The 283175-nt window shown below is 46.9% G+C and overlaps 5 protein-coding genes, 1 long non-coding RNA gene and 1 pseudogene across 41 annotated transcripts in view; 4 read left to right on the forward strand and 3 right to left on the reverse strand.

Annotated features, from left to right (window-relative positions):
- Positions 1-366: 366 nt before the first annotated feature.
- On the forward strand, positions 367-76744 carry ADD1 (adducin 1). Of its 11 annotated transcripts, none has more exons than XM_019951343.3 (16): positions 367-522; positions 35478-35692; positions 38694-38856; positions 45282-45433; positions 53025-53105; positions 53350-53499; positions 55549-55692; positions 55797-55895; positions 56844-57020; positions 61236-61580; positions 64135-64236; positions 64912-65001; positions 65718-65810; positions 70115-70271; positions 72687-72785; positions 74814-76744. In XM_019951343.3, exons 2-16 carry the CDS (start codon positions 35498-35500, stop codon positions 75176-75178), a joined length of 2412 nt encoding a protein of 803 aa, XP_019806902.2. In that variant the 5' UTR covers positions 367-522; positions 35478-35497; the 3' UTR covers positions 75179-76744. The 11 variants fall into 11 exon arrangements, with proteins under 11 accessions (XP_019806902.2, XP_019806904.2, XP_033712445.1 ...); XM_019951345.3 differs by having other exon boundaries at positions 61236-61487; XM_033856554.2 differs by lacking the exon at positions 74814-76744 and adding an exon at positions 73477-74798.
- A 510-nt stretch (positions 76745-77254) lies between these two features.
- Positions 77255-81411, reverse strand: MFSD10 (major facilitator superfamily domain containing 10). Of its 5 annotated transcripts, XM_033856566.2 has the most exons (13): positions 81268-81286; positions 80636-80913; positions 80438-80534; positions 80095-80198; positions 79652-79810; positions 79406-79567; positions 78976-79084; positions 78746-78857; positions 78379-78487; positions 78196-78286; positions 78023-78070; positions 77855-77944; positions 77255-77649 (listed from the first exon to the last, which is right to left on the reverse strand). In XM_033856566.2, the coding sequence occupies exons 2-13, from the start codon at positions 80807-80809 to the stop codon at positions 77537-77539; spliced, it is 1368 nt and encodes a 455-aa protein (XP_033712457.1). In that variant the 5' UTR covers positions 80810-80913; positions 81268-81286; the 3' UTR covers positions 77255-77536. The 5 variants fall into 5 exon arrangements, with proteins under 5 accessions (XP_033712457.1, XP_073660879.1, XP_073660878.1 ...); XM_073804778.1 differs by having other exon boundaries at positions 77855-78070; positions 80636-80853; positions 81268-81411; XM_073804777.1 differs by having other exon boundaries at positions 77855-78070; positions 81268-81341.
- Positions 80907-87076, forward strand: LOC141278731 (uncharacterized). The gene is made up of 2 exons (XR_012331832.1): positions 80907-82185; positions 84214-87076. It is a non-coding gene; the product is annotated as an uncharacterized lncRNA (long non-coding RNA).
- Positions 84004-104856, reverse strand: NOP14 (NOP14 nucleolar protein). The gene is made up of 18 exons (XM_033856570.2): positions 104531-104856; positions 101683-101817; positions 101043-101184; positions 97772-97914; positions 96809-96943; positions 95752-95874; positions 94835-94966; positions 93848-94106; positions 92854-92984; positions 92228-92313; positions 91215-91350; positions 89746-89847; positions 89092-89245; positions 87294-87453; positions 85217-85364; positions 84590-84708; positions 84292-84447; positions 84004-84126 (listed from the first exon to the last, which is right to left on the reverse strand). The coding sequence occupies exons 1-18, from the start codon at positions 104723-104725 to the stop codon at positions 84027-84029; spliced, it is 2556 nt and encodes an 851-aa protein (XP_033712461.1). The 5' UTR covers positions 104726-104856; the 3' UTR covers positions 84004-84026.
- A 116-nt stretch (positions 104857-104972) lies between these two features.
- GRK4 (G protein-coupled receptor kinase 4) lies at positions 104973-163492 on the forward strand. 8 transcript variants are annotated; one of them, XR_012331827.1, is made up of 7 exons: positions 104992-105485; positions 130876-130969; positions 135821-135910; positions 141092-141229; positions 142817-142934; positions 143404-143532; positions 143628-146593. XR_012331827.1 is itself a non-coding variant. In XM_073804783.1 (5 exons), exons 1-5 carry the CDS (start codon positions 105346-105348, stop codon positions 161952-161954), a joined length of 558 nt encoding a protein of 185 aa, XP_073660884.1. In that variant the 5' UTR covers positions 104990-105345; the 3' UTR covers positions 161955-163492. The 8 variants fall into 8 exon arrangements, 3 of the variants coding, with proteins under 3 accessions (XP_073660884.1, XP_073660882.1, XP_073660883.1); XR_012331828.1 differs by lacking the exon at positions 135821-135910 and having other exon boundaries at positions 104973-105485; XM_073804783.1 differs by lacking the exons at positions 130876-130969; positions 135821-135910; positions 143628-146593 and adding an exon at positions 161922-163492 and having other exon boundaries at positions 104990-105485.
- LOC117312461 (small ribosomal subunit protein uS8-like) lies at positions 109861-110288 on the reverse strand (annotated as a pseudogene).
- A 4793-nt stretch (positions 163493-168285) lies between the features above and the next one.
- The window catches only part of HTT (huntingtin), a 137239-nt gene continuing 22349 nt past the window's right edge, over positions 168286-283175 (forward strand). For 5 of the 15 annotated variants that reach the window (XR_012331826.1, XR_012331825.1, XM_033856579.2 and 2 more), the window contains exons 1-47: positions 168287-169127; positions 181832-181915; positions 189773-189893; positions 194314-194373; positions 194752-194831; positions 196477-196615; positions 202017-202158; positions 202882-203060; positions 206682-206886; positions 208083-208130; positions 211052-211132; positions 215805-216157; positions 219055-219178; positions 219434-219552; positions 221201-221312; positions 221564-221701; positions 222514-222672; positions 222771-222868; positions 223922-224061; positions 225063-225126; positions 225377-225477; positions 227840-227986; positions 229016-229136; positions 230731-230807; positions 231832-231983; positions 233074-233276; positions 235752-235878; positions 237497-237624; positions 240938-241048; positions 243648-243725; positions 244098-244321; positions 245437-245515; positions 245626-245787; positions 248282-248337; positions 249359-249507; positions 251321-251457; positions 252936-253052; positions 255792-255914; positions 256195-256430; positions 257523-257665; positions 270816-271020; positions 277057-277198; positions 279705-279884; positions 280014-280190; positions 280482-280558; positions 281738-281876; positions 282883-283005. Coding sequence is in view for 12 of the 15 variants with exons in the window: in XM_033856579.2 (XP_033712470.1) it covers positions 168907-169127; positions 181832-181915; positions 189773-189893; positions 194314-194373; positions 194752-194831; positions 196477-196615; positions 202017-202158; positions 202882-203060; positions 206682-206886; positions 208083-208130; positions 211052-211132; positions 215805-216157; positions 219055-219178; positions 219434-219552; positions 221201-221312; positions 221564-221701; positions 222514-222672; positions 222771-222868; positions 223922-224061; positions 225063-225126; positions 225377-225477; positions 227840-227986; positions 229016-229136; positions 230731-230807; positions 231832-231983; positions 233074-233276; positions 235752-235878; positions 237497-237624; positions 240938-241048; positions 243648-243725; positions 244098-244321; positions 245437-245515; positions 245626-245787; positions 248282-248337; positions 249359-249507; positions 251321-251457; positions 252936-253052; positions 255792-255914; positions 256195-256430; positions 257523-257665; positions 270816-271020; positions 277057-277198; positions 279705-279884; positions 280014-280190; positions 280482-280558; positions 281738-281876; positions 282883-283005 (6381 nt within the window). In the remaining 3 variants the exon portion in view is untranslated. Of the gene's footprint in view, positions 169128-180190; positions 180316-181831; positions 181916-189772; positions 189894-194313; positions 194374-194751; positions 194832-195021; positions 195220-196476; positions 196616-202016; positions 202159-202881; positions 203061-206681; positions 206887-208082; positions 208131-211051; positions 211133-215804; positions 216158-219054; positions 219179-219433; positions 219553-221200; positions 221313-221563; positions 221702-222513; positions 222673-222770; positions 222869-223921; positions 224062-225062; positions 225127-225376; positions 225478-227839; positions 227987-229015; positions 229137-230730; positions 230808-231831; positions 231984-233073; positions 233277-235751; positions 235879-237496; positions 237625-240937; positions 241049-243647; positions 243726-244097; positions 244322-245436; positions 245516-245625; positions 245788-248281; positions 248338-249358; positions 249508-251320; positions 251458-252935; positions 253053-255791; positions 255915-256194; positions 256431-257522; positions 257666-270815; positions 271021-277056; positions 277199-279704; positions 279885-280013; positions 280191-280481; positions 280559-281737; positions 281877-282882; positions 283006-283175 lie in introns of those variants that run through there. The other 10 variants (XR_004526584.2, XM_033856578.2, XM_073804773.1 and 7 more) reach the window with 9 other exon arrangements.

The raw sequence follows: 283175 nt of genomic DNA on the forward strand, positions 1-283175 counted from the left end.
GCAGGAGACCTCCACGAGCCTGACCAGCAACAATGAATGAGTGACGGAGCGGCTCTGGGTGAGCGGGCGCCGCTGGCACGACGGCCCGGCCTGCTTCAGCGACGAGGCATGAGGGGCTGCAACTGGCCGTCCCCACTCTTTGGACCCTGCTTCGTCCGCAGGGGGAGGGCGCGGCCCCCGAAGTCCGTCCCCGGAAAAGCGGTGGCCAGAGGCTGTAACCCCTCCCGCCCAGGCCCCACCCCACCTCTCCCGCCCTCTCTCAGCCAATAGCAGCACGCGTTGCTGGGAGGTGCAGCAAGGGCTGGGCCTATGCGGTGGTGCGTTGTTGGGCTGCGGCGCCTCAGGCCGCACCCAGCTCGGGCTTCTGGGGCTGAGCGGAGGGCTGAGGGGGCGGGAGGCCGGGCAGGCCGGTGGGGGCAGCCGGCAGGGTACGCGCGGCGGACAGGGGGCGGAGCCGGAGCGACGGGCGGCGGCCGCGCTCAGAGCTGGTAGCCTGTCCGCTGCCCGCGATTCGACTCTGAGGTGAGGCCCGTGTGCAGGACGGCGGCAGGCCCGGGGCTCCAGGCCGGGCGGCGGGGCCTGTGGCGGCGGCGCGGAGGGTGGAGGCGGCCCCGGGGGTCTGTCCTGGGCGGGCGGGGGTGGGGTCCCCGTCGTTCGGCCGTCGGCCTTGACTGGCGCAGAGGGGCCGACGCCCTGCAGACCCTTCGTCGCACGGGCTAGTCTGTGGGAGCGCCTGGGCAGCTCGTCGGTGGACTGGGTGGTGGGCTTCGGGCGCCCGTGTGGGAAAGGAGGATCCGGGCCGGACGTTGGGTCAGCGCGGTGCTCGCGGCCGCCGGGTCAGTGGCCCGCAGGGCTGACGGCTCCAGGGTTCGAGCACAGACGCAGATAGACGCGGGCATCCGGGTTCTGCCCGTCTGCTCTCGTGTTGTTGAAAAAACGACAGCTTCTGCCCAAACAAAAGCCATATCTGCCTACGGATGGTAATAGGGTTGTCCTGCAACTTTATTAGAGAAGGAGCTGTTGGTCATCTCGCCCTCTCCTTCCTTCCTTTCTTTTTCGTTTCTTTTAGTGGGGCGGGGGGGGGGGTGTCAGAGGGTCTCTGCCTTTAGCAATTACTTTTATTTTTGCTCTTGTAATTCATGGCTCAAGATATTTACCAGGTCTTTGTGTTCACTTCATGCAGTCTTACCTTAAAGTAAGTATTTTGGTTAACCTCCAACGGCTGGTGGTGTGACCATATGATTTTATGCCTAAATGACATAAAGCAATTTGTCCTATCCCCAAGAACCAAAAACATAGCTGAGAGCGGTGTGCAGTGCTGATAAGTTGTTACAGAAAGGTTTTTTTGCGGGTGAAAAATTGGTTAAATCTTAATGGGGATAGGAAGTAGGCTGCTGTCCTCTTTGCTGAACACATCAGTAGAAGCCCCCAGTGAAAACGAGTCGGAGTCAGTGAGCTGGGGTTCAGCAGGCAGCAAAGAGGGGAGGGCATCCCAGGCAAAGAGGGTGAATTGTATGAGGGTGGGATTGTAATAACTGCAGTCTTTAGTTAATGGGCAGGTGCCAGCCCACGTGTAAATTACTTTTTAAAATCCAGAATCTTAGTATTCTGACTGTGGGTTAAACTAGAATAGTAAAGTTGGTTTTTCTTTTTAGCATCTTTATTGAAGTATAATTACTTTACAATGGTGTTTTAGTTTCTGCTGTATAATCAGCTATATGTATACATATATCCCCATATCCCCTCCCTCTTGCGTCTCCCTCCCACCCTCCCTATCCCACCCCTCTAGGTGGTCACAAAGCACCGAGCTGATCTCCCTGTGCTATGCGGCTGCTTCCCACTAGCTGTCTTACATTTGGGAGTGTATATATGTACGTGCCACTCTCTCACTTTGTTCCCAGTCCATTCGCAGATTTGTTCCAGTCCATTCGCAGAAGACGCAGTAGGTCTGCGTCTTCCCGTCTTGCCCCTAGGTTCTTCATGACCATTTTTTTTTTTTTTAGATTCCATATATGTGTGTTAGCATACGGTATTTGTTTTTCTCTTCTGACTTACTTCACTCTGTATGACAGACTCTAGGTCCATCCACCTCACTACAAATAACTCAGTTTCGTTTCTTTTTATGGCTGAGTAATATTCCATAGTAAAGTTGTTATTTAGAGAAGTGGATGGTTTTGGCAGTCCCAACTGCTTTTCAGAGTTTTGTTTTGTTTTGTTTTTGTTTTTGCGGTACGCGGGCCTCTCCCATTGCGGAGCACAGGCTCCGGATGCGCGGGCTCAGCGGCCGTGGCTCACGGGCCCAGCCGCTCCGCGGCACGTGGGATCTTCCCGGACTGGGGCACGAACCCGTGTCCCCTGCATTGGCAGGCGGACTCTCAACCACTGCGCCACCAGGGAAGCCCTTTTCAGAGTTTTGACGTGGGTTACAGCAGGACAAATGGTATGATTTGTTTTACTGCTTGTGTGGTTTTAGTTACAGAGGCTCACTGAATGACAGGAATCTAAATTCCACCCAGTCTCCAAAAGGTGGGATAGTTTCCTTTCTAAAATATAATTTATACACCTCACCGTTTCTCCTTTAACTCTTTGATGCTATCCGATATTGGTAAGGTTTTGTTTGGTATTCAGTTTTTTGTTATTGATTTTACTATAAAAACTGTTTCTTTAGATCGGTTATTAGTTTTTAGTTAGTTCTTTCAAGTAGTCCTTGTATTGAATCAGAAAATACTGAAATGCTTTAAAAGATACTTTAAAAAAATTAAAAATAATCAAATATCCAGCCAGTGTTAAAATTTTATTGATCATCATAATTTTTTAGCAGTTTGACAGTTAATATAAAAAAGACATTTTTATTATGTGAAACTTAGAGTTTAACTGGACTTGTTTATTTATTTATTTTGAATTTTTGAGTTTTATTGTATTTATTTTTTTATACAGCAGGTTCTTACTAGTTATCTGTTTTATACTTATTAGTGTATACATGTCAATCCCAATCTCCCAATTCATCACACCAGCCCCACCACTTTCCCCCCTTGGTGTCCATATGTTTGTTCTCTACTTCTGTGTTTCTGTTTCTGCCCTGCAAACCGGTTCATCTGTACTATTTTTCTAGGTTCCATATATATGCGTTAATATACGATATTTGTTTTTCTTTTTCTGACTTCACTCTGTATGACTGTCTCTGGATCCATCTGTGTCTTTACAAATGACCCAATTTTGTTCCTTTTTATTGCTGAGTATGTGGACTTGTTTATTTATTTTTACATGTTTAATTCTTCCCACACATGTAGAGAAACTAGTATAGTAAACGTCTCTTTATCCTCATCCAACTTCAGCAGTTATTAACTCATGGCCAGTTTTGCTTTATCTGTACCCCCAAACCCAGATGTCATATCATTTTAGCCGTTAAGTATTTCTGTATGTATATCTATATACTTTTTTTTTTTTTTTGCGGTACGCGGGCTTCTCACTGTTGTGGCCTCTCCTGTTGCGGAGCACGGGCTCCGGACACGCAGGCTCAGCGGCCATGGCTCACGGGCCCAGCCGCTCCGTGGCATGTGGGATCTTCCCAGACCGGGGCACGAACCCGTGTCCCCTGCATCGGCAGGTGGACTCTCAACCACTGTGGCACCAGGGAAGCCCTATATACATTTTAAAAAGACAAATACAGATACCACTATCACAGAATTCCTTATTACCTTCAAATATCCAACTAGTGTTGAAATTTTCTTGATTTTAACAGTCTGAATCAGGATCCAAATGCTATTCATACATTGTGGCTTATTTTAATCCATAGGCTCCTCCATCTTTTGTTATCCCTTGTAATTTATTTGTTGCTGAAATTGGTGGTTTGTCCTGTGGAATTACACACAGTCTGGATTTTATTCTTCTGTAGTTTACACAGAATTTGCTGTTAATGTAATCTAATTTAGTTAGAGCTGAAGGAGTAGTCAGATTCAGGTTTGATTTATTTTTGGCAAGAAGACTTCATAGGTTAGTAGGCAGGTAAGGATTAGTAGTCTTTTTTTAAAATTGAATATAGTTGATTTACAGTGTTTCAGGTGTACATCAAAGTGATTCACATATACTTTTCAGATTCTTTTCCAATATAGGTTATTACAAGATACTGAATATAGATCCCTGTGCTATCCAGTAGGCACTTGTTTATCTACTTTATGCATAGTAGTATCTGTAAATCCCAAATTCCTAATTTATCTTACCCCATCCCCCTTTCCCCTTGGGTAACCATAAGTTTGTTTTCTCAGTCTGTGAGTCTATTTCTGTTTTGTAAATAAATTTGTATCATTTTTTTAGATTTCACTAAAGTGATATCATATGCTGTAATATGTGTGATATATGATATCATATGTCTTTCTCTGTCTGGCTTATTTCACTTAGTATGATAATCTCTAGGTACATCCATGTTGCTGCAAGTAGTCTTTCTTCTTGTTAGGAGCCCTTGATGCTCAATGTTTAGAGTCATTATTTCATGAGGCATTAAAAAATGTTGATGATTTAATTATATAACTTCATCATTGATTAGCTGAATATTTCTATAAAGAGTAATTTCCCCTCCTTCGTAATTTGGTTATCTTGAATTATAACTCTTCAAGGAAAGGCAAGATAAATGCTTAATTCTGCTCCATTTTTTATTAGTTTTCAAAATAATGAGTTGGTGTCCCCCCAAAATAGCCAGTGAATTGTGTATATGTATTTGTGTTCTTGTGAACTCATGGACTTAAACGTATTTGATATGGTTCAATTCATTGTAGATCCTTATTGAGGCTCAACTTGTTCCGTCGTTGTCCAATAGGAATCTGTTCAAATCGGCTCCTAAATCCTTTAGACACAACTCTTAATGGTCTTTGATTGCTCTTCTTTCTGGTATGACAAACTGCACCAGGCTCACCTTGTACATTTTCTGTCCCAGCCCTGGAATCATCATTTCTCCAATGGGCCTTGGTTTCTTTTAATGAAAAAATAGTATTTAGTAATCACAATCTGTGCCCTGGAGTTGTTCATTGCTACTAAGTTGATCATTGTTTCTAGGTCTTTTCAGTGCACACATCATGGATTACTGATACTTCTAGTTGTAAAGCAAGAGGACAGAATTCTATTTAACCTTCTTAATCTTGCACCTGTACCTTTTTTTCTTCTAAGACAAACATCTTGATTCTAATTACTCATTGTTTTATCCCACACTGTACATATTTCAGTATCAGAAGAGTAATGTGAACACTACCACCAACTGATATAAAGTATTTAAGAGGTTTTTTTGCATCCTTATTTGGAATATGTAGTCAAATTACCGTGTTTTAAAGTCACTTTGAATAGTTACTCCATGATTTTGCCACCACTGGATGCATAGTGTTCGTTTTTTATTTTGCTTTCAGTGTTTAGGAATTGCTTTTTTTTTGATCTTTTTTCTTTTTTTTTAATTGAAGTAATTTGATGTACAATATTATATAAGTTATAGATAGTGATAAATAATTTTTAAAGGTTATACTCCATTTATAGTTATTATAAAATACCGACTAAGGAATTGCTTTTTGTCTTGTTTTGTTTTTAGATTCCATGTATAAGTGGGACCATACGGTATTTGTCTTTCTCTGTCTGACTTATTTCATTTATCATAATGTTCTCGAGGTTCATCCATGTTATAGAATGTATCAGGATTTTCTTCCTTTTTAAGGCTGAATAACATTCCATTGTATGTAAATACCACATTTTGTTTATTCATTCATCCCTCAGTAGACAGTTGGGTTGCTTCCACATGTCAGCTATTGTGAATACTGCTGCTGTAAACATGGATGTACAGATATCTCTTTGAAACCCTACTTTCAGTTCTTTGGAATATATACCCCGGAGTGGAATTGCTGGATCATATGGTAATTCTGCTTAAAAAATTTGGGAGAACCACTGTACTGGTTTCCACAGTGGCTGTACCATTTTACATTCCCACTAGTAGAGCAGAAGGGCTCCAGTTTTTTCACATCCTTGCCAACATTTGTTTTCTTTTTATTGATTGTAGCCATAATAGTCATCCTAATGGGTATGAGGTGGTATCTTGACGTAGTTTTGATGTGCATTTCCCTAATCCCAGCAGGCTTTTTTCACTTACCATTTGGCATCCATGCCAGACTATAACATAGACATATTTCTTATTCCTTCTTCCAGTTGCATTGTGCTCCTTTATGTGGTTGTACCATACTTTATTCAAGAAGATATGACTGCTTTTTAATGAACATTCAACACAAATATCTTGTCTGATAATGGCATTTTTTTCTTTTTTATAAATTTATTTATTTATTTTTGGCTGCATTGGGTCTTTGATGCTGCACGTGGGCTTTCTCTAGTCGCAGCAGGCAGGGGCTACTCTTCGTCGTAGTGCGCGGACTTCTCATTGCGATGGCTTGTCTTGTGGCGGAGCACAGGCTCTGGGTGCATGGGCTTCAGTAGTTGTGGCTCCTGGTCTCAGTAGTTGCGGTTCACGGGCTTTAGAGCGTGGGTTCAGTAGTTGTGGCGCACGGGCTTAGTTGCTCTGTGGCATGTGGGATCTTCCCAGACGAGGGTTTGAACCCGTGTACCCTGCATTGGCAGGCGGATTCTTAACCACTGCGCCACCAGGGAAGCCCTAATTTTTTAAGAGCTTATTTGTGAGAAATAATGTTCATGGCAAATTATTAAAGGTTCATCTGTTCCCTTAAAGCAGGGGTTAACAGGCTTTCTGTAAAGGGCCAGATAATAAATATTTTAGGCTTTGAGTGCTGTATGATCTCTGTTGCAACTACTCAGCTCTGCTGTTGTTGCATGAAAGCAGCCATAGATGATATGTAAGTGAATGAGCATGACTGTCCCATAAAACCTTATATATGTTTGCTGAAATTTGAATTGATTTTCATGTCTATCATATATTTATGTTTCATACAATTTTTTTTAGCCTTTAAAAATCAAAGCTTGTGACCCTTTTAAGAACAGGCAGTGGGCTGGATTTGGCTTCAGGCGGGGCATCATTTGCTGATTTCTGCCCGGAGTTTAAATTTTATCATTAGATCAAACTAGACATCTGCCTCCTGGACTTAATTGTTTGTCTGCCAGTGGACTTTCTTTCATTGCATCCTGCTTTGGTCTACAGTAAGGAACTATGTAGGAGAAATACTGTCCTGAGATGCCACATGGTATTGGTTGCAGGGCTATCACTGGGGGCTTTGTCCATTATAATAAATGAAATAAAGACTGTTCATTCTTCAAGAAATCTTCTTTACTCTTCTTTGAGTAGAATTTTCAACTTCATTATTCTAGTTCTATCCCAGAATGAATTTTTATATTTCATGTTTGTCCTTTAGTTTAATGTATTTCAGCTGTGGTTCCATAGTAAGAGCTACTTGGAGTTAGAAACACCTGGTTACACCTAGCTGTATAACTTTCTTTGCCAAATTAATATTTTTTAATTTAATTTTTATTTTATTTTGGAGTATAGTTGATTTACAATATTGTGTTAGTATCAGGTGTACAGCAAAGTGATTCAGTTACACATGTACATATATCCTTTTTTTTCAGATTCTTTTCCCATATAGGTTATTACAGAATATTGAGTAGAGTTCCTTGTGCCATACAGTAGGTCCTTGTTGATTATCTATTTTATATATGGTAGTGTGTATATGTTAATTCCAAACTCCTAATTTATCCCTCCCCCGACCTTTCCCTTTTGGTAACCCTAAGTTTGTTTTTGAAGTCTGTGAGTCTGTTTCTGTTTTGTAAATAAGTTCATTTGTATCATCTTTTTAGATTCCACATATAAGTGATATCATATATTTGTCTTTGTCTGACTTACTTCACTTAGTATGATAATCTCTAGGTCCATCCATATTGCTGTAAATTTTGCCAAATTAATCTTAAGCTAGCATTAAACCTGGCCCAGAGGAAGAACCCAAGAAATGGCAAAGCCCCTTTCCTACCCTTACCTCCATCGCTTCCTCCACCTCTTATCCTTGGGCACATCACTTCCCTTTTTCTGAACTTCAGTTTCCCCATTTGTGCAGTGATGATAATACCTTCCTTAACTACTTCAAAGAATTTGTATGATGAGTAAATGAAAAAGTACTTTGTAAGTGATAGGTGCTGCTCAAGTGTGTGATTTATTATCACATATTTAGAATATACTTGGGGGCAAAAAGGAGAGAGGAACCATTGCTGATGGTGCAGTAACTTCTCTTAAATTCACCCCCAACAATTATTTATCTCATGCCTTTTGCGTGTGAAACATTGTACTGAAAAAGCAGATGCTATGCATATTGTAGCTCATCTTGCCAAATGAGATGATACTGTTTGAGAAAATGTAATGCTTGTAATTCAGAGGTGCCGTTGCCACAGAAGCTTACTACACAAAATTGTAGATTTGAGCCAAAGGTCTGGAAGCTCAAAACCTTGGGGTAAAATCTTTTAGTTTTACTTTAAAGATGTTGCTTCACTGTCTGTTTTTTGTTTTTTTAATAAATTTATTTTTTGGCTGCGTTGGGGTCTTCGTTGCTGTGCGTGGGCTTTCTCTAGTTGCGGCGAGCGGGGGGCTACTCTTCGCTGCAGTGTGTGGGCTTTTCATTGTGGTGGCTTCTCTTGCTGCAGAGCACGGGCTCTAGGCACGTGGGCTTCAGTAGTTGTGGCACATGAGCTCAGTAGTTGTGGCTCGCGGGCTCTAGAGCACAGGCTCAGTAGTTGTGGCGCACAGGCTTAGTTGCTCCGCGGCATGTAGTATCTTCGTGGACCAGGGCTCGAACCCTTGTCCCCTGCATTGGCAGGTGGATTCTTAACCACTGCACCATCAGGGAAGCCCTTCACTGTCTTCTTGCTTGCATCACCTCCTACAAGCAGTCTGCTGTCATCCTTATGTTTGTTCTTCTACATAACATGTGTTTTTCTTTGGCTGCTTTTAAGATTTTCCCTATCACTGGTTTTGAGCAATTTTATAGTATTTTGATGTGCTTTTGTATTCAGTAGTTTTTTTCGTGTTTCTTGTGCTTGGGGTTCATTGAGCTGCTTTCTTGGATCTGTGGGTTTATAGTGTTTGTCAAACTTGAGAAAATTTTGGCCATTATTTTTTCACGTTTCCTTCTCCATGTTGCCTTTGAGGACTCCAGTCCCATTCATGTTAGACCATTTAAAGTTGCCCCACAGCTCACGGATGCTCTGTTCATTTATTTGTCTTTTCTATTTATGTTTTGTTCTGGTTGTTTTTTGTTGCTCTGTCTTTATATTCACTACTCTCTCTTCTACAATGTTTAATCTATCATTGATCTTGTTCAATGTAATTTTTCATCTTACATGGTGTAGCTTTCATCTTCAGAAGTCCAATTCATATCATATTTATAGTTTTCATCTCTCTACTTGAGATTTTGAACATGTGTAATACAGTTGTACTAACTGTTTCAGTGGCCTTGTCCACTAATTTTAACTCCTCTTTCAGTCCTGGGTTGGTTTGATTGATTTATCTCTTCAATATGGGTCATATTTTCCTGCTTCTCTGCTTGTTGGGTAAGTTTTTATTGGATTTCAGACATCGTAAATTTTACATTGTTGGGTTCTGAATCATTATTTCTTCCTATAAACGTTCTTAAGCTTTGTTCTGTTACGTTAGCAGTAGGACTTTAGAATTTTTCCTGCGTTGGAGATGGTGAATGGCAACATTTTCTTTTTCTTTTTAATATATTAAATTCCTAGCTTCCTTGAGAATCTAAAGTTAGTGAAACAACAACAACAGCACTTTACCTTGAATCATATATATCCTTTTGTTTTTTATTTTCCCCCATGCTTTGGCAAGTTATTTTGGCAAGTAGAAGGGATGTCTTTTTTTGAATTTTCTATCGTCTGAGGTTTTAAAAATTGAATCTAAGATTTGGTTAAGTAGCAGACAGATTAAACATGCTAATACTTGCTTAGTTTGTTCAGTGCTTGCTGGTTAACACATGGCTCCTTAAAATATTTAGGTTATCTTAACATAGCATAATGTTAAACTATAACAAAACTGTTTAATAGTTAATGCTTGTTCTGACCTACAAGCAGGAAACTTGAGTTGGAAGGAATGAAGGGAAGCAAGTTTAACTCAGTTTTGCCCTTTGAGCTTTATTTATTCCAGAAATACCTTTTTAAACAAGTGTTATGACTAATGTATAATATTGTCTTTGATATCTGTTAGCTTCAAAGTGTTGAGCATATTTTGACATGATTTTGTATGAATTTAAGCTACATAGGAGAAGAATAGCATTTTTAAATACAGTAGGACTGGAGTGTGGAGGACACTTATTTTTAAATTAATTAATTTGTTTTTATTTTTGGCTGTATTGGGTCTTCGTTGCTGCTCATGGGCTTTCTCGAGTTGAGGCAAGCAGGGGCTACTCTTTGTTGCAGTGCGTGGGCTTCTCATTGTCGTGGCTTCTCTAGTTGCAGAGCATGGGCTCTAGAGCACGGGCTCAGTAGTTGTGGTGCATGGGCTTAGTTGCTCCGCGGAATGTGGGATCTTCCCGGGCCAGGGATTGAACCCGTGTCCCCTGCATTGGCAGGCGGATTCTTAACCACTGCGCCACCAGGGAAGTCACTTAACTTTTAACTGAATAGTGTCTTGAGAACGTAGTCTGCCAGGATAAAATGACAGTAATTTTTAAAATGTTATTTTGCAAGCATATTTTCCATTCTGTAGCTTTCATTAACTTGCAGTCCCATCTCTTCACCTATAGTTATTGAGCACCTACTGTACTCTGGGTACTATTCTGGGCACTGAACAGAGCAGGGAATGAGACACATTTTCCTTTCTTGGGAACTTATATTCTAGAAAGAGAGGTTAGGTAATGAAGAAATACTGTAATGTCAGATAGTAACAACTGCTGTGAAGACCATGTAACTGGTTAAGGGAACAGGATAAGGGAATGGAGAATGGTGGCAGCAAGGATCTGTTCCAGATTGGGGAGGGAGGTAGGCTTCTCTAAGGAGGTGATGTTTGATCAGAGATCGAATCTGTGTGCACTTGGGGGAAGGCATCTGGGCAGCGGAGACCCGTCTCACTGTACATGGTTTCTTGTTGCCTGTTGGTGGGGGCAGGCCATGTAGGCTAGACATCTGGAAAAGAAAACCCTCGTGGGCTGTGAACTCGATGGGGAAGCAGAGCATGTGCTGTTTGCCCGTTTCCCTATACTTGGGTAAGGCCTGGCGCTGGGTAGTGTAGATATGACATTGATTGTTTTGGTGGAGCCCATGTAATAATGACAAAATTATTGTTATTATTAGTAGTGTCATAATTAAATCATGAAGTTTAATAATAGCCACAGTTAATTTTTATTGAGCACTCCATGGGAAGTATTGTTGTTGTCCCATTTTGCAGACGAGGGAGCTGTGAGACAGGTTAAGTATTATAACTTGTCCAAGAGCACACAGCCAGAGTGGTGGTGTGTACCTATACCTCCTTTAAAAAATAAATTGTTACGCATAATGATATTGATTTTGCTCCTCCTTAATACATCTTGGCGAATACTCCGTAGCAGCACAGATAAATCTATTTCGTTCTCTTTAATAGTCTCAGGTATTTCGTCGTAACAATACAATTTGTTTAATCACTGCTGTATTGATAGGTATTAGTTTCCAGATTTTTACTGTTGTAAACTTTTTCAGTTAATATTCTTTGTCTTTGAGCACTCTGAAGTATATCTGTAGATATAGTCTCAGAAGTGAAATTGCCTGGTTCAAGGATATTTGTACTTTTAGTTTCCATAGCTGTTTCCAAATTACCCTCCTAAGGAGTTATGCCAGTTTATATTCCCACCAACTACATGTATTCCCCACATAAGAAAGTGTTGACGTGTAACATAGAGGGAATCACAGTACTTATTTTACACAGTTATTGTGAAGATTAAATGCATAAAAGCTACCTAGTAAGTGGCTGTTATATATTATTAATATAATTATTAACCATGTTTCTGAACCTTATTACCAAAAATATTATAAGCCTAGGAACTGTTTGAGGAGGTTGGAAAAGGGGGTTTGTACGACTGACCGTATATGCTCCCCAAATACTGTCCCCGTTTCAGAACAGCTTAGCTCTGCGTCAAGGCCTTGGGAGCTGTGGGGACCTGGGAGCTTCAGGCTGATGTGGGAATCGAGCCCGCAGGCACATGCAGACAGGACCGGGGTGCCCTCAGAGGCAGCGCACAGTGGGTGTTGACTCCACGTGTGCTTCCGCAGCACCCTGCAGTAGCAACCTTCAGTGTTTCCATGGGGGGGAGGAGGCCAGCGCTGGGAGGCACCTGTAGAATACCGTGTCTCAAACACTTTGTTCTCCCCTTCTCTTCATCTGATAAGGCTTAGTTTAAATTTGCCTTTTGCACTGACTTACGGAGAATGATTCAGGGAGCTCCTCAGCAAAGCAGGCGGTTTTTCTCATCCGCATGCTGTTGCTTGAAATGTCTTGTGGAGGAGACAAAGCAGTGTGGTGGTAAGGAATGAGCAGGTCTTCGGCGAGAAGGTGCGAGTTTACTGCAGGTTCACTGAGGGTTACCCAGCAGTGGGTGGCAAAGTCACTTAACTGCTCCCAGCCTCAGTTCTCTCCCACAAAATGAAGCAGTTATAAGATGCAAAGGAGAGAATGTTGCGAAAACCCTTTGAAAATGCAAATGCTGAAGAACATATATGTTCACACAAAAATTGGTATGTGAATGTCCGTAGCAGTATTACTCTTAATAGCTGAAAAGTGGAAACAAACCCGGTAATAAAGAATGAAATACTGATACATGCTGCAAATGGATGAACTTGGAAAAGGTTTTGCTAAATGAAAGAAGCCAGAGGATCAGAGGTGGTAGGGGAGGGGAGGAATAGGATTGGGGACTGACTGATGATGTGTGTGGGGTTTCTTTTTGGGTGTTGAAAATGTTATAAAATTAGATCGTGATGATGGTGCACATCTCTCTGTATATACTAAAACCCACTGAACTGTACACTTTAAGTCGGTGAATTTTATGATATGTGAATATATATCAGTAAAGCTGTAAAAATGCGAATGCTGCATTAGGCATTTTATTCTCACTGAAGTAAGTTAGTTGTCAACTATTGGTATAGTGCTGGGTATTAGGGATATAGTGTCTGGATGCAATTTGCCACTCAAACTGTGTAGCCCTGGATCAAGCTGGTGAAATTCTCTGAACTCATTTTTTTTCTTTGGTTGAAACAGAAGTAGTAATAGTAACAGTCTTGTCTAACTAGAAGTGTTGTGAGGCCACAGTGAGAGAACTTCTGAATGCATGTGGTACATAGGTATGCTGTCAGTGTGCATTTCCTCTCCTTTCCTCCTTTTCCAGTGTATAGACCAGGGAGAAGCAGATGTTAAGTGGGAAAGGCACAGAAAGGCAATAAAGAGTCCTGTTTACTAGCTACTCCCACTTTTTTTTTTTAATAAAGCTATGTGCAGAGATATTTTTGTTTTGTTACAGCTGTATGTATTTGCAACTTAGCAAGAACTTTGTGGTTAAGCCATGCTTTCCAAGATTAGAAAATGTTTTAGTTAATAGGCCAACCTTGTTCCCAGGTGATACCATTAATCAGGTTATTATTGTATAGAGCTTCAGGCAAGAAGGGAGGGTAGAAATGATTCTTTTTTTTTTTTTCTTTTTTGCGGTACGCGGGCCTCTCACTGCTGTGGCCTCTCCCGCTGCGGAGCACGGGCTCCGGATGCGCAGGCTCAGCAGCCATGGCTCGCGGGCCCAGCCGCTCCGCGGCATGTGGGATCTTCCCGGACCGGGGCATGAACCTGTGTCCCCTGCATCGGCAGGCGGACTCTCAACCACTGCGCCACCAGGGAAGCCCTAGAAATGATTCTTGAGTCTCATAGAATGAACTCCTTTTAAGACTGAGTGTCTACTTCAGTAGGAGAGATGTGAAGGTAGTCCGTCCATCTTTAGGGGAACTAGATGACCCCTCCATCCAGATACTCTGTATCTCAGTTTATTCTGAGAATCGTCCTCAGGAACTGAAGCACAACGTACATTGACAGTGTAACCATTGGGAATGTCTCTGACCCAGGATGTCTGGAATATTGAATGTGCTCCGTTTTCTGCATAGGGTGTTTGACTAATTGTTTTGGAAAGCAGGGAATTTCTTCAGGGAAACATTTCTTTTCCAGCATTTCATCAAGCGATAATAGTATGAATTTTCTTTGTCTCTAGTTTGTAAATGATAGTAGTCACATTTAGGAGATTTATTAATTCACTGAACTTTTAAAAGGCCTTTAGTGTGCCAGGCATTGCACTGGGCATTGGGAATCAAACATAACAAGAACACAGGTCCCACTTCAAGGGCTCTTGGCTCTTCAGGTCAGACAGAGAGGAAGCCCATGAGGATGAGTACACAGGAACTCCTGCTGGGGCCTTCTCTGTAGGGACACGAGGTAGATCTCTGTTAGAGGTGTCCAGATCACTGAGATGTTTCATATCTCTCACTCACAGTTATTTTTACCATTTCTATTTTATAAAAATCAAACTAGCAGTTTTAAAGTATATTTTACTTTTTCTTGGTGGATAGTTTTCATTTTGATTGCTTTGTGATGCACTAGGGTGAAGTAGAATCCTCATGAAAATAGTGCGGATTTTGCTGACTACAACTATGGAAGGTTGCCAGTACCTTTTTCATAAAATGAGTTACTTGTACGTTATTTCAGCTCTTGACCCCAGATTTATTGCGCTGTGAAAACAGCCATGACATCATCTTTTTTTTTTTTTTTAAAGGCAAAAAGGAAAAATCCATTTTTTGGTATATTGCCTTTCTTTTTTTTTAATATTTATTTTTTGGCTGCATTGGGTCTTAGTCACGGCACACAGGATCTTTCATTGCAGCGTGTGGGCTCTCTTGTTGTGGCACGCGAGCTCAGTAGTTGTGGCACGTGGGCTTAGTCTCCCCGTAGCATGTGGGATCTTAGTTCCCCAACCAGGGATTGAACTGGCGTCCCCTGCATTGCAAGAGGGATTCTTAACCACTGGACCACCAGGGAAGTCCCCCATGACATCATCTTTATTCTCAGTAAAAATCAAGGCTGAATGATAGTTGCAAGAATAGATAAACATGAGTTACATCGTATGTGATGTATGTTTTTTTTCCCGTGAAGGAGCATGTGGTTTGTGCTTTTATTTTTTATTTTTTGGCCATGGCTCACAGCTTGCAGGGTCTCAGTTCCCCATTCATTTCTGGGCCACAGCCGTGAAGGTGCTGAATCCTAACCACTAGACCACCAGGGAACTCCCATAAAATTTAATTGTTTTGGAAAGCAGGGAGGTGCAAGGTTCTCTATACTTATAATGATCTTTTGATTACATTATTCTTTTTTTTTCTATTTACTGTTTGCTAATTTTTTGACTGCTTTGCCTGTTTTAATAATTGAGCAATGTTTTGGTGTTAATCTACCCATTATGGGTTAATCTATCCATTGTGATGGTAGATTTGTCAATTTTTCTCTGAGTTTTTATAGTTTTTGCTTCATATGTGTTGACACCATTTTAATAGGCATATATATGTATCTTCCTGTTGAATTGAAATATTTTTTCGTTACTTAGGATAGCACTTCCATTCTAAAGTAATGCTTTTATTTTCCATGGTCTTTATTGTCTCACATTAATATAGATGCTCCAGCTTTTTTTGGTTGTTGTTTGCGTAGTATACCTATTTTCATCCATTAGCTTTCAAACTTTCTATGTTCTGTTCTTACGTTTTATGGGGATGTTAGCTTTTTTGTGGCTGCTATAACAAATTACCACAAACTTGGTGCCTTAAAACAAGAGAAATTATTCTCTCACAGTTCTGGAGGCCAGAAGTCCAAAATCAGAATCACTGAGCCAAAATCTGTGTTGGAGGGAACATACTTCCTCTAGACCTTCTAGAGGAGAGAATTTGTTCCTTGACTCCTACGGCTGCCAGTATTCTTTGGCTATAGCTGCATCACTCCAATCTTTGTGTCCCTGATCAAATTGTCCCTCTTTTATGTCTGTGTAGCCAAATCTCCCTCTGCCTCCTTTTTGTAAGGATACTGGTGATTGCATTTAGGGTCCACCCAGATAATCCAGGATAATCTCACCATTCCCAATACCTTAATCACATTTCCACAATCTTTGCAATGTAAAGTAACATTTACAGGTTCCAGGGATTAGGACTGATCTCTCTGGTGACTATCCTTCAGCCTACTACAATGGGTATTATGTCTGGCTTTTAACTGGCATAATACATTTACATTTATTGTGATTCTGATAAATTTGTACTTCTTCTGTCATCTTACAATTTGTCTTCTATTTGTAATTTTTTTCCCTGCACTCTTGCCTTTTTGAACAACCAAGTAGTTTTGTTTGTTTTTCATTATGTACTCCCTTTGTTTGGTTTGGAAATTACATACTCTATTATGTTCTTTTAGTGGTTGCCCTTGAAGTTTTACCATGCATATTTAACAAAGTGAAATTAATTTCATATTCCACTACAAGAGAAAACAAAGATGTTAACATACTTTAATTCCAGTTAAACTCAATGATCAAGTTACATGCTACTCTGATCCAGTATTTTAGTCTAGCCTTTTTTTTTTTAACCTCATAAATTGGACAGCATCATCACTATGTTTTTCAAAAACATTTTTAGATTGACTTTCCCGTTTTCTTTACTCACAATGCTTATTGCATTTCTGATTTTCTTCCTGGGATCATTTTTTCTTCTTTAAAAGCTCCTGGGCTTCCCTGGTGGCGCAGTGGTTGAGAGTCCGCCTGCCGATGCAGGGGACATGGGTTCGTGCCCCAGTCTGGGAGGATCCCACATGCCGCGGAGCGGCTGGGCCCGTGAGCCATGGCCGCTGAGCCTGAGCGTCCGGAGCCTGTGCTCCGCAACGGGAGAGGCCACAACAGTGAGAGGCCCGTGTACCGCAAAAAAAAAAAAGCTCCTTTACTATAGGTCTGTAGGAGGTACCTCTGTTTTTGTTTATCTGGAATGACCTTATTTCACATACATTCTCGAAAGATAGGCTTGCTTGGTATAGAAATCTAGATTGACAGTTATTTCCGTTTCAGTAGTTTCTCTACTTTTGTTGTTTCTGTTACAGGTTTGCCAACAGTCTAATTGTGATTCCTTTGTAGGTGATGTCTTTTTTTCCTCTGCTTTTATTTATTTATTAACATCTTTATTGGAGTATAATTGCTTTACAATGGTGTGTTAGTTTCTGCTTTATAACAAAGTAAATCAGTTATACATATACATATGTTCCCATATCTCTTCCTTCTTGCGTCTCCCTCCCTCCCACCCTCCCTAACCCACCCCTCTAGGTGGTCACAAACAACCTAGCTGATCTCCCTGTGCTATGTGGCTACTTCCCACTGGCTAACTGTTTTACGTTTGGTAGTGTATATATGTCCATGCCACTCTTACTCTGCTTTTAGAAAAAAATTTTTTGCCTTGCTATTCTGAAGATTTGTTACAGTATTTATGAGGCATGGATTGCTATTTATTTTGCTTGGTATTTGTGGATTCGTGTCTTTCAGTTATGTAAAATTGTCAGCCATTCTCTCTGGATACTGACTCTTTTCTATTCTTTATTATCTCTGCTTATAACTCAGTAAATGTGTAGTAGATTTTCTTATTCTGTCCTTCATATCTTTTCTGTCATAATTTGCATCTCCTTGTCTCTCTGTGCTGGTTTCTGGATAATTTTTTTCAAACCTGTCTTTTAATTCATTGATTCCTGTATGTAAACAGGAATCTCTCTCAAAGCTGTTACTAATTCATTAGTTGATTAAACTTTTTTTTTCAAATTATTTCATTTCTAAAAGTTCTCTGTGGTTTCTTTTTCAGCTCTGCCTGCTCATTTTTGGTAGTCTCTGTGACTTGTCGTATTTATGACTAATTTGTTTTTTAAACATTTCGTACATAGTTATTCTGTGTTCTGTGTTATAATTCCAGTATTTGAAGTCTTTGAGGGCTTGGACGTATAATTTATTCTTTTCAGTGCCTGTCACTCATGGAGATTGTTTTTGGGTTTACTGAATTTTTGACTTGGACCTCTATTTGGTTGATCTTAACCTGTGGAAAAACCTGGGGAGTCAACACTGAGGATGTTTTTTCCTGAGAAGATTGTATTTACTTCTACTGTGAGCCAAGGTTATTCAGCCTGAGACCATTTCCATCCCCTTGCAGAGTTCAGCTCGTCAGCTCCTCCTTTTTTGCCTCTACCAATGCAGATTTTTGTTGTTTGACCTCTGGTAATGTCACTTTCTGTGAGTGATTCCAATTCAGAGTTCTAGTTTTAGTCTCAAGGTTTTGACTGTTGTTGTTGTAGTTGTTGTTTAGCCCTTGGAGGTTTTATGTATTTCGTACTTGCAAATCTTATTTGAGTGGTAGGGCCTCACATATTCCTTACTTGAGATCTCCAAGTGGTATTTATTAGTAATGGAAATAGTGGTTGTGCACTGGTTTAAAACTTAAGAAAAGCATGTTTAGTATGAGGTGATTCTAAAATGCACAGTTAGAGTTCAGTGGAGTGAGTGAGGTGTTGATGTTCTTGGTACAGGAAGGAGCTGGCTACAGGTTGGCCAGCATATAAGACTTGGCTAAAGTCATCTGCTCAGTTTTGTCATCTGTAAAATGATCAGGTGGCTTCTCAAGTTCTTTCTGGTGCTAAAAATGTATACTGCCAAGGTTTCTTCTTACTGCTTTTTATTTCTATTATATTAATTTAAAAAGCATTATTTAAGATCTGTGTTCAGAGCATTGTGTTAGGAATTTTGGAAGGTAAAGCATTGTAATAGCTGCTGCCTCAGTAAGCTTGCAGTCTAGGAATTGTATTAAAAACTGACAATAAAGAGCAGTGATATAGTCTGTGAGAGGGAACTCTAAAAAGTGGTGCGGCTGTGTGTTCCCTGTGCACATCGAGGAAGACAGTTAATTAGTGCCCGTCATAGAATGTTCTTCCAGTGTCCTTTTGAAAGAGCTTCAGTCAGTCTTTAAAGATGCTGCTGCTGCTTATAATAATAATGACTACCATTTATTCTATTGTTTACTGTGTGCCAAGCATTGTATGAAACTTTTGACATAAATTAACTCATTTAGTCTTTTTTTAAACTTTATTTATTTATTAAAAATATTTATTTGGCTGCGCCGTGTCTTCGTTGCAGCATGCAGGATCTTTGTTGCGGCATGTAGGCTCTTAGTTGTGGCATGTGGGATCTAGTTCCCTGACCAGGGCTCGAACCCAGGCCCCCTCCATTGGGAGTGGGGAGTCTTAGCCCCTGGACCACCAGGGAAGTCCCAACTCATTTAGTCTTAAACCAAGGAAGTAGCTAATAATATCATTCCCATTGACAGATGAAGAAACTGAAGCATAGAGAGAGGTAACATGTGCCTAAGGTTACATAGCTAGTAAATGGTAAACCGGGATCAGAACCCAGGTAGCGTGGCTTTAGGGTCTAAACTCTAGATATGAATTGAGCACATTTATTAATCAGTTAGCATTGAGAGGCTAATGGAATTTTGATGAAGACCCAAGCCAGATTCTTTCTGTACCAGTGTTATCTCACATATTTTGGAAATATAAACAGGATAGGGTGCATTAAAGTTCACTTAAATTTGTTCAGTTGAACAGATGTTTGGTTGACTTATCTTTAGTTGCCTCACCCAGAGTTGTTTTCAAAACCACACCCAAATCTCTTTCAGTAAGTTACAGTGCAGTAGTGGTTTAGGGATTGAGTTAGAGTGAGAAACTTCACTTATTAATTTGTGCTCCATGTGTTGATAGAACACGATAGTGTTTATAAAATGTTATTTTTAATTAAAATGATGTTTTTTAACTTTTAGTTGGTTAAACTTAATGTTCTTGAAGTTTTTAAAATGAACTTTTTTTAGCATGTTACTTTTACATCCTCATCAGACACTAGATAATTAAAATATTTCCTGTTTATAGGGTACCCACTATGTGCCAGACATTGCGCTAGATATTTTACACTTATTATTTCTGATTGCCCCAACAACCGTGGAACATGACTTGAGTGTATTTTATTACAAATGAGGAAACTGAGGTGGAAAAGGTGATAGGGTAGATGACGAGGCAGTAGTGGGGTGCTGCCGGTGCAGAGTTGGAAGGTTCATCAGTGGGGCCTGGTGGGGGGTGAAGAAACACACCTCTAGGTTTCCAGGGAGAAGGGATTATTGGCAATGAGATAACTGGAAGACATTCATCAAAATAAATTCCAGATGGATTCAGGAGAAATGTTTAAAATTATAGAGACTGTAGAGAAAAAGCAAAGTAAAATGTTTTTCAGAGATAATGCCTAAAACTTTCTTGGAACATTTTATTAGACATGTGCCTAGGAAGCAATGATAACTTTCTCTTTAAAAGCAGAAGAATTCAAAGGAAAAGGTCTGCAGACCTAAATATGTAAAATGTTAAAATATTTGCTAATTGAAAAATAAAATTATAGAAGGTAATAGTCTGGGAATGTCAAATATGATAAAAGGTCAGTGTAGGTATACTATTTTTTTCACATTTGTAGGAATAAATACATCAAGATTTCAATAGATAGATAGGTAGACAGAGAAATTAATAGACCCTAATGGAAATTTCAGATGTAAATAAACATATAAAAAACATTCATTCTTACCTACTAATCAGAGAAATACCAAATAAAGCAGCCACTTCCGATCCATCAAAGAAGGGAAATTTTTCTAATACCTCTGCTTCCTTTTCAGAGTATGTGAGCCAAAAAGGAAGTGAAACTTTATATTTAATCCTAACCCATTTGGAGGGTTTCTTATACTGTAAACTTTCCTTTCCAATGTTCCACTGTTTCGTTTAGCAACTGCTGTTTGAGCTCCCACTCTAGGCAAGGTCCTGCAACTAGGATTTTCTAAAAGGGTCACATTTTGGGGGATATTTCTTTTATTCGTGCTGTTGCAGTTATTTGAGAGTGTGCTTTGCATTTTTATTGGCTTGATAAGATATGCTGTAGTTTTTCAGAAGTGTTCTGAACTGTGTGGAAATCATTTTGAAGTATGTCATGGCTTTGGCACCAGAGGAGAATTGCCTCCCCTAAGTAAATGAAGCATTATTATTCATTTGAGGCTTGGGGTTGGACACTTGACTAGATGGACCATTTCTTTCCTGTATTAACCCCAGAAGGTCAGGCTGCAAGGCCAAAGCGCCAAGATTTTCCTAGACACACAGTGTACTATACTTGGGAAAGAATGAATTATTTGTTCATTTCAAAACTGGATCAAGTTCTGGTTAGACGTGATAGTATTGCTTAGCTAAGTATGAATTCAAGGTAAAAACATTCTCATCTTAGGCTAATATTGTTAGTCCCTCCTGATGTGTTTAACTAGATTGCAGAGTGGCTTTTTTCTTCCTTATCAAATCTGCGTAGAATTCTCTGTACTCACATGTGGCTGGTCAACCTGTGCTTCCTACTTGCTCAGCTGGGTCTCTGCAGTCTTTCTGGGCCTGACTCTAGTACCGTTAAGTCTAGAATTCTCCTTTTCTTACTTCCTGACCTTTGGGAGTTATACTTGCTTGAGTCTCCAAAAGCAGTCAGCTAGACACAGATACACCTCTAGCTTTGTGTACCGACTTTGGGAATTGACGTAATTCTTGGAAACATAATACCCAGGTAACTCAAAACACAAAACCTAATTTGATATACAGATTGTTGGTGTGCAGTCTGGAACCACCTTGTGAGTGGTAGACTGGGATTTGGAGTCTGTTCAGTAGCTGCTTGTACCCCCAGAGTCTCTTCAGTTGTACGTCAGTTGTGATTGAAAGAGGCAAAGTGATGGCTTTTCTTAGTCAGATGCCTCTGGAATCCAAACTTGGATTAGCATTGCCAGTCCAAGATGTGAGACCTGGATGTGTATTTGGTCCTTAGTGTGTATTTATTGAGGGCCTTCTAGGGGTTAGCCTTGTGAAAACGGTAGTGACTGAGACAGGTGAGTCTGCTGCCCTCTGGGGGGTTACAGTCTACTAGGGGAGACAGACGGTGAATTTCTGAAGGTAGTACTAATAACTAACACTTAGTGTGTGTAGTTAGTGTGTCAGACACTGGTTCTAAGCATTTTACATTCATTAACTGTTTGAGGGGGTATATTTGTTAGCCTCATGATTTCAGATGTGGAAACTGAGACCAGGGGAGTTAAGACATTTTCCCAAGCTTACAGAGCCAGTAAATGGCTGAGCTGGAATTTGAACTCAAACAGTCTGGCTCCAGAGTCTGTGCTCTGAAAGTAGGGATAAATCCTTGAAGGGAAAGAAAACCCAGGGTGATTTGAGAGGGCTGGGAGTGGGGGCTACTCTAAATAGGGGAGTAAGGGAAACTAATCTCAAAATTTGGTCTCAGAATTTGGAGGTGAAATTTGACCTGAAACTTGACCGGTAAGGAGTAGTGCGCTCAAAGGAGCTGGAATAAGTTTGTTCTGGGCAGAGAATGGTCTAAAGGCTCTGAGGCAGGAAGGAGCTGGGTGTGTTTGCAGACCAAAGGAAGGCTAGTGTATCTGGGACAACAAGGCAGAAAGGTGTCTGGAGGCCAAACTGGGAAGGTCCCTGCTGGCTGTGATCAAGATTTCAGATTTTACTCTGGGGACTATGGCAAGTCCTTGATAAGAATTAAGCAGGGGCAGGACCTGATTTGATTACATTTTTATGCAGAATGAGTTATAAGGGTTTGAGTCCAAGCAGGGAGACTAGGCTGGGGGAAGATTAAGAGTTCTGTTTTGGACGTAAGGTATGAGTGGCCCTCCTTGTATCTTTGTTTGCTTATTTACCAAAATATAACTGAAATATCTCAGTGCTTAAAGAAAATGATGATAAACGGATTTAGTTTTGTCCCCCTCTCCCACTCCAAACAGAAGCCAGTCCTCACTCCTGGCTTGGCTCTAGCTGTCCCTCTGCTGGAGTGCCTCTCGCTCTTGCCACCTGTGATGTCACCTCTGGGAGCCTTTCCTTCTTAATGTTGCCACTGACCCCCCCCCCCCCACGTCTTCCCAGTCCCCTTCCATGGCACTATGTGATTTACTTATGTGGCACGTTTATTGCCTGGCCCCCTCTGCCAGCATATACATTTCCTGAAGGCAGAAATCTTTGTTCTGTGCGTTGCGTCTCCCAAGCATCCAGATTGAAGAACAGTGCCTGGCCTGTGTTAGCTTCATGGTAGGAGCGCCGTAGGCATTTGATGACGTTATCCTTTGGCTTCTACTTCAGTTACATTTGAAAAATTATGTGGGATCTGTCGCTCTGTCTGTGGCCCAAGTGCGGGTGGAGCCTTTTAGAGTTTGAATTCTCCCCTCTACCTCAGTAGTAGTGTCATGTTTGTTGAAATGGTGCCATTTTGATTAAGTAAAAACTAATATATGCAATTTGAGGCATGATTTTCCTTTGTCTCAATTTGTTTTGGGCCACTTTTTTTCGTATGGTTTAAGACTTTCATAATTTTCCCCTTCAAATATCATTTGGAATTTTTAAAGGCTTCAGAAGTTATTTCGATATTAACATATGAAATTTCTATGGTGGTAGTGATAATGAGAAATAAATTATATATACTAGAAATTTTTTTTTTTTTTTTGCAATACGCGGGCCTCTCACCGCTGTGGCCTCCCCCCTTGTGGAGCACAGGCTCCGGACGCATAGGCTCAGCGGCCATAGCTCACAGGCCCAGCTGCTCCATGGCATGTGGGATCTTCCCGGACCGGGGCACGAACCCACGTCCCCTGCATCGGCAGGCGGACTCTCAACCACTGAGCCACCAGGGAAGCCCTAGAAAATATTTTTTAATATATTTTTGAAACCAGTTGCCGTTGTGACAGAGATCAGAAATTTTTAATTATTTGTCACCAACAATAAAAATCATGTTAGCAAGAAGCAATTTGGTGTTGTGGAATGTCCATAAGCCTGGCCAGGACACTTTGGCCCTAGCCTTGCCCAGGAATCATAGCCACCCTTTAATGTGTGTCCACTGTCTACCAGATACTCAGCTGAATGCTCTCCAAATGGCATTTCTGATTCTTATGATAACCCTCAAGGTTGCCATGACAACACCCGTTCATAGGTGAGGAAACTGCGGTCCAGAGAGAAGTTAAACAACTTCAGAAGTTCAGGATCACAGTAGTAGGCAGTGCAGTGGACATCAGACTTGGCCTCAGCCTGACTCCAGACACACCAGGCTGCTGCTTTCTGCCTGTTACTCCCTGTGTGCCCAGGGCCATCTTCTCCCTTCTCCAAACCTCAGTTTTCCTAATTTTATTTAATTAAATTTAATTAATTAATAATTAATTTTTGGCTGCACCACGCGGCATGTGGGATCCTAGTTCCCTGACCAAGGATCGAACCCCCCCCGCCCCCTGCATTGGAAGCGCGGAGTCTTACCCACTGGAATGCCAGGGAAGTCCCATCAGTTTTCCTACTTTTCAAATGAAGGGGTTAGATTTAAACTACGATGGAGATGTTTACAGCACTGACTCAGAAGGGCTCTAAGGGTCCTCATGGCTGCTCTGCTGCTGGCAGCTCTTTAGTTCATCACACTTTTATTGAGCACCTCCTGTGCACCAGACAGCAGTGTAAGATGCTCAGACGACGAAGGGCAGAAAACCTGGTCTGCCTCTTGGAATTAGCAGGATGGTGTGTTCCCCTAATAGCTTCAGACTTTGAGACCAGTGTGCTAAGTGCCCTGTTCTTCAGTAGTAAACCTTGCCTGTCGTACCCTCACGTGCAAAGGGAAGTGCATCAAATCCCCTTGATTCCTTATAGGATGAAGTGCTCTGTTGTGCTTGGAGGCCAGGAACGCCACTGCTTTTTGTAAGATGGAAGTACGTAGCGGCTGCACAGTAAAGCCGGTACTGATTTATGGAAATATTCAGCCGTAAATGCTTCTGATACGAACAGAATCATTTTGGAGGACTGACTATGAGGGGCTCATTAACCCTATACATTCTTAACTCAACTTGAGAGTTTGGTTAACATACTATCTCTGCCTTAGGGTAAAACAGTCTCTTAGAGCCTACATTTTCTCACCTGTAAAATCAGGATAGGGCCACTCTAGTAAAGTACTTAACAGAATATATATTAAACTTTAAACAAATGTTCGATGTCATCATGCTGCTGGAAGTACAAGGTACTGTGTACTCTGTTCATTTATACCTTCAAGGATGCTTATGATTTTATTTATATTCTTAATGGTGTTTTATTTTTAAATTTTTCTTTTTTTATAAATTTAACTTTTAAAAAGTATATATGAACAGTAAAGACTCTCCTGGCCATCTCTGTCCTCCATTCACCCAGATCCCATTCCTTACAAGTATAAACCACCATTTTAAGTTTCTTGTACATTCTTCCTACATTTCTTTATGCAAATACAAGGAAATGTGAGTATTTTTCTTATCCCTCCTTTCCCCACCAAGTGGTACTATAAATACATCATTCTCTGTATCTCGCTTTTTTTCACTTGATAGTATGTCTTTATTTTTGTGAAAATGAGACCATCTAAGAATTTGTGTGCTCATAATTATTTCATAGCATAAAGGGTTTTCAGTCTCCATCAGCTGACCTGATTACTTTTCAGAGAAATTTACCTTTGGCAGATTTTTACTTAGACTAATTGTTGTGATTTCATTTTATTTTATTATTTATTTATTTATTTTTGGCTGCATTGGGTCTTCGTTGCTGCATGCAGGCTTTTCTCTAGTTGTGGCGAGCGGGGGCTACTCTTAGTTGTGGCACGCGGGCTTCTCATTGCAGTGGTTTCTCTTGTTGCGGAGCACAGGCTCTAGGCGTGCGGGCAGTAGTTGTGGCACGTAGGCTCAGTAGCTGTGGGTCATGGGCTCTAGAGCGCAGGCTCAGTAGTTGTGGCTCACGGGCTCTAGAGCGCAGGCTCAGTAGTTGTGGTTTGCGGGCTGTAGAGTGCAGGCTCAGTAGTTGTGGCTCGTGGCCTCTAGAGCGCAGGCTCAGTAGTTGTGGCTCACAGGCTCTAGAGCGCAGGCTCAGTAGTTGTGGTGCACGGGCTTAGTTGCTCCACAGCATGTGGAATCTTCCTGGACCAGGGCTCGAACCTGTGTTCCCTGCATTGGTAGGCAGATTCTTAACCACTGCGCCACCAGGGAAGTCTGTTTTTGTGGTGTTTTAATCTTCCTTACTTACAGCCCTGCCAAGGTTTCCCCCCTTCCTCCTTCCCAGAAAAATAAGCAAAAATCCAACTCAAACCCTTACATTGTAAGCACCCTCATGGAATGAAATTCAGGAAAAGTTTTGTTTCAATAAAACCGTAAATTTTGAAAGTCTTCATTACTTCAGCAAAAATATAGTTAAAAAAATAAAAATAGTAAAGTAATTGAAGGACAGTAACAGTATCATGAAGGATCTAAAATAGAGAAAGTGGTTGATGCTGTCAGAGGATAAAGTTGAATTCTACTTTTTTTCTACATGTAGCTGTTCTGGGCGTGGGTAACTCAATATGTGCATCAGTATAGTAACTATAGTGGAGACCGTCCTGTGGTGTGGTGGTTATTTGTTAAATTGTGAGACACCATGTATAAAATTACTTCTCCCAGATTCCTCTCCTGAAATCTGAATTGTAGTTTCCTTTGTGGAATTTCTTCTTGAAAGCACTTAAGAGTATACTGATCAGTATTTGCTCACATGCTATCTGAAAGTAGTGGATGTTACTTCAGATACATTTTTTTTTGGATGAAAGCAGAATTTTGTGAAATTAGTAATGGAGAATGATTGTGTATTCCTTTCCACCATTCACCCATTACCCGATGTTTATTGAGGCCTGTTAATGTGCTAATTAGTGGGGAGATGGTGCTGAGTTAGACAGTAGACCCCGGTGTGCTACCTGCTCTCGGCCAGTATCCACATTTTGACTTCCTGTGTGGCAGTTGATGGATGAGCGTGGCGTTTAGGCGGTCTTGGGTTCAGGTCCTGATTCGGCCTTTTATTTATCTTGTGGCCTCAGGAACTTGAAACTCAGAGTCAGCTCTTCCTCTGCAGGTTGGGAACTCTCAGGGTTGTTTGAGTGAACGAGTCTGTGTGGAAGCGTGTACTCTACAGTGGCCTGTGGTACTGTCCTCATAAAATTCACGTGTTGGTCACTCTTCTGATCCTTTGCATTTGCTAGTTGCATTCTCCTCAACTGGATTTGGGGAATATTTGGTTTGGAGTTTGTGAGTCATGGAGATGATGACTATACCTCTATCCTGTTTTATCATTTTTTCCCTAAGGTGCTTTCAGATACATTGTCTCATTTAATGCTTAGGTTAGGGAGATATTTTTAATTTATAGATGAGGACTTCATAAGTGATGACATTATACAGTGGAACAAGTGGGACTAACCACTGATACCTAGCCCAAGGGCCTGTCCACTACCCAGTACTGACCCTTGGACTGGAGAATCCTCTCATCAGCACAGGAAGACCATTTGGTGAGAAGCAATTAAGAGTGCAGTCTCTAAACCATAATCTTTTTTTAAAATAATTTTTATTGGAGTGTAGTTGCTTTACAATGTTGCGTTAGTTTCTGCTGCACAGCAAAGTGAGTCAGCTATATGTATACATATGTCCCCTCTTTTTTTGATTTCCTTCCCATTTAGGTCAACACAGAGCATTGAGTAGAGTGCCCTGTGTCTAAACCAGTCTTAATTTCAGATTCTTGCTTCTCCACTATGGCTGTGTAACCTTAAGCAAGTAACTGGAATCTCTGTAATAATACACCAGAAGATTGATTAAGTGCTATAGTAAAAGAAAAACAACAGCTGCTATATAACTATATAAAAACGTAATAAAATGTGGAAGATTTAGGCTGGGAATCTGTTAACAAATCATTTATCCTAAAGGGGAGAGGAAGCAAGAGGACCCACCCAGATAATTCCTCAATGAAAGGAGCATAAGAGCAGGCGACAAGGCTAGGAAGCACTGCTTTGATTCAATTTTACCTTTTTTGTTTGTTTCTTTCTTTTCTAATTTGAGCTTCCTGGACATATGATGGTGAGAGGTAGTGTGTGGCAGAGTTAAGAGCAGGTGCTCTGGAGCTGGGCAGCCTGGGTTCAGATCCTAGCAACGCCACTACAGGCTCTTAACTGCATTGTGCCTCAGTTTCCTTATCCTTCGGAAAAATGAGTTAATACATGTAAAAGATGAGCTTTAGATCAGTAATTACCACTTAGTAAGCAGTGCTTATCTTAAAGGGAACTTTTGAGCAGTTTCATCTGCAAGAGAACATCTGGAGACACAGGAATAGAAATGATCCGATCAGAGTAATTAAAGGCTTTTACTGAGCTGTGAGTCCTGAGCAGGGCACACTCAGCTTGAAGCTGTGAAGAGGAGTCTTAAACATAAGGTAGGTGTTTGTCCTTTAGGGGAACTGGAGAACTAGGCTAGTAATGTTGGCAGTGAGGGTTGTAACACATTATGGTTGTATTCTGTTTTATTTGGGAGAGGGCTCAGTGTTGGGCTCCTTTGTCAGGAGATTTAGAGACTCCCCTTTCATTGACTAGCTGGGTACCCCTTCCACAATTGAAGGTTTCTGAGAATTCGTAATGGATTTCTGGCGGGGACTTCCTTGTCTCTTCCACTTTCCTACCTGAGGCGCTGGACGGGGTGTGGACTGTCTCTGCAGCACTGTTCCCAGCCCTTTGCCTAGGCTTGGCCATCACTGTTAGCTCTGCCAAGCTTGTAGAAAATCTTGTCACTCTTCCCAGCAAAGGCGCCACTCTATTTTTTAAGCTTTTTTCTGGCTTTATTGAGGTATAATTGAAAAATAAAATTGTAATATGTTTAAAGCACACAACGTGATGATTTGATATGTGTATATATTGTGAAATGATTCCCACAATCCAGTTATTTAACATATCTATCACCTCACCTAGCTGCGCTTTTTTATTTTTATTTTTTCTGATGAGACCACCTTCTGTTTAATTAAGTGTGGCCTGATGGTGCCCTTTCATTCTGGGTGCAAACCTTATGGAGCCCTCCCAGAGATGTTCATTCACCAGGTGACTGCCACCTGCCCCAAGCCAACCTGGAAGCACCTGCTTAGCTCTAAGCGTCACTTCCGTGAAGCTTTCCATCAGCGTCTGCCCAGCGCCCCTGTCCTGGGGCAGCCCGCTCCATCAGTGTCCCAGGGCTGCCATGACTGGGCGGCTTGAACAGCAAAAGTTTATCATCTCAGTTCTGGAGACCAGAAGTGCAAGATCAGGGTGTCAGCAGGGCCAGTTCCTTCTGAGGCTGTGAGGGAGCCTCTGTTCCAGGCCGCTCCCCTGGCTGCTGGTTTGCTCGCAATCTTTGGTGTTCCTTGGCTTGTAGATGCTTCACCTCAGCTCATCTCTACCTTCATCTTCACATGGCCTCTCCCTGTAGTCTTGTCTGTGTCCAGATGCCCTGTTTGCATGAGGACACCAGTCATATTGGGTTAGGGGCCCACCCTTCTCCAGTATGACATCATCTTAACTAATTACCTCTGCAGTGACCCTGTTTCCAGATAAGGTCACATTCTGAGGTGCTGGGAGTTAAGGCTTTAACATGAATTTGGGGGCGTACAGTTCAACCCATAATACCCTCTCTCTGCTTTTTCTACCTCCCCCTGGACACTTTTGGCCTGCTGATATGTAAGTAGATTTCTCTCATGGCACCAAGAGTATTTGATTACATTTATTTATCTGTGGTCTCCTACTCATTTTGTAACTTTTTATCTCTGCTGCCTTGTACATGATGTGGAAAGTAGCTCTGGTGGAGATATATTAAGTACCTGGAGTGACAGAAATAGAGGAAGATACTGCAGAGGTCACCTCTTATCTTGTTTTCCTATTGACGGTACCAAAGGCTCTCTGGAGTTGGCTGTGAGGTGGCCAGGGACACCAGCAGAGGCTGCCACTTCTGTTACCGTATGAGCATGTTTGATACCTCCTGGTTTATTTTCCATGGCGTGATAGCTCAGTATCACCTGGCAGTCTTTATGCTCTCTGAGATTGTTTGAAGAACATTTAGAAACGGAGAAGACCCTCTAGGTCTTCAGCATTCGCCTGACCCAGAGAATTTTGTTAACGGCCACCTTCTTGCTTCAGCCTTTGGTTTGAGTGTTCTGTTTTTAGGGATTCAAAAGTAAATCATGTGAATGGTTGGAATAGTTAGCGGAATGTCTGTGCCAGAAGGGAGATGCCAAGAAATAATTGAATCTGCTCCCAGAGCTTTAGAATTAGCTCATTAGATACGTTAGAGAAAAGATATTTGTCTGGGTTCTGATCTGAGGTTTAGTTACATGTTAGTGAGGGTGCATTGTCCTGGGACTGGAATACCTTTGCTAAGAAAGAATATTCCAGGGCACGCTTTTTGTTATTTCCAGAATAAATAACATTCTAGGCAGAGTGGTATTTTCTGTGGTGTTAGTAGAAAGGGGAGGTTAATCTTAAAATATCGTTTCATCCCGTATCAGTCATATCTGTCTGAAAGAACATGCTGAAATTTGTTCATCTGAAGGCAGACAGAGACCAGCTTATGAAAGGTCTGGAGGTACTTTATTCTATGAGCAAGGAAAATTATGGAGCATTTCAGACACATACGAAATAGAATGGTATAATGAGCCCTGCTTTATCCTTCATCCAGCTTCAGCAGTTATTAACTCATGGCTGGTCTTGTTTATTTTGTGTAACCCTTACTCTCCCTCGACCCCATATAAGTTTTAGGCAAATTCCAGATGTCCTATTATTTCATCCATAAATATTTCTGTATGTATCTAATACAACCATAATAATATCACACCTAAAATTTTTAACAGTAATTCCTTAATGCCATCCAAGTCCACTTGGTGTTCAAATTTCTAATTGTCTCGAATGTCATTTTTAGATTTTTATTTTACAGTTTACTTGAATCAGGATCTGGCAGAGATCCTCCTATTACCTGTTGGGTTTTAAGCAGGGGAATGAATGACATGATCTGACTTATATTTTGAAACTCTCTCTGGCCTCACTGTGAAAAATGGATCGGTGTGGGGGTTGCTAGGAGACTGGAAGTGGAGAAACTAATTAGGAGGCTACTGTGTGTCCAGGAGGTGAGTCGTAATTATCTAGATTAGAGTGATGTGGTGGAGATGGAGAAGAAAAGTGGGTGAATGTGAGATGTAACCCGGGCAGGCCGAGCTTGTTTGTCATGGCTCAGCCAGACTTTTGGGTTCTGCTGGGTGTGTATGTTTGTTTATTTGAAAGTATTGTTCCCAGAGATTTCATTGATTTCAGTATCAACATTTTAAGTTTAGTGAAATCTTAACATTTTTACACAGGTTAAATTACAGCAACTTTATGGAATGCTGAGATAGAGGAACATTAATCCCTACTTCTCTTGAATCAATTTATTCAACTTTAATACAGCTTATTTGCCATTATTATCATCTTGTTTGTATGTGACTACAGTGATAATATTGATAACTTTATATAATAGGAAATTTATAGTTTTTCACTTAAACATGTTACAGTCTCATGTGTATTCTGCTAAAGAATATTCATAGTTTCATAATACTGTATTGAGCAGATTATGTTATAGCCATTCATGTATTATTGGATGTTGATCTTTTAAAATTATTCTAAATAATGTTGCAGGAAGTTTTTTTTGCATCTGTATTTTTTCCATTTCTTTTTTAAAAATCTGGATTAAGTAATGACTTCTTTGTAGAGATCTTCCTAGAAAAATTTGCTGTCTTAACACACACTTAGAAATGACATCAATGAAACCTGAAGCCGTAATTGACGAAAACCAAGTACAGGCTTTTATTTTTTTTAAGAGTGTCTCTCTCTCTCTCTCTCTCTCTCTCTCTATTTATTTGGTTGAGCTGGGTCTCTTAGTTACGGCAGGCAGGTTCCTTAGTTGTGGCACACGGGCTCCTTAGCCGTGGCATGCAAATTCTTAGTTGTGGCATGCATGTGGGATCTAGTTCCCTGGGCAGGGATCGAACCTGGGCCCCCTGCATTGGGAGGGCAGAGTCCTAGCCGCTGCACCACCAAGGAAGTCCCCAAGTACAGGTTTTGTACGTTAAAAGTTGGAATTATGTTTATTCTTGGTTATTGGGCTCAGAATATGTATACTTTGATTTTATTGAAGGGAGACCACATGCATATCTGGTCTTCAGTCTTTATCTTCTCCCATTCATATGGCAATTTGTAATAAAATGAGAGAAATCTCTGCCTTATCATCAGCATGTTGGTTTTACAAAGATTCTTTTCTTTCAGTCAGCTCTGGGAACCAGGAAGAAGCTATAGTTGCCTCTAAAATGTTCCCCTGTGTCCTTATTTACTGATGAAAATAGCTTAAAATTAGGACTCATTTGATAATAGAGAACTCATAATACTGTATATCCTATTGTCTTTTTTTTTTTTTTTAATTTTTGCCCACACCGCATGGCATGCGGGTCCCCAACCAGGTATCGAACCTGAGCCCCCTGCAGTGGAAGAGTGGAGTCTTAACCACTGAACCGTCAGGGAGTCCCTTTTTTGTTTTTTTGAAATGCTGAAGTGGAACATTTTTATCATGGGCTCAGAATGGTCAGCTTCTTTTATATCTAATGAAGAAATGTCAGATAACCATTAATAATGTTTTTGTTCTTTGGGTCCTTCTTTTAGAACAAACTAGGTTAAAGTAAACAGATGACACTAAACATTTTAAAGGATATGTTCAGAGAAGGGTAAGTTTTAAAGACTATGTTTTAGGTCATTGGTTCACTTATTCTGTTTTATTGCCTTTTAGTCACTGATTGTTTTCATACTTTGTCTTTAAGTCCTTGAAATAGTGTCACTTCAAGTATGCTCTTCTATCATATCTTTAGATTTCAGAAAAGCAATATCCAAATCGATCTTTTTCTTTAAAAAAATGTTCAACTGATTCTTTGGCTTTTGGTACCACAAAATATATATTTTTAATAAACTATTCTTTAAAGCCTTACTATTCAAATTGCTGTCTGAGTCCAGTGGCATTGGTATCACTTGGGAGCTCACGAGACATGCAGGATCTCAGGCCCCATCTCAGACCTACTGGATATGAATTTGTATCTTAACATGATTCTTAGGCGATTCATATGCACATTAAAAAGCTAATAATGCCAGCCCCAGATTCCTGGTTGGATCCTCCTGTTCAAGGCATCTATGCCCTCAATTCCATCACTTTGGGAACATTGTTTCCTCTCACTGTCACCATCATCATCATTTACAACATAGCTTAGAGGTTAGGAACAGGAGTTCTGCGTCCAGGAGGGCTGCATTAGAATCCCAGACATGTTAACTTCCTAGCTGGGTGACCTAAGTTCCCTTATCTGTAAAGTGAGAAAAACAGTAGTATATTGACAAATAGGGGAGATGAGAGGATCAAATACAGGTAAAGAACAAAGTCTAGCGTACAGTTCTGGCTGCTTTCATTCTCCTTCCCCTTATCACAAACATTATTTTAGATATCTATTGCAGCATAACAAACCATCCCAGGACTTTGCAGCTTAAAATAATTATTTTATTATTCATATTTCATGATTTTGTGGGTCAGGAATTTAGGCAAGGCACAACTGGGCAGTTCTGTTCTATGTGGCATCTACTGAGGTCACTTGATGACTTTCAAGTTTTTTAATTGTTATTTTAATTAAGTTGTATATTCTGGATGTAAACCTTTTCTCAGATATATGATTTGTAAATTTTTTTCCATTTTATGGGTTGTCTTTTCACTTTTTTATGTATCCTTTGAAGCACAAATGTTTTTAATTTTTAGGAAGTCCAGATTATCTTTTTTCTTTTGTTGCTATCTTTTTGGTGTCACATAAGACTTTGCCTAAACCAGGGTCTCTTGGATTCACTCCTTTACTTTCTTGTAAGTATTCTGTAGTTTTTGCTGTTACATTTAGGTCTGTGTTCGGTTTGGACTGAATTTTTGTACACGGTGTAAGAAGGAGCACCATTTACTTTTTTAGTTGCTAATTTAATCACCTCTTTTAAATCCCCACGTTGCTTATCCTCTGTGGCTTGAGGAACTGTTGTTCACTCACTCGCCATTAAAACTCTCTGCCTGTGGGTTCTGAGACTATTTCTCACCTTGTGTCTTTATCCTTTCTTTCTTGTTCTTAATTTATTCAAGACTTTTTAGTTACATACCAGCTATATGGCAAAATCGGTTCTGGGTGCTGGTTCTGCTCCATCTTCTCAACTTACATGCTTCTGCTGGCCAGTTTCCTCTCCTCTCCTGGCCCCACCTCTGTGCTGATGACTTCCACATCAGCACCTCCGCCTTTCTCAGTGAGTCTGTCTCCACTTCTGGACTGTGAGTCCAGCTTCCTTAGAGTGAGGACTACATCTGATTAATTTTGTGCCCAGCACAGTGGACGTAAAAGATGCTCAGTAAACATTGCATATATATATTGTTAAAGCTGTCATTCAGTGGGTTATAAAAGCAGAATGAACTATTTGTATGATTAGTAAAGGTGCTATTTAGAGATTTATAGTTAAAAGATGAATATAATTTAGTGTGTTCAAAACAGCATTTCAAATAAAAGATTGGGATTAAAAAGAGTGTAAAGTGGGACTTCCCTGGTGGTCCAGTGGTTAAGACTCTGAGCTCCCCAGGCAGGGGGCCTGGGTTCAATCCCTGGTCAGGGAACTACATCCTGCATGCGGGAACTACATCCTGCATGCCGCAACTAAAAGATCCCCCATGCCGCAATTAAAAGATTCCCCCATGCTGCAACTAAAGATCCCGCACGCTGCAACAAAGATGCCGCATGTTGCAACCAAGACCTGGCGCAGCCAAATAAATAAATACGTTTTTTTTTAAAAAAAAAAAGACTGTAAAGTAAGTAGCCATATTAGCAGATGTTTAAATTTGAGCCATTTGGGCATCTTTTCAGGTTATTCACAAACTCAAGGACATGCTGACATTTTCTGAGCCTACTATTATTGTTCTTTGAACCAAGAAGGTGATGTTGATGAAGAGCATTTTCCATTTGCATGAATACAGATGTGTGAGCGGCTTCTCTCCTTTGACCTGTGTGGCAAATCCTTTGCAGAGTTGCCACCAGTACTTTTTGGGGACAATATCATGAATCACATTTCTCCAGAAATGAACTGTGCTGCTTTTAGAAGATCCTGTCTGTTTGGGACAATATGTTGACTTGAAACTATCTTGTGGTCAAAATTTTCATATCTAATTATATTTTTTCAGTTTGTCAGAGGATATACTAGCTTTGTTATTGTTTTCTTGTTGTCTGCTGAAGAACAGTGGCAAGGACAAAAACTGCCCTTGTTGGTGGACAGGTGGGCGATGGCTGACCAGCCACGTGCCTCAGAAGCCACAAAGAAGCATCACACGTCATGGCTCTGACTGGTCAGTCAGTCAGGGCATCCTCATGCTGGAGACTGTATTTATCAGGCTGATGTTCTCATTATGAAATGCTACTGGACATTGATTCAAAAACAATACTGTCTTTTGTTTTGATTCTGTAGGAACCTAGAAAGATTGTGCAATGAATGGTGATACTCGGGCTGCAGTGGTGACCTCACCACCCCCGACCACAGCCCCTCACAAAGAGAGGTATTTCGACAGAGTGGATGAGAACAATCCAGAATACTTGCGAGAGAGGAACATGGCACCAGACCTTCGCCAGGACTTCAATATGATGGAGCAAAAAAAGAGGGTGTCCATGATTCTGCAAAGTCCCGTAAGAGAAGCTTTGTCTCTGACCAAGTGTCCTCTTCCTTCTTCCACTACTTCAGCTCTTATGCTCTGTTGTATGTGTCATAGTCCGTTTACCTTAACACAGGAAATCAGTGCCTCGTATATATGTATGGCTGTTAAAGAGTTCAGTTTAGTTCAAGTTATCAGACACACAAATGAAAAATCTTCATTATCGTAAAGGATAGGAGGTGTTCATTTCTCCTTTTCACTCTCTCACTGCTTCGCCAGAGAGTCTTTATAACGACCATTTGAAAATTACTCTTTCCTCCAAAACACCTAGCTTGGTGCTGGGCACTTAGTAGGTCTCAGCAACACCTGATTGTTGATTGATTTTACCTTTAGTTATGGTCGGCATTTGAACCACAGTCACGCCCAACTGTCTTCTGTTTGCATCTTTAGGTAAAGTAGTGCTGTTTTCATAGTTTTTTCATGTTGATGCTGCTGTCTTTATGTGTGCTTCATTCTTTTTATCCTTTTAATCTGTTCTTGTTTTATTTCCTTAATATTTTGGGGTATCACTTGGCAGATAATTCATTTGAGTTATTTTTTTAAATGTTGATCATCTCTGTCTGCAAGGAACTGGGTACTTAGCATACAAAGCTTATTTGTTTGGTTGTTATTATTATTCATATATTATTCCTCAATAATATAACTTACAGTAAAGTACACAAGTCTTAAGTGTACAGCTTGATGAATTTTGACATATGTATAACACCTGTGTAAACGCCCAGATCAAGTCTCAGACTTTACATTGTAGTCGAAGGAGATAACCAAGGAGCAACAAATAGAAGCACAGTGCAGGAAACAACTGGATGATTAGATTGAGTGTGACTGGGTAGAACAAACCTCTCTGAGTGAGGAAGATTTGACCTGAACTCTGAATGACAGGAAGGAGCCGGCCATGCAGGGATGGGGGAGAAGCAGACATGAAATTCCCAGGACAGGAATGAGCTTGAAGAGTCCAAGGGCAGCCAGTGTGGTCTGGGCATAGGAAGCGGGAGTGCGGGGTGTGTGAGATTGGAGAGGGAGGAAGGGGCAGTTGCCTCAGAGGCTGTGTCAGCCCAGCTCAGGGTACGGTGCAGATGGGAACGGCACGCTTCAGTCTTTGAGTAACTCATTCTGGGTTGGTATACAGAGAGCACCGTAAAGGGCAAGAGAATAAGGTGTCTTTCCAAGCAAGAGGTAGTGGTAGCTTGGGCCAGAGTGGTGGTGGTAGAGGTGGAGAGAGGTAAACTCATTTGTGTTCTGTTTTGAAGGTGGAATAAATAGGACTTGCTGATGGATGGGCAGGAAGAGGTGAGGGAAAAAAAAAAGAATCAGGATAACATCTAGACTTGGCTTGAGCAGTTTTCCTGTGTAAAAGCAACAAGAAACCAAGTGAAAATCACTAAGGATAGAGTGAAGAAGCTAAACTTTCAGTACCGAGTATGTGCCAGGCACTGTGCTGGGGGCACTGGGGATGCCAAGTCCCTACCCACAGGGGTCAAGAACACAGTCAGCATCAAAATGTTACTGACCCACATGCACTGTGGGGTCTGGGAACAGAGAAAGAACCCTAGAGGAAAGACTGGTAAGGCCTGGGCTTTACTGAGTAGAATGTACCCGGTGTTGGTTTTTTGGTTTTAGGAGCGTGGATCGTTCAACTGCAGTAAGGAGTGGGAAGGCCCACCCTGTGTGTACAGATGCTGACAGTTGGGAGATGTGCGAGGGAACCTGTGGACGTTTCCTTCAGACTGATTCTCTGTTCTCAGTGGAATAACAAGTGGAGGCATCTGCTTAGAATGGGCACGGGGAGTGGTGTAGAGAAGGCATGGAGAGTAGGCGAGAGAATGGGCAAGAAAGGTCAGGAATGATCCCTGGGTTAATGTCAAAGGTGCACTCAGGTCAGTGGTCATGGATTTACAGTGAGACAGTGCGGTACGGTCTTCGTTTTTGCCCCCCAGCCACTTTCAGCAGCGTGAATAGAAAGGGTGTGAAGAGTTGAACTTAACATGGGGTTGGGATTTTGCCAGATGAAATGGTAGAGAGTTGAAGTTGTAAGCAAGGGAATGGCTATAGTTTTAAACCAAGGGCCTAAGCTGAGTGAGAGAGGTCAGGACACAGGGAAGGTACGGGATGGTGATAAGGTCTTAGGATCAAGACGGACACTAGGAGAGGGTGTTTGGAGAGCATGTGCTTGGCTCCGAGACTGAAGAGGGGCCCAGTTACTAGAAATGAGCAGGTCTCTAGGGCATGACCATGGAAATAGGAGGCCGGGGTGAATTGGATGACACAGTCGTCGGAGGAGAGGCGATCGGGGAGCTGAGAGGGGAGGGTGCGGATATTTAACCATCCGGAGTTAGGACCAAGCAAGCAAGCAGGCAAGGTCATTGGCTGGTGACTGCTGGTTGAGGAAAGAGTCTGGGGTCCAGATGGGTGGCTCCAGGCCTCACTCACTGGTAGTTGCTAAGCGCAGCTCCATACTGTGCACATATAGGTCATCTGGAATGCTGTTGATACAGAGGGTCCTTCGTACTGTGGATTTTTTCTTTTTGTGTTTCCTTACTAAGTTTTAAGTTCCTGATGGCAAAGCCATTTTCTTCCTATGTGTCCTCAGTGCCTAGAACAGTGTCAGGTGTTGTAAGGTGACTCAGGGTATTTAATCAGTCCCCTACTGTTTAAAATGTAGGCTGTTACCTGTTTTCCCTTTTATTGGTAATAATGCTGGAATGAGCATCCTTTGAGCACATCTGTGATGAGTTCCTTAGAAAAGATTCCTAGGAATAGGATGCCTGTTCAAACTTTTAAGCTTTTGTCTTGTTAAATTACTGTCCAGAAAGAATGCACTTGTTTATGCTCCAGGTGGTGATATGTTGGGACTACCCACCCGCCTCCCAGCACTGGGTGAGAGCAAACAGAAAACTAGCCTATGCGGCAGTTACCCTTGCCTTCCCAAGGAGCGGAAAAGAAACGATATCTCATTGTTTTAATTTGCCTTTTATTAGGCTTTCTGTGAAGAATTGGAATCAATGATACAGGAACAATTTAAGAAGGGGAAGAATCCCACAGGCCTATTGGCATTACAGCAGATTGCAGATTTTATGACCACGAATGTACCGAATGTCTACCCGGCAGCTCCGCAGGGAGGGATGGCTGCCTTAAACATGAGTGAGTAGTTCCTGACTTGGTATACATTCTTTGTCATTTTCCGGGTAAAATTTCCTAATATTTTCCAATGTGAAATAGATGAGCACACACTATGTAATACATAGAATTGAGGTTTTTTTAAAAATTGAGTTTTAGTTGTAGTAAAAGATAGGCCTAAAAATGTCTTGACTATAGAGGGCTCCTTTTTTATGAGCCAGTGGGACTGTTATTTCTCAGGCAGGTAACTTTTTATGTGGCTTCTCAGACCCTTTATGAATTAAAAAAAAAAAACTAATTAGAAATAATGCTTGGGGAGTAGCACATTGATTTTGATTTTGCCTGAACTTATTTCAGTCAAGCCAACATTTCTTTTTTTTTTTTAAATAAATTTATTTATTTCATTTTAAATTTTTGGCTGTGTTGGGTCTTCGTTGCTGCACGCGGGCTTTCTCTAGTTGTGACGAGCAGGGGCTACTCTTGGTTGCGGTGCGTGGGCTTCTCATTACGGTGGTTTCTCTTGTTGTGGAGCACGGGCTCTAGGCGCACGGGGTTCAGTAGTTGTGGCTCATGGTCTCTAGAGCGCAGGCTCAGTAGTTGTGGTGCATGGGCTTAGTTGCTCCGCGGCATGTGGGATCTTCCTGGACCAGGGCTCAAACCCGTGTCCCCTGCATTGGCAGGCGGATTCTTAACCATTGCGCCACCGGGGAAGCCCCAAGCCAACATTTCTTATCCACCATTCCTCACTGCTCTTCGCAAATGAATGAGAAACAGAAAAATTCCAAAAGAAAGCTAGAAGAAAACTGTTGGGTGGGTGAATGTGAGCAAAGTTAGTTAGCAAAGATAGTTGTGCAGAGATGGCGCTTTGCCGTGGCTGTTGAATTTGTAAACGTTAACATGACAAGGTGGAGCCCAGGGTACCTTGAGCATCAGCTAATGTGACCTGCTGTGTACTGTGCCCTGGATCAGTCTCTGATGTTTCTAGTTGGATAATCAGCTTCTGACTACCAACTTAAGGTATTGGTTTGCGTTAGATCACCTGCCATGTGCTATTTACCTGTCTGTTCTCTGGTATTCTTAGAAGTTGATTGACATTCACCTGAGTGATAATATCATTAATGTCCAGAGTGTTAAAAATCACCTGTAATTTACTAGCTCACACTTCCATCCTGAAGTTGAATGGTAGTCACTAGGTTTTCATGTTTTCACATGGATTCTTTTTTATTTATTTATTTATTTATTTAATTTTATTTTTGGCTGCGGTGGGTCTTTGTTGCTGCACACGGGCTTTCTCTAGTTGCGGCGAGCGGGGGCTACTCTTTGTTGTGGTGCACAGGCTTCTCATTGCAGTGGCTTCTCTTGTTGCAGAGCACAGGCTCTAGGCGCATGGGCTTCAGTAGTTGTGTTGCGTGGGTTCAGTAGTTGTGGCCCACGGGCTCTAGAGCGCAGGCTCAGTAGTTGTGGCGCATGGCTTAGTAGCTCCACGGCATGTGGGATCTTCCTGGACCAGGGGTCGAACCCGTGTCCCCTGCATTGGCAGGCGAATTCTTAACCACTGCACCACCAGGGAAGTCCTCACATGGATTCTTAATGGATTCTAGTGATATTTATATGAATTAGATAATAAAGGACAATGTAATATATTTACTCACATATTGTTTTCTAGTCAGAGATAAAGGAAATTTTAATAGTGCCACACCAAAAAAAGAAGGAAGAAAAAAATCTAGTTTTAATTGTATCTAATAGTTTACTTCTCACATATAAAAAATTTTAATGTGAATTTTAACCTTTGTTGTGGAATATAATGTATGTAGATGGCATAGAACAAAAAGATATATAACGTATGAATGGTTTAAGGTGAACGCCTTTATAACCAGCACCCTGGTTAAGAAATAAAGTTTTATCAGTTGCTTGCCCTCTTAAAAGGAATCACCGTCTTGACTTGAATGGTATCACTGCCTTGCTTTTCTTTATAGTTTTATCATCCAAATGGTTATACTTAAATATATTATGGTTTAGTATTTGTCTTTTTTTACTTACTGTCTCTTCAGCATTTTTAAAGCTACAAGTTGCCCCTCCATCTCTCTTTTTCTCCTCGCACTTTAAAGGAAATGGGTTTTGTTGACCTGTAGAGTTTGCTACAGTCTTGAATTTTACTGATGCCATCTCCATGGTGCCCATTATGTTCTTTTTTCTTTTGTATTTACAGTAACTTGGTAGCTGGGTCTAGAAGCTTGGCTGTGTTTGGATTTTGTTCTTTGGCAGGCTCACTGCATAGGTGGCACTGTGTCCCACCCGCAGGCACATAAGCCTGCTTGTTGCCGTTGTGCTGTAGCAGCCATCATTGCTCAATGCCTGGATCCGTTAATTTAACAAAGGTTCCAAGACGGTGATATTTTAATTTTGTCATTCCTTCTTCTGTATTTACTAGTTAGAACATTTCTGTAAAGAGAAACTTCTCTGGGAAATGGGGCATGACCAGAAAGGGGGCCGCCTCATTCTCTGTCACTCAGCGCATGATTGCAGGGAGGCTGGTGCTAAACCATTCATAGATGACCTGCTTGTTGGTCAGGGTTTCATACGGAGCAGAGCAGCTTCCTTGCTGAGATCTATTGGAAGTCAGCCCTCAACCCACACGCACAAAGAGAAACTTCCTCTCAGCTCTTTTGCTTACCCCGTGGTACGGTTTGTATAAAGGTAACCATTCAAAACGAGAAGTTGGTTTCCTGTCATCTTCTAAAGTGACCAATTACTATTGCTTTAATATTATTTTGAATGCATAGGTTTTTAAAAAAATGTATTTATTTGGTTGTGTCGGGTCTTAGTTGTGGCAGGCAGGCTCCTTAGTTGCAGCTCACAGGCTCCATAGTTGAGGCTCGAGGGCTCCTGTGGCTCGCCGGCTCCTTAGTTGCGGCACATGGGCTCCATAGTTGTGGCATGCGAGCTCCTTAATTGCAGCTTGTGGGCTCCTTAGTTGCGGCTCGCTGGCTTCCTTAGTTTTGTGGCATGAGAACTCTTAGTTGCAGCATGCATGTGGGATCTAGTTCCCGGACCAGGGATCGAACCCGGGCCCCCTGCATTGGGAGCACAAAGTCTTAACCACTGCGCCACCAGGGAAGTCCCTGCAGAGATTTAAATATATTTAATGTGTTTCAAAACATTGCAGTTATCCTTTTTGATACTACTCACATTGTCCCACCTTTGACTAAAGAGAACCTCTCCAAGTTGACTCCTGAGCCTAGTAGTCTTTGACAGCTTCCAGGCCACCTCCTGTAGGAGATGTTCTAGGCTCATCTTGTACATTTCCTGCCCCAGATCTGGAGTCAGCCATTTCTCTAAGAAACCTTGATTTCTTTTTGTGAGAAATGAAATTTTAGTCTGGGTGCTAGAAATGCTCTTTGCTACTGACTGGTTAGTTATTCTTTTTAGACCTTTTTAGTGGATAGAGCTAGGAAATATAAATTACCTTTTGGAGATTTCCTAAGAATCCGCCTGCCAATGCAGGGGACATGGGTTCGAGCCCTGGTCTGGGAAGATCCCACATGCCGCGGAGCAGCTAAGCCTGTGCACCACAACTACTGAGCCTGCGCTCTATAGCCCGCGAGCCACGACTACTGAAGCCCGCGCAACTAGAGCCTGTGCTCCCCAACAAGAGAAGCCACCACAGTGAGAAGCCCGCGCACTGCAACAAACAGTAGCCCCTGCTCACTGCAAATAGAGAAAGCCCGCGCACTGCAACTAGAGAAAGCCCGCGCACAGCAACGAAGACCCAATGCGCCAAAAATAAACAAATAAATTTATTTTTAAAAATTACCTTGTGATTTGTATACTATATTGATAAATTGGAATTGTAAGTATAATTATAAATATATTGGAATTATAATTCCAATTAAAATTCAGGTCTAAGGGGTTTTTACCTAACCTCTTCTATCTAACATTTGTTTTTCTTTCTTCTACAACAAGAATTCTGGTTCTGCAGGACACCAGGAATAACAAAACTAGAGTATTAATAACTCATTTGCTTTCTCTCACATACCCCACACAGTATCAATCCTATACCAATAATATGTTCTCTCTTCATGTTTTAAAATAGTTACATTCTCTGTTGTCAGAGCATATAACCATTATATGTTATGGTCTTGTTTTTACATTCATTTTGTGTTACAATTAATAACTTAATTCTGTAATAAATATATATTTAATGCTCACCACCAGTCCTTGTATCAGTGCCCCTTTAGTCAATTTGGTTGTCTGAAGTTGCTTTTATAGTAGATTTCCCAGAAAACACTTGTGGAAAGGATTTCTTCATTCTTGCGTTGTGGCCTTTATATGTCAATGTTAATTTGGTTTAGTTAGTTTGGGTATAAAATCATTGGCTCACATTTTCCTATTTTGTGTATCTTAAATGCATAATTCATTTTCTTAGAATTTGAAGACAATCTTTCCATATAAGTTACTTGGTTTCTTTTCCTTGATGCTCATAATCTATTTTCATTTTTCTTTAGAGTCCAGAAATTTTACCAGAATATGTCTTGGTGTTTGTCTTTCTGGGCAGTTTTCTCAGATGATGTGCCCTTCCAAACCTTTTTTATTTTCAGAGTGTTTTCTTGAATTGGTTTTTAATATTCATTCTGTTCCCTTGCTTTTGTTTCCTGGTATGCACATGATGGATTTTCCTTGTCTGACTTCTTTAACTGTCAACGTTTTCTCAAGTTCTTTTTATCACTTTCTTCATTTCTTTATGATTTAAAAAGTTTTTCTCCTCTTTCACCTTTACGCTGTTTTTAATATTTATTTTTAAAATTATTTTTCATTTATATCTAATTCCTTTTATATTCTAGCCCTCATTTCTGAATTTTTCTAATTATATTAAACATTTTTCTTATCTTTTATTATTAATGCCTTTCTTTATCTTTTATGAAATAATAGGTTATAGTTTTCATTTGTTTTGTGGATATGTTTTTTGTGCTTTTGTTATGTGTAGGAATGTGATTTTGCTCTTTTTTCTTTTAATAATTTATTTTTAAAATTTATTTAATTAATTTATTTTTGGCTGCATAGGGTCTTCGTTGCTGCGTGCAGGCTTTCTCTAGTTGTGGAGAGTGGAGGCTACTCTTCATTGTGGTGCGTGGTCTTCTCATTGCCGTGGCTTCTCTTTTTTTTTTTTTTTTGCTGTACACGGGCCTCTCACTGTTGTGGCCTCTCCCGTTGCGGAGCACAAGCTCCGGACGCGCAGGCTCAGCGGCCATGGCTCACGGGCCCAGCCACTCCGCGTCATGTGGGATCTTCCCAGACCGGGGCACGAACCCATGTCCCCTGCATTAGCAGGCGGACTCTTAACCACTGTGCCACCAGGGAAGCCCCCGTGGCTTCTCTTGTTGCGGAGCACGGGCTCTAGGCGCATGGGCTTCAGTAGTTGCGGTGCGTGGGCCCAGTAGTTGTGGCTCGTGGGCTTTAGAGCCTAGGCTCAGTAGTTGTGGCACATGGGCCTAATTGCTCCACAGAATGTGGGATCTTCCCAGACTAGGGCTTGGACCCGTGTCCCCTGCATCGGCAGGCGGATTCTTAACCCCTATACCACCACGGAAGCCCTCTTTGAATAATTTTTGTGTGGTATTTGATCATGATATTTTTCTGTTCATTTTTACATGAAATTAGTTTTCCTGGAGGAGTCCAGTTCAGGGATCCTGACTCTAGAGCTCCCTCTTCTGTTGTTTTTGTGAAGTGCTAAAAAATATGGCAGCTTATTTAATTCTCCTCCCTTGCTTTTATCTGGGTCTTTTCTCTTTTCTTCTTTTCTTTTCTCTCGTTCCCAGCCCCATATTCCCCTCCCCTCCCCTCTTTTTTTTTGTAATAAATTTATTTACTTACTTACTTATTTATTATTTTTGGCTGCGTTGGGTCTTTGTTGCTGCATGCAGGTTTTCTCTAGTTGCGGTGAGCGGGGGCTACTCTACGTTGTGGTGCGTGGGCTTCTCATTATGGTGGCTTCTCTTGTTGCAGAGCACAGGCTCTAGGCACGGAGGCTTCAGTAGTTGTGGCTCGTGGGCTCTAGAGGGCAGGCTCAGTGGTTGTGGCGCACGGGCTTAGTTGCTCCGCTGCATGTGGGATCTTCCCAGACCAGGGCTTGAACTCGTGTCCCCTGCATTGGCAGGTGGATTCTTAACCACTGCGCCACCAGGGAAGCCCCATAATGTATATGTTTAATACTGTAAATGTCCTTCTAAGTTTTGCTTTACTGCATGCTACAAATTTTATTACCTTTCTGTTATTGATTTCTACCTTAATTGTATTAATGTTGGGGAACTTGGTCTTTATGAAATAGTCTTTGACGTTTTCAAGACTTACCTTATGGCCCATTGTGGGACGATTAATATCTCAACTATTATTTGATTTACATTTGACAAGAAATATTAAATCTTTGAGTCTTGTTTCTTTTTTCATTTCAGGTCTTGGTATGGTGACTCCTGTGAATGACCTTAGAGGATCTGATTCTATTGCCTATGACAAAGGGGAGAAGTTATTGCGGTGTAAACTGGCAGCGTTTTACCGACTAGCAGATCTCTTTGGATGGTCTCAGCTTATCTACAATCACATCACAGTGAGTATTAAATGGGGTAGTAACTGAATGATAAGTGGAGTAGTATGTGTCTGGCACCACCTGTTTTCATTTAGGGGGAGAGGGAATGTGGCTGAGCTGAAGTAAATCTTGGAACACCTTCCTTCTGATTGCTGACTGCAGAGTATAATAATCTGAGAATTAGCCAGTTTGAATTAAAAATTATGAGAACAGTAGTTCTTTAAAACTCCTTTCTTGCTTGCTCACCTAATAAATGAGTGTTTACCAAATTATAGGCAGTTCCTAAAGTTCTTTTTATGCCTAAAAAATCAAGAATGAAGATGTTTTCTTTCCTACTTGGACCAAAGCCTTCTATCTCTCATATTTATTTCTTCAGATATTCCAGTTTTAGCCATTTTTCAACATTATCAGGACCTCTAGTTTCTTCAATTCATTCTCTTTTTTTTTTTAATTTGTTTTTGGCTGCATTGGGTCTTCGTTGCTGCGCTCAGGGTTTCCCTAGTTGCAGCGAGCAGGGGCTACTCTTGGTTGCAGTGTGCATGCTTCTCATTGCGGTGGCTTCCCTTGTTGAGGAGCACAGGCTCTAGGGCACGTGGGCTTCAGTAGTTGTGGCGCACAGGCTCAGTAGTTGTGGCTCAAGGGCTCTAGAGCGCAGGCTCAGTAGTTGTGGCTCGTGGGCTCTAGAGCACAGGCTCATTAGTCGTGGCACACGGGTTTAGTTGCTCTGCAGCATGTGGGATATTCCCGGACCAGGGCTCAAACCTGTGTCCCCTGCATTGGAAGGAGGATTCTTAACCACTGCGCCACCAGGGAAGCCCCTTATTGGATATCTTAAATTATTAATATAGTGTGTGCTTATTGTGGCAAGCGTCCCTTACACAGACGTTGAAAGAAGAAATCATAATCCTGTGAATACTCTTGTCCCCCTTGAGGTAACCAGCATTAACAGACGTTTAAATCATTTTACCCTTTTCTCCATACTCCACACACTCAGTACACACAGTACTTAATACACATGTGTAGGTGTTTTTTACTTGTGGACTCATAACCAGCAGTGCTTAGTTCAGCTTCATTCATTTTTTTTTTTTAAGTATTTATTTATTTGTTTTGGCTGTGAAAGGATCTTAGTTGCTGGATGTGGGCTTCTTAGTTGCGGCAGGCATGCTTTTAGTTGTGGCATGCATGCAGGATCTAGTTCCCTGACCAGGGATTGAACACGGGCCCCCTGCATTGGGCGCACGGAGTCTTACCCAGTGGACCACCAGGGAGGTTCCCAGCTCCATTCTTGACTCCAAGGAATGCTCTTTGATGGTAGTCTGAAGCCCACCCTTGTGACTAGTGCACTGTGCTTCTGGGACGTGGTAGGGATCTTTGCCAGATATACCGAGTTACCCTCCCCTCTGTTCTCCACATTGCCGCTAAAGTGAACCTTTCAAAACGCAGACCTGACCCTGTTGTATCTACGCTGTCTTGCCTGTGGAATGTCACTTCCACCCTAGAACACCTGCTTTATTTCCCCCACAGCAGTTACCATCATCCATACTGTACGTTTGTTCGTCGTCCACATCAGCTCCATGAAAGGAGCCTCTGGCTGTGTCCTGGGAAGAATTCCTGTGCTGGGCACAGAGGAGGCGCCTTTTGATATTTGGTCAGTGGATCCAGTTAGCCTCCCACAAGAGCTGGCTCTCTTCCTTGTGCCTGCGTGGAAATTGCTGGCCTCTGTGGCTAATTATACTTGACAGAACGTCTATGTAGATTTTTTTTTTTTAATAAGTTTATTTATTTATTTTTGGCTGCATTGGGTCTTCGTTTCTGTGTGAGGGCTTTCTCTAGTTGCGGCGAGCGGGGGCCACTCTTTATCGCGGTGCGCGGGCCTCTCACTATCTCGGCCTCTCTTGTTGCGAAGCACAGGCTCCAGATGCGCAGGCTCAGTAGTTGTGGCTCATGGACCCAGTTGCTCCGCGGCATGTGGGATCTTCCCAGACCAGGGCTCGAACCCATGTCCCGTGCATTGGCAGGCAGATTCTCAACCACTGCGCCACCAGGGAAGCCCCTGTGTAGAGATTTAATGCTAAATGGTTGCCTAAAAATTAGTTCCATGAAAACATTACATCGCTAAGAGGAAATGTAATCCTTGGCTTAATGCCAGCCTTACATTCTCTGGAGATTTTAAAAGCTGTTTACTACTAGTCCTATTATGAATGCTATTTAAATAAGTTTGAATTGCTTAAATTGATCATTTTTTTCCCCCTTTAATTATTTAGGACTTGGCAGAATTAAAACATTAGTTAGGGGCTTCCCTGGTGGCGCAGTGGTTGAGAGTCCGCCTGCCGATGCAGGGGACACGGGTTCGTACCCCGGTTCGGGAAGATCCCACATGCTGCGGAACGGCTGGGCCCGTGAGCCATGGCCGCTGAGCCTGCGCGTCCGGAGCCTGTGCTCTGCAAGGGGGGAGGCCACAACAGTGAGAGGCCTGTGTTCTGCAAAAAAAAAATTAAAAAAACATTAGTTAGGTGTTTACTTTTCTGTAAGTGATCTCTTTGGGACTTAACACTGAATAAAAAAGAAATTCAAGTTACAAAACATATTTCTTACATCTTGTGAACTAGAGAATCTTTGAGGAAGAAAGTTTTTGTTTTTTTAACTATTTATAGCATCCATATTTTGGTTTCACAGTCTAGGCGTTATCATATATAGATTTAACAGAAAAGAAATATTAATAGTATCGGTGCAGCCAAAAAGTGCCAACAGGTCATCGTGCCCTTTCTTTGAAGGAGGGCAATAGGGATTTTCTGCTAAAGGGATTTAAAAGTGCTAACAGGTGTTAGAGGATTGGAGATGATTGTCTGAATTAATCTCTGTCTTAAGATTGCATTGGATTTAGAGAAGCTTTTGAGCGGGGGTGTCAAAAGACAGGATAGCCCAGTTGGCACATGAGGTGGGCTTCCTCTCTTGGTGGCTCTTAGCCAATGGCAGGGTCTTTCCGTCCCTAAATGCCTCTGGGTGTCAGTGGAATGCTAGGTTCACCTCCATTCTGGATTCCAAGGAATGCTAACCCTCCGAGGTGGTGGGCTCCAGAGGTGGCAGCGGGTCCACAGTGACTGTGTTCTGAGGACATGATAGGGATCTCTGCCAGAGATAGTGAGTCGGGTGTATTGTGTTTTCGGTGAATGACGTTAGCGCTCATTCCTTGTGCACAGAGAAGGGGCATTACATGTGGGAAGACTCGCAGTTAGACCAGTGCTACGCCATCAGGGACTAGAAAACTTACTTTGAAATGTCCTCTCTTTTTTCAGTCTACATCAGTATTTAGCACTTTCTCCTTTTTGTTTCAGATTCTGAAGATTGTATATTTTAAGCTTTTCCATTATAATATGTAGATCTGTTAAGCTCACTCTTGGAAATATATGTTAAAGAAAGAAGTCAAAGAAGAAAACATGATGTATAAATATATTTATTATAGCATTATCTGTAATAATAAAAAAATTTGAGTCTTAATATCCATCAGTAGGTGGGAAATGGCTCAGTTATTCAACTTGAGGGAATCAGCTTGAGGGAATGTTACATATTATGAAAAATAATTGATAAAGACCATCTGAAACCATGGAAAATAATTATTATAAAAGAGAAAATATAAAATGTATACTGTTTATAGCTATATGAATTATGTGTGTGTGTATATATATATATATATATATATATATATATATATATATATATATACATAGACAAAGAAAAAAGTGAGTAAAACTGGCTATGTAGTATTTTTTTAATGTGGGACCTCATAGCATGAGCGTGCTTCTAAAACTTATGTGGAGGAAAAAAGGCCTAGAATAGATAACTCCTGAAGAACTAGGTAAGGAGATATTTTTTCCTATCAAGTGTCAAACTTATAAAGTGATGGTAACTAAAATAGTGTGCTTTGGGGAAAGGCAGAAACAGATAAACCAGTGGGACAGAGCCCAGAACTAGATCTTTATGTACTGAAATCAGATATACAGGGACTTCACTGGTGGTCCAGTGGTTAAGACTCCACGGTTCCAGTTCAGGGGGCCTGGGTTCAGTTTCTGGTCAGGGAACTAGATCCCGCATGCTGCAGTGGAGATCCTGCATGCCTCAACTAAGACCCGGTGCACCCAAATAAATAAATAAATAAATATTAAAAAAAAAAAAAGAAATCAGATATACAAAAGAGTCTGCATTGCAGATCATCAAGGGAAGAATGATGGACCAGGCTGTAATTGGTGCTGGCACAATTAGATTGAAAAATCAGAATTGGAAAATTGTATTGGATTCTTACCTTATACTGTATAGAGTCACAAAGCAATTCCAATGAATTAAGCATTGAGTGTGAAAGATAATACTTAAAAAATTTTAGGATCTGTATAAGTGAAAATCACTTACCTTTAACCTCTGACTTAAGGAAAGTTGTCTTAAGACACAAAAGCACTTATCATAAAAGAAAAGATGAATAAATCATTTGACTACATTAAAGTAAACAAATTTCTCATCATTAAAAGACACCATAAAGAGAGTGAAAATAAAAGCTTACAACCTAGAAGATTTTGCCTCACGGTTAGCCAACAAGAAATTAGTATCCAGAATAGATGAAGAACTATCAGTAAGCAACCAGTATAAAATGGACAAAAGACAAGGCAATTTACAGGAATTTCACAGAAGGGGAAATGAGACTGGCTTATAAAAATATGAAATGTTGCTCAACTCAATTGTAACTGGGAAATTATAAAGTCACGATGGAATACCATTTCTCAGACATCAGATTTTAATTTTTAGGAAAGATGGTTGTAGAAGCACAGAACTATCATATACTACTAGCAGGAGTGTACATTTAATTAGGCCCTTTGGAAAATAATTGGCTTCACCTCCTACTTTGTTACCCTGGAGAAACTTGTACCATGTACACTAGGAGACAGGTATAAGAATGTTCATAGCATTGTTTTTAATGGCAAAATGAAAACCACGTCCATTGACAGAAGGTGGATACATAAATTGTATATTCATCCAATAGGCACTATACAGCAATGAGGATGAATAAATTATTGCCATGTTGTATATCATCTGCAGGAATCTCAGAAACAGTGTTGAGGAAAAAAAGTCACCGAAAAATACAGTATGATTACAATTACATGAAGTTCACAAACAGATAAAAATTAAGCAATGTATTGCTTAGGGATGAATATATATAAAGTAAAACTGTAAGGAAAGGAAAGAAAATGCTTAACACATAACTCAGGATAGTGATTACTTATGGGATATGGGGAGAAAGAAACAGCTTCAGAAATATTAGATTTATTTTGTTTCTGAAGCTGGTTGAAAGGTACATGGACATTTGATTTATTATTTTACTTAAGTTGTACGTATACCTGCTAAATACTTTTTTACATGCATGTTTCAAAATAAAACCTTTTAAAATAAGCAAAAATATCTGACTTGGGACTTCCCTTGTGGCACAGTGGTTAAGAATCTGCCTGCCGGTGCAGGGAACACTGGTTCGATCCCTGGTCTGGGAAGATCCCACATGCCACAGAGCAGCTAAGCCCATGCACCACAACTACTGAGCCTGTGCTCTAAGAGCCTGTGAGCCACAGCTATTGAGCCCGCGTGCCACAGCTACTGAGCCTGCGCTCTACGAGCCTATGCGCCGCAACTACTGAGGCCCGTGCACTCTAGGACCCATATGCTGCAACTACTGAGCCTGCGTGCTGCAGTAGCTGAAATCCGCGCACCTAGAGCCCATGCTCTGCAAAAAGAGAAGCCACTGCAATGAGAAGCCCGCGCACCACAACAAAGAGTAGCTCCCGCTCGCCGCAACTAGAGAAAGCCCACGCGCTGCAACGAAGACCCAGCGCAGCCAAAAAAATAAATAAATAAAATTAAAAATATCTGACGTTTAATTTTTCCCTGTTTCCAACCTTATTTTTCTTCATCCCAGCCAATAAATACACAGTAATTCCTTGTTTAAGTTTTGTTTTGACCCAGTTTGGGAATTGGGGAATTTGCATAGTTTTGATTTAGATAGTTAGAAAGATCAACATCTTTTATAAAATAAAAGAACTGACTTCAGCGTTAAAAAACCTGGCTAACTTAAAATTAATGGGAAAATATTTGGGGGAAAGGCCCAAAATTATGGAAAGGCCCAAATATTTCTGGCCCCTCGGTAGTGAAAGTGTGGAGTCCTAACCACTGGACTGCCAGGGAATTCCCAGCATTTTTGAAACAACTAAAAAGGAGTAGAGACCTAGTAGTAGAGATTTATAGAGAATGGATATTGTAGAGATGGCTTTCCTACCACCATTAATAATACTGCAGTAGTGTAATAGTTAAGAGATGCCATTTATTGAAAGCTTTATTGTGAGCACAAGCCCCTTTCATCCCCACTTCATGGGTGAGGAGGCCAGGAGCCCAGGGTCCCCAGAGCAACATAGACAGTTCTGGGTTCTAACTCAGGTCTTATATGACTGTGGGTCCGCATTCTAGTGTGCTGAGGAAATGCAGTGAGTTTCGCGTGAAGGTGACATGGAGGAGATGGGATAGTTTCAGATGTCCCAGGACTAAACTACAGTTTAGGGCAGAGGTAGACCTCGTTCTGTGTTGCACACCACAGACAGATTTCTGTTCAGTGTAAGAGAGAGTGTTTAATGATTAGGCCTCTCCAGCTTCTGTTTGTTTACTGCTGTACCCTAGCCTCCAGGTGCAGAAGGCCTCCGGGACTATTTGCTGAATGAAGGAACGAGGCCGGCCGTGTGAGGGCATCACTGCACTGTCCAAGCAGACACCCCTCCGCCCCGTGTGTGTTTCTTTTGGGCCACTATAGAAGTCACTGTGCTGGTTAGGAAGTTGGACTAAACAGCATAAGGCCTTTTCAACAAACATTGAATTCCACCTACCTGACCCTAGTTAGAATTCTTAGCCCAGTAGTAAATGTGTTCCGTCCTAATAGCTTTGGGAAGTCTTTTGAGTCTATCCCCAAATCATTACATTGATAAAAATTAGACTAAATTTTTGTGAGGGCAGGACTCCCCCCCGACCCCGCACTACATGACTAGCATCTAGCACATATCCATCATATGTGACAAATCTGTATTGTTGAAAGAAAACTATATTGTGGAAGGAAGAAAGATACCAGGGGAGTAAGGATGTGATGTGTAGAGACTTTTGGTCAGGCAGAAAGGAAGAACGCTCTCTTATTTGTGATTTTTATGATTGTTCACTGTCCTATAGGTTTTGAGTACTTAAAAAAAAACAAAACATTTTGATTTTTAAAAAGTAAGGTTTGGTTTTCATTATTACACCCTTGAGGAGTGTCACCTTTTTGCACGTGATACTGGCTTGGTAGCCACCAGAAGGTTTTTTCTTTATAAAGTTAATTATCATGAATGTGACCAAGATGCACTTCATGTACCCAGTAAGTTACTACAACATAATAACAGAAAGCTTTCAGTACCCCTTAGCTTTGTGATAGGCACTGTATTTAAGTGAGACCCTATGTAGCTCAGTTAATGCTCACAAAAAAACCGTGAGTCTGTGGACTGAAAGAGATGCAAATAATTTCAATAGGATTTTTGAGCTAACTCAGTAATTCTCCGCACAGACCAGAGTGAGCTCCGAGCAGGAACACTTCCTCGTTGTACCTTTTGGACTTCTCTACAGCGAAGTGACTGCATCCAGTTTGGTAAGAATGTCCTTCTCTTCTTGGGCATCAAGTATATGTAGGTCATGTTAGGTAATTAAATACTGTCTAATCGCGTTAGACATGTAAAACCCAAGAAAGAGGAAAAACTCTATGTTTTGTGTGATTAACTCAGGGAAAAACTTTTATAATTAGTTATAAACACTTTAAACTTTGGTTTAAGTAATTTCTAGTTAGGATAACATGAAATCCTCTTGATAGTTAAGATTTTGCTTTCTTATTTCAGGTTAAAGTCAGTCTACAAGGAGAGGCAGTGGACCGTGGAAGTACTAATCTAGGGGTAAATCAGGCTGGCTTCACGTTACATTCTGCCATTTACGCTGCACGCCCAGACGCGAAGTGCGTTGTGCACGTTCACACACCAGCAGGGGCCGCGGTGAGTGCGCTGCCCTGGTAGAGACTTCAAGTTTGAAGCCGTTCAGTGAGCGGCACTTCACATTTCCTCCAAATTGCCCTCTCTTGTTGCACCAAGTCAACAAACCTCATTTTGTTGGATTAGAAAAATCTTTTTTCCTCACTACATTTGACTTTCTTAAAAGAATATATTTTAAGTGGTCCATTTACTATCTGATTTTGAAAAACATGTAATAAGTCTGAAAATGTTGTAAGACTCAACGATTAGAAAAATCAGTGTTGAAGAGGGGAGTGAGATTTCAGCGTATGGGAGACTGGGAAGTGCAGAATGACAACAGTGAATTGAGACTCCTTGGTTGAGAAGAGAAGTGGGAAGAGGAGGGAGGGTGAAGTGAGGTGGTAAGTGGGGGACGCTGGGCTCAGGCAAGGGTTTGTGGGATGCAGGAGACTTGAACCTGCTTGACGGTCTGAGGGGAAGGCGCCGGGCCTGTGATGGAGAGGTTGAGGCTGAGAGACACACCGGCCAGCCTCCACAGATGATGCGCCTGGATTTAGCGAAACCCAGGCTGGATTGTGACTGGGGAGAGTAATACCGGGGAAGGGAGTTCCCTGGTGGTCCAGTGGTTAGGGCTTGGCGCTTTCACTGCCCTGGCCCGGGTTCAGTCCCTGGTTGGGGAACTAAGGTCCCCTCAAGCCGTGTGGCGCAGCCAAAAAATAAAAAAAGAAGGGGGAAGAGGGCACAGACGCTGCAGACTCTTAGGAGGCTTGGCCGTTGAGCCCCGAGCCTGCCCCATTCTGATCACCAAGCCTGGACCCTGCTGGTGCACACAGGCCACCTGACCAAGCCTCGGACCCCTCAGTATGTATGGAAGTGTACTTTCTGGTTGTTGGCACCGTCATGTGAAAGCGAAGCACTCAAGAACTGTCTAGAATTGTCTTTTTTATCACCAGTTTTATACTTTAATGACTTCCTGGGCTTATTTGTTTGACAGATGACCTCATTGATTAAATAATACTGAATTTCACTCTGTCTTGATGTTTTAATATCATAGATCTTGGGTTGTTGGGATGAATGTTGGATCTGGTTTGTTTGTTTTACTTTGAAGATATGGTTCTTGATGTCAGCATCAGTTTTATTAGTTATATCATTCTCCAAATGATGTAATTTTTTCTTAAAAGAATGCATGCTCTTCCAACCCCAAAAAATCCATGCCAAAAAAAAAAGGAAAAATCCATGCATTTTAAAGAACCATTAGAGGTACCTTTGAGACTGTGGTTATCACAAATAGCATGTAATTTGTTTTAAAAATTATCAAAGTAACTTTACTTTGTAAGGAAATAACTTCTTATAGAAAGGCTGATATTGTGAAAGGAATTAAATATGGTACTGCCTTTTTTGTGGTATTGTCTTTTTAGATGAACTTTTCTGTAAGAAATTGTTACACTTACATGTGTATTATTTAAATCTTTGGGGCCTGTTAGTCTAGGTAGAAGACCTTTAAAATTAGCATATTCTAAAGTCAGTTTGGGAAAGTTAAGGAAATTAAAGGGCTATATGGACACTTTGATTTTTCACTTAAATAAATGTAGAGAATTTATACAGTATAATATCCTAAATCTTTATAAATCTCCTTTTATCTGACTTTCAGGTGTTCCTATCTCACCTACAACCTAAGATGAAAAGTACACAAAACCTTAAAGCTCTTCAGAAACCCCTCTTTGCAATGTTGTGACTCATTCAGAGGAAGCCATTGTCTCTCCTTGCAGTAGATCCAGGACTCATCTTATTAAATCTGAGCTCACTTGGTGTTTACAGTCAGTGTGGGAGAAATCCAGAAATATGTGGAATTTCTTTTGAGGCCTTCCTTGACAGTGGTAGCTTTGATTTTTAAAAATAGATTGGTGGTGAGCCCCAGAAGTAAGGTTTATCTTAAATTCATGGGTTCATTCATTTCTGAAAGGAGAACAGAGTAAAATATGTTCCCCCCATTACGTTTTTGAGGAAAGCATTTGCCGTGTCGTCAGTGGAGCTCCTGATTCGTCTTCGTTGATGGTGCTGCTTGTTCTCTAGGTCTCTGCGATGAAATGTGGCCTCTTGCCAATCTCCCCAGAGGCACTTTCCCTTGGAGAAGTGGCTTATCATGATTATCACGGGATTCTGGTTGATGAGGAAGAAAAAGTTTTAATTCAGAAAAATTTGGGGCCTAAAAGCAAGGTCAGTAGGCATCTAATCTGGTATTTAAATTACAGAGGAAAGAAGAAAAACGTTATCTGTCTTCTTGCCTAGGTCCATAGAGCTTTCCTGTTTCCTCCCTTTAGGTTCTTATTCTCCGGAATCACGGGCTTGTATCCGTTGGAGAGAGTGTTGAGGAGGCCTTCTATTACATCCATAACCTTGTGGTTGCATGTGAGATCCAGGTAGGTGGTGGCCGTTCCGTTTGGTCTATAGTATACTTAGGTGTTTGTGGGGTTCCCATAGATTTTCTTTTTTTTTTTTTTTGCGGTACGCGGGCCTCTCACTGCTGTGGCCTCTCCCGTTGCGGAGCACAGGCTCCGGACGCGCAGGCTCAGCGGCCATGGCTCACAGGCCCAGCCGCTCCGCGGCATGCGGGATCCTCCCGGACCGGGGCACGAACCCGTGTCCCCTGCATCGGCAGGCGGACTCTCAACCACTGCGCCACCAGGGAAGCCCTCCCATAGATTTTTGATACTTGTTTTCCAGCAGTGAGTCTGTGAGCGATTTCTTTGCTAAAGATGAGCTCATGAATTTGGAAGATGACCAGGGAAAATGCCATTTCACTGATTTAAGTTGGCAAATGATTATTGGGCTTTTCATTTCTAACTTTTAATTTTTCAAATACATAAGTCACTGCCATTGATGGAGTACTAGCATATGCCAGCCCTGCTATCAGGTGCTTTATTTATGTTACTACATGTCATTTCATTTGAACTCCACACACTCTTTTTGAAAAAGTGGGTGCAGGGAGTAGAGATGTGCCCACAGTCTCACAGCAGTGGGCTCTGCTTATGCTGAGTCTGCTCGGCCCCTATGTGCGTTCCTCACTGTCACTCTGGCTTGTGTCTGTGTGGTGATGCAGCCCCCAGTCCCCTTCATATGGCCTTGGGAGGGCTTTGTCTTCCCTTTTGTCCTTCTAGTATGAGTGCCCAATATTTTTTCATGCTAAAGAAAACCTTCTGAAGATTACCTTGTGATTTGTCTATCAGTGTCTGTCTCACATTTTTTATTCTTATAATGATTTGGTTTCTTTTGAAACCTACATTTCTGTTGAAGTGATCTCTCATGGGCATCTGACCCCGTTGATCAGCAAGGAACTCCAACTGTAGTGTTTGCTTGTTTTGGAAAAGGTTCGAACTCTGGCCAGTGCGGGAGGGCCAGACAATTTAGTCCTCCTGGATCCTGGGAAGTACAAGGCCAAATCCCGTTCCCCCGGGTCCCCGGCAGGGGAGGGCAGCGGATCGCCTCCCAAGTGGCAGATTGGTGAGCAGGAGTTTGAAGCGCTCATGCGGATGCTGGATAATCTGGTAAGAATGTTGCCACCACTTGATGATACAGCGCTCATCCCAGCAGCACAAATGTTAGTGTTTTCATAGTGAGTGAAATAGTATTGTGAAATTGCTGTCTTCATGCATTCATTCATCAGAATGCTTTCACCCTCAAGTCATGAAGAAGCACCAGGGCAATTTAACTTCTAAGCTAAACTACGATGGAATATACAGGTGAGGGTTTCTTGTCTCCTTTTGTTTTTTAAAGGTAATCTTGTTTGGACTGTGTGGGGTCAGGAGCACAGAGAATGCTCTGCTCTGCTGGATGAGTAACTCCTCGAGTAGCAGGGTCAGCCCTGTACCCGTCATCCCGCAAGCAAGCTGTCGAGGGGACTTTCTAAATCAGTCAGCCGAGTGTCTTGTTTTTGTTTTAACAGTAAATTCTAGCTATTCGGGGCCTGACTGCTGTGTTCCACACACTTTGCTGCCAATTTATTGCGTGGGAGACCCTCTGCTGCTTCCTGCGGGGACGTGGAGCCCAACGTGGTACAGGAGCATGGCTGCGGGGCTTTTAGCATAATAAGAACGTTCTAATAGTACATGGCAGGATGTGGTCTGTTAGGTGGCTGCAGTGAGGGATGTCATCCTTTTGCAAGGATCAGGGAGGAAATTTATGTAGAGGGTGGCACTTGAGAAGGACCTCAAAGAAGAGGTAGAAGCGTGGCAGGCTGAGTTGGGGGAAGGAAAGCATCCGTAGCAGAGGTGAGGGCACGGCTGGAGACATGGCAGCACGACAGGGTCATGTCTTTTAGGTCCATCTCTGATCTCGCCAAGTTCTCTAAATATTCACAACAAGGCACTTAGGGTCGAAGCAATCACATTAAAAGACAAATGACTCTGTGATGGGGCCCTTTTCCTGCTGCAGTGTCATACCTCTTCAGTAGGATTCAAGAGAGTCTCCTACTGCCACATGATGTTAGGTGCTGGAGGAAAAAAAGACCTGTCGTGGGCATGTGGGACAGAGAAGACACTGGAAGGGCATGTTGCCAGCTTCACATTAAGAAAGTCGCCACAATTGGACCAGGTCACGGGTGGGATGGGTGGCTTCAGGAAGATCTTGGAAGAAAAAGAATTCATGGATCTGATTCAGGGTATGCTAAGTGTCCTCAGAGGGTTCTTCTCACTGAAATTCTTTGGACTTAGGAGAATGTTCATTGCTGGAAAGGGAGAGCTGGGAGTTAACTGCCTAGAAGTGATGGTCACAGGAGTAGATTTGATCAGTGGGGGAGGGGTGAACCTCCCATAACTTCTGCATTCATTTGCTCAGTAAGTGGGTTGCATTAACTGACCACCTAGTCTTGAGCCTGTAGCCGTGACCAGGACACAGTTCCTGCCCTCAGGGAGTTCATGGCCTAGTCAGGGAAATGGACAAACAAGTCCCGGATGCAGTCCGGCACCTGTGACGTGTGCACTGACGGAGCACGAAGGCAGCTGCAGGGCGGAGGGGGCGCGTGAGCCGGGACTGCTTCCAGGGAAGCAGCCAAGAGGAAGAAAGCCCACCGAGACGCTGAAAGAGGCAGGCCAGGACAGTGCAGTCTCAGGGAGGTCACACCCGGAGAAGGTTTGAGAGTGGGTGGTGATCGCTCAGGCATCTGTATCCGGAGTCCGATACCCCAAGGGGCCCGGCAAGGTGAGGAACGCTGGGGTGACCCAGGCTTACTGGCCCTTCTTCTGTCCTCTTAGCAAATACTTTGACGTTCACTGCGCTTATACCTAAAAGGCGGGGAGCGGGAGGGAGGAATAAAAATCAGGAACACCAGCCTGCCACATCTTGTGCACTCAGTACATTCTGGAAGGTGGAGAGAGAGAGAATTAAAATTAGTGACTCCAGTTTGATAGGGGAGGAATATAAAGGATGAAAGATTAATAAGCGAGATGACAGGAAGGGTGTTTTATTCAGTGCGCTTAACATGCACAGGTTATTTCTGACATTAGAAGGCTGTGTGGTTTATAAGAAGTAAAGTTGGATGGCGGTCACTGATGCTAGTCCCTGTTTTAATTTAACATTCTGATCAACTGTATGTGTTTGCTAATAATTGAGTAGGGTAGAGAATAGTTGAGGGTTCTCACACTATAAGGAGTAGGTCATATAAAGTCCATGAACATTTCTGACATAGAAAGTCAGAAGAAATGCTAGTTTGTTTCCCGATCAGGATATCATTCCAGCTTCTCAAAGAAGGGATGAATCCATATTTTTAACTATAAGCCATATAGGAGGTCTGAGGGCTGAGTATTGCTTCTGATTTTGGTTTGGCATTTAAAGGAGAAGAATAAAGAAAAAGCCCATCCCCCCTCAGAATAAAATTTTGTGATGTCCTGGATGGTTTATTCTGAAGTCATGAAGATTACTCAAGAGTCCCAGCTCTCTCAGCAAGAGGACACTTCAGTTAATAAGAACTGTATTTTTCTGAAGATAGTCTTTATAGCTGAGTGGTTATCTTTTATTATTCTTCAGCAAAGCATGTTCATAAATGGAGAAGTTGCCAGTGCAGACATTTACCTGTCTTCCTGAGGGTAGTTACGAAACAAGAGTAAACAAAACAACAACCAACTCCATTCAGGGGTTATTACCACCCTTTTTTGAATGTATTAAGGGAATGATCGGTAATAAAGGTGGTGACCCCCCATAGAGGGCAATCACCCAGAGGGGGAGAACTCCCGAATTGAGAGGAATGCTTCTACAGTACTTGGCAAGTAGAGCGCCGCCACTGACTCATCCTACGTGACTAGCCCTGTGTAATCCTTTCAAATCTTCATTCTCTTGTCATTCATTGTGAAGCTGCCATAAGTGACCTGGTCGAGGTATGAAACTACGGGTCAGGAGTCCAGGCACAGCTGAGCTCGGTCCTTGGCTTAGGGTCTCACAAGGCTGCAGTCAGGGTGTTGGCCTGGGCTGGGTTCTCATCAGAAGGCTCTACTGGTGGAGGATCCAATTCCAGACTCCTCACATCATGGGCAGAATTCATGTCCTTACAGCTCAGGAGTCATGGCAGCTTGCTTCTTCAGAGCCAGCGATGGGCAGAGAGACTTTCTCAAGACGGGTGCTACACTCTTATGTAACATATCCCATCACCTTTGCCCAGTTCTGCTGGTTTGAAGCAGGTCGCTGGTTCCCCTCACACTGCAGGGGAAGGGCTTTACAGGAGGTGGGGGCCTTTGGGGGGCCACTGTAATGTCTGTCCGTCACAGCTTCTGGATGCTCAGCTCTGGAGAGGAAGGATGAGTGAGACATCATCCTTGCCTTGGAGATGCTGTCTGTGGGCTATTAGCACGCAGGTGGGTCAGCACGGTGGGCTCAGTGCCGTTACAGAGGCGGGAATTAGTCGGGCAGGTGTTTTAAAGCACAGCAAATGGTCGTGAAACAGGGTTGAAGGTTAATGCAGATATTGTTATGTTCAGAAGTAAAGTAATTTCTCCAGGTACCAGTTGTCATGAGGTGTACTTGTTTGGTCTTCCTGAAAGATTTTCACTGTGACTTAACAGGTTAAAAAAAAATGTTAAGTAGGCTGATTAATATAACTTATACTATAACCAGCAGCAAGTAAACCCTGGTCTTTTAAATTTTAACTTTTTGTTGAGATATATATATATACACATATACATATATATATATGTATATGTATATGAATAGGAGAGAGTACCTGTTTAAGTGTTCAGTTTATTTTTAAAAACTGAACACACTGTGTAACCAGCACCCATATCAGAAAACAATACCAGCACCTCAGAACCTCGTATCCCCCTTTGAGTCTCTTACCCCATCCCAAGGGTGACTGCTATGCATCCTTCTAACAGCAAAGATTGGTTTTGCCTCTTTTTTACTTTTTATAAATGGAATCATACAGTATATTCTCTCACATTTGGTTTCTTTCACTCAATACCGTGTTTGTGACGATTCGCCACATTTTGTCCTAGTACTATTCTCATTGCCGTGTCATGCTCTGCTATGTGAACCGCCGTTCATCCATTCTACTGTTGATGGACTTCGGGTTTTTCTACTTGGGCTTTGGGAATAGTGCCGCTGCTAGCATTGTCATACCTGTCTTTTGGTGAACATACTTGCGTTTCTCCTGGGCGTGCATGTACATAGGGTGTGCATATAGTCAGCTTTTGTAGATATTTCCACACGATTTTCCAAAGTGAAACTCTTGTTTTCAGACCTGAAATATTGACTGTGTCTCTCTCTCTGGCCCCTAGGGTTACAGAACTGGCTACCCTTATCGATACCCTGCTCTGAGAGAGAAATCTAAAAAATACAGCGACGTGGAGGTTCCTGCCAGTGTCACAGGTTACCCCTTTGCGAGTGACGGTGATTCGGGCACTTGCTCTCCTCTCAGACACAGTTTTCAGAAGCAGCAACGAGAGAAGACAAGATGGCTGAACTCTGGCCGGGGTGACGATGCTTCTGAGGAAGGGCAGAACGGAAGCAGTCCCAAGTCGAAGACTAAGGTGTGGACGAACATTACACACGATCACGTGAAACCCTTGCTGCAGTCTCTCTCGTCCGGTGTCTGCGTGCCAAGCTGTATTACCAACTGCTTGGTCTGTGCCTACTTACTGTTCATAGTTAGATGATGTAGAGCACGTCTGGCAGCTGGGGCTTCGGAGGCTTTGGGAACCTGGCCCTCTGACCCGGGGCTAGGCGAGCCTTCCCCAGTAACCTTCCTTAGCCTGAACCCAGACCCACTTTCGCATCAGATATAACTCAAGTAATACTGTCTGCTTGAAACTGCTTAAGATATGTTGTTCCTCTGCAGTCATTCCAGCATTACCTAACTCCGTACACAGCAAAAATGCTACATAACTTACATGGATTAACCTAAAAGTAGGAGCTGTCATTCAGTTCAAATTGTATTTGAAGACTCTTTAATACTTCAGGACAAAAAGATGGGTGAAGCATAACCTCTTACTTTAATGTCGTAAACTCAGCTGTTTCATTAAGTCACTAACTTAAGTCTGTTCTTTAAAGTCTTAGTGTTTTCTTAAGCAGTTTTCCCTCGTGGCTCGTGGGCATCTTCTCAGCTGACCCTCGTCCTTTCTCGTTAGCCTCCTCCCCTGTTTGCTGTCCCAAAGCCTCCGAACGCTCTCAGCCAGCTACTTTCTGCATGGACTGTTGCATGTGAGTAGACGGCCATAGTGGAGAGTCTTCTGACTCCTGCTGGGTGTGGCATGACCCAAGTGCAGCCAGGCTATCCGCAGGCACCAGCGACAGGCGCTGAGGCGAGCTTCGTGTCAGGAGTAACGCTGCCCTGAACGCTACTTTGCCGTCTGGTGCTCAGACGTCCCTGGGCAGCGCTAGACCTGGACAGGCCACTGGCCCCTGCATCAGAGTAGGAGAGGCCCTCAGTGGAGCCTCTTGTGAAGAGACGGAGGCTGGGACGCACGTGTCTCTGCATGATTAGTTCCATAGGAGTTGAGGAGAGATCAGCCTAGTTGTGCTGAAACAGGACACCAAGTAAGCAAAGCGGGCCTTCCTGTTTCCCTTGTAACAGTGCTTTTGCTTTATAGATTTATTTAAAAGAAATAAGTTCTGTCTTCCCCAGGTGGTTCTGGTGTTTTCCTGATGCACAGTTGTTGAGACAGCCTCTGTGCTCCTAAGGAAATGTGTCACGTGGCAGAGACTCTGCGTGAATATGGCCGGGGTCGGTCGGTGTTTGAGCCCGTCTCCCCTTTCCTGCTCCCTCTCACCCACTTCCTCTCTCTCTCCCTCTGTCCCTTATTTTCTTTTTTCATTTTATTTGTTTAGTTTGTAACTTATTTCACTTGTTAAAGGGAGTGGGCCTAAAAACAACTTCTGCTGACCACATACATATGTAGTGCTGAATTGCTGTGATGAATTTTTCCAAAGTGTATGTGTAGCAGCAGCTTTGAGCCTTATTTACTATTAGCTTGAAAAAAATATTAAATTGCTTTAGGTATTTTAGTCACTGTGTACATTGAAGGGGAGACTTTGTTCAACTTCTAAATTTGTTTCTTACTGTTCTGGAGTAATACGAATTCCATGCGCTGTTTTCAGGTTGGTATATTAATTTATAATAATTATTCTTAAGTTTTCAAACTTGTTCAAGTTTCTGAGGTTGTTGTTTTAATGTTTTAACTAAAAATTATTTTTAATAAGAAGCTGGAGTTATTTCTATCTGAGGAGATAAAGCGTCAGTGAGTATCTCGCAGCTCATGCGCATCCCACGCTGCCTTCACAGCGGCCCAGCACTGGGCGGCTTTGCTGCTCTCCTTAAAGCCTCGGTCTATGGCTAGCTTATGGCCTCTTGAAAATACTCTGAAAGGCATAACATGTGCTCTCTACGGTGGGCTTGTTCTAGTGTTCAGTGCCTACTCATGCCTAAGAATTAGAATTTGATTAAAAATCTCATACTTGATTGGAGGTCCGAAAAAAAGTACGCATGAAAGGTGCAGCATGCTGATATAACACGCACTGGTGTCTAAAACAGCCTTCCAGGAAGGGTTCATGAGCGCTTTAAGTTCGTTTGGGACATTTTTGTAACACTCAAAAGTATTAATTATATAAAGTGTTTGACATCACCAAACTCCTCCGCAGGTAGCTACTGTATAAGTCTTCACACAGTAATCTTCTTGGGTTGAAACAGCTACGCAAACAGTACATTCTGGTGCGGTAGTTTATTTTAATGCAAAACTTTGGTGATGCCCACTCTTGCCTCACCGCACAGAGTCTCCCCTCACCTGGACAGCAGCATCACACCGCTTCTCATGACCCTGTCATCTCATGCTTCCAGCTGGCTTTGGTGTTGAGGACTCTCAGAGTGGTGAACCAGTGTGCTCTGAAGGGTCCCCCACGGCTTGTCCGAGGGAGTCATGGGGCATAGCTCTGTCGTCAGCCCGTGTCGCACCCTAGATGTCAGCTGGGCACTCTGGCTGGCACTTGCCAGTCAGTCACAGCTCTGGCTTCCAGCATTACTGGTTTCCAGCCACTGCAGTGACCCAGGCGGTGTGGTCATTGGTTCACTCTCTGTGAAGTTCGGTGCATGACCAGATGTGAGAGGAGTTGGACAGACTGGATGCTGTGGTGTCACTTACTGTTGTCACGATTCTGACTTTTCAACTGTCCTTGCTATTACAGTGGACTAAAGAGGATGGACACAGGACTCCCGCCTCTGCCGTCCCCAACCTGTTCGTCCCACTGAACACCAACCCAAAAGAGGTCCAGGAGATGAGGAACAAGGTGTGCACTGACTGCCACCAGCAATCGGTGGAAGCTGACATGTGTGCGGGAGGAGGCAGCCCTGGGTGGGGCAGGAGGCCTGCGGCTGCAGGGGGAGAGGGTGTAGCTCCAGGAGGACCTCTGCTGCCACCACGTGACTGCCGAGGTCCTCCCTTCACGCTGCTTTGCTGCCGTGCTGACGAAGTGCCGTGGCAGTGCGTGAGCAGCAGACGCTTTCGCCCTCGTTGTTGAACCAGCACCTGCTCACATAGCAGGGCAGAATTGAAGGTGCAGAGCCTGTTCCTGGCAAGAACAGCCTTTGCCCCCTGCCTTGCAGGGTTCATTTGAAGAGTTAGAACGTTTGGTATATTGGAACATGAGATCCACCAGTGTTCACAGTGTCACTAAAAGATGGGCACACAGGGGGTGCCTCCCCTCAAGTTAGTGAGTTCAGTGAGGTCTGTGCCTGCCGAAGTCATCTGGAAGGGGCCCTCCATCTCCTCAGACCCATGAATTACTAATCGGGCTGGACCAGCACCGTTAAGCGGGCACGGTGGTCACGCAGGACCCACTGGGGTGCAGGGCAGAACAGAATAGCAGCTTGTGCTGGGGGCCCAAGAGCACAAACGGTGACTTTCAGCCACAGCGAGGTTTCTCTGTACTGTTGATGTGTGTTTCCCTTCTTGCCATCCTCAGATTCGAGAGCAGAACCTACAGGACATTAAGACCGCGGGCCCCCAGTCCCAGGTGTTGTGTGGTGTAGTGATGGACAGGAGCCTCGTCCAGGTGAGAGCTCAGAATGTCTCTGACGGTAGTGGGTGGTGGCTGTAATGACTGCCTGCTCCAAAATTATTCTTAAGTTGGGAGAGAATGACTATGAGGTAAGTGTCCTAGGCAGCCAGTTTTCTTTGTTCAAAGTCTTCATGATAAGAAGTGACCCAGCCACTTTTCCTTGAGTGGCAGACCAAGCATAAGCATGCCCAGGGCCGTGTCCCCCCCCAGCCCAGCTCCGCATCGTGCATGCCTGGCTCAGGGCCTGGGTCCGCCCGGTGTTAGCGGTGAACTGTGTACAACGCTGGAAGAGGGTGGGTGTCGTGGACTTTGGTTCTTGTATAGATTGCTGTCCACAACAAAGTGCTGCTTGGGGAAAAGTGCAGAGGGTTCCTGTAAATGTGGTCCACATTTACACGCATTTCTGTAAAAGGATTGTACCTCGTGGCACATTGAAGATAATTGTGTAAGTAGTTATCTCTGAAAATGAAGTTGCCACCGAATGTTTTAAACATGACTCACTGGGGTTGGTGATTGTTGTTGCATTTTCTGACGTTGGCCAGCTGTGGTCCTGGTTCTGTGGCCCGTGTTTGCACGTTGCACCGCCATCACCGCTGCATCGCTGTGGACGGCTGTCCCGCTGCATGCTCTCAGCTGGCTCCATCCTGTGCTCTCGTTGATGTTCCACAGCCGGGCCTGGTGGGCTCTGACGACTCAGTTTACTGTTGCAGGACGCGCCCCTCTCTGACTGTACGGAAACAATCGAAGGGCTCGAGCGTACAGAGCAGACCTTTAGTCCCGCTAAGTCTGTCTCTTTTAGAAAGGTACTCACCGCCCCGTCCTCAGCTACCTGTCGGCACACCCTGCTCTTTACCCCCCCCCCGCCCCCACCCGTTGCTCTCGCTAGGTATTGTCTTAGGTACCGCAGGAGCTTTAAACGGATCTCTCAGTTATTTGTGAGATCGTCCAAAAGGTTCTGTTCTGCTTCTTTAAATACAGCATTTTGTATGAGGTTATTTTTACAATTTTTAGCATTTTTATGTTGTGCTGAGAAATGGCTGACCTTAGGGATGTTTCTGAAGTTCTGCATGTGACTTTGGCTGGTGCATGCTTTGGGGATTGAGGAGCTTGCCTTTTCCAAGGTGCCAACTGCAGAAGGCTCACGGGTGGGCCACGAGCGTGTCAGCTCCCCCGCGAGACCTACCGCCTTCGCTTCTCAGCTGTGACCGCGGGTGAAATGAGCGTGGCAGTCAGAGGTTGTAGGATTGAAAGACGTCGTTTCAGAGGGCTGGGAAATGAAACAGGACAGTCTTTGCCAGCCCTGGTTGAGGAAATGTATTTTTACCTTAAAAAAATAGAAAATAAAAAAAACCTAGATTGTTTTAAATGTTGCAAGGGGGAAGAAATACTTATGAAAATTTGAAACCCAGAATTGTAATTTCTCTGTGTACGTGGGTGCCTGACATGTACAGTAGGTGGAAAATGTATCTGGTGTAACTTGCCCAGGTGGAAGGAAACCCTCTACACACTCAGGCTGCTGATGTGCAGAGCCAGAGTGGCTGCCCACGTGGCTGAGTGTCTTAGTGGTGTGTACCCTGTGTTCAAAGGGAATTTTCAGGGTCTCTTTCGATTAATACACCCCCAGTGAGAGGCAAATATGATTTTATCAATGTTCCCATTGCCAGAGAAATCAGATTTGCACTAATGATCCTATATGCCTGTCTGGAAGCCCTGCTGATAAAATTTTCTTGCACATTTATATATTAATTCAGTGGGCCCCATTTTTCCTCGTCCTTAGAGAGTACTTCCAGCTGCCATTCTTAGAGGAACTGCTCAGAGCAGGGGAGAAAGATGGCTTCTTACCCCTGGTGCTTGTTTCTCATGTCGCTCCTTTGGACCAGAAGCTGTTGTGATCTTGTTAGTTCATAATTCTTTCTCTCAGATGCGTCCAAGTGTGTTGAGTCCACGACCCCAGGGTGCTTGCTGTGAAAACCCCAAGCCACCTCCAGCTTTGTGGGCTCGAGCCGAATTCCTAGCCATTGCTGTGCAGTCTCTCCGGCATTACACTGCACGTGGTGGTTTCTGCGTGCTGCTGTGAGGGCTGTATGCAGGGTGGGCCGGGGAGCTGCACTGGAGGGAGCTCTCGTGGCTCCAGTTACAGTCTGGCTCTCGCTCTGCCGAGTGGTGTTCGGATTTGGGGGCGCGTCACAGTCACCTGCGACCGCTTCCCGAAGAGGTGTACGTAGGGCCCCCCTCACGCCTGGCTGGGAAGTTGAGAGTCTGTGGGAGTGAGACTCGTGGAGATTGCGGCGTCCTCCCCGCAGCAGATCTGAGCGGCGTGCCGCTGTGAGTGCCGTGTCCGGTGAGGTTAGCCGAGGAGACTGCTCCCAGCTGGGGGGATGTCGACATCCCCAGACACAGGCTTCTGTCCCTGGTTTTCCTCCCCCATCCTCCTGGCGCTCGCGTTCGCAGCCTTGGTCTTCTTCCCGCGGCGGGTGTCTCCCTCCAGCGGTGAGAGTGTGCTTTGACTCCACCAGCGTCCTGGGCTGGGTCTGTGTCCACGTCCTTTCGTGTGGACCTCAAGTGCAGATGGCGTTACTCCTGGAAGATGGCACTGCTTGCTGGCGAGTTGAGTTCTAACTCGACCAGGGAAGGACTGGGCTTGTTAATGTCCTAAACGCGTCCTCTTCCCGGTAAGGCAAGTGTATGGATACTTGCTGCCCGTTTGAGAACTTGAGGAACAGGTGTTTGGGACTCGGGAAGTTGGGGCTTTTCTGGAAGGACTTTGCTTTGCCTCCATCTCTCCCTCATGGTGATAGCTGTTCACACAGGGCAGGGGGTGTCTTCTGACGGAGGAGGGGCAGTGCGTCGCCAGCCACACCCCGACACTCCGGTTCTGAAAGGAACGCTGAGCCCTGCTGCAGGCGCGCTTGGCTCCAGTGCCGCACAAGCCAGCATGCAGCCCTCTGGACCTCATCACGACTGAATCGAGTCGTTAGAGACCAGGGTGGGAAAGTCTACGCCGAAAGTTGTCCAGCGCGGGGGAGAACTCTTGTGCGATTTGAGTAGCGTAAGCGTCCCTGTTGGTGCGTGTGCCTGCAGCCGCCTGCCGCATGGTAGAAATGCAAGGAGGCCTGCGGCCCAGCTTGTGGACTCGCCCGGTGCACTTGGTGTTGAGCATCTAGTGTGTGTGTGGCCCGGCACCTGGAGTGTAAATTCAAACCTGAGTAGGTTTTACAGGTGAAAACCTGATGCTCAGAGAGGTCAGGGCACTAGACCAGGTTTGCACAGCTTCGGAGCTGGAGCTGTTATCCCACACAGGTGGTGTCAGTCGGGGCAGACGTAGTTGCTGGGCGTTTGTCCTGCTGAGAGCCCGTGGTGGTGGCTCCAAGTGACGGCAGCAGCGAGAGTCTCCGCGGGGCCTGCTGGCGGGAGCAGCCGCTGCGCATCCTGGTTTCTCGGCCTCGATTGCTCCACAGCGGGCCTGCGTCCCTCTGCATCTCAAGCGTATCTGTGTCTCCTTCCCTCCAAATAGCAGGGTCCCTGTGTCCCTGTATCTGTTAAGAGCTGGTCTGGAAGGCAGCTCGGCCCTCGGCTGAGGAATCTGGAGGAGGGAGCTCCCTGCTGGTGGGGGCAGGAGCCGGCCATGCTGCACCTCGAGGGCCAGGTGTTCCAGACAGAAAGGACCTTGCTTGACCACAGGGCATCTCCGTGGCAGTTGACTGAACATTTGATTTAAGTGATGTAAACATTTCTCTGAAAGCTCGAATCTCCATCTCATTTTACTGGCGGTGATACCAGGATGCAAACGCAGTTCCCTAGTTGCCGTAGATCCTAGAATGTTAGTGCTCAGCACGTCTTAGCTATGGTCAGCCAGGCAGGCCCCTCCTGAGGCCTGTAAAACAGGCCCATGGACAGGAAGGCGCTTGTCTTAGGCCACAGAGCTAACTCGTGGCAGACGAGGATCCGATGCCTGTCCGGGGAGGCTGGGCTACTTCTGAAGGAAAAGCCGGTCGACCTGGGGTCGGGCCCGCTCAGAAGGAGCCCCCTCCCCATCTAGGCAGCTGACTTCCGATCTCGAGGCTCTCTGAGCACAGGCTGCGGATTTCAGCCTTTTCCTTCTCTCCCCTGGGGTCCGTGTCGCTGGACAGTGACTGCTCAGCCCAGGTTCCCAGGGGAGCAGTTGGCCGGTGGGCTGAATTTCCTGGGACTCGGCCTGGCCCTGTCTCTCGAGCACGTCGCTGGCACGCCCTCTCCCTCTGGGGTTCGCCCACCGAGGAGAGCGCTGCCGGGCCAGGCCTGGCATCGAAGTGATTGTGGGTTCTCCCGTTTTCACTGGCTTTCAGGAGTTCTCATTAAGTAACGGGCACGTGCTTGGGTTCTGGTTAACTTTCTCAAAACTGAGCCCCAGAGGGTGTGGGGGCCAAGCTGGCGGGCTGCGGGGCACCGAGCTGTGCTGGGCAGGCGAGGGTGGGCGGGCGTAGCGCCCGAGGGCTGCCCGCTGCTCCCTGCCTGTGCGGCCTGGCTGCGTTGGCCTCCTCCTCGAGGGCCGGGCCACCTGTGTGCTTTGCTTTGCTTAAGCTTTCTTTTTTCTTTTGTATAAATTCTTACACTTTTCCAAATTCCTCAGACAAGTGCTGGTGTTTTGTGACATTCTGTTACCTCTTAATGTTTTGCGGTAAGTTAACAGGATCTAGCTACAAATCAAATGCACAGTCAAAAGGACAGAACTTTTCTGTGCTCTTAGAGCATGAGCACATTTCCGAGCACACCCATCTGAGTGTTGTGGTCATGACGTTTTCTCATTTGGGAGGAGGGTAGTCGACTTGAAAAGTCCCCTTTTCCATCCATCCCTGTCTGTCTGTGAGGGGATGGGCCTCTCCCTGGGGTGCTCTACCCACTAGATCTGCACGTTGGTGCCTTTGCTTCTGAAATCTGAAGGACTTTCCTAGGAGTCTCTCCCCAGCTGCATGTGTTGCTCAGTCTTCTACTGCTGAAGGCTGCCGCTCAGCCTGAGCCTCAGGGCCTCTCAGGGATGTGTGTGCGCCCTGCCCCACCCTTGCCCGGGAGGAGGGACAGTCCTGGAGCGGCAGGGCTCTTGTAGACCAGCCTCCCTTTCTGTCCGCAGGGCGAGCTGGTGACAGCCTCCAAGGCCATCATTGAGAAGGAGTACCAGCCCCACGTCATTGTGAGCACCACGGGCCCCAACCCCTTCAGCACGCTCACCGACCGCGAGCTGGACGACTACCGCAGAGCGGTGGAGCGCAAGCACAGGGGCCCCGAAGGTGAGCAGCCCCGTGGGTCCTGGGTGCAGGAGGAGGCAGGAGGACGTGCTCCGCGGGCTCCTCTGTCCTGGGCCAACTGTAGGTGGCCATGGAAGATAAGCGCAGCATGCCATTCCGTGTGCATTCTGCTCTGCTCCCGGAGAGAGCGGAATAGAGCAGTCTGTTCCCAAGAACAAGGCCGCGTGTGGCGGAGGCCGGCCCGGGTCTGTGACCTGCGCCCCTGCACGCAGTCTCCTCCCACCTTCATCTCAGCTGAAGTCACGGCTTGGAGTTTTCTGACGGACTCCTTTCCTCGATAAGCCCGAGAGCTCCCTGGCTGGGCGTGGTCACAGGCCCAGGGACGAGCGAAACCCTGTGAAGGGTGTGGCCAATGCTGGTGCAGCCTTTGTTTCTCTCGGTAGCTCACTGACATAGGAGGTCATATTTTTGCAAAACTTGTTGGGACTGTTTTACAACAAAGGAAAGTAAACGGCTCTGAGAGCCAGAACCTCTGGGAGCAGCTTGTTTCAAACTTCAGGGTTTTTTTTTAACATCTTTCTTGGGGTATAATTGCTTTACAGTGGTGTATACTTCAGGTTTTTAAAAGCACATCCAGACATTTTGAGAACTAAGAGAGAAGCCAGCCTCCCACTGCCTCTGACACGAAGGCTCATGGGTCTGAATCACTGTCCCTGAGTGCCCTGGGTTGGTTACCACGAAGACCCTGGGGCATGACGTCCCCTCCAGGAAGTTCATGCTGCTGTCCCCGGGACCTTAGTATGGACCACGCTTCTTCCTCTTGGGAGCAGCCCTCCTGGAATGGAAATCCCACAGTTACCCTCCAGGTCGATGGGGGACCATCCTGGGAACTATTCCTGCTTCAAACGCAACCTCTGATTTGCCCCAATTTAACTTTTTTTTTAGTCTTGTTTTAGACCGATTACATAATGCATCACATAGCTGCTATTGGAATTTGAGTTGTGCAAAAAAACTGCTGCTGAATTGTTTTTCAGTGTGTTACACCATCACTGCCTGTCGCTTGGTTATATATACATTAAAATTAAGGCTTGCTGCACATAGATTCAGAGTGAGCCTGATCTTCTGGTCACAGCACTGATTCTGATCATCTCCTGAGCGGTGCATGCAGCCCTGCAGAAAGCTCTGTCTGAGCTGTGGCCATAATTACTTGCCTTAGAGTAAGAACTGGTGTGTGGGCCTGAGCTATTGGTCCTGTAGCCTAATCCCAGTTCCTGGGCACATATATGTGTGTCTTCCCTTTGGACTCAGACCCTTCCAGTGTCTGGGAAACCCGGATTTTTTTTTTGTTTGTTTGAGTTAAACCACAAGATACAAATATTTCCTCTATATGTGAGGCTCCATGAGGAGTGATGTCACAGCAAGTGAGTGGATGTGCATGGGGACAGCTGTGATCATGCTGTGCGATCACAGAGCTGTCAGCAGTGGGAGTGGCAGCCAGGGGCCACTGCCAGGAAAGCCCTGCCCAGCACTGGTGCTGGATCTGGGCACGGCGTGGGGGGCGGGCAGTGTGTGCCGCAGTGATCGCAGGCTGTCTGCGAGGCAGCACCTCAGGCACGAGGAAGAAAGCCCCTGGCCTTTGGCTGCTTTTCCGGCTGAAGGAATTTGTTCCCTCAGGCAGGAGGTGTGAATGCCTCTGTTTAGAGACACCTGGCTTCAGGAAGGGAGCTGCAGGCTTGGGGGACTTGGGGAGGCAAGTTGGTCGAAGCTATTAACATGAAAAGTTTCAATGAGAGAAGGAGATTTAAGGCATTAAGATAATACTGGTATATATTTTTCCCTAAATGAGAGGTGGACTTGGAATCTTCTGGGTCCTGAGTCCTACCTAGTTCTTGTAATTTTTCCTCTGGTCCTTAGCATACTTCACTATAGAAAATAGAAGTACGTGTTACAACTGCCAAGTTTAAATTATTGGTAGAAAATGCTCTAAATAACAAATTAAAACCAAGGTCACACTCCTGTAATGTTGCCTGAGGTGGCAAGTAGGGCGAGGGTGCTTGGGACCCTGGGCTCTTGCCCAGCAGTGGGAGAGGCAGGATGGTGAGGACATGGGGAGGGGCCCCTCACTAGAGGACAGGAGAGGACAGGCGGGGGGTCACGGGTCACAGCCCGTCACAGAGGCAGCTCTGGCAGATTCTCAAACCGAGATCCACAGCCCAGTCAGGAGTGGCTTCCTTTGTCCTCTTGGGTAGGGATGGGGAAAATTGAGGCCAGCGGCTGCGAGCCCTTCCCTTCTTGGGCTCTTGCTTGCGGCCTGAGCAGCGCCCCCGCCCCCCCGCCCTCCCCGAGGCAGCCCGATGGGCAGGGCGGGAGGGCCCGTCCGCCCAGGAGGGGGCGAGGGGAGGCCCGCCGTGTCCAAAGGCCTTCACCGTGCTCTTTCCGCCCTCTGTGCACCTGCAGAGAATCTGGACGAGACTAGAGAAGACAAAGAAGAGAGCCCTCCAGAGCCCCCTGCTGCCCCCCACGCTCCCCCGAGCGCCCCCATCAAGCTGGAGGAAGGTGAGCCCTGGGGTGGAGGTGGGTGTGCGGCTGCCCCGTGTGGGAGGGTGGTGCACGGCCGCCTGGGGCGCATCGCCAGGAGGGGCCGAACTTCGGGCTTTGTGTGAGAAAAGCAGCTGAGTGTGGCAGTTGAACTGACACGTAACAGCCGAGTGCGTTTGCATGGAAACCAGTACATCATCCGCGCTGAGCTTGCCCAGCCGCCTCCGCTCCCGTGTTGGTTCTGTCCGGGGTAACTTGAGGCCACACAGATTCGTTAGCGTGACGTCACAGGTGGGAGGACAGTCGTTGGGGATCGGAACCTGCCTTCATTCTCGATGTCAGTTTTGCCCACTGCTTGCACGTTTCCTAAACCTTCCTGTGCTCGGATCAGCCCCGGAAACGTCCTCTGTCGTGTCTGGGCCACAGGGCTGCATTCTTTGGCCATATTTCCCAGTCCGTGGAGAGTGCCCGCCTCCCCTGGCCTCCCAGACCACCCACCGTGTTTCTGTGACGTGTGGCCTGCGTGTCTGTCCCTCGGTCTTGTACGTTGTGCTTCCCGTGCCTGTCGGGAGCCTGTGGCCCACCTCCTGCCCTTTTCTGTGTCCACAAGAATGGCCTGGCCATTCTCCTTCTGTAACCCGATGGCTGTGACTGAATGCATAGATTCTCTACCTGTGCTTTTCTCTTCCTGTGGCTGCGTTACAAACAGGAGGTGGATGTGCTAAAGAGTACCTGTTACCATAGTAAGTACCGCCTGCTGCCTGGCCCTCTGCTGTTTAATTGGAATTTCCCTGTGCTTTGCCTCATTCCTCTGCTTCTTTGTTGCTTATTAATTTTTGTTTTTTGTTTATTCAAAATAAAAACAAAGGCCCTTCTTCTACCCAGTTCCTCCATTCTGGGCAGTGGCCTTCCTGGAAGGGGCTGGGTCCCCCTGAGCTGTGCGGTGGGCAGCCTGTCCTCGAGTCCCCCCAGGGCCGAGGTGGCACTGCTCCAAGCACTCTGGGTCTCAGAAGTTTCAGAAGGACCACGTGGTCCTGCTGAGCCTTCGAGACAAGTCTAAACTAGACTCAGGCTGGGATTTTGCCACCTGCTGCACGGGGGTCGCATGTGTTTGGATCTCTGCTTAAACTGGGTGCTTAAGCTTAATTTGAGGGGGTGGAAGAGTGACATTTAGTGCTGTTTTCCCAATGTGACATTTGTCAGATGGTCAGAGTTCCCCTGAGCACCCACAGGCCACCTCTGCATGCTTCGCGGAGCGAGTCCTAACTGCTCCCGCCCAGTCCCGTGCAGCCGCGCCTCCGCAGCTCAGCCCAGCCTCTGGTCACCTCCGGGCGTTTGGCTAGATTTCCAGGCACTGAAGGTTTGCTGTTGCCTAACCTGCCAGTGGCTGGTACCTTGGTGGACTATTTTAAAAAATCTACAAAACTGGTTTCCCCCAGGGTCAGTTAGAAACCAGTCCTCAGGCTGTTTCTTTAAAGTAAGTTCCATTTGGTTCTTTTATGTTTCCATGTTCAAATTGTTAAGGGGGCTTGAATTTTTTGTCCCTTCCCTTAGCGTTCATCTCTTTTTTAACTCTCCAGCCTAAAATGGCCTTTGTTTGGTGTTGATGTTGGTCTGGGAATCAGCTCGTAGTTTTCTACCAGCTGCCGCAGCTTTACATAGTTGTCTCCTTGGGGGAGACCAGGTGTGGATACAAATTTAGGCTTGATTTCAGGATTACTAACACATGTCCTTTAAAAGCGTTCAGGTGTTTAGCGCAGACGTTGCAATACTGAAAGTGTTTCCACTTGCCTTCGTCACCGTCTCTGTGACCGGGGACCGAAGCCCTGGGACGGTGTCTGGCTTTGTCAGCACGTTGTCCATGAGAAGGAGCTAAAAACCACCCTGAGGTTGAGCCCCCGTTTTGCACTGTAAGCTGCAGCCAGCCGGAAGCAGAGTAGATCCTGCTGACAGCTTCTCACTCTTGTTTGGTGCAGGGCGCTGGCCATCCCCCTGGGAGGTCCAGGCAGTCGCCCTCTAACCCCGCCTCTCCCACCCCTCCCCCAGACCTGCCGCAGGAGCCGGCTTCGGGAGACAACAGCGATGCCGCCACCTTCACGCAGACTCTCCCTGACCTGTCCCCTGAGGAGCCTTCAGAAGCGCTCTGCTTCCCGACACTGGAGGAGGAGGAGGAGGAAGAGGGGCTTTGTGAAGCCGGGGGCCCTGCAGGCCCCACCAGGTCCCCTTCAGCGGCCATCCCTGAGCCAGTCACAGCCCAGGCGGCTGACGAGGCCGCCGCCCCAGCTGCCGAGGAGGGGGCTGCTGTGGACCCTGGCAGTGATGGGTCTCCGGGCAAGTCCCCCTCCAAAAAGAAGAAGAAATTCCGCACTCCCTCCTTCCTGAAGAAGAGCAAGAAAAGGAGTGACTCCTGAAGGCCCTTCCTGCACAAACCGATGCCACCAGGCTGTCCCCGATTGTGTCTTGTGCCCTGTCTTCTTGTGTAATGGAATGCAAAAGGCCCACCCCTGCATAGCTAGCGCTCCCCTCGCGGCGTGACCGAATCCCCACGGAGACCGGTGCTAACCTTGTGCGCGCGCAGCGGCCCAGCCGGCAGCCTCAGGTGCTGGGGGAGACTTGGTCTCTGCGTCCACCTCCGAGCCCTGCCCTGCAGGGACCAGCATCTCGGCCCATCTCATGAGCCCTTCGGGGACACGCTGTCCCCAGGGGCTTAGCTAAGTCCGGGTTCTGGCTGGGTCGGGGGTGGCCCTGCCAGCTCTGGCCTCCACCGCTCTTGCTGTCCTTCTCTTGTGAAGTAATCCGCGGCCCACCTCTGCTAGGCTCCCTTCAGCCCGAGGTCTCGGGTGACTGCATCACACCTGTAGCTTCTTGCTGGCATTATCACTGCTGCTCAGTGATCTCATTTGTTCGGATACACAAAGCCTTGGTCCTGTGAGAACACTCGTGTCCCCGCCAATGGCCCAGGCCACCATGGCGGACTTTTTGAGAGGTGGGTTTGGGCTGAGCCGGCAGTCCCAGCAGCGGACAGGCCTGTGTACACCCAGGTAACCTATGCATGGTCTCACCGGCCCCCCGCGGCCAAAGCCAGACTTGGGGCTCCGTTCCTTACTCACTGGGGGCTCTCGATTCCCTGTCATAGGGAAGGTGCATCAGGAGGGGAAGAGTGCTTTCTAGATGTTCTTTCAGAAAGTCTGCAGTTCACCCTACACACTGTGCGCGAACGGTCTGCGTTGTGCTTCGTTTTCTCCCCAGGGCCTGTGGCAGAGCGCAGCAGGGCTCCACGCGCTGTCCTGGGGGGTCTGCTCTTAACCGCGGCTCGGCTCGGCCTGGAGGGTACCCTCACTTTGACAGAAGGCAGTTCGGGGTAGGAGTTGGCCCCAGGGGTCCCACCTGACGCCCTGTGCAGTCACTCGTGGAGCCCACCTCCTGCCCTCCAGCGCCACGGTGAATTTCACTGCACTCACATCCCTGGAAGATAGCGGCTAGCTGCTTAGTGGGAACTAGTGGGTGGCCAGGTGTCTCTTCGACAGTGACCTGTCCCAGGAGCTCCAGTGCCAGCCTGTCTCCCAGACAGGTCCCCAGGAGGGGGGAGGGGCCCTCGGGGGACCCAGTGCCCGACGTGGGCTCAGGTCCCACACACTCGACACCCAGGCAGGACCTGAAGCGGCTGCATGGCGCTGACCTCTGCTTTGAGCTTACTGGTGGGCAAGCCACTTCTCTCCTGTGTATCGTTCCATTGCCAAGATGGTGGCAGAGCTCTCCACCCTCACCCTGCACCTCAGTTAACCATGGGCTCTTCCTTTCATCCCTTCTTCTGACCCCAGGTATGCAATGACTTTAATTTCATTTTTGTAGTTTAACTCTTTGTATTACAACATGAAGTTTAGTTGCATATACAGACACAGGCTCGGGAGGACAACTTCTACAGCCTTTCTTCACTGTAACATGTTTTACTCACAAATAAAATTCTTTAAGCAGTTTCCTTGTCTAAACTTGGGAAGCAGTCTTGCATCTTAATTCCTTTTCTTTGTTCCTTTAAAATAGGACTTCAGAAGTTTATCTTATGTTCTAAAAAAAGATCCCACGCAGTTTGTCACTTTGGACCACGGAGGACTCTCTACCTGGAAGTGCCCTGCCCCAGTGCCCGCTTGTTCTTCCACAGGGCGCGGAGGGCAGGGTCCAGGCGAGGTGGGGGGGGGGGGGCAAGCGGAAGGGTCGCTCCTCCCCAGTCTGCCAGGGTGCAGGACACCCCCCATGTACCACCTGGTAAGCGCTGACCCCGGGGCGGGGGCAGGGGCAGCCCTTCATCTGCCTGTCCACCCCTCCCTACAGTGCAGAAGGGAGAGAAACGGGCCTGGGCAAAGCCTCGTGCTCTTCCGGACCGTGGAGCTGTAATGTGTGTTCAGCTCAAGCTGCTTCTCCTGGTGCCTGGGGGGGGTCTCCCTGGGCAGTGGGTGTGTCGAGGCAGAGCTGTGCACTGGAGGAAGGCACTGGGTATAAAACAGCTGCTTTATTTGGTCATTCAGAGGCCTGGCTGAACGCTGTGTGTCACTAAGTATAAGAGACAAGTGAACAGAAAGCCTGCAAGGTTTCGGAGTCTGATCCCAGCAGGCAGGTCCACACAGGAGTGTCACAGGCACAAGTGCGAGTCCTGGGCCGCCCCAGGCTGGGGGGCGGGGAGGGAGGGGTCAGGCGGGCAGTGGGGAGCCGTCCTGGCCCAGGCCTCCCACTCCCTGCGTTGGCTGCCCCGCTCTGGGGTAGGCGTGGCTCAGCTACTCGGCCTTGAGCGTTGCTGCCGGTCTCAGCTTCCGCAGGAGGGAGAAGGGGAGCAGGAAGAGCCCCGCGCACACGGTGTAGCAGCCCTGCGCCCCGGCCAGCCAGTACGCTGTGGAGACAGCAGGGGGTGATGGCGACGGTCCCCGCCCAGGTCCCTGCCCACAGGACAGTGGGGCTGAGCCAGGGGTTCAGTAGCTGGGACCAAGGCCGCCAGCAGGGGCTGTGTGGCCTCCAGCTCAGGCCAGCAGCCGCCTGGCCTGGCGGGGCCTCTCCAAGCGCCTAGCACGCCCCGAGTGCTGCCGCGCGGCCCTCACCTGAGGCGGCCACCATGGGCCCCAGAGCCCTGGCCAGGGCGCCCAAGCTTCGCAGCGTGCCCATGACCACACCCTTCTGCCCGGGAGAGCCTGTGGGGGAAAGGGGAGAGGCCGTCAGGTGCTTGTGGGCCACCCAGGGTGACCTCAGGCAAGGGAAGGGCCTCTCACCGTAGCTGGCGACCACAGAGGACAGGCAGGGCACCACGATGGCAGCGGCTGGTAGGGGACATCAGGGAGGCGCCCGTCAGCCTGGAGGAGGGGCCGACAGGGGTGCGACCCTCCAGGATTCCCGGCCGCCGGCCCCTGACCGCACCCCCGCCAGCCTGGGCAGGGCCACTCACCGAAGGAGTAGAGCAGCAGCCCCAGGCCCAGCACGGGCAGCGTGTGCCCCCAACCGATGAGAAGGAAGGCGGGGACGAGCAGCAGGATGGCCTGCGGGCGGCACAGCTGGTCTCAGGACCACCCCGCTGCCTCTGCAGAGCTCGGGGCGCCGCCTGCCCCCACGCCCAGGGGAGCCCCCGTACCCGCTTCACAGCTGCGATCTCCCCGCCAGGGCTGATCCGCCGGGCGTAGGCGCCCTGGATGGTGGCCATCGTGAGGCCGATGAAGAAAAACATCTTTCCCTGCTCTAGGCTGGGAGGGGCGAGCTGTCAGCACCCCTTCCCTGCTGCGCCCGTGCTGCTCACACGGAGAGCCAGGCAGCCTGGGTGACGGCCCGTGCGTCACCCGTCCTTGGCGCGAGGCACCGCCCGCCCCGGGATCCCGGGCTGGGCCCCGGGGGACAGGCCAAGGTGGGAGTCAGCCCTGAAGCAGCGGGGCTGCGGGGCCTCGGGATGGGGAGAGGGCAGGGCGTGCCCAGGCAGGGTCCTGGCAGGGGCCCCACACTCCCACCTGCTGAACTGGAAGCGCTGGTGCACGAGGAAGCTCAGCGTGAACTCCAGGCCCGAGAACAGGAAAAGATAGAGGAAGTAGACCAGGCCCAGCAGGCGCAGGCTGCCCAGCCCTGCGGAGCAGTGGAAAGGCACGTCAGCGGAAAGGGGGCCCCGAGCAGCTGGCGGGGGGACGCTGGGCAGCCCGAGGGAGCCACAGCCCCACCCTCACGAGGGGGGCCTGCTCCTTACTGACTCCGGTGGGCGGGTCCGGGCCACGTGCCACGGCTGAGAAGCAGAGCAGGGCCAGAGGGCTGAGCAGGTCAACAGCAGCTCGGAAGCCCAGCGTGATGGACGGTGCCTGGAGGGGACAGGATTGAGGAGCCTGTGACGAGGCTGGTGGCGTCCCCAGGCCTCGCAGCCTGGGGGGAGGGGGCTTGACCCGAACCTGCTTGGCCCCTGCCCCCTGCAAGGCCCTGGCAGGCCCGGCCCCCAGTCTACCTGCCAGGCTTTGGAGGTGTAGGGGGTCTGGGGAACGCAGGGGCCCCAGGAGGCACTGTGGTCCCAAGACCGTCTGGACACCAGAAGCGGGCAGCTCGGCCTCCCCAGCACCTGGGCCCGCGACGGGCCTCCCCGCAGGCCCCGGAAGCGAGCCCCTGTGCCTGTCTGGCTCCCACCTTACCCGCTTCTCCGGGGGCAGCGTCTCTGGCAAGAAGCAGCAGATGAACAGCAGATCGGAGACCGCGAAGAGCAGGGCCAACCAGGGCGCCGTCTCCACGGGCAGGGAGGCGCCGAGCATGGGGCCCAGCGTGAAGGCCAAAGAGAAGGCCACCCCGATGACTGCCTGGGGAGAAGACTGCCTGAGCCAAGCAGGGAGACCCAGGCCCCGGAGCCCCTCCACCCGCTAAGCCCCCCAGAGTGCACTCACCATGCCCCTGCTGCGGGCAGGAGACGAGCCCAGGTCGGCGACAATGGCGGTAGAGAGGCTGACGTTCCCCTTGCTGATGCCCCCAATCATCCTGGAGGCCAGGAAGGCCGCAAAGCTCTTCGAAGTGGCCCACACGGCATACGAGGTGGCCAGGCCTGCCTGCCTCAGGGCGGGGACCAAGGGCAGGCATGGTCACTGGAGGCCAGGAGGAGCCCACAGCGGGGCCAGCGAGCCCAAGCAGTGCCCTGGGACCCTGCCCTGTTCTGCAGCATCCAAGGGTCACTTGTGTTCCCAACGTCGCCGTGGCAGGAGCAGCTCTGGCACAGCCTCGCTTAGCCACAGAAGCCACTGCCCCCCCAAACACCACCCCCAGGGGGCAACGAGGGCCAACGAGGGGCCCTGCTGGTGGGCGGGAAGAAGCTCCCGTCTGTGGGCACCCGTACCAGGGACAGCAGCATCACCGGGCGCCTCCCCAGGCAGTCAGAGATGGCCCCCGTGAGGGGCGCTGACAGGAACTGCAGGAAGCAGAAGATGGAGCCAATCAGACCTGGAAGACACAGAGATCACAGTCACCACACTGCCCAGTCCCCAAGAGTCGAACCATGCTGGGCCCTGCACCCCCAGGCCGTGGACCTTGAGCTGAGACGGCCCCAAAACCGCCCACCTGGAGAAAGAACAGACAGTACCCAGGAGCGAGAATATGAGAACCAAGACCTGGGACTGAGAAGGGAGGGACCAGGAAGGCAGGACCCGAATGGGCCCCCAGCCCCAGCTCAAGAACCATACCTCCGAACAGGACGCTGTTGTACCTCTTCTCGGCTGGCATCCCAATGGCTGAAGCAAACCAGTCCACCCCGCGCTGCCACGAGCCATAAAGAGGATCCTAGGGCACAAGGAAGTGTGACGGGCTGGGGAGTCCCTGAGGGGCTTGGAGCAATGGACAGCCATCGGGGGTGAAGCGGCATCGGGACCGGGGGTGCTCACCTGCGCACGGCCGTGGCTCTCCAGCAGCGCAGGCAGCAGGGGCAGCAGCAAGGTGAAGGCCAGGAGGTCCAGCAGGAGGCCGAGGAACACCACAGCGATCACCCGGGTTTCGGGTGCCGGCTGCTGGTGGATGGGCGGGCGCGGGGTGCAACTCCCGCCGGCTCCCCAGCCCATGATGGGGGCCGCTCCGATCCGGCCTGGCTGAGCGTGTGGCGGCTCTGCAAGACGGCACGTCGCACGAGGGCACGTTTGGGTACCCCAGCCCCACACCCACCTACCTGGGGGGGAAACAGACCCCAGCTCCCGCCGTGAGCTAGCGAGCGCCTGAAGGGTCTGCCTGCCCCGTGACCCAACACAGGAGTCCCTCTGTGCACCCTTCCCCCGACCCTGGTTAGCAGGAAACGCAGGCTGCGGGCGTTACGCAAAGAAGCCGCAGCCCCGGAGGCCAACCGTCCCAGGGGCCGGGGTGGGGCATCGCGGCTCCGGTACCTCCCCGCCCCCGCCGCCACCCCACGGTCCCGGGCGGAGCGGCTGGGGAAACTGAGGCCCGGGCGGGCGGCGGGGGCGGCCCCGCGAGCCGGAGAACAAGACACCCGCCCATCCCTGGTCGCGCGCCCCGTCCCGTCCTGCACCTGCGGGTTCCGCGCTCCGCACAAACGGACGGACGGAAGGAAGCGGAATGGACCGGCGGGCGGACAGCGCACGCCGACCACGCCACGCCCGCCCGGAAGTGGGCGTGTCTCCCAGTCGGAAGTGGGCGGCCCTGCGCGCCCTCTTCCGGCCGCTGGGCGGGGCCTCGGCCGGTCCTCCAAGGCCGCGCGACTTGGCCCTATAACGGGTCCGGCAGCGGCTTACCGGTGGGAAGGGATCCAACCGGAGGCGCCTGACAGGCCACAGCTCCATTTGCCCCCGGACACTGCGCCCGAGTGACGACCCGCCCGCTGAGGACCTCGGGGTTTTGGGCGCTCCGTCTGGAGGGCCGTTGGGCGGGGTCCACCCTGACCGGACCCTCCTCACATCGTCCACTCCCGTCCAAAATACGCCCGCAGATGCGCGGGGGCGCGGGTTCGCCCACCCTGGGGCCTCGGCCGGGCCGGCGAGGAGGAGGGGGCGTGAGGTCAGGACTTTCCGGTGCCCCGCCTGCCCCGGGGTCAGCGGGGAGGAGCAGGTGCCCCCAGGGCGCGCTCGGTCCTGGGGCCGCGCCGGGGGAGACCCCACGGCAGCTGGAGGTTCTGGACTTCTGGACCTGCCAGCACCTCCTGCTTCCCTTCCGTCCCTTGAAATTCAGGCGTCTGTGGCCGAACTATCCGGAAGGACAGTCCACCCCGTCAGCTCAGCACTCATGCACCTCTCCGAAAACGACACTAAATTTCAAACATCCAAGCAGTCACACTTTGCCTAACATATAATTGTTCCACCTACGACCAAAGAGAACACGTGTTAGCTCTCCCTGAGGACACGCGTTCCTTTATGGAGGCTCAGGGGATGCTCGCCTCTTCCACCTGAGCCGTGCTACCCCCCCTTAGAAGCCTGCACGTGACACAGCGGAGGTAAGAGCTGGTGGGCGCGCGGCAGAGGGGAGGAAGAGCTGGGCAATATGTCGGCAGATGTACTCACATGGAAACACTCTGGCTTCATAACCACCTTCTTCCACGACCCCTTCTACACACGCCCCTTGGCAAGGAGTAGGAGGCAGGGTTGGGACGGGCCATCCACATGGATACTGACATTTCCAAGGACTGTCCCTGCAGTGGAGTGGAGAGGCCAGGGTGGGCAGAGGTGGGTGTGCTCGGGCGACCCAGGACCCAAAGCTGGGGCTTTATCAGCTTGTTGCTGGCACGTTCCACCGCCACCCGGGATCAGCGGCTTGGCGAATTTAAGTAGCAACAGCTGCAGGAGGGTTTACGTGAGGGTGGAGTCTTGAGTCTGCACGATGTTAACAGCAGGCCAGGCCTACACAGCGAGGTGAAGCCAGCCCCGTTTGTGGCCCCGACACCTGCCAGGGCCTTCGAGATCTGTGGAGCCACGCACCTTGCAAACACCTATCTCTGAACAATCCTAGAAAAAAGGTAAAGATGCAGAAATCTCATCCAACCGTGGTCTCATCTGTCCCTTCCGCCTGCCACCAGGGGGCGCTCTGGCCCTGTCCCTCTGCCCTTCTGAGCCCCAACACGGCCTAACAGCGCCCCAAATCAAACTCCCGATTCTCCCCACCAGCCTCCCTGTTGGGGGAGCCAGAATCAGTTACCCTCTTCCCACATGTCCAGTCTCGCTAATCTTTCAATCTCTCCGCGGTCACTTCTGTGGCTGTGACCTCAGGGATGGGCTTCATTTTCTAAAATTTATTTCTGGCTCTGTTGGCTCTTCGTTGCTGCGCGGGCTTTCTCTAGTTGCGGCGAGCGGAGGCTACTCCTTGTTGCAGTGCATGCGCTTCTCATTGCCGTGGCTTCTCTTGTTGCAGAGCACGGGCTCTAGGCGCGCAGGCTTCAGTAGTTGTGGCTCGTGGGCTCTAGAGTGCAGCCTCAGTAGTTATGGCGCACGGGCTTAGTTGCTCCGTGGCATGTGGGATCCTCCCGCACCAGGGCTTGAGCCCGTGTCCCCTGCATTGGCAGGCGGATTCTTAACCACTGTGTCACCAGGGAAGTCCCAAGGATGGGTTTCTTGATGTGAGTGTTAGGGCCACCCGGCAGGGCTGCCAGCTGAGGGTGAGGCCTCTGCCACGTGCCGCATGGTCACCTGGGGTGTGAGGACCAGTGACTCACTCTCAGAGACTGGGGGCAGGGCACAGGGGCTGGGGGACTTGCCCACCTCTGCACCCCCGCAGGGAGGCAGCGTTCTGTGCAAGGCCGTAGCCCCCAGCGCCGCGAGGGCGGGCAGGTGGCTCCTGTGTCTTTATGAAGCCTCCTGGGTCAATGCAGATGCAGCCCAACCCCTCCTGCCTTCACAGCGGCCTGGCACTCCAAAGCATTAATCAAGACTGGGTATGGATTGGGGCAAAGCCGATCATGGCTGCTGGGGTGCCGGGATTACGGGTGATTTCTAAACTATGTGCAAACTTGTTTCACTGATGACTGAAAATTCATGTAACATTAAGTAACACTGAATTCTACACCTCAAGGCAAATACGCTTGGTTGACCAAAAACATTAGCCTGAATCCCATCAGTCCCAAGCCTCGTGATTAACTGAGGACTGTCTGGAAGTGAGGAATAGAGGTGATTCTCAGTTTATCCGCATGTAGCTCCCACAGAGGCTTGGCCGTGTTCCCAAAGTGCAATATGTCAGGAGAGGCGTTTTAACATGAAGCGAAGTACAGGAAAATAACTTGACGTTACAGCACCCGTTACGGCATTCATTACATAGCATCTCCTTGTCTGATTCATAAAACATAATTTATTTTTTGAACTTCTTCCTCTTCAGAGCCTTCCATTCACCTTCCTGTGTGGCCAGGCTGTTAAAAAGCTGCTTCACTTTTCGTTTTCTTTCCGCGTCCCTTTAAAAAAAAAAAAAAAAAAAAAAAAGCCCATTTTTGGATACATTTTGGAGGACATCTTGCCCTTTTTCCTATCTGACCCAATAGCAGTTCACATCCGCGTGGCCCGCCCTCACCCCGGCCCAGCACCCACACCAGCCCCTGCCAGACCCCGTCGCCCCTCACCGTTCCATGATCTCCGAGAGCTGCATCCGGGCCAGGAACTGGTTGTCCTTGCGGATCTCCCGGACGGCGCCTTTAAACTCTCGCCTGTGCTTGTGGATCAGTCTCTTCCTCTCCTGCTCCTCCTTTGTGCAGCCCTGCTTCTTCCCAAACTCGAGGCTGAAGGTGCAAAGCCGGCCTTGAGGGCGCAGGGTCTGCGCACCCAGAGCCTGCCAGGCCCCGGTCAGGGCCGCCCCCAGCCACAGCCCCGGACTCCCCAAGCCCCTCTGGGGCTGGGGTGCTGGGGGGCCTCCGTACTCACACTTTGACCAGCCGGGGGGTGAACAGCTTCAGCGGCACCGGCTTGCTCTTCTCACAGACCAGCGGCCGATAGTGCTTCGGCTGCTTTTCCATTTCCGTCAAAATGCTCCGACTCAGCTCCTGACACGTGAGGAAAGCTGACACCGCCGGGCCTGCCCACCGTGGCCTCCGGAGCTCCTCCCTCCGGGCCGCCCCTTCCCCTGGGCCCGGCGGCTGCAGGTGCAGAGCCACTGTGCCCAGACGGCCCAGCTCTCACGAAGCTTCCACCTTCCTGCAGCGTCCTCGTGGCATCTGGCCTGGTGGGACTTCAGACCCACAGACCCATCGAGCAACAGAACGGTCTCTCCCAGAGGAATGTGGGGAGCACACGATGGGGACCAGCCCATTCGTACAGAGGGGAGCCCCCAGGGCAAAAGGCAGGTGCCCCTCATGGCTTCCTGTCGCCTGGTGCAGGGCAGTGGGACCATCCTCAGAACCCGAGTGACCTGGGAGGGGCGCGGGGCCTGGAGCCGCTGCCCAGGCTGAGGGGGGCGGCTGGCCTTGATTCCTAGCACCAGAACCCCGGTGACAGAAACGCCCGCCAGCCTGCCCCAACTCCGGGACACGGCCGTGCCATGGGAGGCCTCACCTGGAGCTCGGGCGGGCAGCTGCGGGCTGCCAGGTGCTCCATCAGGAGGGCTCGCAGGGGCTGCACGATGTCGTGGAAGGAGGGCAGGGTGCCATAGACGGTCACACAGCGCTGCACCAGAGCCAGACACACGGCCAGGCAGGACAGCCTGCATGGGTGACACCCGGCCTCAGGCAAACAGGAAGGAAGGGCCCCTCCCCGTCACCAACAAAGCCCATCATCTTGGCAAAGATGAAAACCTTCCACTCGTGGGCCTGGGCCGCAGGACCCTGAGGTCAAACATCTGCCCTGGGCAACGGCTGCAGCCCGGATGGCTGATGGGATCAGGAGTTAAAGAAAACATCCTGCTTCCCTGAATAGGAAAGAACGTTGCGGGAAATGCAGCAACAACTTGGAAAGAGTACTCGGTGTTTTTTGTTTTTTAAACAGAAGAAAAAGTTTAGTAACACATATACATTTCTTGGGAGAGACCCAAGAAAACTGACTCACTCGCTACAATGGCTGGAGCCCTCATCTTAAATAAACCCCGTTGTAGTTTTTAAATTACTAAAACTATTTCCAGTATCAAGCAGATATACTTTGAAAATCACACACATTCTGGGAAAGTTAGGTTTTCATGGAAAAAAACGGCCATCAGGATGTGAACAGACATTTCTCCAAAGATTATGAACGTGCAACAAGCACGTGGAAAGATGCTCATTACTAATCATTAGAAAAATCAAGGCAGAATCGTAATGAGACACCGCCTCATACCCATGAGGATGGCTACCATCAAAAATCCAGAAATTACTAAGTGTTGACAAGGATGTGAAGAAATTGGAACCCTCATACGCTGTTGGTGGGAATGTAAAATGGTACAGCTGTGGTGGAAAACAGCATGGAGGTTCCTCAAAAAATTAGAAATAAAACTATCATCTGACCCAGCAATTCCATCTCTGGGTATAAACCCAAAAGAACTGAAAGCAGAAACTGGAATAGATACTTGTACCCCCATGTCCACAGCAGCCTTATTCAGAATAACCAAAAAGTGGGAGCAACTCAAGTGTCCACTGATGGATGAATGAATAAACAAAATGTGGTCCATCCACACAACGGAGTATGATTCAGCCTTAAAAAGGAAGGAAATTCTGATACCTGCTAAAGATGGATGAACATTGAGGACATTACACTCAGTGAAATAAAATAAGTCACAAAAGGACAAATCCTGCGATTCCACCTATATGAGATGCAGCAGAGGAGTCAAATCCACAGACAGAAAGGAGGATGGTGGGGCTTGGGGTGTGCCGTGGGATTAGTCTTTAATGGGGACAGAGTTTCAGTTTGGGAAGATGAGTAAGTTCTGGAGATGGAGGGTGGTGACGGTTCCTTAACAGTGTAAATGTACTTAAGATGCCACCGAACCATACATTTAAAAATGGTTAAGATGGTAAATGTTATCTGCATTTTAACACAACAAATAAATGTCAACAAAAAAATTCAAATAACCATAATTTTTTTAAAAATCAGAGGACTTAGGAGAAAAAGTCCTAGTCCCCTCCTCATTCTACTTCTACAGACTGAAGGATGTGACCCCACAAAATCCCCCTGTTGAAACCGAACCCCTATCGTGGTGGTATTTGGAGGTGATTATGTCTACCAGTCCAGGAACACAGACGTGTTTCCATTCATTCATGTCTTTGTTAAGTACTTTCAACAAATGTTTTGTAGTTTCCATCGTACTAGTCTTCCACCTCCCTGCATAAGCTAATTCTTAAGTAATTTTATTCCTTTTGATGCTATTGTAGATGGGATCGTTTTTGCAATTTCCTTTCAGACTGTTCATTGTTTGTGTGTAGAAATACAACTGACTTTTGTACGTTGGCTCTGTATCCAGCTACTTTGCTGAATTCACTTATCAGATCTGATAGCTCTTCCGTGGAACCTTTAGGATTTTCCACATATAAAATCATTTCATCTGCGAACAGAGATAACCCGGGTGCATCTTCAAGGCTGGGTGCTGGGTCACGTCTGGCTTGCAGCCTGGCCCCTCGGAGGTCTAAGCTGGCACCACGGCCCGGAGCCCCAGGCCCGCACGTACCTGGTGTGGTTGGCCTCTGTCTCAGTCTGGGCTTTCAGTCTTCCTGCCCACTGGAGGGGGAGGCTTCTCCTGTGCCACGTGGTCATGGCCTCCTCGTCAGAAACCACGAGCAACTCCGAGTTCTTCCCAAGTGCTCTGAAAGGGTGCACCAGAGTGTAACCTGGATTCCAAGTGGGACAGGGACAGAGTCGGCCTCTGAGGCTACCGGGCTCGCAGGGCAGGCTCTGCAGGGTGAAGCCTTTGGAAGTTCATTCTAACAAACATGTGCTGTGCTTACCACCAGAGACGAGCGACAGCTTTGACAGGGGTGTGTGGGCCAAGTCCAAGCTCAGACTAGGCCCCTGCCCTCGTGGGCAGACTAGACTGAGTATCAGTAAGAAACGACGGACAAAGGAAAAGCAGAGGAGGGTGAGGCGGGTTTGTCAGGAGAGCTGGGGCGGTGGGGCAGGGTGCAGAGCTCACCAGGCCAGAGAAGGCCTGCTCCAGAGACCCGGGGAGCGAGCAGGACTTAAGCCCACCGTTACTCAGAGGAGCAGTCGAAGCAGACGGAAGGGACTGCCGGGGAGGGTGCCAGGCCGGGTGCGGTCCAGGCACGGCAGAGTGGGCGGTGGCTGGGCAGAGGGTGGGGGGCATACGGGTGACAGCCAGTCTGCTGACCAGTCCCGACTCCAGCGTCCAGTGCCCTCCACCGGGGCCCCTCCTCCAGCACTGCAGCCACCCTGACGTCTCCCTGGGGTGTGGCTGTCCCCCCCCCGTGCCCATCCCCACAGCTGGCAGAGAGGAGCCCACAGCGTGGGGCTCAGAGAAATCAGGCAAGTGTCCATGTGAGGTTACGAGGAGAAAGTGGAAGGGCAGGGAAGAGAAAAGGAGGCCGGGAAAGCAGCCCCTCTAGACACGGAGGAGCGAGGGGACAAAGGTGGGCAGCTCCTGGAGGGCGAGGGAGCCGTGAGTGGGCAGAAGCGTGGGGAAGAGTGTCAGCATCCTGTGTGGGGGAGGGGAGGGGAGGGTGTGATAGTTCAGAAGAGCAACAACTGCTGAAACCCTGTCAGAATACTGCTGTCCACGATCTCCTTCCAACATTCAGAACATTGTAGAAACTACAGGAGCGGTGCTGCTCACTAGAGATAGACCGTGAGCTACGCCAGTTAAAGTGTTCTTGTTGCCACATAAAATGAGTAAAAACAAAAAGGTAAATCTTTTTTTTTTTTTTTGCGGTACGCGGGCCTCTCACTGCTGTGGCCTCTCCCGTTGCGGAGCACAGGCTCCGGACGCGCAGGCTCAGCGGCCATGGCTCACGGGCCCAGCTGCTCCGCGGCATGTGGGATCTTCCCGGACCGGGGCACGAACCCGTGTCCCCTGCATCGGCAGGCGGACTCTCAACCACTGCGCCACCAGGGAAGCCCCCAAAAAGGTAAATCTTAATGGATGTATTTTATTTACCCTCCCCCCCAAATACTGTTTCAACACACAGTCAATACAGTAAACCTCAGTATTTTATATATTTCTGGTAGGTAGTCTTGCCACCTGGGGGGTACTTTACACTAAGCTCAGACTCCCCACACGTGGAAATGGGCTACTGTGCTGGACAGATAAAGTGGGATCCTGATTGTTTTCAAAATGTGGGTTTACACACATCCACACAGAGGGAAAAAAGGATGCTACTCTGGAGGATGAGACTTGAGACTCTTTTGTCTTCTTTCTAACTTCCCCACATCCTAAGCTTTCTACAATGAATACCGATTCCTATTAAAAGTCTAAAGTACAGTATATTTGCAAACGCTGCCTCCAGTCAACTCACCTTGGCTCTGCTTGCTGGGAGTTGCGATGTAAAGAATCCCAACAAGAAAATTGATGAGCTCAGGTATGAACCTCTGGGACAGAGACACATAGTCCAGGAACACGCAGCACACGAAGAGCCCCTTCACCACGTCTTGGAGGGACTGGATGGGACACTGGCAAAGGAACACAGGGCACAGTGTCCACTTGGGAACAACATTCACAACACTGCGCCAGGCAGACAGCCTGGCTTCCGCAGGAAGCCGCAGGCCCCGACCTTCCTCTGCACGGAGGGGAGCACCGCCCCCACGGCAGGATCGAGGCGCGTGGCATGCAATCAGGCGCAGAGCCCTGTGACCGTAAGGTCCCACCCTTTCGGAGCGGAACGCTGGTAACTGCCACAGCAAGTGGGTACCGATCACACGCCCCCTCAAGGAAAACGGAGCTATTTGGACTTTTAAAGCCAAGAGGGGAACAGAACCCCAGATCAGACACGATGCCCTCATGCGCTTTCTGGGGTCACACCCTCTGCCACCTCGCCCGGGAGCTCTGGGAAGGAGCTGCTACGCAGGCCTCGCTGACGAGCCTTTCCTACTCCTGCCCCAAGGAGCGCCAGTCTCCGCGGCCCCGCTCAGCCCCTGGGAGGGCTGGCTCCGATGGGGAGGCCCTGACGTACCTTGGTTAGCAGCTGGCTCAGACACAGCAGCGCAGGCGTGACCACCGGGTGCCGGAAGTCAGAGGTTGGAAACAACATCCCAGCAATTTTCAAGTAAACGAGCTGGAAAGAAAGCGCCACCACACGGGCTAAAGAAGGGAGACAGCCTGACGCGCACCTCTGGGCTGTTCTGCGGAGACCAAGACCACCACCCGCCGGGGGCGGGGACTGCAGGCTGCCCGCGAGCACCAGGCCCCAGACGCTGGGAGCCAAGTGGCCGAACATCACCCTGTCAGCTCACCACCAGCCACTCAGAGGAAAGCCCACCAGCTGGTCACACACCCTGGGACCCTCACCCTCGATGTTGCCTTTAAAACCCCTCCCCTGAGGCCCTCAGGGAGTCCGTGTCTCTTGGGCACGAGCTGCCTGCAGTAAACGCTGCACGTTTCTTCCCCACAACCTGGCACCAGTCGGCTGGCTTTGCTGTGCGCCGGGCGAGGGTGGGCCCCAATTTGGTTCAGTAACAACATCAACTCATGAATCCTCACGCCAGCCTACGGGACAGGTACCACTGAGCCATCACTACCGCCTACAGCCGGGAGAGGCCAGGCCCGCGCAGCCCAGGATGGAAGCCCGGGCAGCCTGCCAACCCCCCTGGCCTCCCCACTACTCCTCGCCAGGGACAGGCTCCGGGGAGGCAAGGCTGGATACCCTCGGCCACAGCTCGGGCACCCACCTACCCCAGGTCACACAGAGAAAGGGGCCGAGGCCACAGACACTGGCTCAGATGCCTTCCCAAGGAGTCTACTGACCCACTGACATAAAGCCGAACTTTTTTTTTTTTTTTTGTGGTACGCAGGCCTCTCACTGTTGCGGACGCGCAGGCTCAGCGGCCATGGCTCACAGGCCCAGCTGCTCCGCGGCATGTGGGATCTTCCCAGACCGGGGCACGAACCCGTGTCCCCTGCATCGGCAGGCGGACTCTCAACCACTGTGCCACCAGGGAAGCCCTAAAGCCGAACTTTTAAGTTCCTGCCCGTCGCCGTTAGTTCATTTCAACACGAAGACCAGAAAATGGAACGGACTGAGCAGTACTTCTTCAGTGACCAGAGCTGACGACACGGCCCACGGCTGTCGTGAAACGGTCAGAAACCTCAGAGAGGTCAGAGGTCGCTGTGCACAAGCAGGTGGAGCAACCAGCCCACAGGTTCAGGTCCTCAGGAAAACAGACCCCGGGTCTGCCATCAAGACTAAACACGGCACCGTTCACGGAGAAGTCAAACCAGGAACTCTGCTCCTGAGCCCACATTAGCTAGTGGTTAACAGGTCAGCAGTCCTTCCAGGGCTGGCCCAGCGTGCCCTCCAGATGGCTGCGGAGGCTCTGGGGCAGACCACCCTCTTGAAGCCCCCAGCCCCTCCGTGCCACGGCAGCACACTGGACAGATGGCGGCCGCGGGTCAACGGCCAGATGAGACACGCCCCTGGCTTACCACGTCCAGGCCCGGGAAGGCCGCCCGGCCTGTGGTCTCAACCATTCCTTCCATGTCGTGCATGGCATCTCGGAGGACAAATCTCACGGCGCTGCTTGCGGCTTCAGGAAACATCTGGCAAAGGTTATACAGCTGCCTGTTCATCAGAGACGTGTCGGGGAGAGTGTCCGCAGGCAACAAAACATAGGAGCCCTCAGACCACCCACGTCTATCATCTTCCTGTGAAGCCACCTGCCGGCTGAGCTGGAGCTGGAAGCCCCTGGATGAATGCACTTTTCCTTACTGACACCTGGCTGGCCGTCTCGGTGATCCAGGTAGTTTTTCTAATAGTGTTTTATAATAACCTATACTCATTTTTGCTATTTGCTAAGAACCTGGTCGTAACTTCTCAGTACTGGTGGCAGAAGTAGCTCTGTTTATGCAAGTAACAGCACGGGAGGCATATTCTAAGGGCCAGACGTGGCTGACAGTCCTGAACCCAGTGGTACCTCACAAGCACTCCTGGGGGCAGAGGCTGGCACGGGGTGGAGGCGTGTGCAGGTGGCCAGCCCGAGGGTACCACCAGGCACCTGCTCTCACGGACCCTCCCAACTGAGCACCCTGCCCGCTGCGCCCTGCTCCAGCCACCACGGGGCCAGGAGCCACCATGCTGCTCTGCTCTCACGGGGCCTGGTGCAGAGCCCGGCCCGGGGACCCCGCGCAGGACAGCAGCAGGCGGGCGAATGAAACAGAAAATTTGCCGTCAAATATTAATAAACTGAAGGGGCCCTACTGTCTTAAAGTCGATTCGTTTGCAGTTAAAAGCAGGTCCCATCTCTAGGGCAATGGGAGCAGCGCGTCAACACGACTTAGGAGCAGGATGGCGTACGGAAATCACCGCAGCTGTGCGAGCTGTGGGTCCACTGGCAAGGCTGCCTTAATAACTCCGAAGTTATTCTACAACTTTACTAAAGGGCACAAAATTTGTTCAACTCAGCCCCACGTTCCAGATAAGGCACCCCGTTTTCACTTACACAACCAACTTGTTGATTCCGCCAAGGTCTGGAGGATCACTTGTAGCCAAATCTCCGACGTATTCCAAAAGGAAGCCAAACAGTTTCTGCAGGAACAGGGTTGGGGCCAGAGCTCAGGGCTGAGCCCAGAACGGAGCTGCGGCACAGCACGCCCTGCCCCCTGTGCCCCCGCACCGGGTGGGGCGAGGGCCTCAGGGCCAGCGAAGGGGGCATGTGACCCAAGGCAGGCACACGGGCGAAGAGCACAGGGTCTGGGTGCTGCCTTGGCTGGCGGGCAACGCCTCAGTCCTAGACCAGGAGCGCGCCGGCCGGGCGCCAAAGAGGACGAGGCACGTTCCTAGCTATCTACTTCCCCAAAGCCTGGCTTTGCTGCGTGACGGTGTGCGCGGTGGACTCAGTGTAAACTGAGGTCAACAGCTCGGCCTCCTCCTGGGCCTGCCGTGGCCCTGGAGCTGACGCACACCCAGGCCTGGCTCTCTGCCCCCTGACCCACACCCCACCGTGAAATCTCGCGGCCGTAAGCACGGGGTGCACTTCAGGACCACCAGCTTCACGGTTACGATGCCCACACAGACCAGGGCTCTTCCCTGACACTCCCAACACTGCAGACAAACGACTCAGCGTACTTCTAGTTTTGCTTTGTTTCCCACTGCGAGACTTGGATGGTTGCATTTCTGAATTCTCTCCACAACCAAAAGCTGCTCTTCCGTCGATCTTCCCGATAATAAAGACTTCAGTTCCTCGTAGGATTTGGGAGCTATCAAAATAAACACAAAACACACTCCACGCTTAACTTGTCAAATGAGAATTACGTTTCTGGTAACAGAGATAAAAACTGAACACAAATTAAATAATACAACTTCTTTTACTTCATCCAAAGAAATACTTCCGCCTGTTTTATAGAACCACTCATTTTGTGTAATTACCACACTGCTTCTAACGTGTGCCCGCGTGCCCGCCAAGGGTGAGGCTCGAGGAAACTGGGCTGCCTGCAACAAGCCTCGACGAAGAAATGACCCCAAGCTCCCCTCCAGGAGGAATCCCGCCAATGCCCGACACGGGGAGGGAGGAGGGGACAGTGCGTGGGCGGGGTGGCCGCCAGGACCCTTCAGAACAGGCTGGAAGCTGGAAGGAGCCCCGCGAGCAGTGCAGCGTCACGCCTGAGATGCCCCCGGCAGCCAGCTCCACCCGCCGGTTCAACCGCTCTGGAAACGCCCTTAAGTCGCAGGACAGCTTAGGCCTGCGGACTGGAACCGGATGGGGTGTCTGCACGTGGGACAGAGCAGCCCACCGTGTGCTACATGCCATGTCACGAGGCCTGAGCCCGACTCCGCGGCCACCCTTGCCCACAAAGGGCTGACTTGTCAAGCGGCAGGGACCTCCGCCGGCGGCCTGCAGAACTGCTGCAGCCACATAGCAGAGGCTGACGTGCTGCCCAGAGCACTCGGGTCAGATCCCAGGGGCGTCGCGGAGAAGGATGACCGTGCCTGTCTGCCAGCCAGGACAGCACAGACGGGCTGTGCCCGTGTGTCCAGGCCCGTACCCTGTCCCACTCCATGACGCATCCCGTGAGGCAGACGCCACCAGGTCACTGCGGTCACTCCCCAGTTGTCTGTCTACCTGCGAACATATAGGGCAGCTCGGCCCTGGCAGCCTCCCGGTCGTCGGCTGCCGATCGCTCCCCGGGATTCGGACGCTGCTCCTCCTGGGTCCTCTCGCTCCCGTCCTTGCTCTGCACGTCAGACTCCAGGCCTGAGGGGCCGTCCGGGCCATCGCTCTCCTCTGGGTCCCCCTCGCTCGAGCCTTTGCCCTCTTCCCCTTCGCTCTCACTGCTACTGGCTTCCCCGCTTGGCTCTTCCTCGACGTTCATCCTTCCATCCTGGGAACAGAGTGTGGGAACCAGTGGCATCACTCCTCAGGGGACAGCAGCTGGCACAGCCTGTGACCGTGTCTGAGGGCCGTGCACGTGCAGACGCTTTATGCTACTTGTCTGCCAGGAACACGCGGCCCGGTGCTGCACCGTACACGGGCGTGGGGCCTCTCTCCCACCTCCTTCGGGGCTGCTACACGTCACGGGGCTAAAGGCCTGGGAACCGCAGTCCCCACACCCTGCCGCCAGGACTCTGGGCAGGGCTTGTCTCTGCTGGGGAGCGGCGGGGGTCCAGGATGCGGAAGGCGCCCCAGCGGACAGGCTCCGGCTGCCATGAGTGTCTGGCAGCCCCAGGAAGCTGGGGCTTCCTGGCATGTGGGCTGCACACGGAGGTGGTGGGACCTCAACATCGGAGGGTGACCCCTGACGACTCCCCCAGATAACCCAGTGTTTTGCGAGCACCCGGTTTCCCGTCTTGGAACCCTTTCTGCTCGAGACCCCTGGCCTTCTCCTATCTTCCTGCCCCGAGTGGGGCCGACGCTCTGAAAGGGGAGAGGAGTATAGAGCTAATGGGGCTCGCGGATGAAAAACCTCACCAACTTTAGGAAGAGCCCCAGAGAAACTGCTTCTAAAAAGACTCACAATTTCCACCTGTGGTAAACCTATGAAGTGAAAAACCAGGAAATGTGTTGCTTTAAATTAAAAAAAAAAAAAGGAAACGAAGGCAAACATCTTACTTTGTAAGAAAGCAAACGCCTGTCATCTTTGTCTAGTACGAAGCCATCACTTAAGTCATCCGCCGACATGTGTTTCGGTCTCTTAATACGTTCGTCCTCCTCCTTTCCAAGCATCCTCCGGAGTCTTTCAGCCTGAGCAGGAAAGACAGAAAAGCTGTCTGCCGTGCTGTGAGCACGTGGCAGGGACGCACGCTCCAGGCTCCCTCGGCCATCACAGCTGCTTCAGGCCTGCCTTCTGCTTTCTTCAACCAGACACGCAAACCCTTGGCAAGCATCGTGTGGAAGACTTATTTTAACAAAAATAAAAATACTGCGGCAGAAACATGTTCCCGTCACAAGGAAGGAAAAGCTCTCACCCTGGGGGCTTTCTGGCCAAATGATGGTGGCCAACCATCGGCTTCACTCACCACCAGGCCCCAGAAGAGGAACAGGACACCTTACACTGAGGTCTGCATCCATTTAACAAGCAGCTCAGCTACTCTGTCCCTCTGAACCATGCAATGGCCACAGGAGACGGCCCACGAGGGGGGTACTGAAAAGGCCAGATGCACGACAGTATGCCTCCACTTCATTTTTGTTTTGTAACGTAAGGAAATTTAAAAAACCTTTAAGAGAAAAGAGGTGAAAAGGTAGTGCACTATATCGCTAGCAGCTGTTCTGAGGTAAAGGGATTAGAAAGAAAGTCATTTTTAATTTGTTATATTGGGTATTATCTGCATTTATTTTTCCTTTTATAGTTAAAAAAAATAAAACAAACTTGTTTAGAGACTAAAAAGATTTCACTGGTAAAACACAGCACACCTGCAGCCCATTGAACACAACAAGGTGGAAAGCGCCTTTCCGGTAGTAGCAGCTTCCCAGAGCAGCCCTGCCCCTGCCCCTGCCTTGCCCCGCCCCCTGCCCCGCCCCCTAGACACCTCCAGGCACTTGAGCCGCTCCCGCTCCTCCTGGGCCAGCTCCTCCTCCGTCTTCATCCTGTTAGAGGGCGGCGCTTTCATTTCAAAGCCGAGCTCACGAACCATCATGTCGTATGCATCAGGCTAGGGCAGAAAGAAGAAATTGTTTTTTTAAAGAAAAGACCTGCATAATGAGCTTCCTGCACATCCCAATTGTGGCTGGACATCTTTATGGAAGAAGCTAAACCACGGCCTAAGTCTTTTCTTCTTGTGTGACAGAGGCCTGTTCTAATCAGTCTCGAGGACGCCTTTAGGTCATATACAACTATTTGCTCCTCGAAAATTCTTAAAGTATGTCTGCTTTAAGAAAACTAAAACTTGGGCTTCCCTGCTGGCGCAGTGGTTGGGAGTCCGCCTGCTGATGCAGGGGACACAGGTTCGTGCCCTGGTCCGGGAAGATCCCACATGCTGTGGAGCGGCTGGGCCCGTGAGCCATGGCCGCTGAGCCTGTGCGTCCGGAGCCTGTGCTCCACAACGGGAGAAGCCACAACAGTGAGAGGCCCGTGTACCGCAAAAAAAAAAAAAAAGAAAACTAAACTTTGCTCATCTAGGCATTAAGCCCCCAAATGGGATTTTGGGGGAAGCAACAGTAAGGTCGACTCACAGATGTGCAGATGGCCACACGGCAAGGTAATCTGGTGAAATCCAAGTATTTTCTAGAAACCAGCAACTCAAACGAATGCACCTTCTCTGACAATTTAGACTAAAAGCAATGTGGTAGGAACCAAATATTGTCCAGGGGGAAAAATAAATAAATGTATATATCAATACACATACCAAGTCTTCTCATACCAAGAAACAACCATTTTCTTTACTTTCATTATTCTGGAGTAGATAGTGAAGTAACTTTTAGTCTATTTCCACCCTGATGTAACACACGTCAGATACCTCAATATAAAAGTTTAACAGAAAACTTAAGTCCTAAAAGGGAGAACAGATGTCTGGCTCCCCCTCTTCTGCAGAGAAAGGCTGGGTCAATGGTCGTGAGCCCAGGCTGCCTGTGAGGTGCTGACCCCACCTTGGGTTTCTCCTTTCCACCTCTGCTCTCGGATGTGGGTGTTTTACGGGCCAGGAGAGTCTGGATTTCTTTCCAGTCTTGGTCTAGCTTCTCTGTGAGTTCAAGGGCGTCTTCTCGTTGAGCCTGTCTCTCCCTCTGGGGAAAAAGAACAGAAGGCACCCCATTACTGCCGGCCTCCAGCAGACGTCCAGGCCCCACTGGACAACCGCTCAGCCCAACATGCCGACGGGGAAAGAGACCACGAGAAATCAGCATCTCAGGATCCCATCACGCAGAACGAACTTCCTGCTGTAAAACTGCTCTTCTAGATGCTCTGAGCAGTTTGCCTTTAGCAAAAGCAGTGATGTTTTGCGACTCTTGATACGTGCCACAACACTAAAACCAACCCTCCCCCCAAACCAAAACCAAAACCCCAAGAAACCATCAGAAGTACATGCTTGGGGCTTCCGTGGTAGTGCAGTGGTTAAGAATCCCCCTGCCAATGCAGGGGATACGGGTTCGAGCCTTGGTCCAGGAAGATCCCACATGCCACGGAGCAACTAAGCCCCTGCGCCAAAACTACTGAGCCTGCACTCTAGAGCCTGCGTGCCACAACTACTGAAGCCCGTGTGCCTAGAGCCCGTGCTCCGCAACAAGAGAAGCCACCGCGATGAGAAGCCCGCAAACTGCAACGAAGAGTAGGCCCCACTCGCCACAACTAGAGAAAAGCCCGCGCGCAGCAGAAAAGACCCGACACAGCCAAAAATAAATAAATAAATAAATAAAATTAAAAAAAAAAGAGGAAGTACATGCTTGATGAAACTTAAAATGCATTTTGTATTCCTATTCAAAGTGAATGCTTTTATTGAATTCATAGAAAATATTAGACACAGCCTAAACCGCACAGGGAGGAAAGACTTGAAAGTGTTCAGCAGCGAGCCTGCGGGCGGTGCTGCTCCACAGCGAGAACGGCAGCGGACGCACCTTCTCCTGCCTTGATTTGGCGATGAGCTCCTCGATCAGCTCTTTGCGTGACTTCGGCTGTTGCCCCTCCTCGCCATGCTGTTGAGAGGTCTTCTTGTGAAGCGGCCCACCACCTCCTCCAAAATGGGCCGCCGTCAACTCAGCTGCAGACAGAGAGCAGAAAACCCCTCTGTGAAGCCAGGCCCGGCTGCGAAGTGGGTTTTGCAGTCGCTCTGCCAACGTTTCTCCAAGCACGGTCCTAAGAGCAGACTCCACGTTTAAGAGAAAACTCTCACCCACGGCAGGTGAGACTACAGGCACAGCGACACAAACCCCCAAGATGAGCCCCTCCGAGAAAACCCAGAGGCATAAAAAGACCAAACAGCTGTGATCCAAGTGACTGGAAACACCAAGAACCTGTTTTCCAATGTGTTAGCGTCTCACAGAAGATGGGCAAACGCAAACTAGCTCGTGCCTGAGTCCTAAGCGGGCGTGCCCAGGACCAGAGCCACTTCACACCCTCCCTGTGTCTCACAGAAAGTCCCGGGGGGCAGGGGGCGGAGCCAGCTACTGGAGTCACCGATTCCTAGGCTGCCTGAGCTACCAGGGAAGAAGAGAGAAAGACAACATTGGGAATCGTCGATTTTGGAAGAGAAAGAAACTTTAAAAAAATCCAATTTCTTGGAAGAGAAAACAGAGGCTTAGATGCTAAGCAACTGACTTCAGATCTCATCCAGTAAGAGAAACAGCTCCTGCCTGTGGCCCTCTAACCCCGTCAGGCCCACAACCCGCCGTCTGCGCCTGCGCTCCGCCACCCCCATCATGCCTCCTTCTGGAAGCTGCTCTCGCTCTCCCTGCAGTAGACTCTGGCCCGATTTAAAGGCCAACGCTCACTCCTCTGGGCAGCAGCTCCCTCCTCCAGGCAAGGCTGTCTGCGGACTTGGGCCCCCACTGCCCTCCTGATGCCTCCCCTGGGCTAACAGGTACCCCAAACACCCCTGCGCATCCTGCTTCCTCTCTACCACCCTCGCCTACAAGAGAATTTCAGGAAGACCTCTTGGCCTGCCCTAGCCAACTCTGTCCTTCCCCACTCAAGTCCCTCCGGCTCCCGTTCCTGAGTAAAAGCCAAAATTGTTCCCGTGGCCCCGGGGGCCCAGCCCACCTGTCTGTACCATCGCCCCCTCCAGTTGCCAGGCTCCTGGCTGGTCCCAGACTGTGACACCACCAGAGGCCTGCACGACAGCCACCTCCTTCGTGACCCTAATCAGGACTGCCTGGCGTGTCCCAGACCGCTCCAACTTCATTTCCCCCACAGCACTTCTACTTCCCACCGGCCTGCGGGATTTAGTGATTATTTAGTTTACTGTCTGGGTCTCCCCAGAAAACTGAGCTGCAGGTAGGTTTTACTCACTGCTATTTCCCCAGAACCAAGAGCACTGCCTGGCACATGCTGAATAAATGAATCAGTGAATGAGTGACTCCTCTGCTTCCTGCAAAGTTCAGCATATTAGAAAACACTATCATTTAGCATTCTACTAATTCAAGATTGTTTACAATATTTTCTGAAAATAAAATTTACAAAACATTAACTAACGAGGTGGTAGTATATAAAAGATTCCAAAAAGGATTCTCGGAGAAAAGGAAAAAAAAAAAATCCATCAGTGTGTTTATACTGATGATAGGATTTAATTAGAAAACTAGGGTTGATTTTTAAGATGAAATTCTCCTAATCTAGGAGAACATATAAACTATGTAGTTGAACAAAACAGAATGTTTCCTAATGATTCATTTTAAAAGGTACGGCAAATATATTTATTTTCAAATATAAGAGGTTACCTGGAAATGTGCAAGTCCCCTGGATTCTCATGAGCTCATACTAAACATCAGAGGAGGATAGGAAACCTCAAATAAACAGTTGAGTCCCCAGGACCCAACACCTGGCAGAATGGGAATCCAACTTCTCCTCTAGTCAGCCAACCGTCACAGCCTATCATACCAACGAGGCCGAGGCCGACACCTTGTGATGAATGACCAGGCCGCCAAACGTTAAGGTGCCACGGCAGTCCCCTTCGGTGACAGTGAAGGTGAATGTGTTTAAAGCGAGGCGTGCATAAAAAGTCCTGAACAATGGAAAGTGCGCAGAGAAAGGCCCTCAAGGTGAACTATGTCCCCTCCTCAACCACGAAGCCTCAGCAGAGTTGAGGTCCGCCTCCCGGTGCTGTGGACAGAACCACGGGCTGCCCTAATTCCTAGGCCTTCTGCCCCCGCATCACCCAAATACCAAAAAGCAGTCATGGGCTTAACGGCTTGGCTTTCCACACACCAGAAAAACCGCTGAGTCAGTTTCAGTTTTGTGCAGCTTTGTTCTGAAGATGCTGACTAGAGGATATTCTAAATCATAAGGATGCGAACTTACGACATGACCGCAACTTTACAAAAGGGCCCAAGATGATCAGACCTGAACCGAGTCCTAACTCAGTTCAGTTGTGTATCAGTGTTAACTAATGCCACGGTTTAACCTGCTTTGTTATTATCTATAAATAAGAAGCTCAGGACTTCCCTGGTGGCCCAGTGGTTAAGAATCCGCCTGCCAATGCAGGGGACACAGGTTCGAGCCCTGATCTGGGAAGATTCCACATGCCGAGGAGCAACTAAGCCCGTGAGCCACAACTACTGAGCCCACACGCCTAGAGCCCGTGCTCTGCAACAAGAGAAGCCACCGCAATGAGAAGCCTGCGCACCGCAACGAAGAGTAGCCCTGGCTTGCTGCAACTAGAGAAAGCCTGTGCGCAGCAACGAAGACCCAACGCAGCCAAAAATGAAATAAGTAAATAAATAAATTTTAAAAAAGAAATTAAAAAGAAGCAGCTCAATGTTACTTCCCCCACAAAACTGTCATAAGCGGTTCCAGAGAAAACAAAGACTAAAAGAACTAAGTAAACACTGTTAGTGCACACATTGGGTCAGAACTGGTAACAGTGGTAGCAAAGCACTGTGGGTTAGTACAGAGGAGCTGTCCTAGGGGTTAGCGAGGTGGGTTTTACCCACAACTCTGACTCACGGGTTGGTCAAATCATATTGTTTCTCTGAGCTCACCGGGTAAAATAAGCTGGGGTGAAGTTCAAACAAGAGGAGGGACACTGAGGTGCTTTCTGTGACAGATAGACAGCAGGCTGTCTATCTTATCTACATATACACATTCTTAGAGATCTACACCTGCATTTTCTAGGTGTGCAAGCAGGGCAGAAAGAACGTCAGTGCTAAGCAGACTGCCCCTGATCCCAGGCCTCACCCGACAGCACTCCTCGGTCCTCGGCATCGCTGTCGCTATCGACAATGTCATTATGCTTTTCAATGTCTGCCAAAGACTGGCCGTAATGAGTCAGTTCTTCATCTTCATTTAGGTTGTAGATGCTTTTCTTTTCGTGTTGTCGCTGACAGAATAGAAAAAATGAAAATCAGTCTCCTAAAATTTCCACATCCATTTAACATCAAAAAAAGAATGATTTTTTCCCCCATTTTTGTGCAATGTGACAGTGTAGCTTTAAGATTATTCTGGGTCATTTGAGCAATGATTCGGATATAAACAGAACCCACAGAAGGTAAATAAATCAATGGGCCACCCTAAGGCACTGGGAAATCGTGCAGCTCTACCCACCAGGAATGCTCCACAATCCACTCGACCCAGCTGAAGGCAGCAGTTTAGTCCAGAACCCCAGGACGCATCACTGCCGGGCACTCTGGTTAAGATATTTATCCACCTAACTGGTATGTGCAAGAGGCTGCTTCCCCCTTGGTCTAGACAGGCAAGATACACGACTGAAGACCCATCCACTGTGCACTCACAAAAGTATAAACAAACAAGGGGGAAACGGCCTTCTCTTTGTATTTGACTTCTGTGTAAAACTACAGCAAAAGACTGTTTTCCATACCTGTTGTTCCAGAGCAAACCTCTTCATCATCTTCTCCTCCGGGCTTATGTTGCTATTGTATTCTCCAAAGCGTTTATCTCTAAATACGTTGGACTTATCCCTTTCTTTGTATTCCTTTAGCAAAGTCTGGGTGCGCTGAAAAACAGATCATAGAACAATCTCTCACCGGTCCTGGCAACTCTGAGCTCTGACGGCCTGGCAGTCTTAGTCACCAAAGGGGAGGTGCTTCCACAAGGGGACACAACGCTGGCTCTAAGGAACTGGAAAATGCCATTTTCTATGCCTCAGGCCCCTGAGACAAACAGTCCAAAAAAGGCCAATCTACTGGCTGGAAAGACTGATCTCAATTACCAAGGAGAAACTGGGTCGCTGCCATACAACGGCAGCAAAGAGGATGATGTCTGGAACCCAGGGGATTCTCTAGAGTGTGTGTTAGTACTTCCATGCCTAATATCAAAGGTTAAGGTAAAATGATGGCAACCAAAAAAAGCAGACAATCGAGCAGAGGTCACTCCACCCAGGTGAAGAAGCCAGAGGAGTTCAGGTTCTAGCCGAGTAAGGGGAGCAGGGAACAATGATCTGAGAGGCCATGTATGTCAATGACGACGTCACGATCAATTACAGACACAGACTGCAGCAGCACTGCCTATGTGCTCTTTGCTTGTTACATACGTGTCATTATGTGTATATGCAGTCAGTCTTTGCTGTTTGCAGATTCCGTATTTATGTATTTGTCTCTTGGTAAAATTTACGTGTAGCCCCAAACCAATACTCTCAGCACTTTCTGGGTCATTCATGGACATGCATGTGATGCCCAGGAGGTGCAGTCGAGAGTGAGGACTCAGAACCCCACCAGCTGCACCACTTCCCAGCGAGGACTTTGGGAAGCGCCTACAGCCTCACCTGTAAAAAGGAGAGAATGGCAGTTCCTACCTCAGGCTCTTAAGGAGAAATGAGAAAACTGAGGCTTACATGATAAAGGAAAACATGTCTAGTCTGGAGCCCATGCAATGCCCATCCCCACATCTGCCCCCACAAGCCTGCCCTGGGGTGTGTGATGCAGGGGTGCATCGGAGTCGGCTATAAGTTTGTCTTGTCTACTATTACTGCCAGCTCCTTGCAATAAGGACGATGTTTGATTCAATTCAAAGATCAATTGGGGGGACTTCCCTGGTGGCGCAGTGGTTAAGAATCCGCCTGCCAATGCAGGGGACATATGTTTGAGCCCTGGTCCGGGAAGATCCCACATGCCGTGGAGCAACTAAGCCCGTGCGCCACAACTACTGAGCCTGTGTTCCACAACTACTGAAGCCCGTGTGTCTAGAGCCTGTGCTCCACAGCAAGACAGGCCACCGCAATGAGAAGCCCATGCACTGCAGCGAAGAGTAGCCCCTATTCACCACAACTAGAGAAAGCCTGTGCACAGCAACGAAGACCCAATGCAGCCATAAATAAATAAATAAATTTATTAAAAAAAAAAAAAAAGAAAAGATCAGTTGGGGTTTCCCTGGTGGTGAAATGGTTAAGAATCCGCCTGCCAATGCAGGGGACACAGGTTCGAGCCCTGGTCCGGGAAAATCCCACATGCCGTGGAGCAACGAAGCCAGTGTGCCACAACTACTAAGCCTGCGCTCTAGAGCCCATGAGCCACAATTACTGAGCTCACATGCCACAGCTACTGAAGCCCGCGCACCTAGAGCCCGTGTGGTCTATAACAAGAGAAGCCACCGCAATGAGAAGCCCGCGTACCGCAAAGAAGAGTAGCCCCCTCTCGCCGCAACAAGAAAAAGCCCGCGAGCAGCAACAGACCCAAGGCAGCCAAAATAAATAAATAATAAAATAAATAAATTTATATATAAAAAAAGATCAACTGGATTACATGCTGTGGGACAGAACACAGATTATGAGCCCATGAAGGCAGGGCCAGGTGTTACTTTACCTTTACCTCTCCACCTGCTAGAACACAGCTTAAACGTTAAGTGCTCAGTGGCACATAAAGGCTTCACAGGTGTCCAAACCCAGTGCAAACCCCAGCCTTTACCAGCTGTGTGACCCTGGGAAATTTACTTGACCTTTCTGTGCTTTAATTTGTTCACTAACTTACTAATGTCTCCTCCTCAGAGTAACAATAAATATCGTTAAACAAACCAATGAGCATGTCTCAGAAGCTGCAGAGAGAATGCCACCCGAACTGAATTTCAAAGTACAGAATACTCTGGAACCGTAAGCACAGGAAAGCTGGAGGCTACGAGACTTTCCAAGAAGGCAGCATTTCAGTTACCCTGCAAGGGACAAGGTTGTGCGCTTCAAAGGACCCATACATTCCTTCTTCAAACATCTACTGAGCATGTAATCCCCTATCCTGTCCCTAACCAGCGGAGCTCAAAGTCTCAACGAGGGCAGGTTTTAAGAGGTTCGCACAGGGGCCGCGGCAGCGCGGAAGTGATGAACTCTGCCTGAGCTGGACTTGTGTGTGGGTCTCCAGGGAGGGACGGCGGTTTTGCGGGGGAATGTCGTCCCCGCCCACGCAGAAGCAGAGGCACGAAGATGAAAACAGTCCAGCTGACGCATGGCATACACGATACACGACGTCTCACTACTCCAGGCGCTGTCCCGAGGACTCTAAGTGGACGCTTCCCATTCTCCCGGCGGCCCTAGGATGTACGTACCACCATCATGGCCGATTTACAGAAGGGAAAAAGGGCACCGGAAAGTAAGTCCGTAGCTCGCCCAAGCCTGCCGGCGGCCCCTCGGTGCCGCAGGGGTTCGAGGAGCAGGGCCGTGGGTGGTCCCGGCCGGCAGGTGGGGCCGGGGGGACCCACCCCGGAGGGCCCGGCGCCCCGCTCACCTTCTGGAGGGCCCGCGCGCGCGACACCCCGGGCAGCCCCACGTCGTGGCGCGTCTTCCTGCCCAGGACCTGGAACTTCTGCCGGTTGACTTTCACCTCGAACGGGTTGGCGCTGGGCCTCGCCCGGCAGCCCCGCGCGCCCGCCGGGGCCCCGGGGGCCTTCCCGCGCGCTCCGGCAGACCTGGTCTTCCCCATGGCAACACGCGCTGCACCTCGGGGCGCTGACGAGGAGGTGGCAGCTACAGCTCGCGCTCCGTCCGGAGCTACCGCGCGGCCCAGCCGCCTAGGAGTGCCGCCCCCGTCTCGCGATAACTGAGCCAGCGAGACGTAGGAACGTTGGGTAAAATACTGACAAGCCCCCGCTCAGCTTACCCGCCCATAGGCTGAGCAACTACAACTCCCAGCAGGCCGCGCTCGCGCCCCACCGCCTCCGCCCCGTGCGGGGCCTTCTGGGAGCGGTCCCGGCCCGCGCGGTAGCGCCCCAGCTTCGGGGTCCGTGGAGCGCAGCGCTCTGGCTCCCTCGTCTGGGGAACCGTTGGCCGGAGCCGTCGTCGCCGGGGGGTGGTTCCCCGGCCAGTGAGCGCCTCCCCGGGCGATGGGGCCGACAGCCCGGGCCACGGCGCGGCGGGGGTGACCGCGGGGGCTCGGCCCGACCCCTCCTGGGCCGCAGTCCCGGGTCCCGAGGGCGAGGCGTCGCGGCGCCGGCAGCGTCCGACGCAGCGGCGGCGGCGGCAGCGGCAGAAGCAGCAACAGCAGCAGGAGGACGAGGAGAAGCGGCGGCCCAGTGCGGGACCGGACCCGGCGTTGGGCGAGCGATGCGCGGAGGCTGCCCCACCGCCGCCCCCGGTCGCCACCTCGCCTCCTCGAGTCCACAAAGCTTGGTCGCGGCGGCGGCGGTCGTCCATGGAGCTCGAGAACCTCTTGGCCAACTCGATGCTGCTGAAAGCGCGCCAAGGTGGGTGCACAGCGGCGCCCCGACCCCCGCTGGAGTCCTGATCCCCTTGGGACCTGAACCCTGGTCCCAAGCAGAACCCCGACCCTGCTGCGGACCCCAGATTTTCTGTGGAATCCGGACCCGGGGTCCGCGCAGCCTCACTCTCAGCAGTGGTCAGTCGGCGAGTGGTCAGCTTGGGCACGTAAAGCTTAAGCCGCCCCGTCCCCTTTCGGCGCCTCCGGACGCAGGTGAAGGTGGCCTGCGCTCTGCTCTTGTTAGTGTGAGCTTGTTCCCTGTCCTGCACTTCCTCCGGAACCTCGGGTCGCAGTGTGGCTTCAGCACCAGGCGAGCCGTGTTCTGTCCCCGAGGGAGGAAGCCGGACCGGCGAGCGAAGCCAGCAAACAAGAACCGCGCCTTTGTGCTCTTTAAAGGACCAAGAAGAAAATCCTGTAAACTAACCCGGGAGACCCTTCCGTTAGTGTTTTTAGAGTGTTACTTTAACATCGATTCTTGGTTTTGAGGTTTGGTGGTGTCCGAGACTTTACGGTGTGTGGAGTGGGTTTTAGCCCGACTTAGAGATAGATTGAGCACGTTAGTTACAATTCACCCTGATAGCAACGTAGAAGCAGCAGTTGGCGCAGCCCTTCTGCTCAGAGACCCCAGGAGTAGAGTTCTCTGTGGAATACCGAGCGTCCCCTCTCCGGCCCCCCGAGAGATGGGAGAGCGGGCGGCAGGGACCACCCATAGTTCTTCCGCAGCTTCCCTCTTAGGGAGTCTGGGTGGGAGCAGCTGCTTCATGTTTGTGCTGGGAACAGCGTAAGTGCCCACCGAAGGATGTATATTTAAGACAACCTGGAAGAAGTGTTTTATGCTCCATCTCCCAGGGCTTCAGGATTCCTGGGCGCAGATGTCGGCCAAGTGGTGCTCCTGGTGACTTGGATGCTGTTGAGAAGCATCAATAAGTTCATCTTGTGCTTAGAATAGTGTATAACGTTCTGTGAGAGAAATTAACCTGGAACACAGCTATTTCAGATTTGGGGGGTTTGTTTTCTTTTTAAGCTCCCCCCCTTCCCGTTTGTATCCCAAGTGCCTTTCAAGAGGAAAGGTGTTGATTAGGATTGGCTTGATACGGAGGGAATAAAGCATGTTCAAGTATGGCTGCAGAGCCTCATGATTGATAGCTAAGAATAGCTACCGTTAATGAGGGATTGCTTTGTCCAGGCATCGTGCTCAATTCTTTATGGACGTTATCCCAGCTAGTTCCTAGGCCTAATTCTCCTGTTCTGTAAAGCTGGACTTACAACCATCCTGCTTCATGGTGTTGACGAGGGGACTGCATGGAATAACGTGGTACAGTGCTTGGCGCTTAGAAAGTGCTCAGTAAAAAAGCATAGTAGTTGTGGTTGTAGATTTTATTATGTCCAGAGTCATGATGAAAAGCTGGCATTTTAACATTGCAGTTGTGATCATTTAATTGACCTTGAACCTGATTCCTTGTCTCATTCTTAGACTTTCCAAAAGCATAGCTTTTCTCTTCCTGAATTCCCACATGCAGGAGGTCCTTGAATCTTGTTTATCCTTAAGCTTCATTATTTCTGTTATCCATTTCTTTGTCTCTGTCTTCACCCAGTACCCCCTTAGATGGTTCTCGACACCTCGTAAGTTGACTGAGGGCAGTGGTTTCCTAGCTGCTCTCTACTTCCAGAGCTGCTTCTCTTTTATCATCCCCAATGCTGCTAGAACACTTTCTAAAACCCAGATTTGTTCTCTGTTTAAAATTTGGCCCTGGAGCTTCATTCCAGGTCAAGAACAAACGCCTTAGTTCATCATGGCCCACAGGGTCCTGTCTGACCACTGGCCTGCTCTCCTCTCCTTGTCCACAGCAGCTGAGCGTGTCACACCACTTCACGCCTCCAGGCTTTTCTTTTCTGCCTGCAGTCGTCTTCTTCCTTCCTGTTCCAGCTCCAGAGTCTTTTCTGGGGAACGTCCACATTCCTGCAAGAGGCCTGGTCACTCCGTCCCTTGAGCTCCGTCCCTTGAGCCACTGCTGTGCCCAGGAGGAGCTCTTGCTGCACTGGGCATCCCCCGGGGCAGCTTTGGGTCTCCCCTTCTGTGTCACTGGCACCCAGCGCTGTAATGGCACTCAGTCTGTTCTCTGCAAATTCCAAATGCTGGCTGAAGGACAAAAGAGCACATCTTAGGAAGTCTCTCAGTACTGGTGATAACCAGAAATTGAAGTTTCAAAATAAGCTATCTTTTTAGACTAGCAGTCTGGAAATAGGGAGCAAAACCTGAGATTTTATTCAACTTTGGGATGTCAGTTGGCTCCATACTTGTAAATGCCAAGTGCTTTTTATTTTGTTTTGAATGAACGTTTTTATTGTTTTTATTAAATCAGTATTATTTTATTATTCATTTTTTTAAAATTTTATTGAAGTATGGATGATTTAGTGTTGTGTTAATTTCTTATTAAGTCAGGATTAAGTGTTTAATTGTATCTGCAGTGCAGCCGGTAGGTTCCCTCTCCATGTTTACATGTTCATCACTAGCAAAGACAGCAGGGCCAGCCAGCACTAGTTATGAGGTTAGCCAAAGGCCAGGCACGCGTGCGTTTCTTTCAGAATGTAAATCTTTGTCTCTACCGAATTGAAAGAGAGTCCTAGTTCAAAGGACACAGGACAGTGTTACCTTTGCTGCCCCCTTACTGCTGTGCTAACTAGTCTCACTTCCTGGCAGAGACACTGTGCTTGAGCTTTTGCATTGTAAACCTACATCTCTTTTTCTGAGTGTTGTTTTGAAAAACAATGCTCCCACATTCACGTGGGCTAAACATGGTGCAGTCTTGTAGGAGTGCCTCTCATAGAGCCAAGGACAAAATCAGCTCCACCGCTTCTGTTCTATGTGTTTAAAAACACATTTCCAAATAACCAATGATTTTTGAAAATCAGAGAATAGAAGGACTTTTAATAAAGAGCCCTAACCTTCTCCATTCTACTCCTTCTACTATAGACTGAATGTTTGTGTCCCTGCAGAATGCATATGTTGAAGCATAATCCCTAGTGTGATTGTATTAGGAGATGATTAAGTCATGAGGGTGGAGCCCTCGGAATGCTACAAGTCCCTTTTAAACAAGACCCCAGGGAGCTCCCTTGCCCCTCGTGCCACGTGAAGACACAGAAGACACCGTCTATGAGCCAGGAAGCAGGTCCTCACCAGACACCAAAGCTGCCAGTGCCTTGATAAATAAATTTCTGTTGCTTATAAGCCACCCAGTCTGTGGTATTCCATTATAGTGGCCCAAACAAAGACACCTCCCCAGGTGCAGCCACATTGATTCTTTTCTTGGGTTCTATTTTAGTTATCTTCCTGATTACTGTTGCGTTTCTAAAGTATAGTGTTGATCAAATTCAGACTTTTCTGAGCCTCATGAGGAGATAGCTCACTTAAACCAACTCCATCTTCTTTTCCCTTATCAATATAATTATATCACTGTTTTTAATTCTTGTATTGGTTATCTTTATAACTTAAAAAATTAAGCTTAGGGGCTTCCCTGGTGGCGCGGTGGTTGAGAGTCTGCCTGCCAATGCAGGGGACACGGGTTCGGGCTCTGGTCCGGGAGGATCCCACATGCTGCCGAGCAACGAAGTGTAGCCCCTGGCTCGCTGCAGCTATAGAAGGCCAGTGCGCAGCAATGAAGACCCAAAGCAGCCAAAAATAAATGAATAAATAAATAAATAAAATTAAGCTTAGGGCTTCCCTGGTGGAGCAGTGGTTAAGAATCCGCCTGCCAATGCAGGGCACACGGGTTTGAGCCCTGGTCCGGGAAGATCCCACATGCCGCGGAGCAACTAAACCCGTGCGCCACAACTACTGAGCCTGCACTCTAGAGCCCGCGAGCCACAACTACTGAGCTCACGTGCTACAACTACTGAAGCCCGCGCACCTAGAGCCCATGCTACGCAACAAGAGAAGCCACCGCAATGAGAAGCCCATGCACTGCAACGAAGAGTAGCCCCTGGTCACTGCAACTAGAGAAAGCCCGCGCAGCAACAAAGACCCAATGCAGCCAAAACTAACTAACTAACTAAATTTAAAAAATAATAAGCTTAGATTTTTCATTTTTGATTTCTTCTGGTAATGATAATTGTAGCCAAAATGTTTTCCAATAAAAAAGAAAAAGTATGGGAATTCCCTGGCGGTCCAGTGGTTAGGACTCCGCACTTTCACTGCCGAGGGCACGGGTTCGATCCCTGGTCGGGGAACTAAGATCCCACAAGTCATGCGGCATGGCCAAAAAAAGGGAAAAAGTATTTTCATTTTTGACAATTGAAACATTGATAAACATTTCTGATTTTTTTCCATTGAGGCATTTTATTTGCATGAATGTGTTTCATCCCTAGAAAAAGAATCCCAGGATTTTCCCTCCTGTGTGTTTTCATCTTGCTTCATGGACCATGTTGCTAGCTGAGGTTGTCAGTCCAAAGGGACCAAACTGACGGGACGGGAGCAGGTTACTCTGCCGTTTTTCTAGATCTTTGAGTTGCACATCAAATCTGGGCTGATCACTCCACACTTGTTTAGCCTGCCTGAGAGCTTCACGACAATTTTCCCAGCTCTGTGATCATGGGATCACAGGTGATCAGATTCTCCAGTGGAGCCATGCTTCATCATCACAGTTGGAAAGTGGACAGTGAGTTTGGAGGACAGCCTAGTAAGAACCTGGCTTTGGCGTCTATTTTCGGCATTGTTGATGCTCTTGAGAGCATCGGCCGGGGCATTCGTGCCCACTGTTATGGTGGCGCGGAAAGATGGCGGAGAGAGCATTTCTAATTTTTTTTTGAAGTATAATTGACTTACAGTATTATATTAATTTTAGGTGTACAACATAGTGCTTTGGTATTTCTGTACATTACAAAATGATCACCATGCTAGACCTAGTTACCATTTGTCACCATACAAGGATATTAAAATATTCTTGGCTATATTCCTTATGCTGTACATTACATCCCTGTAATTTATTTACTTTATACCTGGAAATGTGTACCTCTTAATCTCCCCCACCTATTTCACTCATCCCCCCAGCACCCCCTCCGCCCTGGCAACCACCAGTTTGTTCTCGGTGTCTATGAATCTGTTTCTGTTTTGAGAAACGTTCCTAATTTAATGTGAATGTGGTTTCTTTAATTGTGTAAGAGTTCAAAGTGTAGAAGATAGTATAACAAGCACCCCAGTGCCCACCGCCAACAGACCTTAACATTTTGCTGCATTTCATTTCTTTAAGAAAAAAACATGCAGATATACTGGAGACACTTTGTGTATCTTTCCAAGGCCCCAGGCCCTTCCCGCATTCCCCGGAGATAACCAAGGTCTCTCTGCACTTTGGCTGTTTAGGTTTGTAGGTGACAATACGGAGTGTATTGTTTTACATGATTTAAACCTCAGGTCGGTGCTGTTGCTCTGTGTGTGTGTGTGGTTTTGTTATCCTTGTTGATGTATAAGTCCCCTTCCTCCTCTTTTCCCTCCCTCATCTTCCTTCCTTTCCACTCTTGCTAGCACGTGGAGTTATCAGACTCTCAAACTTTTGTTCCTGAAGGGCATGAAATGTTATCTTACATGTATATTAGTCTGCTTGGGCTGCCATGACAAAATACCGCAGACTGGGTGGCTTAAATGACAGAAATTTATTTTCCCACAACTCTGGAGGCCAGGAGTCCAAGACCAAGGTGCCATCATGGTTGAGTTCTGGTGAGGGCTCTCTTCCTGTGTGCTCACATGGCCTTTCCTGTGTGTTGGCTGAGAGAGGGGGAGATCTGGTAACTTACTCTTACAGGGACACCTATGGGATTAGGGTCCTAACCCTCTGGCCTCATTTAACCTTAATTACTACCCTAAAGGCCCCATCTCCAAATACAATCACATTGGAGATCAGCATTTCAACATGTGAATGGGAGGGGGCGGATACAGGTCAGTCCATGTAACACTGTTTCAATTTGTGTTTTCCTAATTACCAGGGGGATTGAACATCTTTTCACATTGACTGGTGATTCAGCTTTCCTCTTTGTGAATTGTTTCTTCGCATCTTCTGCCCAGTGAGGGGAGAGTGTCTCATTGATTTGTAGCAGCTCTTTATATAATCTGGATACTAAATATGCTTGCACAAGTCTCCCATTTTCTGACTTGCCGTATTAGTTTTCCTGTTGCTGGTGTAACAAATTACCACAAAACTTTATTATCTAACAGGTCAGAAGTCTGAAAAGGGTCTCACTAGGTTAAAGTCAAGGTGTCAGCAGGGTTGCGTTCCTTTCTGGCAATTCTGGGGGAGAATCCATCCATTTTCTTGCCTCTTCCAGCTTCTAGAGGCTGCTTGCGTTCCTTGACAATATATCAGGTGTTAGCAAAGATGCCGAGTAGCGGCAACTAGAGCTCACACACGTTGCTTGTTGGAGTGTAAAATGGTCGGACCAGTACAGGAAAATAGCACTTTCTAATAAAGTTACACACACACCTATGCTATGGCCCAGTGATTCCCCTTCAGGATATACCCAGGTGAAATTCATACAGACGTCTACAAAAAGTCTGGTTTGTACCAGCTTTATTCCTAATAGTCTCAAACTGGAAACAGCCCAAGTGTTCTCAGTAAGAGAATGGATCAACACATAATGAAACAGTATAATACTACACTGCAATAGGAAAGCGTTGGCTACTGACACATGCAACAGCCTGGGCAAATCTGAAGAGCCTTATGTTGAGGGGAAAATCAGAAGAAACTATTCAGTACAATCCTCAGTGATTTCATGAGCATGAAGTGAAATTAACCCGCGGCCATCTGAATGGGAGTCATGATTGCTTCCAGGAAGGGGGGTGTGACACAAAGGAGGCAGGAGGGAGCTTTGGGGAACAGCGAGGATGTTCTATTTATTGATCCAGGTGGTAACTGTGTGCATACATACATTTGTAAAAGTTCATCAAGAAATAGCCTTAAGATTAGTGCATATCATTGTGCAGATTATATCTGGTAAAAGTTTTGTTTTTAAAGGAAAAAAAAATTCATTAGATAGTGACTCTCTGTACCTTAAAGGATTGGTGAAACTTGCTTGTGAAATGCCTAGGTTTGGTGCCTTTTCGTCTCTGGAAGAAGGGATGGGAACGGTTCTTTTTATTATCTGTCTAGTTTCTTTAATAGTTATCGTGATATTCAAGATTCCTGTTTCTTCTTGAGCTATGTTTGGTAATGTGTGGTTGCTGAGAAAAATATTTTCCTCTAAGTGTTCAAATTTATTTGGCATAAACGTTATTTGTAACGTTTTCTTACTATTTTACAATTACAATTGTGATCTTTTTCATTTGGAGTATTATTTGTGTGTGCCTGTCATTTTTATTAGACTTGCAAAAGATGTTTCTATTTTATTAGTCTTTTCAATGAACCAGCTTTTGGTTTCATATGCTATTGTATGCTTGCCTTCTGTTTTATTAATTTCTGCTTACATTATTATTCTATTTTGATTGGCTTCTGCCTTCTTGAGTTGAATGCTTAATCCATATCTCTTTTTCTTTTTTTCCATTCCTTCATCAAGAATTTATTGGCCATTTATTTTGTGCTAGGAACTGTGGGAGGTACTGGAGTGAACCATGAACTCGGCAGAAAATTTGCCTTTGATGAGGTGACAGGCAAGTGGAGGAAACAAGTATCTTATGACTAAATGCAATGTGATTAACTAAATTTCAATGATCTCTGAAAGAAAAAAAAAGAACTGAGACCAGAAACTAATAAGCTTCTGCATCAGGTCACCCATGCCTAGACATATTTGTCAGTCTCTTACTTAGTAGAACTTTGTGAGTAGTGTACTGTTCTTACTGATAACTGTTAGATGAACTAAGACTTAATACAGTTTACTTTCTGGTTAAATTAAACACAGTTCTATAGACTAGGCAGCAATCATAGACGTACATATATTTCCAGCTCCTGTTCAGATCTAGTTGCTATTTCTCTTCTGCCTGGACTGACCCCTCACTGGAGACGGTCATCATTCTTGTTTCATGTTGGCTCTTTTCCTGGGTTCCAGGCTTTGTCCTCCGCCTCTGCTTGTGTCATCATCACCTGCATCGTCAGGGCTTTTTCCCCTTTCCAGTACCCTCTGCACAATTTCCACTGCCCACCACTGGTCACTAGGGAATGGTCCTCTTTCCAGGCGAGGGACCCTGCAGCCCTCGGACTTCCCTGAATCTCAGCACCCTGGGTCTTCTGTGTTCTGTCTGCACTTGACGAGCTGGGGAGTGGCTTTTAAATGCTCTCCTTTGACAGAATAACAACAGAGATTGAGTGCTAAAGTGTTAAAGTGCTAAAGTTTCCAGACCTGCAGCTGTTCAGGTCATTTTACTGTTTGACCTCTTCAGACCAACAGCCATGTCAGCTATGTTAACATTCACCTTAACCTTATGGTTGAAGTAACCCTTAAGATTTCTCACCAGTACAGTAATGTGGTTTCACAGCTTGTGGAAATTCTGTTTCCCTTCCATTTCTCACTGTATATATTATATTGTGAACATTCACTTTTAGCCCAATTGACATTTTTAAGTGTTTTTACTTTTGTGCATAAAACATCAAATCAGGGACTTCCCTGGTGGTCCAGTGGGTAAGACTCTGTGCTCCCAATGCAGGGGGCCCAGGTTCGATCCCTGGTTGGGGAACTAGATCCTGCATGCATGCCACAGCTAAGAGTTGCATGCCGCAACTAAGAAGCCTGACTGCTGCAACTAAAGAGTCTGCATGCCGCAACTAAAGATCACGCATGCTGCAACTAAGACCCTGTGCGGCCTAAATAAATAAAATAAATAAATAAATAAATATTTTAAAAAACAAACAAAAAAACCCCATCAAATCATATTGTGTTATCCAGAGAATAGGGATCCATGTTTCAAATGAAACACATCTGAATGTATTCAACTAACTCATTCAAAACAAAACAAAAATTCTCATTGTCATACTAGTTAGTCAGAATCTGAATCAGCACTTCTCCATTCAGATTGGCCACACATCCAGAGCTCAACGGCCACATGTAGTGCTTATGCTGGACAGCACAATTCTAGAAAACCGATTTGTTCATGTTGACGAGCTTATCAGATGAGGAGAAACACAGGTCATTAAATAAATTGTTTCCTTCACAAACTAGAAAATATTTTTCTAGAGGCAATAAAAATGCCGAAGAAGTAAAGTCTTTCCTCCAAACGAGTAAGTATTAATTTCTAAGCTAAATTATTTTATGTCAATATAAATTACAATTAGCAATCTAATAAATTCTAGTACCCTAGATTTTTAGAAAAATTCTCTAACACCCACTGTTTGTCTGAGTGTGGGAAGTGTAAAGATTATCCCTGTGCTTTGGCGCTCACAGTCTGGTGAAGGAGTAGACCTGACAATGAATAGTTGACATGCAGGACAACGTGATAAGGAGGACAATGGCCAGGGCTGCTTCAACAAGTGAAGGGAACACGGAAGAAGACTTCACATGAGAGGAGACACTGGAGCTGCGTCTTAGAGGATAAACAGGAGTTTTCTGGATGAACAGAAGAGGAAAGAGCACTGTGGCCAGAAGAAAAGGATGCTTACAAAGCACAAAGGGTGGAGGATGCTGACAGCGCTCAGGGGACTGTGGACGTTTGCATAAGTGGTACAGAAGGAGAATACAGGGAGAGGAGAGGCGAGACAGAGACAAGTAGGGGTGCTTCATCATCAGGTTCATGCTTGATAAGGTCACTTTGACTGTAGTTTGAGAAATGAAATGAAGAGGACCAGACTGAAGGCAAGGAAACCAGGGCTGAGGCTCTTGCCCGGTTCAGCTTAGAGTTGCTGAGAGTATGGACAAAAGGAACGACGGGATGAGGAGGGGAGGGAACAGATGCAAGAAGATTTTGGAGGCAGAATCAACAGGACCTGGTGACAGATGGGATGTGGTGTGAGTGAGAAAGCAGGACCCAGGAAGCCTCCTGGGTCTCTGGTTATAACAGATCCCCCCCCCACAAAATTCCCGTTCCCTGGCTGTGATGCCATCTTCTAACCTTCAACCCAAATTTCATTTCCAAAGCAGATCCACCCATAAACAGAAATAATTTCTAACTTACAGGATATCAGATCCTAAACTTACAAGTGACTGACACACAGAACAGCAGAGATGGGAACAAATCAGTCAAATTAAAATATTTAAATCATAAAAGGTTTCAGGCCATTAACCATCAAAAGCTGTTTGGGTTGATCAAAAAGTTCATTCGTGTTTTTCCATAAGATGGCTCTAGTAGTGCTTAGTTGTCTTTAACTTCATTCAAAACAATTTTGTGGGCTTCCCTGGTGGCACAGCGGTTGAGAGTCCGCCTGCCGATGCAGGGAACACGGGTTCGTGCCCTGGTCCGGGAAGATCCCACACGCTGCGGAGCAGCTGGGCCTGTGAGCCATGGCCACTGAGCCTGCGCGTCTGGAGCCTGTGCTCCGCAATGGGAGAGGCCACAACAGTGAGAGGCCCACGTACTGCAAAAAAACCCCCAAAAAACAAAAAAACCAATTTTGTTAGATTGTATTGTGACAGTTATCGTATCAGCGTGCATTAAAAAAAACTTACCAAAAATTGGTGAATTTTTGTGTAACCATTTTAATATTGAAGATGGAAGAAAAAAAGCAATATTTTCAGCATATTATGCTTTATTATTTCAAGAAAGGTAAAAATGCAACTGAAAGGCAGAAAAAGATTTGTGCAGTGTATGGAGGTGCCGTGACTGATCAAACGTGTTAAAAGTGGTCTGTGAAGTTTCGTGCTGGAGATTTCTCGCTGGACGATGGTCCATGGTTGGGTAGACCAGTTGAAGTTGTTAGCGATCAAATCGAGACATTAATTGAGAACAATCAACATTATACCATGTGGGTGATAGCCGACATACTCGAAATATCCAAATCAAGCGTTGAAAATCATTTGCACCAGCTTGGTTATGTTCATCGCTTTGATGTTTGGGTTCCATGTAAGTTAAATGAAAAAAAACCTTCTTGACCGTATTTCTGCATGCGATTCTTTACTGAAACGTAATGAAAACGTTTCATTTTTAAAACATTGTGATGGGTGATGAAAAGTGGTCACCGTACAGTAATGTGGAACGGAAGAGATTGTGGGGCGATGGAAATGAACCACCACCAACCACACCAAAGGCGGGTCTTCATCCAAAGAGGTTGATGTTGTGTATATGGTGGAATTAGAAGGGAGTCCTCTATTATGAGGTCCTTCTGGAAAACCAAACTCTTAATTCCAACAAGTACTGCTCCCAGTTAGACCAGCTGAAAGCAGCACTCGATGAAAAGCGTCCAGAATTAGTCAACAGAGAACGCATAATCTTCCATCAGGATAACGCACGACCACATGTCTCTTTCATCACCAGGCAAAAACTGTTACAGCTTGGCTGGGAAGTTCTGATTCATCCGCCTTATTCACCAGACATTGTACCTTCAGATTTCTGTTTATTTTGGTCTTTACAAAGTTCTCATAATGGAAAAAATTTCAATTACCTGGAAGACTGTAAAAGGCACCTGGATCAGTTCTTTGCTCAAAAAGATAAAAAGTTTTGGAAAGATGGACTTACGAAGTTGCCTGAAAATTGGCAGAAGGTAGTGGAACAAAATGATGAATACATTGTTCAATAAAGTTCTTGGTGAAAATGAAAAATGTGTCTTTTATTTTTACACAAAAACTGAAGGAACTTTTTGGCAAACCCAATATAAAGTGTCAGACATAAAATTTCAGGTTAAGTAAGTGAAGCCATGATGAAAGGGTGTAATATTCTTGGGGAACTTTGTATGCAAAGCAAACACCAACAAGTCATTTAATAATTGCTGAGTCTCCATATGCCTGCCAGACTGACCCAGGCCCATGACAGGACTTAATGAAGGCGTCCACTCCCCATGAGTTTACTTTGCCCTCACACTCTGAGTTGGAGCCTAGTGCCTCATAAATATTTAACTTAAACTGCAAAGCAGAAAGATCAACCTGGGACATTAATACCAGGAAGTTAATCTGAAAATCATATGGTGATAGCCTCCATTTTAATTAATGTTCTATTACTCATACCGCAATTGATTTTTTAAAATGGTTTCATGTTAGGTATCTTATAATTACCCTAAAACCAATACAGCCTATATTCACATTAGTGTGCCATTTCCACTAATCCTTTTTATTTTAATGTATTTTATTTATTTCTTTTTGGCTGCGTTGGGTCTCCGTTGCTGCGTGTGGGCTTTCTCTAGTTGCTGTGAGCGGGGGCTACTCTTCGTTGTGGTGCACGGGCTTCTCGTTGAGGTGGCTTCTCTTGTTGTAGAGCACGGGTTCTAGGTGCACGGGCTTCAGTAGTTGCAGCACACAGGCTCAGTAGTTGTGGCGCACAGGCTTAGTTGTTCCACGGCATGTGGGATCTTCCCGGACCAGGGCTCGAACCCGTGTCTCCTGCATTGGCAGGCAGATTCTTAACCACTGTGCCACCAGGGGAGTCCCTCTACTAATTTCTGACAAGGGAAAGTACACATATTTGGCTTTTCTCTGGCATAAAGCATTGATTATTTGGCTGTAGTCATCAGGACTTAAGATGCTGAGGAGTCTTGGGCTTCCCTGGTGGCAAGGGGGAAACAGAGACTCCACTCTTGGAGGGCACACACAAAGTAGTGTGCACATTGGGACCCAGGGGAAGGAGCAGTGACCCCATAGGAGACTGAACCAGACCTACCTGCTAGTGTTGGAGGGTCTCCTGCAGAGGCGGGGGATGGCTGTGTCTCACTGTGAGGACAAGGACACTGGCAGCAGAAGTTCTGGGAAGTACTCCTTGGCGTGAGCCCTCCCAGAGTCCACCATTTTAGCCCCACCAAAGAGCCCCAGTAGGCTCCAGTGTTGCGTCACCTCAGGCCAAACAACCAACAGGGAGGGAACCCAACCCCACCCATCAGCAGACAAGCGGATTAAACTTTTACTGAGCTCTGCCCACCACAGCAATGCCCAGCTCTACCCACCACCAGTCCCTCCCATCAGGAAATTTGCACAAGCCTCTTAGATAGCCTCATCCACCAGAGGGCACACAGCAGAAGCAAGAAGAACTACAATCCTGCAGCCTGTGGAACAAAAATCACACTCACAGAAAGACAAGATGAAAAGGCAGAGGGCTATGTACCACATGAAGGAACAAGATAAAACCCCAGGAAAACAACTAAATGAAGTGGAGATAGGCAACCTTCCAGAAAAAGAATTCAGAATAATGACAGTGAAGATGATCCAGGACCTCGGAAAAACAATGGAGGCAAGATCGAGAAGATGCAAGAAATGTTTAACAAAGACCTAGAAGAATTAAAGAACAAACAAACAGAGATGAACAACACAATAACTGAAATGAAAAATACACTAGAAGAAATCAATAGCAGAATAACTAAGGCAGAAGAATGGATAAGTGACCGGGAAGACTGAATGGTGGAATTCACTGCTGCAGAACAGAATAAAGAAAAAAGAATGAAATGAAGACAGCCTAAGAGACCTCTGGGACAACATTAAACGCAACAACATTCGCATTATAGGGGTTCCAGAAGGAGAAGAGAGAGAGAGAACGACCCGAGAATATATTTGAAGAGACTGTAGTCGAAAACTTCCCTAACATGGGAAAGGAAATAGCCACCCAAGTCCAGGAAGTGCAGCGAGTCTCATACAGGATAAACCCAAGGAGAAACACGGAAACACATAGTAATCAAATTGGCAAAAATTAAAGACAAAGAAAAAGTATTGAAAGCAGCAAGGGAAAAACGACAAATAACATACAAGGGAACTCCCATAAGGTTAGCAGCCGATTTCTCAGCAGAAACTCCACAGCAAGAAGGGAGGGGCATGATATACTTAAAGTGAGGAAGGGGAAGAACCTACAACCAAGATTACTCTACCCGGCAAGGATCTCATTCAGTTTTGATGGAGAAATCAAAAGCTTTACAGACAAGCAAAAGCTAAGAGAATTCAGCACCACCAAACCAGCTCTACAACAAATGCTAAAGGAACTTCTCTAAGTGGGAAACACAAGAGAAGAAAAGGACCTACAAAAACAAACCCAAAACAATTAAGAAAATGGTAATAGGAACATACATATCAATAATTACCTTAAACGTGAATGGATTAAATGCTCCAACCAAAAGACAGAGGCTTGCTGAATGGATATAAAAACAAGACCCATATATATGCTGTATACAAGAGACCCACTTCAGACCTAGGGACACATACAGACTGAAAGTGAGGGGATGGAAAAATATATTCCATGCAAATGGAAATCGAGAGAAAGCCGGAGTAGCAATACTCATATCAGATAAAATAGACTTTAAAGTAAAGAATGTTACAAGAGACAAGGAAGGACACTACATAATGATCAAGGGATCAATCCAAGAAGAAGATATAACAATTATAAATATAAATATATATTCACCCAACATAGGAGCACCTCAATACATAAGGCATCTGCTAACAGCTATAAAAGAGGAAATCGACAGTAACACAATAATAGTGGGGACTTTAACACCTCACTTACACCCATGGACAGATCATCCAAACAGAAAATTGATAAGGAAACACAAGCTTTAAATGACATAATAGACCAGATAGATTTAATTCATATTTATAGGACATTCCATCCCAAAACAGCAGATTACACTTTCTTCTCAAGTGCGCACGGAACATTCTCCAGGATAGATCACATCCTGGGTCACAGTAAATTTAAGGAAATTGAAATCATATCAAGCGTCTTTTCTGACCACAACGCCATGAGATTAGAAATCAATTACAGGGAAAAAATGTAAAAAGCACAAACACATGAAGGCTAAACAGTACGTTACTAAATAGCCAAGAGATCACTGAAGAAATCAAAAAATACCTAGAGACAAATGACAATGAAAACACGATGATCCAAAACCTATGGGATGCAGCAAAAGCAGTTCTAAGAGGGAAGTTTATAGCAATACAAGCCTACCTCAAGAAACAAGAAAAATCTCAAATAAACAACCTAACCTTACACCTGAAGCAATTAGAGAAAGAAGAACAAACAAATCATAAAGATCAGAGCAGAAATAAATGAAATAGAAACAAAGAAAACAATAGCAAAGTTCAACAAAACTAAAAGCTGGTTCTTTGAGAAGATAAACAAAATTGATAAACCATTAGCCAGACTCTTCAAGAAAAAGAGGGAGAGGACTCAAATCAATAAAATTAGAAATGAAAAAGGAGAAGTTACAACAGACACCGCAGAAATACAAAGCATCCTAAGAGACTCCTACAAACAACTCTATGCCAATACGATGGACAACCTGGAAGAAATGAACAAATTTTTAGAAATGTATAACCTTCCAAGACTGAACCAGGAAGAAATAGAAAATATGAACAGACCAGTCACAAGTAATGAAATTGAAACTGTGATGAAAAATCTTCCAACAAACAAAAGTCCAGGACCAGATGGCTTCACAGGTGAATTATATCAAACATTTAGAGAAGAGCTAATACCCGTCCTCTCAAACTCTTCCAAAAAATTGCAGAGGAAGGAACACTCCCAAACTCATTCTATGAGACCACCATCATGCTGATACCAAAACCAGACAAAGATACTACAAAAAAAGAAAATTACAGACCAATATCACTGATGAATATAGATGCAAAAATCCTCAACAAAATACTAGCAAACAGAATCCAACAACACATTAAAAGGATCATACACCATGATCAAGCGGGATTTATTCCAGGGATGAAAGGATTCTTCAATATATGCAAACCAATCAATATGATACACCATATTAACAAATTGAAGAATAAAAACCATATGATCATCTCAATAGAGGCAGGAAATGCTTTTGACAAATTTCAACACCCATTTATGATAAAAACTCTCTAGAAAGTGGGCATAGAGGGAACTTACCTCAACATAATAAAGGCCATATGTCAGAAACCCACAGCAAACATCACTCTCAATGGTGAAACACTGAAAGCATTTCCTCTAAGATCAGGAACAAGACAAGGATGTCCACTCTCACCACTATTATTCAACATAGTTTTGGAAGTCCTAGCCACGGCAATCAGAGGAGAAAAAGAAATGAAAGGAATACAAATGGGAAAAGAAGAAAATCTGTCACTGTTTGCAGATGACATGATACTCTACACAGAGAATCCTAAAGATGCCACCAGAAAACTACTAGAGCTAATCAATGAATTTGGTAAAGTTGCAGGATACAAAATTAATGCACAGAAATCTCTTGCATTCCTATACACTAATGATGAAAAATCTGAAAGAGAAAGTGTTTCCTTAAACACTCCCATTTACCATTGCAACAAAAAGAATAAAATACCTAGGAATAAACCTACCTAGGGAGACAAAAGACCTGTATGCAGAAAACTATAAGACACTGATGAAAGAAATTAAAGATGATACCAACAGATGGAGAGATATACCATGTTCTTGGATTGGAAGAATCAATATTGTGAAAATGACTATACTACCCAAAGCAATCTACAGATTCAATGCAATCCCTATCAAATTACCAATGGCATTTTTTACAGAACTAGAACAAAAAATCTTAAAATTTGTATGGAGACACAAAAGACCCCTAATAGCCAAAGCAATCTTGAGGGAAGAAAACGGAGCTGGAGGAATCAGACTCCCTGACTTCAGACTATGCTACAAAGCTACAGTAATCAAGACAATATGGTATTGGCACAAAAACAGAAATATAGCTCAATGGAACAGGATAGAAAGCCCAGATGTAAACCCATGCACCTATGGTCAACTAATCCTTGACAAAGGAGGCAAGGATATACAATGGAGAAAAGACCGTCTCTTCAGTAGGTGGTGCTGGGAAAACTGGACAGCTACGTGTAAAAGAATGAAATGAGAACACTCCCTAACACCATACACAAAAAGGATTAGAGACCTAAATGTAAGACCGGACACTAAAACTCTTAGAGGAAGACATAGGAAGAACACTCTTTGACATAAATCACAGCAAGATCTTTTTTGATCCACCTCCTAGAGTAATGGAAATAAAAACAAAAATAAACAAATGGGACCTAATGAAACTTCAAAGCTTTTGCACAGCAAAGCTGTGAAAAGACAACCCTCAGAATGGGAGAAAATATTTGCAAACAAATCAACGGACTAAGGATTAATCTCCAAAATATATAAACAGCTCATGCAGCTCAATATTAAAAAAACAAACAACCCAATCCAAAAACGGGCAGAAGATCTAAATAGACATTTCTCCAAAGAAGACATACAGATGGCCAAGAAGCACATGAAAAGCTGCTCAACATCACTAATTATTAGAAAAATGCAAATCAAAACTACCATGAGGTATCGCCTCACACCAATTAGAATGGGCATCATCAGAAAATGTGCAAACAACAAATGCTGGAGAGGGTGTGGAGAAAAGGGAACCCTCCTGCACTGTTGGTGGGAATGTAAACTGGTACAGCCACTATGGAGAACAGTATGGAGGTTCCTTAAAAAACTAAAAATAGAGTTACCATATGACCCAGCAATCCCACTACTGGGCATATACCCAGAGAATTATGGTATATACCATAATTCAAAAAGACACATGCACCCCTATGTTCACTGCAGTGCTATTTACAATAGCCAGGTCATGGAAGCAACCTAAATGCCCGTTGACAGACGAACGGATAAAGAAGATGTGGTACATATATACAATGAAATATTACTCAGCCATAAAAAGGAATGAAATTGGGTCATTTGTAGAGACGTGGATGCATCTAGAGACTGTCATACAGAGTGAAGTAAGTCAGAAAGAGAAAAACAAATATTGTATATTAACGCATATCTGTGGAACCTAGAAAAATGGTACAGATGAACCGGTTTGCAGGGCAGAAATTGAGACACAGATGTAGAGAACAAATGTATGGACACCAAGGGGGGAAAGCAGTGGGGGATGAGGGTGGTGGTGTGATGAATTGGGCGATTGGGATTAACATGTATACACTGATGTGTATAAAATGGATGACTAATAAGGACCTGCTGTATAAAAAAATAAGGAAAGTAAAATTAAAAAATTTAAAAAAATAAAATGAACATGCGTTTTATTTTCCTCATATGTGAGTGAACCAAGCAGATATTATGATCCGTTCAAAGGAAAAAGTCAGAAGGCTAAAATTTGGGACTTTCCTGGAGGTCCAGTTGTTAAGACTCTGCACTTCCACTGCAGGGGGCACAGGTTTGATCCCTGGTCGAGGAACTAAGATCCCGCATGCTGCACGTGGCTGGGAAAAAAAAAAAATCAATAAAAACCAAGTTTATATTAAAAAAAAAAGGCTAAAGTTTCTATGGAGTAAAGGAATTGAATTGCAAATGGAGGCAAAATGATTTTTCTATAGAAGACCATGGAAACTACCAGATAAGATGGCTCGAATGTCTGCCCGTCATCACCTGTGATTTACAGACAGCTGCACGACAGCTCAGAGACAAGGAAGCCTAGAATTGGATAACCTAGCCGGAGGTGCCAGGTGAATACAACGTATAGCTTTTTACTGAAACACAACTTTATGTTTTCTCCGAAGACTTTACGTACATCAGCATTAAATCAAGTACATCAGAATTTCACTAACTTGAGTTCACGTGAATTATCAAGCCAGTATGACTCAGTGAAAGTCTGAATTAGGGGCTTTCCTAAGAAAATGACAAATAAGATGCTTACCTTCTGTGCCAGCTCCGTTTCTGTCACAGCCCTGCTGCTACTAGTCAGCGGATATCCTGTGATCAAGGTTTCTCAGGTGCAAAGGGAGGACCCGGCCTGGCAGGTATAGGCTGCCTCCTCGTCAGTATGTGGAGCTGGAAATGACCTACTGTCACCCTGTGCTCTGGCCCAGAAGTCAGAGGCCAAGCAGAGCCTTGAGTCCTGGCCACTGCTCTGCAGCACCTGCACCTCTGGCCTGTGACCCTCCCTGGGAGGAGCCTGTCCACTTCACTGGCTTTTATGCATCAGGAGCACCGGGGCTGTGACTTTGCTGGTCTCTTCCTTCCTCTTTGCAGGCGTTTTAGAGAAACACTAAGGAAAAGGATTACTGTTGGGCGGTATGAGGGGAAGGGGCTGTTTCAGAGCCAGAAGATGGTGAAAGCGCTCAAACAAGGGAAGCCCCGTATGGACAAGCAAATAAAGGTAGACAAGCAAAAGGAGCAGAGGGTCTGTCAGCTCCATTTCCCCTGGGACAGAAGTGCCAGGGCACAAACGGTGTAGTGGGTGCAAGTAAGAAGCCCACCCTTTCTTCTGAGATTGTACAGCGATTCTTTTGCATCAGAATCGCCTTTCTCAGGAAGTACTGTGATAACGAATGGGCCGGAGGCGAGGTGTTCTTTTCCCCTCACTTGGCCAGGTAAGGTACTTAGAGGGAAATCTGATGTATCTTCTCTCATCCCCCCTGGGATTTTCTCACGGGATGAGGAAGGACTGAGAGGCATTTTTTCCTGCGTCTTTGCAGTGAGTGTGCTAAGGTAAACACTGACACTGGATGCAGGAAGGGAAGAGAGATAACCCCGGAGCGGCGTCCAGGAAGAAGCTGGGGCCTGGTCTGCCGTTTCAGCAGTTCTGGTTACGTTCTGCCCTGTGCTTGGAGAGTTTTCTACGGCATTAGTCGTCACAGCCAACACCTCCCTCACCAAGGCTGCTGCATCTGCACATCATCTTCACTTCTGGTGGCGTATGAAGTGGAGAGCTGGGTGATACCTTTTCAGTACTTAAACCGCAAATGACTTTATGTTGTTTGACTAGATCTCTCTTTTTTTTTTTCAAAAAAAATTTTATTGTGGTAAAATACACACAAAATGTATCATCTTAACCATTTGAAGTGTACAGTTCAGTGGTATTAAGTGCATTCACGTTGCTGTGCAGCCGTCACCATCATCCGTCCACAGAACCCTTTTCATCTTATACAACTGAAACTGTCCCCGTTATTAGTAATAACTCCCCATGCTCCCCTCCTTCCAGCCCCTGGAAGCCACCATTCTGGTTTCCATCTCTTATGATGCTGACTATTCTAAATACCTCCTATGAGTGGAATTGTACAATATTTGTCTTTTTCTGACTGGCTTATTTTACTTAGTATAATGCCCTTAAGGTTCATCCACATTGTAGCATGTGTCAGAATTTCCTTCCTTTTTAAGGATGAATAATTCTAAGTATGTACTTCTTTTGCTTATCCATTTGTCTGCTGATGGACATTTGGGTTGCTTCCACATCTTAGCTATCATGAATGTGCTGCAGTGGACGTGAGTGTACAAATATCTCTTCGAGGTCCCGCTTTCAGTTCTTTGGGGTATGTACCCAGAAGTGGAGTTGCTGGATCTTATGGTAGTTCTATTTTTAATTTTTTTGAGGAACCTCCGTGCTGTTTTCCACTCCCGCCAACAGTGCATAAGGGTTCAGCTTTCTGCACACACTCATCAACACTTGCTATTTTCTGTTTCTTTTGATTTAGCCTCTCCATGGGTATGAGGTCGTACAACGTTTGATACGCGTTTCTGTAATGATTATGGATGTTAAGCATCTCCTCATGTGCCTATTGGCCATTTGTATATCTTCTTTGAATAAATGTCTGTTCAACTCCTTTGCACATTTTTGAGTTGGTTGCCTTTTGTTGTTGTTGTAGAATTTTAGTTCTCTATATATTCTGGATAATAATCCCTTACCAGATATATGGTTTGTGGCTGTTTTCTCACATTGGGTGGATGTTCATACAGTAAATTGCTGTACAGTCATGAAAACGAATTCATTTACTCATTCAACAAATGTTTACTCAGTGGTTATTTTATGCCAGATACTCATCTAGATGTCGGGGATACAGTTACGAATAACACAGGTAAAACGCCTCTCTTCAAGGAGTTTATAATCTAGTGGGGAGACAGGTCCTCAGCAAGGTACGTAAAACAGATTGTGGAGTAGATAGTGTTAAGGGCTAAGAAGAAATAGTGAAGCAGAGAAGGGAGATGCTAAGGGTTGGACATGAGGTGGGGCATGACGGTTTAGGTGGGGTGACCAGGAATAAAGGCCTGAGGCTGGGGGTCGAGGAGGAACAGACTGGGATGGAGTAAGCCAGTTGTGTCAAAATGGACCGAGTTGCTTGAAAAAATACTAAATTGTAGAGTGATGTATGCAGTAACACACCATTCCTGTTAATCTAACAACCTCTAGAATAGGGCTTCTTGATCTAAATAAAATTAATTACTTACAGTTGTAAAGGAAGCCAGTTATATTAAAATAATTATAAAATTTTTAATGGATTCATGTTACAATATGTGCTCTCTTATTCGAGCATTAAGTGACAAGGCAATACATGTAAAACATAGGCAAGTTAAGGTGTCGTCTCTTAAAGATCTGTCAGCGTGAGGGCTCTTGTTGATCAGCTCAAATGGGGATTGTAAACTGACGGATGGCCTTAACCTCCTTCCGTGTGTTGATCAATACAGTTGTAGGGAATTGTAGAGAGTAAAGTACATAGCTAGACCACCCGTGTGAGAACTTGGGACCTGGCCACTCGCAGTCTGAACGATTAACTGCCCGGCACAGAGCTGCCTACGAGTCGGTTGGCCGTGTCGCATGAGTGCTTGTAGACAGTCTGGCTGCTGGCCTGGCACCTATACTGTAATTTCAAAGTCGTTTGAGATACGAGATATCTTGAGTTACCTCTAATAACGATGATGCGACATGAAAATCTGAATTCTGGTGATAAAGTCGCAGGCACTGCTAATATGATTGTACTTTTGTCTATATTTCTAGCCGAAGGAAGTGATGAATTTTACTTGGAAGTTTGTGAAAATAAAGATGATTTCTTTTTCCAGTTTGAATTCAGGGACACCCCGATATCTGCTGTGGATCCCAGTTTAAGAATCTTGTTTTAAAACAATACGATATTGTTCATGGCTACACACACACACACACGCAGATATCTACAAATGGATTGGAATAATACACACTAAATTCATGATTGTAGTTGGATGGTGTGTAACGTCACAAAATATGTTATAAAAATAATCATGGCATTCAAGGTATAAAACCGCGTCACAAGCCCCTCAATATCCAGGACCCACTGGGGCCGGCTCTTCCTCACATTGCGCATTTATCTTGGCAGTCCTGGTTCTTGATGGAAAAACAGCTGCTGTGACAAAGGTGGCGTCCCCATCTGTCCAGGGCGGTTACTTGGGTTCAAATCCCAGCGTCCCTGCTTACTGGCTGTAAAGCTTTGGGCCGATTATTCCACACATCTGTGCCCTCGTTTCCACACCTGTAAAATGAGGATTATAACAAGCGCTCAGCAACAGTACTCGCCTTGTAGGGCTAGTGGGAAGATTTAGTGAGAGTAGACTTGTGAAACTTCTAGAAAAGTATCTGGCTTTTAGTAAATGCTAATAAGGGCTACTCGTTATTATGGCCATCACCATAACCATTTCTGACATCTTGGGAGTTTTGGTTTACTCTTATTTTCATTTCACACATATCTTAATTTCTTTTTCGTTTTTTAATATTTATTTATTTATTTGGCTGCATTGGGTCTTAGTTGCGGCACGCGGGATCTTCCGTTGCAGCGCACGGGCTTCTCTCTAGTTGAGTTGGCGCGTGGGTTTTCTCTCTCTAGTCGAGGCGCGCGCGAGCTCAGTAGTTGTGGCGTGTGGGCTTAGTTGTCCCACTGCACGTGGGATCTTAGTTCCCTGACCAGGGATCGAACCCGCGTCGCCTGCATTGGAAGGCAGATTCTTTACCACTGGACCACCAGGGAAGTCCCAACATACCTTAACTTCTAAACGTGCATGGCAAATCTTTAGTTTCGATGCTTTTGCGCTTCAAGAGAAAAGAACAAAACCAAAACCGCTTTGGTTGCAGCTTTACTGCTTCTTAATAGACAGGACTGTTTAAGCGGGATTCCTGGAGTCAGGCAGGCCCGAGTGTGTCTCGGTTCTTCTCTCGCCAGCTGTGTGACAGTGGCAAGTTATTTACTCTTAGCTTGGGTCCCTTATGTGAGAAAAGGGACTAACTAGTAGCAGTACCTACATCCAAGGGGGCGATTGAACGAGTCCATAGGTGGGAAGGTCCTAGAGAGGTGAGGGTATTGTGGACCTGTCCTAACTCTCCTCCTCCTTTCAGCCCTCAGGCTGGGCTTCCTGGAGGGGGTCCTGCTTGAGCCGAGTGGAGGTTTTGTAAGTGGCGTGTCTTGAGCACGGTGTGCCTGGGGATGGTGTCAGGCAGGGCTGTGCTCTGTTCTCACTTCATCCTCAGACCCCGCGACACCTTCAGGGTCTGTAGGCGGTGGAGAAGTGAGCTTGTATATGCATGTTAGGAAGGTGACCCTGAGAAGCAGTGGGGAGGGTCTGGAAGGGAGGAAGAGGTCGGAAGGCCAGTTAGAAGGGAGGTGGAGGAGAGTGGTGGCCCTGGCGTGAAAGGACAGTAGAGAGGGCGGTGGGGGTGGGGGTTGGGGGGCGGGCAGGAGCGCCTCTGAAGGCCGGGCTGGGCTCCGTGATTCTGCACGGTGTGCCTGGTGCCTGACAGGGCCCTGCACGCAGGACCGCAGCAGCGCACCCCTCCTGAGTGACTGACTGCGGTGCTTAGCAGACAGAGTTAGATGGTGCCCCAGTTTCCTGCTTCCTTGGCCTGGTAGACGGTAGCTGTTGGCAGGAATCTCAGTGTGGAAAGAGGACTGGATTGCAGGGGGTGATGAGTCTAATTTGAAGCTGACCTTGAGGTGCTCTGGGACGTCCGGAGAGTGGGTGCAAGTCCAGGGCTCACGATCTCAGTTGAAATGGGGGGAGTAGTGGAGCAGAAAGGAAGGCTGAGGAGGAAGGCCCCGTGTCTCCCACCTGCACCCACTAGGCAGCCACTGTCAAATCTCTGTCTGCAGCCAGGCCTTCCCTCCTGAGCCTAAAACAGCCCCCCGTCTTCTGGTGTCTTCCTCTCCAAACTGGGAGCGCGTCACTTCCCCGAGAAACAGGACCTTCCTCCTGATTTCCCTGTTCCTCCCAATAGTCCTGGAGGCTTTAGTCACCGGCCCAAACTGTGATGTTTTTAGATAACCAATGAGAACCTACTGTATAGCACAAGGAACTCTACTCTGTGCTCTGAGTAGGGTTCAGGAAGGAAATCCAAAAAAGAGCGGGTACCTGTATACAAATAGCTGATTCACTTTTCTGTGCAGTAGAAACTAACACAACATTGTAAAGCAACTACACTCCAATAAAAATTAATTAAAAAAATAATCACAAAACCAAACCAAACCAAACCAAAACAAGAAAACTGTATGTTTTCTCTTGGATAAAATTCAGTAAAACTTCAGTTCCTCAGAATGCTTAAAATCGAAGGTTCTAATTTCTCGGAGTTAAACTTTTTTTAAAGGTCAGTTGTTTAAAAACCTCTTTCTAAAATATCATGTAATTGCTTTTCCCACCATTCTTGTCTCGCTAGGGACAGTCTTCTTCTCCCAGACCTTCCCGAGACTCACATCCCAGGTCTCTGCCTAAGCGTGACCCTCCAGAGGGGTCTCTCCTGGTCCTGCCTCAGCCCAAAGAGCAGCCTGCGCCTGTGCCTTGCTTGATTTTGTTTCACACCGTTTATCACGATATGATTGGCTAATTTTTTTCTTATCACTTGTCATTAAGTGATTTTTAATCTCTCTCCCTCACTAGAATGGTCTTTTTTCCCACTGTATTTCCTGCACTTGGAAGGTGTTTGGTATATAGTGGGTGCTTCATAAATAATTGTTGAACGAATATTTATAAGCAGCCCTTTATGATATTAGGTCCGGTTTACAAACTTGGATATAGGCTTAGCAGAGCTGCTTACGAAGGTCCAGGTCACCTGATTTCTAAAGGACAGAGCCAGTGACTGATTGCCTCGGTGGGATTTTCACACTTCATCAGGGTGCCTTCCAGATCCCTCATCGTAGGTACCCAAGCTACTCCAACAGAATACATGAATGGAAGAAGTTGTCAGAAATGGAGGTTTCTGGGACTTTCTTGGTGGCGCAGTGGTTAGGAATCCGCCTGCCAATGCAGGGGAGACGGGTTCGTGTCCTGGTCCAGAAGATCCCACATGCCGCGGAGCAACTGAGCCCGTGTGCCACAGCTATTGAGCCTGAGCTCTAGAGCCCGTGAGCCACAAGTACTGAGCTCACGTGCCGTAGCCCACCCGCCTAGAGCCCGTGCCCCACAACAAGAGAAGTCACCGCAATAAGAAGCCTGCGCACCGCAGCAAAGAGTAGCCCCCGCTCGCCACAACTAGAGAAAGCCCGTGCGCAGCAACGAAGACCCAAGGCAGCCAAAAATGAATAAATAATTTTTTAAAAAATGGATGTTTCTGATTGTTACAAAAATGCCTTGCTTTTTTCAAATTTAGGAGGATATGGCAAAAATCGGTCGTAGTAAAAATTGGAGGGAGATGCTGAAGCTGCCCCCCGGCACCCAGTGCAGCAAGCTTCGACGTTCGATTGGTGAGTAAGGAAGCTGCACCTGCTCGAGTCCGGAGGTCATGGCTGGCATTGTGCTGTTTCGTTTGTTAGATGTTGGTCTTTCCTTAGTCCCTTATTTGCTTCAAATGCTATTTAATAGATTCTCCATATATCGTCACGATTCTTCCCAGGAAAAAACCCTGTAGATTTTCTAATGTGCAGTTATAAAGTATGGCTATTGACTTTTTCATTAAAAACCTTTTTTAAGAACTGGGACTTCCCCGGTGGTCCAGTGGTTAAGACTCCGCGCTTCCAATGCAGGGGCTGCAGGTTCGATTCCTGGTCGGGGAACTAAGATCCCACATACTGTGGAGCACGGCCAAAAAAAAGAGTGATATATACCCATTGTTCTAGGTAGAACAGAAGAGAAATGCAGCAATCATCCTCTCTAGAAGTGAACACTGGTAACCGTTTCTCGGTCTCCTTCCAGACAGTTCTCTGTGCGTATGGACAGGAATTACTGGTGAGAACTTCAGGAAAGGAATAGTCAGATAAAAAATAAGGTATGGCGGGGTCATGGGATACTCTGCAATGTAAAGAAGGAGAGAGTCAGCTACAGGTCCTGACACGAGCACAAGAAGTCACGAGTAGAGTCATGTCTAAGGGCAATTGTAACTGTAGTTGTTTAGAGACATGATTTCCAGTTCAAAGGGTATGTGCATTCAAAATTTTGATGTTCCCAAATTACCCTTCAAAAAGGTTGTACCGCTTTACCCTTGCCTATGGCCTGGCTAACGCTGGTCGTTATCAATGTTTTTAACCTTCACTAAAGTGTGATTTGCAGAATGGTCTCTCGTCGTAACTGTGGATGGGGTTGAGCATTTTCATTGGGTTTTTTCAATTTGCTTTTTTCTAATTCATTTTTGAAAGTTCTTTATGTATGAAAGGTGTTGTCCTTTTATATTCATTGTGAATACATTTTGTATTTATGCTCTTTGCCTCTTGGCTTGCAGTATTTTTCAATATGGCAGTTTTAATTTTTTATATAGACAACTATATCAATGTTTTTCTTCTTAGTCTCTGAGCTTTATGTTGTACTTAGGGAGGACACCTTTACTCCCTAAGATAATTTTTTTAAAAATCTATCTTTTCTTTAGTACTGTTATAGTTCCTTTTTAAGAAAGTTTAAATATTTTATCTATCAAAATTAATTTCAGATAGTATAAAGTGGGAGTATTTTTTCCCCAAAGACCTATCCAGCCATTTTAATGTCATTACATTTTTTTCCTCATTATGTTTTAAAAATAGCAGTTTTATTGAGATATAATTAACATGCCATACAATTCACCTATTTAAAGTGTACAATTCAATAGTTTTTAATACATTCTCAGAGTTGTGTGACCATTATCACAATCAGTTTTTCAATTTACAGCATTCTCATCACCCAAAAGAAACCCCATACCCGTTGGTAGCCACTCCCCGTTCCCTCCCCCACCTCTAGCTACAGGCAACCACTAATTTACTTCTGTCTCTGTGGACTTGCCTATTCTGGACATTTCATATAAATGGGAAACATATACTATGTGATCCCTTGTGACTGGCTTCTTTTCACTTAACGTAATCTTTTCAAAGTTCACGCATGCTGTAGCATGAATCAGAACTTAATTCCTTTTTGTTGGCAAATAATATTCCATTGTATAGACATATCACACTTTATTTATCCATTCATCATTTCATAGACATTGAGTTGTTTTCGTTTTTGGTCTGTTGTGAGTAAAGTGACTACAGTGATTCACGTACAAATGTTTTTCAAATTGTGGTAAAATACACATAACCAAAATGACCATTTTGAGGATGTAGACCCCCTCCTGCTGCCGTCTCCTCACCACGAGGGGACTCAGAGTTGGGGTGAGTCGCCTTCTGAGATGCACTTGTCACCGGAAGCTGGCCTCTCCGTCCGACACTCACCACCTCCCTCTGGCAGCAGCTGCTCGTCCGCTGGCTGGTCCCCTGCCCCGTCCCCCTGTCCCAGCCCCACTGCCCCCGTCTCCTCCACGGCCCCAGATCCAGACGGCCCTCAGAAGTGAGCAGGTCCCATAAGGTCTCTGCTGTCCTCACAATGCCCAACTTGTATTATTGTGAAGTTCAAATGAAATAATACACAGAAAGGACTTAAATCATAGTGGCACGCAGTAAGAGGTGAAAAGTATTACGTGTAGTTATTATTTTTATCTGTTCCTTCTAGGAGAGAGAGTAACTCCTTAGTCTGGCACCAAGGCTTTTTGAAAATCTGATCAGTCTTTTTAAATTTTAATTTAATTTATTTATTTTAAAAAATTTATTTATTTTTGGCTGCGTTGGGTCTTTGTTGCTGTGTGCGGGCTTTCTCTAGTTGTGGCGAGCGGGGGCTGCTCTTCATTGTGGTTTGCGGGCTTCTCATTGCAGTAGTTTCTCTTGTTGCAGAGCATGGGCTCTAGGCATGCGGGCTTCAGTAGTTGTGGCACGTGGGCTCAGGAGTTGTGGCTCGCGGGCTCTAGAGCACAGGCTCAGTAGTTGTGGCGCACGGGCTTAGCTGCTCCTCAGCATGTAGGATCTTCCTGGACCAGGGCTCGAACCCGTGTCCCCTGCATTGGCAGGCGGATTCTTAACCACGGCGCCACCAGGGAAGTCCCTGCCATTCATTTTAGGAGATTTCCTTATTATCCAGATAAACGTCCATGCTTTTATGCACATGCAAAGCACTATCCAGCCCATCCCACAGTGTTTTGTCATTAATCATATTTGTATTTAATTTCTAAGCCCGCACTCTTGTTCTGTGACTGCTGCTTTCATGCTTTATGTTCTAGCAGTCCCTTCAGTCTCTAGTCTAGAGGATACTAATTAGGGTTTTAAAAGGTAAGTCTTCTGTTGCCTGAATTACCTTTTCTCCTGGGTCAGTTTTTCTGCTGGCTTTTTTTGTTTATTTGGTTAGTTGGTTTTGGTTTTAGTTTTTACCTGCTGCTTTCCCCCTGTATCTAGAGAATGCGATTATTTATTCAGGTTTATGTTAAGGGCTGTGTTTCTTTGTGCGGTGGCAGCCTGGCTTCCTCTGTGGTTGTACCCCTCTCTTGAATGGCGTTCTGGAAGGCGGGTGCGTCAGCGGGGTGCCGTCCAGACAGGGCCTGCGTTCCAGTGGCCACAGACAGCATGGCTCCGCTTTGCCAGTAGAGTGTGTAGTTCTTCAGTTGTGCTCTGCCTCCCCCCTGGGGTCCCAACTTTCTGCCAAGTGGCTTCAGCCTGAAGAAGTCCCTTGGTCGGCAGTTGTGTCCAGGCCTGGGAGGGGCTTCTGGGACCCAGACACCCGGGCAACCTGCTTATCTCTGCAGATTCAGCTGGTGGTTCCTTTAACAATCCAGCCCCATAGGCTTTCTCTCTTCCAGGTAATCCTCAAATTTCTCACTCTTGAGGGTGCCCTGTATTCTTTTTCCAGATCACGTTTCATTCTTTTTGTTGTGATTTTGTCTTTGTTCCTTTCAGTAGGAAGCTGGGTAAGAAGGTTGGCAGACCTATGCTCCATCTGCTACCTCAGTGGAAACCAGGAACATTTCTGAACCTTTGAGTTCGGGAGGAAAGAGTTAAAAACTCTCAACTCGGGCTTCCCTGGTGGCGCAGTGGTTGACAGTCCGCCTGCCGATGCAGGAGACATGGGTTCGTGCCCCGGTCCGGGAAGATCCCACATGCCGCGGAGCGGCTGGACCCGTGAGCCATGGCCGTTGAGCCTGCGCGTCCGGAGCCTGTGCTCCGCAACGGGAGAGGCTACAACAGTGAGAGGCCCGCATACCACAAAAAAAAATTAATTAATTAAAAAAAAAATCTGGCACAAATGAACCTATCTACAAAACAGAAACAGACTCACAGACACGAACCCGTGTCCCCTGCATCGGCAGGCAGACTCTCAACCACTGCACCACCAGGGAAGCCCCATAACATAGTTTTTTATTATTTCCTTGACCCTATTACCATTTGTTCTTTAGAGAAAAACTCCGTATTATTTGTCTGTTGTTGTCCCTGTGTATAAGCCTCTTGGTATTCCGACAGGGAGTGTTTATTTGCTGTTTCATAGTTGATATAGTATCCATTATAGTTTTTTTTTTAATTAATTAATTAATTTATTTTTGGCTGTGTTGGGTCTTCATTGCTGCGCATGGGCTTTCTCTAGTTGCGGTGAGGGGGGGTTACCCTTCGTTGCAGTGCGCGGGCTTCTCATTGCGGTGGCTTCAGTAGTTGTGCACAGGCTCTAGGCACACGGACTTCAGTAGTTGTGGCATGCGGGCTCAGTAGTTGTGGCTCGTGGCCTCTAGAGCGCTGGCTCAGTAGTTGTGGCGCACGGGCTTAGTTGCTCCGTGGCATGTGGGATCTTCCCGGACCAGGGCTCAAACCTGTGTCCGCTGCATTGGCAGGTGGACTCTTAACCACTGGGCCACCAGGGAAGCCCTCCATTATAGTTTTATTTATGTGTCTGGTAGTTATGTGGAAATAAAATAGCAAACTTAATGCTCCTGTTTTATCCTGTAGTTGTCTATGGTTAAAGGGCTTCCTGATCAATATCCAGGCATAAATCTAATTTCCTGCGGGTAGTGGAACTGAACGCAAAAATTAAATGTAATTTCATTTTTTGTATTTTTTATTTTTATTTATTTATTTATGATTGAACCCGTGCCCTTGACAGTGAGAGCATGGAGTCCTAACCACTGGACTGCCAGGGAACTCCCTAAATGTAATTTTATATCTAAGTGTTTCCAAGTATGAATTGCTATAATTTCCATCCTTGTCTTTTAGATTTTTTCCCATTCTTTATTGGTAAAGTGTCAGCTCACCCCCTGTGGTTTGTCTCATGTATTTGGCCACATGCAGGACACATCCGGATTTCAGATCTTGGTTTAGCCATGGAGATCCCGGAAGGGGAGACCATCCAAGGAAGAGTCGGAACGCTCAGCTACATGGGTACGTAATGTACCACCCCGGGGTGCTCGCGCCCCTGCCCTCAGGACACAGAGAACTGAACACGGGAAGGGACCTGGGGTCCGCCCTGGCCCGCTGCTGGGGAGCATACCTGGCCCCCCGGCCTGCGCTCCTCTCTGCTGACGGGCCAGAGTAGGGACAGGGCAGTGGGCCTCTCCGCTGTGCTCACTGGCCCCGCACACCCCCACAAGGTTGTCAGAGTTATGCGCGCAGCTCCAGGGCAGTGACCCAGCCTGACGCAGGGGGGCCTCTGACATGAGGGACCCTGAGGGCCTCTGCTGAGTCCCGCACTTACCCTCCCCCCATTCCACTGTGGCTGCTGTCACCTGCTGCTGGGGTCTTACTCTGAGGGAAAAGGGGCGCCCGGGGGCCTGGCTCTGCCTGTTTGGAGGCGGGGTTTCCCCACGGTAGTTACTCCACGAGCAGCAGGAATGGTTTGTAATGACAGCTTTACTGAGATGCAGTTCATGTGCCATTAAACCCACCAAGCCAAAGTGTGTAGGTCAGTGGATTCCGGTTTGTTCACGGAGGTGTGCAGCTATCACCACTGTCTGATTCCAGAACTTTCTCATCACCTCAGAGAAGGCCCGCGCCCGTCAGCAGTCACTCCCCACTCCTCACGTCCGCCCCCAGCCCTGCAGCCCCTCATCTGCTTCCTGTCTCCGTGGACTCGTCTCTTCTGGCTGTTTCGTACGGGTGGACTCACGCGCTCTGTGGCCTTTTGTGTCTGCCTTCTTTGGCTTAACATGTTGGCGAGGGTCATCCACGTGGTGACAGACATTAAATTTACAGTGTGTTGTTTGCAATTAAGTATGAGGGCATTTAATTTGATTTAATTTACATTTCCTGTGTTTGTTATGTAGCTCCCGAAGTTCTCAATCATGAAAGGTACACATTCAGTCCTGATTGGTGGGGACGTGGCTGTCTGATATACGAAATGGTTCAGGGACAGTCTCCGTTCAGAAAATTCCGAGAGAAGGTCGATAGGGCGGAGGTGGAGCGGAGAGTGAAGGAGGAGGCAGAGCGGTACTCGGAGAAGTCTTCTCCGAGAAGTCGCGCTCGGGGAGGGCGGGAGTGGGGCTAGTCTTCCGACCGACCGCCGTTCAGGCTCAGGAGGGGCCACCTGGTGCTCCGCGGTGCCAGGGACAGGGCCTTCCTCGGGGGTTCTGATCACGCAGAACAGAGTTCATCGTTTGCTTTCCCCAGAGGTGCAGCTGAGAGGGAAGGGTGGTGTCGGGTCACTGTTTAGAGCACAGCTGGCCAACTTCACAGGACGCTAAACATGAAACAGAATCTTCGGGGTGCTTTGCAGCGGTAAGGTTCTTCTCTCTGCCCACGTTCCTCAGAACTCCCTTTAACTGGTCGCCAGGGACTGTGGTCCTATCGACACCCTGCCCCGATGGCCTGCCATGCGCCTGGCACTGTCAGTCCCAGGCCATCCTGGATGTAAGGGGATGAGAGAAGCTCTCCTTGTCGCTTAACTTCTCGTAAGCCAATACTCAGGATTTTCTGAGCACATTTTAAACTTCATCTGCAGCCAGCGAGAATGTATTGCGCGTCCCCCATGGGACCTTCCCCGGCACTGAGTAAAACAGGCAGTAATCCCAGCCCTTCTGCCCCCAAGCCCGGTGCTCTCACCCACTCAGGGGAGGCGGCCTGGGAGACGGCCATCTTCGGCAGGGAGGTGGGAGGGGCTGGCCGCGGGGCGGGGTGGGGAGGAGGGGCCGCACCGGGGCAGGAGGCCGGGGGCTGATGCGCTGGGACTCCCGGGAAGAGATCCACGGGACAGAAGGAGGGGGGCCGGCCCGGGTTTTGTGGAGATTCAGGTGGGAGTCTGAGCCCTGGGTGGTGGCAGAGCGAGTAAGAAGCCGTCGGACTCCGGGTGGACGGCAAGGCCGCGCCCGTAGGATTTGAGAGCCGTGCACGGAGCGGGGAGGGGCTGCAGCAAAGCCCCGGCGCGGAGGCGGGGACTCGGTGCGCGCCGGGCAGCTTGTCCCGTCCTCCTGTGGCGCGCGAGGGTGGGAGGGAGCCGCTGGAGGTGTGCGGAGAAGTGAGGGGCTTCCGGCGCGCCAAGGGCCGCGTGGGCGTCCAGGGAGGTCGGTGGCTGGTTGTGTGCAGGCAGGACGCGCGAAGCTCGCAGCAGGCGCGGAGTCGGGCTTGCTTAAGCGGGTCTGAAGAAGCAGGAGAGAGGCCGCGGGGCTGGGTGGGTGCAGAGGGGCGGTTGGAGGAGCGACTGTGGGTGTGAGCGGGTCGCAGAGGAGAGTGCGGACACGGGGCAGGTGGAGGCGGGCTCCTTGCCGGAGTTAGACACACGGGGGCGCGCGCTGCGGGGGGAGGGCTGACGGGGGGGGGGAGGGGGGAGTGGCAGGATGGAGGACGGAGGACCAGGCCACTGGACTGCGGCCACAGAGCGCGGGGCGTGGTCCCCCAGTGGGTGCTGGGGTCAGCCGGTGTGTCTTGCGGGAGTTGACACTGGCTGGGGATGAAGTACCTAGGGGTCCGTCTCCTCTTGTGTCCACATGTGAAGGGACGTGTGCTGGTGGCCTTTCTCGGGCTGCTCACCCTGCTTGGAGCTGACGGCGTTCAGTCAGCTCCTCCGTAACCGCCTCCTGGCCACCCTGCTGTTGCTGTTCAGCTGGTAGATGTTGACCCAGTGTCTGCTGGCACGCGACGGTCCGATGGGGCTGCAGGAGCATACAGATGTGCGAAGTGGGGCCGGCCCCTCGGGAGCACACAGTTGAATGGCAAGCCTAAAGTAACACGAAAGAAACTAGGGTCAAAAGCAGAGCTTGACGGGTACAAGATAGAAGCGAAGCCTAAAGGGTTTTCAGGATGAAGGGGTGCTGTTCGTGGGAAAGATGGTGGTGTCTGCGTGAAGCCCAGCCTGTGACTCAGGGCCCGGGGTCGAGGCCCAGCCTCCCACCACCACGCGCTCACCCCTCCGGGTCTCGGGTTTCTCATCTAGAAGATGCAGACGGTGGATAACTTCTACCTTATAGAATTGCCAGCAGGATAAAATGAAAGCGTGCGTGTGAAGTGTTTAGTCCCACGTGAATCCTCAGTAACTGCTGAGCAGAGCAACAGCTAGTTCTTAGAGAGTCTGTGAAATTCCAACAGACGGCCTGGAGGAGGGGCCACCTCAGGTGCAAGGTCGATGTGAACAGGGCACAGAGGGGGGAGCGTGGGCAGCTGCGGGGTCCAGGATGTGGCCCAGCGCTGACTGCACGCGAAGGGGACAGCCCGCCTCTGCCCGTCCCTGCCGGGCCCCCGCCGTGACACCTGGTGTCGGGTACTGCTGGGTCATTTTCAGAGCTCTCTGTTTTCATTTCAACCCCACGGTGGCTTTCTAGGATATTCTCAGAGCTGCACGGTGGAAAAATTAAAAGTTGATTTCCGTGGTGTCCCATAGTCAGTGGCAGCAGGCAGCACGGGCACAAGGTGCTTTCCGCCGCCCGGCGCTGCCCGGTCAGGCCCCTGGACCGCGTGAGTTGGCAGCAGGCTTGACAGAGGCATGGAGTCCCTGCGGTGCGGTCATTGCATCTGGCCTGACACAATGTTCAGGTCTGGTCTTAATTAAGGAAGCCTGTGTTACTGAGCCCCGCCCTGGCTCCGTGCTGGAGTTCCCACGGCAGCTGCCTGCAGAAGCTTGAGTCCCGCGGGAAAGCCCGGCACCGCGCCAACTACGCAGGTGTATTCCCATCGGTGGTGTCTGGTAGGAGTCAGCTCGGCCGAGAGACCAGACGGCCTCGGTGTGTGTGCGCGGCACGGCCGAGCGGGCGGGGCCCGGCCCAGGGGCGTCGCACACGAGCCGGGAGCCACACGCGGGTGCTGGCTGGGAGTCGAGGCCTCGGGTCAGCCAGCGTTCCTGTGACGCACCAGGTGGTGTCACTAGGGCTTTGCAGGTCTCTCTCGCATCGTTCAGTTCACCATTGCAGCGCAAACAGCCACAGACCCCTGAGCTAACAGCCAGCTCTGCTCCCACAGAGCCTTATTTACAGAAGCAGGCACCGGTGCGGTACAGCCCTGGGCTGCAGCTTCCCAGCCCCTGGCCTAGGCTAGGTTTTGGAGGCCCAGACCTTTCCTGTGTCACTCTGAGCAGAGGCAGACCTCTTTGACTGCTAATTGTGGAAGAAGGCCTATCTGAACTTTTGGCAATAAGGGGCATACCTCATCTTTATTGTGCTTCACAAATAGTGTGTTTTTGACAGATTGAAGGTTTGTGACAGCCCTGTGTTGAGCAAGTCTATTGCCACTATTTTCCTAGCAGCTTTATTCTTTAATTAGGTACAATTTTTTTAGACATAATGCTATTGCATACTTAACAGACTACAGTAGAGTATAAACGTAACTTTTATATGCACTGGGAAACCAAAAAATTCGTGTGACTTGCTTTACTGCAATAATCACTTAACTCTGATGGTCTAGACTCGAACCCGCGGTATCTCCGAGGTCTGCCCGTTTAAATGTATAAGTAAGGAATACTTTTGAAAGAAACACTTTCTATTAATTTTAAGAATATACAACTTTTAGAGCTAGGTTTGCTAAATTTTTGCCTCATCTGAGGTCCTTAGTGATCTGTTTAATTAATAGATTAAAATAGTTTCTAATAATCAACATAACTTGGCATGAAAGTGGTGTCTGCGAAGTTCCCAAGAGCTTCTATTTCTTGAAAAAAATCCCCTGATTTTTACGTGGGTAAACTTTTCTTAAGGATTTACTTAGCCACCTCTTTTTTTTTTTTTTTTTTTTTTTTTGCGGTACGTGGGCCTCTCACGCGCAGGCTCAGCGGCCATGGCTCACGGGCCCAGCCGCTCCGCGGCATGTGGGATCTTCCCGGACCGGGGCACGAACCCGTGTCCCCTGCATCGGCAGGCGGACTCTCAACCACTGCGCCACCAGGGAAGCCCTCTTAGCCACCTCTTTATTTATTGACAGCTCAAAGGCAAAACTTCAGTTTCAACTCCTTTTTGAAGCATTGCGTATTCTAAATCAGTAAAATCTGAAGTAACGGGGTTTGGTTGATACTTTGAAATTTAGTGACTTTGTTTAGATGGAGGTGCTCTTTGCCACCCCGATTCTTTGGCCATTTTTGTTATGGAGCTTTTCTGGGTTTTCTCTTTTATCCTTGGAGCTTCCATTGACTCCATTTTCACTCGTCCACAGCTACTCACCAAGGATCCCAAGCAGCGCCTGGGCTGCAGGGGCGAAGGAGTGGCTGAAGTCAAGGGACACCCTGTGTTCAGGGACGTTAACTTCAAGAGGCTGGAGGCCCACGTGTCAGACCCCCCTTTCCGTCCTGACGTAAGTGTGTTGCCAGAGAGCAGCGGGGTGTTGGGGTGTCTGAGAAAACGGATGTTTTCCAGGTAGGTTCAGGACCACCCGTCCCGCCCCCGGTGCCCCCTGGCCCGTCCGCACAGGCCCTCCCGGCCCGCTGCCGCCCTGGCTGGTGGAGCCCACCCAGGTCACTGCCCTGCTCAAAAACCTCAGCAGCACCCGACACCCTCCCCGGGGTGCCCCGCCAGGGTCCCCACGTTCCCGCGGCCCCTTCCCCCGCCCGGAATGCGCTTCCCCACGCCGGGTCTCGCAAGGTCCTGGCTGCACACTGAGGGCCCTGGAGTGGCCGCTCGAGCCTCCTGGTGAGCGCGTGGCGGGGCCACACGGGGCCACGTCCCCAGGGCCCAGCAGGCCCCGCGCACGTCGGAGCTGGGCCGGAGCAGGCCCCTCTTTGGCCTTGAGCTGCTGCAGGCCTGTGATGGAAACGTGGAGATTCGATCATTCCGCAGGATGTGATGGGGCTGAGACGTGCGGTTAAAATAGTTTTAGTTGTACAGTCAGGATGCATTATGTTTACGTGGAATGTGTTGCGGCAGCAGCTTCTCCCTTTGAGCTCGTTCTCGCAGCGCCCTCCCACCTGCTCCAGGCACTACAGTCACGGGGAGGACCAGCTCCAAGACGAGGAAAACCCAGCCGGGGCTGCTCAGAGCCTTCTTTCCACCAGGCCCTGTGCGCCGCGGGCCGCAGCCTTCCCTGAGGAGGGCGCCGGCTGGGGAGTGAGGGGCAGAGGCGCTGGGGCTGCTCCGGGGGTTCTCCTGCATTTAACCAGACGGTCCGGGGGCCCGCTGTCAGCAGCGTCTGAGGGCGTCAGGCAGCCTGGCAAGGGCGCAGGATGGGGTTCTGGCCTGGGCTCGGGCGTCCCCTGCACCGTCTCCTGAGGGCCGGCCCCCCACTGGCGGCTCCCCCCTCTCCACTGCTCTCAGAAGTTCTGACCAGGGGCCCGGGATCGGCACGCTCCTTCCTTGTCGTGCACGCATCCCTGAGCCCTGGCTCCCTGAGCTGGGAGAGCAGAGCACGCATCCCTGAGCCCTGGCTTCCCTGCTCCAGAGGCGGCGGCCCGGGCTCCACACGCCCTGCCTGCTGGCCTGACTCTGCGCCCGAGGATGCCAGTGCCCGGTGGGGCTGGGGGCCTGGGGGCCTGCCCAGCGCAGATGGGGGCCAAGCAGGTGGACAGCACGTGCGCGAGGGAGGCCGAGGGCTGGAGGCTTCCTCTGCCGTGTCCCAGCAGGGGCACCCCATCCGCCCTTCTCCACCTGCAGCCTCTGCCGTGGCCCGTTTCCGTGCAGGAAAGAGAAGAGGGGGCCTCGGGGGGCTTGTGGGCGAGAGAGTGGGGAGCTGGAGCAGACGGGCCGCGGGGCCTGTGGCTCTGGAGGTTGCTAGAGCAAGGACTGGACGTACTCCACGCCGGGAGGGATGGCGAGGAAAGGAGGGTGCAGGTGTGCGTGCGGCGGCTTCCCAGGTGTCCTGAGCGCCGCTGAGGGAAACAAACGCAGCGGCGGCCGTCTCAGCCGCGCCTCTCTGTGCTCTGTGACAGCCGCAGGTGGTTTACTGCAGGGACGTCCTGGACATCGAGCAGTTCTCCACGGTGAAGGGCATCCGCCTGGACAGCACCGACTGCACCTTCCACAGCCAGTTCATCACGGGCTGTGTCTCCATCCCCTGGCAGAGCAAGGTACTGCCCGTTGCAGCACGGCCCACCTAGCTAGTTACAACGACCAAGAAGAACCTTATGTGTGTAGAATGAAGTTTCCTCTTTAAGATATCTTTTTAGCTATTTTACATACACATCCATTTGTGTGTGCGCGCACGTGTGCATGTTCGGAGGTAAAATTATATGTGGCAGCTGCCCCTGGTCCCTTCACGGGGGGTGGACAGAGGTGGCCCTCTCGGGTCTGCTGGGCTTCTGCCGCCCTGAGCCCTGCTCCCTGAGCGGGGCTGGCTGGACAGGAGTTCACTGCTTTGGGGGCCACGTTGGCGGCCACGTGACCTCCCCCAAGAGGAGGTCAGGAAGCAGGGGAAGTAGGAGCCGAGGACGGGGGCCAGAGTGGCTGCCGAGCACTGGGCTGGGGGCCGGGTGGGCGGTGCCGGCCGGCCGCACGGGGCCTCCACCACTCCTCTGTCCTGCCCTTCTGTGGGTGCAGATGACCGAGTCTGAATGTTCCAAGGACATCAACGAAAGGGGAAATGTGGCATTAGATCCAGAAGAGAAGACATATCAGCCAGCTCCCAGACAGAAGAGAGGCTTCTTCCACAGACTCTTCACTCGAGGGGTAAGGGTGACACACGTTCTGTTATTATTATTATCACATTATAATGTGATGTGTTAAAAGGAATATTTCACCAAGGTAAAACTTTCTTTGTTCAGCTTTCTTTTTTCAGTGCCTCTTACATAAGATAATTTACATAGTTTGAAAGCCAGCCATCAGGTACAGTTTGAGCCCAGCGAGAAGCATCCTCACGGTGATGTTTGTCATTGCTGTGAAAACTGTTCTGATGCAAAAAGAAGAAATGGCTTACAACACTCGAAAGGAGATCGTCTGTCCACGGCAAAGCATTTCACACTAGACTCAGAAATCAGCATCTTGTAGAACAACCATAAAGCAGTGCACGTCATTTCAATTTCTGCCTTACGTGTTCTGATTCTTTTTTTTTTTTTTTGGCTGCATTGGGTCTTAGCTGCGGCACGCGGGATCTTTTGTTGGGGCACACAGGCTTCTCTCTAGTTGTGGCTCAGTAGTTGCAGCACGCAGGCTCAGTTCCCCCGTGGCGTATGGGATCTAGTTCCCTGACCAGGGATCACACCTGCGTCCCCTGCATTGGAAGGTGTCATCTTAACCGCTGGATCACCAGGGACGTCCCCGTGTTCTGATCCTTAGAGCTGTCACATCATTCGCCACGATCACAGGGAAAGATGATTTTCTTTTGAACATGGAAGAGTGGTTTGGAGAGACTTTCTGTGGTAGCATTAAATTTAGGAATTTTTCCCAGGTCTCCTTGGACCAGTGGATTATCCTGCCGTGAACCCCGTCTGTTCCCGAGGGATTTATGCCGAGGTTGTCCACTAACATCCATGGTTTTTCAGTATAGACCCAGAGTGTGTGACCACGTTTCCTCTGCAAACTGGGAGCTGGGCGGGAGTTAACCCCGTCCTTCTCTGGGGCCGAGTGTGTCTCGGTGCGAGTCATCTCCGGTCCACACTGTGGGGGCCTTCAGTGAACCTGTGGCCGGTGGAATCCATACGGTCGTTCTGGAAGGAAGGAGGCGTGCACCCCGCCCTGCTGAGCTGGGTGGTGAGCGCGGGGTGAGGTACGCAGTGTGAGTGCAGGACGCATGGGCGACGCCGTCTCTGTGTGAACCAAGCAGCCCGCAGGACGTGAAGCACACGGGAGCGAATTTAAGGGTTTCCCTGCCTTGAAGGCAGCACCCTGCGCCATGTTTTCACGTCCACTTAAGGCAGGTCAGCGACTTGCATCAGAAAGGCGCCTGACAGGCCTTGTGCCGGTCTTGCGGGCTGCATCAATGCCAGCCCCAGCGAGAAGGAGGGGCTGCCCTCCAGACGGCGAGCGCTTGCTGCACAGCCGGCTGGCGCCACGGAGCCCGTGCCCTGGGCTGCATCCTGCCCGTGAACTGCAATAACCGCGCGTGACACACCCTGAAACGTGCCTGATGAGTCTGTCCATTTCTCTACTTTCATACCTGAGTTGTCTTTTCACTAAAGCTGGATTGAGGAAAAGGCCTCTTGAGGACTCGTGACGCCCAGAAAGCCCCAGCTGCAGACGCCTTGTGGCAGGGACTCCGCGTGTCCCCGCGGGGAGGAGGGGAGAGGCCTGGGTGCCAGCCCTGCGGCGTCTGCACCGAAGGCCCTGCTCCTCGCCCGAGGCTCCTCCCTGGCCCCTTTCCCTTCGTGTTCACCGCCCCGTGCCTCTCATCGAGATTCCCCCCACCCGCCCTCGGGCGTCTCCGCAGCGCTCCTGTCCATCCTCTGAAGGAGGGTGTTGCCAGGACCCTGAGGTCAGGGCTTGGCTGTCGGGGGCCGCTCTCCCTACCCCTGCGGTGTCGGACGGGTTTCTGTGGCCGTGGCCTGTGAGTCTCCGGGGCTGGGATCCCGGAGCCAGACGTGCGGGAGGGGCCCTGGCGTCGGGGCGAGGGGGCCCCCGGGGTGCACGGGCCTCGGCAGGGCCTTCTGGGGCCAGAGCGGCCTTTGGCAAGGTGAGAGCTGGTGGAGGGAAGAGCCGAGAAGCCTCCTGTGTCCTGCGACCCCGCTGGCTGCCCTGCCTCCGCGGTGGGCTGAGGTCAAGGTCACTGTCCCTTGGCTTGCTGGGGAGCCCTTGCCACCTGCCGTGTGGGATCCAGGGGCCGGGCCTCGGAGACTGTAACCAAACAGCAGGGACTTGGTCCCGATGCTGTGACACCCGGAAAGCCACCGCCAGGGCCTGGTCCCGCGTCGCTCTCCCCAAGGGTCATCTGCCCCACCCAGCGCGTTCCAAGGTGTGGTTTGCATCTGCGCTGATGAAGCTGTATGCCGCATGCTGGCTGCAGTGGGGAGCCCAGTTGCCTGGAGGCCTGTGTCTAGAGCAGAGTCCCTCCCAGGCGACGTACCACAGACCAGGTGAGGGGAAGGGGGAGCTATCTGGGGTCTGGGGCCTTGATTTTGGCGGGAGGGAAGTGGCTCGGCCTCTCCCCCACCTCATCCTGCCTCTAGAGGGAAGGTGGCAGGAGTTCCCACCTCCTGGGGGCTGGGAGCACAGGCAGCAGGGTTTGGTCCACGCTACCTGCTCATAAAGAGGTTACTAATCGTGGAAAAGGAATACGTGCTCATCGTAAAAAACACAGGAGAGCGTAAAGAAAATAGGAATCACCTTTATTCCCACGTCCTGTTTACATTCTGACTTCTTCCAGGCTTCCTTCCTCCCCTGCTGGGGCCCTCCTGCCTCCCGCTGTGGATCATCTGGGGGACGTGGGAGGGCCTGGCCCGTCACAGGTGGGGAGGCTGGGGTGCAGCCCACCTGCCTGCAGAGTGAGGAGAGGGGGACCGCAGGGACGGCCCGAGCCTGGGTGGTCGTCCGCACCCGGGGGCACAGCTACGGGAACCAGTCAAGTCCTTTTTCTTTTCCTTTCTTTTCTTCTCTTTCCTTTTTTTGCTTAAGCTAGTCTGAGTTGCACGTCTCCATGCCCAAGTGAGAGCCCTGACAGAGACAACAAATCCAGGTAAGAATTTTCACAGGGTGTCTGGCAACTTAGTAGATTGAACATGTCTTTTTTTTTTTTTTCTTTGTTTCTGATTATAAGCAAATGTATATTTATTAAAGAGAATTTTGAAATTAAGACGAGTACACAAGGAAAATTTGTGTTTAATGTCAGCCACTGTCCAGGGATAATCCCTATCCGCATTTTATTCTGTAATGTATATAATTGATAGTTGTTTCTTGCCATGTCGTTTAAATAGATCTGACTGCTTCACCTCTTATGGCACATTTTGACCATCATTTATTTAAACAGTCCTAACAAGTGCCGTTCCCACTTTTCTTGTCAATATGAATACCAGTGGGACGGACGCCCCGCACCTACGTCTTTGTACCCACACCTGATTATATTTCTAGGGTAGCTTCTCACCAGGGGATCCCTTAGTAAAAGGGTATGAACGATGGACATAAATCCTCCAAGAAAGAGCTAAAATGGTTAAAATGGGTATACCTAGAAAGCAGGTTCACTGGGATGGGCAGAAATGGAGCAGAGGAATGCTGTTTGCTTTATAAGCACTGCATCTTGACTTTTCTCTGTTGACCACGTTCATGTATTATTAAGATAAAAATAAATGTGACCTTGTAAGGATTATTTACTCTCCCCCCAATAAAGCACAGCTATGCACTAAAAAAGGTATAGGATCATTTTTAAAGAATATATATGATTTGCCTTTATGAACAAGTTGCCCTCCTGAAAATTTTTAACCATTTGCCCTCCCACCAACAATGTTTAACAGTTCCTTGCTAAGTTTCACCAAAAACTCAGTTTTGATGAAGAGTTTCACCAGAAACTAGGTATCTTTCATTTCTTTTTTGTGGTAACATACACATAACACTTACCATCTTAACCATTTTTAAGTGTACAGTTCAGTGGTGTTAAGTGCGTTCACGTTGTCGTGCAGCCGTCACCACCACGTGTCCACAGAACCGTTTCATCTTGTGAAACTGAAACTCTGTCCCCATTAAACACTAACCTCCCTATTCTTCCCCTCCCCCAGCCCCTGGCCCCCACCATTCTCCTTTCTGTCTCTATGGATTTGACGACTCTTGGGACCTCATATAAGTGGAATCATGTGGCGTGTGTCTCTTGGGTCGGGCTTATTTCACTCAGCATAACGTCCTCAGGGTTCATCCATGTTGTAGCAGGTGTCAGAATCCCCTTCCTTTCTAAGGCTGAATCAGATTCCTTTCTGCTTCTCCGTTCATCCGTTCATGGGCACTTGGATTGTTTCAACGTTTTAGCTATTGTGAATAATGCTGCTATGGACTTGGGGGTACAATATCTCCTTGAGACCCTGTTTTCAATTCTTTGGGGCATATACCCAGAAGTGGAATTGCTGGGTTGTATGGTAATTCTTGGCTTAATTTTTTGAGGGGCCACGATACCGTTTTCCACAGCAGTGGCACTATTTTACGTTCCCACCAACAGTGCACAAGGGTTCCAGTTTGTCCATATCCTTCTGAACACATCCTTTTTAATGGCTTTTTGGCATTATTCCAATATTTTATTAATTTTTTCTTTTTGGCCACACTGCATGGCTTACAGGATCTTATTTCCCCAAACAGGGATTGACCCCAGGGCCCCTGCAGTGGGAGCGCAGAATCCTAACCACTGGACCACCAGGGAAGTCCCTCCAATATTTTAAAGTATTAATGTTTCTACCAATTCCCTATTGTTGGACATTTACGTTGTTTCATCTTCTTGATACTATTAATATTGCTTCAATTACCATCTTTGTAGCTCCATCTTCGAATGCTCGTCTAATAACGTCCAGAGTGACGGTCCATAGGTATATATGCTAAGTCAAATGGTTCAGGTACTTAAATCTTCTCGTATCATCTCATTTATTTATTTATTTTTTGGCCACACCACGCAACATGTGAGACGTTAGTTTCCTCCACCAGGGATCGAACCTTTCCCCCTGCGTTGGGAGCCCGGAGTCTTAACCACCGGACCGCCAGGGAAGTCCCCTTTACTCTGCTGACGGATCCACATCTTTTGACGTTGCCAAATTACTCTTCAGAAGAATGACAAGACTGTATTATAACTAGCAGTTCTTGCAAGGCCTTGCTTCCTGTGTCCTTATCAATCCTGGTTAGCACTCTCTTTACTCACCTTTTCTCCGGTTCTTGCTGAATCTTACTGAATCAACTTACGCTGTTTTCATAAGTTGCTAACTCAAAGTTTCCCGCCTTACCCTGGAGCATCTGAGCCAGGACTACAGAGCCTGTGATGAAATGCCACCCAGGGTCAGACATTTCCCCTCCTGCTCTGTGCTTCGTCATCCATGAAGCGAGGCATGTGGAGTGAGAGTGTTCCCTTTGTCTCATTCCTTGAAGTCAAACTTTCCCCCTCTTATGCCCTTTGAATTCAGCGCTGAGATCTCAGAGGACCTCTGCTTGGGTAGGTCCTGGCCTCTTTCTCTTCTGCTTCATTGTGTTATTCCTCTTAACTGCTCACAGCTGAGTGTGAGTGAAATTCTTTAAACACTGCTTTATCACTGGGGCTGAATTCTTACTGTTTTCCATCACATTTCTTTCCCTTCTCAACTGGAAGATGAGCCCAGCAAAGGGCCTGCATTGTGTGGCAGGGAGGTGGGGGGTGGGGTGGGCTGTGCTTCTGCTTTTTGTATTTCGTGTCTCTTACTTTGAGGGCCAGGCAGCATTCAAGTTGTGGTTTTAAATAGGAAGGAGCACTTCCAGTCTTGATTTTCTAATAAGGAAACAACTGGGCTTTAGAGTGGAGGAATGTCATACCCCATGTAGACCTCATTTTAATTAATATAGCAGTCAGTGCTGGCCAGGCATCTCCTTCAAGAAGTCCTCTTGGGACCTCCCTGGTGGTCCAGTGGTTAAGACTCCATGCTCCCAATGCAGGGGGCCCAGGTTTGATATCTAGTCAGGGAACTAGATCCCACATGCATGCCGCAACTAAAGATCCTGCATGGGGCTTCCCTGGTGGCGCAGTGGTTGAGAGTCGGCCTGCCGGTGCAGGGGACGCGGGTTCGTGCACCGGTCCGGGAAGATCCCACATGCCGCGGAGCGGCTGGGCCCGTGAGCCATGGCCGATGAGCCTGCGCGTCCGGAGCCTGTGCTCCGCAACGGGAGAGGCCACAACAGTGAGAGGCCCGCGTACCGCAAAAAAAAAAAAAAAAAAGATCCTGCATGCCGCAATGAAGATCCCGTGTGCTGCAACCAAGACCCGGCACAGCCGAATAAATAAATGAAAACAAAAACACGTCAATCTCAATGCTTTAAAAAATATATATAAAAGAAGTCTCCTGACCCTCATTCCCAGGCCAGGTGAAGGGCCCCTCCCTGGGCTGGAGCTTATACAGGGGATCAGTTGTAGCCTTCATGTTGTTCATATTCTAGTTACCAATAACTAAGGGTGATGTCTTTGTTTGGGCTGTTATATCAGAATACCATGGACTTGGTGGCTTATAAATGACAAAAATTTCTCACATTTCTAGAGGCTGGAAGTCTGAGATCAGGGTACCAGCAAGGGTGGTTTCTGCTGAGAACCCTCTTCCGGGTTGTAGACTGCCAACTTTTTGTTATACCCTTACATGGCAGAGAGCAGAGAGGGGAAGCAAGCTCTCCCATGAATCTTACAAGGGCACTAATCCATTCATGGGGGCTCTACCATCATGACCTCATCTAATTATCTGAGTAATGGACAAATAACATGATGATTGAAAATGAAAGTAGAGTGAACCATAGAAAGATATTGAAGAAAATCTTCATCTTATTACTGGAGACTAAATTACCAGGTTCCCAAGAGATAGAACTTACGACATTTTGGTCACAGTACAGTACAAAGTACAGTAATAGAGGCGGCAAAGAGGGGAGGAATGGAAGCAGTCAAGAGAACAGAAAATAGTAAATAAGAACAAAAAGGATCAGAGAGAAAATGAGAGCTACTCTGATTTTACATTCTCTGTGGGATACATTTTAAAGACGTAGAGAAACCTGTAGACGTTTGAATCGGACGCACAGCAACGTGAATGTGAATGCACTTACTGCCACCGAACCGTACACTTAAAGACGGTTAAAACGATCAACGTAGGGACTTCCCGGGTGGTCCAGTGGGTAAGACTCCGCACTCCCAGCGTAGGGGGCCCAGGTTCGATCCCTGGTCAGGGAACCAGATCCCGCGTGCTGCTACTAAGCGCCCGCATGCCGCAACTAAAAAGATCCCACAAGCCACAATGAAGATATCGCATGCGGCAATGAAGATCCTGCGTGCTGCAACTAAGACCCAGCACAGCCAAATAAATATTTTTTTAAAAATGGTCAACTTTATGTACTGTATATTTACCATAATAAAAAAGAATGAAAAAAGTTGAATTGAGTTTAAACTCATTATTTCCCAGCTCTGTGCTCTGAAAGACCTAGAAGCCATGACACCCCGGTAGCAGGGAGCCCACCTGCTGCCTGGATCTTGGTTTCTAAATACCATTCTCCAGTAAAAGGAGTCAGGGCTCCTCGAAGAAATGGCTGGGTCCACGTCTGAGGAGGCAAAGATGAGCCTGGAAAATCTTGTGATATAAAATAAGAAAGCGCTTTAAAAATAATGGGCATGTCAAAAGGACACAGAAGTCACCTTGAAGTGGCTTCCAACGAATTTGGGACAATTCGAGCATTAATAAAAGAATAATGATGAAATTGATAATGATATATATTTTTTTAAGTGTCTATAGTAAGATTCAAAGAAGTAAAGGAATAGATGTGTATGGGGAGGAAAATGCTTCCTCGTGAAAGAGTGCCGGGCGGTTAGGGCAGAAGGAATGAGGGGTTAGGACACTCACCAATCTGCAACTCCCAGCGTGAGTCAGTCCAGCAGCATCAAGAGTGCCAGACCCACTGGTGGAAGGCCTTTGGGGAATAGGGTATTCTCACAGGTCCAGAGAACTATCCCAAGTGACTTAGTAATTACAAAGAGAAGAGGTACTTTCATATTGGAGAGATCTGGCAGTCACCCCCTTGACTGAGTGACCAAACTTAGCCCCACAGACCAAGGGCAGCCTGACACCAGGACAGGCCCACCTGTGAAGCTTTCTTCCTAAAGGGTTTGATGGAATCTAGTCAGACCCCCAGACCAGAGCTGTCCAATAAAATATGTAAGTCACACATGTGAATTTTTTAAAGTAAAAAGAAACGGCTTTGAGTAATTTTTAAAATTTAACCCGCTATATCCAAATATCATTTCTATATGTAATCAGTATAAACATAATAAGACATTTTACATTCTTTATTCTGTACTAAGTATTTGAGATCTGGCGTGAATTTGAAATTTTTTTTTTTTTTTTTTTTTTTTTTGCGGTACGCGGGCCTCTCACTGTTGTGGCCTCTCCCGTTGCGGAGCACAGGCTCCAGACGCGCAGGCTCAGCGGCCATGGCTCACGGGCCCAGCCGCTCTGCGGCATGTGGGATCTTCCCGGACCGGGGCACGAACCCGTGTCCCCTGCATCGGCAGGCCGACTCTCAACCACTGCGCCACCAGGGAAGCCCCGAATTTGAAATTTGACAGCACAGCTCAATTCAGACTTACTATATTCCAAGCGCTCAATAGCCAAATGTGGCTAGTGGCTAAAGCATCAGGCCACGCAGCTCCACACCCACCTTCCAGGTTACAGGGACATAGGAGCAGGTTAAGTCACAGCATGAGGAGGCAATCAAATCACAGTGAGGGTGTTCTGCAAGAAACTGGCCTGGAGTCTTTAGAAAGTCAATGTCCTTTAAAAAACACACCACCACCCCACCACCACAGGGGAACTATACATAAAAAGATACAAACAACCAAGTGCAGCGCAGGAAACTTGATTAGATCCTTGTTTTAAAAGAAGCTTAAAAAAGACATTTGGGGCCATGTGGATATTTGACTCAGGCCTGGATTTTATTTCATTCCATTCCATTTCATTTATTTATTTTTTTGCGGTTCGCGGGCCTCTCACTGTTGTGGCCTCTCCCGTTGCGCAGCACAGGCTCCAGACGCGCAGGCTCAGCGGCCATGGCTCACGGGCCCAGCCGCTCTGCGGCATGTGGGATCTTCCCGGACCGGGGCACGAACCCGCGTCCCCTGCATCGGCAGGTGGACTCTCAACCACTGCGCCACCAGGGAAGCCCCATTTTATTTTATTTTATTTATTGGCCGTGCCGTGCAGCAGGCAGGATCCCAGTCCCCCGACCAGGGATCTAACCCGTGACCCCTGAAGTGGAAGCGTGGAGTCCTAACCACTGGACTGTCAGGGAAGTCCCAGGCCTGGATTTTAGGTGATATTAGGTAATTAGGGGAAGGTGGTATCATGGCTCCTACTTTTGGAAACATCTGCTGAAGTATTGAGGGCTGGAGTGTGACAATGTCTTCAACCTACTCTCAAATGATGGAGGAGGGTGTCTACATGCAGAGAAAGCAAATATGGCATGATATTAATAGTTGTTGAGTTTAGAAGGTGTACTGGGTGGTCCCTGGACTATGTTTTGTTTAATTTTTTATACATCAGGTTCTTATTAGTTATCTATTTTATACATATTAGTGTGTGGGCTATGTTTTTAACGTTTTGTGTGTATAGGAGAGAAATAAAAAGCGCCCCCAGTCTGTCGTGTGGAGGACGGAGTTGAGGCAGCAGGAGTGGACGTAGGGAGCTAGTTAGGACTGACAGTGGCCTAGGCCAGCTGGACACGTGGAGCCCGAGGAAGTGGACAGATTTGTGCTACACTTTGGATGTAGAAGCAGCAATTTATTACAGCGCAGCCTCATCCACCGGACTGTAAGCTCCCTAGGGACAGGGGTTTGTTATTTATATCATATCCCCAGCACCTGACACGTAGTAAGGACCCACAAATGGTTGTTGAAGTCAACTGAACTGCTAACCAGTATTTAACGTAAAAACTAAAGGATAGAAGTTATCCAAAAGGGAAAGTGCTTTATTTTTATTGTATCGATAGTTTACTCCCCACCCACATGTCTAGGGTGTAAACCTTGTTTCTGTCTAAAAAGTAACGAGGCCACTGGCAATGGAACTGAAACCATGTTGACAACAACAAATCAAACAAACAAAAACCGAGGAGCCCCAGAGAAACTTTTACAGGTGATGGTGTGTCTGTTGCCTTGCCTGTGGTGATGGTTTCACGGGTGTTTGCACAGGTCCAAACTCATCAAATTGTGTACATTAAACGTGCTTTTTTTTTTAAAACATCTTTATTGGGGTATAATTGCTTTACAATGGTGTGTTAGTTTCTGCTTTATAACAAAGTGCATCAGTTATACATACGTTCCCATATCTCTTCCCTCTTGCGTCTCCCTCTCTCCCACCCTCCCTATCCCACCCCTCCAGGCGGTCACAAAGCACCGAGCCGACATCCCTGTGCCATGCGGCTGCTTCCCACTAGCTGTCTACCTTACGTTTGTTAGTGTATATATGTCCATGCCTCTCTCTTGCCCTGTCACAGCTCACCCTTCCCCCTCCCCATATCCTCAAGTCCGTTCTCCAGTAGGTCTGTGTCTTTATTCCTGTCTTACCCCTAGGTTCTTCATGACATTTTTTCCCTTAAATTCTATATATATGTGTTAGCATACGGTATTTGTCTTTTTCTTTCTGACTTACTTCACTCTGTATGACAGACTCTAGGTCTATCCACCTCATTACAAATAGCTCAATTTCGTTTCTTTTTATGGCTGAGTAATATTCCATTGTATATATGTGCCACATCTTCTTTATCCATTCATCCGATGATGGGCACTTAGGTTGTTTCCATCTCTGGGCTATTGTAAATAGAGCTGCAATGAACATTTTGGTACATGACTCTTTTTGAATTTTGGTTTTCTCAGGGTATATGCCCAGTAGTGGGATTGCTGGGTCATATGGTAACTCTATTTTTAGTTTTTTAAGGAACCTCCATACTGTTCTCCATAGTGGCTATATCAATTTACATTCCCACCAACAGTGCAAGAGGGTTCCCTTTTCTCCACACCCTCTCCAGCATTTGTTGTTTGTACATTTTCTGATGATGCCCATTCTAACTGGTGTGAGGTGATACTTCATTGTAGTTTTGATTTGCATTTTCTAATAATTAGTGATGTTGAGTAGCTTTTCATGTGCTTCTTGGCCATCTGTATGTCTTCTTTGGAGAAATGTCTACTTAGGTCTTCTGCCCGTTTTTGGATTGGGTTGTTTCTTTTTTTTTTAATATTGAGCTGCATGAGCTGTTTATATATTTTGGAGATTAATCCTTTGTCCGTTGATTCGTTTGCAAATATTTTCTCCCATTCTGAGGGTTGTCTTTTCATCTGGTTTATGGTTTCCTTTGCTTTGCAAAAGCTTTGAAGTTTCATTAGGTCCCATTTGTTTATTTTTGTTTTTATTTCCATTACTCTAGGAGGTGGATCAGAAAAGATCTTGCTGTGATTTATGTCAAAGAGTGTTCTTCCTATGTTTTCCTCTAAGAGTTTTTATAGTGTCCGGTCTTACATTTATGTCTGTAATCCATTTTGAGTTTATTTTTGTGTATGGTGTTAGGGAGTGTTCTCATTTCATTCTTTTACATGTAGCTGTCCAGTTTTCCCAGCACCACTTACTGAAGAGACTGTCTTTTCTCCATTGTATATCCTTGCCTCCTTTGTCAAGGATTAGTTGACCATAGGTGCGTGGGTTTATCTCTGGGCTTTCTATCTTGTTCCATTGATCTATGTTTCTTTTTTTGTGCCAATACCATATTGTCTTGATTACTGTAGCTTTGTAGTGTAGTCTGAAGTCAGGGAGTCTGATTCCTACAGCTCCGTTTTTTTCCCTCAAGACTGCTTTGGCTATTAGGGGTCTTTTGTGTCTCCATACAAATTTTAAGATTTTTTGTTCTAGTTCTGTAAAAAATGCCATTGGTAATTTGATAGGGATTGCATTGAATCTGTAGATTGCTTTGGGTAGTATAGTCATTTTCACAATATTTATTCTTCCAATCCAAGAACATGGTATATCTCTCCATCTGTTGGTATCATCTTTAATTTCTTTCATCAGTGTCTTATAGTTTTCTGCATACAGGTCTTTTGTCTCCCTAGGTAGGTTTATTCCTAGGTATTTTATTCTTTTTGTTGCAATGGTAAGTGGGAGTGTTTCCTTAATTTCTCTTTCAGATTTTTCATCATTAGTGTATAGGAATGCAAGAGATTTCTGTGCATTAATTTTGTATCCTGCAACTTTACCACATTCATTGATTAGCTCTAGTAGTTTTCTGGTGGCATCTTTAGGATTCTCTGTGTAGAGTATCATGTCATCTGCAAACAGTGACAGATTTATTTCTTCTTTTCCCATTTGTATTCCTTTCATTTCTTTTTCTCCTCTGATTGCTGTGGCTAGGACTTCCAAAACTATGTTGAATAATAGTGGTGAGAGTGGACATCCTTGTCTTGTTCCTGATCTTAGAGGAAATGCTTTCAGTGTTTCACCATTGAGAATGATGTTTGCTGTGGGTTTGTCGTATATGGCTTTTATTATGTTGAGGTAGGTTCCCTCTATGCCCACTTTCTAGGGAGTTTTTTTTTTTATATCATAAATGGGTGTTGAATTTTGTCAAAAACTTTTTCTGCCTCTATTGAGATGATCATACAGTTTTTATTCTTCAGTTTGTTAATATGGTGTATCACATTGATTTATTTGCGTATACTGAAGAATCCTTGCATCCCTAGGATAAATCCCACTTGATCATGGTGTATGATACTTTTAATGTGCTGTTGGATTCTGTTTGCTAGTATTTTGTTGAGGATTTTTACATCTATATTCATCAGTGATATTGGTCTGTAATTTTCTTTTTTTGTAGTATCTTTGTCTGGTTTTGGTATCAGCATGATGGTGGTCTCATAGAATGAGTTTGGGAGTGTTCCTTCCTCTGCAATTTTTTGGAAGAGTTTGAGAAGGATGGGTGTTAGCTCTTCCCTAAATGTTTGATAGAATTCACCTGTGAAGCCATCTGGTCCTGGACTTTTGTTTGTTGGAAGATTTTTCATCACAGTTTCAATTTCATTACTTGTGATTGGTCTGTTCATATTTTCTATTTCTTCTTGGTTCAGTCTTGGAAGGTTATACCTTTCTAAGAATTTGTCCATTTCTTCCAGATTGTCCATTTTATTGGCATAGGGTCGCTTGTAGTAGTCTCTTAGGATGCTTTGTATTTCTGCAGTGTCTGTTGTAACTTCTCCTTTTTCATTTCTAATTTTATTGATTTGAGTCCTCTCCCTCTTTTTCTTGATGAGTCTGGCTAATGATTTATCAATTTTGTTTATCTTCTCAAAGAACCAGCTTTTAGTTTTGTTGATCTTTGCTAATGTTTTCTTTGTTTCTATTTCATTTATTTCTGCTCTGATCCTTATGATTTCTTTCCTTCTGCTAACTTTGGGTTTTGTTTATTCTTCTTTCTCCAGTTCCTTTAGGTGTAAGATTAGGTTGTTTATTTGAGATTTCTCTTGTTTCTTGAGGTAGGCTTGTATTGCTATAAACTTCCCTCTTAGAACTGCTTTTGCTGCATCCCATAGGTTTTGGATCATCGTGTTTTCATTGTCATTTATCTCTAGGTATTTTTTGATTTCCTCTTTGATTTCTTCAGTGATCTCTTGGTTATTTAGTAACGTATTGTTTAGCCTCCATGTGTTTGTGTTTTTTACGTTTTTTTCCCTGTAATTCATTTCTAATCTCATAGTGTTGTGGCCAGAAAAGATGCTTAATATAATTTCAATTTCCTTAAACTTACTGAGGCTTGATTTGTGACCCAAGATGTGATCTATCCTGGAGAATGTTCCGTGCGCACTTGAGAAGAAAGTGTAATCTGCTGTTTTTGGATGGAATGTCCTATAAATATGAATTAAATCTATCAGGTCTGTTATGTCATTTAAAGCTTCTGTTTCCTTATTTATTTTCATTTTGGATGATCTGTCCCTTGGTGTAAGTGAGGTATTAAAGTCCCCCACTATTATTGTGTTATGTTGATTTCGTCTTTTATAGCTGTTAGCAGTTGCCTTATGTATTGAGGTGCTCCTATGTTGGGTGCATATATATTTATAATCGTTATATCTTCTTCTTGGATTGATCCCTTGATCACTACGTAGTGTCCTTCCTTGTCTCTCGTAACATTGTTTATTTTAATGTCTATTTTATCTGATACAAGTATTGCTACTCAAGCTTTCTTTTGATTTCCATTTGCCTGGAATATCTTTTTGCATCCCCTCACTTTCAGGGGAAAAGATATGTGTCCCTAGGTCTGAAGTGGGTCTCTTGTGTACAGCATATATATGGGTCTTGTTTTTGTATCCATTCAGCAAGCCTGTGTCTTTTGGTTGGAGCATTTAATCCATTCACCTTTAAGGTAATTATCAATATGTATGTTCCTATGACCATTTTCTTAATTGTTTTGGGTTTGTTTTTGTAGGTCCTTTTCTTCTCTTGTGTTTCCCAGTTAGAGAAGTTCCTTTAGCATTTGTTGTAGAGCTGGTTTGGTGGTGCTGAATTCTCTTAGCTTTTGCTTGTCTGTAAAGCTTTTGATTTCTCCTTCGAATCTGAATGAGATCCTTGCCGGGTAGAGTAATCTTGGTTGTAGGTTCTTCCCTTTCATCACTTTAAATATGTCATGCCCCTCCCTTCTGGCTTGTAGAGTTTCTGCTGAGAAATCAGCTGTTAACCTTATGGGAGTTCCCTTGTATGTTATTTGTCGGTTTTCCCTTGCTGCTTTCAATACTTTTTCTTTGTCTTTAATTTTTGCCAATTTGATTACTATGTGTCTCAGTGTGTTTCTCCTTGGGTTTATCCTGTATGGGACTCGCTGCGCTTCCTGGACTTGGGTGGCTATTTCCTTTCCCATGTTAGGGAAGTTTTCAACTATAATCTCTTCAAATATATTCTCGGGTCCTTTCTCTCTCTCTTCTCCTTCTGGGACCCCTATAATGTGAATGTTGTTGTGTTTAGTGTTGTCCCAGAGGTCTCTTAGGCGGTCTTCATTTCTTTTCATTCTTTTTTCTTTATTCTGTTCCACAGCAGTGAATTCCACCATTCCGTCTTGGAGGTCACTGATCCGTTCTTCTGCCTCAGTTATTCTGCTATTGATTCCTTCTAGTGTAGTTTTCATTTCAGTTATTGTATTGTTCATCTCTGTTTGTTTGTTCTTTAATTCTTCTAGGTCTTTGTTAAACATTTCTTGCATCTTCTCGATCTTTGCCTCCATTCTTTTTCCAAGGTCCTGGATCATCTTCACTATAATTATTCTGAATTCTTTTTCTGGAAGGTTGCCTATCTCCACTTCATTTAGGTGTTTTTCTGGGGTTTTATCTTGTTCCTTCATGTGGTTCATAGCCCTCTTCCTTTTCATCTTGTCTATCTTTCTGTGAATGTGGTTTTTGTTCCACAGGCTGAAGGACTGTAGTTCTTCTTGCTTCTGCTGTCTGCCCTCTGGTCCAATTCTTTTTATTAGTCTTTTCAAAGAACCACCTCTTGGCTGGTTATACTTCTCTGCCTTAATAGTTCTCTGATGCTTTCAAGTAGCTGATTTTTAAAATTTTGTCCCCTAGTTTCCTTGTCCTTAGTGGGAGTAGGGTTTGTCTCAAATTGCCTAGTTCACCTCCCAGTGTTGGAAGGTCTCCTGCAGAGGCAGGGCGTGGCTGTGGCTCATCGTGGGTACAAGGACACTGGCAGCAGAAGCTCCGGGAAGCACTCTTTGGCGTGAGCCCTCCCAGAGTCTGCCATTAGCCCCACCATATATAAATGGTCTTAACTCACCAATTAAAGGGAGATTTTCAGATTGGGTCACAAGGCAAAACCCAACTCTGTGCTGTATCTGAGACACACCTAAAACAAAGTGAGTGAGAAAGGTTACAATTCAACCATTGACAATGTATATCAGGAAAATGCAAACAAAAATAAAAGCAGCAGTCACAACCTTAGTATCAGACAAGATAGAATCCGGGCCACAAAACGTTAAGCCAAGCAGAAGGGGCATTTTGTAATCGAAGGTACAATTCTCAAACAAGATGAAATGGTCAGAAATAACTTCACCAACAGCCATAGCTTTCCCAAAGCAGAGCTGAGAGGTTTGACCCAGCTGTCAGTCCCAGACAGATCAGACCGAAAGAGCATGGTAAGGTGCATTTTATGAACATGTGTGTATGTGGATGGATGGATGGATAGCTAGATAATGTATTGATGTAACATATAGGTAATACATTCTATATTGATACTAAAAAATGCACTTTCTTTCCAATGCCCATGGAACATTCATGAAAAGGGACCGTATATTGTGGCACAAAGAAAGTCTTCATAGGGACTTCCCTGGTGGTCCAGGGGTTAAGACTCTGTGCTCCCAATGCAGGGGGCCCAGGTTCGATCCCTGGTTGGGAACTAGATCCCGCATGCATGCCGCAACTAAAGATCCTGTGTGCTGTAACGAACATTTCACACACGTCAACGAAGATCCTGTATGCCTCAACTAAAACCTGGCACAGCCAAATAAATAAATAAATAAATATCTTAAAATATATTCTCATAAAAAAGGGGGAAACAATATCCTAACAAAAAATTTAAAAAGATTTAAATATAGTCGAGTATGTGATTACAAATGCAGTAAACTTACAAATTAATAACAAAATCAGAAAGCAAACAGGCCTTGGCACCTGGAAATTTAATAGCCTCTATTAAAGTTCTGTTGGGCCAAAGAGGACATATAATGCAAAACTGCAGAACAACAGGACTTATATATCTGATGCATGGGATACAACTAAAATATAGTGCTCATGGAGAAAATGTATAGCTTTTAATTATATCAACAAAAATAAGTGCCTGGAAATAAATGAATTTGGCCTCTAACTCATAAGGATTGAAAAATACATTTAGGAAAAGCAGAAGGAGGAAAGTAAAAGGGAAAAAACAAACTAATGGCTAGGGCTTCCCTGGTTGCGCAGTGGTTAAGAATCTGCCTGCCAATGCAGGAGACAGGGGTTCCAGCCCTGGTCCGGGAAGATCCCACATGCCGCAGAGCAACTAAGCCCGTGCACCACAACTACTGAGCCTGCACTCTAGAGCCCATGAGCCACAACTACTGAACCTGCACTCTAGAGCCTATGAGCCACAACTACTGAGCCTGCACTCTAGAGACTGCGAGCCACAACTGCTGAAGCCTGAGCACCTAGAGCCTGTGCTCCGCAACAAGAGAAGCCACTGCAATGAGAAGCCCGCTCGCCGCAACTAGAGAAAACCGGTGTGCAGCAACGAAAACCCAATGCAGCCAAAAATAAATAAACTAATTAATTAATTAAAAAGTTCACGCTGACTTTTTTTTTTGTGGCTATGTTGGGTCTTTGTTGCTGCACGCGGGCTATCTCTAGTTGCGGGGAGCGCGGGCTACTCTTGGTTGCGGTGTGCAGGCTTCTCATTGCAGTGGCTTCTCTTGTTGTGAAGCATGGGCTCTAGGCACGTGGGCTTCAGTAGTTGTGGCACATGGGCTCAGGAGTTGTGGCTCATGGGCTCTAGAGGGCAGGCTCAGTAGTTGTGGCGCACGGGCTTAGTAGCTCCGCGGCATGTGGGATCTTCCCGGACCAGGGCTCGAACCCGTGTCCCCTGCATTGGAAGGTGGATTGTTAACCACTGCGCCACCAGGAAAGCCCCACACTGACCTTTAAAAAACAAGTCTATACCAACTTCTTTTATGAATATTAATGCAAAAGCCCTTAAAATATTAGCAAACAGTATCCAGCAACACATTAAAATTACTACATCAAGGGACTTCCCTGGTGGTCCAGTGGTTAAGACTCTGCACTTCCACTGCGGGGGGCATGAGTTCGATCCCTGGTCGGGGAACTAAGATCCCACATGCCACACAGTGCAGCCAAAACAAACAAACAAAAGTACTACATCAAAATAGTGGGTTTGTTTTAATAATGCATGGATGGTTCAATATCAGGAAATCCAGTAACATAATACATCATGTTAATAGATCCAAAGCAAAAATAAAAGATCATTTTCATAAAGGCATTTGACCAACTTCAACCCACCTTTTTACACAGTCCATAAAATACATTTGACCCTTGAAGAACACAGGGTTTGGGGTGCTGACCCCCGCACAGTTGAAAATTCACATATAATTTTATAGTCGGCCCGCTGTATCCATGGTTCCACATCCGAGGAGTCAACCAACCGCGTATTCTGTAGTACTGTGGTATTTACTGAAAAAAAGCCTCATATAAGTGGAGTTGTGCACCTCAAACCCATGTTGTTCAAGGGTAAACTGTAGATCAATCAATGCTTCTTTATCATAATAAAATATATTGACCATCCAGAGGCAGCATCTTACCTGATGAGGGTTTACTCTGGAGGCATTCATGTTAAAATCAGGAATAAGAGAAGGATGACCACTCTCAATAGCATCCTATTTAATATTTATAGGAGGAACTTCCATGTACAGCAAGGACGGACTAGAGAATACGGATCTACCCTCCTGATGAAAATAGCTAATAAAGCTCGGCAAATATCTACGTCAAGAGAGTCAGCAACTTTCAGGGCTGAAAGCCAGGAGAGGGTGGCACCTAGAGAGATGAGCCGAACGCTAGGGCTCCTCCTGCTTTGGGGGGGTTGGAGTCCTGAAACACCCGAAAGGCTGAGCTAAGCTCAAGGCTAGGAGAGCAAAAACCAAATCCAGGGCAGGCCAAGACTGGGGGCCCGGCCAGTTCACACTCCACTTCCGGGTCCAGCCCACCCAAGAATAAGGGTGACCTGGAAGAAAACCAGCTCTCTAAAACGGGTGGCCTGGACTTCCCTGGTGGTCCAGTGGTTAAGACTCTGCACTCCCAATGCAGGGGTTGCAGGTTCAATCCCTGGTCAAGGAACTAAGATCCCACATGCTGCACGTGCAGCAAAAAAAAAAAATAAAAAATAAAAAATAAAATGGGTGGCTCAGAGGACTCCGAAACTGGAATTTGGATTAACATGACCTAGAACTTCTAGTGTCCCAAGGAGAGTAGCATTGCAAACAAAAATCTTGCCTGGAGGAAGAAAATACCCTAAGCTGTAAATCTCTTCTATAATAATTTTCAGATACAATGTCCAGTATATAATCAAAGATAACCAGGCACATGAGATGAGGCAAATGAATGAAAATTAGCCAAAACTTCAGACATGAAAAACATTCCCTTGGGACTTCCCTGGTGGTCCAGTGGTTAAGACTCTGCACTTCCACTGCATGGGGCACGGGTTCGATCCCTGGTCAGGGAACTAAAATCCCCCATGCTGTGCGACACAGCCAAAAAACAAACAAGACAAAAAAATTTCCTTAGAGGCTCTAGATAATGGAAATATGTGAGACACAGACTCTTAAACACTGTGCTCACTATGTTCAAGGAGAAAAGTTGCTTAGCTTGACAATTTTGACAGGAAGCTAGAAACTATTTATAAAAAGTGACATAGCATACTTTAGAAAGAGATATAAATTCCAGTCCTGAAAACTACAAAATTCCAGAACTGAATGGTTAACATTAAGGGTTCAGCAGTAGAATGGAAACAGCTAAAAAGAGAACTAGTAAAATAAATCAGATGAAACTATCCAGAATAAAGCAATGAGAGGAAAAAAAAAGAAAATAGAAGATAGGTTGTGGTGAGAACACCAGGAAGAGAGAAGAGAAACGGGCAATATTTTGAGATAATGACCGAGCAGTTTCCAAAACTTGGAAGCCATTAGTCCACACGTTCAGTAGCCAACTATTTCCAAGTAGATTAAATGAAAAGAAATTCTACTGTTAAACCAAGCCAGGGTAATAACAAACACCATAAACAACACATGGTGCAGCCGTAAACTGGAGCCAGTGGGGGAACTTGGAGGCCAAAGGTCATCAGAAGAAGCACCTGTCAAGAGGGAGGAGATGTGGGGATATATGTGTATGTATAGCTGATTCACTTTGTTATACAGCAGAAACGCACCATTGTAAAGCAATAATACTCCAATAAAGATGTTAAAAAAAAAAAAAAAAAAAAGCACCTGTCTCCCGAGCTCTTTGCATCCCACGGAGAGTTGTGTTAGCCCCGGGCCCGGATGGCCACAGTATAGGTAGTGCCCCAGGAGAGGGACCTTGCTCCCTGTCATTCTGTGTATTTATAGGGGAATTGGAAGGGGACGGGGAGTCCCTGGCCAATCCTGCAGCCATGGCAGATTTCAGGCTGTGGGGGAATGGCTCTGCTGGTGAAAAGACCATCCGGATCCCGGACATCTTTCACCAGGGGAACGTGTGCTTCCAAGACTTTCAGAACTGGTCTTGGCCGGTCTTTTGGGTCTTTTGGGCCCTTCCTGCTGAGCAGCCTATGGGGAGATCACTCGACAGGATCCCCAGGGGCATCCTGTAACAAGTGATTGTCTCCTTACACACCCAGACATGGCACGCTGAAACCACAGAGAGCCAAAGACAGAGAGAAAATCTTAACAACAGTCAGAGGGAAAAAGACACTTACCTCCAAGGGAGCAAACATTAAGTCAACTGATTTCTCAACAGTGAGAATGAAAAGCAGAAGACGTGATGTCCGGATCTGTAATCTGCTGACAGAACATACCTGCCAACCTTGAATTATATACCCAACCAAAAATCCACTAGGAATGAAGGCGAAAAAAAAAAAAAAAGACATTTTCAGATAAACTGAAACTGAGAGGTTTCAGCAATAGAAGATCCACTGTAAGAGAAATTCTAGGGTGTTTTCCAGGCACAAGAAAATGATCCAAAATGGAAGATCAGAGATGCAGGCACGGATGAAGAGTAACGAAAATGGTACATCTGGGAGTCAATTTAAACGAGCTCACTGTTCAAAACAACAGTTACTGTATCTATATCTTTGGCAGTTTGTGTACTTATGTAGAATTAAAATAACGTGGCAATAATTCCCTCTAAAGTGAGAGAACCCCTTGGGGGTGACTGGTGGGAGGCCACCGAAGCACCCTCAGGAGTTGCCAGTCCACTCAGCCTGTTCCTCATGGCGCTGCTTCACGTTTCCTTTTTCAGACCCAAGGCCTCACCCCCAATGAACTCCCACCTGGTTTTGGATTTAGGGCAGGTGCCTGCCCCCCAACTGGAGTGTACCCCGTTTGTGGGTGTGTTGGGTTCCCTCTTTTCCTGGGCAGAATCAGTCACAAGTGTGTTGCAAGGCTTTCATTTTTAGTTCTCCACTCAAACTTTTACATGTTTTTCCCCTGAGGAGTACACATTCATTGCTGAAGATTTGAAAAATACAGAAAAGCACCCAGATTAAATTTCCTGTAATTGCCCTGCACAGAGAGAGTCACTGTTTTAGACTCGGTGAGCAGGTCTCTTTCTATTTATGTATCGTTTTTCTTTAAAAAGAGGGGGGATCGTGCTATACACAGTAGTGGAACCGGCTAATGCATTGCACACCTTTTTCCATGTCATGAATGCTCTTCTAAAACAGGATTTGAATAACTGCACAGTTTTGTCATATGGATATATCGTGCTTCATTTAGCTAATCTCCTGTCCATGTTTCCTTTTGTTTCTTTTGGTCCTAAATATTGCTGTAACCAGTGACCATCCTGACACACAAGTGATTCTTTTCTGAGGATAAATTACTGGGAGTGCATTTGCCGTTCAGAGGCTACGTTCATTTTAAGGCTTTGGAGACAAGAAGCCAAACTGCCTTCCCAGCTGTGGAAACTTTGATTAGTCTGCGACGATGCCAAACTTTTCTCTGAATTAAAAAAATCTGCCTTCTGGACGGTCCCTTTCAATAGGCTTTCCTCTAAGACCTCTTGTCAGGGGTATAGTAAGTTCTCAGCAGACGAGTTTCTTCTTGCCTCAGCTAACACAGCCTGATCTGTTGTGGCCATATAAGGTCTCAGTGACTCATACCCTCTCTGGACTGGTCAGAATTTGGGTTTAGGAGCCCATAAACAGAATAATCCAAAGTAAAAGTGGCTTAAACAACATGGAATCATGGGGCTTCCCTGGTGGCGCAGTGGTTGAGAGTCCGCCTGCCGATGCAGGGGACGCAGGTTCGTACCCCGGTCCAGGAGGATCCCACATGCCGCGGAGCGGCTGGGCCCGTGAGCCATGGCTGCTGAGCCTGCGCGTCCGGAGCCTGTGCTCCGCAACGGGAGAGGCCACAACAGTGAGAGGCCCGCGTACCGCAAAAAAAAAAAAAAAAAAAAAAATGCAATTACGTTTCTCTCCTATAGATATTTGTCTGTGAGAAGTCCAGAGATGGTCTGGCCAGGCTGGAATGGCATCTCCACCCAGTCCTGCCAGCTCCATTGTCCTGGGATGTGGCTTTCATCCTCATGATCCAAAATGACTGCTCAAGTGCCAACCACTATCCGCCCATTCCAGGCAGCAGGAAGAAGACAGGTGTACCCCTTCCTTTTAAGGAGATTTTCTAGAAATAACACACGTCACTTCTGCTTACATCTTACCAGCCAGAACTTGCTCAGTCACATGGCTACAGCTAGCTAAAAGGAAGGAGGGAAATGTGGTGGAAAAGTGCCTGGATAAAAACTGAAGTCCTACTATTGAAGGTCAGAGTGGCTATTAGGAGACAACTCTACTACTTAGTGTGATGGGCTGAATTGTGTCCCCTGAAAATTCATACGCTGAGTCCTAACCCCTAGCACCTGAGAATGTGACTATATTTGGAGAAAGTGTCTTTAATGATGTAATTCAGATAAAATAAGGTCATGAGGGTGGGCCCTAATCAAATATGACCATTGTCCTTTAAGAAAAGAGGATTAGGACCCAGACGTGCATAGAAGGAGGAACATGCAAGGACACAGGGAGAAGACGGCCGTCTGCACACCAAGTAGAGAGGCCTCAGAAGGAACCAGCCTGCTCACACCGTGATCTGGGACTTCCAGCATGCAGGACTGAGAGGATAAATTCTTGTTACTTGAGCCCCCCATTCTGTGGAACTTTGTTAGCGCAGCCCTAGCGAACTAATACACTTACCTGTTGCTGTGTAACCAATCGCATGGTGGCTTAACAACACAGGATCTCACAGTTAATGCAGATCAGGAATCTGGGCACAGCTTAACTAGGTCCTTCACTCCCTGGTCTCTCAAAAGCCTGCGTTTAAGTACCACCTGCCTCTCACTTGAAAGCTCAACTGGGCAGGGATCCACCTCCGAGCTCATGTGGTGTTGGCAGGATTCAGTTCTCCCTGGGCTGTTGGCCGAGTGGGCCTCCCAACATGGCAGCCTGGCTTCAAGAACGCGTGTGCAAGCCAAGAAGGTGCAGACAGCCAGCAGGACAGAAGGCTCAGTCTTTTGTTACTTAATCCCAGGAGTGCCACCTTTGCCTATTAGAATGTTAGAAGTGTCAGTGAAAATTCAATTAACAATCAAGTTAAGAAGAAAATAGAGAATTTTATTCAAGCCAAAATGAGGATTATAAGCCAGAAGGCAGGCTCTCAGAAGCTCTGAGAGCTGTTCTGCCTGGTCGAAGTCCAAGACACAATCATATATATATATATATTTTTTTTTTTTTTGCGGCACGCGGGCCTCTCACTGTTGTGGCCTCTCCCGCCACGCAGCACAGGCTCCGGACGCGCAGGCTCAGCGGCCGTGGCTCACGGGCCCAGCCGCTCCGCGGCATGTGGGATCTTCCCAGACCGGGGCACGAACCCGTGTCCCCTGCATCGGCAGGCGGACTCCCAACCATTGCGCCACCAGGGAAGCCCAATCATATATATTTTTGAGACAAAGGCTCATACATCACAATGACATACTGACATTTTACAGAGAGTTCACCAAAGATACATAGTCCAGGTAAACTCTTACAAAGTGCGCAGTCAGTACGGCCCCCTCCAGAGTTGGGAAAGAATGCTAACCTTGTAAGAAGTTCCATTGCTAGGTCAGAAGAAAGGAAAAGTTGATCTTTACGGCCCCGCAGGCGTTCCCATCTTGGAGGAGGTCTGGTTACCGGGTAACGCAGATGCACGCTGCACAGTAGGGAGGGAGGGGGCCCAAACGACATAGAGAACTTTCTGTTCAAACTTTTTTGTCTTGCTGTAAAATGTAAACCTTAATCAGAAGCCAGCCTCCAGTGACAGCCCACTCTCAAGGGGAGGGGACTATACAAGGTGGTGATCTCAGGAGGGGGGGTCACTAGGCCATCCGAGAAGTCTGCCAACCACAGTCCCTGACAGCCTGGAGCCCCGTCATTGTGGCCTGTCCTGTGAGGGCTGGCACATGGCTTGGCCTGTGGACAAGGGCCTTTATTAAATCAGGGAACTGGGACCTCAAGGCTTGTGGCAAGTTTCTCTGAGGTCCTTCCCCTGAAGCGGGGGCAGTCGCTGTCCCCTTGGAGACAAGGCTTCCTGTGGCGATGCTGGGTTCACCTGACTGCTTTGGGACAACAGGGTCTGAAATTAGGCGGAGACGTGGCTTGTGGCCTAGAACAGGTCGCTGCCCTGAGTGGGCTCTGGAGGCTTCATGCTGCTTGCCCCAGGCGGCTTCTCTGAGGGCCACCCACTCCCTGCGGGCAAGCGGACGCTGCCCCTCTGCTTGCTCACTGCCGCCCCTCCGGGTGGCGAGGCTCTGGAGCCCGGGACCCTCCCACGCCGGCCGGCCTCGCTCAAGGGGGGGCACACCCTTGGGCCGGGCAGTCATGCCGGCGGGGCAGTCTCTGGGGTCAAAGCTGCTTCTCGCTGCACCAGCCACGGCCTCTCCGGGCAGCAGGCACCGACCAGGCAGGTTTTTACCACCCGTCCCTGCCCCAGGCCCTCCGCCAAGTTCCTCAGCTCCTCCTCGGGCTGCAGACTGGCTCTCCAGGGCTCCGCTCCTCTCTGGGGGCCACACCTGGGCTCCCGCCTTGAGGGTCCTCTGGCTCCGCGCGGGGCGACCCACTTCCCCCTTCCTCCTCTGCAAGGCTGTCCCGTGAGCCCTCTCTCCGCCCGGGCCGCTGGGTGAGCAAGCACCCACACAGGGTCTCCGGCTCCGAGTCCACGGCCGGCCCTCCCTGCCACCCGCCGGGCGTCGGCCGGGGTCTCCTCGACTAGGGGCTTCTTCCCGAGGGAGCATGACGCTCACGACCGCCCCGCCCCTCCTCGCCGCGCCCCCAGTCCGCGCCCTGGAGGAGCGCTGGGGTCTCCGTGGTCGCGGCGGTCCTAGAAAGCGAGACGGCGGGCGCGGGAGACTGGCTGGCGCCGCGCCCGGCCAATGGCGGAAGCCGCCGCCTCTGGCTGTCAATCTCGCCAGCCTGGCCCCGCCCCACGACGGAGCGTCGCGGGACGCAGGGCCGCGGGGGCTGCCGGGACGGACCCAAGATGGCCGAGCGCTTCGGTTCCGCTCCTGCCCGTGCCTCCGAGCCTCATTCATTGCCGCGCTGGTGAGCGGAACCGCGAGCAGGTCCGAGGGTTCCGGGGGCTGTTCCCGCGGGGCGGGAGGCCGCCATGGCGACCCTGGAAAAGCTGATGAAGGCCTTCGAGTCCCTCAAGTCCTTCCAGCAGCAGCAGCAGCAGCAGCAACAGCAGCAGCCGCCGCCGCCTCAGCCTCCTCAGCCGCCGCCGCAGGCGCAACCGCCGCCTCAGCCGCAGTCGCCGCCGCCCCCGCCCCCGCCGCCGCCGCCGCCGCCGCCCGGACCGGCCGTGGCCGAGGAGCCGCTGCACCGACCGTGAGTGCAGGCCCGCTGCAGCTCCCCGGCCCGCGGCGACAGGGCCGCCCCGTGGTCCCCACCCAGTTCCCCGGCCCCGCGTGGGTCTCCGGCCCTCGGCAGGCGCGGGGAGCCTCGCCGGCCTCTCCCGGAGGCGCCGGGGCGGCCCCGGCCCCAGTCCTCTGCTCTCCCGGCTGCGAAGTTAGGGGAGGAACCGGGGCTGTGTTGTGAGCAGAACTTGGCAACGCCGAGGCCGCGTCCCGTCCCTCTCCTCCTGGTCTGAGAGGAGGAGGGCTGGGGGCGCAGGATGCTCCGGGAATTGGAGCCGGAGTGATGCGGGGACAGTGGTGACATCATGCCTTGGGACGTCGGGCTGGAGGGCGGGGGAGCGCGCGCGGCCCAATGGAGAGCCTCCTGCGAGGGCCCCTTTAAGCAGCCTGTGGCTCGGGGCTGCAGCCTCAGGGCATTTCGTGTCGTTCCGGATCCGCAGCAGAATGTTGAGCTTCGGGGAGAGACCGGCTTGTCTCAGCTCGGGTTGGCCTGCGGGCACTTGAATGAGCTGTGATTGCCAAGTAAGCGGTGAACTGACTAGACGGTGGTTGTTCACGCGTGAGAAGCAATAAAACTGGCTTAAATATTAGGAAGAGTTGACTGCCCTTTATTGCCTGTCCTCAGTTGGAAACAAATGACATGTTGCCGAGGGAGAGGTTAATCGCTGGGGGCGAGTGATGTCCCTGTCAGGAGTGTCGCAGTCCAGCTTTGCCGGAGCAGTGGTGTCTGCGGACCCCACGCACGCTTCCTGTTGCTGACATGTGCTACTGTTTGGAAGCAGGGGGTCTCCGTTGCTTGTGCCAGGGAAAGTTTTTGAAACAGAAGAAGAGAGACCATTAACGACACCGTCTAAGAGAGCCGAGTACTTTTCCCTGAAGTCTTGTGTGCTGGGTGTTCAGCAGAGGTCAGGGTGTGTGCTCTGCTGCAGTTCGGGCCTTTCTTTCATCTCGGGTCAATTTATTTCTGATCTGGGTGTGTACAGGATGGCGTTTAACGAGGAAAGTTTTCGCGAAGCAGCCCCTCCAAGAAGCGTACCTTCTTCAGGCTGATTCGTTTTTAGTAATGTTTTCTTCGTTGTGCGTCTGATATGGTCCTTGCTGTGTCCTGAGGTTTCATTAGAAACTGAGACTTTGGGGAGTAATTTTGGCTTATCTGTTAAAATAAAATCTGGAAACAAATTAAGGTTTCTGCTAAAAGGTGAAAAACCTGTTTGGATACTGACAGGGGAAAAATGTTGGTTTTTGTTTGTTTTTTAACAATTTGACTTTTCTCTGCAGCAGGTGATTTATAACCATAACTATCCATTCCAGACTTTTATGGTCGTGCTTTTCCTGGAGTTAGATGTCGTGGAAGTCCATGCCCTGGGTGATCGTGTATAAAGGCGGGAAGCACCAAGCAGGGCTCTGGGTGGGAAGGAAGGCCTTACTTCCGTCCCTGTCTGCTTGTTCAAACACTTGGTCAGTCTGAAAATATGCTTTCTGTTTCTTATGCTGATTTGACAGAACCTGAATTAGCTTATCTTCTTCAAAATACGGGTGTAAAGAGGTTTCCTTCTTAAGCCAGCTTGACAAAGTAGATATATTTTGTTTCATTATTGTAAGGAAATGTATGATTGGCTTATTTTTAAAATTTAGTCTATCATTTTTGCATAAATAATACATTAACATGGTACAAATTCCAAAATTGCAAAAAGTTAATTAAAATGTCTCTCTCCTGTTCCTTTCTCCTGAGTACCTAACTCCATTCCCAGAGGCAAGCTTCCTCCTTGTGTATCCTACCAGATATAATCTATGTATTATATATATGAAGATAGATTTTAAATTTAAAAACAAAAGTACTTCAGAATAGTAACTTTGAAAGGTTCTTAGCATGCTCTGAAATCACCTGCATTGGGCTGAATTATAGTTATTTTAAATAAAATGCATAAATGTTACATTTTCATGTACTTTGCTGTTGAGAAAGCAAGTATTCATTAATTTTGAGTAACGAACTCACTGCTTACAGATTTGGATCTTGACGTTTCTGTTCAGATGCTTCAGCTGAAAAATCCATGCCCCAAAGTAAGATTGGCCAAAAGCAATTAGAAAGTAACTGTTCTATTTTTATGGCCCTTGCTCTCTGTGGAACTATGGTGTCACCAGCCACGCTTGGGCTTCAGTTGAAGGACCTGAGTGCCTACTCCCAGCTCAGCGTATGGGATACAGGGGTTCCGGGCGGTACTGGCTACAGTCTCAGCAAGGCTGACGTGCAGGGGAGTGCCAGAGCTTGGCAGGGTCCTAACTGCAATTATGAGGCGGTTGACGTTGGCCTTTGGCACTTTCTCACTCTCCTTCAGATTCTCTCCTAGTTTTTCTCTGATATTAATTATTTGCTGAATGTCTAATGTGTGCCAGCCAGTATCGTAATAGGTGCAGGGCTAAAGCCATGAACACATAAAGCTCTGCCCTCATGAAGCTTACATTTTAGTGAGGGACATAGACCAGAAACAGGATACATAAGAAAACTACACAGTATGTTGGACGGTGGTAAACAAAGGAGGAACAGCAGCAAAGCAGGGAACGGGGTCTAGGAAATGTCAGGGTTCATAAGGTATTGACGTTTTAGATAGGGTGTCCCGGGAAGGGCCACTGAGATGGTGTCTTTTGAGTAAAGACCAGAAGAGAGTCAGGGATTGCCATAAAGGTATGTGGAGGGGCGTTCCAGCAGAGGGAGCTGGTCCAAACCCCGCTGATGGAGGAATAGCGAGGCGGCGGTGTGGCCCGTTGAATTAGCGAGAGGGAGACTCAGTAGGAGCTGAGGTCAGAGAGGTAGAGAGAGTGCTGTACCAGATAGATCAGTAGGCCCTCCCTTCAAGGTGGAATAAAGACAGTGGCATTTATTCTACGTGAGGTGGGAGGTTTTGGAGGGTTTGGTCTGAGGGGTGGCAGGATTTGAGTTCCATTTTTCAGTGAATACTGGCTGACAGCTGAGTGAAGGCAGCATGGTGAGGAGCAGGAGACCAGCTGGGAAGCGAGCCACGTGCCCGGGTGAGATGCTGGCGAATTCTGTCAGGTTGTTAGGGGTGGCAAGGTGGGAACTGACTGAATTTTGAAGGTAGAACCAACAGGACTTGTTCATCTCTGTCTGCTAAGCATGACATAATTTAGCCATAGTTGGTGTTATCAGTTATATTCAACTGCAGGTAACAGAAAACTTGCTGCCGTAACTTAAATAGGAAGGAATTTATTATAAGGCAGCAGTGTCTGCTTGAGGAAGCTCACCAGTGATTAGGGACCCAGCTGCTTTCTTATGCTTAACTTGCAGACCCTCATCCTCATTCTTTCCCATTTTTGAAGTTGGGTTGTCTTTTTATTGTTGAATTGTGACAGTTTTCATAATATTCTGGGTACTAGACCCTTATCAGATGCATGATTTGTAAAATGATACTCCCTTTCTTGGGTTGTCTCTTCAGTCTTTTTTTTGGCTGAGCCCTGTGGCTTGTGAGGCGGCTTGTGGGATCTTAGTTCCCCGACCAGGGATTGAACCCAGGCGCATGGCAGTGGAAGTGCGGAGTCCTAACCACTGGACCGCCAGGGAAGTCCGTATACAGTCTTGATTACCATTAGGTTTTTCTTTTTTAATTTTTAAAAAAGATTAATTAATTTAGTTTTGGCTGCGTTGGGTCTTCGTTGCAGTGCGAGGGCTTCACATTGCGGTGGCTTCTCCTGTTGCGGAGCACGGGCTCTAGGTGCACGGGCTTCAGTAGTTGTGGCACACAGGCTCAGTAGTTGTGGCTCGCGGGCTCTAGAGCACAGGCTCAGTAGTTGTGGCTCGTGGGCTCTAGAGCGCAGGCTCAGTAGTTGTGGCGCACGGGCTTAGTTTTTCCGCGGCAGGTGGGATCTTCCCAGACCAGGGCTCGAACCCGTGTCCCCTGCATTGGCAGGCGGATTCTTAACCACTGCGCCACCAGGAAGTCCCTACCATTAGTTTTGTATCACAGTTTCAAGTCATGAAATGTGAGTCCTCCAACTTTATTCCTTTTCAGGATAGTTTTGGCTATTCTGGGCCCCTTGCATTTCCATTTGAATTGTAAGATCTGATTGTCAGTTTCTACGAAGAAGCCAGCTGGAATTCTCTGATGGGTATTGCATTGAATCTGTAGATCAGTTTGGGGAGTATTGGCACCTTAACAATATTAAGTCTTCTGATTCTTGAACATTGGCAAACATTTTATGTAAATGATACATCTCTGTAGCAACCATTAAACTCTGCCATTGTAGAAAAGAAGCATCCAGAAGCACTATGTAAGTGAATGTGAGCCTCTGTTCCAATAACATTTTATTAAGGACGTTGAAATTTGTATAGTTTTCACGTCATAAAATATTATTCTTTGATTTTTTTTTGGGGCGGGTGTCAACCGTTTAAAAATGTAAAAACACTTCTTAGACTGGCCGAAACAGGTAGGCTGTAGTTTGTCCACCCCTAGATTAGATATGATAGGACCACTTTGGGGAAGCATTTCTTTTTTGGTTGCTTTTTGTTAACTAGCTTAAAAAAAAATTACACATATACGTTGCAACAACGTCTTCAAATAGCACAGAAGGTGGAAAGCAAAGTCTTCCTCCCTGGCTGTCCTAGTCTCATTCCCTAAAAATAACAATTGTTAAGTTTCTTTTGTTTTCTCTGATTTTTTTTTTTTTTTTTTTTTTTTTTTGGCGGTTCGCAGGCCTCTCACTGTTGTGGTCTCTCCCGTTGCGGAGCACAGGCTCCGGACGCACAGGCTCAGCGGCCATGGCTCACGGGCCCAGCCGCACCGCGGCGTGTGGGATCTTCCCGGACCGGGGCACGAACCTGTGTCCCCTGCATCGGCAGGCGGACTCTCAACCACTGCACCACCAGGGAAGCCCGTTTTCTCTGATTTTTTAATGCATATACAAGTCCTTTTTTTTTTTTTTTTGCATGAATGAGCTCACACTATATTATTTCACTTAGTATACCAAAGACATTGTTTCATAGCAGTACCTATCATTCTTATTAACTGCTATATAATACTGTAGAATTTCTTTTTAAAAGAGGACTTATGGAGATGTAAAGGCAAAGGTCTTACAGTGTCCTGGCTTTCCTATTCTCTCCTCCTTCAGAGGCCCCACCCCCATTACCTCTGGTCCCTGCAAGTGAGCCAATCACTCAGTAAACTACCTTGGAATGGAAGTCTTATTCAGACAGCAAGAAGGAAAAATTTACACAGTACAAGTTGTGTTAGCTTGAATCAGTTTGGGTGCTAGAATATGTGTTAGAGACGAGATATGCCATAGGTCCTCGCTGCTCAGAGTGTGGTCTCAGGGCCAGCAATTTGGTATCACTTGGGAGCTTATAAGAAGTACAGAATCTCTGCCCTACCTTAGACCTACTGAATCAAGAGTCTGCATTTTAACCAGCTTTGTGAGCAATTTATGTGCACGTTAAAGCTGGAGAACTCCACTGTCGATGATCAGGACCTACTTTTCTGTTGATATAATATAATATATATAAAATAATATATAATATAAAATTCCATCAGCATTTGGGAGGGAAGACTTACGTTGCTTACATCTGTCCAGGTGTAGCTGAGGCAGTATCATTTCTCTGTCCTAGGGCCATGGAGCATTTGAGTAGCTGTAAAGTAGGTGTAACACTGACACGTAAGCTGTGGTGGCATTAAGAGCTCCCAGCTACTGGGAATGGGCACTTAAGTGGGGACTGGACTAGATGACCTGGAAGGATTCCTTTCAACTGGGTGCCTGTTGTGTGCCAGGGCCTGTTCTGGGCCCTTGGGTTACAGCAGTGAACAAGGCCAGTGGTGTCAAAGACTATGGAGAAAGACAAAACAGAATAAGGGGGAGAGGAGCTTTGTGGTGGTGTTTAGGGTGCGAAGTGCACTGAGAAGGTGATGCTGGAGCAGGGGGAGGGGGGTGGGCATCTGGAGGAGGTGAGGTTGAGGTAGAGGGAACAGATGAGCGGGAGTGCTTTCCATGTTGCAGGAGTAGTAAGGAGGCCAGAAAGAGGAGATGAGGGGGAGCCGTTTAGGGCCTGTACCCCAGTATAAGGACTTTGGATTGTACTCTGACCAGATGCTTACTTGTGTAGTCAAACAAGTGATACAGCTTACGATGCTAAGCCAACACCAGATGCTGGCTTGGAAGCAACTGGGTCACTTAGTCATCGCTGGTGGGACTATGAAATGGACAGCTACTCTGGAAAACAAGCAGTGTCTTGTAGAACTGAACATACAGTTACTATATGACCCGGCAGTTGCACTCTTGGGTGTTTATCCCGGAGAAGTGAAAACTTATGTTCACATAAAAACCTGTACACAAATGTTTGTAGCAACTTTATTCATAATAGCCAAAAACTAGAATCAGCTTAGATGTCCTTCAACAGGTGAATGGTTAAACTACTCAGCACTAAAAAGGAACAAACTCCTGATAATACATGCAACAACTAAGATGAATCTTGAGGAAATCATGCTAGTGAAAACAGGCAATCCCCAAAGGTTATATACGGGCTGATTCTACTTATGTAACATTTTTGAAATGACATAGTTCTAGGAGTGGAGAGTAGATGAGTGGTTGCCCGGTTAAGGGTGGGTGGAGGTACAGAGTGGAGGGCCAAGGGAGGTGGGTGTGGTTCTCAAAGGGCAGCTCAAGGGATCCTCATGGTGACGGAAGTGTTCCATATCTTGACTCTGGTGGTGGATACACAGACTTACACATCTGATGACATTGTGTAGAACTAAATGCACACATCCGCACAGATGAGTAAAAGTAAAACTGGAAATCTAAAGATCAGTGGATTGTATCACTGTTCTGGCTGTGATTGTTTTGCAGAATGTTAGTAGTGGGGGAAACTGAGTGAAGTACACATTGTATTTCTTTTATTGATATTTCTTACAGTTACATGTGAATCTACAATTACCTCATTAAAAACTTTTTTTTAAGAAAGATTTTTAACAATTTATTTATTTATTTTTGGCTGTGCCAGATCTTAGTTGCAGCCTGTGAGATCTTTAGTTGCGGCATGCAGGCTTCATAGTTGTGGCACGCATTCAGGATCTGGTTCCCTGACCAGGGATCGAACCTGGGCCCCCTGCATTGGGAGTGTGGAGTCTTACCCACTGGACCACCAGGGAAGTCCCCCTCATTAAAAACTTTAATTAACAAAGAGGGCCACCCCTGGTGGACAGGGAGCAGGAATGAAAGAGGCTATTAAAGTAATCAAATCTGATTGAAGTCATCAAATCAGTCGGGAGGCTGTTGAAGTAATCAAAGCTGGAGGTGCCAGCAGCTTGTGCCGGGCTGGGAGCAGCAGTGCTGGTGGCGAGGAGTGGTCACATTCCTTCCTCTGGGGAGGAAGAGCTGCTGGGATTTGCAGACAGATTTTTTTAAAAATTGAGATTATGATTTACATATCATAAAATTCACCATTTTAAAATGTACAACTTAGTGGTTTGTAATATATTCACAAGGTTCTGCAACCATCACTGCTGTCTAATTTCTGGAACATTTCATCACCCCAAAAAGAAAGCCCCTCTCCATTAGCAGTCAGTCCCCATTTTCCCTCCCCCAGCCCCTGGCAACCATTCATCTATTTCTGTCTCTATGGATTTGCCTGTTCTGGACGTTTCTTGTGAACGGAATCGTACACATGGGGCCTTTTGTGTCAGACCTTTTTCACTTAGCATAGATCGCATTTTGAATTGCACCTTCTTCTGTTAGTAATTGTTACAGTACTCAGTTAAATTACTAGTAAGAAAGGCTTTCACAGCCCTTTTCTGTGATATAGACTGTGTGGTGGGGAAATCGTAGGCCTTGCTTCCCCTAATCAAACAGTACTTTTTCTTTTCGGCCGTGTCGAGCGGCTTGTGGAATCTTAGTTCCCTGACCAGGGATTGAACCTGTGCCCTTGGCAGTGAAAGTGTTGAGTCCTAAACATTGGACCGCCAGGGAATTCCCTTAAGCAGTACTTTTATTTTAAAATTATGTATGAAACATAATTCCAAAATGACTTTGGTGTTCCATTCCTTCTTTAAAAAAAAAAAAGATCCGAAAGAGTCCTAATCTTCTAGGAACACTCTCATTAGTATAGTACTTGGTGAAAGTTAGAGAGCAGCTGATGAGGAATCAGAAGACCTGGATGTCTGCCCGGCCATTTACTGCCCTGCTCCTGCAGGCGGGGCAGCCTCTAGACCTCAGTTTTACTCATCGTGTGGGGTGTGTAGGCACCGACTCGAAAATGTGTATGTGACAGTACCTGTGACCACAACTAGCAAGACAAGTGCACGATAGGTGATCGTTTTCAATTCCTGGAGTAGTCAAGGCCCTCCCTTGCACACCCTCAACCTGGAATCAGATTTTTCATACATAATTCTAAAAATAAGAATTTTGACGAGAGGGTTTGAATTCCCATTTTCAGAATTAGTTCTTTGATAATCGATTTAACGTGTTTGTAGTATGCCTGTAGAGTCCTTGATTTTTATATGTTCCTCCTCCTTACAGATGCGTGTTTGTGTACAGATCGCTTCATTACACAGTTGGGGGGGGCTGGCTTGGTTTGTTTTCACTTTGAAGCTGGAGTTAAAATAAGCACGTTTACAAAAGCAGCTGAAGGATCAGGACTGTTCTTACCTTGTTTATCCAGCTCTCACCCTGCTCATCCAGTTCCTGCCTAGAGCAAGGCGGTTCCGTTTTCACCTTAATTTCCATACTTACTCTTCTTGTAGAACAAGTCAGTTTGACAACTTAGTTCATCAGCCTAATTAAATTCCATGGGGGAATGAAATAGTTGTAGTTTTCTTAAACTTCCAAGTTGGTTTATTGGACAAAATAAGACGGGAAGGAGGTATTTGAAGCAGGGACCATGGCATGTACAAGAACTGAGTTTGAAGGTGCATGACCAAAACGACTGAGTTATTTCCAGTGGCCAGAGTTCCCACACAGGCTTCCTGACGGAGGAAAGTAGCCTGAGGCCAGACTATGCTGGGCCTGCTTAAGCCGGGTTGGTGTTTGTACTGGGTGGGGGTGTTCGTTCCTTTTGGGCTACATTGCTGCCCTGACATCTTTCAGTGGGTAGTGTTGGAAGGGCTGTTTTTTTCGTTTTCTGATATTTTTGGTTAATGCCTCTTTGTTGGGGTGTCTGAGGGTAAAGTCTGACCCTCACACTTTAAAATGTGGGTATTCTTCAGTGTGATAAGAGAGAAGATTTTACAGGATAAGTATTTTGGTAGCAGTCAGGTGGTTTGTTTTTATGCTCCTCACCCAAAATAGGTACTTAGTAATTATTGTTTAAATTTTAATAGCAAGACTAGTAACCACTGAAGACTTTGACTGTCTGTCTGAAGACTCTTATGATTTTAGGGCTATCTATTGAGTGTGGAAAGATGAAAATTTAAATATACTACGGTAGATTTTTTTTTCCCCCTCAAAAGTGTTTGGATTGCTGGAAAATGATTGTGGATGAGTTAGGAAGAGAAACTTAAAACATGTGCTTTCTTTGTAACCGACCATGATAGAACGTGTGCTGCCCTCTTTCTGGCAGTGAAGTCGTGAAAGTCAGGGTCATCAGACGTGTCGTGGTTGACGTCTTGGTCACAGCCAGAGGGGCTGAGGGCTGCAGCTCGCACTCCACAAAGTGCTTGAACTCAAGCCTGTGGGGTTGCCCTACAGTTTCTCTCTTTTTTAAGCTTTGCTGTTTCTACTTTTCTTTCCATCTCTTGGTTATGCAAACTCAAGTTTAAAGCAATTATCATTTATCTTCTGAATCCTGTTTGTAAGACTGACTTAAGAACTTTTGAGTCAGTTTTAACGTGTTTGTAACCTACCCTCCTACAGCAAAAGCTTACTTATCCATTCCTTTGTTGTCTGTCTGAAACACCTGCTCCAGTGTAGGTGCTGTGCTGAGTGCCAGTGAGAGACACGATATGGCCTTTGCTCTTAGTGAGTCTGTCATCCCTGGGGAGGAAATTGCAGGAACAGTTACTACCAAAGAGTGTGATGGGGGTGCTGGCTGACGGCCGGGCCTAGGGCAGGGTCCCGGGTGAATAAGGCAGGCTTTCCCCACAAGGAGCTCGGAGGAGGAGCTAGACCCAGACAGACAACAGAAGCATGTATTTTTATTTTGGTGGGTGAGACTGATATTTTCTCTTTGACTTTCTGCTAGTTTCATAAACTTTTGCTCAAGTTCTGGCTTGGGGGAACAGCACAGTAGGTCTTAAGGAAACCAGGCGGCAGGTCCAGAGAGCTGTATTGTTTATTGTTACCTGTATTCTTGTGGTTTGTTCCACACGTGAGGAGGGAGACAAGGTTCTTTTTGAAGCTCACATTTGTATTTATCACTTTTCTATTCTGACCATCGTTAAGTAGTGAAGTCCACTCAGTTTAGTGTTTGTCGACCTTTTTCTGATTACCATCCCCCTAGGAATCATTTTAGACCTCACGGTAAGAGGCTACCCAGGGAGGGGCCACTACCTATATAGCTAGGAGCCTGGGTGTATGAATTCAGTTCACTTAAGGCCTTTGACAGATTCTCACTTTGGAAAAGAGTAGTGGATAAGTGAGTTAGTTTGCTTCCTAACGTGCTTGGAGTGGTCAGTGTTCTTTAATTTTCTTGATGGCTGTCTTAAACTAGGTAACCTCTGAGCTGCTGTAATAGAGACTTTAATGTGGTGGCTCAAAGAAGAGAGCATTTAAATTCTCATAGCGCTTTCTTCTTTAAATTGAGGTATTTTATCTATATACACACACACATACATACATATAGTAAAATGTACCCTTTTTAATGTGCAGATCAGTGAATTTTGACAGTTGCAGAAAGCTGTGTAACTACTGCCACAGTCAAGATTTAGAACAGTGCCATCACCTCCCAAAGATTCCCCCGCCTCGGACCTCTTTGCCGTCAACTCCCCGCTCCTCCACCAGGCCCCTGGAAATTACTGATCACCTTATGTTCCCCTGGTTTTGTGTCTTCCAGAACGTGGCATAAATGGAATTATACTTATGTATCTTGAAGCTGATACGTTGAGATTCATCCTTGTGTGAATCAGTGGTTTGCTGCTTTTTACTGCCAAGCAGTGTTCCGTCATTGGGCTGCGTCATTTATCCATCCACTGGGACATTTGGGTTGTTTCCATCACAGTGTTTTTGAAGTGAGTGACTCATGAGGGTGGGTGGTGAGGGGCCTCTGCCTCTTGTGGTCACTTGGGACTCAGGCTCCTTCCATCCTGTTGCTCTGCAGCCTTCTTGTTGTCTTTATCTGTATAATCAAAAACTGGGTGTTAGGAATGTTTGTTCCAGTCGGAGGGAACTAAAAGGGGGATGCCCAGGGCAAGCCAGCAAGGCAGAAGCTCCACCTGCTACTTCTGTTCCCGTTTCATCTGTGAGAACTAAGTCACCTGTCTATCCCCGACTGCAGGGAAGCTAGGCTGTGGAGCTTCTAACCAGGAGGCGTGTGTCCGAGAAGGGAAGGCTGGCATTTTGGTGGGGGACTAGCAGTCCGCAACATAGCTTATCAGTAAGAGTCTCTTTTAGGAAAGAGACCAGTGGGAGACACACAGTCACCAGTCCACGTGGTGATGGACTCTTACTGACCAGTCATCGGGAAGCCCCTCTCCGCATGCCTTGGGCTTGTCTTCTCATTCAGGCTCTGTCTGTCCTTCATTTTGGACCCTGACTTTCCCCTTTGGAGACTCTTCCTTGTCCATTTTCTTCCCTGGCCACATCTGTAGTGCCTTTTGGAGGGTGTGTCTTTCGTGGATTTGCATAATTGTAAGAGCCTGTTCCTTCAGGTGTACTTGTTGGAAACTGAGGTTGCATTAGGGATTAAATAGGTTTGTTGGTTAGTTTTTAAATTTCTTTGGTACTAGAATTCCCTCTAAAACTTAGTAGTCTTCTGGTTTAGGTGTTTCTAGTTAGTACCATGTACTGGTGACCTGCTAACACTCAGATTCTTTTTGGATGTAGTTATCAAGCCTGAGTTATTTTTTGGCTTCCTCTTTGGATTGACCCTCTCTACCTTATTTCTGTGGTGCCTACCTCAGAGACATCTCAAGTCATAGGTTTGGGTGGGAAGCAAGCACCTTTTATCTGATCTTCTTGACCAGGCTGTTTGTCTCCTTTTTCTTGGGCTGAGAAGTCTTACTAGGAGGCTTTTGAGAAGTGTCTGGGCAGGGGGCTTGTTTCTAGCCATTTGGGGATATAGAAGCAGTTAGCCATTGTCTGAACGTTATTTTACACCTAAGAGTGTGAGGTCTGTGTGGTATGCTGACTGTAGTCAGTAAATAAGACTTTGAGAAGTGGCAGCAGCTTGGTATGTAGAGTATTGTATTGACATCCTTGTGTTTCATTGAATTGCACACTCCGTCCATCCATGTGATCTTGGGTGAGCGCTGTTTGCACTGCAGTTTCTCCTTCTCTCTAAAGTAGAGAAAGCAGGTGCGTTAGTAACACCGCTTGACTTTTCTATGGAGCCCTGTCCTGTAGGGAACCCTGGGTTAGGCTCATCCCCTCTTCCCTGACCTCAGAGCCACCCTGCCCCCAGCAGGAATGGGTGGTTTACTTCTAGGAGTCAGGAAGCACTACTGAATGAATGAATGCCTTGTAGAAATAGATGGAGCGGATAACACAACACATGCAAACTTCCTTTACTCTTTTTTTTCCTTTTAGAAAGAAAGAACTCTCAGCCACCAAGAAAGACCGTGTGAATCATTGTCTGACAATATGTGAAAACATAGTGGCACAGTCTCTCAGGTAACTGCACTTTGAACTTCCTAGTGAAAATTTAAAATTTCTGTATTTTCATTCTTAATGGGCTAGAATATTCTTTGTCTCCCCAATTGTTTTAAAACCTTTACAGGACCCCCTTCCCCATACTTCTGGCTACATATGTGGAGGATGTCCAGACACTGTAATGAGTAATGTTTCCATAATCTTACATAGTATCATTGTAACCATTATGATAATTGAACATGTTTATATTTTACTTATTGCGGTATTTGGAACAACAAGAGCCTGTCTAATTATAGTGGTCTTTTTTTTTAATTGGAGTATAATTGCTTTACAATGTTGTGTTAGTTTGTGCTGTACAATGAAGTGAATCAGCTATATGTATACATATATCCCCTCCCTCTCGGACCTCCCTTCCCACCCCCATCCCACCCATTTAGGTCATCACAGAGCACCGAGCTGAGCTCCCTGTGCTTTATAGCATGTTCCCATTAGCTATCTATTTTTAAAAGAATAAATTTGTTTATTTATTTATTTTTGGCTGCGTTGGGTCTTTGTTGCTGCTCGTGGGTTTTCTCTAGCTGTGGCGAGCGGGGGCTATACTCTTCGTTGCGATGCACAGGCTTCTCATTGAGGTGGCTTCTCTTGTTGCAGAGCACGGGCTCTAGGGTGCGTGGGCTTCAGTAGTTGTGGCACGCGGGCTCAGTAGTTGTGGTGCACGGGCTTAGTTGCTCCGTGGCATGTGGGATCTCTGGACCAGCGATTGAACCTGTGTCCCCTGCATTGGCAGGTGGATTCTTAACCACTGCCTCACCAGGGAAGCCCCACCACTAGCTATGTGTTTTACACATGGTACCCCTATGTTCACTGCAGCACTATCTACGATAGCCAGGACATGGAAACAGCCTAAATGTCCATCGACAGATGAATGGATAAAGAAGATGTGGTGTATATGTATATGATGGAATATTACTCAGCCATAAAACGGAAGGAAATTGGGTCATTTGTAGAGATGTGGATGGACCTAGAGTCTGTCATACAGAGTGAAGTCAGAAAGAGAAAAACAAATATCGTATATTAATGCATATATGTGGAATCTAGAAAAATGGCACAGATGAACCTACTTGCAGGGCAGGAATAGAGATGCAGATGTAGACAACGGACGTGTGGACACGGGTGAGGGGTGGGATGAATTGGGAGATTAGGTTTGACATAAATGCACTCTCGTGGTCTTTTGTTTGCTTTTCTTCAGCACTTTGCCCTCGTCCGACACTGTGGGAGTGCACGTGCTCCCCCCATGGCTGCTGCCTGCTCATTAAGGCTCTGGGACCAGTGGGATCACGGGCATTGACTGGAGGTCTGCTTCCCTGGCTCGATTGTTCCTCTTTGCTGAACTAGCAGCACCTTCTGTGTAGCTTCGTTGCTAATTCTTCTCGTTCTCTTTACTTTGAACTGTCGGTTTTTCTGACCATTGATTGTTCATAGTAGCTGTGGATGGTAAATATTTTAAGCCTGTTTCTGATGGCTGAGTAGGAAACAGATTTACTTATGATTTCAGAATTCTGTTACCCACATGGGCATGTGTGAAGTACTTCTCTCTTGGCTTTTCTTTCCTTTGGAATAAATCATTCATGTTATTCTCCTGTTGGAAAGAGCTCTTTATAATCTGTTAGAAAAAGCTCTGAGAATAATAATCTTGATTTTAGTACTGACAGAAATTTGGTGATTCATTTAATTTTAGTGGCACCTTGCTTTTGTATTTCATACTTTCAAAGCAGTTTCACAATAGAGTATTTCATTTTAGTTGAACTCATTCAGTTTGTGAAGGACAGTGGATGATTTCTGTTTCTATCTAATTTGTAGAAATATTGTGGGAAGAAATGAAGTGACAAATGAGAATATGTGCTGAGAATAAAAATATAAAAATTCTAAGTTAGCATACTATTGTTAGCATAGCTTAGAAAACAATACTAAGATAAAAGTAGGGGGGAAAAAAGCTTGAATTCTATATCCACTCCTTATAAGCCAGATGGTTTTAGATAAGTTTAACTTCTTGGAGCCACTGTTGCCTCATCTATGAAATGTGAACCCAATTTATAAGGGTTCTTGTGGGATGAAGCGACACCCGTGAAACACTGTCGAGAGCTACATAGATGTGTTCTTTAGCTGCTGAGAGCCAGAAATACATCCCGTCGTGACGCACATTGTCCTACAAACTGTCATTACTTTTGTATGAAATGACGGTAAATGCCCGACAGGCCCCTGGTGCCTGCTGCTGCTGTAGCACTGCTGTGCTCACCTGACCCCCAGCATCCGGGTCTCAGGGAGTAACACCTCACTTTGAAAGCTTATGGACCCAGGAAATAGATCTCTTCCAGTCTTAGTGCTTCATGCATTATACTTGGTTTGTTTCTTGACAGTTCCCAATGGAATTGATGGGATGTTGGCTTAGATTCACACATTGGTAGTAAAGTATGTTGAGATGTGTTAAGACTGATTTGTGGTTCAGTTTGCCGTCTTAAATCACAGTAGTGGCTGATAATAGTTTTTACATTCGTATGTCTATTATGTTTGTATGGAGTAATGCTGATAGTCATTATACTGCTTGTTCTACACAGCAGCATATGAATAGGATATTTTTTGGACCCAGAGAGGTTGTTTCTGGTCCCGTCAGATCAAAGAACAAGTTTGTTTTAAGATACTCTCCATACTTTTTAGGAATTTTGGAGTGTAGAGCTGAAGTGGATGTTTTATATGCGTGTAATGATTTATGAAATCTTCTCGATGGCTGGTATCTCCTCTTATCTCTCCTGAGTGTAATTAACCTCTGGTACGTTCTTACAGCTTCTGTGATACACTGACCTTCTCTCCAGTGGGGTTATTCCGTGGCAGCTTCTGAAGTCTTCATTGTGTATTGTGACTCTTAGTCTACCTAAGCTCTCAAGTTGGTGGTCTGTCCTACTGGTTCCTAAATACACATGAACATCAAAATCATCCGGAAGATTTGTCAAAAATATAGTAACGAAGATACCTCACTGCCCTCTTCCCCAGCACACCTACATTTTCTGTTCAGGTGGAGTGTGGGGATTTGTTTTTTACCAGTATCCTCTTGGGAATACTTAGGAACCCTCATCTAAGCAAGTGTACCTTGATAAAGTGGTTGGGTAAAAATAAGTATACAGGAATCTATAGATTTCCCCAATATTAGCATAAATCAGTTAGAAAATGTAGTGGTTCAAGAGCCAATTCATAGTAGCACCAACATATTAAATTTCAAGGAATTGACAAGAGACGTGCAGAAACTACTTAAGGACGGCTATTGACTTTCCTGAAAGGTACAGATTACTACTTCCCTTTCTACATGGGAAGATTTCTTTATCATAAAGTTAAATTTTCTCAAAATTAATCCATAAATTTAAAATGATCTTGATCAAAATTCTAGTAGAGATGTTTTTGAACTTGTTCATCTGCAAGAATAAATACATCACTGTTGCAAAGAAAATCTGAAACCATCAGTAATATGGTGATACCTGGTGTACATGAAATTAAAATAGCTGTTAGACATTAAAGAAGGTATAGAATAGAAAGTGGGAAAGTGTATGTGTGTATCTGTGTGTATGAGTTTATGATACATATAGCATCTTGTATTAGTATGGAAATGATGAACCACTTGACTATTTAGTGGGGGGTATTATGTTTCTTCTTCATATTGCAAACAAACATAAATGCCAGATTAATTACCTAAACACAAAAAAGTGAAATCATTACTATAAAAAGAACATTGAATCTCAGGCTGTGGAATGCTAGCAGTATAAAGGAAAAAAATGTTTTATCTGGAATATAGTTCAGTATGTCAAAATCCACTTTAAACTGGAAATTACATAAATGCAACTTGGGGAAAGTATTGACAGCATATATATCAAAGGTTTAATAGTGTCTATAAAGAGCAATTATAAATCATGAAGAAAAAGACTATCATCCTAATAGGAAAATAGGCAAAGGCTATGAATAGGCCTTTTGGAAAAGAAGACATGAGGTGGGGCCCGTGAGCATATGGCTGACACTTACTTTGTGCTTCCTGTGGAGGCAATGCTCACACTCACTGGTGGTCAGTGGGATGAGACTAAAACACGAATAAGAACAGTTTCACCTGTCAGAGCGCCAAACACTAAAAAATATTCAGGGTTTTTCGGAGGTGACACGGCTTTTCTAAAAGGCAGTTTGGCAAACACTACCTGTTTGACTTAACTGTTTCACCTCAGGAGTTCATCCTGAGGAAAGTGTACGATGATGTGCAGTGCTATTCATCCCATTAGAAAATTAAAAATAATCATAATGATTTACCCACAGAATTGAAGAATTAAGATACATTTATAGAAAGGAATATTAGCTAACTTTATAAAAGGTGATTTATAGATATTTATATTTGTGACCAGAAAAGATATTAGGAATATGTTAAAAATTAAATTTAAAAAATCACGAAAGATTTTTGCTTCTGGCTGAGTGACAAGGGCAGGATCTACCTTCCTGCCTAAAGCAATTGATAATGGATAAAATATATGTAACAATGGTTTTCAAGGCACGGGGCATCAGGCATTTCTGGAAAAATGGAAAACTACTGCGATGAGCATTATGACTTCCCCAGGTTACTGCCTGGAGGGAGTTTCCCAGCCAGGATGTGAGGAGGGGAAACCCAGGCAGAGCCCAGTGGCTGCTGAGATGGGGAGACAGAGCTGATGGCCTCAGGAGGCAGGGTGGCTGGGGCCCATTGGGGAGAATACCAGAGAGGGGGGAACTGCACGGAGCCATCAGCGAGACCTGCAGGGGTCCCTCAGTGCCCTGGGGCTGGGGGTGGAACCACCTGAGGGGATTGGAGGGAACAGGTGCTAAACTCAGACAGGTGCAGGAAGAGCTCCTGTTCCCCCCAGCCAGAGTGGAAAACCCCATCCTTCCTGGGGCGTTGGGTGGGCTACTCAGGAGGGTTTGCCTTCGCCACAGGGCTCACTTAGCCCTAGGCTGAGATGTCATTCCAGTCCTGCCTAGTAAAGCTTAAAAGCAAAACCCAAGGTGATCACACTCTTTCAAAGTAACTTAATTGCATTCCAGAGCAAAGTTCAAGAATATTTATCGGAATTCAGAAGTACATAACACCCAACAAGATAAAAGTTACAAGGTCTGGCATCTGGTCAGAAATTATCAGGAATGCAAAGAAGCAGGAAAGCATGATTGACAGTGGAAAAAATCAATTGAAGCTGACCCAGAAATTGCACAGGTGGTAAAATTTGTACACAGAAACGTTAAAACAGTAACTGTAACTGTTCTTCTAGTTCAAGAAGCTAGAGAAAAGATTGAATATGTTAAGTAGAGATAAGACATGAAAAAGACCTAAAGTGAACCAAGGTAAGACTGACAGTGGATTTCTCACTGGAAAAAGAAAGTGCCAGAAGTCCGTGCAACATCATCTGTGAAGTACTGAAACGGAAAAACCCCTAGAATTCTATACCCTGTAGAAACTTCTTTCTCAAAGACAAAGGTGAAAGAAGACTTTTTCAGACTTGCAAAAGCTGAAATCATCTATGTCCAGCAGGCAACTACTATAAGAAATACTAAAGAAAGTGTTTCAGGTAGGAGGAAGATGGTACCAGATAGAAGTCTGGATCTACATAAAGGATTGGAGAGCAATGGAAATGGTAACTGTAGTGGGTAAATATAAGACTTTCCCTCTTACTTTTAATCTTTCAAAAATATACTTGATTGTTTACAGCGAAAATAATAACGATGTATTTTGGGGTTTACACGTAGGAGTGGAATATATGACAGCCCTAGCACAAAGGGTGCAAGAGCAGAAACGGAAATGCAGTTGACCTTTGAACTACATGGTTTTGAACTGCATGGGTCCACTTATATGCAGATTTTTTTCAAAAAATGCTGCAGTTCTACACCACGCGCGGTTGGTTGAATCTGTGGTTTCCAACCTGCAGATAATTTATACTCGGGTTTTTGACTTTGTGGAGGGTCGGCGCCTCTAGCCCCTCCAAACTATCGATATAGGTTGTATCAATATTAAAAGGATAGTAAAGGAATATTATGAACTTCAGTAACTTAGATGAAATGGACAGTTTCTTGAAAGATGAACTTCTAAAGCTCTCTCAAAGAGAAGTAGATAACCTAATTAGCCCTATACCTATTTTATTAAATTAAAATCTAAAAATCAATATTTGATTAGTTATTGGAGACCTTTTAGGCATGGTTAGAAATGGTATATAAACCTACTTTTTTCTTCTTTAAAAATTGAGATGTAATTGGCATATGGCACTGAGTTTGAGGTGCACGTGTTGGTTTGATACATTTGTATAATGCACTATGACGGCCGTAGTGTTAGCTAACACCTTTATCATGTCACATCATTATCATTTCTTTTTTTGTGTTGAGAACGGTTAAGATCTAGTCTCTTAGTAACTTTGAAGTTTAAAATACAGTATTGTTGACTATAATCACGAAGCTGTGCATTAGATCTCCAGGTTTTATTTAAGTAAACCTACTTTTTCAACTGTGAATTTTATGGAGTCTCTATACAAATAAAATACTTCTGATGAAAATTTTGTGTTTGAATTGGGATGTGCTGTTAAAAAAGATTGTTATATATCCCAGTAATTTTTTCGTATTGATTACTTGTTAAAATAATGTTTCGGATATATTGGGTTAAATGAAATATATTATTAAGATTAATTTTACCTGTTTCTCTTTATTTGTGTGTCTATTAGGAAGTATAAAATTGCACTTGTAGCTCACATTGTATTTCCGTAGCACCACTTTGAGCAGCGCCTGGATGCTGTGCCAGCATCCCAGGGACCTTTCCTCTTTATTCACAGAAGTATTCCACAGAGATGAGGTCTGAAATATCGCTGAGGGGCACATTTTTTTTCTTGCTCGTACTTGTTTGCTGATCACTGCTAATGTGGTTCTTTGCTTTCTCTTAGGCTCCTGGCTCTTCTGACTCTTGGTAGGAATTGTGAGGTAGAGAGAGAGTGGGGAGGAGGCCCTTTATTTCAGAGGACTCTAGACTGAGATGTTTCAAGAATAGCAGCTTTGTCCAGGGGCTGTATTACTGCTGGCCCATCCCTCACTGTGCTGTGAAGGCAGTTTCATGCACATGGCCATGGGTCTCTCTCTCTTGGCTGTGTTTAGCCCATTGGATCACAGCTGCCTGACAGGCTCTCTCAGTGAAACTTAAAAATCATTTACAAGCATCGCCTAGATTCCAGTTCTTGAGACTGATGGAGCAACAAGAACACAGCCTGACCATGATCATGTTGAGTTTGGAACATACTGAAAGCAAGATGAAAAAGGAGTAAAGGAGTTATATTGGTATATTGATTTTCTAGGTTCTGAGAATATTGTAAGAGTAGAAGTAACTTGTTGGCAGAGGGCAGATGGCTATCTGAGATTTAAGTATCTGAAGCCGTGTCTTTTTTTCTTTTTTTTTAATTGAGTTAAAGTACGTACAAAGACAGTGTCTTTTTAAGATTTTTTGGCTAAAACTCAAACAAAATAAGATTGTCTTGCAAGTACACTTCTATTTATAAGTAATTCTTAAATTTTAGAGTAGTTTTAGATTTACAGAACAATTACAAAGATAGTATAGAGTGTTCCCATAAACTCCACATGCAGTTACGCAAATTATTAGCGTCTTACATTACTGTGGTGCAATTTCCACAATGAATCACTCAATATTGGTATACTGTTAGCCTTAACTTTTATGTAATGTCCTTTTTCTGTTCCAGAATCCCACATAGGATACCAGAAACGTCACTGTGTTTCGTCGTCATGTCTTCCGAGGTTCCTTTTGGCTGTGACAGTCTCTCTCCTTTTTTTACCTAGAAATTCTCCAGAATTTCAGAAACTTCTGGGCATTGCTATGGAACTTTTTCTGCTGTGCAGTGATGACGCAGAGTCAGATGTCAGGATGGTGGCTGACGAGTGCCTCAACAAAGTCATAAAAGTAAGAGCCCTGTGGACGGTATTCTACGAGCTGTGACCGTTGTAGCTAAGAGAAGAAACCGTGACTTAGGGTTCTTTTGTTTTGAGTAGCAAAGTCCCTTAGGACATCTGCAATGTTTCCATTCATGGCGTGTGGCTTGGAGGCGCTCTGCTGTGTGCCAGCGTGCCGGCTGCACCTGCCCCATCAGAGGGAGTGGGTTTACCCTCGTGCCTGCGCAGGGCACAGGTCAGGGGTGGGCGCTGATGGGGGCCACTGGGTGCTCTTGGGGAAAGCATCACTTTGTTGAGAAACCATGAGACCTTGAAAGGCAGGGGGACGGGGAGTGGGATCCGCTTTTGGTGTCTTCGTCTCCTAAGACCTGGGTCAGGCAGTACTGTTTGCAGGTAAAGACGTGCCTTCTCTGGTAGCTGCGCTGGAGTTAGTGTGATGTGACTGGAGAGACAGGAGTTCCCAGAAAAGGTTGATGAAGCCAGAAAGCCAGAGCTACCTGGGTGGTAGGTGAGGTAAGGAGTGGGCGGGGGACACCTGTCCTCTTCGCTTACTGCTTCCCGGTGCCGAGCTAGTACCCAAGACCACTGTAGCTTTAATCCACTTTTCCCTTTTTTTGTTTTCTGCTGCCATTGAAGATAAAGTCTTTCTTCCATAATTCTTACGGTGTTGGAAAACAATCCTTGTTTTTCTCATTCTGCCATTCTCCTAGTTTGTATCCTCAACCACCCCGGGCACCTTCTTCCAGGTCGCCTTTGAGTGTGTGAATGAGCCTTTTGAATTTTGTGTCTAAGCTTATGTATTGTTCCCACCATAGGCTAACCGGTGCTGAGGAAGGTTCACTGACATAGTTCTTGACGCTTTCTCCAAAAACGATTTCTTGATAATGGTGAAGGAGAAAATGTATCTTGTTCCCTTCTCTGCAGGGAAGCCCTGCTAATTGGATCTTTCCAGTTTTTCCTGATTTTTCCCTTACTGTTTTGAGTTCCACCCATGGAATTGAGATAAGGCCACATCTTTTCATTTTCCTTGAAGGCTCTCTTCCTAGTAATACTTACTTGGCCAGATGAGCCAAGAACTCCAGCCTAACATAGGCTAGTTGAATATTTCCCTCCTTATTAGGATCTTGAAAACCAAAACTGTTCTTTGGAGTCTCCCCAAGGGCTTTCTCTGGAGAGTGGTCACACTTTACATTGGCCAAGAAATTGTCCTTCATTTTTCTGTCATGGGTCCAGCTTCCTCGGGAAGACGGTCACCCTTTACTCCTGCGTTAAGGAGGTGGGGCACAGGGAGGTTCTGGAGTGAAGGAGGCCTGCGCTTGAATCTGGCCTCTGCTGCCCGCTCGCTGAGCAGCTTCGGGAGATGTGCTTCATTCTGCGAGCCTCCGTCTCCTTAACCACAGAGGGAATCGGACACGGGTTTGTGGTGTGCGTGAGTGTGAGGATCAGGTGCAGTGACGTGCGTGACGGGTTAGTGTTATCCTGCCCCTTGCTGGGCCTCGGAGTGGGAAGGGGCGCTCTTACAGTGAGATTCCTGCTTCCTTAACCAGAGAGGCCGAGGGGCATGCCAGAGCCCCACTGCTCCCCGCTTTCTGGCGTGTGGATCTGTGGGCCATGCTGTCTATGCTCGGGCGCCAGCTTCCCTGCAGACACAGGGTTCTGGCTTCTCCATTGGGAGTTGCCTGGTCTTCTCCCTCCACCTGCATTTCACGTCTCCACACGCCCCCCCCACCCCCCCACCCCCGCAGTGTTGCAGTGGCCACGGCCATTTGACCTTGTTCTCTGCCCGGCAGTGTGTGGGTACCACTCAGGTGTGATGGGTCCACAGCACGTTTGGAGGTGGACTTTTTCACTTACACTTGCTTTTCTCTAGGCCTCAACATCCTTGCTGCTTTTTTTTATTCCCACTGGCAGGACCAGGCTAGGCTTTTTCTGATATTTCAATTCTTGAACTCTGATCCTCAGAATCAGGAAACCTAAAGAAGTCACCACAGGTTGCCTTGGCCATGACAAGAACAGGTGAGGAGGGGAGAGAGGACAATATGGCCCCAAACACACAAACAAAGAAGGTGGTCATTTTACCTGGAGGCACGTGCTGCAGAGAGAGACCTGCTCCTGTAACTGCCGTCCAACTAGCCCGGTGTGTGTGTCTGGGGGCTTGGGCCATGGCCTGGTCAGAGCTCTAGGTGCTGGCTTCTCTTCCTGGCCACCTCCCTACCGCCTTCCTATTTCCTCTGCCTTGTTTTGGCCTCCCAGTGCAGAGGTTCCAACTTCTCATGTTGCGCCCCTGAGCGTAAGACGAGGTCAGTCTCTCAGAACCTCTTCTTTCTGCTTAAAGTCGGACATTCTGGGCTTTGGCTGTGCTCTGATGTCTGCTTCCTCAGATGCGCAGGTCTTCAAGGCCAGCAGGCTGGGGATGGGGTCAGCGTCTGGCTGATGTGCTCTCACGGTGGCAGAGGAAGGACAGGCTCGGGAGAACTTGGATGGCATTAGGCCCGGGTGTCAGGGGTGGAGAGGAACGCATGGATGGTCGCTTAGGAGTCAGGTCCTGGACTTGCGCCTTCTGTTTTTCAGAGTATCATTATATGCTTAGGATGAGGACCCAAGAAAATGGGGCATGCTCTGCTTTTCACTTGTGTAGCAAATGCACTGGGGATGTGCTTCAGCTGACAGCATGCTCCTGCCTTCAGATAATTTACAGTCTTGGGGAGGGGGAAGCACGTTTGTACAGGAATGGCTTAATGCGTGCTGTAAGTTCCGAGACATGCTGGCAACTCATCGTGGCGGTCAGGAAGTGGATGTGATTTCTGTCTGGCGAGGCAGAGAAGGCTTCCTGGAGGTGGTGGCTGTTAGGTGAGTGAGGAGATCAGGACCGTCTTAACCCCTGCAGACCCACCTAGGAGGGTGAACGTGTGTGCTAGCAGAGAATGGGAGGTGTTGAGGATCCATTCAAGGGGTTTGTACTTCATCTGGTAGAGGATGAAGAGGAAGAACTCGTGAAGATCTTTAACCTGGTCAGAGGAGTGCTTTATTTAGGAAGAGTAGCCTGCGGATGCCGTGTAGCCTGCCTTGGAGTGGAAAAAGACTGTGCACCCAGAATCCCTGCGAGAGGCTGAGTAACCCGGGCAGGAGCGATGGGGGCCTTGAACCAGGGCGGCCTCTGAGGCACAGGGGGCCGTGATGGGCTGGACTTGGCTCTGTGTGTGTTCGCCTCAGTGTGAAGGTGGGGTCAGGAGCCGGGAGGGGTCAGATGGCACCTTCCCATCACCCATGACTGCGAGGGCCCGTTCAGTGCTGTTCCAGGGCCTTGGGGTTTACGTTCCTCCTGTAATAAAATAGGTTTGGTATCAGTTTATAAAACATTTATAAAGTAAAACAAAACTTTGATATGCCTTCTGGTTTTATTGGCAAAGTAGTGCTTTAATATATGTTTGTCCATTTTGGTGTGCTCATTTAAGGAATTTCAGTACACGCTGAAACAGCAGAATTAGGATTTTAAAATTTCTGAGACATTATTTGGAACCTCCCAGAAAGTGACCCTGGTTTGATTCTCAAACTTGCTGAACCTCCGTGAGTTTTACTAAGACCAGCTTGGTTTATAGACATCACATGCTGTACATCTTAGGAAAGGAGGAGGGATTTTCTGTGGAGGCTTGGTTACGTCTTTCTGCTCTTCTTGTGGACGAGACATTGGCAATACTGTTTTGGAAGATAGGGTTCCCATGGCCGAGAGCAGGGCACAGAAGTCTCTCCTTTCTGTCTTGAGAAGCCGCCTCCAACGGGGACTTTGTGTCACTGGCGGTGGTTGCCATCAACCATTCTTACTGGGTTGAAATTGGCTGTGTGGCCATCTTTTGTTTTAGCCCATAAGTGAGCAGAAGGGTCAAGAAATGGCTCTGAGGAGCCTATGGTTCCAGCAGGTTCGGAGCGTTGCTGCTCCCTGGGGAGCACCCGTGCATCACTGGTGGACCAGACCTTTGGAAAGGACTTGGGCTTCTGCGTGGAGAGGAGTATTCCCACGCCAGAGCTAGGGGCTCTGATCTGGGATGTCCACCCACCGCCCTGCTGGCCCTGCAGACTCCAGGGCATTGCTAGTGTTGGATCGTCCAACAGAATGTGCTTTAATTGAATGTAAGAGCTTTAGAATGAGTTTGAACTATCTACCATTTAATTTTGATACTGTGTAGCATTTGATTGTAATGAAAGTTAAATTTTTTCCTTCCATTTTTAAAATTAAAGTGAATGACCTGTATCTAGTCTGTTTGGTAACTTCCTGCATACATATGCTTCTTTCTTAAAGAATAGGTTCTTAGTTTAGTTGCTATTATATTCTACTTTGCCCCCAAATTGAAATTTTAGCTGCCTTTTCGCTTTCTTTAGAATTGCTAGTAGAATGTGTCTTCCGTGAACAAATCTCTTGTATTTTGTTGTAGGCTTTGATGGATTCTAATCTTCCGAGGTTACAGTTGGAACTCTATAAGGAAATTAAAAAGGTAGGCTTTTGTTTTCCATCATTGAAAAAGTGCTACTGATTCACTGTGTTGAGCAGTGTATGTGAAATTTTATCTTTTATTTGATAAGGAAATAAATGCTGTTTGGTAAAGTAGACTTTATTGTTTTACTTTTCTTCAAAAGGTTGCTCCTCATTATTTATTAGATGGGATGGGAACTAACATGGTAGTTTTAAAAAATATCTTTATAATTGCCTCCCATTAGACCTTAACATTACAAAAGTAGTTACACATTTAAATGGCCTTTTCTCTAAAAATAGAAATTAGCAATGAAAAAAATGCTTTTGTTTATTTGAAGTCCTCTTGGTGACTCGTGTCGGCGACTCTTCAATGTAACACGCTGCTTCTTAAATCCCTCAGAACGGCGCTCCTCGGAGCCTGCGCGCTGCCCTGTGGAGGTTTGCCGAGCTGGCTCACCTCGTTCGGCCTCAGAAATGCAGGTAAAGTGGACACTCTGGGTTATTACTATTATTATTATTTTGGGTGGGGGGCCAGCTGCGGTGGATTCTTGCCATCTTGGCTCAAATGTCATTTCTCTGAAGGTCTTCCCTGTCCACTCTGTCTGAAGCTGCCCACCTCTGCCTCTCCAGCTGCAGTACAGGTTGTCCTGATCCTTTTCCTGCGTAAAACTTACGACCCTCAGGAATACTGTCGCACACTTCATCAGCGTGCTTGTTCGTTTTCTATCCCACCCTCCCCCGAGAGCTGTAGGAGATGTACGTCTCAGGACAGTGGGGGCATCCCTGTCTGGTCCCTGCTGCAGCCCAACACTGATAACGGCGTCTACACGTGGTACTTGCCGAAAAGATACTTGCCAGGTGGTTGAAGGTTGAGTACTACCTCATTGTTGCTTACTCTAGGGATTATAGAAAACTATGCCTTTGTCTATTATGTGGGTTAAAAATATGAGTGTTAAACTGTGAATAAAGTTTTGACTGATTGAACCAATTGTATCTTAATGGATTGAAAAACAAAAGAAGGGCCACAGTTTTCAACTCCTTCCTTCTCTCCTTCACTGGCAAGACGTGCTGACATCCATGGAGCCCTTGGCTCTGTCCCCGAGGAACTGGTGGAGTGGCAGAAACCCTCTCTTTTACTATGAAACAGTGATCCGTTCCACTGAGCCTGACTGTAATAAGGTCTTACATGATTGCACACATACAGTCACTAAGGACATTTCTTTTTATATAACCTTTTTCTTTTACTATCCTTGTTTTGAAAACTTTGTTATATTTCTAAAGCAACACATCCCTAGTTCTCCACGTAGAAGCCAAAGTGACCTTAAAAAACTATGATTGGGTCATGTCATTCCTTTACTTAAACTCTTTACTCATTTCCCAGAGCTGTTCAGATAAATCCAGACTCCTTACCAAGGCCCAGGGAGATCTGGCCCCCAGTGGCCCCCGTCACCTCAGACACTCCGTTGACTCATTGGCCTGACTTTGAAAAGTTGGGCATGTCTTCCTTCTAATGTCTGGTTTGTTTTCCCTTGGGTCATCCTTAGAAGGGCCCGCCTCCCTCCCTGTACAGTCCCAGGGGTGCACCTGCTTGCTGCCCGTCTCTGCCACTAGAGGACGCCGCCGTCGCCACCAAGTTCTTGTCCCGTGGCCTCGGCTTATCTGTCCTGTGACTGCTCCTCTCCAGTCCTGCGTGGTCTGCTACTTCTCTGTAGAGGGCCAGGCTTCTCTCTAAGGCCCTGTTCAGGTCAATGCTTAGAAAAAATTTTGTAATGCTCCCTTTTCAAGAAAGCTTTATTCTTATTTCTTAATTTACTTTTTAAATGGTGTTTTCTTATATTATCTGTTATTTTCTCATTTAGAATCTGATTATTTTAATAACTATTATAATTTACTGCAAAGAATTTTTAAAACAAGCTTTTGAGAGTCGTGTGTGTGACTAGAGGAGAAACAAAGGATGAGAGCCTCCCAGCATCTGGGCTTCATCTGCCTTTAGTCTTCTAGCAGAGGTTTGTTTACCTTCCAGGAAGGACTCTCTTGCATGTAAAAACTGGTTTTTCCCTAACAGACGCTGAACTAATCGCTTGTGTTTCTGGAAGAGTAATTAGTGTCCCTCTCACATGTACAGGCCTTACTTGGTAAACCTTTTGCCTTGTCTGACACGCACAAGCAAGAGACCTGAGGAGTCTGTCCAGGAGACCTTGGCTGCAGCTGTCCCTAAGATTATGGCTTCTTTTGGCAATTTTGCAAACGACAATGAAATTAAGGTATGATTGCTGCCTCAGGTCACAAGCGTGGGAGCTGGGCTTTTGCGCAGGCAGGCATTTGAGAGTACTTCTCGAGTTAGGCTGTGCTTCATAGTTTAGATTAAAACCTTTTGAGCTCTTTGGAGGCACACTGAGAGTTTCTTTCCACTTCTGCTTTCTTACTGTCGGGTGAAAAGAGGAATAGGGAGATGGTTTATAGATGCAAAATCCAAAGGCATTTTGCCAGAGCAGACTGGTTTTGGGGTATAAGATTGACTGCTTAGCCTGGCTGAAGAAAGGCCACCGTCCCTGGACTGCAGGCAGGAGAAAGCTCACCGATGATGCCTTGTGCGTACGAGTGCCCGGCAGCCGTTGGGAACCACTTCCTGTTTGTTTTTGCCCCAACCAGCAACCTTCAAACCCTCTTTAGTGTTTTGTCTATAATGTCCAGAAATCATGACCCTGTCACATGGTCTGAGGATTACAGATTCTTGACTTCATCCTTTTAGTGGGTCAGTCCTGTGTTAGTGTTTTTCTTGGTATTTCCCTCCACATTTCTAAATAACTTGCTTATACTGCTGGTTTTGGATTTTTTTATTTTTTACAATGGAAAAGATGAATTCAGCTCTAACCCTTCTTCCCTCTTTTTACTACAGTTATATCAGTATTCAGTGTGTACATTATTGTGCCTAAGTAAATAGTCACAGCTAGTTATGTTCTGTGCCGTGGTTATGTTTCTGTGTATAACTCTTCGGTATTTCCGGAGTCAGTAATTGCCTCTTTTTCATTTGCTTATTATTCTTTGGCAATTTCCGTCTTCTCACACCTCCCACCAGCGCTGTGTGTCTCAGTTCAGTTGTGCACATGATGGGTAGTTTCCTGGACCCGTTTCCTCCACTGGGGTCGTCCTGGGCTCTGCAGCTGCTGCTCCAGCCTGGTCAGGGCGCCCCTTAGGTCTGTCGCACGGTCGTGTCTTGGCTCCCCTGTCCGATGCCTGATTCCTGGCTGCCATGTCTTTGTCTCTCTAGGCTTACTCCTGGAGAGGGGGCTTCCTGAGAAAGGCTGACTGGCAAGTAAATCGTTTGAGATTCTGCATTAGTGAAAATGCCTTGATTTCTCCCTCACGCTTGGCTGGGCGTAGAGTTCTGGGGTGGAAATCGTCTTCCCTTAGGAATGTACAGGCTTTGCCCCTTTGTCTCATAGTCTCCAGCGGGGCATCCGAGAAGTCGAATGACCTGATCTCTTAGCCTCTGAATGTGTCCTTCTCTAGAAGGCTTTTGCTGTTCTGTGTAGGGGGGAGTGCTGGGTGCTTGATAGACCTTTTAATTTGGAACGTTCCAGCCTTCAGTTCTGGGAGTTGTCCTTATCCTTCTCTGACAATTTCCCCCCTTTATTTTCTCCGTGCTGCCTTTCTGAAATTCGTTAGTTAGCTGTTGGTCCTCCTGGACTGATGCACATTTGTACTATCTTTTGTTTCTATTTTCCACGTCTCTTTTCTGTACTTTGCTAGGAGATGTCCACCTCAGACTCTTCTCTGGAATTTTTGTTCCTGCTGTGGCATTAATTTCTAAGAGCTTTCTCGTGTTCAGAATGGTCATGTTTTCTGGCACCCTCTTCTTGTTTCATGAATACACTCTCTTATCTTTCTGAGGATACTGATTATAGTTTCTTGACGACTTCCTTTGACCTCCACGTTGTGTCTTTCTTCTCACTTCCTCTGTTCTATTTCCTGTCTTTCTCTTTTATGTCAGCAGTTGTCCGCATAGATTTGAGTGAGCCCCTAAAAAGCTTATTGGAAGCAAGTGTGTGGCAAGCTTTGTCCCCTGGTGGACTTCCTCAGGTAATGGGTAGTGAACCTGCTTTTCCACTGTGGGTCTTTAAATGTCAGTGTCAGTAAGTCTTTTCCTCTTGGGCCAGTCAATATCTCTAAAGAAAAATCCCTCATTCTCCTGCTTGGAGGCATCAGCCCAGCTGCATTTGTCCTGGGACCCTTGGATGGAAGGGTGCTGACAGTCTCACTGGTGAGAATGCAGACTTCTTCTTCATTTCTGTTTTCTGTCTGTGCCTCGTGCCTGTCCTCAGCTGTGGCAGCATCTCTGGGGATTCCCTGTCTCTGCGGGAGACGGGGAAGTGAAGACCACATCCCGGGCTGCCTGGGTGGGAACGGGGCTTGGCAGTTTACCCAAGGAGCTGTTAGATGAGCAGCTGTTTCGTCCCCACATCCACGCCACTTTCAGATGTCTCTGGTACTCCTAAGCCTGAGCTTTTCTTGGATTTCTGTGGCTTGAGTGAGCTTGCCTTTGGTTGGTGGCTTTCAGTCCTTCTCCCCAGCTCCCAAAAAGGCTTGCGTGGGAACTTCTGCCTGAGGGCTGCAAATCAGTCCGTTACCACTTGTTTACTTTCTAGCTTCCAGAAATTTGCTAATGCCTCTAGTCTGCGCTTGTCCCTGTTCTGTTCTTTTTGTCCTTGTAAGTTTATGCTTTTTAAACCTTGTACATGTGATTCTGGTGGGATGTCTGGGAAGTAGAGGTTCACGTGTCCGGTACAGCATGTTTGATCAGAAGTTTCCTAACAGGAGCCCTGCAGCGTTATTCTCAGGCTTGCCTGTTAAATATTGCGACTCCCGAGCCTTTTATTTGACTGGTGTATAATGTACATACAAGAAGCATGTAAATCATACATGTACTCCTTGATGAGTGGTCACAAAGCGAATCTGCCCTCACGGCCACTGCCTAGGCCTGGACATATGGAGCATCACCGGCACCCGGGAGCCTCCGCCCCCTCTCCCTGTCACTACTCCCTCCTTCCTCCACAGGGCTGATCACTGACCTGGCTGCTAATGCCATAGGGTCTGTTTCTAAATTGTAAATATGTAGGCCCATACAGTATGTATTCTTTTCGTCTGGTTTCTTTTGCTCAGCACTAAGCTCGTGAGATTCTCCCACGTCACTGCGTGTGTCACTAGATCCTGTGGTTTTCCGGAGCTGTGTAGCGTTCCCTTGGATGAAGGTGCTCCAGCTCATCATTTTACCGCAGCTGGACCTTGGGTCGTTCGTAGTATTGGCCGTCGCGAGCGTTGCTGCTGTGCCTGTCCTTGTACGTGTCTCTTGGAGCACAGGTTGTGATAGCTAGAAACGGAGATTGTGGGGTGTGTATACGCCACCTTCGGTAGATGCCTCCAAGCAGCTTTTCTCAGTGGCTGCACGAGCTCACACCTCATCAGCGGTGTGTGCGAATTCTGGCAGCCCCTGGCCTCGCGGAATTGGAATTTTGGTCATTGTAAGTTTAGCCGTCCGCTGAGTGTGTTCTGGAGTCACAGTTTGGTTTAATTTCCATTTCCACTCCCTAAGTACTCTGACCCTGAAGTGGAATGAAGTACTCTTAAATGTATGTCCTGCCTGTGTTTAGAGAAGTGGAGCTATCTGCCCTGTAGTCTAGCGCACTTCCTCCGCTTATGAGAAGAGCTTTAAAGGATGGTCTAGGTAACCTCCGGCCAGCAGCCTGCTACAGGGCATTCTTGGGATTGTGGGACTTAGAGCCAAGGAAGCCCCTTCGAGCTCTCGTTCCATTTTACTATTATTCCAAACTTTAAGTTCGCCATGGGCTGACTCTTCATAGTAATGTTTAGCTTTCATTCTGCTTAGAAGTTTGGACTAATATAGGATGATTCTTTATTTACCGTTTCAGTGATATGTGTGTGTGTGTGTGTGTGTGTGTGTGTGTGTGTGTGTGTGTGTGTTCTCACTCAAAGGAGTTCTTTAAAATGTATCTTTCCTTGAAGCTAAAAAAGTTTGTCAGAGATAAGTTGACTGGTTTCTCTGGGTATTGTCTCTGGGGAGAAACTGGAGGCCACAATCCACTAGGGGTGTCCTGTGGCCGGGGGTCTGGTCCTCCACCTCTCTGGTTCCAGAGGTCTAATCTGTGAATTCACTGAGCGTTGATGAGCCTCTGAGAACCAGTTTATGCCAACACGCAGTTAGGGAGAAGCTTGTTTAAGTCAGATGCCAGGCTGTTAATTGGCTGCTCCTTTGCCGATGGTTAGACTCCCCGGTAGGGCCCCAGTGGTGTCGCTGACTTGCCCAGCGAGGCTCCGTACACGCCCAGCAGTAGCTGGGCCAAATCATCGCTCAGAGCATAGCTTAGAATGATGGGAAGTAGACGGTCTTAAGTAACATAGTCACCAGACTCCTGCAGCTGGATGGTCACCCCCTTTCATTCTTTGGATATTTTTGTGAAGACTTAAACGGTCATCGTTAGCAATATAGCACCCCTCGAATTATAGCACCCCTCCTTTGGGTTTTCTTGGAGGCACGGTAACAAGTCTTATTCTCTGATTTCTTAGGAAACTAGCTGTGAGGAGTGTGTGGTCTCAGCTCAGTTACGCTGCACACGTCTTCCAGACCTGGGACTGTCTCTTGGTGGCATCAGCAGCACGTTTACAAGCCGTCGTTCAGGCTGGGACCTTGCTGTGATTGGCTAGCACTTTTCTCCTGGACTTCATTATTTACTGTGTGTGGTTTTGTTGTTTTTTTGCGGTACGCGGGCCTCTCACTGTTGTGGCCTCTCCCGTTGCGGAGCACAGGCTCAGTGGCCATGGCTCACGGGCCCAGCTGCCCCGCGGCATGTGGGATTCTCCCGTCCCGGATCGGGGCATGAACTCATGTCCCCTGCATCGGCAGGCAGACTCTCAACCACTGCGCCACCAGGGAAGCCCTGCATTTATTTTACATAGTGTTATTCACTGACCCTGGCCCCAACTATTGTAGGGACACCTTTTCTAGAAGTGAAGGCTTTCACTCTCGTGTAGGGACGTAGATGCTGAGCAAGTCCCTACTCAGTTTATAAGGAAATAAATCGACTACATAGTTGCAAACTGCTCTGAAATATCCCAGATTTGGTGTGCTTCCTTTCAGCTCTAGGAAGGTCTCAAATTGTTAGTACTTTATACTCTGCAAGAATTTGGAGCAAGTTATGCTTTTTGAAATACATGATGGTTTCTTTTTCTTTTTTTTAAAAAAATAAATTTATTTATTTTATTTTATTTATCTTTGGCTGCGTTGGGTCTTTGTTGCTGCGTGCGGGCTTTCTCTAGTTGCAGCGAGCAGGGCCTACTCTTCGTTGCGGTGTGCGGGCTTCTCATTGCAGTGGCTTCTCTTGTTATGGAGCGCGGGCTTTAGACACGCAGGCTTCAGTAGTTGTGGCTCGCGGGCTCAGTAGTTGTGGCTCGCGGGCTCTAGAGCGCAGGCTCAGTAGTTGTGGCGCATGGGCTTAGTTGCTCGCGGCATGTGGGGTCTTTCCGGACCAGGGCTCGAACCCGTGTCCCCTGCATTGGCAGGCGGATTCTTAACCACTGCACCAGGGAAGCCCATGATGAGTTTCACAGGAGCTTCGTCTTCTGTCTACTTGGACTTTGCTTCCACAGGTTCTGTTAAAGGCTTTCATAGCGAATCTGAAGTGCAGCTCTCCTACCGTGCGGCGGACGGCGGCCGGCTCGGCGGTGAGCATCTGCCAGCACTCCAGGAGGACGCAGTACTTTTACAGCTGGCTGCTCAGTGTGCTCTTAGGTAAGGCGTAGGCCTGTTAGTGAGTCTCCCCGTGGGGGGTGGTCACTAGCGTTTACTTGAGACAGGCCTGCGAAATTCTTTAAAATCAGGCAGCCCCTCGGCTTCTGGACCGGGCCCTTTAGCTCTGGCCGGCTGGTAAATGTGAATGAGCCCCTGTGGGGTCTGGGTGAGGGTTCCAAGAAGGCTCCTCCCCCTCGGTGCAGCGGTGCGGATGCGGCCAGGCCCTCGGACAGCTGGCGGGGCCGTGGGCGGGAGCCTTCCCGGGCCTGGCCCTCTGGCAGCACACCGTACCACCTCTGCGGAGACCCTGAGTGCAGGGAGTCCCCGTGGCCGGAAATTGAGGCTCAGGTCCCTGTGAGGGGCCTCTCTGGAGGGCTGTAGGCCCGGTGAAGGCTTCTCCTCTACTGTGGGCAATTGTGGAAATCCGTGCTGGCAGGTGCTGCCGGGAGCACACGGACGGACAGTCGACGTGAAAGAGCTGCGGGGCTTTCAGAGGCAGTGAAACTCACTCACTGCAGGGCCTCGCTGAGCTGAGGCTTTAAATGTTGCCCCTTAGAGCCACTCCTGGATTTTGGCCGCTACCGTGATGTTTGTGCCATCTGTTTCCCTCCCTGCCAGCCTCATGATACGGTTCTGCTTTGGATCTCTTCCTGTGAACAAAGGAAGCCACGAGTCTCCCAGCAGTGAATCCGATGTGACTGAATCTTGTTGCTGCCTTTGTAGGTTTGCTGGTTCCCGTGGAGGAGGAACGCTCCGCCCTTCTGATTCTCGGAGTGCTGCTCACATTGAGGTATTTGGTGCCCTTGCTGCAGCAGCAGGTCAAGGACACGAGCCTGAAAGGCAGCTTTGGGGTGACGCGGAAAGAGATGGAGGTCTCCCCCTCGACGGAGCAGCTCGTCCAGGTGGGCGTCCCGCGCTTTACTCTAGTGCTTGTGCGCACGTGACCCACGTTCGGAGACTCAGCTAATTTGGAAGAGAAGTGGCAGAGCCGAGGCTTAAGAGCGTGCACTCTGGAGCCAGACCCCGTGGTTCAGATCCTAGGTCATGACCCCGGCTACTCCACCTGTGTGTGGTAGTGATGTCAGATAAAAATGAAGGCGTCCCTTTACAAGGTCACCGAGGGTACTGTTTACGTGGACCTGCTCGAAGCAAACCCCAACCATCGTATTATTTTACTGCAACTATTTCATATGTGTCCTTATAGATGAGGACTCTTTTTTAAAAATTTTAATGACAATGCCCTTGTCATACCTAAAAAAAAGAACACTTTCTTAACATCAAATACCCACGTATCCCCTGTCAGTTTGTTCTTCTGCTCTTTGGAATCAGTACCCAAATAAGATTGGTTGATAAGGATTGTGATTCTCTTTGATCTGATGGTTGCCTTCTATCCCTATTTTTCCCTTAGAGTTCATTTTTTGAAGAAACAGATTGTCCTGTGGAACTCCCGGCAATCTGATTTTTTATTAATTGACTCTCCGTTGTATAAATTAACATGCTTCTTTGTTGTCTGTATTTCCTGTAAACCAATAACTGGAGCTAGAGACTTGTCAGATTTGGTGCATATTTTATAATATATGTAATATCTGAGTTCGGTAGTACCTGTACAATATTTTAAAATAAATATTATTGGAGTTGCATGCTCAGAACTTTTTTCTGATTTTTTTTTTTTTAAAAAAGGCTGCTTAGTCAAAAGTTTGGAGACCATTGGTCTAGTGGGGGAAGCAAGCAAACAGTCACTAAATAGCAAGGCGGGGGGTGTAGGGTACTGTAGAGTACATGGCAGGGGGCAGGGGGTGTGCATGACCAAGTTCAGGGAGGCATGCTGGGCAGGCTGTTACGGCTGATGCTTTTGGGTGAGTAGGATTTGAGCAGACACAGGGAGCTGGGAGAAGAGAGTTTTATAGACAGAAGCTGCAGCCTTTGCCAAGTGCACAGAGTGAGAGAGTGAGAGTGTGCGGGTGAGGGTGAGCTGGATCCTGTAAAGGTCTCCAGGCTTTCTCACAGGTCAGTAGGGGTGCTGGGGGAAGATGTGGCTAGAGGGATATTGAAAACTGTGTTAAACTAAGAGAGCAGTAATCCTGGGAGGATGGAGTGAAGGGGTATGGGATGTGGTGCTTAATTAATTACAGATTTTCTTAATAGTTAATGTTTCTTCAACATGGTTAAACAACATGGTACCTTGTTGCATTAGCAAGCTAGATAAGATTGTCTCTAAAACATATCTAATCTATTTTCTTTTGACTATTGGCCATTTTGAATTAAATTATTTTGATTAAGAAGTTCAACTCAGCTAATGTAATAATAGTTTGGCTAGCTATATTTAAATAGAATTTAAAATAATCCTGAGCCTGGCTAAACTGTTAAGCAAGTGTGGGCAAAATATAGATACTTTTAGATATGTAAGAATTCAGTTTGCTTTTCATGTGCACTTCCTTTTTTCATGTATGCTTTTTGAAAAAATTATTTGAAGATGTATTCCAGCAAAATGAGAAATAGATAACAAAAAAAGAGGAAGTCCTGAAATCCAAGAAACAAAGCACCTAACCCAGGAATGTGTTAGAAGCAATTCTGAGATGACTGGTACTGTGTGCCATTCAGATTAGAAACGGAGTCCAAGGAGCTCCTTGTGACCAATGTTATGATTAAGTGCTGGGAAAAAGGGAAGGCATGTGTGTATGTTAAAAGGAGGGGAAAACCAGGAAGATTTATAAAAGTAAGTTATCCAATTATGAAACAAATTAAAATGTTGAATAATTTTAAGCAAGTAAGAGATTATGATAAAAGAGAATCCATTTAACGGTTATCCTTGGGACATTCTCTTTCAAGTGACACAGGACTAGTAATAATGAAATACTTCTTTCTTTTTGGGTCCAGTCACATTAACAGGCTTTGCAGTGAAGGGTGTTAATGTACACGTGATGAGACACATACTGATTTTTTTTTTATTGGCGTATAATTGCTTTACAATGTTGTGTTAGTGTCTGCTGTACAACGAAGTGAATCAGCTGTACGTATACATATATCCCCTCCCTCTGGGACCTCCCCCTCCCTCCCCTCCCCCCCATCTAGGTCATCACAGAGCACCGAGCTGAGCTCCCTGTGCTATACTGCAGGTTCCCACTATACCTGTTTTACACATGGTAGCGTACTTACGTCAGTTGTAATCTCCCAATTCATCCCACCCTCACCTTCCTGCCCACCGTGTCCACACGTCTGTGCTCTACGTCTGCGTCTCTATTCCTGCCCTGCAGATAGGTTCATCTGTACCATTTTTCTAGATTCCACATGTATGCGTTAATCTGCAATATGTGTTTTTCTCTTTCTGACTGAGTTCGCTCTGTATGACAGATGCTCAACATCTAGGCAGAGCACGTGCGATTTTAAAAGTTACATCGTACTAAATAAATGTAACCCTTAATATAAAAGCACTCAGGTTGCTAACAGAATTTGGGAGGAGGCAGATGAGGTGAGGGAGTGTGGGTGCCCATTTCCCCCATTTACATAGTAAGAAGTCAAGAGATTCTTTGCTCAGAGCAGACGGCTCAGGAATCGCGGTGTAAAGCTGATTACCTAGAGCAGGGCTCATGGGCCAGCTACTCAACTGCAGCACCGTAGCAGGAGAGCAGCCACAGACAGTACACACACAGCCGTGCTCCAGTAAGACTATGTGCAGAAACAGATGGAGGGCCACATTCGCCTGTGGACTGCGGTTTGCAGATCTGTGACCTAGAGTTACGGAGGTAACCATCAGAGGAACTAAAAACAAGCCAGTCAAAGTAGCCACCTTTGAGACTTTTACTCTATAAACCGCTATACTGTCTTTTTAAAAAACGTATATATGACTTTTATGATATTAAAGGTAAGGCTGCCCAACTTGGCAAATAAAAATAGGGGGTACCAGTTATTTGAATTTCAGATAAATCATCAGTAATCTTGTGGTGTAAGTATGCCTGAAGTTGCACGGGACACAGTTACACTACAAAATTATTTGTTTATCTGAAATTCAGGTTTGGCTGGGAACTCCGTATATTATCTGGCACCTCTAATTAAAGGGAAAAAGGATAAATACACTATGTTCATATAATGTGATATAGTATTAAAAGCACTAGTGAAGCTTAATGTAGTGCCTTTAAAGGCTTTGGAAACCCTTTCTCAGTGGCACTCATGACAGTACTTCTTGCTTATGACGTGTGTGTTCGAGTAGCTGTGCGCTCCGTGTATTTGGGGCTTTACTCTCCTTTACTAGTCGCCCGTTTACGGAGCTGGAGCTCTTCACTAGCCTGCTTCTGCTTTTGTGGAAGTGCTCTAATTACTTTTAAGGAATTAAGGTAACAGTGAAAAAAATGCTGGGACTTTAGAAAACAGCATGGAAGCTATGATCACACTGGTAGAAGGGATAGAGAAGTTTTTAGAGAGTGAAATTAAGGCACAAATTTTCCCAACGTAAGACAAAACAAAAACCTGAAACCTAGGACACATTTTAAAAACCATGGGAATGACACTGGTGTTTCTGTTTCTAGGTGTACGAACTGACCTTGCATTATACTCAGCACCAAGACCACAATGTTGTGACTGGCGCGCTGGAACTCCTGCAGCAGCTCCTCAGAACCCCTCCACCTGAGCTCCTGCGGGTGCTGACCACGGCGGGCGGCATCGGGCAGCTCACTGCCGCTAAGGATGAGCCCGGTTGCCGAAGTCGTAGCGGAAGTATCGTGGAGCTTATAGGTAAGGTGTTAGGAAGGTGACTCTTGGAGTCCACCCTGCAGTGTTATTGGCCCCTCTCCTGACCCTTGCTCCGATGCTGTGCTGAGCAACGGACAGCTCAGTTCCTTAGGAGACTTGCGATGCAGGTGTCGTCCTTATTGTGTAGACGGGGCAGGGCTGAGGTGGGAAGGCTAGGTGGCAGGGTGAGGCCAGCACGTGAAACCCGCCTCCTGCATCTGACTCGGCTGCCTCTGCGTGGCATTTCATCTGTCGTGAAGTGGAAGCATTCGGGAAGGGATTTCCAGGCGCTGTGTCCCTTTGCCAAAGGTGGGCTCTTCAAGTCTTCCTGGAATTCTGGACTCCTTTTCTGCCCTCTGGGCCCTTTTTGCTGTTGCGCCTGATTCTAGAAAACCCCTTCTGTTCCTCGTCTCGTGGCACCTCTTCCGCCCCATCTCTGCTCTTCTTCCCCATGCTCTTGGGCACTGGGCCCTAATCCCGCCCCCGGATGCTGTGCAGACCTACCAGTCTAATGTGGAGCTGCCCCTGGGGAGCTGGAAGAGATGGGTCCCTGAGTCGCAGCCTCTAGAACTGGGTCTGGCTCAGCGGCAGAGGCTTCTTTCTGCAGCCTTTGCTGACTGCACTGAGTAGGCGTGGTGCATGGGGTCCGTTTAGTGCAGTGTGGGTGCGGTGTGGCCTTTACCCACAGCATCTGCAGACCAGGGAAGGTTGGCGTGAAGTCTGACTGCTGCCTCGTTTGAACACAAGTGTTTGCCTGAACCATGAGTAGAAAATGTTGATCTGCCTGTCCACTGTCCTTTGTACTGAACAATCCTTTTCTCTCTGGAATGCATGCCTTACAAATAATTGCTGGAAATACTAATTTCTAATGGTTGTTTCTAATGAAAATTTGTACTTAATTATTAGTTGACCAAATAATCCGAGATTTCTAATGTTTTTAGTTTGACTTTTTAAATACACTTTGAGCTCTTTTGCATTTTAGAACTGTATATTTGAGTGTTAATATAATTTTCACGTTGAAATTAAAATTGTAACATGCAGATTTCATGTTACAGCATGGTAGTTAAGCACCACCTGTAGAAATATGTTCACATATTTTCTAGTTTTAAAGTTGAATCAAGCTTAAAGATTTTCTAATTCCTTCTGCATTTTAGTGGCTTGTTACCTTACTTTCATCTGTCATTTTCTGTGATTTACAGCTGGAGGGGGTTCTTCATGCAGCCCTGTCCTTTCAAGGAAACAAAAAGGTGATTATTTCAGAAATGATTCTTATTTTCAATTTTACTGCTTTTTCCATATTTCCGTAATGTAATTGGCTATGCCTATAACTCTTCTCAGCAGGGTGATTATATGTATAAATGTTGCTGGAATCTGATAACCAGGCCTGAATAGTCCTGTAGGATGGCTTTTTAAAGAATAAATAATTAATTTATTTATGGCTGCATTGGGTCTTTGTTGCTGTGCGTGGGCTTTCTCTAGTTGTGGCGAGCGGGGGCTACCTTTTGTTGCAGCAAGCGGGCATCTCATTGCAGTGGCTTCTCTTGTTGCGGAGCACAGGCTCTAGGTGCACGGGCTTCAGTAGTTGTGGCTCGCGGGCTCTAGAGCGCAGGCTCAGTAGTTGTGGCGCACGGGCTTCATTGCTCTGCGTCATGTGGGATCTTCCCGGACCAGGGCTTGAACGCGTGTCCCCTGCATTAGCAGGTGGCTTCTTAACCACTGTGCCACCAGGGAAGTCCCTAGGATGGGTTTTAAAAGTTGCTTGTGTATCAGAATTGGTTTGTCATATATTTCCTTTTTTTTTTTTTTTTTGGTTGTACCACGTGGCTTATGGGATTTTAGTTCCCTGACCAGGGATTAAACCCGGGGCCCCGGCAATGAGAGCACCGTATCCTAACCACTGGACCACCACAGAATTCCCTGTCATAAATTTCTAATGCTTTAGGCCAGGGGTCAGCAAATGTTTTCTGTAAAGGGCCAGGTGGTACCCATTTTAGCCTGTGGCCCTTACTGTCTCTTTTGCAATGATTCAACTCTGTCCTGTGGCAGGAAGGCAGCCATAGACAATACTAAGCTAATGGGTGCAACTTCGTTCCAGTACAACTTTATTTTACAGAACTGGGTGAGCTGGAGTTTGCCTTCTCCTGCTTTAGGGAATGTTATGTTTATAAAGGTAACTCATCTTCCCAATGAATTTTGTTTAGTATTAGGAATAATGTTTGGTTAATTATTTGGTGAATTTGGGCCTGGTTGTCATTTTTCAGACATATTTAGCTTCGTACATACCTAAGTTTCTGATACAGTTTGTTTATTTTTATTTAATCGAAGTGTGTCTGACATGGTCTGATAGCTTTGGTACACGTCATCACTTATAGCACCAGTTATGTTCTGTTCCAGTCTAGATTTCCATAGGAAAGAATTGCTGCTGTTTTCTATTTTGAAATCCTAAAAGACTTACACCGTTTTTGGGTTTTTTTTGGTGTATAATTGACAGATAACAACTAATCTTTTACATACAACATACTAATCTTTTTTGTGTGTCATGAGTTGAATATTTAATTGAGAGCCTAATGCCTAATATTATTTGTAGTATTGAATGGGATCTTAACAGGAATAATATTCTAGCCTTAACTGGATTAAGTAAGCATTTCCTAGAAGTACTTAGAATTAATAATATTGGGGCCATCACAGTGTGGGATACTTAGTCAAGTTTGAGATTTTGGTGAAAACACTGAGATTGCTTGAAAACTGAAAGGGTTCCAGGAAAAGCTAGCCTTTCTGTTCTTGGACTAGGAAGAGATTTTTAGGCATGTGACTAGATTTCTCCGGCACTTGCCTTGTTTGTTTCTCGGTCACTTTTTCTGATGATGATAAAATGACTCGTTGACTAGTAGAGATGTATTTTGTTTCCTTGGGGGCTAGGACATACAATTTGTCCTCAATCTCTCTTTTGTTTTTCAAGTGTTTTGTCGTTGTTTTTATTTAGAGCTGCAGTCTTCACAGTTTCCTGTCATAGCTGCAGAATTCCTTTTTTCAAGTGAAGTCTGCCAGTACATGGGAGAGAGAAACAGAGTTGTTGTTGTTGAATGTAAGGGTGAGGGCTGGGGGTTGTGGCCTGGCATCCTGGCAGCAGCCTGGCCCTTGCCCACTCCTCGGGAGAACTCCTTGGAACAGATTTGCAAACCACTGTTTCCAAAGACAGAGACTGATTTCATTAACTCTGAATTCACAGGTTGGAATGTTATTTGCTTTCTCAAGGTAAATCACTTGTTCTGTAATAAAGGACCCTGTTATTTAGTAGATAAGCGAAGTTGCTGTGTTAGTTTCATCTAGATTTTGAGTTTCCTTTGCTTTATTCTGGGGTGGGGGGAGGGCTTTAACGTCACATCAGTGTAGATTTGTGGAAGTTATCACCCCTATGACTTAATCTTTGAAGAGCAGTGAAATCAGAAATTGGAACTTACCAGTAATTATATTGATAGTGTTGTTTAATGACATTTATATGTAATATAACCAAAATGATTTAATGATCCCAGTTAAATCATGTTAAGACTTTTGTTTACTTTTTTTCTTATTAATATAATTTAGAAACCATGAACTGTGAAATGTATTTTTAGGATTTTGCAAAAGATGAAATATTATTCCATCCTCATAGATCATAACAGTACCTGAGTACTGATTATCAATGATAGAAATCTAGCAGATTAAAAGATAAAATAAAAGTGACTTTTAGCTATAAAAGTTTTATATATAAGTTTTGATGTGCCATTGGAGATATGACATGAATATTCCAAAGGCTAATAGAATTGGTTCTAGCCATAACTTACCATTTTTAAGATTAAATAAATAGTAATATAAATTATTTAACATTAACAGTAGTCTAAGTCAATAAATATTAATTATTAAAGTACTTTGTGGTACAGATTGAGAATCGTTGCTTTTAATTCTTTTTCCATATAGGTTTATTGACTTTAATAATACTCTAAGTATGATATCTCTGCATTTTTTGTGTTTCACACTCTAGAGGTATAAAGGAACTTATATATGATGATGGACTGAGAGCAGGAATTAAATATACTTACGATATTCCTCTTGGAATGTACATTTATTTGATTTTCAAAGTTCGTCCTTTTAGCAAGCTTAAAAGGACTCTCGCTACATCATTTCCTAGGGAAAGTGCTCTTTGGAGAAGCAGCAGCCTTGGAGGATGACTCTGAGTCAAGGTCAGACGGCAGCAGCCCCACCTTTTCAGGTAGCTCTCTCGGAGTGGCCGTGGTGTCCTCCTTGCTCTCCCCTGCTGCGCCCACCTCCTCCCCTCCCCTGCACCTCCATGGATCTTGCTCCTGGGAGGCAGCAGTGAAGCCAGCTTGCTCAAATGGTGGATGATTCAGGAGTCTTTTATAGTGTTCACTTTGAAATGTGTGTGTGTTTTCTTGCATCAAGTGTTTGCTGTTTTCCCTGGTTTAAGCTGTTTTAAAATTAGGTTGATACTCCCTGAGTATAAGTCTTTTTGAGAAGAGGATGGTGGGTAAAGTGTCTCATGAATTGCATGGGTTGTGAGGGGGAAAATGGGATTAAAAATTGTCTGAGGCTCTGAACCAGGAAGAAATAGAAAATATGAACAGACCGATTATCAGTATTGAAACTGAATCAGTAATTTAAAAACTCCCAACAAACAAAAGTCCAGGACCAGATGGCTTCACAGGTGAATTCTACCAAACATTTAGAGAAGAGTTAACACCTATCCTTGTGAAACTATTCCAAAAAATTGCAGAGGAAGGAACACTTCTAAACTCATTCTATGAGGCCACTGTCACCTTGATACTGAAACCAGACAAAGATACCACAAAAAAAGAAAATTACAGGCCAATATCATTGACGAACATAGATGTAGTCAAATAGGATTTATCCCAGGGATGCAAGGATTTTTCAGTATCCACAAATCAGTCAATGTGATAGACCACATCAACAAACTGAAGAATAAAAACCATATGATCATCTCAATAGATGTAGAGAAAGCTTTTGAAAAAATTCAACATCCATTTATGATAAAAACTCCAGAAAGTGGGCACAGAGGGAACATACCTCAACATAATAAGGGCTATATATGACAAGCGCACAGCTAACATCATACTCAATGGTGAAAAGTTGAAAGCATTCCGTCTAAGATCAGGAACAAGACAAGGATGCCCAATCTCGCCACTTTTATTCAACATAGTTTTGGAAGTCCTAACCACAGCAATCAGAGAAGAAAAAGAAATAAAAAGAATCCAAGTTGGAATGGAAGAAGTAAAACTGTCAGTGTTTGCAGATGGTACTATACATAAAAAATCCTAAAGATGCCACCGGAAAACTACAAGAGCTCATCAATGAATTTGGTAAAGTTGCAGGATTCAAAATTAATATACAAAATTAATATACACTAACAATAAAATGTCAGAAAGAGAAATTAAGGAAGCAATCCCGTTTAGCATCTCATCAAAAAAAGAAAAACAAAAACCTAGGAATAAACCTACCTAAGGAGGCAAAAGACCTGTACTCTAAAAACTATAAGACACTGATGAAAGAAATTGAAGACAACATAAACAGATGGAAAGATATACTGTGATCTTGGATTGGAAGAATCAATATTGTTAAAATGACCATACCCCCAAGGCAATCTACAGATTCAGTGCAATCCCTATCAAATTACCAGTGGCATTTTTCACAGAACTGGAACAAAAAACTTTTTTAATTTGTATGGAAACACAAAAGACCCTGAATAGCCAAAACAATCTTGAAAAAGAAGAATGGAGCTGGAAGAATCCCTCCCTGACTTCAGACTCTACTACAAAGCTACACTAATTAAAACAGTATGGTACTGGCACAAAAACAGACACATAGATCAGTGCAACAGGATAGAAAGCCCAGAAATAAACCCACACACTTATGGTCAATTAATCTACAACATATGAGGCAAGACTATACAATGGAGGAAAGACAGTCTCTTCAATAAAGTGGTGCTGGGAACACTAGACAGCTAGATGTAGAAGAATGAAATTAGAACATTCTCTAAACCATATATGAAAATAAACTAAAAATGGATTGAAGACCTAAATGTAAGAACAGATACTATAAAACTCCTAGAGGAAAACATAGGCAGAATACTCTTTGACATAATCACAGCAGTGTTTTTCTGGGTCTGTTTCCTAGAGTAATGGAATTAAAAGCTTTTGCACAGCAAAGGAAACCATAAAGAAAATGAAAAGACAACCTACAGAATGGGAGAAAATATTTGCAAGTGACGAGACCGACAAGGGATTAATTTCCAAAATATACAAACAGCTCATACAGCTTCATGTAAAAAAAATATACAATCCAATCAAAAAATGGGCAGAGACCTAAATAGACATTTCTCCAAAGAAGACATAGAGATAGCCAACAGGTACATGAAAAGATATTCATTATCACTAATTATTAGAGAAATGCAAATCAAAACTACAATGAGGTACCACCTCACACCAGTCAGAATGGCCATCATCAAAAAGTCTACAAATAATAAATGCTGGAGAGGGTGTGGAGAAAAGAGATCCCTCCTACACTGTGGGTGGGAATGTAAATTGGTCCAGCCACTACGGAAAAGTGGAAGTGTGGAAGTTCCTTAAAAAACTGAAAATCGAGCTACCATATGATCCAGCAATCTCACTCCTGGGCATATATCCAGAGAAAACCATGGTTTGAAAGGATACATGCACCCATATGTTCACTGCAGCACTACTTACAATAACCAAAACGTGGAAACAATCTAAATGCCCATCGACAGAGAAATGCTTAAAGAAGACGTGGTGCATATATACGATGGAATACTATTCAGCCATAAAAAAGAATGAAATAATGACATTTGCAGCAACATGGATGGACCTAGAGATTATCATACTAAGTGAAGTAAGTCAGACGGAGAAAGACAAATATCGTATGCTAGCACTTATATGTGGAGTCTTAAAAAGATGATACAAATGAACTCATTTACAAAACAAAAATAGATTCACAAAGAAAACAAACTTATGGTTACCAGAGGGGAAAGAGCAGGAGAGGGATAAATTGGGAATTTGGGTTTAACAGATATACACACTATTATATATAAAATAGATAAACAAAGACCTACTGTATAGCACAGGGAACTATATTCAATGTCTTGTAATAACCTATAATGGAAAAGAATCTGTAAATATATAAATATATATATGCATGTAGCTGAATCACTGCTGTACACCTGAAACATTGTAAATCAACTATACCTCAATTAAAAAAAATTGTCTGAGGATAATTTAACTTGAAAGAAATTTACATTTGTTTACAAATAGTTATCTAAGCTCTTTATTCATCTTGTGAAAGATGAGTATTTAGTAAGATACTAATAATTGGATTAAATGAGAGTGGTTTGGGTTGTATAACCCTGTGCAAAATAATATTTTTAGATAACTGAAAATGAGGCTGAAATACTGGGGAAGGAAAATCTGAATGATTTCAGTGGTGATTACTTATTTATTGATTTCTACAAAATAGAAATTGATTTTTTAACTTACAAAAATAAAGTTAAAACAACAAAAAAATTGCAGCTATACACAACATTATAAAGCCCAAGTGCTCATTGACCCACTGGCCTACAGGAGTGACACTGCTAACAGCCTGGTGTAGATTTTTATGTAGTGGTAGTATATTTATTTATTTATTTATTTATTTATAAATAAATAATTTTACTTATTTATTTATTTGGTTGCACCGGGTCTTAGTTGCAGCAGGTGGGCTCCTTAGTGGCAGCTTGCCAGCTCCTTAGTTGTGGCATATGAACTCTTAGTTGAGGCATGCGTGTGGGATCTAGTTCCCTGATCAGGGATCGAACCCAAGCCCCCTGCACTGGGAGCACAGAGTCTTAACCACTGTGCTACCGGGGAAGTCCCCATAATGGTGTTTTGTTTGTTTGTTTGTTTGTTTTGTTTTTTGTTTTTTTTTTAAATGGGAATTTAAAAACTAAACTAGGAAAATGTGAAACTTTACGCTACCGGAGAGTAGGACTGGCTTAGAGGTCTTGAACAGGGTCTGGGAAGAAGGAAAGCCCATCTCCAAGAGCACTGCTTGCTTAGAGCTCCGGGCATTTGGGTTTTTTTTGTTTTTTGCTTTTTTAAATAAATTTATTTATTTTTGGCTGCGTTGGGTCTTTGTTGCTGTGCGTGGGCTTTCTCTAGTTGTGGCGAGCGGGGGCTACTCTTAGTTGCTGTGTGCGGGCTTCTCATTGCAGTGGCTTGTCTTGTTGTGGAGCACGGGCTCTAGGCACGCAGGCTTCAGTAGTGTTGGCTCTTGGGCTCTAGAGCGCAGGCTCAGTAGTTGTGGCGCACGGACTTAGTTGCTATGTGGCATGTGGGATCTTCCCGGATCAGGGCTCGAACCCTGTCCCCTGCATCGGCAGGCGGACTCTCAACCACTGCACCACCAGGGAAGCCCTGCTCCAGGCATTTGTGACCACCCAGCCTGTGCCCCTGACCAGGCTGCCTAGGAATCGCCTAAGTCTTGTCGCTGCTCCACGCTCAGGCTGGACCAGTTGCTTAAGAACTGGAGGTGGCAATGTTGCTGGGCAGGGTTCAGGTTTTGCACTGAAATGCCATTTGAGAATATTCACAGCACTTAAAAAAATATCTACTTGTGATCCTTATTTTATCAATACTGTAATATAGTAAAAGGTAAGTAAATAATACAGTAAACATGTTTGAAGGATGCACTGTTGTCTTGCTTTTGAAATTGAGTAGTTCATATTTTCACTGTATTTCAGGGATTCTTGCAGTTAAAACATTTGCTGATAGTGAACTTTGGGGTATTTTGCAAATATCTGATCCCGTATTGAATGCTTTTCCTGACCCTTTGAAGAATGAGTGTTTCTTTGTCTTCAGCCTCAGTCAAGGGTGAGATTGGTGGTGAGCTGGCTGCCTCTTCTGGGGTCTCCACTCCTGGCTCAGCTGCCGACTCTGTGGGTCACGACATCATCACTGAGCAGCCCCGGTCACAGCACACACTTCAGACGGACTCGGTGGATCTGACCGGCTGTGACTTGACGAGTGGTGCCACTGACGGGGACGAGGAGGACATCTTGAGCCACAGCTCCAGCCAGATTAGCGCCGTCCCGTCTGACCCTGCCATGGACCTGAACGATGGGACCCAGGCCTCCTCTCCCATCAGTGACAGCTCCCAGACCACCACCGAGGGGCCCGATTCAGCCGTGACCCCTTCCGACAGTTCTGAAATTGTGAGTGGTTGGAGGGGGCAGCCCGGTTTCTTCAGAGGGGCCTTCCCTGGAGGCCCAGACCTGGACCCTCCTGCTGGCTCACTCCATTCATCTGACCCACTGATAATAGTGTAGAGGTCACCAGCTCAGATCCTTAACAGGCAGCTCGGCCCCATCTGAGTCCTTCACTGAAGGAAACAGCCCAGTGTCTTTTGTGCCGAACGTGGAGGTCACAAGTGCATTAGAAGTTTCTTAATATCTTGTTGGGCACAGGTTAAGTCATTATTTTGAAAGTCCTTGAGGAGCCTGTTATTAACAGACCTGTGATCTTAATGCAGGATGATTAATAACATTAATACTGCGCGTTATTTTAACCCTTTTTGACTTTTCAAAACCTTTTACAACATGTCCCATCTTGAGCATGGCTCTGAGGGCCTCTTATCTGAGTTAGTGGACAAGAAGCGCCTCAAGAGTGGTCTAAGGTTTGGTGCAGGTATATACCAGATTTTACAGCCCCACTTTATCGAAACAGTTCGTACTGTTGTTTTGCTACTATTGAATGCATTTTATTAAGAATATATATATATATTTTACTTAAATGAATACAGAAACTGTGCGTTACAAATCATGAGCTAAAGCACTGGCAGCTCTCCACCTGTCACGTGGATGAGGTTCCTAATGGCCGAGTGGATTGCCGCTTACTCGGCTGGAGAAGGGGGCTCACGGTTGGGGTTTTTAACTAGAAGACCTGGAGGAGGATAGGACAGATAACGGGAACGGTGGGAAATGATTTTAAGTCAGGAAAGGGTGAAGAGTGCTAACCAGTAGGCTGGGAGAAGAGAAGGTTGGGAAAGCGCTGGGCTCAGTAGCACGTTAAGTGTGCGGAGGAAGTTTCTGTTGTTTGCTTCTTGCACCAGCTTTCATCTTGCCTTTTCACAGTAGATAATTTCTGGGCAGGTTTGCTAGAAGTAGGACTGAATGACCATAGGAGGTTGTGAAAGCCTCCCATCTGGGAGTGCTGCAGCAGCTGTATGTTGTGTGGTAGGGCTGGGCCAGGGACCCACGCTGGGCTGTAGCCTGCAGGGAACTAAACCTCTTCCCTTGATGCTTCTCACACTGGCAGAGTTCTTTCTGATTTATGAGGTGCTTCCATGTCCTTTATTTAGTCATTAGTTATTGGCTGAACAAATGTACTGAGCATCTGTTATGTTCCAGGGATTGTCCTACAAGCCGCAGATGAAGTAGAGGGCACAACATACAAAACTGCTCACACAAAGCTAATATATATATTTAATTAAATTAATTAATTAATTAATTTATTTTTGGCTGTGTTGGGTCTTCATTTCTGTGCGAGGGCTTTCTCTAGTTGCGGCAAGTGGGGGCCACTCTTCATCACGGTGCGCAGGCCTCTCATTGTTGTGGCCTCCCTTGTTGCGGAGCACAAGCTCCAGACGCACAGGCTCAGTAGTTGTGGCTCACGGGCCTAGTTGCTCCGTGGCATGTGGGATCTTCCCAGACCAGGGCTCGAACCCGTGTCCCCTGCATTGGCAGGCAGATTCTCAACCACTGCGCCACCAGCGAAGCCCAAAGCTAGTATTTTAGAGTGGGACTCCTCAAACTCTTCCCATTTAGGGCCAGATAATAAATATCTTTGGCTTTGTGAACCATATGACCTGTGTTGTATACTCATCTGTGCTGTTGAAGTGCCAGAGCAGCCGTAAATATGTAAATGAACGTGCATGACTGTGTTCCAATAAAACTTTATTTACAAAAACAGCTGGTGGGCCAGGTTTGGCACACCAATGTAGTTTGCCTGCCTCTGTTCTAGAGTGTGTGCCTGTGTGGGTGGGGCAGATGATGAGCCAGTAATCAACAGGTAAATAAACACATAGTCAGATAGCAATAAGTGCCATAGAGAAAAATAAGCCAACTGTAGGGGGTCGGGATTGTCCTCATGAGATAGCCCAGTGCGGGCCTTGTCTTGGAGGGAGCCCACCATGATGAGAATTCTGCCTCGGCCATTTACTAGCTGTGTAGCCTGGCACAGTTATGGCCCTTCTTGCCTCAGTTTTCTTATCCACGAAATGAAGAGGATGACAGTACTTATGTTGTTAAGGCTTATGAGGATAAGGGAAATAATACATGTAATTACTTTTGAGCCTGCCTGGGGTGTAGTATGATATTCAAAAAATGTTGTTTTTTATTGTGGTGAAACTTCTCATTTTAACCTGTGTGGGTTCTTTTTTTTTTAAAACAGTCTGGAGAGTGGAGGAAATCATTTCTTTCTTGGTTGTTTTTGAGCAAGTAGCTCAGTTTCTTTTTAATTTAACTGGAGGGATTTGGGATGATTTTTTAAATGATATAGAATTTATTTCAGTAATAATTTAACTTGCATACTGAAGGTACATCACTCAGTTTTTCAGGTCAATTACAATTGGATGTGAAAAATTTTGCTGTATGAAATCATAACCCACATATATGGCTAAATATATGAAATATTGTGCCCAAAACTTAGTTGGGTCATTTCTAACAGTTTAGGGGATAACCTATTGGTAGACTTTTGTCTAAAAGATTTTTCCTCATTTTTGACTTACTGTAAAATTTGCTTGTGAACACAAAGACTTTTGTTTGGATTTTTTTTCTTTTTGTAATCAAAAAGAGAAATGTTCAGATTGGAATTGTTTTGGAATTTTTAGAGTTACAAAAGCTTTTTATAATGTAGCAGTAATGCGTGGTCAGTCAGCTCTTGATAATGTACACGCACGCACCCATGTGTACTTGAAGAAGTGACCTTCGTGTTGGCGTGTGAGATGTGGTCCGTGTTATTTGGAGGGTTTTGCCTTTGCCTTCCACGTTGGAGGGCTTGCCCCTCGGTGGTCGCACTTCAGAACCCTCACAGCCCCTCTTGAACTGTTTAGGTATTAGATGGTGCTGACAGCCAGTACCCAGGGATGCAGGTGGGGCAGCCCCAGGATGTGGACGAGGACGCTGCTGTGGTTCTTCCTGATGAAGACGCGGAGGCTTTCAGAAACTCTTCCATCGGTACGTTGACTTCAGGCCATGTACTACGGAGCGGCCTTGTCTTTAACCCTGACCTCTTATATCTCAGCTTCTGAGAAGAAATCTCCTGGTGTCTTTGTTTCCTGAGGTTTAAATAGCAAATGAGGAAAATCAATTGAGAAGTTATTATCCTTTTTTTAATCTAAATCCTGTGGTTTCCTATTGACTTTGTGTAAATGTGTATTTGTGTTTTAATTGGAAACTTGTCACTTAACCTCTCTTTCTCTGATTTTGAAGCCCTTCAACAAGCACATTTGTTGCAAAGCATGGGCCACAGCAGGCAGCCCTCTGACAGCAGTATAGATAAATTTGTCTCAAGAGATGAAGCTGCTGAGCCAGGAGATCCAGAAAACAAGGTGAGACACTTAGGCCGAGACTGCTCAGCATCCCGAGCTCCCGTGAGCGTTCGGCAGTGCCCTGGTGCTGCCTGTCCACCACGCTCTTGGCTTTCCCGTCGCTGAGCTTTTGCTCAGCTGTCTCCCCTTCGCGTATTGACCTCTTCCCGGGTCTGCTCTGCTTTTCTGCCTCTCCAGGAGTGAGCGCGTCCTCACCATCTGGTGGTCATGCATGGCCTTGCAACGTTCTTGGTTTTGTTCCATTGAATTGATTTGTTTGTTTGTTTATTTACTGTGGTAAAATACTCATAACAAAATTTACCGTCGTAACCATTTTGAAGTGTACAGTTCAGTGGTATTAAGTGCATTCACACTGTTGTGCAGCCGTCACCACCATCCGTCCACAGAACTTTTCCCATCTTCCCAAACTGGAACTCTGTCCCCATTAGACACTAACCTCCCGTTCCCCCGGCCCCCGGCCCCTCTCACCCACCATTCTGCTTTCTGTTTCTATGGATTTGGTGACTCTAGGGACCTCATATACGTGGAACCATGCGGGATTTGTCCTTTCGTGACTGGCTTGTTTCACTCAGCAGAACGTCCTCAAGGTTCATCCGTGTTGTAGCAGGTGTCAGAACGTTTTTACTACATTTTGCTTTTCTTTCTCCTCATCTCTTAATGGACACTTGGGTTACTTCCACATTTTGTCTGTTGTAAATAATGCTGTTATCAGTGAGTGTACAAATACCTCTTCAAGACCCTGATTTCATTTCTTTAGGGTATATGTCAGAAGTGGAATTGCTGGATCATGTGATAGTTCCGTTTTTAATTTTTTGAGGAAACACTGTACTGTTTTCCGCAGGAGCTGCACCATTTTACGTTCCTACCCAAAGTGCACCAGCGTTCCATTTTTTCCACATCTTCGCCAGCACTTGCTGTTTTCTGCTCTTTTTGAGAGTGGCCATCACACTGGGTGTGAAGTGGTGTATCACTGTGGCTTTGATTTGAATTTCCCTGATGATTAGTGACGTTGAGCATCTTTTCATGGGTTTATTGGCCATTCATATGCCTTCTTTGGAAAATGTCTATTCAAGTCCTTTGCCCATTTTTTAATCAGGTTGTTCAGGTTTTTTTGTTGCTGCTCACTTGTCCATTGAACTATTTTAAAATTATCTCTCTTGCTTACCTTTTCCATGTAAGTGTCCTGTATTCCCAGCTAATTTTAAATTCCTTGAGGGCAAGAAGTAGTGTTTTGTACTTAGTCCCTCCATGATGCTCAGTCACTGTAGCGACCTCGGCTGTTCCTTCTGGGCCTCCTCGCACCAGGCCCACCCCTCACAGCTTTGGGCTCCCCCAGGCTCTTTCCTCTGCCCAAGGAGCTTCCCCCGGATGCCAGGTCTCAGCTGCCCTCCTGTGTGGCTCCCTCCCTGCACGTTGGGCTTATCCCTGCCACAGCCCACACGGCCCCGGGTCAGGACTCCTTCTGGCTGGTCTGATTCTGCTCTGCCGTGGCCCGTGAGGTTGGGCACCTGTGGGTGAAGGTAGGCGTCTCTGAATCCCAAGCGCCTGGCACAGCTGCTGTTCTGGAACTATTTGTTGGATGAACTAACGAATCAATGGGTGGATTCCGTGATTATAAGACAAACAAGTGTCAGTTTTTCTGTTCCAGCCCTGCCGGATCAAAGGCGACATTGGCCAGTCCAGTGATGAAGATTCTGCTCCTCTTGTCCATTGTGTCCGCCTTCTGTCCGCTTCATTTTTGCTAACTGGGGAAAAACACGGTAAGTGTAGAAAGGCAGGTGCAGAGTTGAAGGGAATGACTTTAGGTTTCAGAGGTCATCTTGGGAACCAGCTTCGTGCCTGTTTGCAGCAGACAGAGTAGAATCTGGGGACGAGCTTTGGTTTTCACTGACCGGAGCGGGAGGGAGGGGAAGACGGGAGCAGCTGGTTTAGTGGGTCTAGTTTTGTGTATTTGGAAGCTGGATGTGTGCTGCTTTGAAGCTGAAGGTGACCCAGGTGTATTTGTTTGCAGCCTTGGTTCCGGACAGGGATGTGAGGGTCAGCGTGAAGGCACTGGCGCTCAGCTGTGTTGGAGCTGCTGTGGCCCTTCACCCTGAATCTTTCTTCGGCAGACTTTACAGAGCACCGCTTGACACCATGGAATACCCTGGTACGTTCAAAGTTTGTGTCTTATTCCTCACGTTCAGTCATTATTTTGAAAACTATTTCAAACCGTCTTGACTATTTTAGTTTTAGAGCACTAAGTTTTCTTAGCTGATTTGTGGCATTTGAGGGGTGTTCTCCATAAAACACACAGTCATGTTTTTAGCTTCCTGGACCCCCTATAGATGCAGCGTTTAGTTGAAACACATACAACAAAGCGATAGAAATCTGGGAACGGCAGAGCTTATTTGCATATGAATTGGATTTATACCAAAAGCGCAAATTGTATATAATCAAAATTGCTTTGGGCCACACCACCCAGGCCAGGTGTTCACACTCAGAGCCGGTGGGCACCAAGACCAGCTGGGGCAGCAGCGAGCCAGTCTCCTGTCATGCACGTTCTGGGGCGTATTCTCACGATACAGTGAATGGTGGGAAGACTCGCTCCCCTAAAGTTATCCTCCTGCCTGCTCTCTGTCTTTCCTTGGGCAAGGGGACAACCCATGCTTTTGAATTTATATTAGGTAAGTATGGACAAGTTTGAGGTTCTCTAATAATTTTTTGAGATGAAACCTTGGAATTTTGATTATTGGCTGACAACCTGGAATTATAATCCGGAAAATCTATTGTATTGAAGGATGAATATAGAATCTTTAAACCCCGAAACGTTTTTACCACTGATGGTTATTATATTCAAGTCTTTTCTAGATTAGGATCACTGCCTCGCCCTCTTTTTCTTTCCTGAGAATTCAGCCTTTGCCCTGAGTTAGAAAGTTGACGGTAGGGACTTGTACAGTGGCCGGCCGTCTCTCTCCACAGAGGAGCAGTACGTGTCAGACATCTTGAACTACATCGACCATGGGGACCCGCAGGTCAGAGGAGCCACAGCTATCCTCTGTGGGACCCTTGTCTCCTCCATCCTCAGCAGGTCCCGCTTCCACGTGGGAGACTGGATGGGCACCGTCAGAACCCTGACAGGTAACGTCGAGTGTTCATTTTTCAGTGTTGTCTCTTCCAGATGGCATTCTCATGTTCAGGTTCACATGAAGGTGTTTGTTCCTTGCTTTTCCGATCAGGAAATACATTTTCTCTGGCGGACTGCATTCCCCTGCTGCAGAAAACTTTGAAGGACGAATCTTCTGTTACTTGCAAGTTGGCTTGTACAGCTGTGAGGGTGAGCATAGTCATTTGTGGAAATCACTTCTTTGATTAGTGGAAATTTTACCAATGTTACAGTTAAAATTGGAGCTTAACATTAAATATTTCCAGATATTCTGAACAATAATAAACATCTGTGTATCCACCACTCAGCCTTAGAAGGAAAACATTGCCAACAGTTAAGGTTTAATAGACTTTGATTTAAATCTCAGAATATTTGTTTGAAGTATACCTTCCCTAAAGGGTGTCTGTACCTTGCTCACATTAAGCGTAAAACCTGTGGAATTAAAAAACCAACAACTCTTTCAGTCCCATAGAATGGATAGAGTTAAAGTGAGGCATAGGGGTTATTTAATCCCCTTTGTTTTTTGTGTCAAGGGAGAGCCCCAGTCCTTTATGTGGTAGGAAACTTTATATCAGCTGGTTCATAAATCACAACTGGCTAGTCAACAGCAGTCCCAGTTAACCAGTAAAAATCAAAACAAAAACCCTACAATTGTCAGATTTATGGGATACCGTCCCTTTGGCCCGGCCAGAATTGTTCCTCAGTGCGAGTTGTTTGCCAAGTTTCAGTCAGTCTGTCTTTGCTGGAGCAGAAGGAAGGGGGTTGGCGGCAGGCAGCAGGCCGTGTGTGGAACTGCCCACGAGTGTGCTCAGGGCCCGGGGGAGGGTGCAGCCTCGGAAGCCCCGTCCTGTCCGCTCGTGCGGCCAAGGGCAGGGTCACGTCAGGAAGGGCTCGGGTGCTGTGTCCCGTGTGCTGGGCGCGCGGCTGAGCTCGAGTTTAGCGGTGGCGGTGTGGCGCGTGGTCGGTGATGGCGAGGCTGGTGTCCGGGAGGAGAGGCCAGGGTAGAGGCAGAGACGGGGGGAAGAAAACGGTTTTGTGGAAGGGACACATTTACTTTGCAACTCGAGTTTATGGAGGTGAGTGTATATGATAAGTGTTTCTGAGAGATGTGGAAACAGGGCAGCATCCCTGTCGCTGTTAAAGGAAGACGGAGCGGGGACGGTGGGAGGGGTCGGCGTGGGAGGGGTCGGCGGAGGCCCACCTGCCGCCCGCTGTGCCTTCCAGCTCTGCGTCATGAGTCTCTGCAGCAGCAGCTACAGCGAGTGGGGGCTGCAGCTTCTCACCGACATGCTGGCCCTGCGGAGCAGCTCCTACTGGCTGGTGAGGACGGAGCTTCTGGAGACCGTGGCAGAGATCGACTTCAGGTGAGTGAGTCGGGCTCGTTGGGTCGGCGAACCACAGCCGCTCCCAAGTCTGGACAGGCGTTGGAAGACCCGGTCCCCTGGTGCCAGTAGTGACGCTTATCAAGTGACCCGTGTCAGCATCGGAGTGGTTTGCACGGCTGCCGCTGCCCATCTCCTCTTTGACTTTGCCCCCTTCCTGGAATGTTTACGTACAGGCAGAGGAGTGGGGTTTTCCAGTAGTCTTAGTCATCTAGGTGTTCTGGGTGGTGTGAATAAAAGAGCTCGAACTTCTAAGACAGTGAAGCTTGTGTCACTTGTGCTTGTTTAAACGAGTGTACTTAGCACTGTACTGAACTTAGCTGATGTGTATTGTGTTGCAGTTAAAAATAACTTCTGATGCCTTGCAGTTTTCATTTTCTAAGAGTAAGTTTTCTTTCCAGATGATTTCTCTCCATGCTTGCTTTTAGACGGGAAATGGTCCTTTACTGTCTGGGAATATTGTGCTTTTAAGCCGCCATTTATAGAGTGCTTGTTGCGTGCCAGGCTGGGCTAGGTGACCTCTGTGGGTTACCTTCTCTCAACCTCACAACATCTCCATGAAGTCGGGGTTGCTTTCACCTACGCCTCACAGACAGGACCCTGAGCGGGGCGGGCGGGGACCTTCCGGTCTTGGGGAGGCGCCAGAGTCTCAGCCCCCCCCCACAGTCTGCCCCTCTGAGCTGATTCTGTAGGGCACTTGGGTCTTTCAAAATAACAGCTGCTCATATCCATTTTGAAGGAAAATAGTTTCCTGAGCAGTGTCTGACTGAGTCTGGAGTCAGGAGAGCAGTGTAAATTCCACTTGTTTGGAAAACATGAGTCTTTCTGCTGTTTTAAGCAAGGCTGCCTCAGAGCCTTCCCTGGCTCTTGGTTAATGTGCTGGAACCGGCCGTCTTCCTTGCTCTGTCAGTCGTGCAGGCCATCAGCGGGTGTTTGTTCAGTAACTAAATTGTTTCATTGTGAAATATGTTCTTTTGTGTTAGGTTGGTGAGCTTTTTGGAGGCAAAAGCAGAAAACCTGCACAGAAGGGCCCATCATTATACAGGGGTAAGCCCTTCATTTTTGTGAGGCCGTGATTTAACTTCCAGGAAGTGCACTTTCCTAGTGGAGTAGAATGTCTTGGAATGCATTCTGTCCTAGATTTATTTCACATGAAGTATTTATTGACATCATGAAAGTTGTGATTGTATGCGTGACTTTAGGACTGGTGATGTTGAGTTCTTCCTCACTGGCTTTCCAAAATATCTGACCTAAAACTTAGTTAATATATCTGTTTTTATTATCCTTCTTTCCAAAGCTTTTAAAACTGCAAGAACGAGTGCTCAATAACATTGTCATCTATTTGCTTGGGGATGAAGACCCCAGGGTGCGCCACGTTGCTGCAGCTTCGTTAACGAGGTACTTACCAAGTATTTTATCTCTTTTCACTTTCTTGGTTAAAGTACTAAATGATATGAGAATGGGAAGAGAGGGGAAAATTCAGAGGACATGGGGCAGTATTCCTAAATCTTTTGAGCTCTGCACAGTCAGCTACTCTCAAACTATCAAAAAAGGTATTTTTCACTACCTTAAGGGTCTAAAATGGAAATTTAAACAACAAAGCACTAGCTTCATATTATAAAAGTAATGCACTTTCATGGCCAGAATTTTGAAATATGGAGACTAGCACTGGAAAAATCACCTTCGGTTCTACCATTGGAGATAACCACTGGTAACATTTTTTCCTGTATATCCTGTGTACAAGTTTCTTTTTCAAAATTGGGACAAAATGTACCTGCAGTTCTGTTATCTGATAATTTCCACATAATGTATTATTAGCATCTTCCTGTTGGAAATGCTCTTCTAAAAAAGAAATTTTAACTGGCATTGTTGTCTGGGGCGGCACCCTCTATTCAAATATATTCATATTTCCGTACTGAAGTGCATGACATTTCATATAGTGTGAGACAAATAAAGCCTGTAAATACTGTTCAAAAAGTTTTTTAGTTAGTGGCCACTTTTTCACTATGTAGTTGTGATAAATTTTTATATAAATATTATTTGGTTGGATATTAAATCTTTATTGATTTAAATAATGAATAATGGTTCAGTGACTGTTGTTATACATAAATGTTTATGTGTAATTTTTTTTCTTAGAATTAATTCCTGGAAGTTGAGTCACTAGGCCAGGCAAGCTTTCTGATTTTCCCTAGTAGCTTTATTGAGGTATAATTTTATATCTCTAAAATTTACTCATTTTAAGTGTACAGTTAAATGAGTTTTGGTAAATTTACAGAGTTGTGCAACCTTCACCACAATCCAATTTTAGAACATTTCCATCATCTCAAAAAGATCTTTTGTGCCCATTTGCAGTAATTCCCAATTCCCACCTGGCCACAGGCAACCACTAATCTGTTTCCTGACTTTAGAGGTTTGCCTTTTCTACATGTTCTATATAAATGAGGTCACATAATAAACAGATGGGACTTTGGCGTCTGGCTTCTTTTGCCTAGTTTTTGAGATTTGTCCATGCTACGTGGTGTGTGTGTTCCTTTCATTGTTGAATAGTATTCTGTTACATAGATAATACTCTGTTTTATTTATACCTTCACCAGGTGGTATTATTATTTTCACTTTTTGACTACTATGAATCATGCTTTTCATTTCTCATGGGTAGATACCTAGAAGTGGATTTTTATGGGTTTTGGTACTTATTGTGAAATTACTGTCCAGAAACAGATCAGTTTATGCTCCCACTCCCAGAATAGGATTGTGCCTGATTCTTCTCACCAAAACAGTATTTCAAAAGAAGTTAAATATGTGTCAGTTGTTCAGGCACTCATTGGTATTTCCTATTAAAGTAGCTTCTATCTTGTTTTAAAAGTAATGTTTACTGAACAAAATTTAGGAAAAATGTAAAGGAGGAAATAAAAATCTTTGTAATCAAACTGCTCAAAAGAAAACCAGTTACATTTCGGTGGATATTCTTTCGGTTTTCAATGCGGTCATTTGCATTTCTTTGATTACTTGTGAGGTGTACCTTTTCATGGATTTAACTGGATTTATATAACTTACTTGATCAAAGATCTTGGATCTTTACCATTTTCTGTGAATGATAGTAGTTTATTAAACCTTAGGAAAAAATTATACTTACGACCAGGTCTTCATGGAGGAAAGAGACTTTAAGTAAAGACACTGGGTTTGCAAACTAATGTGATAAAACAGTTGACTGTTTCTAAAAGTTATGGGCCCGTCTGTAGGCGTGTGAGTGCTCACACAGGGCGTGTGCCGAGCGCTGATTGCAGGGAGGCGCCCATGTGCCCCCTGCATTGTGCCTCTGAGTTCACTTTGGATTTGTGAGGGACCTCAGCTGGAGCTCTGCACCTGGGAGTGTGTGGGACGGTTTTGCAGACAAAATTGCAGAAGAGAGTAAGGGACAGCCCCTGGCATTCAGATCTGCCCTGTACTCAGTGCTTCCTGTGCACCTTGGCTTCACGCACTTGTTGACGCTGATCAAGATGGTTAGAAAGAGAACTTTCAAGGTTTTTTAAATCAAAGCATTTAATTATGTGTAGAGAGATGTATGTAACTGTATGACAGACAGGAAGAGAGTCCAGCGCCTGGTCTTTTCAGAGCGGGTGTGTGGGGGAGTAGCCCTGCGATCGGAGCCTCTGCTCTTAATTCCCCTGACGAAGGAAGTGTCTTTGGGTAGCCGGAGGGAGGGGATCACAGGTGGGTTTCAGGTACTTTCTAAGGAAAATAAACCTTGCTTTTATGTCAGGCTTGTCCCGAAGCTGTTTTATAAGTGCGACCAAGGACAGGCTGACGCAGTCGTGGCCATGGCGAGAGGTCAAAGCAGCGTTCACCTGAAGCCTCTCATGCACGAGGCGCAGCCTCCGTCTCACTTCTCCGCCAGCACCATAACCAGGTACCCCTGCTAGCCGAGGAAAGCGTGCCCTGGGCTCACTCTAAAGCCTCGTGTTTTCTAGAGAAAACGCTTGGAATAGGCGCTCCTCCCTTGATGGGGCGCTTCTCTTTTTCAGGGTCTACCACCCCGCCTCTTTATTTAAGCTCTGCTGCAGCCACACAGCAGTGACCTCGTAAATCGTATGATCGTTTGTTATGAGCCACATACCGACAGCTGTATTTTTCTCTAGGACTCTAATGCTATGTCTTCTCTAAAAATTTGTCCTTAAAATTTTCACTATATTTGTGTTACCTATGAAGAGTATAGTTACATCATGACATTAATGTTTAGGTGAGCAGGTTGTTAAAGAGTGTCAGTGTTATTTAGGGTTATCGCTAGTTCAGTGATGTGCAGTTATTATTATTCACATTTTTTTGTGAGAGTCTTTTATATACAATTTCAAATGGTTGTACACAGCCCATTCTTTTCTGTGTCTTTTAGACTAGAAGACTAACATAGACTGTGTTTTTTATTGTTGAGGACAGGACACTGAGGGAAACAAAAGTGAATCAACGCTAATCCTACCTGGGCTTCATTTATGTAGTTGGGGAATTAGAATTCGTATGTAACTACAAGGAGGGACTGAAATTGACACGTGCCAGGAATGGAGTATGGAAAAGTGGCAGTACTGTAGTGGGAAAGGACTTTCTTTTGTCCAGAATCAGGAGTAGATTCATGAAGGATTTCTTTTAACTTAAAGCTTGAAAAATGGGCAGCTTTGGACACGTAGAGAGATTGCAGGCAAGGCTGTGTCGAAGAGAGCATTGCTCCAGTGCTGTGGTGTTGGGAACTGGAGGAGGAGAGGAGTGATCGCAGCCATTTTCCTAGAATAATGACCACCTTTATTCCCAGTCTTTCTTTAACTTAAAAGTCAAGACTGCTTTAACCTCTTGTAGCCTTTAATCTTAAAATTTTAAGTGCCATTTGAACTTTGAAAATGTCATAAGCTTCAGTGGTAGATGATAAGTCTCCACGTCTCTTTCTCATTAGAATATATAGAGGCTATAACCTACTACCAAGCATAACAGACGTCACTATGGAGAATAACCTTTCGAGAGTCATTGCAGCAGTTTCTCATGAGCTAATCACATCAACCACGAGGGCGCTCACAGTAAGACTCTTTTGGTTGGTCTTAATGAGGTTACTTTTCAGTAGTTTGTGTGGTCAGTTCTTAACGGTAGGATGCTTGTATTAGAGCTCTTATATGTGCGGCTTACTAAGAAATTGTGCTTCTGTGAATAAAACCTGGGTTTATTCCAATGGGAATGGAAACAACTTTTTTTTTTTCTGAACATTAAATATGTTCATTGTAAAAAAATTCAGCCAGGGGAACTCCCCAGCGGTCCGGTGGTTAGGAATTGGCGCTTTCACTGCCGCGGGCCTGGGTTCAGTCCCTGGCTGGGAACTAAGATCCCACAAGCCGCGCGTCGCGGCCAAAAAATTAAAATCAGTCAATCAATCAATCAGCCAGTCTAGGAAGACATAACAAAGAAAAGAAAAACTACCATAATCTGAATTGGTAGTATATCAGAAGTTTAAAATATCTCTAGACTAATTGACTCAGTGACTTTATAATACATACGAAGCGGAAAAAAATCAGAAATGCCAGCAAAGATTTTTGTGTAATGTGATTATCTGTATCATTCTTTGTGATGCTGAAATTGTAAAAGAACCATAATGTCCAAGAGTCCAAAACTGATTAAGTTCTGATTATAACTAAATTCTGTATAGATGGTGATATGTTTATTATGCACTTATTAACATGGTGCTTTGGAGGGTTTTGAACAATCTGTAGAGTGGCCATCTGGATTATAATGAGTGAAAACAGGCGCAGTACAAAGCTGTGCATGCCTGCGCCCAGACAGGCCTTGCTTATGAGAAATGATGTTCACGTTAAACACATTTCTTACATACTTAAGAAAATGATGGGCAGAAAAGTTCCAAAATAAATTTTAGGATTATGAATGATTATGCTTTTTAAGATATTCACAAATTTTCTAAAATGAACAAGTCTAACTTCCATAATCAGAAAAAAAGAATGTTACACGAAAGTAGTGCCAATTTGCTGATTACCAGGTTAAATCTTGTCATCTATTTTATGTGACAGAAGGAATGCTTTCATGTTGTGAAAACTCAGGCAGTTATGATTAGACTATCTTGATAAGGATATAAGTGCCTTTCAAACTTAAATATTGTTTGGGCTGTCTGCAGTTTGGTCTTCCCTTGATTTGTTCAAAATATTATAAACATTATTTGTATTTATTGTGGCCTACGTATGTCAGACAGTGTTCTAGGCTTGGGATGTAAAAACCAAGAGGATCCCTGCCCTTGTGGTTCTTTCAGTCTGGTTAGGAAGATGGACATTAATCTGCTGGAGCAGACGGGGTGGGGTGAGCTGGGGTAGGAAGGGCATTCCTGGTGGGGGCGGGGAGCACGATGGTTAAAGTTGGAGCCAAAGGAGGTGCATCACTCCTGGCCTCTCCTCACTGGGATATAATCGACCCTCCTTAAACCTGTATCTCAGTTGTCCAGCTGTATCTTCTAAGGTATGAACTTGTATCATGGGAGGACAGATGTCTTATCGTTAGATACAGATCGCAATTTTGTTTTCATTGTTCGTACTCGTTATAAAGGGAAAAAGGAGGTTCAATTTAACAAACTTTTTTGGTGTTTGAGTGTGATTTTCTCATTCCTTTCTTCTTTAGTTTGGATGCTGTGAAGCTCTGTGTCTTCTTTCAACTGCCTTTCCAGTTTGCATTTGGAGTTTAGGTTGGCATTGTGGGTATGTATTTTCCTCGGCGCATGGCTGTCTACAGTTATGTGATACAAACGTAGTTATACGGATCCCTTTCTTTCTTTCTTTTTAAGTCTCACCTTAACAGTTTCACCTTTTGGAGAAATACCCATTGGAATATTTGCTTCTGCCCTGTTAGTTGTGTGGGAAGCTAGAGAAGGAGCTATTGGGAAATACTGAATTACTTTTAATTCTAATGGACGTCAGATGCTCACTCTTAAGCATTTTGGAGGATCTGAGGGTATGATCTGCAGGTTAATTTAAGGGAATTTGCATATGCTGGCAAAAGACTTTTCTAATTGGCTTGATTCTCTCCAAAATTATTCACTATTCACTATGTATTAAAAACTTAGAAACATTTTTCATTTGAAATCAAATGTGAGCTATGGTGCAAAATCTTGTAATCAATTACAAGAGTAATTTAGGAACTATTACATTTATATTAGCAGTTCTCATTTAAAAATGATTTTCTTCCAGTAGATGGCCCTCATAGCATCTGTGAAATAATTCTGAGTCCTCTACAGCATTAAGGAGTAAGCTTTTGTTATGTATACTGATAACTGAGACAAATTTAGTAACTCACCGTCACATTTGGAAGGAAATCTGCAGATTTCTTGTGTGTGTCAGCGTATGGCCAACTAACTTTGCTTGAAGTAGGTGCGTCCTCTGGTCCTGGGTGATGGCTTTCCTGTGTCGTAGATGCAGCATTAGACCTGACTTCAGAGCAACTCTGGTGTTGGGGTAAACGTGCTAAGTCAGTCGAAAGAGAGTTAAAAGTTATCAGAGTAACCAGTTCCAGTACTTCCAGTCAGATCTGCTACCTGATTTCCTGTCTCGGATGACTTTCATGGGACTGTGGTTACAAGAAAGATGCTAGTTCACAGTAGTAAAATCGCTTTGTGAGCTGGCATGAAATGAACAGTGATGTGCCTTCCTTTTGGTTCATAAGAGAAAGCAAGGCTGTTATCTTAAAATTTTTCTGTAATTCGATCTTGCAAACGTCTGCTTTCAGAGTGCCCCCGCTGAGCGTCTCTGATGAGTCTAGAAAGAGCTGTACTGTGGGCATGGTCACGATGATCCTGACCCTGCTTTCATCAGCCTGGTTCCCACTGGATCTCTCAGCCCATCAAGATGCTTTGATTTTAGCCGGGAACTTGCTTGCAGGTATTGGTACTGGGTTGAAAGAGGGATTCTAGGTCTTTAACTTTTGATTTCCTTTTGGGGGGTGGCGGCGGTGAGCGCATGGAGGAAAAGTATTGAGGTCATTGCCAGGGATGGCTTGTCCCTTTAGTCAGAATTTCAGACATTACCGATAGGCATAAATGTGCACTGCAGGCAGCTATCCTGTGCCGAGTATTTTAAAGCAGCCCTGTCCCGATCTAGCCCCTCAGTTAGCTATAGGTAAACTCATTTCTAATTTCATTTTAGCGGGCACCCTGTGCAGGTACTGTCTCAGGCACGGGGCCCATGAGAAAGTATGGTGTGTGGGCTCCGTTCTCAAGTTGAATGTAGGTTTGTAGCGACACACGTCAACAGAAGTTCAGTGGCCGCACGGAGCGGCTGTAATCACTCTCTGTCGGGGATTAGGACAGGAAGCGACATTGATGGGCTGGCAGGAGAGGGAACACCAGACGGGGCACAGCACACGTGAAGGCATGCAGACGTGAGAGATTGTGTGACGTTTGAGTGCTAAGTAATTTTGGATATTGTGTGAGGGCGAGGACGACGATGGAGAATGTGGCTGGTGAAGGATCCGTCTCCGTTAATGAGGACTTAGTCTGTTTGCTCTGGGAGGTCATTGAAGAGCCTCATGAAAGGGAGTAGCAATCTGGGTAGTATTTTAGGAAGATCGCTCGGCTGACGTGAATGTGGATTGGAGGAGAAGTTAGGGAAACCCATACTTAAGGCAAGATCAAGAGAGTCTGAACAAGATAATGGCTGTGGGTTGTGTGGGAAGAGACCCATTAAAAGAGAGTGAAGGGGGCAGAGTCAGCACATCTGGATCACCAGTTGAACTTCAGTTGTAAAGATCAGGAGGGGCACTGTCACGTCCTGGGTGGATATGTGATGGCGGCCTTCATGGAGGTTGGGGACACAGATTCAGGGGGAGATGTCGGTTTCCTGTGGAACCTGAGGCATCAGTGGGCCCCCAGGTGGAGGTGTCCAGCAGACTCGACGTAGACGGGTCTGAGGGACTTACGCCTTGGCCCCATGCTGTGGAGCTGGGGAGGTAACGTGTGTGCCCGCGTCACAGCCAGTGCCCCCAGGTCTCTGAGGAGTCCGTGGGCCTCCGAAGAAGAGGCCGGCCCCGCAGCCACCAGGCAGGAAGAGGTGTGGCCGGCTCTGGGTGACCGGACCCTGGTGCCCATGGTGGAGCAGCTCTTCTCCCACCTGCTGAAGGTGGTCAACATCTGTGCACACGTCCTGGATGATGTGGCTCCTGGACCAGCAATAAAGGTAACTCCGTGCTTGGGCAGCTGTTTTCAGCTGGTCCAGATGGCTCCTTGGGCCTCCAGGCATGCCTCTGTTTATTCATCTGTCCCTTCCTTATCCTCTTTTGCTTTAAATAAACAAAATTGCTCATATCGTGACACTAGATTTAACACCTAGATGTGCTCATCCAACTTATAGCCCATTTGGTATCGTCTGTCATTTACTATCACCTGTGAGAGGGAAATACCTGGCTTTATTCTTGGGCTTTCAGCGTTGGCCGAGAAAGCTCAGCATTGAAGCCGGTCTCTCCCGAAATGTTTTGCTTTTCTTTGAATTACAGTTCAGTGAAAACTATTCACACAGTGAATTTAAGATGGCTCAGTTCACTTGTAATTGTATCTGATGGTTCACTCGCTCTCCTGTCTCTTCCACCTTGACAGCTCAGGTTCTCCTCTAGCTGCCAATTTGGTCCCCCTGCTGCTACAAGCTTCTCTCGAGTCCTTTCTCCCAGCTTAACCCCTGAATTAGTGAACTGCTCCTCTGACACTGGCCTTCTTTGCAAAACCTCTCCGGCCCTGGACTCAGTCCGCTGCTTCGGCCGTCGATTCTTTAACCCCTGCTGGCCTGATTTCTGCCAGTTCCCCACAGCAACGCTCCCTGCCAAGACCCGCCTTTGACTCTCGTGGGTGCTTCGCAGACCCTGTCTCACCTCCCCTCTGCATCTCCCAGGACCACCTCTCCTGTACTGAGGCATTCTCTCTGGTTGGCTTCCGAATCCTCTGACCCCCTGCTACTGCCGGGGTACTTCCTGGTTTAGTCTTCTTCCCACCATCCGTGCTCTCCAGGGCTCTGTTCTCAGTCGACCCCCCTCCATATTCTCCGGCCCAGGGCTGTCCAGCACAGCTCTCTGTAAGGATGGAAACGTTCCATCTACACCAGCCGGGACAGTAGCCACCAACCACATGTGGCAACCGAGCACGTGAAACGTGGCCAGGGCAGCTGAGGAACTGAACTTCTAATTTTGTTTCATTGTCATTAAATTTAAGTAGCCACCTGTAGATCGTGGCTCCAGCATGGGACCGGGCAGCTCAGTGCAGTCAGGTCTACTCGCAGGTCTTCAGTATCTAAGCGGGGCAGACCCCAGACCTGTCTTCGGAGTCCAGTGTGGCCAGCTGCCACGGGTCACCTCTACTTGAGCAATCCGTAGAAATCTCATTCGGTCCAAATCTGGACATCTTGGTCTCCTCCCCAGCCGGTGCTTCTCCCCGTCTCTCACTCCATATTTTTCAAGCTAGAATATGGGAGTCATCACAGCTCTTCATCTTGCTCACCAAATTCTTTGTTTTCTCTCCTAAGTATCTTGCAGAAAGCCCATATATGTGTATGCATACACGCATATACATTTACACACATCCATACACGCACATGCAGATGTGCACACTTTTCTCTGTGCTCACTGCCGCTGTTCTGCTCCAAGCTGATGTAGTGTCTCCTTTGCACCGCTGCGGTGGCCTCGCTGAAACAGCATTATTAACATATCACACAGTTACGGTGCCATTCACACACCGTGCACCTCACCCATGTGAAGTGTATGACTCTGTTCTAGTGCACCCAGAGTTATTTGGCCATCACTACGATCCACTGTAGAACCCCCAAAGGAGCGCTGTACCATTTGGCTCTCACCCCCCAGCCCTGCCACGTCCCCAGCTCCAGGCAGCCACTGAGCTACTTTCTGTTTCTGTACGTCTGCCTGTTCTGGACATTGCATGTCAGCGCAGCTACACAGCTGGCGTCCTTTGTGACTGGCTCCTTTCGCGTAGCGTGTTTTCCAGGTGCAGCGGCTTCTTTCCCGGTCTCTCTAGCCCTTCCCTGTCAGCCACTGTGCCCTTTGTGCAGACAAGGCTCCGAGGTGTAGGGTGGCCTCTCTCAGATCGCGGAGGGGGTGAGCAGCAGAGCTGAGGTGCCCGCGCCACTGCCTCCTGCCGTGTGGGGCTGGGGCGTTCTGTACTGTCCTGTGTATGCAGAGTGTGGGCTTTGTGGAGGGTCCGGGTTTGTTGCCTCCTGCCTCTGCTTCTTGTTAGCTGTGACCTTGAATAAGTCACTTCATCATCGCTGAGCCTATTTCCTCATTTGAAAACGGAGTTCAGAGCGTTGCTCTGTACCCTGTTTCACGCCCTGGCTCCCAGAGAGAGCCCCATTGCTTGCTATTGGAGGTGGCATGCCGGGGCTCCGGGGGCCTCCTGAGACCCCGCCTGACTGCCTGAGGGCTCCTCCGTCTCTGAGCGTTCATGGTGCTCCCGTTAGGAAGTGCTGGGTCAGTTCCCACCACGTGCAGTTGTTGTGTGGGCTAAAGTGGATGGTACGTGTACGGAGTCTGGGCTTCATAAATGTGGATTCAAAGAAGAGAAATGGATGGCACGGGCGAATGGTAGAAGCACATACCATGGTTTTCAGTCCTGTGTTGGTGACACTTCCTTCACAGTTTGTTTTCTATTTTAGGCAGCCTTGCCATCTCTAACAAACCCGCCTTCTCTGAGTCCAATCCGACGGAAGGGAAAAGAGAAGGAACCCGGAGAGCAGGTGTCTGTACCCGTGAGTCCCAAGAAAGGCGGTGAGGCCAGTCCAGGTGTGAGGCCACGGCGGGGGAGTGGGAGGGGGCGGGCTTGGGGGCGCCTGTCTGTATTACAGTGGTTTAGGACTAAAGCTTACGTTCATGTCAAGGTTAATATTACAGCTTGGTAGTTTTTGGAAACAAAATACATAGCAATGAAGCCAGAGAAATGGTTTCCCCAGGTGTGGTTTCAGGTATTGAATATTACTTGCTGAGTGTACACAGACCACATTTTGGTCTTACGCACGTCTGAATGTTGCTTGCCAATGTGGGGTCCCAGCCGTCTGCAGGCGTCTGGCCCACAGCAGGGCGCTGTACCCCGTGCTTCCCATGCTGTGCCTCCCCGCTTCTCCTCTTCTCACTGACTGATTTTCAGTAAGGGAGGGGGTGTAGACGGCTAGGAATAGAGCGGGGTGACATCGTTGATTCTGATGTGTGGAGAATTCTGAAATAGGAAATGGAAATTTTACCTGTGGAAGGGCTGAGGGAGAAGTAAAGTGGGGATAAAATCATCTGAGTGAGACGAACCTGAGAAATTGACACACACTTGGAGGGGAAAGTCTTGGAATAGAAGGGGCCAGAGTGACCATGTGACTCTGCCTATGACGTATGTGGTCCGTGCCACTCTTGGTGGGCACAGAGCAGAGGCGACCAGACGCCTGTCTGCTTGTGCTGCCACCAAGTCCGTTCACATGCCACCTCACAGTGCCGGAGCCGGACATGATTCTCCCGTTCATTTTGCTTATAAAGCGTTTATGTTAAGCATTTTATTAATTTTAAAACTTTATTTAATTTTTTGGCTGCACCACACGGCTTGTGGGATCTTAAGTTCCCCGACCAGGGATTGAACCTAGGCCCCAGCAGTGAAAGCATCAAGTCCTAACCACTGGACCGCCAGGGAATTCCCTATGTCAAGCTTTTTTTTTTTTTTTTTTAAGTGTTCTGAAAATGCTTATTCATTCAGTTCAGCAGTAAAGCATTTTAAAAGAAACTATTTTCTAAGTATTGATGACGATACCAGTGGAAGATTTACCAGCTAAAAAGCTTCAGAACTTTATAAATGCAAAGTTATCAGTATGTGACTGATCATCTTTCTGATGCATTAAATAAACTAAGGACCCCAGATCAGAAATCTTTAAGATCTTACACGGTGCTTGGCATTTAATATTTACTATCAGCTCAGTGATAGTGTGTGTGCCCTGACAGACTTCAGAGCGTGTTCACATCACCCCTGTTTGACTGCTTACAGGGCTCATGACCTAAGTCGACCAGAGGTCGACCCCATCGTGCCCCTGGGAGCCTTGTGCTCCGAGAGGTTTTGAGATTGACTGAAGGTCACGTCAGTCGTTCCTCTGACTCACAAACAGGCAGCCAGGCCAAACCAAACACATAATAGCATCACACTGCTCTTCTTCTTCTTTCTATTTTATTTTGTCATCTTATGGGCGGTACTTAGAGTCTACTTATGTTCATTAGTCAATTTCTTGTTACTGTGAATTAATCAAAAAGTCAGGAAAAATTTGAATTTTATCCTACTAGAATACAATAAAAATAATTATTACTAGCAGTCTTTTTAAACTTGGTGTGTGTTTCCTTTTGATCTAAAAGTTTATTTTGTGTGGTGTGTTTAAAGCCTCTCGACCATCTGAAACCTCAGGGCCTGTTGCAGCAACCAAGTCCTCGTCACTGGGGAGTTTCTATCACCTTCCTTCTTACCTTAAATTGCACGATGTCCTGAAAGCTACACACGCAAACTACAAGGTACTGCTTCTTTTGTAAAAATACACTCATTCACACATTTCAGAGGATTGTCGATGTTTTTCTTAAGATTGTAGCTTATAGACATACATATATAAGTAAGTAAGTTAGACCTTTGGGATATGAGTTGCAATTAGCTTTTTCAGCTCTGTCTTTCAGCTTTGTTTACGGTAGCTTCCATCATTACAAAAGTTTAGGATTTTCATTGGGAAAGTGTTGTCTTTATGATTTATCGATGCCGTGTCTGGGCGTCCCAAGATCGCCCACGTTCAGAGATCCGCTAGAAGGTCTTGTGGGACTGAGCATGTGGTTGTACTTACAGCGAGGGTTCCTCACGGCAGGGCGGGGAGGACACACAGCCAGCCCCTGAGGGGAAGGATGCCGGCAGAGTCTGGAGCAACCTCTGCCCCCCCATGAGGGCCACTCGAGGACCCCACCCGCCCCCGCCCTCAACTAAAGTGCAGCCGCGTGCTGGTTACAGAGGCTCCCTCTGCCTTCACAAACCAAAATTCACTCACAGAGGAGAGCAGGGGTCCAGCATCAACACATTGTTTGATAAAGCAGTCCAGGCACAGTGAGCCACCCTTAGTGCTCAGGGCGAGTCTGACGTCAGTCTAGGGAACTGTTTACTGGCTGAGTTCCCAGGCACCCCCGAGGGCCAACCTTGCAAGCAGCCTTCTGGAAGGATAGCGGTCTGGTCTGTTGTTTCTCTTGCACAGGTATGTTTCTTCCTTAGGACTTTCTCATTCTGAGATGATTATTATTATTATATTTTATTTATTTATCTTTTTGGCTGCGCCACGTGGCTTGAGGGATCTCAGTTCCCTGACCAGGGATTGAATCCCGGCCACAGCAGTGAAAGCCCAGAATCCTAACCAGTAGGCCACCAGGGAACTCCCCTTATTCTAAGATTATTAAGGAAAATCTCCCATGGTTTCATTTATGGCTTTTCATTGTTTTCTTCCATTCAGTTTTTTGTGTGTTTAGACTATTCTGTCTGCAATTTGTTAGATATGAAGTATGCATCTAACAGGTTTTTTTTCCAGCTGCCTAACCAGTTGCCCCTACAGTTTCCCAAATAGTCCATTTTCTGGCACTAATGGGTTTTGAAATACTACCTTTGTCACATACTAAATTCTCGTAGTTCTATATTTCCATTTACTCCTTTATTATATCAGTCTGTCCATCTGTTCGTCCATTAGAAGCACACTTCCTGATTATTGTAGCTTCATAATGTATTTTTTTTTTTTTAACATCTTTATTGGAGTATAATTGCTTTACAATGGTATGTTAGTTTCAGCTTCACAACAAAATGAATCAGTTATATATATACATATGTTCCCATATCTCTTCCCGCTTGCGTCTCCCTCCCTCCCACCCATAATGTATTTTTGAGGAGATCAGTTACCCCATTTTACTTTAGAATTTCCCTGGATATTCTTATTTATTTTTGCATATGGACATGAGAATAAACTTATCTAATTCCAAAGAAAGTTGAGAGTTTTTCCATTGGGATTGTGTTAAATTTGTAGATTAACTTGGGGAGAACTGATATCTTACATGCTAAGCCTGCCCGTCCAGAGTGTGAGATGCTTTTTTTTGTGTTGGAAACTTCCTGTTTCCTCAGAAAGGCACATCAGAAGCACATGAAATTTAAAGAATTTTAAAAGTAATTTTAAAAGATACTTCACATAGATCTTGCACGTTTTTTCATAAATGTGACCCGTAGTCATCCTTTTTTTTATTACTAATAGATGCATCTCAATTTTTTAAAAACCATTTACAAACTTTATCTGGTTTGTTTTCTGAAGGATATAGATAATTTTTAAAGATAAAAGATTTGGAGGCTCTCTTTAGCCGGATGTTTCTCATGTCAAGCTCTAAAGTAGAGGAGGGTATGTTTAAAATCCCACACAGAGAAGATGTTTCCTTTCCACCTGTTCTCAGTGTACGTCATCTTCAGTTCTGGGGGACCCCCCGCCCATGTTCTCTGCAGCATCCCTCCATCCTCTCCTCCCTCTCCATCGTCTCTCTTCCTGAATGCCCTGGACTCCAAGGTGGACCCCTTTACTTTTGGCCTCCCTGGAGTCTCGGAGTCCCGCCTGCTGGTTGAGTTGCTGTGCGCAGACTGTGTGTGTGTGTTTGGAGCGGCTGGCGTGTCCTGAGATCTTCCATCACTGCCTCCTCACCTCCTATGCTGCCCCACAGGGTGTCCTGCTCTCCCGCTCTCCATTGTTCGCTTGACCCTTGGGCTCCCCCCTGCGTTATTTCCCAGTCTCCAAGTCCTTCTTCAGCTCTCCTCGGAGCCCTTTGACCCCAGTTCTCACATCTGTTCGCTATTCAGGAAAGGCCTTCCCTGCTCTCTCCCCGACCCCCACTCAACGTCCTTGCCTGCTGGAGGTGAACCCCTGCCCTCCTGCTTTCCCTGGGACCTGGCGTCATGCAGTCGCCTGTCCCTGGGTCGTTGGGGGTCTCGCTCCTGGGTTTTTCCTTCCTTCCTTGGCCTGTTGTGAACACCCTCAGGTTGATGTGACGGTGGTCACAGTGTTGAGATCCACTTACATGTTCATTTTCTGTGTCTGTCTCTCACCTGCTTTCCTCTCCCTTTGCCCAGAAAGTGTCTCCTCTTTCATCAGGGGTGGTTAGATTTTATTTCAGTGAGCAAATTCCTATCTACTTATTGTAGTGTTTTTGTAGGATTTTTGCCGGTTTTTATTTTCACAGTCAATGCCTCCCCCTCCCCCTTGTTCTTACATATTATATCTTTGGCCCTGAACCTTCTCTCAGTCTGTTAAATGGGGGAAATTGCTACATAATTTAATTCAGTTGGGTCCTTTAGGATCTTAACTTAATACCTCTTAAGACTAATTTAATATTTTGTTGTAGCCAGACTGAAAGGTTGTGTCTGAATTTGATAATGATTTCCCCCAGGGATCTTAATGGGTGGAAGAGGACATGTGTTTTATATTTTTTGATATGCTGCTTATCAGGCACTGGTTATGATGGGCATTAAACATTCTTTTTCTCATTATGATAGAAGGTTAGGAATTATTTTTCTTTCAGTAGCGTCACCATACATTGGAAGACGCCTTTGAAAACAGTGTTTATATAGCGATCAGGAAGAGTAATTTCCTTTCCAAGGCATTTCCCAGTGCTAAAAACAAGCAAACAAACAGAACCCCCCCCCCCACCATCCCCCCATGGTGAGTGTCGCGCTGCCTAGGGAACACACCACAGCAGACAGTGTGCGTCTGTGTTAGGTGACCGGGATGCTGCCAGCAATCATGTGTGCCTTCTCTCCCACCACTTCCCCAAGGTCACCTTGGATCTTCAGAGCAACACCGAAAAGTTTGGGGCTTTTCTGCGCTCTGCCTTGGATGTTCTCTCTCAGATTCTAGAGTTGGCAACACTGCAGGACATCGGGAAGGTTTGTGTTTCCTTTCTTCTCGCTGAGCTGTAGCTGGCACGCTTGAAGTGTACCCTGGGCCGAGTGCCTCCAGGGCGAAACCCCACCATCCCGGCACATTCACAAAGTGGGGAGAAGGTTCTGCAGTCTGGGCACTTGAGTCTGATTCTTGTCTTAGCCTGAAGTTGCCGGGGGCGGGGTTCTATTTGTATCCTGTTTTCACTTTTTGCTGTAAATTAGCTCAGAGCCAGATGAATTAAAAAATTGGTGGGTTTAAAACTGTTGACAGAGTCCTTTACTTTATTTGACCTTCGCACGTGGCAAGGTCAGAGCAGTCTCTGGGGTGTGGCTTGTTCCTCTGGTGCCTCAGGAAGCAGCAGAGCTGTGCTTGAGGCTCACGGGCTTCGGTTCCAAGCCCAGTAACCTCCCTGCACCACCCACATGTTGAGGGGACATGTTCAAGCACACGGGAGAGTTAAGAGGTCGTGTGGTGAGTGCCTGTGTTGTGTCCACGACCAGATCCAGCAGTTACTGTTTTGTCCACTTGCTCTGCTGTGTTTGGATCCACCTGTCCAGCTACCGGGGCATCTTAGTTTCTAATGAATTTCAAAGTGAGTTACCAATAGCCCTCCTTAAACATGTGTCTCTTAGAAGTGGAATACAGTGAAGTTCCTTTGTTTTCATTTCTCTCCATCTTTTTTTTTTTTTTTTTTTTTTTGTGGTATGTGGACCTCTCACTGTTGTGGCCTCTCCCATTGGGGAGCACAGGCTCCGGACGCGCAGGCTCAGTGGCCATGGCTCATGGTCCCAGCCGCTCCGCAGCATGTGGGATCTTCCCAGACCGGGGCACGAACCCATGTCCCCTGCATCGGCAGGCGGACTCTCAACCACTGCGCCACCAGGGAAGCCCCATTTCTCTCCATCTTCTTCTCGATATGCATAAAGCTTACCTGGCTTTAATCATTGTACACATTGTCTTCTGTTTCTCCTCACTGTCCCTTTTACTTTTTCCACATGTCAACTCAGTGGGTCGGAGCAGTGCTTAGTCCAGGGCTAATTCTTCCACCACCGAGGCAAGGCCTCCCTGGTTCTAGCTGGCGCCCCATAAACCCGGTTAGGGAGAGCAGTCACTGTTCCAGCCCTGTGTGAGTTCGGAGCGCTGTGCCCTCTGACCCTTCCTTACGCACGTGTTGAGCGGCTCCCAGGGCCTCCCCCGGTCTACAGAGTCCTCTCTGGGAGCTCTCTCTTCTTTGGAGCCCTCACTGTTCCCGCTTCCCCAGACTCTCAGCTCCTCCTCGACTCGGGGGGTCCCCTGAGCTCTGCTCTGTCCCTCGCCCTTGTGCCACCACCCAGGAGCTCTCTGAGGGCAGTGAGCGGGGCAGTCATAGGGCTGACTTGCTGGTTTCCCATTTCTCAGGGATGCCTGTCCTCCAGTGCCTCCTGGTCACTGTCTTGGAACTGTGGTTTCATATATTCATATATTGGGTTTTTTGGGTTGTTTGGCTATAGGGTAAATCTGGTTCCTCTTACTGCGTATTGGCCAGGAGTGGAAGTCTCCCTTCGTCATGTTGTATGTTAATATCCATGCCCGGGACTTGTTTCCTTGAAGGCCACTAACAGCAGCATCCTCTTCTCACCTGTTTTCAGCGCCTATAACTCAGTTTCTGTTGCACACGGAGCGTTTCATACGTGTTTGTTAAGAGACGTGGTTCTTTGTTAGGCAACTTGTGATGTGAAGGCTCTGGTTGTAATTCTTCTGGTTCTCACTTCTTAGTTGCCTGCTATGAGCTAGTGAAAACAAGGTGACATGGAACAAACTCAACCCTGCAGAGTATAGCCTTGGATATCTAGTCCAATAGGAATAAGTCAGAATCTTAAAAATACATGGTCCTGAGTATTTGAAATCAACAGAAATCTGTTGCTTTTTAGTGCAGGAAATATACCAAACAAATGGAGTGAGAGGCCTTTTCAATGTAGTTGGTCTTATAGAAGCAGTGTCTGGGGACCAGGTGGGCAGTGAGGGGGGAGCTGCTGATGCTGGTGCCTGGACCGTTCATGTCTTCAGGGACCTTGGATACCATGGACCTCATTTCTGAGGCTGGTAAAAACAGTTTGTGAGAACAGTCGTTTGAAGGCAGTCATTTTGGTCATTTTTGCAGGTTGCTGTCGGACACAGGACCTTCTGCTAAAGGGAAATGTCTAGGGCTTTTTGTGGTAAATCACACTTGATGTAGTATGTGCTACGTTCAGCTGAACCTCTGCAGGGGCCCCACAGATGCAGGGCTTCCACCCCTTTGTAGACTCTGAGCTCCTGCCCTGACAACAGGGCTGGATGCCGAGGGCACAGCAGATCCTTGATGCACAGCTTCTGGATGAGTGAGAGAAAGAATGTATAAATGCGTGAAGGGAAGGGTGAGACGCGGCTGCTCAGATTTCCATGCTTTTTACTGACTTTCTCTGCTGGCAGTACGCGAAAAGCTTCTTCTGACTGTCCTGTGATGTTTACTGTTGTACACAATTTAAACGGAAGCCGTCCAGTGGCCTGCTCTCCGTGCAGAATTCACCACAACAAGTATCTGTGAATTGCTTACTTTAATGTCTTGCTGCCTGTCCTTTGCAGTGTGTCGAAGAGATCCTGGGGTACCTGAAATCCTGCTTCAGTCGAGAACCAGTGATGGCAACTGTTTGTGTCCAGCAGGTCAGAAAGCAGTTTCTTTTAAGCCCTTCACCCCGGCACGCTGATGTAATGCTGCCCGTCGTTCAGAAGGTGGTGCTGGTGGCGCGTCCGGCAGCCCCACCTGTCCCGCCTTTGCTCACTCCGCTGTTCTCCGGCCAAGAGGGCTGCTCCTCCCTCATGGTCCAGGAGGAGGACGCTCGCCCCCATGGGGGCAGAGGATCTCAGAAGCTGTGCTGGCCTCTTGTCACTTAGCTGGTGTCCTGGTATCCCTCCACTGTCCTGCGCAATCTGAAGTTTTGCTAACATACCCAGTTATATATAGGTGGATTTGATATTTGCGTGGGAGATTCTGTGTTACTTCAGATGTTGATGGCTTCAATTCTTCCACTCTAGCTGTTGAAGACTCTCTTTGGGACAAACTTGGCTTCCCAGTTTGATGGCTTATCTTCCAACCCCAGCAAGTCTCAAGGCCGTGCTCAGCGCCTTGGCTCTTCCAGCGTGAGGCCGGGCTTGTACCACTACTGCTTCATGGCTCCGTACACCCACTTCACCCAGGCCTTAGCCGACGCCAGCCTAAGGAACATGGTGCAGGCAGAACAGGACCACGACACCTCAGGGTAACCTTCTGATAGTCTCCTGTGTTCAGAGAACTCTAGAAAATGTGGTTGCTGCAAGGATGCTGAAGGCATGGCCCTGCCTCCAGAGAAGCATGTGGTCCAGTGGGTGAGATTGCGGGCGCCTCAGTGTCTCGGCAGGGCTGGGCTGGGGGAGAGGAGTGCTGAGCGGGCTTCCCGGGAAGCGCACTCACTGCTGATTCGTCAGCCAGCCAGAAAGGGGACACGCTATTCCCCAGGGCACATGACGACATTTCCCTTTAGAGTAAGTTCCTGTGTGTTGGTGGCGCTTTGGGGGCCTGTAACTCAGGTGGCTCAGTAGTGCTAGTGTGTAGAGGGCATAGGTATTATTACTCTCTGTTTTGTAACTTTATGGCTAAAAGTCTATTTTCACTCAAATTTATAGTTGTTTATGGTGCCTGGAATTACAGTAGTTGTTTCTTCAATTACCATCAATTATTAGTGCATATTTGAGTTACTACTCTGTAGTAACAATAGAATTCCTGGTTTTTCTTTATATAGATGTAGTGATAAAACAGCTATAGTTAAAATACTAGAGTATTTTAGGAAAATGTCCACGTTTTGGGCTTTAATTGGTCATGTACTTACTATTTTTCCAAGTCTCAGGAATAAGATTCTTTAAATACTTTGTCTAATAATATGGGGTATAAATAAAACAAGCAAGTGTCTGATTACTGTCATTTAATGTTGTGTTTCTTAAAAAGAAAAGGGTATAATTGATGTAAAGAAATTTTTTCCCAAGGAAATAAGTGGTATCTTCTAGATCCCTGAATCTTTCAAATGACCATCACCTCTCTGGCCCCACTACACACGGGCTGAGTGGTGAGTTTCCTGTAGCAGAGGAAAGCGCTGTCTCGGGTAGCCTGCTGCAGGTGACAAGGTTTGATGGCTGTCGGTCAGCTGTAAACTCTGTTTCACCTAATTATCTTCACTGAAGGAAGAGCTTGATGCCGCTACACTGAGTGGCTGTTATAGTTCTTTCTGACTCTAAAACGCTCTGATTTTGTGAATTTGAATTAGTTTGACCTGGAGTATAGCTGGATACATAGGAGAGTATTCAAGGGTATTCTTTGCTCTCCTTTCTTTCTGCCTGGCAGGTGGTTTGACGTACTCCAGAAAGTGTCTACCCAATTGAAGACAAACCTCACCAGCGTCGCAAAGAACCGCGCGGACAAGGTAACTGGGAGCCGGCAGGTGCACGCTGGGCACGTTGCAGGTTGGGGCCTCCAAGCTGCCTGCAGTGGAAGACTCACTTACGGATTCTTGCTTTCTCTTTTTTTCCGTAGAATGCTATTCACAATCACATTCGTTTATTTGAGCCTCTTGTTATAAAAGCTTTAAAACAGTACACGACAACGACCTCTGTGCAGTTACAGAAGCAGGTTTTGGATTTGCTGGCGCAGCTGGTTCAGTTACGGGTTAACTACTGCCTTCTGGATTCGGATCAGGTTTGTCGCTTTTATCTTTCATCTACTGCACCTGTTCATAAGTTAATAAAAATGAACTTGGAAAGACGCTGAAGTCTACCTTAAAGAAGTGCGCCGTTTTTTCCCCCCACCAGCGGCTGCGTCTCATCTGTCTCACCCACTGGTTGACACGGAAGGCCTGGCGTGCGCAGGCCTCAGCAAGCGTTGCACCCTCGCCCAAGCTCTCCAGGCTGGCCTCAGCCTTTACAAATCTGCCCGCGGCTCTTCCCGGCCACTCACCCTCCCCCACTCCAAGGTTAATCCGAACTTACATTGTCGTTGAGATTTACTGCTGGGGGGACATTTCTGCAGAATCCAGAGTCTTATTTTAGACAGCTTATCAAGGAAGATCAGTTTCAAGCGATCTAAAGTTAGCTCACCTATTTGAAAGGGAATGTGATCTGTTGGGCAGTGGCTGGCCCCCGGCCCCTGGGTTCCCGCGTGGCAGCTGTCTGGGCCGGCCCTGAGTGTCTGTGCTTGCTTCCACCAGGTGAGACCTCCCTGCCACGGGTACGACTCTGGAAAGCTGTGTCATTTTGTGATGCGAATTCTCTTAAAGCAAGCGTCATGCCAGCCAAGTTCACTGCAAAGAAAGTTGCCTTTAGGTCGTCAAAATGTGACTGTCATGGTTGGGCTGTGGTTTGGTGCTACTTTCCTATGAGACAGGAAATACTGCAGTTCTCCATTCCCTTCTAGACACCACGGTATCTGCGGTGTAGCACTGTCGTTGAGGTATGCCTGCGTATCAGATGGGGACTTCAGAAAGATAGAAGAAAGCAACAAAAATCACTCCGTTTTGGAGAAGGGCTCTGTGTGGCATGACTGAAGAGAGAATTTGATAAAGGCCTGTCTGACCAGTGTACGGTTGAGTGGGCAGCTGTGCTCTTTCTCTGTCCACTGACGGCAGCCCCAGCAGAGACTGGTCTCTAACCACCCACCGGCCACGCACCTTGAGAAACTCACCAGGAGAAGCGAGCAAACACATTCAGGACGCTGGTTTCCCCACGGGTGGTGTTGGGGGGTCACCTGATGAGAGCGGGCTTGGGCGGGGGCTCTGTTTTGACCCAGCATTTTCATTGTCCCACCCTCTGCTCTGGTTCTCCGAGGAAAATCGTCCAAAGAGCCATTTCCTTCCTTGGGGACGACGCTCACTGCGGGACGGTTCCCGGGCTCTGACGCAGGGGCTTGGGTGGAGAGAAGCCCTCATCTGAAGTGGGGGGCAGCCGTGGCCGAGAGGGAGGCAGGCGCGGGCATGTGAGGGGAGCCTGGGAAGGTGGGGCCTCCCTGGGCTTCCCCCGCGCCTGCTGCTCCAGGGGAGAGCAGAGCCCGGGCTGGCTGCACTCTCAGAGGACACGGGCTGCCTTTCTCGGTTTTCCCCCTTCTGACTCGTCGTGGGAGGAAACTGATTCTCTCAGGTGGTGGTCGGTCTCTGCTGGGGCTGCCGTCAGTGGACAGAGAAAGAACACAGCTCCCCACTCGGCCGTGCCCTGGTCAGACAGGCCTTTATCAAATTCTGTCTTTAGTCATTCTACACAGAGCCCTTCTCCAAAACAGTGATTTTTGTTGCTTTCTTCTCTGTTTCTAAAGTCCCCATCTGATACATAAGCGTCGAGAGAGAATTCCGTGCTGTGTTCATCTCTGCGCACGTGCACAGGTGGTCTGATGTGCGGGCCTCGCCGCGAGCCCAGCACTTTCTGCCTCTTACTTGGTGGCGTTAGGTTTTCTTGCCATGGGCGCTCTCTCCCCACGTTTGTTCCGGTTTGTTTCTGTCACTCAGCGCCCTTTCCCCCCAATTCTTAGGGTTCAGTACCTTGACAGTTTTTATGGACAAGGATAGAAAACTATCAATAGAACAGGCAAGTGATTTAACTCAGTTCAGATAGTGATTTACTGAGCACCTGCTGTGTGTCTGTTCACACCCGGGGGCGAGGAGGAAACTGGAGATGAGCTCCATGCTTCGGGTTGGAGAGTGAATTTGGGCACTTGGAATGTGACACGGAACTGGCTGTAAGCCAGCCGTGAGGTCCTGCCTCTGCTTCTCAAGGCCACCCTCCCCTCCGCACCCCTCGGTACCCAGCTCCTTTGAATGTTGGGGGCGCTGGGGGAGAAGTTGGACTCACTTGGGCATCTTTATTCCTAAGCCAGTTTCAGGAAATCTGTGCTGTGCGGCTTGCCGTGAGCTGGAGCGCACGAGGCCTGCTGCTGTGCCTTGTGGGTGCTGCCTGGGGCTCCTGGAATTCATCATCTGTTTCTCCCAACAGGTTTCACCTCAGTGTTCAGTAAATGTGTTTAGAGGGATTTCTGGAAGTGTCTTGAAATTATCTAGTCTGACAGTAGAATACGTTGGAGTCCTTGTGCACAAACAAATTTACTGTCAGGAAACTTGTTAAAGGTTTATACAAATGAGTATGAAGAAAAATAACCTAGTTTGCACATTTTAATTATTGATGTAAAAATTTTATATTTCTGCCTGTAGGTGTTTATTGGATTTGTGCTGAAGCAGTTTGAATACATTGAAGTAGGCCAGTTCAGGTAATAGCGTTTTGTTATTTTAGATTGCTTGTCCTTGTTACGTGATTACATGGAATTTTATGTTATGTTATGTTATCTGCCGCACTGCACAGCACACGGGATCTCAGTTCCCTCCACCAGGGATCAAACCCGTGCTCCCTGCAGTGGAAGCACGGAGTCTTAACCACTGGACCGCCAGGGAACTCCCTACATGTAGGATGAGCATTTATCTTAAAAGGGTTGTTAGGCATTTTTGCTAAGCATTACTTTTAATGGAAATCTGATTAACATGCTGTGGATTTTTGTTTCTAATAAAAATTCATGAATAAGCATCTCAAGACATGTTGAGAAGTAGTTCTGCATCTGATAATCACGTGTTGTCAGTTTTCATTTTATATTTCAAAGCATTTAATTATAATAGTTTTCTAAATGAACTCTCATTTGATAGAGCACTGATTTTTCTAATCTTAGAGAAGACAGTTTTTGGATATAGTTGTCTTTAATAAAGGTAATTATTATGCACTGTACTTATATTAATTGCAGTTTTTCTTTGCTAGACTGTAAGGTTTGAATACTTCCTCTTATAAGTATAATTATAGAAAATTAAAATTGTTCAGTTTCTGAACTAACTGATAAGTAGTTAGGGAAACATAGTGCAGAGGGAAGTGTTCTGAGAGTCCCCTGGGTCTGGAGGCATAGTTTCTTGTTCTCGACCATGTGATTCGAGGCAGGTTACTTTTTCTCCTTTGGGTGTCAGTTACTTTTTCTCCTGTTGGGCGCCTTCTCCAGGCCCTCACTTAGCCCAGGTGCCCCAGAAGACGTGCTGGCCCCACCCCGAGCCGGGAACACGGGAGGACGTCAGCTGGACTAAACTGGGTCCCGAGGGTCCTTTAGCTCAGCGCCCACTCATCCCTCCTCGCGCTCTCCCGTTTTCTCACATGTGCTCTCTCAACTCTGAATCGAGAGTAATTTCATGCTGTTTATATTGGTTATGTTTCTTCATTTTAAAAGGAAGTGTCTAAATGGATGTTTTTGTTTCTAGGGAATCAGAGGCAATTATTCCAAACATCTTTTTCTTCCTGGTATTACTGTCTTATGAACGCTATCATTCAAAACAGATCATTGGAATTCCTAAAATCATCCAGCTCTGTGACGGCATCATGGCCAGTGGGAGGAAAGCTGTGACACACGGTAACGGGACAGCCTTTCACTGTGGTCTTCAGTGGTCATCATGTGCTGACGCCACCTTCCCCCTGTGTGGACAGCTGCCCAGCGCTCTGTAGGCTGTGCGTGTGTACACGTGCGCATGTGCACTCTGGCTAGAGATGTTTAAAAAAAGGAGAGAGCACAAGCTTTACTCTCAGGAGTGTATGATCCACTTAGGTAAACACAGACAGTGAGATAATCTAAGGTGCACGTAGAGTCTGGCATAAATACTCCTGCCTAGCCGTGTGAAGCAAAGAATTTTAAAGTCCAGCTTCTGTAAGGACATTGGATTTCTCGTCCAGTGGTATTGGAAGATGTAGTTTGGCCTTGATTCAGGGCCTTCTGTTTGGCCTGGTTATTTCGTAGCAGGTTCAGTGAGGTCCACAGACGACAATCAGCTGCTCAGGCAGCCTCCTCCCACCTGTGGAGTGAGGTGGTGTGCTTTGGGAAGGAGCTGTGAATCTTTCTTTGCACTTTTTAAGCTGCTCTTCCTACCGACTCCTCTCTGGCTCCATCGTCAGGAATCTGTAGGCTTTTGAACTGTGATTGGGGTGCCTCCCAAGACCTCATCTGGCTGCTGCACCCCGGGTCCCCGTTCCGCGTACCGCAGTAGGGTGACCGGCGAGCCGTGGTGCCGGGGATGTGGAGGGGCTCGGCAGTCACCATTTCCCACTCTAGCAAGACGGTCACCTTAGCCATGGCCTTGCTGGGGCTCAAGTCCATGCCTCAGCACGGGGGTACCTGACTGCACGTATGGACCTGGGGTCACTGGATAGAGTTGAAAGTGCAAACGGCAAATAGAGAGATGACTGAGGTTTCCCAGATCAGAGGGTCTTTGGATAGAAAATTGATGGGCAGCCAGACCGCCCCGCTCTCTACTGGGAAGCCTGGTTGTCTGTAGAAAACTCAGCAAGTGTGGTGTGTGTGTGTGCGTCACTGAGGGTGAGAGAGTGTGCCTTTCAGTAATCGTGGTGACATGACTGGGCTGATCCTTCTTAATGAAAGGCCTTTCTTAGTTTATTCAAGTGGTGGTGTGAGGCAAATCATTTACTTTGCTCTTTTGGAGAAAGACACGACTTGGGGGAAAACACATTGTCTAATGAGAGAGTGACTTTAATTGCTTGAAACAGTATAGAAATCTAATACTTTGACTAAATGTTTTCCATTGAAAAAGCATTTATTCTCTCTTCAGGTAAATCTTTAAGTAGATTATGCATGAGGATAGAACGTTGCTATTTTGGTTAGTTAGAAGGTTTTATTATTTTGAATTTGACTTTTGAATTTGTGTCTCTTTGTGTCAGAAATAATGTTATGTCACAGAAATCCTAGTTTTTTGTTTATTATTATTATTTTTTGTGTGTGTGGTACGCGGGCCTCTCACTGTTGTGGCCTCTCCTGTTGCGGAGCACAGGCTCCGGACGCACAGGCTCAGTGGCCATGGCTCACGGGCCTAGCTGCTCCGCAGCATGTGGGATCTTCCCGCACTGGGGCACGAACCCGTGTCCCCTGCATCGGCAGGCGGACTCTCAACCACTGCGCCACCAGGGAAGCCCTGTTTTTTTGTTTTTTAAAATCTTCACAACATTATCAAGTGTCAGAGGAAGACCCATGGCCTTCCAGGATGGTATACAGGTAATTTCACGGCACTCATTGATAACCTTAATTTATGTCTTATCACAAAGCCAAGTATGGGTCAGGGTTTTCTTTATTTCTTGAAAATAATTTGGAGATGTTAGTGCTGTCTTCCGAATGCATCTGTCACATACTGCCTTCTTAGTGGGCCCTTTTGTGCCTACAGCCATACCAGCCCTGCAGCCTATAGTCCACGACCTGTTCGTTTTAAGAGGAACCAATAAAGCTGATGCAGGAAAAGAGCTTGAAACCCAGAAGGAGGTGGTGGTGTCCATGTTACTGAGGCTCATCCAGTACCATCAGGTAAGAGGAGGCGTGGGGCGGTCGCTGACCCCTCCTTGTCCCTGTAGGGACAGGAGGAAATGCCACGTGGCTGCTGCCTGCTGTCAGTGAGGGTGGCTTTGTGCCGGCCCTGGGCTCTCGGGCGGTGAGACGCAGGGGGACATAAGGCTTGGTGGGGTCTGTCTTGAAGGCAGTGTGGCCTGGCCGACGGTCACGAGGTCGTTCAAGGCGGTAAGCAAGGTGGAGGCCCTCTTTTCCAAAATGAGGACCAAATACCAGTCAACAGTGTCGATCAAAATGGTAGCGTTCTAAAGAATGATTTTTAAAAATCTCAACGTGAAATAATTTAACGACTTTATTTGTACATTTATTTACCACTATGTTGAGGGAGGGCCAGAGGCTTTTTCTTGGCGCCGATTTCTGGCTTTGTTTTCCTTAAGGTGGAGTAGGAATTTCAGGTGGTGTGTGAGGCAGTCTGAAAACAGAAGTCTGGCTTTTTAATGAATTCTCTTCTGTAGCTGGTACGGTTGCCTAGCCCTCACTTATTTTTGGTAATTCTTTTTAGCTATTTGTCTTTGAATCTTCATAAAATCGTAAGATTTTCTTGTAGAAACACTTTCTTTGTGCATTCTCGTTTTGGTTAATCTAGGTAATGTTTAATTAAATGCTTTTAATGTTTAATTAAATCCCGTAATTACAATAAAAAGTACGACTACCATAAAGAGGCTTGAGAACCAATAACCGGCTCTTGGCAAGCATGCAGTTTAGTTGGAGGCCTGGAGGGCGGCTCAGCCGGCACAGCGTCCCCGGAGCTCCCGGCCTGGTTTACGGAACGAACAGAGAGGGTGGGTCTTGGATTAGGAGAGTCGGGATGAGCACAGAGTGGCCCCTGTGGTGCAAGTGCTGCCCGAGGTGCCTCCTGAAGGGAGAGGCAGCTGTGGAGGCGGCCAGGTGGCTTTCCAGGGAGCGGGCTCAGCCTGGCCAGCACGCTCACAGATCAGGCTGCGGGCTTTTCTGCCAACAGGCGGGTGACAAGCATTTTCAGCTTTGCAGGAGCTCCTCGTGTCTGCTGTCGTTCTGGAAGCCTTCCCGGCAGCATTTTCGCGGTGGTCGTGTGCCAGGGAGACCGTGTTCACCAAAACAGGCTTTTAGGGGTCCCTGTTTAGCAGGGATCACTAACAAACTCGTGCTCACCCAAGGCCAACTCTTCTGAAGTATGGTGTCCTCAGTAGAAGGTGACCTTTGCACAGATGTTAACACACACGAAAGCCAGAGGGTGTCTGCACAACAGTTTCGTCAAGGCTGTGCTTGTGTCCTGCCAAAGGTTGAGATGAGTCTGGCTTTCCTTTCGTGCCTTCCTCTGGTTGTCACTCTTGTAAAGCTGTAGAGGTGACAGCGCTGTGGTCCTCCTGCGCGTCCCGGGGCCAGGGCTGCGTCGGCCCTCCTTGGGGGCACGCGGGCTGGGGTCTGAGTGTCTTCCGGCCGTTCCCTCTGTGCAGGTGTTGGAGATGTTCATCCTGGTCCTGCAGCAGTGCCACAAGGAGAGCGAGGACAAGTGGAAGCGGCTGTCTCGGCAGGTAGCCGACATCATCCTCCCGATGTTGGCCAGGCAACAGGTTTGTCCCCCTCCCCCCGCGTGTGGGGTCACTGCGACACCGTGGAAGTGGGTGAAGATGCTCGTGAGAGGTGGGCGCTCGTGGTGGGCTTTTCATCAGTGCGTGGTGTGTACATTTTATGGTCGTTACTGGTGCCATCTGGGCGAGTGCGAGGCCAGAGGTAGAGACGTGCCCTGGGCCCCAAGGCGCCCCTGGGGAAGTGCTTCCAGGGCTGCGTCCTTTCTTGCTCACACCCTGTCTCCCTCACTCTGCTCAGCCACACGTCCTCTGTTTGCTCTGTAGGGGAGTGCTTTTCCTTATCACGTATGAAGTAAGTTGGCAGTTACCCGTCATTTAATCAGGATTTCTGTGGTCAAACGATGCAGTCAGTGGTCTCCACAAGCGCAGTGGAAGGCACTGGTCTGGCTGTGTGTGTAGGATGGAGCCCAGTAGTTGTACGGCTTCTGAACCACTTCTGCCCCCGCCCCCCGTCCCCCTAGGGACGTCGAGGGCGTCGAGGGCAGGACGCTGTGCTCTGGGTGCTACACCACCCTGGGAGCCGGGCAGCAGGGACGCGCTGAAGACGGTCCCTCCAGGAATCCGTCCCAGCTGCTGGCAGAGCTCTGGGTCGGAAGCACTTTGGGTACAGTCAGCAGGTGCCTGTTCATCTGGGTCGGCCTGGCTAGGGAAGCGGGCGCTCTCAGAGTGAGCGTTTAGTTGGAACGGGATGGGGAGACAGACAGCAGAGGGGAGTAAGCTAGTTATGTGTATAAAATGTCAGATGAGAGTGCTGGAGGGAGGGGAGGTGTGTCGGCTGGGGGTGACACTGTTGAATGGGTGACATCCACGGGGACTTGAAGGAGGTGAGGGATGAGCCGAGCAGATGCCTGGGGAAGAGCTCTCTGGGTGGAGGACTTGGGGGAACCCTCGGAGGGCTTGGTACGAAGGGGGTCAGGGTGAACTTGAGAGTGGAACAGGCAGGCAGGGGTGTAGGGAGAGCCACTCATGGCTCAGGGCCTGTGTGGACCGGGGGTGGGAGCGAAGGGGCGAGAAGGGGCGTCTGCTGGACTCAGCTCAGACGCAGAACCAGTGAGCTTTGCTGACGGCTTAGGTGGGGTGAGGGATGTGAGAGGAGGGGCGGGCAGGTGGCTGTAGCGTGATGGCTTTGGGCGGACCGTGGAAGGAGCGGGTTTCGGGACGAGGTCAGAGCCTCGTTTGGATGTGTTTGGTTGGGACACTGGGTGGCTCCAGGGAGGCTGGAGGAGGCCTTTGGGGTGCGAGCTGGAGGGCAGGCCTGAGGGTGGACGAGGTCGCTGCGGGGCCCAGGGTAGCTGGGCAGTGGGAGAAGGCCAAGCCCCGGGAGGCGAGGGGGCCCATGGACGAGACGGGCAGGAGCAGGTGGCATGGTATTCTTACAACCGAGGAGAAAAGGTGTTTCCCAGAGAAGGGACTGATCGCTGGGAGCTGCTGCCGGGCCAAGCAGATGGGCCCTGGGAACTGGCCCGCACTTGGCCACACGCAGGTCCCTGGGGAGCGGCTTTGGTGGAGCGGAGGGAACAGAAGCCCAGCCGGCGTGCGCTGGTGAGAGGGCAGGAGGAGAGAGGGAGAGACGTGGCGGCAGCCGGCCGAGCTGGGGGGCACGAGGGCCAGTGTCCACCCTGAGGGCAAGAGCAGAGGGGCACTGCCTCTGCAGGACAGGCGGCCGTGCCGTCGTGGCGTCCCTGAGCACCACCAGACCCAGGGCTCCGTGGCCGCGTAGCCGACAGGTCACGGCCAGAGGGCCTTGCGGGCGGGTGGGCCCCGGCAAGAGGCTCATCTTCCCACCGCAGAGGGGCGGCTCCACGCCAAGCAGGGCGCAGACCTGCACCTTGAGAAAATCGCCCTCTGCGGAGATGTTACTGTGTATACACACTCGTTAGTAGTGACGACAGTCATCAGTAGGGGAGTGGTTGAGTGTACTGTGGTAGAGACTTAATTTGGAATATTTTGCAACCTTTAAAAATAATGTTAGGAGGATCTCCCTGCCGGTCCAGTGCTTAAGACTCTGCCCTTCCATTGCTGGGGGGGCCGGGTTCGATCCCTGGGTGGGGAACTAAGATCCTGCATGCTGCACGGAGAGGCCAAACAAAATTTTAAAAACGTTAGGTTTTAAAACCTGTTGCCTTGGGAGTTCTCCATTATATTTTTAATGGAAAAAAGCAGAGACATTTATAACATGATTTTTCAAAACAACTTAAACAAAAATCTCTCTACATGTATAGGAATGTGGAGAAAGTTAACGAGAAATACACTAATTTGCTAACATTTGTTACTACGTGGTGGGGTAGGGATGGGGTGCCAGTAAAGAAAGAAAAAAGATACAGTATGTATGATACCCATTTAGGTACATTACTTGTGTGTAAAGAGATGCGAGAGAGGCTGCTTCCTGAAGGGCTGATGGTGACTGGGTCAGGGCGGTGTGGTTTCAGTTGATAATTTTCATACGTCTACATATTTGAATTTTTTACAGAAAGCATCTGTGGTTTATTTAATAAAAATCTAAATGCAGAGATTTCCATCGTGGAAAAGATACAGCTGTGTCACAGTGTTGTTCTAAAGAACGTTTACTTGGTTCACTACTGAAGCTAAAATGCGTTTAAGTGCGGGGGTGGGAATGGTGCATGGTCAAGGCTATTTGACCTTGAGACAACCGGCGTGAGGTGTGAAAGGTGGCATCTCATCGGCTCACGGGAGAATGTCTGTGACGTTTCATTGCAACAGATGCACATTGATTCTCACGAAGCACTTGGAGTGTTAAATACGTTATTTGAGATTTTGGCCCCTTCCTCCCTCCGTCCCGTGGACATGCTTCTACGGAGTATGTTCGTCACCCCAGATACCCTGGTGAGTATCCCGCCTCCTGATGGCATCTTGGCTTCACCACTGTGTGGGGCACCCGGGGGTTTCTGCTGGGGCCAGGGTGGAGCCTTAGTATTTGCATTTTAAGCAGGTTCCCGGATGGTACTGATGCTGCCTGTCTGGGACCACACTTTGAGAACCAATGAGACAGATTTATTGGTGGAATTGTAAACTCAGGGTGATTTTCATAAATGAACTTGGCAATCAGGAAGAACTTAACCGTCTTTTTCCTTTAGCTATAACATACTTGTCTTCCTTCCTCTAGGCATCTGTGAGCACTGCTCAGCTGTGGATAGCCGGGATCCTAGCCATTCTGAGGGTTCTGATTTCCCAGTCAACTGAAGACATTGTGCTTTCCCGCATTCAGGAGCTTTCCTTCTCTCCGTATTTACTCTGCTGTCCGATAATTAATAGGTTAAGAGATGGGGGCAGTAATTCAGTACTGGAAGAACACAGTGAAGGGAGACAAACGAAGGATTTGCCAGAAGAAACATTTTCCAGGTACGCTCTATGTCGGAGCCTTCCGCGTGCGTGTCCTCAGGCCGCCGTGTGGTGTTTGGGGTCACTGAGTCTCGCTTCGGCTCTGCGAGGCGGGTTAAGGAGTCCGTGTCGGTGTGTTTCCTCTGCCCAGCCTGCCTCACCTGTGGCCCTCGGTCATGCCTGTCTGCAGGCACTGTCACATCCCGAATCAGACCCTCGTTAAGACTGCACGTGGTAGTGGGTGGGTGCAGGCGGTAAGGGCGTGGCTGCCTGCAGAGAATTTGAAGACCTAGGAAAACCCACTAAGAGTCAGTCTTATGTTTATTCCCGCCGGGTGCTGGCCACCCTCCACACTGTCAGTAGTAAAATCCCCTCCCCGCCAGGGTGGAACGCTCATGCTGTGCTCCCCTGGGTGTACTTGCGGCATCAAATCACAGCTGCCCTTATCAGTTCTTGGGAAGCTCCTTGAGGGTGGCGATCACAACTCCGGCACTGACAAGGCTTGTTGTGTAGACGACTGTGTATCCACCTTTGCTGGATTCGGGGTGCACGCTGACTTATACCTCGTAGAGCGTGTCCAGGAAGCACAGTTCCTGAGAACGTGCTCCTTCCTGCCGGGTCCACCGTAATGTCCACGTAGCTGCCCTTGGTTGGTCATCAGGGCCTGGGGCGCCATTGTGTTTGTGGAGATAAATCCAGTGAAACTGCACGACACCCATTTGTCCGCAGGTTCGGCAAGGCAGCCTGTGGCTCCTGCTGTTACATGTAAGCAGGGGCTAAAGTGGAGGATGCGTTAAATTCCTGTGGTGGGTTATCTCCCTGCTTTATGGTTTATAAAGCTTTGAAGAAACACTGCAGGTCATTTTACCCTCCTGACAGTCCTTTAAAGGTGGTATGATTCCTGCCATCTCATTAGTGAGGAAAGTAATACGCAGAGAGGTGAAGTGACTTAATCCAGAGGGCTGGCATTGAACACTTCACTTGACTTGCATTTTTACCCTACTGCCCTACCCGTACCTACTGTGTATGTTACTTTTACGTGTGTGCCTCCCTCCCAGAAGTGCTCCGCAATAGGCCCCTACTTCACTGTCACCCTTCTCCCTTTCTTTGAAGGTTTCTGCTACAACTGGTTGGCATCCTTTTAGAGGACATTGTTACAAAACAGCTAAGAGTGGAAATGAGTGAACAGCAGCATACTTTCTACTGCCAAGAACTAGGCACGCTGCTCATGTGTCTGATCCACATCTTCAAGTCTGGTAGGTGCATCCCACTAGTCTTATTAGAGCATCTGTATATCCCCTGCCCTGCCCTGCACACTCGCAGGGTGTAAGGAGGTGCTGCCCAGTGCGAGCTCTGCCCTGCTCAGTGAGCCTTTGAAGACGTTGTGCTGATGAAAACAGTAAACCTGGGCGCTTCCTCCTGTTTTAAAGATTTGGAAAGACAAGATGTTTTTGTTACCTTTACATATGATTGTGGATTTAAAAAAACAGTGCACGCAAGAGAGAGGTCACAAGATCCCAGCCATGTAGCAAGCACAGGAAGCAACCTTAGGACAGTCAGTGTGTTTCAACAGGAATGAGTGTTTTCAAAAGAAATGTCTTGCTAGTTATAGGGTACAGGCATATCCTTTTCTCAGCAAGAAAAAATGAAAGGCAATTCTAATCTCTAGGAAAAGCAAACAGCAAGGAAGTCATGGTCCAAATATGAAGCAAACCTGGAAGTGGTTTGAGTCCTGGAAGTGCGGGGGTAGGTGCCCTCTTTGGGTGTGACTGCCTCTGGTGTGTTTAATTCTGTTGCCGCGTCGTGTATTTCCACGTCTCAGCTCTTTTACTGTGTTGCCTTTGTTTTCTGTGGGGCTCCTTCCCCGCGACAGAAAGGATGGCCTCTGGTCTCAGCCCCTGCGGGAGTCCTCTGAGGGACTCGTGAGCCCTGGGTGCTCTGGCCAGCCTGGGCTGGGTGAGAGGCTGGACAGCATTCCTTTGGGAGAAAGGGTTACTTTCCAGTAGTAAGGGAAGGGGAGCAGACAGAATAACTGACGGTCCACTGCAGGTGATGAAAGCATACCAAGGCAAGTTTGGAGGTAACACCACAACTGAGAACAGAACGATAGCAAATGGTCGCCTTAAGAGGGGTGGGGCAGGCACTTGTCAAGGCAGAAGCCCCCACCTGTTGTGGGATTTAAAAATCACATGTGTATATTACTGCAATACAAATTAAAACACACACATACCCGCATACATACCACTAGAGCAGAAGATAGTTACCGCCGTCAACCTTTATTCATTCAGCAAAGATGCACTGAGTCCGCCGCCACTGTGCTGGGCCCTGGGTGTGCGGTGGTCAGTACAGCTGACGTGATTCCTGCCTCTGTGGTGCTCAGTCTCGCGGGGCAGACAATACACAGATATGTCACCACAAGTCTTGCTATCTCCTGAAAAGGAAACAAAAGCACAGTGACAGCCAGCACAGGGGTGGGCAGTAGGGGCAGGTTCTCCTAGGGGGCTGCTGAGCTAAGGCCTGAAGGAGAAGGAGCTGGCCCTTCGGAGAGAGTGTTCCTGCTGAGAGGGGTGAGGGCTCGGAGGGGCTGAGGGGGCGGGCAGGGACCTGGGCTCGCGCGGCCTGGGAGCGATGGGGAAGGACACCTCTGCATGGTTGCTTCACGTACCTTCGGTCGCCCTCGGCACAAGAGTGTGGCCAGAATTGAATTCTGACGATGGTTTACAGCTTCCAGCCACCTTGTTTACTTACCATTGAAATAATTTTCTTTTTGAGGATCTTTTGATTTATGTCCCACCCACTGCGATAAGTCTAAAGTTGAGAAAATAATTAAGCCACATGAAGAATAAGTTGTTTTTAGTATATGGGCCATTTTAATGTTTGGCCATCGGTTGGTTTGGATCTGACACCAGAAGGGTACCAGTTCACATCGAAGGACGGCTTTCTACCTTCTTTGGATAAGAGCAGTGCATTCTGCGGCCTTAGGCGCATCTAAGTGGATTTCCATGGCGTTCCAGTGGATTTCCGTGCTGTTCACTCACCCGTCACTCTAACTTCCTCTTCCTTTTCTCAGAAATCAGGGGAAATACTTTCATGGTATGTTGCAGTGCTGTCAAGTCCAGCTTCCTGCAGTGCGCAGATGTTCTGTGTCTGCACTAATCCAGTTGCTTCTGGCCACACGTGGCTGATGGGCGCTGGAAGTGTGGTGTTGTGACTGCGGAGCTTTTATCCAGTCTAAGTTTGGTTAAATTTGAACAGCCATGCATGCAGTGGAATATTGAGAAGGCCGCGCTCTGCTCCGGAGCCCGGGCTGGGTATCGGGGCACGTGGGTTTTGCCACTCGTGTCTTTGGGCATTGTTCACTTGGTCCAGTATTTGTAAATTAGGGGTGTATGGGTGTGTACAAATGTCTGTTTCTATCTCCTCATGTATTTTGATGCCATTTCTTTTAAAGGCACCAGGCAGCAGAATTACTGCATTGGTTGCTTTTGAGATAAAATAAATCATCTTGTTTTTTATATAAATAAGGTGTCTTTAGCATCTCAAGTTGGTAGTTTTTATTTATGCATTGCTTAAACAATGACAATAATTTCACCCCTCCGTTGAAAATCGAGATCTTTGAATTTGCCCATTTCAGGTATTATTTCTTAGAACAGGAGCTAGTCTGAGTAATGGCCTTGACCTCTCATTTTCTGTTGTTGGCGGGGGTGGTGGTTTATGAATCCCAACGTCATTTGCCTCTTTCACATTCAATCCAGCATAAACAGAAGAGCCAAGAAAGTTACCTAGTCTCCATTTTATAGGTTCTGGGTAACTAACACCTCGTCCTCTCCACTGAGGCAGGCCAGATAGAAGCAGAAGGTGGAGCCGTGGCAGGAGGCTGACAGTGTCCATTGCTTTGTTGCAGGCAGGGCTGGGTTGAGTCCTCCGGCCTGTGGCCACAGTAAGGCTTCCTAACTCCTCACCGTGTTTTCCAGTCCCCCCTGCACCTCTGCCAGCCCCCACCGTGTGCCCTCCCCACTGCCGTCCAGTGCTCGCCCAGCCGAGGGCAGCAGTGGGCGGTGGAGCCATTCCTGACCCTCTCCCTTCCTTCCTCGCAGGCAGAGCTCTCTTCCCAGTGTTTTATGTGTGGGTTAAAGTAGGATTACTAGAAGGAAGAGAAAATGGTCTTCCTGCAGTGATAAAATGGGCACTGATTCAGATTCGTGCTTGGGCCAGGATGGGGCTGCCGACGGTGTTCTCTTAGGGGTGTGTGGTACCCTTTACATGATTATCTCCATCAACCCTTAGAACAACTCTATGAGATAGTTCCCCATTTCTACTGATGAGAGAATTCAGGTTCTGAACGGTCATATGATAAAACCAAGAGCGAAAACCCAAGAATTTTTTCTTGCCCATTATGTCGTGCTGCTTCTTGGGTTGGTGATGGTAGGTGTAGCAGCTGATGTTTGCAGAGCACTTGCTGTGGGCCCGGCACACACCGTGATATCCGTGTTCTAGCTGAAGTAACTGAGTCACGGGGCTTGTAATGCGTGAGCTCCCAGGTGGTGGGGTGGTTGGGGGAGGTGTCTAGAGCCTGGGCCAGTCCTCGTACAGCGCACACCATCAGCAGTGCCGGTTCCCCCGCGAGAGTCTAGCCCCAGGCCAGCACCAGTGTCCGTCCAGTTCCTCCGTCTGACATCTCGTCCCCCATCCTGGTCCCCATCCCCTCTTGTGTTTGCTCTTCCCATGATCAGTTCTTCCAGTTTGTGTCTTGAGCGTCTCCTTCGTTCACTCACGCTCTCTTCGCTGCACACTCCACGCGGCGAGACATAAAAGTCTGTCTTTCCTTCTCACCTAGAGCTGCGCTGCTGATCCAGCCTACGAGGCAGAACAAACCCTTTCTTTACTCTGCGGCTTCCTGAATTGTCCTCCTCTTCTTGTTTACTACACAGTTTTTCAAAAGAAATGTTTCAGGAGTTTATTGTTGTTCCTTCTAGCGCTCTGCTTTCCCTCTTTATCTCCATCCTCAGCGGTTTGCCTCTTGATCTCATTACCAGAAATGCCCTGCAAAGGCCACCTGTGGGCTTTCCCAGGTCCTCATCTTCCCGGACCCTGCAGCCCAGTTCCATGGACAGACTCCAGCTCGCTGAAACTCCCTCGCCCCTCGACTTCTCCTTCAGTCTTCGCTTTCCAACCTCTTAATTGCATGTGTTCTTGCGCATTGTCAATCACCCCAAAGAGGAGGAGATGTGCGCCTACTTGGCGTCCCTTACTTACTCTCCAGCAGGAAGGAGACACCTTCTTCAGTAGGCGTGAGGGCTTCCCCTACAGGCCTCTTCCAAGTCCAACTTGAGCTGAGGTTTCTGTGGTTAATTCCACACTTGTAACTGAAAGGTTGTACCTTTTGAGCACCTTCACCCATCCCCCCCACCACCACCTCTGGCAGCGGTCAGTCTGACCTCTGTATCTATGAGTTTGGTTTTTTTAGATTCCACATATAAGTGAGATCAAACGGTATTCATCTTTCTCTGACTTATTTCACTTAGCACAATGCCCTCAAGGTCTATCCATGCTGTTGCAAATGACAGGATTTTCTTCCTTTTTTATGGCTAAATAATATTCCTGTGTGTGTGTGTGTGTGTGTGTGTGTGTGTGTGTGTGTGTGTGTGTGTGTGTCACATGTTCTTTATCCACTCATGCTTCAATAGGCACTTGGTTTGTTTCCGTGTCTTGGCTCCTGTGATTAATGCCGCAGTGAACATGGGAGTGCAGGTATCTTTTTTTTTTCTTTTTAAGGAACACTTATTTATTTATTTATTTATTTTTGGCTGCGTTGGGTCTTCGTTGCTGCACGCGGACTTTCTCTAGTTGTGGTGAGCAGGGGCTACTCTTCGTTGCAGTGCGCGGACTTCTCATTGCGGTGGCTTTTCTTGTGGAGCACGGGCTTCAGTAGTTGTGGCACATGGGCTCAGTAGTTGTGGCTCACGGGCTCTAGAGCATAGGCTCAGTAGTTGTGGTGCACCGGCTTAGTTGTTCCGCAGCATGTGGGATCTTCCCAGACCAGGGATCGAGCTGGTGTCCCCTGTGTTGGCAGGCAGATCTTAACCACTACACCACCGGAGAAGTCCCGCAGGTATCTTTTTGAGTTAGTGATTTTGTTTCTTTCAGGTATATACCCATAAGTGGGATTGCTGGATCATATGGTAGTTGTATTTTTTTTAATAGATCTTTATTGGAGTATAATTGCTTCACAATACCATGTTAGTTTCTGTTGCACAACAAAACGAATCAGCCATATGCATACACGTCCCCATATACCCTCCCTCCTGCGTCTCCCTCCCACCCTCCCTATCCCACCCCTCTAGGTCATCGCAAAGCACCGAGCTGATCTCCCTGTGCTATGCTGCTGCTTCCCACCAGCCAACTATTTTACATTTGGTAGTGTATATATGTCAATGATACTCTCACTTCGCCCCAGCTTCGCCCTCCTACCCCATGTCATCAAGTCCATTCTCTATGTCTGCCTCTTCATTCCAGCCCTGCAACTAGGTTCATCAGTACCTTTTTTTTTTTAGAATCTGTATATATCTGTTAGCATACGGTATTTGTTTTTCTCTTTCTGACTTACTTTACTCTTCATGACAGACTCTAGGTCTATCCACATCACTACAAATAACTCCATTTCTTTTTATGACTGAGTAATATTCCATTGTAAATATATGTACCACATCTTCTTTATCCATTCATCTGTCAGTGGACACTTAGGTTGCTTCCATGTCCTGGCTATTGTCAGTAGTGCTGCAGTGAACATTGTGGTACATGTCACTTTTTGAATAATGGTTTTCTCAGGGTATATGCCTAGTAGTGGGATTGCTGGGTCATATGGTAGTTCTATTTTTAGTTTTTTAAGGAATCTCCATACTGCTTTCCATAGTGGTTGTATCAATTTACATTCCCACCAACAGTGTAGGAGGGTTCCCTTTTCACCACACCCTGTCCAGCATTTATTGTTTCTAGTTTTTTTGATAATGGCCGTTCTGACCGACGTGAGGTGATACCTCATTGTAGTTTTGATTTGCACTTCTCTAATAATTAGTGATGTTGAGCATCTTTTCATGTGCCTCTTGACCATCTGTATGTCTTCCTTGGTGAATTGTCTATTTAGGTCTTCCACCTGTTTTTTAACTGGATTGTTTTTTTGATATTGAGCTCCATGAGCTGTTTGTATATTTTGGAGATTAATCCCTTGTCTGTTGTTTCATTTGCAAATATTTTCTCCCATTCTGAGGGTTGTCTTTTTGTTTTGTTTATGGTTTCCTTTGCTGTGCAAAAGCATTTAAGTTTAATTAAGTCCCATTTGTTTATTTTTGTTTTTATTTCTGTTACTCTAGAAGGCGGGTCAAAAAAGATCTTGCTGTGATTTATGTCAAAGAGTGTTTTTCCTATGTTTTCCTCTAAAAGTTTTATAGTGTCTGGTCTTACATTTAAGTCTTTAATCCATTTGGAGTTTATTTTTGTGTATGATGTTAGGTAGTGTTCTAATTTCATTCTTTTACATGTAGCTGTCCTGTTTTCCCAGCACCACTTATTGAAGAGGCTGTCTTTTCTCCATTGTATGTTCTTGCCTCCTTTGTCATAAATTAGATGCCGATATATATGTGGGTTTATCTCTGGGCATTCTGTCCTGTACCATTGATCTGTTTTTGTGCCAGTACCATACTGTCTTGATTACTGTAGCTTTGTGGTACAGGTTGAAGTCAGGGAGTCTGAGTCCTCCAACTCTGTTTTTCTTTCTCAGGACTGCTTTGGCTATTTGGGGTCTTTTGTGTTTCCATACGAATTGTAAGATTTTTTGTTCTAATTCTGTAGTTTGGTAGTTTGATAGGGATTGCATCAGTGTTTTATAGTTTTCTGAGTACAAGTCTTTCGCCTCCTTAGGCAGGTTTATTCCTAGGTATTTTATTCTTTTTGTTGCAATGGTAAATGGGAGTGTTTCCTTAATTTCTCTTTCTGATTTTTCATTGTTGGTGTATAGGAATGCCAGAGATTTCTGTGCATTAATTTTGTATCCTGAAACCTTACCAAATTCATTGATTAGTTCTAGTAGTTTTCTGGTGGCATCTTTAGCATTTTCTATGTGTAGTATCATGTCATCGGCAAATAGTTTTACTTCTTCTTTTCCAATTTGTATTCCTTTTATTTCTTTTTCTTCTCTGATTGCTGTGGCTAGGACTTCCAAAACTATGTTGAATAAGAGTGGCAAGAGTCTTGTTCCTGATCTTAGAGGAAATGTTTTCCGTTTTTCACCATTGAGTATGATGCTTGCTATGGGTTTGTCGTATATGGCCTTTATTATGTTGAGGTAGGTTCCCTCTGTGCCCATTTTCTGGAGAGTTGTTATCATAAACGGGTGTTGAATTTTGTCAAAAGCTTTTTCTGCATCTATTGACATGATCATATGGTTTTTATTCCTTAATTTGTTAATATGGTGTATCACATTGATTTGCGTGTACTGAAAAATCCTTGCATCCCTGGGATAAATCCCACTTGATCATGGTGTATGATACTTTTAATGTGCTGTTGGATTCTGTTTGCTAGTATTTTGTTGAGGATTTTTGCATCTGTGTTCATCAGTGATATTGGTCTATAATTTTCTTTTTTTGTGATATCTTTTTCTGGTTTTGGTATCAGGGTGATGGTGGCTTCGTAGAATGAATTTGGGAGTGTTTCTCCCTCTGCAGTTTTTTGGAAGAGTTTGAGAAGGATTCGTGTTAGGTCTCCTCTAAATGTTTGATAGAATTCGCCTGTGAAGCCATCTGGTCCCGGGCCTGCCTCTCCTGTTCTCCCCTCGGCTTCCTTCCTATGCCTCCAAGGACCCACGTGACCTGGAGGGGGCTTTGGGGGGCAGGAGACTGGCCTGGGAGCTCAGCAGGCTCCCCCGGCCCCTGTGGGGAGGGCAATTGCCCACTGCTCCTTTCCTGCTCCTCCCGGAGGGCCCCTCCCGCCTGCCACTCCTGATCTCCCTGGCCTCCCTCCTATGCCCCCAGGACCCATGAGGCCTGGATGGGGCTTTGGGGGCTGGGGGAGCAGCTTGGAAGCTCAGCAGGCTCCCTGGCCCGAGTGGACCAGGCGTTCGCCCTCCACTCTTCTCTGGCTCTTCCTGGAGAGTCCCTCCCACCTGCCTCTCCTGATCTCCCCAGCCTCAGGGGTGCTGATCTTGTCTGGCCTCCACTTCTCCTCCCCCCTTGGTCCCCCTACATCCTACTGGTTTACTTTGGGGTTCCTCCTGCCTCCTTGGGGGTCAGAGTCCCCCACCAGTGGCCGGCAAGCGCCCTAGTTGTGGTGAGAGGCTGACTCCGCGTCTTCCCACAGTTCTACCTTGACTCCTCCTCTGGTAGTTCTATTTTTAATTTTTTAAGGAATGTCTGTACTGTTTTCCACAGTGTCTGCACCAATTTACATTCCTATCATAGTGCACAAGGGTTCCCTTTTTTTCCCGCAGCCTCACCAATACCTGTTATTTCTTGTCTTTTTGATGATAGCCATTTTAACAGGTGTGAAGTGATATGTCACTGTGGTCTTGACCTGCAGTTTCCTGATGATTAAGGATGTTGAGCACCTTTTCATGTACCTCTTGGCCATGTGAATATATCTTCTTTGGAAAAATGTCTATTCGAATCCTTTGCCCACTTTTTAAAATTTTTTTGAAGACTTTTTTCTTGCTGTGGACCATGTTTTTTTTTTTTTTGGCAGATATAGTGCTCACTTATTCTCTCCATGTTTAAAAAAGAATTTCAGAATAACAAAATAATTTCACACACCATACAATTCAGGGTAGGGTTGGGCTCGGGACCGTCTCGCTGCTCACAGTGTGGGCAGAGCCCTCTGTGTCCAGACGTTTTTTGAGCTCGTTTAGCGTTCAGCTCTGAGTCCTGGTCCCAGTCTTGAAACCACAGAAAGTTAGGGGGTGGAATTTCCTCAGCCACAGGGATGAGGTTCTTGTTCAGATGGGAGGAGAGAGCTTCCTTCCTGCACGGGATCAGTAAAGCCTCTGATGCAGAAACATGAGGAAGCAAGGGCAGAGGGCACCGGGGCTGAACCAGAGGGGCCTGTCGTGGGGGGGGGGAGCCCTCTCCCGGTCCAGCACTTCCCTGTGCTCACCCCTGTGTCTCCACTCAGTAGAAGGGGCTGCCTGAGAGCAGCAGCAGCCAGTATATTTGGTGGAGGAACTTTCTCCTAGTAGCTTCCAGAACCTGAAGACAGGGCCCAGTAGAACTTTGACTGGACTCATGAGATCCCAGGATGCCTGGGAGCTACAAGCCCTTGATTACTGAGATGACCCTGCCAATGGGCCCAGCCCCTGGAAGGCACGGTCCCATAGTTTTGCAAGGACAGCCCTTGACTAGGGCAGATGGACCTGCACAATCACACTGGAGTGGGACAGATAGACTCCACACTGCTCAGACCAGAAATCAATGTCCCGAACCAAGTGTTCAAAAGACACAAAGTGGACAACCTTCTTAAGGTTGGAGAACACATGGCTAGCCTCAAAGGAGAAACTCTCTACACTGCTGGATGGGAAAAGGCAAAGGAGAGTAATGATGCAGGACGGCCTGGTTGGCATCTAGAGGTTGGACAGTTAGCCCATATAAACTGTCAGTGTACTGTTGGTCTGTCCACCAGTCAGAGACAAAAATCTCAGTCTTTCCACTGTCCAGGAGTTCCGGCCACAGACCCTCCTCTTCCAGGTCCGACACCTGCTTCTTTTGACACCACCTGTAGGAAGACAGGAAGCTAGTCTGTATACAGGCCCTGGGAGTGACCTCCCAGTTTTCCTCTGCCCCCCAGGCATCTCCTCCAGTCGGCACCGTCCATTTCAGGAGGCCTTCGCCATTGGGGTTCAGGAGGAGGTTGCGTCCTATGGTTGTGCTCTCGCAGAAGCAGCCCAGGACACAGGGCCTGGGGTCGTTGGCGGGGGCAGGTAGGTGTGGAGGATGGGTGACAGGTGGCGTGGCCTCGGGCCAGGATTCTCAGCCACAGGGCCTGGCAGTCCACCAGGTCGTGCCAGTGCCGGCACCCCTGCGGCAGCGCCTGAGCAGAATGTGTTGGGGCACGTGGCTCAGCACCGTCACAAGCAGCTCCGATGACGGTTGGCCCAGACCCAGCGCCTCCTTGGGTTCGGGGTCCTGAGCGGGGACCCCGGTGGGCGGGCCCCTGGAAGCTGAGGTGTGCATGGTCTCCTCTCCAGGCCCGGCTGCAACTGCTTCTAGGGGGAGAGACATGGTGAACAGGAGGCACAGTAAGCAGATGATGTACTGTCGGGAAATTACTAAAAATAAAATCCCGAGCTTCTCGAGGGGGCGGAGTCAAGATGGTGGTGTGAGAAGACGCGGAGTTTGCGTCTCCCTACAACGTCTCCCCACAACTAGGGCACCTGCTGGATGCTGGTGGGGGACCTCAAGGCCCAAGGAGATGGGAGGAACCCCCAAGCGAACCGGTAGGACGTGGGAGCACTGAGGGGGGAAGAGAAGTAGAGGCCGGACAGGACCGGCACCCCTGAGGGGTGGCTGAGAGGGGCGAGGGGTTCCCACACCTGGAGGGACCCTTGGGGGCTCGGATCGGGGGGTGGGGGGAGTGCGCCCAGCGTTTCCCCCGCCCAGTTGGCCGGAGAAGTCTGCCCAGCTCTTGGGCAGGGTCCTACACCCTCAGAGTTGCCATCCCGTCCGGGCTGCGCTGGCCTTGGGGGCGTAGGAAGGAGGCAGACGGGAGGGCACTCCAGAACCTGAGGAGCAGCAGAAGGAGTGGAGGGCGTTTGCCCCACCCACTCGGGCCCCAAGAGCCTGCTGGGCTCCCAGGCCTGGTCCCCTGCCCTGCAAGCTCCCCCGTCCCCCCCGCCCCACCACACTGGTCCTCTGGGGACCATTTTTAAAGTCTCTATTGAATTTGTTGCAGTATTGCTTCTGTTTTATGTTTTGGTTTTTTGGCCATGAAGCATATGGGATCTTAGCTACCTGACCAGGGATTGAACCCACACCCGCTGCATTGGAAGGCGAAGTCTTAACCACTGGACTGCCAGGGAAATCCCACTTTGCCCACTTTTTAATTGGATTTATTTTTGTTATTAATTTATGTGTTCCTTATATATTTTGGAAATTAACCCCTTATCAGATGTATGGGTTGCAAAGTCTTGTCCCATTCTGTAGGTTGCCTTTTCATTTTGTTGATGGTTTCCTTTGCTCTGCAGAAGCTTTTTAGTTTCATGTAATCCCACTTATTTTTTTTGTTTTTGTTGCCTTTGCTTTTGGTGTCATATCCAAAAAATTATTGCCAAGACCATGTCAGGGAGCTTAATACCTATGTTTTCTTCTTTATGGTTTCAGGTCCTACATTCAAGTTCTTAATCCATTTAATTTTTGTGAGTGGTGTAATAAGCTAGGGGTCTAGTTTCATTCTTTTGCATGTGAAGACCCAGTTTTCCCAGCACCATTTGTTGAAGGGACTGTCTTTCATCCATTGAGTGTTGTTGGTCTCTCTCTGCTCTCCCCTCCAGCCCTCTGTCTCCCTCCCTCCTCCTCCCCATCCATGGGACCGCCTCCTTCATGACCTGCCTCGGTTATTGCTGCAGAGATGACTGGTAACTGCCTCCTTAGGTCCTGTCACTCCATCGTCATGGCTGCCTTGGTCTCTCGTTTCCATCCTCCCTCTAGACACGTGCTTGCTGTCCTGCCAGCACCTCAGACTTACACTTAAGGCTGGACTTGTCACCTGGCACAGCTGCTCTGCTCCAGCTTCCTCTTCTTGTTGACTTGTTCGTCATTTGTCATTAGAGACGCTCAGACCCCAGCGTCATTGTCGCCCCCCCGGTGGGCCCCTAGCTTCCTGTCCTGTCCCGCCAGCGGCTTCCTCCTGCTGTCGGGACGCTGCCCCCCAAGGCCGGGCACTTCCCTGACGTCCTTCCGGCAGCAGCAGCCGCTTGCTGGTCGTTGGCTCTGTCCAGCGCTGTACTGAGCCCTTCACCTGGGTTTTATGATTTGATCCTTACTGCAGCCCTGTGAGTGGCTGGTGCTCTGAATTCCATTTTACAAGCGAGGAAACTAAGGCCACAGGGGACGTACGGCCAGGGTCACCGAGCAGGCATGGCAGAGCCACAGTCTGATTTCAAAGCCCACCTCGACACTCCGTCACCTGGATCTCAGCTCTGAGCATGGTTTCCTGCTCCCTGTTCAGTAAAACCCCACATCCGTGGTCTGCCATTCCCCGCGTGCCTTGGTCTGGCTCCAGGGTTCCTTTGGGACAGCACCTGGCTCTTCCCTCGTGTCCGTGACCCACAGGGAGCCCACGCAGTGACGGAGGCACGAGAGGGAGCAGGCCAGGGCTGGGTGGGCCTGAGGTGGGCGATGCTGACACGGCAGCAACCGGAGAGAACCCAGCCAGTGCGGCCAGAGAGGAGGCGAGCACTGGAAGCTCCTCGTCGGATGTTTCTGTTTGGCGAGCTTCTGTCAGCTCTCCCCTTGTCTCGGGGCGTGGGTGTAAGCAGTCATGAGGAGTGAGAAGTCTGTGGTCTGTTTGTTTCTGCCTGTTTTAGGGCCCTTTTGTGTTGGCATGTGTTGAAATTTAGAGCAGAAATAAGCTTTTGACTCACCAGAAGTGATGCCAGGAGTCCTCAGCTGGGGGCACAGGGAGCCCCTGGCCACCTCCTGTCATGTCCAGTCCTGCTGCGTCCCAGGCTGCACTTCACGGCATGCACGTGTCCCCGTGTCCCTGGGGTGAGGGCCAGTCTAGGTGCATCCAGGGCGGGGTGGAGAGACAGGCGTGTGGAGCTGGCTTCGTGTCGTTCCAGAAGTGGGATAGAATGAAGTCATGAATTCACTCTCTCCTAGGGGAGAGTCTTCCCGGCCCTAAGGAGGATGCTGTGGGAAACCGGGGCAGAGCCTGGCTGGATCTGCTGCTGACGGGCGGGTCTGAGTGTGGGCGCCTGCCTGCGCGGCCACCTTGCCCCGGGTGGTCACCCCGTGCTGGGTGCAGAGGCCCCCTGGCCCTCGGCTCTCAGGGACCTGCCGTTCCCACCCGCGCGGCTGTGGGTTGCGCTGTCCTGGGTGCTGTGACCTGATGGGCTGCATGGTGGCTGCTGCCTTCTCGGTGGAGCTGTGTCCACGGTCAGCACCACTGAGGCTCCCGGCTCGGAGCCCCTGGAGAGCTGGTCACTCAGTGGGGAGGACGGGACAGTGGGGGCGCCGGCTTCCTTGGCTGCTCCATTGAGGGAGCAGAATGTCAGGCTGGAATTTTCTAAGTGCCCAAGGCTGTGAACGTGTCAATGCGGCAAAGAGCCCCGTGTGTATCTTCTTTGTGTAAAAGCTTCAGGTGGTTGCGAAGCGTTGGGCCACGATGTGTCTCCCCGTAATCGGTTTTATTTTGGCTTGTTTCTAGGGACATTCCGGAGAATCACTGCAGCTGCCTCGAGACTCTTGACGGACGGCGCGGACGGCAGCTTCTACGGCCTGGAGAGCTTGAACGCGTGGGTGCGCTCCATGGTCCCCACCCACCCGGCCCTCGTGCTGCTCTGGTGTCAGATCCTCCTGCTCGTCAGCCACACCGACTACCGCTGGTGGGCAGAGGTGCAGCAGACCCCCAGGTACGCGCGCTCTGCTCCCCGGGAGGCCAGCCTGGGCTCGTGTGCCGGGGCTCGGAGCAGCCTGAGCTCTGGCTCCCCTTTCACGAGGCTTTGTAAAGATTCTGCCGCATGTTAGTCTTTCTTTCACGGACACTCTATTGTAGGGGAAACGTGGTCCGACGACAGGCAATCAGAATAGCCGCTGCTTTTCACATGTGATTTCTTTGACAAGTTCTTTGACACTGTTCCATCTTACAGCCGTTTTTGTCGTGCTGTGTCCCTCCTGCTGGGTTCTCATCCTTAAATTGGTTCCAGAGCCAGACGTGTTGCGATGGCTTAACTTCATTATAAGTTAAATGTGGTTCTGGTTATTCTTAGATAATGAAGAAATTATTTAGCAGCCTTTCAAAACTACTTGGAAATACCTTATTTTTTTTTATCATTCAAGAAGACTTGTCAAGTATCTGATTGTGGGTGGCCCTGTTTTTGCAAAAAGTTGTCAGGTCTGAGTCTCTGTTTCTAGGCACCCTCTTGCTCAGCCATTTGTACATATGTGGAAAGAAAAGATTTGATTTCCGCCCCCCCACACCCCCCCCACCCCGCAGCTGAGTCCTCAGTGCAGTGTTTCTGGAAGACTCAAGAGCCGATGGCGAGGAGAGAAAGCTATGGAAATAGGAGACTGCAGGGGCTGCAGGGTTGAGGTCAGCTCCTCTCTGCTCAGCATGGAAAGACAGCCAAGTGAGGCCGTGGGTCCCGCGTTGGCTGGTCCAGTCCTCTCACTGGAAAAGCCAACGTGAGCAGCAGTGTTACACCTCTACCCTGTGCTATATGTTGTGGGACATGCAAAGGAAAAATAATCGCTGCTTCCTGCCCTCCAAGTGCTTACAGTTAGTTGGGGAGGACAGAGCAGTGAAAACATTCGACATGCTTAGAGAACAGTTTAAGCCTGTCATGATGACTAAAGTATTGTAAGAGTCGGAAACAGAAAATCGGTGTCTTCTACTTCAGAGCTTCTTCACTGTGCGTATAAATCAACTGGGGAGCTTGTTCAGATCAGATTCTGATTCAGCAGATGGCTGATGGTGCCTGGGACTCTGCATTTCTGCCAGACTCCTGGGGGTACCAGTGCTCTGATCCATGGAGTACGCTCTGAGCAGTGAGGCCCTGGGTCCTTGAGAATTTTGCCTCAGAGCACCCAGGGGGCTGTTCCAAGGACCAAGCCTGTGCTCCAGCCCACTGTCGGACCGGATGGCTGGGCACCGTAGGAATTACGGTCCTGGGCTCTTGTGTTATTGCAGCCTCCCCAGTAGCCTCCCTGGACACCAAGGGCAGGACTTGAGTTAGCTGATAATACTAACGGATGTTGGGTGGGTGGACGGTAAGTGAGAAGGTATCCACCGCCCAAATGGATCCTCAGCCAGTGTTTCTTAGCTTCTGCCCCACTCTCCTTCTCCTCCTCCTCTTCCTCTGCCTTTGCACATATGGTGGGTGGTGAGGGCAGAGGCCCACCTGGAGTGGGTTCAAGAGGAAATGGGAGGGCAGACCCCAGTCTGATGAATGGAGGGCCTTCCACAGAAGAATCATGTGGGCTCTCCAGCAGTGTCAGTCAGTGTCATGGAAGATACAGAACTGTTGGCTTGGATGAAAAGACATAAGAGTGCATGACAAATAGGTACAGTTTTATGATCCTTGATTACATTCTGGATCTGGGGGATGAAACCACTAGAAAGGACATTACTGGGTCAACAAGCTGCATTTGAATGTGAGCTCTACATAACTTGTTGCTTTTGGTTATGAGTAGTACTTAGGGGACACACTTGCTGAGGTATTTAGGGGTGCAGTCTCTTGACCTGCAGATTACTCTCAAATGGTACAGCCCCCCAGATTGCGTGTGTGTACAGTGTGCATGAGTGTCGAGTGTGTGTAGGGTGTGTGTGTGTGTGTGTGGAGCACGTGCATGTGTGTGGCGTGCGTGCCTGAGCGCAAAGGTGGTGACTTGCTAGTAGTTGAATCTAGGTGAAGAGTATGTCGCTGTTAATTAAATTATTCGTTTTTTATATATAAATTTATTTATTATTATTTTTTTGGCTGCATTGGGTCTTTGTTGCTGTGCGCAGCTTTCTCTAGTTGCGGCGAGCGGGGGCTACTCTTCGTTGCGGTGCGCGAGCTTCTCATTGTGGTGGCTTCTCTTGTTGTGGAGCTCGGGCTCTAGGCGTGTGGGCTTCAGTAGTGGTGGCTCGCGGGCTTCAGTGGTTGTGGCTCGCGGGCTCTAGAGCGCAGGCTCAGTAGTTGCGGCGCACGGGCTTAGTTGCTCTGCGGCATGTGGGATCTTCCTGGACCAGGGCTCGAACCTGTGTCCCCTGCATTGGCAGGCGGATTCTTAACCACTGCGCCACCAGGGAAGCCCTGAATTATTCTTTGAGCTTTTATATCAGCTTGAAAGTTTTCACAATAAGAGTTAAGGAAAAAAAATGACGAAAGAGGGACATTTAGAGAGCAGCTCTACACACGGTTAGGAGGAGTTTCGCTCTGGAGGGAAACAGAGACATGGGAAATGAGGACATGAGAGAGTTTCTAGATGAGAGAACGAATGGCATGGGTGACCCCTTACAGAAGAGAGCGTTATCCTAGAGTTGGCAAGAGCAGATGGGATCTAAGGGACAGACATTGGCTTTATGATATTGATTTATTTTTTTGCCAGCTTTTTATAGTTCAGTGATTCAATATGATTTCTCTCCATATATTAGCAGATATGGGAAGCTCACTGATTCTGGGTTCTCAGCTCAGTCATTATTTCCTCAGGGAAGCCTTCCTGACTTCTCTTTGATTGGTGAAGTCTCACTGTCTGCTCTTACCCCAACCTTTGCCTCTTTTTTGTGGCATGTGTTGAGACTGTAATTTGACATTTATTTGTGTGATAATTTGGTTAATATCTCTCCCTCTAGATCATAATTCCCACAAGGGCCCTCTTAGTGTCCCCAGCACTAACATGAGTTAGTGATTTAATTACCCTGATAACAGAAATAATAATAATGTATTGGTAAAGACCTTTTATATATAGATCACTAGCACTTATATAGCATTAAGTGCCAGATATTGTTCTGTGGGCTTTCCACTATGATAAGTTATTAAAATCTCTCGAAATGCATGTATATTATAGACAAGGAAACTTCTTTTCCCAGAGAAGTTGAATAACTTGCCCACTATCACACATTAACAGACATGTGTGCATGCATGGTCCCCCAACTCGATTATTTTCACCTATTATAGCTGAAAGTGTCATATAAGTGTGGGTTTATTTCTAGGCTCTCTATTTTCTGTTCCATTGATCTGTGTGTCTGGTTTTATGTCAACACCGTACTGCTTTGATTACTGTGGCTTTGTAGTGTAGTTTGAAGTCAGGGAGCGTGATACCTTCAGTTTTGTTCTTCTTTCTCAAGATTGCTTTTGGCTGTTCGGAGTCTTTTGTGGTTCCATGCAAATTTTCGAATTTTTTGTTCAAGTTCTGTGAAAAATGCCATTGGAATTTGGATGGGGATTGCATTGAATCTGTAGATTGCTTTGTGTGGTATGAACATTTTAACAATATTAATTCTTCTAATCCATGAGCATGGAATATCTTTCCATTTATTTTTGTCTTCTTTAGCTTCTTTCATCAGTGTCTTTCAGTGTATAGTTCTTTCACCCCCTTGGTTAAATTTATTATTAGGTATTTTATTATTTTGATGCAATTGTAAATGGGATTATTTCCTTAATTTCTCTTTCTGATAGTTTGTTATTTGTGTATAGAAATACAACAGATTTCTGTATATTGATTTTGTATCCTGCAATTTTACTGAATTCACTGATTACTTCTAGCAGGTTTTTAGTGGACTCCTTAGGGTTTTCTATGTACAGTATCATGTCATCTGTAAGTAATGAAAATTCTTCTTTCTGACTTGAATGCCTTTTATTTCTTTTTCTTGCCTAATTGCTTTGGCTAGAACTTCCAATACTATGTTGAATAAAAGTGGCGAGAGTAGGGATCCTTGTCTTGTTCCTGATCTTAAAGGAAGAGCTTTTAGCCCTTCACCATTGAGTATGATGTTAGCTGTGGGCTTGTCATATATGGCCCTTATTATGTTTAGGTACGTTCTCTCTGTACCCATTTTATTGAGAGTTTTTACCATAAATAGATGTTGACATTTGTCAAATGCTTCTGCATCCATTGAGATGATCATATATTTTTTATTCTTCATTTTGTTAACATGATGTATTTTATCAATTGACTTATGGATGCTGAACTATCCTTGCATCCGTGGAATAAATCCTACTTATCATGGTATATAATCCTTTTAATGTACTGTTGAATTCAGTTTGCTAATAACTTGTTGAGGATTTTTGCATCTATGTTCATCAAGGATATTGCCTTGTGATTTTCTTTTTTTGTGGTGTCCTTGTCTGGTTTTGATGATGAGTGTGTCTATTTCCAAAAGATAATAAAAATGAATTACTAGAAGTTTGGAATACAAAGTACAAGTCATTATTTTCTATCTGTGTACTCAGCAGATATAGAACTGCTCTATCAATTGTTACAGAGGTTCTGTATGCAGCTCAGCGCTGGCTCTCAGATGAGCACGGGCTCCCAGGCCACACTTCCTGGAAGTACCCATGGTTGCCACAGTGGGGTCTGTTTTTGTCTGCTTCTTATTTTGGGGATTAGATCATCATAGTCTTATGATTTGCTTTCTACCTGTCCTACCTTTTGGTGGACGGTTAGGGTCCTGCATACGCAGTCATCTTTTATTTGGGAAGTTCATTTGCTATCAGTAGCTGGCAGTGTCTGTCCTGAGGTCTTGGGCGCTTGCCCTCCTACAAACTGGGACTAAATTTGGGTTGACATTGGACCTTCTTTGTGTCCACTGCTAATATTTGAACTGCAAATTCTCCCCTTATCTTTCAGAGGCTTTTTCCCCTATAGCTATACTATTGCAAACACAGAATTGCAGCTTGAATGTAAGTCATGTTGGGGCTGGCAGGAGGGCTGACTGAGAAAGGAAAGGTTTTTTGTTAGTTTTTAATTGACATATAACTTACAGTACAGTAGAATGTACTGTTTTGTACCCGATATAGTCAGGTCACCACCACCACAATCAAGAGTTAGACCAGTATCATCGCTTCAGAGAATTCCCTCCTGTCCCAGTGCAGCCGCCCCCTCCCCCTGCCCCTCCCTCGGTAACCACTGATCCACGTTCTGTCATGATAGAAGCTTTTAAACAATTCTCTTCTAAATCCTGAGGCGTTAACAGGAAGAGTTGACACATTTCAGAATATTCTAGTCCTGGTGTCATCTTCGTCTCCACTAAGCCTTAGCAGAGACTTGTAGGCTCTTGGCCGCTGAGGTGAGGGGATTGTCTTACCCTCAAGTCAGAGGGCTGTTTGTGAGCATGGCAACTACTGTGTTTTAAGAGTTGTGGCCAGTACTGAGAGTCCCAAAGTTTGTAATTCTCATCTCCTTAGAAAGAAAAAAGACAAGGTGAGAAGAAGTAAAGATGAAGTGAAATAACCTTCACTAGTGGGGAATTAATTTTGCAGAAATGCTTTTAAACAGGGTTTCCATAATAGCATAGACGCTGTGGGCATGCTTAGGGTTGTAACTTTTCGCTGGTAATTGAAGAGTAAAGTATGGAAATGCAAAGGTTTTCTTCTGTCACGTGACGGCTTTCGTAGCAAGCTAAAACCAGAAATGTCAAAAGCAACAGCTCTGCCATCAGACACAGCCAGTGAGGTAAGAGCGCTGATTGAATGTGCACCTTTGTGGTGGGTTTTGCCTTTCAGTCCAGCATTTAAATTTTCTGCCTGTTAGATCCTCTGTTTATTTTAGCTTTCCATATGTGCTTTATCATAACTCAGAAACAGATCACTAAGAGCAGATCTCACACATCATTCTGATGTGGCAGTATTTAAAGTAACTGTCTGCTTTAGAACTGGTACTAAACGACAGTCATCTTCAGTGTTTTGAAAATAAGCCGGCTGTCATCACAGAAACACTGTCAGAGCTTCTGTTGCTCCTTCTAGAAGACGCAGTCTGTCCAGCACGAAGTCACTTAGTCCCCAGATGTCTGGAGAGGACGAGGATTCTGATGTGGCTTCCAAACTGGGAATGTGCAATAGAGAAATAGTACGAAGAGGAGCTCTCATTCTCTTCTGCGATTATGTCGTAAGTTTGAAATTGCGAGGAGGGGCGGGTTGGGGGCTGGAAAACACCTCGCGCGGATGATACTTCTACAGACTGACTTCCACCGTCCGTCACTCCACCAGAATGAAAGAATAAAATTAAAGTTGAATCCTGCTCCCAAGTATAATTGGAAATCAGGCTTGGCGTCCAGCCCTGGGAGTTTAAGTTTGTCTGTAAAAGATTCAGTGGGGAATCACTTGCTCTTCACCAATCGCAGTGCTGGGCGCCTTTGTTGTTTTGAGGGACGCCATGGAGTAACAATGATAATAAAAAGAAGTTACAAGTTTGACTGAGTGAGGTTCTGATTAAAAAAATTTTTTAATCTGTGGAAAAGGTATTAGAATGTGAATTGCTGCATTTTTAGATTCCTATTTGAATGACATTCTTTTAAAAAATAACTTTTGTGGAATTTTTGACCATAAAACTAACATCTCTTGTTTAATACAAAAAAAGTTACAAAAACCAAATAAGTAAACAGAAGAAAATAACATCTGTAATCGTATTACTCAGAGAGAACTCGTTGTTCCACTCTCACTGGGATCTGATACCTTTTCCAGGCTGATAGAAAGTGCTGCCTTCCTTTGGTGCAGACATGGTGCCATGAAGGCCGCTGTCGCTCAGCAGCGCGTCAGAAAAGGAGTAGACTCCTTCACCTGAGCTGCTTGTTGAGATCTTTTTTGCCATGATAGCAATTTGTTAATATTCATGTTTTGTTTTACATTCTTTTTTTTTTTGTAAATTTATTTATTTTTGGCTGCTTTGGGTCTTCATTGCTGCACGTGGGTTTTCTCTAGTTGCGGTGAGCGGGAGCTACTCTTCGTTGTGGTGCGCAGGCTTCTCATTGTGGTGGCTTCTCTTGTTGCGGAGCATGGGCTCTAGGCACGCAGGCTTCAGTAGTTGTGGCACGCGGGCTCAGTAGTTGTGGCTCATGGACTTAGTTGCTCTGCGGCATATGAGATCTTCCCAGGCCAGGGCTTGAACCTGTGTTCCCTGCATTGGCAGGCGGATTCTTAACCACTGCACCACCAGGGAAGCCCCTTGCTTTACATTCTTGATGTTCAAATAGTTTTTCTAACTTGTTCCACTTTTGAGAAATAATTTGATATAGTTATATAATGCTGTTTTCACAGAAAATTAAGAAAAATATTTAATACTATCTAAAATACTAAAAAGTTAATACTATCAAATTATCCCACAGTAAAAGTATTAAGCATTAACCAGATGCCACAGATTTATCTCGTTTTATAATTTCTGCCTAGGGTCATGAATTACAGTGAAAAGGCAACATATGTATTGGGTTGGCCAAAAAGTTTGTTCGGCTTTAAGTAAAAATAACATTTTCCGGGCTTCCCTGGTGGCACAGTGGTTGGGAGTCCGCCTGCTGATGCAGGGGACGCGGGTTCGTGCCCCGGTCCGGGAGGGTCCCGCATGCCGCGGAGCGGCTGGGCCCGTGAGCCATGGCTGCTGGGCCAGCGCGTCCGGAGCCTGTGCTCCGCAACAGGAGAGGCCACAACAGTGAGAGGCCTGCGTACCGCAAAACAAAACAAAACAAAACAAATAATAATAACATGTTTCATTTTCACCAAGAACTTTTTTTTTTTTTAATATTTATTTATTTAGGCTGCACCGGGTCTCAGTTGCGGCATGCAGAATCTTTTAGTTGTGGCACACGAGCTCTTAGTTGTGGCTTGCGAACTCTTAGTTGCAGCATGTGGGATCTAGTTCCCCGACCAGGGATCGAACCCAGGCCCCCCTGCATTGGGAGCACGGACCACCCCCCGCTGGACCACCAGGGAAGGCCCACCAAGAACTTTACTGAACAACGTATTCATTAACTGAACAAACTTTTTGGCCAACCCAAAATTTAAAACTGTATTTTTCTCATTTCCTTATAAATCTTACATGAAATTTCTTCCCTTAAGATCCACTTGATCTATGGGAACCATCCATATTTTGGATTCAGGAAATCTATCAAAACTGACAGTTACAGGAAATTCTTTTTTTCTACTGACCTGTCACAAAGCTGCAGCGAGGGTAACTGGAGAATTCCCGTCAGGAGGCTGGTCTGAGGCCTGGGCGAGGCAGGGCTTGCCCTGGATGGGAGCACCACCCGCTCTCGTGTCTCAGCTGGGGCCGGTCACGCCGTTCCCACTGCCCTCGGGAGGCGCCGGGCTCTAAGGTGCCCCAGACCGCCCGCGGCCCTGGGCCATGCTCTTCTCCTGTGTCCCTGAGCTGTGCCGCTGGGGCGCACCTCCCTGGGGCCTGACTTTGGACAGCTCGGCTGCGGTGCACAGTTGCGGGTGCCGGCTCTGTAAAGTGTGTTGTCACCTCATCAGTCATGGTGCTCAAACACTCAATACTTTCAGTGAGGATTATAATTCGGAGTTGGTTTTCTCCTTCCTACCACTTCCGGCCTTTTCTGTGGCGCTCGTGTCTGCTCTTGCCTCGTCCACTAGAAGATGGCCTTTCATCGTTGTCTTGTCCTCAGTGCCAGAACCTGCACGATTCAGAGCACTTAACGTGGCTCATCGTCAACCACATTCAGGACCTGATCAGCCTGTCCCACGAGCCTCCTGTGCAGGACTTCATTAGTGCTGTCCATCGGAATTCCGCGGCCAGCGGCCTCTTCATCCAGGCAATTCAGTCTCGTTGTGAAAATCTTTCAACTGTAAGTCTCCCTGGTGCCGGCTATCTCCAGTTTTCTCTGCCTTGAAAATGGAGGGTTGGTGTTTTTAAGCTGCTCTTTCCAGTGGTCAGAACCCTCTGCTCTTGTTTCTCTCCTTCTCTCAAACCGCAGCCCACCACGCTGAAGAAAACCCTCCAGTGCCTGGAAGGGATCCACCTGAGCCAGTCGGGCGCCGTGCTGACGCTGTACGTGGACAAGCTTTTGTGTACTCCGTTCCGTGTGCTGGCTCACATGGTCGACACCCTTGCTTGTCGCCGGGTGGAGATGCTTCTGGCTGCAAATTTACAGGTACTGGGAGAAAACACGGATGTCGTTTTTTACTGAAAACCTGGCAGGGCAGGCGGAACACTTGGCTGGCTCCTCCCCCACGGGGATAGTCTTCACGTGGCCACCGAGGGGAGCGTGCAACACGAATGAGCTGGTCCTTCCTTGTGTGTCCGATGTGGGTGCTTCCTGTACTTCTTCTAGTCCGCCTTTGCCACCAGAGCCAGACATGCCCCTTTATCGTCTGTAAATGAGCACAGGTGACTTTGACTCTTGTGCGTTGCAACCCCACTGACGTGTTCTTGTCTGCTTTAGAACAGCACGGCCCAGCTGCCGGCGGAAGAGCTAAGCAGGATCCAGGAGCACCTGCAGAGCAGCGGGTTAGCGCAGAGGTAACGCCGGGGCCCGGTGCTCCTTGCTTTCTGAGTGTGAAGACTAGGGTTTGCGAGGGCACAGACTCGCAGGATGAGAGGCTGGCGTGCTGTATTGGTGGGTTCACTGCAGAAGGGCCTTGAGAGAGAGCCTTCCGAAATTAACACAGTTGGATCTCAACGTGTACACAGTGAGGACCAGCTGGCAGTGTCAGCCCTGCCGCGATAATGCGCCGTGGCTGTGTGAGGGTGGCGGGTGTTCCTGTGGCCTCCACTCACCATCTGCGATGAGTCATCGATCAGCTCTGTCTTAGCAAAAATCAAAGCCTGTGATCTAATTGCTAAATAAGACCTGGCAGAGCTGAGAGACGTTACCTGGTTCTCGGCGAGAATTGTTTCTACATCTTGTCAACATTTTGTCTCTCTGTTGCTGTTTATCACCTAATTTTGTTTGCAAAGTCTTTTTGAGGCCTTTGCCAGAAATCCTGATGTCTGTTACATGAGTGTATTTCCGTGACTGCAAAATAAATGAAGAGAAGCCTTTATCTTCTCTCCTCCACAGCAGGGAAAACGTTTGTGAGAGAGAATCTGGTTACCGTACTGACTTCAGTCTTAAGAGTAGCTGTTGCCGGTTTCTTTAACCGAGAGGGGGTAGGACTTGGGCAGTACGAGGCTTTAGGTGACTCGTCAGTATGCTGGGTGACTTACGTTGTAATTTGCATCATGAAGTTGTTGTTCTCGTAGCAGGTGGTGAGAGGCGACACTATCCCTATTTTCGACCCTAGACTTATTCAGGCAGACGAGGAGGGGTAAAAATATTTTGTGCCAGATGAGGTGGTTCTTTGATGAAATGAATGTAAATGGGTATAGATTGTATATGTGGGGAGATAAAGTAGGAGATTTTGTGCACTGGGATCTTAGGTGGTCCGTTTTGTGTTGATAAATAGTGCCTGCATTAGCTGTTATGCCGTGTGTTGCCTGCTGCAGTGTTTGAGTATAAATGAAATTTCTGAAAAATACTTATGGGACATAAACTGTGGTTGTTACCAGTAAACTGGGGCCTGAATTTGCATCATGACTTGAGTGTCGATGAGAAATAGCTCTGAACAGAAAGTTTCAAACGTGTCGCCTCGCTGTAAGAAGCCACTGTTGCTCCCTCCCGTGCAGCTGTGCCCTAACCCGTGTGTGATTGGATTCCAGACACCAAAGGCTCTACTCCCTGCTGGACAGGCTTCGTCTCGCCACTGCACCGGCATCGTGTGGCCCCGCTCCTCTGGTCACGCCCCACCCGCTGGACGGGGACGGGCCCCTGGCACTGGAGACAGTGAGTCCTGACAAAGTAAGTGTCCAGCACGTCTGGGTGTGACACACAGGGCCCCCTCGGGGCACTGAGTGCCTCTGCAGCGGGTGGCTCAGGCGGCAGGACGTCCTGGCGCTCAGCACAGCCCCTGAGGGCTCTTGACCTGCCCTGTTTCTTGCCAGCAATGGGCACAGTCACATCGGCGACAGGACCCATGAGGTCCAGCCTGGGTTTTAGCAGGGGGCATGGGGTGAGAAAGGAAGTGCTGACTCGGGTCTTTAGTAGGGGCTGAGGGTCATGGTGATTAATGGAGAATCAGGAGACGGTGGCCACGGCCTGCCCAACTGGCGTGTCTCCCTTTCCTTAACGCCTGCTGACCCGCTGCATATTGACCCCACCACCCCAGGGGACCTGGTACCTTGTCATCACCCTCACTGCTCACACCTCAGAGCCGGGGGCCATTTGGGGCCTTGGTGGGGCCTTGGTAGGGCCTTGGTATGCTCCTTTCCTGGAGAGAGTTCATTTTAAATATGAACTTGGAGTCCAAAATCCAGCAGCCCAGGCGTAGATAACAGAGTCCGGGCCACTGTTCTCAGGCATGGTTTGTTCAGCCCCTCCACTGCACTGGCGCTGGGGAGAGAAGAGCAAAGCAGACCCCCCAGTAGAAGGCGATCAGCACGATGCCCAACAAGGGCTGTACAGAGGGGTGGGCCCGCTACCCTCAGTACTTCACTGAGTTTGAGGGACCGTGGAGCGATCGCCAGGTGAGGGGAGAGGGTGTCCAGACAGGTAGCAGCAGCAAGTCCAAAGACACAGCCAGTACCAGTTCCCACGGGAAAGGGCTGTGGGGCGCTGAGCAGCCCGCACGGTGACAGCGTCCAGTTTTACCAGAGCTGTGATCATGGTCCAGGGAGGCCACTTGTCCTTTGGCCTGGGACAGGACATGAGGCTCAGTAGGAGAAGAAACAAGGTGTCTCCGGTCAAGTTGAAGCCCCTTGAGAGCCTGCCCAGTCGCCTCCCGTCATCCGCCTTTTCTCCTCCCCAGGACTGGTACGTACGTCTGGTTAAATCCCAGTGCTGGACGCGGTCAGACTCTGCACTGCTGGAAGGGGCGGAGCTGGTGAATCGGATCCCTCCGGGTGACTTGAACGCGTTCATGATGAACTCGGTACAGTGGAGCCGCGGGACCCTTGGGAACCCTTTCTCTTGTTACTCACACGTGTTTGATGTGTTTCATTGTCATGTGGCCGAACAGCAGTGTGCGCCACTTACCTTTGTGCTTTAACAGCAGAGACCCTGACCCAGGCAGGACAGGGCGTTACTCCAGCCACGCTAGAG

Source organism: Tursiops truncatus, chromosome 5 (assembly GCF_011762595.2).
Source record: "Tursiops truncatus isolate mTurTru1 chromosome 5, mTurTru1.mat.Y, whole genome shotgun sequence".
NCBI lineage: Eukaryota > Metazoa > Chordata > Mammalia > Artiodactyla > Delphinidae > Tursiops > Tursiops truncatus.

Bases quoted from the DNA above. Each gene is read 5' to 3' on its own strand.
- ADD1 (XM_019951343.3), top strand. From the start codon at position 35,498: ATGAATGGTGATACTCGGGCTGCAGTGGTGACCTCACCACCCCCGACC. The intron at 45,434-53,024 runs GTGAGTATTAAA...TTCTCCGCACAG, and splicing joins TTATCTACAATCACATCACA to ACCAGAGTGAGCTCCGAGCA. The intron at 57,021-61,235 runs GTAAGAATGTTG...TCTGGCCCCTAG, and splicing joins TGCGGATGCTGGATAATCTG to GGTTACAGAACTGGCTACCC.
- MFSD10 (XM_073804778.1), bottom strand. From the start codon at position 80,809: ATGGGCTGGGGAGCCGGCGGGAGTTGCACCCCGCGCCCGCCCATCCAC. The intron at 79,085-79,405 runs GTAAGGTGGGAG...TGTCCCCTCCAG, and splicing joins CGCTGCCCCCGGAGAAGCGG to GCACCGTCCATCACGCTGGG. The intron at 78,488-78,745 runs GTGGGAGTGTGG...CGCCCCTCCCAG, and splicing joins CAGCGCTTCCAGTTCAGCAG to CCTAGAGCAGGGAAAGATGT.
- NOP14 (XM_033856570.2), bottom strand. From the start codon at position 104,725: ATGGGGAAGACCAGGTCTGCCGGAGCGCGCGGGAAGGCCCCCGGGGCC. The intron at 94,967-95,751 runs GTGTCTAGGGGG...TTTCCTGCTCAG, and splicing joins AGCGGCTCAAGTGCCTGGAG to GCTGAAAGACTCCGGAGGAT. The intron at 89,848-91,214 runs GTAAGCCAGGGG...CTTTCTTTCCAG, and splicing joins CCTTCCCGGGCCTGGACGTG to CTCGTTTACTTGAAAATTGC.
- GRK4 (XM_073804781.1), top strand. From the start codon at position 105,346: ATGCGCGGAGGCTGCCCCACCGCCGCCCCCGGTCGCCACCTCGCCTCC. The intron at 105,486-141,091 runs GTGGGTGCACAG...ACTCGTCCACAG, and splicing joins GCTGCTGAAAGCGCGCCAAG to CTACTCACCAAGGATCCCAA. The intron at 141,230-142,816 runs GTAAGTGTGTTG...GGTTTACTGCAG, and splicing joins ACCCCCCTTTCCGTCCTGAC to GGACGTCCTGGACATCGAGC.